The following is a 288358-nucleotide window of genomic DNA, read 5'->3' on the forward strand; positions in this document are numbered from 1 at the left end:
AAAGGGTCTACTGAACCCCTGCATGACCTGAATGACCACTCTGACTTCGGCCTGTCACCAGCAAGGGAGCATTTTGACAATTTTGCCAATTGGATGACCCAACAGTGACTGCCTTATCAGGACTATGCAAGAAGGATGTACAGAGACACTAAAACATTGCGACTCTGAGACATTGAGATGTAAGACAGCCAGCGCAGCAGGCCAGGGCTGGTGCGGTGTGCGTGGCTGAGCCGTTAGAGCCAGGGCCCCAGAGTTGAGCTGGAAAGGCGCAGAAGAGGCCAGACTAGGTTCTGGTTTGCTCCACTCCGTGTGCTCCTCTGCCACCTGGCGCAGAAGAGGCCAGACTAGGTTCTGGTGTGGTTTGCTCCACTCCGTGTGCTCCTCTGCCACCTGGGCCTGGACTAAGTGGTACACACTGTTGGGTCACACTGTTATAGTGTACTATCACACATAGTGCTCGACTGCAGTTGACAAATCAATTGGCCATTGGCCACTGTTGGACATCGGCGGTGGACAGAAGGTAACAAGAAAATGACACTGAAAAATAGAAGAACCACCAGTGCTAGGCACACTGTACCGAGGCGCTCAATGAGAATATTTCGTAGACTGATTATGGCACAACCCAAAGCAAAAGGATTTGGCTGGAAGGAATATAAGACCATATGGACCAATGCCTACAAGACCTGATTCTGCTCCTGCTTCACCCCTCTTAGATGGCGACTCTAGAGAGGCTGAATCCAGACTTCCCAATAGCCTGATAACTAGTTTGTATCAGAAGGTGGGTCAGAAGGTGGACAAGGTACCTTCCAGCTGATCACCGAACAGGAGCAGGAGCCGGCCCTGGCAGCCCTGGCAGTTCAGAATGGTGGTAGAGAATCACATGTCCAGAGAAAGACAGTGAGACAAGAGCTGCTGAGAGTGTTACAAATGCTTCAGCAGGATCACCAGTGACAGTGATGGCGGGTGAGCAAACTCATAGGAGGTCTCACCGTATGTTGAAGGGACAACAAAGTACCCTGAAGAGCCCAAGGATGTAGAGCAAACCTAGAGGGCCCCAGAGAAGGAGGAGTCTCCACTCCATAGATGACCTAGTGGCTAAACACCTGACAACAAATAACAAACCGGGGGCTATAGGGGTTCTAGGCAATGGTATCCTAGAGGGGAAAAGTGACTATCTTAATGAGTGCTCCCTGATGTTTCTGGTTTATAGGCTACCAGATGTAGTCTGCAGTCCAATAGTTAAAGCTGGACCTTGTGGGCCATCCAAGGTCTTCCTGGCAGCTGAAGATAGCCCTGCAGCATCGGTGGAGTCTGCGTTTGGCTTTAAACCTGCAAACAACAGCTCCTCCCCCAGTGGGGGATTTTGTTCGACTGACTCTATATACCAGCACATTTCTGCCTGTCAGTCTTCAAGGAATAATTCCCACAAGGCTTTATAATTTACGAGACTGTGACTGCATTAAATAATGTTCTAGTCTCGATCCTTGCACTATTGGAGAAATGTCTTGGGGGAAATGAGCATATTGAGTCACAATTAATTATGATACTGCAGGCCCTAGTCCCAGGTGAACGAAAAACTGGGGGGAACCAGGCTCTACCTCCACAGACCCCATGTCTGGCATGCTAACCATAGCCGGTCTAATCCCTTATTTCCTACAAGGAGTGTTGCACAGACGCAAACTGGAGACTCCACCCCTGCTCAAACTGGGAGTATACTACAGATTAACACAAGCATGACTAACCCCTGTGGTGATAACGCTTATGTCCATGGAGAGGGTGCTGGGCTTACTGCAGCAGAGAGGGGAAGCCTTCCTGCAGATGAGTACGAGGCTAGTCCCAGCAAAAAAGCTGCAATTATTGAACCAAAGGAGCTACTAGCTAGCACCGTGGAGTGTAAGAGGAGAACTGTGGGACCCCAGAGTGAAGCCCCTGCTGAAATAGGGGTAACAGTGAGTAGGGGTAATAAGAAGAAGGAAAGTGTTAAAGAAAAGGGGAAGCGAGCTACACCATTCACAGTTTACTCCCTTAAATGGTTGTTCTCCAATAATGAGAACTGCACAGACAGGGGGTTAGCCCCAGTTGCCAGCTCCAAGGATGCAGCAAGTGAGGAGAACACGAGCATCAGAAACGTAGCTGTCTCCCCTTCTGATAACACCTCCTAGATAGCTGCTAAGTGTAAGGGGGTAGAGGAACCCTCACAACCCACCCAGCCCCAATACTGCGAGGATAACCATAGTGGGGGGGTGTAGTGGAAGGAGCAGTTTGCCAAGAAAGTCCAGCAAAGGCAAGGAAGCATAGGATTAAAAAGAAAAGCTCTATAAAGAAAAAAAGAATGGCGGTGAGGAAGGGCTTCAGGAAGGTAGCTAAGATTGGCAGCCCCCTGCCTTGCCCCCACAAGACGGTGGCAGTCCAAGTTGAAGAGGAGGCTTCATGCACTCCCAGAGATTCAAGTGCGTTACCTGGATTAAACCAGGATGCTTCACCAGTTATGGTGCTATCAGGACCTAGACACAGAGACAGCCTGGATGCCTGTGACTCACATTGAGATAGAAGATATGGCGGGCAATGCCTGGAATTCATCGATCTCTTCCCTGACGTTGGTCTAATTCAACCCCTAAAGAGGTCTAGATTATTAACCCCCTTCTACGCTCTTCTACCTGAGCTGAGAGTTCTTTCCTCCAGTGACGTGAATTAGTCAAGCTGGGAACTAAGCAACAACGGCTTGATTATGGCAGGAGGTGCACCCATTCTACCACTCTTCAAGGCGTTCCTGCTATCTCCTGGCCTTCAGCTCTGGTTGAATTTGCCCTACCAGGTATAGCTAGATTAATCCTCAACCACGCAGTTTGCTTCCACATAATGGAGGTTGATGTGTTGCCCTGTCCTACCTCCAATCAGGAGAAAATCGGTGGGGTATGGAAGCAGCACAGATATGTCGAGGGAAGGCAGCCCTATTAGGCACGGACTGGCACCATGGCGAAATAAGCCGAGGGCAGTAGAGTGCGAGAATCATTGACCATCGCTACCTACAAAAACAGCAGACAAATCTGGATCCCAAGCCATGATGTGAGGAAAAAAGGGTCCAACTGCGAGAACTGGTTGTGGGTAGTGGCTGTACTTGCTGGTGATTCAGGAGCATCCCCTAGAGCAAGAACCGACTGATTAGTAAAGAAACCTTCTCCCTACTCAGCCATTCCTCCTGTATGCTCCCCCCATACCTCCTGCCTGTAATAATTCGGAGAGGGGTTGTTGGCGAATGCTGCACTGGAATATAGCAGGCTTGGCCAGCAAACTGGAAGACAATGACTGGTCACAACATGTCAGTTTCCATGATATTTGTTGTTTCCAAGAAACATGGGCTGTTGAAGAATTATGCAATAATGGGTTCTTGGGCTTTGATATGCTGGCCGCCTGGGCTGGGAAGGGTCGCCCTTTGGGGGGTATCTCAATATGGGTGCAAGTTAGAGTACAAAGTAGAGCACGTAGATGTGCTGCTCCTGATGGCTCCCATCAACATTCAGCATGTGAGACTTAGGTCAGGAAATGATAAGGGGGTGATGATTGATATCTTGAACGTATACATTCCACGGGGGTGTCTCCGGGGGTTCACGCACTCTGGAAAGAGTGCTCCATATACATCGAAAACGTCCGAAGAGGCATGGTAGATGGTAAAACTACACTGGGCTGTTGTGATGCTATTGATTGTGTTTGACCAATGACTTTTTGTTTCACCACTGCGCATATTAGTTGCTCAATGTTCACCAGTAGCACATTATTCAGTTTAGCTGCCTATTGGCTTTAACATGCAGTTAGACATTACATTTGGTATTCAGTTTAGCTGCCTATTGGCTTTAACGTGGAGTTAAACATTGCAGTTGAGACATTGCAGATGAACTGTGTTTTTCCAAGCTGTGTTTTTCCACATGATAGACCAAGCTGTGTTTTTCACACCAAACCCTAGCTGATAAGAGAGCATAGATTTTGTGTTTACCTCTCAATCCAGTCTGGGAATGAGTGAAGTTAGGAGAATTGGCCACTCTCCAGGTTTATTTGGTTCTCACACTGCTTCTCACAGTTTGCTTTTAACAATGGCCCTGGGCAACAGCGAGGGGGAGAAAGATCTTGACTTCAAACAGGAACGGACTTCAGTTGCCTGTCTCCTGTTTGGGTAGAAAATCTCTTTCTCGCGGTTGAACCGGAGTCATCAACTTGCAGACCTCAGAAAGATGAAGCGGAGTGATAGGCCCTACGGTGATGCAATTTTGACTTTTATGCTTTGCTTTGAAGTTATGCTATAATATAATCACATGTATTTGCTGTGTACATTGCAACTGAGAAGTAATTTGATATATTTTGCTTTCATTGCTGCGACTACTTTTAAACGTGTGCTTCCAACCTACTAATTTCGTCCTTCAGGAACCTCGTGGTGAAGTAATAATAATAATAAATGTCTTCTTTAGACAAAGAAGTGCATTCCAGAGACGTTTTGTAAGCTCGATCATAAGATAAGAGAAGGAAAACAAAACAGCTGTGAAGGAGGTAGGAGTGTGATGCTGATTTGTGGTGACTTCAACTCGCGTTTTGTTTGCCTTAACACGGCACCACAATAGCTCAATTAGTGAAAAGAAATTTAAAGAATATAGAAGAGATTATAAGTGCCTACTAGCAACCAAGAAACGGCTGTACCAAAACGCAATGTGGGCTGAGTGGGGAAGGGGACAGCAAACGTTGTAGAAACCCATATAGACCCAACTGCTTGGGTTCCCCATTTTAGTACATTGTCTAGTACTCCCGCAGTTGATCCCTTGGTCCCTAGACAGATGAAAGACGCCCTTTGTACCACCACTAGTGAAACAGGAATTTCAATCCCAGAAGTGATTAGAGCACTGGGAGCAATGAAGAGGAATAAGGCCCCGGGCCCAGATCCGGGTCCGGTGGATCTTTATTCTGAGGCACCTTACTACTGGGCTAAAATACTTACCAAGGTGTTCAATGCTGTCCTTGAGGGTAATGCAGTTCTACAGTCCTGGCGCTCTGCTATTATTGTCCCGATCTATAAGAAGAGCGATCAAGGTTGTCCTGCTAACTACCGGCCAATCTCCCCACTAGATGGAGCCGGGAAGGTTCCAGGGAAACTCCAACTCAACCGCCTACAGGGGTGGGCTGATGACCAGGGCGTGATAACAGAAGCATATGCTGGCTTCTGGCCTCGGGTGGGAACTATTGACCAGATCATCCACCTCTACTTGATTTAATACAAATTTACTGTAGTAAGGAGGTCTTCTTTGTATTTGGTCTTTATAGATCTGAAAGTCGCCTTCAATTCAGTGGATAGGGGCAAATTATGGATGTCATTGATGGACCTATGGGTCGATGCCCCCCTATTGAAAGCCATACTGGCACTGCACACAGACAATACAGCCAGGGTGAGATATTGGATGGGGCGGGGGAGTGCACAGACCCTTTCCAGGTACAAAAAGGTGTTCGGCAAGGCGACGTCCTGGCCCACCTACTCTTCAGTCTTTTTCTGAACGATGTGGTTGACTATCTTTTAGTGGATCAGCTAGATGTCCCTGTTGTTGCTGGTAGGAAGGTTCCAATATTACTATTTGTGGATGACGCAGTACTTATGGCACGCACTGAGAACGCAGCCCATAGGCTACTCGCCCGTTTTGTTCAATACTGTGAAGAAAAATCATTAACTATCAATTGTATGAAGACCATGGGGATGACCCTGCAACCCTCCCCCAGTCTCCAGCAGAAACTATCCATTAACCACATACCAATTGAGGTTACCAAGCACTTTGATTAGCTAGGTGTGCAGTTTTCAGAGAACTTGAGCTGGGACTGCCAAGTTCGGAGGGCAGCTATAGTCCTTAAGCAAGCAGCGGGGATAATATTGAAGTTTAAGTATAAGGTTGGGGCGAGAAATACTAGTATAATTCTGGAAAGCAGTGACTGCAGCGCTCTATGGAGCAGAACTCTGGGGATATGCTAAAATCAGTGCGCTGCAGATAGCTGAAAACAACTTTGTGAGATCTCTATTGGGGCTAGAGCTGGGTACTCCCCTGAAGGCCCTGTTTGCAGAGCAAAGTCTGGTGCCGATATCAGAGTTAGCAGCTCTGAGGCCAACATTATATTGGATGAGGTTAGTTTGCAATCCCAGGGCGGCAGTGTATTTAGAAACCCTTGAAGAGGTCACTGCGAGTGGTGGACCAGGGGGGTGCTTATGGGGAATTCATGTCAAAGGCACCCTAGGTAACCTCCAGTTAGAGGCTCTCTGGGAGGATCTGAGTGGAGTTAATCAGGTCACTGTAGGCAAGATAAAAGAACGCTATCGGGAATTTAACAAGAGGAGGATGCGTCAGGAACTCAGGCCCGATTCGATTACAAGCTATTACTTTACTAATGTCCATGTGCCAGCTTCTCCAGATTACTTGGATCTTCTGTATCTTGAATTGAAACATTCTCTTTACATTAAATATAGGTTGGGTGTGCTGCCCTTAAGAGGTTACTTGGTCCGCACGCATAGGCTGGCGGCAGGACTTGAGTACTGTGACTGCACTCCTGGGCAGGTAGACAATGTGGTCCACTTCACCCTGTTGTGTAAGAAATTTGACGTGGCAAGGTGTAGGGGACTCTGCCCTCTTTTTAAGTCTAATGGAGCAAATTGCACTAAAACTGCACTTTGTACAAGACCGGGCAATATCAGTGAACACAACTTGATAGCCTCATATATATGGGACGCTTGGCCCCGGTTGAGGGAACTACCAACTAAACTAGGGCTGACCGAACCAACAGATCCATAAGATACATGGTCCTCCTCTACATAAATGAGGCACACCCATCACCTCTTTTAATACCATAATGTAACAAAATCACTGCTGCTAATACTAACCACTACAAGCACTTGGACTTTTCTCCTGAAGCCCCTTTGTATAGGTTGGTGTTGATGGGAAATGTTTCATCTCCCAGATATATAAGTGGGGTTGCACCTGTAAATTATTTAACTGTATATGTCTATGTGGTTCCTTTATGAGACTTGGACATGTCTGGATGAAGCTGATCTTTGTTTTTAAGTTCTTAAGTGTTTAAGGAATGAATAATAATTTTATGTAATTAAGTTTTATTGCTGTGTGCATTGTTTTTTATATATTGTAAGGCTTTTAGCTGAAACAATTAAATTAAATTTAAAAAAAAACATTTTACAATGTAGTCACACGTGCAGTTTGGATTTTGGTAAGATCCTTGGCAGAATACAAATATAAATGTCTTATAAAATTCAAAATGCAATGTGAAATTATCTTTAAAACAACTCATTGAGAATAAGCTACACGCACCGTACCTTAGCCTTTAGATTTGCTCACATTTTGGTTTCAGCTGCTAGCGTATATTGTGCTCTGAAATGCAGTTTGTTTCTACTCTAAAAGTTCCCCCAAATACTGTTAATTGCTCCTAAATGAAATGTGTACATTTGGTAAATTATGATAATCAGTGCACTGGTCCGTGTTTCAATTGTTTTACCAACACATCTATACTCATATGTCCCTCAATGGTTCATATGTTGCTTATTATTTCGATTGACACACACTTGCTCATTGCTTACAAACGGTTCAGAACCTCTGAAGTAGGATATTCTAGAGCAGTGGTTCCCAACCTTTTGACTTCTGTGGACCCCCATTTTATCAATACTGGAGCCCGGGGACCCCCACTGAATCATTATTGGAACACGGGGACCCCCAAGGAGTCATTACTGATAGCTGGGACCTAATTTTATTAAATGTTTTAAGCAGCCGCGGACCCCCTGAGGAGGCTTCGCGGACCCCCAGGGGTCGCCGGCCCACAGGTTGGGAACCACTGTTCTAGAGGTAAGCCAAATTCTCGCTCTCATTTCAGTTAAAAACTTTGCTGTGACCCTCAGTTATAAGTTCCAATAGCGAAATGAGAGCAGCATGTGTAATTTCATATTACCAGTTCACAAAAGCCGGAATGGCCAATAGAAGAGCTTATTTTAGTGGCATCTCTAGACTTACATTGCTCCTGTCTTCCCTGCATTTTCAGCATATGTAAGCTGTTTGTCTGCTGCTGCTCCTGATTGGTCCTTTATTGTGCAAAAATAGCTGCAGCTGCTTGCCCAGTACTTATCCTTTGAGAGGGGGTCGCCTGCGCTGTCTATGCTGTATACTTTACCTGATGGAATGTGGCAGGCAGGTAGTGGAAGATACACCGTGCAGCCTACAATACCTGATAGCATCAGCAGGTGCACCAGTTGTCCTACCTATACCTGGATCAATGTTGTCTTTTTAGACGCTAATGAGATAGCCTGCTAGCAACAAATAGAAACTAGATAATGTAAAAATAGTTGTTAGGCTTGTTTATGTCTAGTGTGACGTTGCAAGATGTATTGTGACCAGGTCTTTAAAATATGCATAGAGTAGGCTTTTGCTCCACCCAGAGGAGTAGGATCTCTCCACTCATGCTTTTGGCTTTTTGGTGTATCATTCTGCCTTCAATGGAAAGAATGAGGGGCTATTTTACAACTTAACGTAAACTCAGTTATGATATGGTTTGTCACATTTAAGGCCTGATTTATGGAAAGTTTGCGCCGCTTTTTTGCGTCAAAAAATGACGCAAAGGTGGCGCTAACTTTTCATAAACCAGGCCCTTAGGCCCATATTTATACTTTTTTAGCGCCGCATTTGCGCCATTTTTTTACGCAAAAGCGGCGTAAATGCGGCGCTACAAAAGTATAAATATTGGCCTTAATTCTTTATCTCCTGTATGCTTTCTATACAGAAACAATCCTTTTAACTACTTTTTCCATAGCATTGGGAATGCCCATAAGACAGTTTTGATGGGATAAACACCATTTGAGCATGCAAAACTTGTAATTGGCATTTGCAAAATCCTATGTTTACAAATACTGGCACATTCAAGACAGACATACTGGCTTAGCAATGCGTTTTTTACTTTACCTTCCAGCCTCTGCCTTCATGACCTATAAGCCAGGACAGCCGGGAGCAATGTTATAATGATAGCTCCTCACCAAATGAATGAACTAGATTTTAAGCTGGTAACAATGTAATTTTGGTACCTCCGCTCTGTTATGCCATTCTATAGCTCTCCTCTTTGGCAGTCTTAGTTCATGTTTTCCATCTACTTCACTCCATGAGTGTCCCTCGTTCCTATTTGTCTATATTCGTTGACCGCCTTTCCCGGTCTCGCTTATTATCTCTTTGTGAACACATACATTTTACGTTCAGTTGCTCTCTTAACAATGCCTTTTTTTATATTTTCAGGGAACTGAGAGCATTTATAATATTTGCATAAAACATTTCTGAAGCATATATTTGCAACGTAATAAAAATAAAAATTGTTATTTCAAAAGTGCTAAGTGTGAGTGGCCATTGTTTTGTGGAGAAATTTCAAGACAATTTTAATGGCAATACAATAACATAAAATTTTCCAGACTCCAAAGTCCATAAGACAACATTGCTTCACTGACTTCTAAATCTCTGCTACACACAGTGGTGCACCCCACCATGTTCTAATCAGAAGAAGAACAATGCACCTAACCTTATTTAAAGCCCTTATTTTTATGTCTTGCTAGATCAAGGATTCTTGCAATTTTTTTTCCCAGAGGTCAAAAAGTATGGTCTGTGTTGTGACACGGCCTGCATTAATGGAAACCGGGTAGTGCCGGGCGAGGGAGTGGCTGTAAGGTGAGTGTAAGGGCATAGGAGAAGCAACATTCAGACATTTGGTAAACTAGCAAGCATTTCTTTACACTTCCTACAACGCTTATCTTTAGGAACATCTTCATTTTTAAATAGTACAATATCTTTAAAAAAAACAAAAAGGGTATTTAAAAAATGGAGAAGTGTTTTATCTTTATTCATCAGTTTTTGTCACAGTATTGAGACCATTTATTAAAATTGAAAGTTTTCAAACATGAATGTAGAAACATTCATGCCTCTCCTCACCCTGACAATAGTTATTGAACCAACCTGTGTCCAGTCTGGGTGACACAGGTTGTTATTACAGATGGGACAACACTAAAGTTAATTAAATCAAACACAGAAGGTTTTATACAGCTCACATCCCAAACTCATAGATTTCAAGATGTTCTCATGTATGATAATGAAAAAACAGGAGGCAAACTGAAATAAACCAAGGCCCATATTTATCAAGGTTATATGTAGCCCTTGCGCCATGCAGGGGGACACAAGGGCAATGCAAAATCTCGATGAGATTTACCAAGCCACTCAAGGCCACCTTGTGCGACCCTGCGTTGCTTGATAAATCTAGAGTAATGCAAGACAGCACAAACTGCAAATGTTATGTGCAGAAAAGTGTCCCTTTCTTCACAAAAACAATCCTGGCTACAATGCAGGCACCCTTTCACCATATTGTAAGGGTGGCTGCATTGGTGCTAGGCAGCAGTTTATGCACCAATGCAGGCAGAGAGTAGGAATGTTCTGTATAATGTTAAATACGTTGCATTCCTCGTTTCTCCCTTTCATGCAGTTCAGCACAGCAAGGTGGCTTGCTGCATTGCATTAATTGTTGATAAATATGGCCCCCCATTGCCTAGGATCACACAGTTCGGCCAAGGGGCGAAGCCGGGAAGTAGGAGAGACTTTTTGTTTCACATTGTACAATGCAGCCACTAGATAGGTGTTAGAAATGGGGTCTTTGGTTGGCAGTCAGGTCACCCTCTGTCCTACCAAGGACCCTCACTTTAGTCAGGGTAAGTCACACACAATCCAAATTATCCTGTGCCCACCCTCTGGTAGCTTGGCACTGAGCAGTCAGGCTTAACTTAGAAGGCAATGTGTAAAGTATTTGTGTAATAAATCATGCAATAACACAGTTTAACACCACAAAAATACACCACACAGTGTTTAGAAAAATAATTGTTTGCGTTCAAATTCTCTGCAAGGGACTGCAGAGGAGGAGATGCATGGAAAACAGGGAGGTGTGCGTTGATTTTTCCGGTGCACACAGACGATGTGTCATTGAGTTTTCACGTAGGGAAGGCTTTGTGTCAATTTCCGGGGTGCTGACCTGGATCCTCTTTGGGTTGTGGGGTTTTCGGACGCCCCGGGGATGATGCGTTGAAATCCTGGGGGTGCATGATGAAGTCACAGGGCCTGTGTCAATCCTGTGGGTGATGCGTGGAAATGTCTGCTGCACGGCAGGCCCTGCGCCGATTCCTCTCAGGAAGTCGGGCTGCGTCGTTCTGGCTCGGCTTTGCGTCGATTCCGTGTTTCCAAATTTCCAGTCGCAACACTGGCGCTGCATTGTTCTCCTCTTCAGGAAGTCTGGCTGCGTCAATCCGGTTTGGTGTGCAGTGATTTTCTCAGTGCGATGCAGGCTGTGCGTCGGTTTTCGCCGCACAAGGAGTTCTTTGGCAGAAATGAAGTCTTTTTTGTCCTGAGACTTCAGGGAACAGGAGGCAAGCTCTATCCAAGCCCTTAGAGAGCACTTCTCAGCAGAGCCAGAGGGTAGCAAGGCAGCAGGGCAACAGCAGGACAGCAGTCCTTTGCAGAAAAGCAGTCAAGTGAGTCCTTTGGGCAGCCAGGCAGTTCCTCTTGGCAGGTTGCAGATTCTGGTTCAGGGATTCTTTTCCAGTGGTATCTTATCCAGATATGTCTGAGTTGGTGGGGTCAGAGATCCTGCTTAAATACCCAAATGTGCCTTTGAAGTGGGGGAGACTTCAAAGAGTGGCTTAGAAGTGCACAAGGTCCCCTTTCAGATCCATCCTGTCTGCCAGGTTCCCAGTAGTGGTTGTGGCAGTCCTTTGTGTGAGGGCAGGCTACTGTCCTTTGACATGTAAGTGTCAGGCTCTCCACCCTCCCGGCCCAGGAAGACTCATTCAATATGCAGATGTGTGCAGGTCTGACTGAGTATCCTGTGTTTGGGGTTTGTCTGAGTGGAATGCACAAGGGAGCTGTCAACTAACCCAGCCAGACGTGGATTATAAGGCACAGAAGGATTTAACTGTAGAGAAATGCTCACTTTTTAAAAGTGGCATTTCTAGAATAGCAATATTAAATCCAACTTCACCAATAAGCAGTATCTTCTCTTACCATTCTGGTCATACTAAATATGACCTGGTTACTCCTTTCAGATCAGAATCTACCACTCAAACAGTATGTGAGGGTAGCCCTAATTCTAGCCTATGAAAGGAGCAGGCCTCACAGCAGTGTAAAATGAATTTAGGAGTTTTACACTACTAGGACATATAGAACACACATGTCCGTGTCCTGCCTTTTACCTACATAGCACCCTGCCCTATGGGCTACCTAGGGCCTACCTTAGGGGTGACTTATATGTAGAAAAAGGGGAGTTTAAGGCTTGAAAATTACTTTTAAATGCCAAGTCGAAGTGGCAGTGAAACTGCACACACAGGCCCTGTAGTGGCAGGCCTGAGACATGGTTAGGGGGCTACTTATGTGGATGGCACAACCAGTGCTACAGCCCACTAGTAGCATTTAATTTACAGGCCCTGGGCACATGTGGTGCCCTTGACTAGGGACTTACAAGTAAATTAAATAAGTCAATTGGGTATGAGACAATGTCACCATGTTTTAAAGGAGAGAGCACATGCACTTTAGAACTGATTAGCAGTGGAAAAGTGTGCAGAGTCCTAAAGCCAGCAAAAATTAGGTCAGAAAAAGAGAAGGAGGAAGTCAAAAAGTTTGGGGGTGACCCTGCAGAAAGGCCATTTCCAACAGAGTGAATATAAATAAAGCATGCTAATGTATATGGATCAAGGTGTTGTTATATGGGTACATTAAAGGAAGGGAATCCCCTACATATATTACCTCAAAATTGGTTTATTATACAATCATATTAGTTCAGACCAGGGAGCATCACCACTGAAGCCCCTAATGTGGGTTCTTAATCTATGCACCCAACGTTGTTCCTTCTCAAAACGTCTGTTGGTGCATTCTCTGTTATCAGTAACACTCTCTAGAATGACCCATTTCATGTCATCCGGTGTGTGCTTATATTCAATATAATGTATTGTCAGTTTGGTAGAAGCTCGTTGACATCTTATTGTACTCCTGTGTTCATTTATTTGTGGCTTAACCACCCTGGTAGTCATTCCTATATACCGGAGGTTCCAAGGACATACAATCATATAAATACAGTTCTTACTGCGACAGTTTGTGTGTTTCATAAATTGCCAATTGTGGGTCTCCCCTAGATCTAATTCCACAACATTCATAGATAGGGGACAAATATTACAATGTCCACATGGGTGGTGTCCTTTCACCTTAAGCCATGATTGTGGCATAGTGGTGTCAATGGTTCTTTTTAGTCTAGGCCCAGTATGGACTATTAGGTCCCTAATGTTTTGTGTCCTCTTAAAAGCAAATAGTGGGTTATCTAAAGATTCCCCAGTGCCAGTCAATATCGGCCATTTGTTATTGTTTTTTTTTACATGGTTGCATAAAGGTGTAAAAGTAGACACACAAGTAAGCCTAGTCTGTTGTTTTTTTTAGAGTCAGTCAATAAAATCTCTCTCTGGATATTATGGGCTCTTTTTTTAGCCTGTGCAACAACCCGAGGGGGGTAATGCTGATCTTTTAATTTCTGCCTGAGAATAACAGAATGTGTGTGGAAATCAGTTTTATCACTACAATTACGCCTCCGTCTCAGAAAGTAACCAAATGGTAAGTTGGTCCTCAAGGATTTGGGGTAATGGCTGTTAAATAATAGTAAGGGTTTTGGTTAGTCTGTTTATGAAAGATAGACAAATGAAGAATTCAATTTTTCAATATAATTCATAAGTCCAAAAATGCTACTTCCTTATCGGAAGTGGTGGCGCTGAAACATAGATGTTGTACTAGTGTAGTTATCCAGTTCACAGATCTACTCGCCTCATCCATTTCGCCCTTCCATGTGATCAGAATATCATCCATATATCTTCGCCATAGTCGGATGTTGGAAAAGAAGGGTTGTGTAGGTTCTAGAATATGGCATTTTTTGAAAGTGTACATGTAGAGACAGGCTAGACTGGGAGCAAAGGTGCTGCCCATGGAAGTCCCTTGTATCTGGTGATATAGGTCATCTTCAAACCTCTCTTTCAGAGCAAGGCTGGCACATTCTAAGATAAAGCTTATGGGGGTCTTGTGAGGCCATGTATTGGAAGATAGGATTTCCTCAACTGCTTCTAAAGTGCCATCCTGTGGTATGTTGGTGTATAATGCCTCAACATCCAGGGAAATCAACACATCAGTGGTCCCCCTAGCATTGATGTGGTCTAGTAGTACCAGAGTGTCTTTAGTGTCCTTAAGAAAAGTGGATTTCTGTTGGACAATGGGTTGGAGGAAAAAAGTCACAAAATGTGGGCAAAGGTTCCAGTACAGATCCTATCCCTGAGACAATCGGGTGGCCCGGAGGTGGGTTCCCTTTGTGTATTTTAGGGAGACAGTAGAAGTAGGGCCCTCAAGGTTCTTTGGTATCTAAAAATTCAGCTTCATGATGTGTAATCCATCCTGCCCTCACTGCTTCCTCTACCATACTATGAATAGTTTGTTATAACCTCTTTGTAGGGTTGGACACTATGGCCCTCATTATTAACTTGGCGATCGAGTCCGCCATGCCGGTGGCGGCGGAAATTACCGTCACCGGCATGAAGGTCTTGACCGCCACATAATGAAGGCAGTGGGGACCGCCACAGGCGGCCTTCCACCGCCAACAGGCAGCCTGATGATCGCGGAATTCTTCATCTGACAGGGCAGTGCTGTTAGCGGAACACTACATTGTGATTAGGGTAAGTCAGACATTATTCTTACTTCCCCTTTCCTGATTTGTTTTTAATCTTGACAGAGGCCCACATTTTCAATAAAAGTGTATTTCATTATGGGGTCGTACTAGTCAATTTTAACAGTTCTACTTACCAATCACACATTATTGCATTCACCTATGTGAATTTTCGTCAAAAGATCTCCGTTAATGAGCCCCCACGAGGGGCCCGTCAGATGTTTGAGTGCCGGTCTGACAGAGAGCATAGCCCAATGATGAAGCATGTCACCAATAGGTGAGTGAGGGCACTTGTTCCTGAATTAGGTTACTGACAGGGACCGTTCTTGATCTCTCCTGTATTAGGGGATGATCTGTATTGTAACATTCCGCTTGGAACTGTGCATCCTTTTGTCTATATATGACTTGCTTACATCAGAGACACGCTGGACACATATTAAAAGTTATTTATATATTAATTTGCGTAAACACACAGTTAATGCACACAAGAGTGAAGAAACATGCTGACACCCCTGAGGTAGGTTGGAGACTCTGGGATCTCTTAAAACAAAATCATTTGCCCAGTCTAGATTGTGAATTCCTGGTGTTGGAGTGGGGAGTATACTCATCGAGTATAATCATTAACTAACCCCGCCATTGGTCATATGGGTCTTTGTTAATGGTCAAGGAGAGATGATGAGGAGCAATTATTTACATCAATTAACATCAACATTGAAGTCCAATTTGGGCTGCACAGGAATGAACAGAGAGATTCCGTGTTTTATTAAATAAATTCACATTTATATGATTTATTTAGTAATCATTAAATGTTATCAAAATTATAACAAATACAAATAATCCATAGGTCAATATTTCAAAATAAGATAAAATACCACATTAGGAAGAATTACAAATTTAGGGGCATATTTATACTCTGTTTGGGCTGGATTTGCGTCATTTCTTTTCGCCGCTTATCTGGCGCAAACTTAACTCCATATTTATATTTTGACGCTAGACATATCTAGCGCCAAAATATTGGAGTTAAAGTAATTTGTTGCCTGCAGAATACTACTTTGCGTCAATGAGATGGAAGGTAAGCATTCCCGGGGAAAAAATAACTCAAAGGCCCTAGCGCCTTTTTTATCCTCCCATGCAAAAATCACGCATGGGAGGAGGAGGGCCTTAAATAATGGCGCTAAGCCTTCTTAGCACCATTATTTAATGCCTGGGTCAGGGCAGGCGTTAGGAGACCTGTGAGCCTTTTTCCATGGTCAGAGACCATTGAAACAGCCCACAGGTGCCGTTCCCTGCCCCCAGGGACACCCCCACCCACCCGCACCCATACCTGGAGGACACCTAAGGATGAGGGCGACCCATCCCAGGTAAGTCCAGGTAAGTATTTTTTTTTTTTTGCAGAGTGCCATAGGGGGCCTACCTTGGGCCCCCTACATGTCACTGTGCCCAATGGCCATGCCTAGGGGACTTAGGGCTGGGGGTTGTGCATAGAAATAATTACGCTAATCAGGTTAGAGTCATTTTTTTTACTCTAACCTGACTAGCACCATTCTTTTATGCACAACCTCCAGTTTCCCCTCCCCCACCCTGTTAGAGTCAATCATTTTGGCGCTCACTGGGCCTTACCGCCGGCTAGCGTCATAGCTTAAATTTGACATCCAGGAATGGCGCTAGCCAGCAGTATACTTTTTGACGCAAACCTGCGCCACTTTTCTTGTGCTCTTTACTGCCCCCTACTGCCATCATGGCGCAGGGTAGGGGCAATAGCTTAATTTTTCATGATGCTATTGATTTACTCTTCAGGTGTAGCACCAAACTATTGGCGCTACTCCTGCAGAGTACATAGGGGGTCATTACAAATAATGGAAGCTCCCTTTTAACACCTGCTCTGAGCAGGCGTTAAAAGTACCATACAAAATGAGGCAAGGAAATCTGTTAGATTTCCTTGTGTCATTTTTCGGCCCCCCTTAACGGGGGAACGCCCCTTTGCATACATTATGCCTGGTGCAGGCATAATGTAGCGCAAAGGGTTACAAAGTGGTGCAATGCATGCATTGCACGACTTTGTCAATGTGGCGCAAGGATTTTGGCCTCATTCGGCCACATTAGCGTAAAAAAATGACACAAATATGCCCCTATGTACAGAAAATGCAGAAAGCGTGTTCCATAAAGAAAAATCCCCTAACTAAATTAATTAATTTTTTGCATGTTTTGTTGCATAAAAGCACAATTATATTCAGTGGAAAGAGAAAAACATCATGTACAAAACATAAGTTTAAATGTAAACAGGCCTTTTAACCATAACGTGTAAAGTCAACATTTAATATGACATCAGTAGTTAGGCTAAATTATGTCAATACATTATGTTACTTCATTTCTGTGCTTTTAATACCTAAGAGTGATTTCCTACTACAACGTTTGCATTTATTATGCATGAGTTATTCCGCACTGAAATTAACACTTTTCAGTTATGTTAGAAATTGGGTATCTAGTTGGCAGAGGTATACACCCTTGTCCAAGTAGGGACCACAGTCCTAGTCAGGGTAAGTCACACCACATCCCAAAGTATCCTGTGCTCACCCTCTGGTAGCTAGGCAGGCTTAACTTAGAAGGTAATGTGTAAAGTATTTGTGCAATAACTCATACAGTAGAACAGTGAAAATACCACAAAACTACACCAGACAGGTTCCGGAAAATAGATAATATTTATCTGAAGAAAATAAGGTAAACATGATGAACATCCAATGTACCCAAGCAAAATTATGAATTTTTAAAGATTAAATCCCACTATAGCTCTTAGAAACACATTAGCTCCAACTGGGGCTATCACGGCGTTGTTGACGGAGTTGTTCCCAATGATCCTACGCCACAGGCACCGGTCAAGGAGTCGCATGGACCCCCAGGTACCTTTTGAAAACGAAGAAGCAAAGACGTTGCACAGAGTCAGGGAGATGAGGCGTTGCTGGGGCCGCTGCGGCGTCAGTCCCTTGCAGCGTCCGGGGAGATGAGGCATTGGTTCTGACCTGTGAGGCAGGGGGAGGTGAGGCGTTGGTTCCCTACGGTTGCAGGGGGAGCTGGCCCGGCATCTGATGTGATGCCTTGGTTCCTGGTGACCCGGCATGGTCGATGGATCCAGTCGATCAAGACGTGATGTGTCAACTTCGCAGTGTCGCGATGACCCCTGCGTGATATCAGCGGTGTCGTGAGAACGTCGGACTTGCATTGCAGGCCACGGTTGTTGCATGCAGCAATATGCACAGAGCAGGAGCAGGCTGTGGCGTCAGTGATGGTGTCGCTGAGGTTGTTCCTGGCATCACTAAAGTCAGAAAACTAGCTAAAAGCTGGTGGGTGAAGTCTTTGCTGTCCCTGAGACTCCAAAACAGGAGGCACGCTCAATACAAGCTTTTGGAGAGCACTTTAGGGGAAGGCAGAGTCCTTCCAGCACAGTTAGAGGCCAGCAGAAAAACAGCAAGGCAGCATTCGTTCTCAGCAAAGCAGTCCAGATGAGTACCCTGGGCAGCCAGGCAGTTTCTCTGGCAGAGTGCAGGTGTAGATCCTGATGTGTCTGATTTGATGGGGTCAGAGATCCAGTTTTTAAACCCAAAAATGCCTTTGAAGTGGGGGAAACTTCAAAGAGTGGTTTTGAAGTGCACAACTTCCCCTTTCAGACCAGTCCTGTCTGCCAGGATCCCTGTGGGGTGGTTATCAGTCCTTTGTGTAAGGGTAGGCCACTGGCCTTTAAAATGTAAGAGAGAGCCCCTCCACTCTTCCTGCCCAAGGAGACCCATTCAGTTTGCAGAAGAATACAGATCTGACTGAGTGTCCTGTGTTTATGATTGTCTGGGTGAAATGCACAAGGGGAGCTGTCAACCAGCACAGACCAGACGTGGATTGGAGACAGGGCTGTAAGGCGCAGATGGCAGTAAGTGCAGAGAAATGCCCACTTTCGAAAAGTGCCATTTCTAAAATAGTAATATTAAATCCAACTCCACCAGTAAGCAGGATTTTCTATTTTCTACTCTGGCAATACTAAATATGACAGAGCTACTCCTTACAGATCAGAATCTACCACTCAAAAATATATGAGGGCAGCTCTAATGCTAGTATATGAGAGGAGCAGGCCTCACAGTAGTGGAAAACTAGTTTATGAGTTTTTCACTACCAGGACATGTAAAACACATAAGTACACGTCCAGCCTTTTACCTACACAGCACCCTGTCCTATAGGTTACCAAGGGCCTACCCTAGGGGTGACTTATATGTAGAAAAAGGGGAGTTTAAGGCTTGGCAAGTAGTTTTAAATGCCAGGTCGAAGTGGCAGTGAAAGTGCACACACAGGCCTTTTGATGGCAGACCTCAGACATGGTTAAGGGGCTACTTATGTGGGTGGCAGAATCAGTGCTGCAGGTCCACTAGTAGCATTTAATTTACAGGCCCTGGGTACCTCTGGTACACTTTACTAAGGACTTACAAGTAAATCATATTTGCCAATTGGGTACGGACCAATGTTTCCATGTTTAGGGAAGAGAGCATATGCACTTTAGCACTGGTCAGCAGTGGTAAAGTAACCAGCAAAAAGAGGGTCAGCAAAATGGAGGGAGACATGCAAAAAGTTGAGGGATTAACCACCCTAAGGCTGTCAGGTCTAACATGTGTTTCCCCATCAGCTGAAAGTGGAGAGAGTTGCCCAACCCCTTGGGAGCTCTCATCAATAAAGCGGAAGAATCTGGAGAGACCATCAGCATTGGTGTGGCCAGCCACAGGCAATGCTCCACCATAAATTCCATTAGCTGTAGAGAGATGGACCACTTCAAGAGTTTAGGATTTTTACCCCTCATCTGCATGTGCCAGCTGAGGGGCGTGTGGTCTGTCTGAACCCAGAAGTGAGTCCCAAACAGGTATGGTCTCAGATTCTTCAGTGTCCAGACCACAGCAAATGCCTCTCTTTTAATGGCACTCCACCTCTGTTCCTTAGGTCATACCCTCCTGCTAATTAAGGCTACTGGTTGGTCTAGGCCCTCCTCATTCAGCTGTGCTAAGACTGCTTCTATGCCTTGCTCTGAAGCGTCTGTCTACACTATGAATTCCTTGGAGTAATCAGGGGCCCTAAGCACAGGTGCTGTGCAGATGGCTTCCTTCAGGAAATCAAAGGCTTTTTGGCAAGCCCCTGTCCAGTTCACCAATCTGGGCTGCTTCTTAGAAGTCTGCTCAGTTAATGGGGCAACCATGGGGCCATATCCCTTAACAAACCTCCTGTAGTAGCCAGTAAGGCCTAAGAAGGCTCTCACTTCAGTTTGGGTTCCAGGTAGTTGTTGTGAGAAAAGGCCTATTTTTGTTATGGTTAGCCCCCACTTTTTGCCTGATGTTTGATGTAGCTTGGAAGGTGTAGTGCCCAGGGCCCCTGCTAATCAGGTTCCCTGAACCAGAGTTCTTTCCCTAAAACTGTTGTGATGCATTGGCACAATTAGATACACCATTAACCACCACTATAAGTCCCTAGTAAATAGATTCCTAGGTACCCAGGGCATGGAGTACTATGGGTAGGCCCCTGAGGGCAGCAACACTGATTGTGCCACCCTCTAGGGCCATGCATCCAGATGCACCCACTGCCATTGCAGACTTAGGGGGTCATTTTGACCTTGGCGGACGGCGGAGGCCGTCCGCCAAGGTACCGCCGCTGAATGACCGCACCGCGGTCAAAAGACCGCGGCGGCCATTCAGACATTTCCTCTGGGCCGGCGGGCGCTCTCCAAAAGAGCGCCCGTCGGCCCAGAGGAAATGCCCCTGCAACGAGGACGCCGGCTCAGAATTGAGCCGGCGTAGTTGCAGGGGTGCGACGGGTGCAGTTGCACCCGTCGCGTATTTCAGTGTCTGCTTAGCAGACACTGAAATACTTTGCGGGGCCCTCTTACGGGGGCCCCTGCAGTGCCCATGCCATGGGCATGGGCACTGCAGGGGCCCCCAGGGGCCCCGCGGCACCCCCTACCGCCATCCTGTTCCTGGCGGGAGACCCGCCAGGAACAGGATGGCGGTAGGGGATGGCAGAATCCCCATGGCTGCGGAGCGCGCTCCGCAGCCATAGAGGATTCACAAGGGCAGTGGTAAACCGGCGGGAGACCGCCGGTTTACCCTTTCTGGCCGCGGCTGAACCGCCGTGGTCAGAATGCCCTCGGGAGCACCGCCAGCCTGTTGGCGGTGCTCCCGTGGTCGGTGACCCTGGCGGTCACCGGCCGCCAGGGTCAGAATGACCCCCTTAGTGTCCTGGTGCAAACCTAAAACACAAACTCGACATGGCACGCTACCTGTGTGCCCTGTCCACCATACACTGCTTTTACTATGGGTAACACACCCTCTGGCAGGCCCTACAGCCCTAAGGCAGGGTGCTCCATATTAAATGTGAGGGCATAGCTGCATGAGCTATATGCCCCCTCTGTGTCCTTGCCAAACCTGGGACATAGTGAGTGAGCAAAGCAGGCATTTTAATGCATGTGCTAGACACTGGTCAACGCAAGTTTCCCAGCTACATGATGGCCACTCTGAATCCTAGGTTGTTTGGTATCAAACAACTCAGATTGATAAATCCAAACTGGTACCTGTATTACATTTGTCCCTAAATGTACCTAGGTGTCACCTTAGAGGTGCCCCCTGCAAAAGCTAACTACCCTGGCATGGTTGCTGACTGGTTCTATCCAGCCTGCCACCTCCAGACACTCAATATACAAACCTTGGGGGAGAGCCTTGTCTCTCTGGTTTGTAAAAAAATGCCCCCTCCCTCAGGATTGTGCACGGCCCTGAAGGTGAGCTTCAAAGGGCTTACCATCTTTGAAACTCGACCCCCAGGCCTGCTGCTAGCAGCAGATGGTCAGCCCCTCTGTAAAACCCCACTTTTGGCGGAAGCAAAGGCAGGAAACCACACAAAGGATAGGAGGAGTGTCCCCACCTGGCATGCACCACCCCTAAGGTGTTGCCTGTGAGATGGACACTCCATTTCATTTTCCTCCAACTTAGATAGAAGGGAAATAGCCAGTCAGGTTTAGGGAAGTGACCCTTCTCACAGGAAGTGGTCAGTATAGTTGGTGCAGCCACCCAAAGGTAAGTGTCCCATGGGACATTACCAAATACCCAGTAAAACTCCCACTAAATTCAGTATTTAGTGGGTATCCCTAGAACAAGAAATCGGAATTGAAGGACACAAAGAAGACCAGAACAAAGAAGATCCAAGGCATGAGAACTGTGGACCTGCTGCACAAAGAAAAGGCGCCAAACTCTGCCTGCTGCACTGAGGACCCAAAAATCACCGCTGAGGAGCTGCTGAACAACTGGACTAACCTCAAGAAACCCAGAGGACCTTCAGGCGTCACCAATTGCCCAAGAACTCCCGCCAGAGTGGAGGTACCACTCTGCTACAACAAAGGAACCAGAAACACAGTGAAGGTCACTTCACTGACTGGCCGGTAACTCCCGAACTGGAAGTCACAGCCAGACTTTACCACACACCAGTGACCACAAGGACAAACCCTGCAGGTGTGTCAGGTTTCGTGGCACTGCACACTCCAGGAGCGAACCATAACAATATCCTGAGTACTGGTCAGCTGACGTCAGACACCATGTAAACCAGACCATCTGGGGCTGAAAAAGGGCAAGGAGGAATCCCCAGTCAACGGGACTTCAGGAACACCCCAGACCTCCCGTCAGAGTGCCCCCTTGTCCTGCAAGCAACCCTTAAAGAGATTTACCTCCGGATCCCAAGGGCTTCTTTGCACACGGCTCCTGGATCACCAATTCACTTTATACCCGGCCAGCCTGTGCCCTGCAGCAAGGAATCTGCTGTGCCCGAGGGGGCCCTCACCACGTGCGACCTCGACACTCCAAGGGGACCCCAAGGAACCACCTCTGAACTTACCTGTGCAGTGCTTTTCCAAGTGTTCCCTCGCAGTGGCCCTACACAAGCTCCAGAGACTTCACAGCTGCTCCAGCCGGAACCGGGAGCTGCCCCAACTTCTCCAGTTGGCACAGTGTGCCCATCCACGACCTTGATAAGCCTGCAATAGGAGAACTTGGTAATTCAACAGTACGTTTTAATATTTACTTTTAAAGGTGACTTTCCATTGATTCCTGCGGTGCGTAATTATGCACAGGACGACTATTTTCTTTAAGCTTCAAAAATCCATATCTCCAAAAGTACTTAACCAATTTTGATAATCTTGGTCTTAAAATATATATGAAAATCTGAAGTATGTTTATAAACTGGTCTTGAGTTTTTCCTTCGAATGTGTGAGTTGCATGATTGATACTGGGGGTACAACAAATGCTTTGCACTTCTCCAAGATCGGCCTAACTGCTCGACCAAGCTACCATAAAAAGTAGAGCATTAGGTGATCTAGTTTTTACCTCTTTAAACCAACGTGTGGTTGCCTGGAACTTCTACACAGTGTGCCTAGCTTTGCACACTACATAGAAGGCCAGCCTCCTACAGTTGCCAAGCCATGATTGTTTCATTCTTGGCCTAGAGGAGCTGCATTATGCCACCACCTACCATGTGTCCCAAATGCATTGTGGAACTCTGCCCAATCTGGTACTTACTGGCCTTGATTGTTAGTCCTGCCTGTTGCAGGGTCTGGTGCACCTCTTGGAGGTGAGGCAGGTGCTCCTCCCAACTGGCACTGTAGACAACAATGTTGTCTAGTTAGGTAGCACAGGACCCTATTAACCAACAGTTGGAAGGTAGGAGGGGCATTCTTCAAGCCAAGGGGCATCACCTAGAATTGGTAACATCCCTCTAGGGTTGAAAATGCTGACTTCTCTTTTGACCCCTCAGTCAACGCGATCTGAGAGTACCCTGATGTCAAATCAAACATAATGATTAATTTGGCAGTGCCTATCCTGTCAATGAACTCATCAACTCGGGGGGGTGCATCAGTCTTGGTGACTGAATTGAGACCTCAGTAACCTCACAGAATCGAAGGTCTAGTTTGGTGCCCAGTGGGGTGGCCATTGGTACCAGCGCCACTGGGCTGGACCGGGTACTGTTATAGGTTTCAATCACCCCTAGAGCTAGTATTTTAGAGACTTCATCCTTTATGCTGGCCTTCACACTGTCTGACAACCTGTAAATTTTGTTCTTTACAGGGGGCTGTCTCCTGTGTCAGCTTCATGGACATACAGATGTGTAAGTCCAGGTGTGAGGGAAAACAGGGAGGAAAACTGTTCCAGTAAATGGTAACAGTCACCTCGCTAGTCTAGGGAATCAGAGAGGTTGACACCCTCCACTGTCCCATCACCTTCTTGTGCAGAGAGAAGGTCAGGGAGAGGTTCACTCTCCTCCTCCACACCCTCATCTGTCACAAGGAGCTTGCTGACTAAAGGGAGGCTTTAGTCTGTTTACATGGAGCACCATTAGGGTGTTTCTGGGGTCTGGAGGTCCACTAAATAAGTGGCCTTCCCCTTACACTCCTTTACTTCATATAGGCCAGTCCAGCGGTCCTGGAGAGCCGTGGGCTCTATTGGTTCCAAGACCCTTAATTTGTCGCCAGGTTGGAACGCCACCAGAGTTGCCTTCTGGTCATACCAGCGTTTCATTACCTCTTGACTGGCCTTTAGGTTGCCTTTGGCCTTTTTCTAGAAGCGGTGCATCTAGTTGTGGAGGGCAAACATGTAGCTGACCACATTGTAGGAGCTTTCTCCCACCCCTCCTGGACAATGCTTAAGGGCCCCCTGACAGGGTAGTCATAGAGAAGCTCAATGGGACTGAACCCTACCCCTTTCTGGGGCACTTCTCTGTAAGCAAAGAGAAGGCATGGTAAGAGGAAGTCCCACTTATGTCTCATGGCCTCAGGTAGGCCTGTAATCATGCCCTTCAGGGTCTTGTTGAATCACTCAACTAGACTGTTGGATTGAGGGTGATAGGGTGTAGTGAACCTGTAGGTTACACCACATGCATCCCACATGGACTTCATGTATGCAGACATGAAGTTAGTGCCTCTGTCAGACACTGTCTCTTTGGGGAACCCACATGGGTAAAGATCCTCATCAAGGTTCTGGTCACCACAGGCGCAGTCACCGTCCTCAGAGGGATTGCCTCTGGGTAGCAGGTGGCATGGTCCACCAAGAACAGGATGAGCCTGTTGCCAAGGGCTGTCTTGGGGTCCAATGGACCAATGACGTTGATGCCCACCCTATCAAAGAGGGTGCCAACGATGGGGAGTAGGATCAGGGGAGCCTTCAGCTTTTTCCCTGTAGGTCCTGTCCACGGCATGTGGGACAGGACCTACAGAATGTATCTGAGGCTGTCTTCATTTGAGGCCAATAGAAGTGGGTGACAAGTGGGTGACAAGTCTGCCAAAGGTCATGTCTTGCCCTAAATGTCCTGCCAGGGGTATGTCATGAGTCAAACCCAGTAGGAAAGCCTGGTAACACTTGGGGACCACCAGCACATGTGCTGTCCCAGTACCAGGAGCCTTAGGCTCACTATATAGGAGACCATTCTCCCAGTAAATTAGGTGATCCCCAGAGGCTTCACCTGCTGCACGAGCTGAGGCCTGTTGCCTCAAGCCCTCAAGGGTGGGACACTCTTTCTGAGCTTTTCAGAATTGCTCCCTGGTGGGCCCATCCTCAACTTGACAGCTAGCAAGCTCAGGTCGGTCACCTATGGCAGCAATGTCCTCCCCAGTTGGCTCAGGGGCCTCTTCCTCAGGGACCTCGTCGACTTCCACTGTGGAAGCTTCTGGGACCAGTTTTCCACACCCCTTGCCCCCACTTGGCAGCTGTCTGGGCCATTCTTTCAGGCTCCAGACACCCTTGACGTCCCTCCCGGGCAGCCCTGGACTGTGTGGTCGTACAGACCCACTCAGGCAATCCCATCATCTCCAAGTGAGACCTGAGCTCTACCTCCCTCCAGTTAGAGTGCTCTAGATCATTGCCTAACTGACAATCTACAGGCATGGCAGGACTCACAGCTACTTTCAGAGTACAAGAGACCCCCCACCCTGCCACCGTTTGAAGGCTCTTGCGATTGTCAGCGACTATGACTTGATGGAATGTGTTCGGTAGGATCTGTTATGCTGACATGAGCTGACACTTGACAGTAGTCATGCTGACTCCTGTTTCACGCAGAGCCTCCACCTGTTGCCCATTAATGGTGACCCACTGCCTATACTATACAGTAGTATTGGCAGGCATGTGGGCTTTTGGCACCACATCTGCATCCACCAGGGACACTAGGGTTACCTCTGTCTGTTCCCCAAAGCTAACTGGGACTACCTCCTCCCTGAGCACTACACTAGCCAGCCCAGGTGTCCACCCACCAGTGGGGGGCGCTGTGCCTTCTTTGGGCATTTGGAGTCCCCCTTAGTGAGAGCATACTTGGAGCACTCTGCACATTGGGGTGCATACCTCCCTGTCTTATGATCAAAGAACCCTCTCTTCTTAGGATCAGACTGGGACTGGTTACCACTATTCCCTTGGGATTTATTCTGGGGCCTTTAGAGAACTCGTTATTTTTAAGTTTTTCTCCCTCCTCTTTCTTCTGTTGGGGACCCTGACCACCTTTGTGGGTGTGTCCCCCCGATACCTTTTTGGACACTCTGGTGCTAGCCCAGAGGTCCGCCTCCTCAGCAAGCTCCCTGGGATCAGTCAGCTTACTATCAACTAGGTGCTGGTGCAACTCTACAAAACAAACACTGAGCATGTGCTCTCTCAGGATTAAATTGTACAACCCAACATAACTGACTTTGCTGCCCCGCATCCAGCCATTCAGTGCTTTACTGGAAAAATTCATGAAGTCTACCCAGCTTGTTACTGTCCCTAAATCTTTGGCGATACTTCTCAGGGGTCAGCCCAAATTTGACAATTAAAACGGTTTTAATAGGAGTGTACTTGTTTTGGTCCCCAACCTCTAATGCCAGAAGTGTGTCCCTACCAAGTGTAGGCATGTGTTTCCACAGACCCGCCCCGGAGTGCTCTTTAGGAACTCCATTGGCCTTTAGTGCAACTTCATGACCAGAAAACCACTTGTCAATATAATTTCCCACCACATAACTGGGCACCACATCCTTGGGTATACAAACCTTCTAGTTTCCAGCAGGTCCCACATGTATGCTGCCACAATCACTGCTGGATTTAGACTGCCTAGCCTTGTACTCAATCTCTTTCAGATTCAGTTCATGAGCCACAATAAGTTTCTTCTCAGCTAAAGCTCTTTCAGCCTGAGCCTGCCTTTCAGCTCTCCTCTCCTCTCCTCTACCTCTATTTTTATTCCTGCCAGCTGCAGCTGGAATTCTCTCTCCTCCCTCCTTTCCTCTGCAGTCAGGCCATGCATGGAGAAACTGCTTCCTCGCAGAAGGAACAAATCCAGGGGTGTCACCTCCTACTGCTTCTGGCAGCTCTTCAGAAGAGCCCTTCTCAGGCTCCTGTGACTCATCATTCCCTTGGATGTAAGACTCTACCCAGGCCCTCAGTGCCTTTTGAAACTCTCCCTTCTTTGAAGCTCCACAGGCAGATACCCCCGTATCCTTGCAAAAGCCCTTCAGCTGGGGTACTGTGTAGTCTTCCAGCTTAGCCAGGTCAAACTCCCCAGCTCCACTTGTGGACCCCGCCAGAGAGACATGATGTGTAGGATTGATTAAAAAATGTCAAGCAGAGAAATTGTAGCAAATAGAAAATAAATCAAATTGACCTTTAACTGTGGTTAAGTAGTGTACACGTAGCTATTGTATGGCACTGCACAAACACTAGTTCTATCCTCACCGCTGATCACCAATCTTAGAAATTGGGTCTCTAGATGGCACAGGTATACATGCTTGTCCAAGTAGGGACCACAATCCTAGACAGGGTAAGTCACAACACAACCCAAATTATCCTGTGCTCACCCTCTGGTAGCTTAGCACAGAGCAGGCAGGCTTAACTTAGAAGGCAATGTGCAACGTATGTGTGCAATAACTCATACACTAACACAGTGAAAACACCACAAACCTACACCACACAGGTTTAGAACAATAGATAATGTTTATGTGGATAACATAAGGTCAACACAATGTAAATTTAATGTACACAAGCAAAGTTATGAATTTTAAATATTAAATCCCACTAAAGCGCTCAGAAATACACAGGTGTCGGTCACGGAGTCACACCGACCCCCAGGTACAATACTTTTTTAAAATGAAGAAGCAAAGGCATTGCATGGAGTCAGAGTGATGAGGCGTCGCTGGGGCCGAGGGGCGTCAATCCCTTGCGGCGTCTGGGGAGATGAGGCGTCAGTTCCGCACTGCAAGGCAGGAGGAGCCAAGGTGTCTGTTCCGTCTGGTTGCAGGGGGAGCTGATGCAGCATTGGTGGCGATGTGTTGGTTCCCTGTGACCTGGCGGAGTCGATGGACCCAGTCGGTCAAGACGTGATGTGTCGACTTTGCAGTGCCGCAATTACCCTGCGTGAATTCAGCGGTGCTGCGGCAACGTCAGACTTGCGCTCTAGGCTGCGGTCGTTGTCCATGCAGCAGGAGCAGGCTGTGGCGTTGGTGCTGGCATTGCTGAAGTGGTTCCTGGCGTAGCTGAAGTCAGAAAACTAGCTAAAAGCTAGTCGGTGAAGTCTTTGCTGTCCCTGAGACTTCAAAACAGGAGGCAAGCTCAATACAAGCCCTTGGAGAGCACGTTTCGGGAAGGCAGAGCTCAATACAAGCCCTTGGAGAGCACGTTTCGGGAAGGCAAAGTCCTTCCAGCACAGTTAGAGGCCAGCAGGCAGCAGGGCAACACTAGGGCAGCAGTCATTCTCAGCAAAGCATTCCAGATGAGTCCTTTGGGCAGCCAGGCAGTTCCTCTGACAGAGTTCAGGTGTAGATCGAGATGTGTCTGACTTGGTGGGGTCAGAGACCCAGTTTATATACTTAAAATGCTTTTGAAGTGGGGGAAACATTAAAGAGTGGTTTTGAAGAGCACAAGTTCCCCTTTCAGCCCAGTCCCTTCTGTCAGGATCCCTGTGGGGGCGTTATCAGTCCTTTGCGTGAAGGCAGGGCACTGGCCTTTGAAATGTAAGAGAGCCCCTCCCCCCTTCATGCCCAGGGAGACCTGTGTTTATGGCTGTCTGGGAGGAATGCACATGGGGAGCTGTCAACCAGAACAGACCAGCAGTAGATTGGAGACAGGGCTATAATGCACAAATGGCAGTAAGTGCAGAGAAATGCCCACTTTCTAAAAGTGGCATTTCTAAAATATTAATAGCAAGATTTTCTATTACCGTTCTGGCAATACTAAATATGACAGGGCTACACCTTCCAGATCAGAATCTACCACTCAAAAATATTTGAGGGCAGTTCTAATGCTAGTCTATGAGAGGAGCAGGCCTCACAGTAGTGGAAAACAAATGTATGAGTTTTTCACTACCAGGACATGTAAAACACATAAGTCCATGTCTTGCCTTTTACCTACATAGCAACCTGCCCTATGGTTTAACTAGGGCCTACCTTAGTGGAAACTTATATGTAGGAAAAGGGGAGTTTAAGGCTTGGCAGGTGGTTTTAAATGCCAGGTCGAAATGGCAGTGAAACTGCACACACAGGCCTTGCAATGGCAGGCCTGTGACATGGTTAAGGGGCTACTTACATGGGTGGCGAAATCACAGGCCCACTAGTAGCATTTAATTTACAGGCCATGGGCACCTCTAGTGCACTTTACTAGGGACTTACAAGTAAATCAAATATGCCAATTGGGTAGGAATCAATGGTACCATGATTAGGAAAGAGAGCATCTGCACTTTAGCACTGGTCAGCAGTGGTAAAGTGCGCAGAGTCCTAAAACCAGCAAAAGCAGGGTCGGTAAAATGGAGGGAGGCAGCCAGAAGTTGGGGGAGGACCATCCTAAGGCTGTCAGGTCTAACAAGTTAAATGTGTTTAATTTGCAAAATAATATAATGTGCTCTATCACTGGTATGAATTTCTGACAATGTACCCATAATGCATTCTTCTGTATTTCTTTCTCTAAGCAGGCTACAACTTCTGGTCACTATGCCATGCCCCAGTGGGCAACTCCAGTTCCTTCATTTAAACCTCTTTCAAGTGCAGTTGTGAAGCCACGATCATGACTGTAAAATTAATTTTTCATACCTTCTCAATTCTGTACACACATCATATGCACTTAGGAAAAGGATCAAAGTGGGAATAACCAGTAAACTGCATCCCTGTTTTGAATGGGTTATTTTTTATTATCCATTGCTTCCAGTCAAAAAGCAGACAATTATAGGAAGGTATCAGTTAGCTGACTGGGACGTGCCTCGGTGGTTTAGGGTGAAGGTATAGGAGTGCATGCTGTGACTGCTTGCTTACACAGCTCTAGCTGCCTGTGATAAGGACGGCAAAAAGTATGGTTTGTTCGTGCACCCCACAGACTGGGGGCACTGACAGTGGGAAGCGAGGCCGAGCACGGGTCGGTCAACAGCGATGATGGAAGCACTGCACAAATTAGGTTACTATAGTGTGCATATAGGAGGTCCACACATTTTTTTCTGGATTGTGCACAGTAAGGATGTGTCTAATGTAAAACCGGCCCTCTGTTAAGGTGGGGTCACACAAGGCATGACGAGGAAGGACTTCTTTGTCTCTCAGCTTGAAGCTTTCCTGTGTACACTGAGAAATAGGCAGAATGCCGTCACTCACACTGCCTGAAGATAGAAACCCCCCCATTGCTGTCATGTGGGCAGACACAAAATGAGAATGACATGGCCAAAAATCCAATGGCTAAAGTGGGGGGCTTAAACCATTGCCCTCTTGGTGTATGGAAACTGTGGCCTGAATCATAAGGTGACTTTATTCCAGGAGAACATTGGCTGAAGGGGCTGACCTGAAGCCCCATTCTATTTATGTATTATTTGTATTGATTATTGACTACACAAATCTGGAGACCTAAAAAATGCCATGATCCCACAAAAGAAATAATCCAAAACATCTCAGCTATTATGGACGAAGGAATGAGTATGATTTCCTGTATGCCAACAAAATACATATATATGTATATATATATACATATACTTTGCCTGAAGAACACTGCCCTGAGTGTCCAATCGTGTGCTGATGTGATTCTATTTTGGAGCCTCTTTGCGAGTACATTGATTTCTTTATAAGGTGTTTTGTACAAAAGTTAAAAGCTTACACCAGGGTTCCAGTGGGCATTATTAGGGTCTTTGAAGATCATTCATTCTGGCCTGACAGACAACTACTAGTGACACTCAACATATAGGACCATACTTCTGACCATGTTTGCACCACTCAACGTGGTACATGCATGACGCATACCTTAAGTGAGATTTATGAAGCCATGCAAGGTCACCTTGCGTGGCCCAAAGTGGCTCCATAAATCTCAAGTCTTGTGCCAAGGGGTCGTCTCAATGGGTGTATTCCCAGATTTACTAGAACTCGCAGACCTGGGAATGCACCATAGACATACTCTTCCCCAGGTGAGGTGTAATGAGGATAAATATCTTTGTGTATCCTTATTTTCCCTCTTTCTATGTGTGTGAAATAGCTCAATTTCTCCTCGTTTTTTCCTCTTTCTTTGTTTGCTGCATTCTGATAATATTCCCTCTTTTGTACCAAGCCACACCTTATTTCTGCATAATGTGTTGCTAGACGTGGCATCCTTGGTCTGGTCTCCCCCAACGTTTTGCCTCTCTTTTCCAGCTTGTTGATGTGTGCTGGACTCTGATTTTGCTGTTTTTGTTACTCTGGGCACTTTACCACTTCTAGCCAGTGCTAAAGTGCAAGTGCTCCTATGTAAAATATGTGTGTAATTGGCTTTCCCTGATTGACATATCTGATTTACTAGTAAGTCCCTAGTACAGTGCACCCGAGGTCCCCAGGGCCTGTAAATCAAAGGCTGCTAGTGGGCCTGCACCACTGGTTGTGCCACCCACATTAGTAGCCCTGTAAGCATGGCTCAGACCTGCCACTGCAGTTTCTGTGAGTACAGTTTTAAACTGCTGATTCGACTTGGCAAGTGTACCCACTTGCCAGGCCTAAACCTTCTCGTCTCATACATGTAAGGCACCCCTAAAGTAGGCCGTAGGTAGCCCCATGGGCAGGGTGCAGTGTATGTTAAAGGTGGTACATGTACTTATGTACTTATGTACTTATTACATGTCCTAAAAGTGAAATACTGCCAAATTTGTTTTTCACTGTTGCAAGGCCTATCGCTCTCATAAGTTAGCATGGGGGCTGCCTTTAAATATTATTAAAGTCCAAATTCCCCTTGGGAGCAGATAGAAATGTAGAGTTTAGGGTCTCTGAGTTCACAATTTAAAAATACATCTTTTAGTGAAGTTGGTTTTTAGATTGTGTGTTTGAAAATGCCACTTTTAGAAAGTAGCCATTTTGTTCCTTAAACCATTCTGTGACTTGTGGATTCCCTGTCCGGGTCAGTTTGACAGTTGGGCTGTTTGCAACTCTCTCTAGACCAGAGGTCTTCAAACTGGGGGGCGGGCCCCCCTAGGGGGGCCTGAAGTGATCCCAGGGGGGGCCCCAGACTCTGGCCAAAATAAATATTATACAGATAACAGGCCTTTGTTTGAAGCAGAAGCATGTTATTGCAGTTTTAAAAAGGTAACAGTACTTAACTGCAATGTTTAAATAGGTTTAGACATATTTAAACATTGCCATGTTTATAAAATAATTGTGAAAAATTCTGAGGGGGGCCCAAAGATTTTTATTTTTCAACTGGGGGGGCGCGGCATGAAAAAGTTTGGAGACCTCTGCTCTAGACGGTGACACAAAGGGAGCTGGGGTGTAGCCTGCATATCCTGTTGAGCCATCTGTGCTGGGGGGAGGGGAGAAGTGGTCACTCACACCTGAAAGGGCTGTGCCTGCCCTCACACAATGCAGGGCAGGCACAGCCCCCTGGTGTGTGTCTGGGGCCTGGCCTGAGTGAGGCAGGATCTCATAAACAAGAGAGAGACTTTCCTTTGAAGTAGGCCTACTCCAAAGGCAGAAAGGGTTATAAGAAAAGCACCCAAAACCCCTGAAGATTAGAACACTTCTGGAATCAAGAAGAACCTCTGCCAAGGAGAAGAGCTGAAGAGCTGAGGAGAAGTGCTGCCCTGCCTGTGACTGTGCTGTGTGGAGCTATCCTGCAGTTGCTGCTTCTGCCTGTGAAAGGGGACAAATACTGGACTTTGTGGTATATTCCTGCTTGAGAAGAATCTCCAAGGGATTGGACTGAGCTTGCCCCCTGTTCTGAAGTCTCAGGGCCATCAAAGACTTTCCCTACCAGCACCTGGACTCTCTGCTGAGACTCCTGCCCTGACAATTGCTGCCCTATCCAGTCCCTAGGCCCTTCAAAGGAGAAGATGGTGAAAATCTAAGAAAACTGACTTCGGACGACTTCGGACGACTCTGGACCGACGCCGCTGCCGAATCCTGTGACACCGCCTGCAACCGACTCCGTGGTCCTCGCTGGAGGACGACGACCCTCGCAGGCCCACACCGCTGCAGCCCTGCCAAGGTCCGCAGCTCTGTGGAAGTCGCTGCACGACGTTGTGACCGATGACGCCCGAAGTGTGCGGATTCAACACTTCACACCGACGCCGGTGCACCTCCACCGCTCAGCAACACGGACCCGAAGGCTCTTTGTGACGCCTCTTCTCTTTCGCCCTGCAGCACCGGAACTGACGCCGCCTCGGATCCAGCGACGCTGCGATCCCTGACTTCGTGCACTGACTTGTTCTCACAGACTACTAAGGTACTGTACCTGGGGGTCTGCGTGACTCCGTCCCCGCGCCATTGGCGTTGGATTGTTGGGAAAGACTCCGTCACGACTCCGTGTTATCACCTCATTGAAGCATTTTGTGTTACTAAGCGCAATTTTTTAGTTTAATCTTTAAAAATTCATAACTTGACTTGACGGATTTTTGTCGTTTTGGTCTTGTTTTGTTAAGATAAATATTGGCTATTTTACTAAACCTGTGTTGAGTCATTTTGTGGTGTTTTTACTATATTACTGTGTGTGTTGGTACAAATACTTTACACCTGGTCTCTGAAGTTAAGCCTGCCTGCTCGTACCAAGCTACCAAGGGGGTGAACGGAGATTAACTGAGTATGATTCTCCTTTAACCTGACTAGAGTGAGGGGCTTGCTTGCACAGGGGGTAACCTGACTGCCAACCAAAGACCCCATTCTAACGTGTACTGTGTAATTATTGCACTTTATTCGCCCACCACGAGCACTGCACTATATCACAATCTGTTTTTATAGGAGCACCCTTAGTATTTCATAATAACCTATGTTTTGAGTTGTGTAAAAACAATATATATTTCAACATTCCTGAGAAAAAACTTAAGTGTCTTATTTGTTGACACTAAGAGGACCTGTCCAGCCTCTTGAATGATTTTTAGATATCATTTCAAATGTATTCGACAAAATCATTGCTGTGTATACGGTGTTAAAAGCGCAGATTCATAGGAATACAGTCACCCCAAATACTTATTGTTGTGAACCTCTAAACGTGGGCCACAATAAGAGCCGTTCCTTAAAATTCCTAAACAGCTTGTGTGCCAAGAACTTCTTTTAAACATGCACTGCTGTTCTTCGAGTTCCACCTAAGGGCTCAAGAAGTATACATTAAGCTTTACTACACTACAGACAAAATATGCAATTGAAAGTATGGGATCGACCATAGATAGAATTATCACCAACTCAAGTCATAGAGGAGGGTAAGCTGCTAAAATCTGACCCCTATTGCTCTTCTAAATATTATTTCTTTCTTTATTGAATCCGGCTTATCCCTGGTCACACATCCAAATCCTTATTTGGCAGCATTTTGGGGAATTGTGCTGAAGGCATTTTACCTAGGCTCCCATATCCCCGTAGGCTTTCTTTCAGTAACCCTGCTATATCTGGTGCCTCACTGTGCCCCAATTGTTGCCTGGAGTGCGCGAAGCTGCTGAGAGTAATTTGGAGAGCATCTGGCCGGAGTGTAGCAGAGTCATGTGGGCAGCAACTGTGTGTCCCCCTTCACCAACAGTTTGTGATAGTGGGATCGCCCTAGGCCGGTGCACCATACTGAAAGAGCGGACGCCTGGATGTGGTGTACCGCAGAAGCGGAGACACGTCAGCGTTATCCGCAGGCAGGCAGCGGCCTGTACAGAGGTGTAGATCTGGGCAGGAGCACGTGGATTACGTGGCCATAAACCTGAAGTGGGTGACGAGCAGAATACACAGTTTGTGAACTCACTGTTCGTCTCCTATATGTTACCACTTCTTTACATTTGAGAGGTGGGGGACCCCAAAAGGAGAAAGACAGCCGTTACATCCCGCACACCCACGGAGGGCGAACAGTTGTCAGCCCACCGCTGGGGTGTGATTGATGGAAGGACTCAACCTTACGGAAAGTCCATAGGCTGTCAGACTTCTATGACGCCACTTGCTTGATCCTCACTGAATTACATAGTTGCTTTCTGTTAGAAATGGGGTCTTTGGTTGTCAGTCAGGTTACCCCCTGTCCAAGCAAGGACCCTCACTCTAGTCAGGGTAAGTCACACACAATCCAAATTATCCTGTGCCCACCCTCTGGTAGCTTGGCACTGAGCAGTCAGGCTTAACTAAGAAGGCAATGTGTAAAGTATTTGTGCAATAAATCATACAATAACACAATATAGCACCACAAAAATACACCACACAGTGTTTAGAAAAATATATAATATTTATCTGGGTATTTTCAGGTCAAAAACGATAAAGAATGCAATAAGAAATTGTAGAGATATCACTGAGAAGTAATATGAAGTGTCTTAAGTCTTTAAAAAGCAAACAAAGTCTCTTTCAAGCACAAAGTACCTGGTTTGGAGTGGAAAATCTCAGCAGAGGGCCGCAGAGAAGGAGATGCGTGGTGTGTGCGTCGGTTTCGCCCCTTCACACACTGACTTGCATTGTTATTTTTCACGCGGGAAAGACGTGCGTCGTTTTTCGACGCGCTGACAGTCTCCTTCTGTGGTTCGCAGGATTACCAGATGTCCCAGGGTCTGTGCGTGGAATCCTGGGCTTGTTATCCGGCTGCGTGTTGTTCCGGTGGGATGTGCGTGGAATTTTGTCCCTCACGGCCGGCGTCGCGTTGATTTCCTCTCTGGAAGTCGGGCGGCGTTGTCCAGGCGGGCCGTGCATCGAAGTTCCGGTCGCACCACAGGCGTCGCGTTGATCTTTTCCTTGCGGGGTCGAACAGCGTCTTTCCGGAGCGGTGTGCGGTGCATTTTTCACCGCGGATCAAGCTGTGCGTCGCATTTTTCGCCACACAAGGCGTCCAGTTGAAAGAAAGAAGTCTTTTTGGTCCTGAGACTTCAGGAAACAGGAGGCAAGCTCTATCCAAGCCCTTGGAGAGCACTTCTGCAGCAAGACAAGAGTTCAGCAAGGCAGCAGGCCAACAGCAAGGCAGCAGTCCTTTGTAGAAAGCAGTCAGGTGAGTCCTTTGAGCAGCCAGGCAGTTCTTCTTGGCAGGATGCAGGTTCTGGTTCAGGTTTCTTCTCCAGCAAGTGTCTGAGGTGGTAGGGCAGAGGCCCTGTTTTATACCCAAATGTGCCTTTGAAGTGGGGGAGACTTCAAAGAGTGGCTTAGAAGTGCACCCGGTCCCCTTTCAGTTCAATCCTGTCTGCCAGGGTCCCAGTAGGGGGTGTGGCAGTCCTTTGTGTCAGAGCAGGCCCTCCACCCTCCCAGCCCAGGAAGACCCATTCAAAATGCAGATGTATGCAAGTGAGGCTGAGTACCCTGTGTTTGGGGTGTGTCTGAGTGAATGCACAAGGAGCTGTCAACTAAACCTAGCCAGACGTGGATTGTAAGGCACAGAATGATTTAAGTGCAGAGAAATGCTCACTTTCTAAAAGTGGCATTTCTAAAATAGTAATATTAAATCCAACTTCACCAGTCAGCAGGAGTTTGTATTACCATTCTGGCCATACTAAATATGACCTTCCTACTCCCTTCAGATCAGCAGCTACCACTTCAACAATGTATGAGGACAGCCCCAATGTTAGCCTATGAAGGGAGCAGGCCTCACAGTAGTGAAAAAACGAATTTAGGAGTTTTACACTACTAGGACATGTAAACTACATAGGTACATGTCCTGCCTTTTACCCACACCACACCCTGCTCTAGGGGTTACCTAGGGCACACATTAGAGGTGACTTATGTGTAGAAAAAGGGAAGTTTTAGGCTTGGCAAGTACTTTTAAATGCCAAGTCAAATTGGCAGTGAGACTGCACACACAGGCCTTGCAATGGCAGGCCTGAGACAAGGTAAAGGGGCTACTGGAGTGGGTGGAACAATCAGTGCTGCAGGCCCACTAGTAGCATTTAATCTACAGGCCATAGGCACATACAGTGCACATTACTAGGGACTTATAAGTAAATTAAATAGTCCAATTGGGTATGATCCAAAGTTACCATGTTTAAAGGGAGAGAGCATATGCACTTCAGCACTGGTTAGCAGTGGTAAAGTGCGCAGAGTCTAAAAGCCAGCAAAAACAGTCCAAAAAGTGGAGGGAGGCAGGCAAAAAGTTAGGGGTGACCACCCTAAGGCATGTCAGGTCTAACATGTGCCCCCCCCCCAGCTGAAAGTGGGGAGAGCTATCCAACCTCCTGGGAGCTCTCATCGCTAAGGTGGAAGTATCTGGAGAGACCATCAGCATTGGCGTGGTCAACCCCTGGGCGATGCTCCACCGTAAAGTCCATCCCCTGTAGGGAAATGGATCACCTCAAGAGTTTTGGATTCTCACCCCTCATCTGCATGAGCCATCTGAGGGGCCTGTGGTCTGACTGAACCCGGAAGTGAGTCCCAAACAGATAAGGTCTTAGCTTCTTCAGTGCCCAGACCACAGCAAATGCTTCTCTCTCAATAGCACTCCACTTCTGATCCCGTGGTAATAGCCTTCTGCTAATAAAGACTACTGGTTGGTCTGAGCCCTCCTCATTTAGCTGTGCTAGAACAACCCCTATGCCATGCTCTGAAGCGTCTGTCTGCACAATAAATTCCTGGGAGTAATCAGGGGCCTTGAGCACGGGGGCCGTGCACATGGCTTCCTTCAGAGAATCAAAGGCTTTATGACAAGCCTCTGTCCAATTCACTAAGCTAAGTTGTTTCTTGGAAGTGAGTTCTGTCAAGGGTAACACAATGGTGCCATAGCCCTTGACGAATCTGCAGTAGTAACCAGTGAAGCCTAAGAAGGCTCTCACCTCAGTCTGTGTTCTAGGTGGTTGCCAGGCCTTGATAGTTTCAATCTTGGCCTGGAGTGGCTGCACCTTGCCACCACCTACTAGGTGTCCCAAGTACACCACGGAACCCTGCCCAATCTGGCACTTACTGGCCTTGATGGTCAGGCCTGCCTGTTGCAGAGCCTGAAGCACCTCCTTGAGGTGGAGCAGGTGTTCCTCCCAGCTGGAACTGTAGACAGCTATGTCATCCAGGTAAGCTGCACAGTAGGCATCTTTACCAGCTAGGACCCCGTTAACCAACCGTTGGAAGGTAGCGGGGGCATTTTTCAACCCAAATGGCATCACCCGGAATTGGTAATGGCCATCAGGGGTGGAAAATGCGGATCTCTCTTTAGCCCCCTCAGGACGATCTGCCAGTACCCTGAAGTAAGATCAAACGTACTCAGGAACTTGGCAGCACCTAGTCTGTCAACAAACTCATAAGCTCGGGGATGGGGTGAGCATTAGTCTGGGTGACTGAGTTGAGGCCCCAGTAGTCCACACAGAACCTGAGTTCTGGCTTCACACCTGGGGCAGTAGCCTTAGGAACCAATACCACAGGGCTGGCCCAGGGACTACTGTGTTTCTCAATAACCCTTAAAGTCAACATCTTGGAGACCTCCTCCTTGATGCTGGCCTTCACCTTATCCGATAACCTGTAAATTTTGTTTTTCACAGGGGGACTGTCACTTGTGTCAATGTCATGAACATAGAGGTGGGTCAGTCCAGGAGTAAGGGAGAACAGGGGGGAGAACTGCTCTAACAGCTCATAGCAGTCTCCTCTCTGGGTTACAGTCAAGGAGTCAGAGATAATGATGCCCTCCACTGACCCATCTCCTTCTTTGACAGAGAGGAGGTCGGGGAGAGGTTCACTCTCCTCTTCCATGCCCTCATCTGTGACCAGGAGCATACTGACCTCAGACCTCTCAAAGTGAGGTTTGAGCCGGTTGTGATGGAGTTCCCTTAAGGGGTGCCTAGGGGTCTTGAGGTCCACTAGGTAAGTGGCCTCCCCTTTACGCTCCTGGGTCTCAAAGGGGCCAGTCCAGCGGTCCTGGCGAGCCCTGGGCTCTACTGGCTCCATCACCCAAACTTTGTCTCCAGGTGAGAACTCAACCAGAGTGGTCTTCCGGTCATACCACTCCTTCATCACCTCTTGACTGGCCTCGAGGTTACTCTTGGCCTGCTTCCAGAAGCGTTGGGGTCGGTTGCGGAGGGCCAGCATGTAGCTGACCACATCCTGGGGAGGTGACTTGGGAGCTTTCTCCCAGCCCTCCTTAACAATGCTTAGGGGTCCCCTGACAGGGTGACCATAGAGAAGCTCAAAGGGGCTGAACCCCACCCCTTTCTGGGGCACCTCTCTGTAAGCAAACAACAGGCATGGTAAGAGGACGTCCCACTTACGCCTCATGGCATCAGTCAGGCGACTAATCATGCCCTTCAGGGTTTTGTTGGATCGCTCAACAAGCCCATTGGATTGAAGGTGATAAGGGGTGGTAAACCGATAGGTCACCCCACACTCATCCCACATGGACTTCATGTATGCAGACATGAAGTTTGTGCCCCTGTCAGACACAACCTCCTTAGGGAATCCCACACGGGTAAATATTCCCAACAGGGCTCTGGTCACCTCCGGTGCAGTCACTGTTCTCAGAGGGATTGCCTCTGTATAGCGGGTGGCATGGTCCACCAAAACCAGGATAAACCTGTTGCCCAAGGCAGTTTTAGGGTCCAAGGGACCAACAATGTTGATGCCCACCCTTTCAAAGGGGGTGCCAACGACTGGGAGTGGGAGCAGGGGGGCCTTAAGCTGTTTCCCTGTTTTCCCACTAGCCTGGCAGGTGGGGCAAGCTCTACAGAAGTTATCTGAGGCTGTTCTCATTTTGGGCCAATGAAAGTGGGTGACAAGCCTGTTAAAGGTCTTGTCTTGGCCCAGGTGTCCTGCCAGGGGGATGTCGTGAGCCAGACCCAATAGGAAGGTCCGGTAACACTGGGGGACCACCAGCACAAGGGCTGCCCCAGGACCTGGAACCTTAGGCTCACTGTAAAGGAGATCATTCTCCCAGTAAATATGGTGAGTGCCAGAGGCGTCACCTGCTGCTTGGGCTGTGGCCTGTTGCCTCAGACCCTCAAGGGCAGGGCATTCCTTCTGCGCCTTGCAGAAGTCTGCCCTGGTTGGCCCCCACCTCTACTTGCCAGCCAGCAAGTTCAGGTAGGTTACCCAGGTCAGCTATGTCCTCCCCAGTTGGCTCAGGGGCCTCCTCCTCCTCAGGGGCCCCGTCCACCACTGTGAGAACATTTGAGGCGGGTTTCCCACGCCTCTTGCCCTTCCTCTTTGCTGCTGTCTGGGCCATTTTTCCAGGCTCCAGACGCCCTTGACTCCCTTCCCGGGAAGCCATGGACCGTGTGGTCATGCAGACCCACTCAAGCAACCCTAACATCTCCAGGTGGGATCTGAGCTCTACCTCTTTCCAAGCAGTATGCTCAAGATCATTGCCTAACAGACAATCTACAGGCATGGCAGGACTCACAGCTACTTTCAGAGTACCAGAGACCCCCCCCCCACTCAAAGGGAACCAGAGCCACCGGTAGGTGACTCTCACGATTGTCAGCGACTATGACCTGGTGGAATGTATTAGGGACTATCTGCTCTGTTGACACCAGCTGACTCTTGACAGTAGTCATACTGGCTCCTGTGTCACGCAGAGCCTCCACCTTTTGCCCATCAACGTGACCCACTGCCTATACTTGGAAGTATTCTGGGGCATGTGGGCTTTGGGCACCATTTCTCTTTCTCCCAGGTACACTAGGGAAACCTCTGCCTGCTCCCCAAAGCTATCTGGGTCCATCTCCCCCCGAGCGCTACACTAGTCAACCCAGGTGTTTGTCTGGTAGTGGACGGTGCTCTCTTGGAACACTGGGAGTCGCCCTTAGAGTGACCATACTGGTAGCACTCTAAGCATTGAGGGTGAATTTCCCTGATAATTTTTCATAAGTCCCTGGCTTTTTCCCAAATCTGGAAGAGGAATAGTTGCCACCCCCTCCCTGGGAATTCTTTTGGGGGCCTTTTGAGAGTTCCTTATCTGTAAGTTTATCTCCCCCCCCTTTCTTCTGTTGGGAACCCTGACCACCTTTGTGAGTGTCCCCCCAGATACCTTTTTGGACACTCTGGTGCTAACCCAGAGGTCCGCCTCCTCAGCAAGCTTCCTGGGATCGGTCAGCTTGCTATCTACCAAGTGCTGGCGCAACTCTGTAAAAGTAGTATTGAGCATATGCTCTCTCAGAATCAAGTCATATAACCCTTTGTAATCATCTACTTTGTTGCCCCGCACCCATCCATTCAGTGCCTTACTGGAAAAGTCAAAGAAATCTACCCATGTTTGTGTGGATTGTTTGGTGCTGTCCCTGAACCTCTGACGGTATCCCTCAGGGGTCAGCCCAAACTTGGCAAGTAAAGTGGCTTTCTGAAGTAGGTATGTGTTTTGATCTAGTTTATCCAATGTGAAAAGTGTGTCCCTCCCCAATGGTGGCACATAACCCCACAAAGCTGTACCCCATTAACCTTCAGGAACTTCATGAGCCCTTAGTGCAACTTCATAAGCAGATAACCACAAAACTGGGCACCACATTTTTGGGTATACGAACCTTCTTTTCTCCAGCAGGTTCTGCCTGTATGCTGCCACCATTACTGCTGGATTCAGACAGTCTTGCCTTGATCTCCAGCTCCTTGAGACTCAGTTCATGAGCCAACAATAGATTCTTTTCAGCCAAAGCTCTCTCAGCTGCAGCTCTTTCAGCTTCCATCTGTTTGGCTGCTCTTTCAGCGTCCATCTGTTTGGCTGCTCTTTCAGCTTCAGCTTGCTTGGCTTCTCTCTCTGCCCTTCTTTCCTCCTGTTGAGCCTCAATTTTCAGTTTTGCCATTTGCAGTTGGAACCCCCTTTCTTCTCTCCTTTCCTGTGGTCAGGCTTTGCTCAGAAACACTGCTCCCTGGTCTGGAAGGGGGCACAATTGCAGTGGTAAGATCGCCCACTGATGGCAACAAATCCTCTGAGGGGCCATTTTCTGGCTCCTCTTCCTCATCATCCTCCTCTAAATGGGCTTGTGCCCAGGCCCTCAGCGCCACTTGAAAGTCCTCCTTTCTGGAGGCCCCTTGGGTGGGTACTCTCATCAACCTGCAGAACCCTTTACGCTGTTTGACAGTATATGTCTCCAACAGGGCTAGGTCCAAATCTCCTTCTTGAGACTCAGCCAGTGACATGTTGAGTGAGGATTTCGTTTTTGAAAATTGTCAAGAAGAACGAATTTGCAAAAAGAGATAAAAATCAAGTTGACCTTCAACTGTGGGTAGGTAGTGAAATACTTAGCTACTGTATGTCACTGCACAAATACAAGTCCTATCCACACCGCTGATCACCAATGTTAGAAATGGGGTCTTTGGTTGGCAGTCAGGTTACCCCCTGTCCAAGCAAGGACCCTCACTCTAGTCAGGGTAAGTCACACACAATCCAAATTATCCTGTGCCCACCCTCTGGTAGCTTGGCACTGAGCAGTCAGGCTTAACTTAGAAGGCAATGTGTTAAGTATTTGTGCAATAAATCATACAATAACACAATACAGCACAACAAAAATACACCACACAGTGTTTAGAAAAATATATAATATTTATCTGGGTATTTGCAGGTCAAAAACGATAAAAGATGCAATAAGAAATTGTAGAGATATCACTGAGAAGTGACATGAAGTGTCTTAAGTCTTTAAAAAGCAAACAAAGTCTCTTTCAAGCACAAAGTACCTGGTTTGGATTGGAAAATCTCTGCAGAGGGCCGCAGAGGAGGAGATGTGTGGAAAAATGGTGTGTACGTCGGTTTCGCCCCTTCACACACGGACTTGCGTCGTTATTTTTCACACGGGGAAGACATGCGTCGTTTTTCGGCGCGCAGACAGTCTCCTTCTGTGGTTTGTGGGATTACCAGATGTCCTGGGGTCTGTGCGTGGAATCCTGGGCTTGTTATCCGGCTGCATGTCGTTCCGGTGGGCTGTGCATGGAATTTTCTCCCTCACGGCAGGAGTCGCGTCGATTTCCTCTCTGGAAGTCGGGCGGCGTTGTCCAGGCAGGCCGTGCGTCGAAGTTCCGGTCGCACCGCAGGCGCTGCGTCGATCTTTTCCTTGCGGGGCCGAGCGGCGTCTTTCCGGAGCAGCGTGCGGTGAATTTTTCACCGCGGAGCAAGCTGTGTGTCTAATTTTTCGCCGCACAAGGCGTCCAGTTGAAAGAAAGAAGTCTTTTTGGTCCTGAGACTTCAGGAAACAGGAGGCAAGCTCTATCCAAGCCCTTGGAGAGCACTTCTGCAGCAAGACAAGAGTTCAGCAAGGCAGCAGGCCAACTGCAAGGCAGCAGTCCTTTGTAGAAAGCAGTCAGGTGAGTCCTTTGAGCAGCCAGGCAGTTCTTCTTGGCAGGATGCAGGTTCTGGTTCAGGTTTCTTCTCCAGCAAGTGTCTGAGATGGTAGGGCAGAGGCCCTGTTTTATACCCAAATGTGCCTTTGAAGTGGGGGAGACTTCAAAGAGTGGCTTAGAAGTGCACCTGGTCCCCTTTCAGTTCAATCCTGTCTGCCAGGGTCCCAGTAGGGGGTGTGGCAGTCCTTTGTGTCAGAGCAGGCCCTCCACCCTCCCAGCCCAGGAAGACCCATTCAAAATGCAGATGTATGCAAGTGAGGGTGAGTACCCTGTGTTTGGGGGTGTCTGAGTGAATGCACAAGGAGCTGTCAACTAAACCTAGCCAGACGTGGATTGTAAGGCACAGAAAGATTTAAGTGCAGAGAAATGCTCACTTTCTAAAATGGCATTTCTAAAATAGTAATATTAAATCCAACTTCACCAGTCTGCAGGATTTTGTATTACCATTCTGGCCATACTAAATATGACCTTCCTACTCCCTTCAGATCAGCAGCTACCACTTCAACAATGTATGAGGGCAGCCCCAATGTTAGCCTATGAAGGGAGCAGGCCTCACAGTAGTGTAAAAACAAATTTAGGAGTTTTACACTACCAGGACATGTAAACTACATAGGTACATGTCCTGCCTTTTGCCCACACCGCACCCTGCTCTAGGGGTTACGTAGGGCACACATTAGAGGTGACTTATGTGTAGAAAAAGGGGAGTTTAAGGCTTGGCAAGTACTTTTAAATGCCAAGTTGAATTGGCAGTGAGACTGCACACACAGGCCTTGCAATGGCAGGCCTGAGACAAGGTAAAGGGGCTACTGGAGTGGGTGGAACAATCAGTGCTGCAGGTCCACTAGTAGCATTTAATCTACAGGCCCTAGGCACATACAGTGCACATTTCTAGTGACTTATAAGTAAATTAAATAGTCCAATTGGGTATGATCCAAAGTTACCATGTTTAAAGGGACAGAGCATATGCACTTTAGCACTGGTTAGCAGTGGTAAAGTGCGCAGAGTCTAAAAGCCAGCAAAAACAGTCCAAAAAGTGGAGGGAGGCAGGCAAAAAGTTAGGGGTGACCACCCTAAGGCATGTCAGGTCAAACACTTTCCCAACCACAAAATGGGCAGAAATAAACAGCTGAGGCTGGACACTTCGGGCATGGGAGGATCCTCAGGAAGGTGCCCAAGCTGCAAATGATGAGGGGAATACAGGGTGAGCCATGTTGGAAAGCATTCTATTGACAATTAAAGAGTTCAGAGAAATTTGAGAATCCAAAATCGATGCAGTGGCAGTGGATCTCAAGCTTTTGAGAACTCTTCCTGTGCCGGAGGTACACTTATCTGGTGGGCATCAGAAGCTGCATTTGAACTGACTGAACATATTAGTGACGAGGAGGGCAGATATACCGCTCTGAAAGGCATGTTAGATGGGCGTCTGGTAAGGCTTCTAAATGTTTTTATGTTGAACACTCTTTAGCAAGATTTTCTGGATGCAGTGGCTCAAGTGGTGGCCCACAGCCCAGAGTGCACCACGCTATGGGAGTGATTTTAATTGTGTTCTTGATATTGAGTTAGATAGGTTATTGCCTTCGTTGCAGGGGACACAAGCAGCAAAGATGGCGACTTGATTCACCCGAGGGTGTATTCATCAAAAGTTAACTGACGCTTGATGAATGCTTTACCCGCATGTATGGACATACACTCACTGCTCACACGTTCACATGCTGCGTACACAGTTTGATTTGTTTCTCTGTGATGTGCGGGATCGGAAGCAGATTGTAGTGTTGGCCTCGGGATCTCTGGGTATGAAACTCTCTGACCACTTCCCCTTAAAACTATTACTGAAGTGGGATGCACATGTAGCCAGAATACCAACATGGCGGTTGCAGCCTGTAGTGCTCCTCGATGCACCTTGGAGGGACTCTGCACAGGAAACTGGCAAACTGGCACTAGACGGTCTGGCATAGGGGAAAGAAACCTAGTAGCAGTGGGTCACAGCAAGAATGTTATACTTAGGGGGACATATTGATCCCTAAACTATTGGAGATACCCGGGAGTGCTACCAATCCGTCCACTAATAAGGCAACAATAGCTCTACTGGAGCCAGTGAGGGATACCCTTGTGATGGGATCACAAGATGGGATGGGACCTTATCCGTCTTTATCTATGTTAAAGTTGGATTACCCAGTTTTAGCCAAGTTATTACCAAACAGACTTTCTCCACTTCTGCTGGGACTCTTTCATCTTGATCAAAATTTGTCATGGGGAGACACATAACCCGTAATGTCAGAATGCTGTATCATTTGGTGGATAGCCCACTGTTGGGTAGAGCTGGTGCAGTAGTGGCAGCAGTGGACATGGAGAAGGCATTTGATACCATGAATTGGATCTTCTTGCAAGTGGTGCTTGAGGAGATGGAGATTGTGGTAAGATTTAAGGAAATTATGAGGCTGTTTTACTCCAGACCAACATCAAGGCTATGCAATGGGGGGTTGTATGCAAGATAATGTCATTAGAGAAGGGGACACGACAGGGATGACTCCTGTCATTCCTTCTCTTTATGCTGGCCATGGGACTGCAAGTGTGTAAAATTTTCTAATATTTTTAAATGATTTCTTTTTTTTTTTTTTATATATTTTTATTAACATTTTGCTGTTTACATCACATAGTCACAATGTTGGGAACATCTTATTCTTGTTACGCCTATTATTTAAACAGATATAACATTGTACTTGCGTTTATAAATATCTTGTGTTACGGTTGAACGCTCACCCAGGTCTTTGTAGGTCTCTGTTATCTGCTAGATTTATTGTCCCAGCGTGGATTTCTATGGGTGTCTGGTTCTTGCAGTGCTGTGTTACCCATTCGTTTTTCATGTACATATAACAGCTTCAACTCAACATTAAACTATATACATACTTAGTGGCTTTTGTGGGTGGAACTAGTGTTGGGTGGCTGGGGTGATTCCCTGATAGGGTCTTATTTGGGGGGGGGGACTGCCAATCTTACTCGTGTATTTTGCTACTGCTCTCTGTGTTCAACTTATGATCCTCTCCGGGTTGTTCCCTGCAGCCTGCTATGATCTGATTGTGCTTTTTACTAGTTTTTCCCTTAATGTTTTCCACCTCTACTTTAGTGGTATTGTTGGGGGGATCCCTGGCCCACTTTCCGTACTCACTCAGGTTTCTGCTTCTGTTGGTGCTGTATTGGGGGTTAGTGGTCTTTCTCTTATGGTAACCCAGTTCATCATTAGTTCTTCCCACCCTGGGGCCATGGGAGTCTGCCGGATCCCCTTTGCATCCTCCGTCTTTAATACCTGTAGTTCCGCCCCGGCCCACCTTGTGACATCGCTTTTCCATTCAGCCAGTGAGGGTTGGCTAGAAGTCTTCCACCCCTTTGTAATTAATCTCTTGTAGAGAGCCAGGGCAAGATCCAGGAAACAACCCTCAATCTTCCCCTGTGGCGTGTTTGTCTTCAAACCCAGCAGACAGACATCGGGGGTTAACTGTAGTATTATGCCATATAGTTCTGACATGTGCTCTGTAACTGCTTTCCAGCCCAGTTGTAACACTTCGCATTGCCACATCATGTGGTCAAAGTCTGCCTCGCATTTGTCACACCTGGGGCAAGTCCTGGGGGCTCCCCCATATATGCGGAACAGTCGGTGAGGGGTAAGGTATGTTCTATGCAAATAGTTATATTGGATATATTGTAACCGGGTATTGCGCGATATCCTAGGGGATAGGCCAGAACTCTGTTCCAGTCTGACTCAGTTAGTTCATTGCCGATTGTTTTCTCCCATCTCTCCCTTAGCCCGCGCATGGGGTCCAGAGCAGCCTCTATTTGGGCTCGGTATATTTTCGTAATTAACTGGGGTTCTTCCCCCGATGTTAGCAGGAGGTGTAATACTCCGTGGACCCCGGGTTCCGCATTAATCGTATCCCAATGGTTCTTCAGAGTGTGTACTAGTCTCCTGTGCAAAAGAAATTGACCCTGAGGGATTCCCTTTCCCACCAATTTGGTGAAGCTCTGTAGCTTAACTTCCCTAAAGAGTTCTCCCACCGTCGTTACTCCTGCTTCCGCCCATGCGCCCAACTCCCGTCCCCCAAGTCCAGCTCCTTTCGGCTCCACTCCTAAAACCGGTAACGGCAGCACCGGAGAGTAGGGTGGACTAACTCCAGTTCTTCTCATGCACCTTTTCCAGCACGCTAACGCAGTGCTAGTCATTAAGTTGTCCCCGATAGGGGAGAGCTTTTTCCCTATCATACGTGCTATTATTCGATCTATGTCCAGCACGCCATGGGAGTTAAATAGGTCCAGCTGCCCCCTGCCCACCGTCCAGCCCACCACCCACTGCAGCTGGGATGCCAGGTAGTATGCCTCAAAGTCAGGAGCCCCCAGGCCCCCCGCCTGCGTCGGTCTACACATAGTCGATAGTGCTGTGCGCCTATGACCCACATCCCATATCAATCCCCGAAGCAAAGCGTTCAGTTCCCGAAACCATGCAGGAGGGACCCACAACGGGATGTTAGCAAAGTAGTATAGGAGACGGGGAAGCATCACCATTTTAGACAGTGCCACTCTGGCCATTGTTGTTAGTTTCAGTGATCGCCAAAACCCAACTGAGGCGCGCAGTGACCGGAGTGCTCTACCCAGGTTACCATCACGGAGGTCGGTCAACTCATGAAATATCTGGATCCCCCGATATTTAAAGGTCCGTGGGGCCCAACACACATCTCTCGGGCACGTTTCGGGGAATTCGTTGTTTGGCAATATAGGGAATACAAATGTTTTGCTTCGATTAAGGCGAAGTCCCGATAATTCCCCGAAGTCCTCTAGGTTCTTTAAAACCCACGGGAGGCCACTGGGTCCATCTCTTAAGTACACCAAAATGTCGTCCCCGTATAGGGAGATGACATGCTCGTCTGGGCCCCAGTTAATTCCTTTACCGACTCCGTCCTGTCGCAGTTTGGCCACTAGGGGCTCGATTGCCAGAGCAAATAGCAGTGGGGATAGAGGGCATCCCTGCCTGGTTCCTCGATATACCGGGTATGTAGTAGATATTGTTCTGCCTGTCTTCACCCTAGCCAGCGGGGAGGCGTACAGTAGGTCCACCCACCTCACCCAATTTTCTCCTAGTCCCATCTCTAGCATCACAGCCCTGAGGTAATCCCACCTGATCGAGTCGAAGGCCTTTTCGAAGTCTACTGCTAAAAGGGCCCACGTGGGTGGTTTCTCTGCTGCTGGCATATGTAAAATAGCAAAGATCCGCCTCAAGTTTAACGATGTGCTGCGGCCAGGAACGAAACCATTTTGGTCTGTATGCACTAGTGCGGTCATTCGGGGGAGTAATCTGTTAGCCATGATCTTACTGAGGATCTTAAAATCGCTGTTCAGCGGGGGGCGTGGCTTCGGGCGTCAAGATGGCGGTCGCACTCTGAGAGTGCTCTGGACCCCTCCGTCATCCGCCCTAAGAAGCTGCCACCAGAGAAATTTACTATGCTGCCCTACTTGTTCCCGCTAGATCCCAGACACTGATGAGACCTCCGGCACCGGTGTCAGCGCGGCCCGAGCCGCGAGCGCTGGTCGCGACCGGATCGGTAGGTCTCCCAAGATGGCGGCCGGGCTGACGGCGTCCCGACGAGCCCGGGGACCGGGGCCCGCCCGCTGACGGGGCCGCCACCGGAGTGAGAGCCGTGCGCAGCGCTCAAGTGCCTGGAGCGGACTGTGACCTGGGGCCCCCGGCGGATGGTGGAGCGACGCGGCCGGCGTCCCTTGTTGGCCCTCGGAGACTCGGACTCCGTGGCGCCGGGTTCGGAGAGCAGAGGGGACCTGCAGAGGGTGAGCCCTGGGACGGGGGCTCCCCTGTCTGACTCAGACCTGCATGGCCGGGCCCCAGGACGGGGGCCTGACCGCAAATAAAGCTGCTGCGGGCGAGCAAGCCGTTTAAATCTGGAGCCCCCCGCAAGAGAAGAGGCGACGCGGCCGAATTGATGTACCCCGCCCTGGCGATATGATTGCATCGATACTGGCGCTAAAGAGGTGAGCCGCACAGTGGGGGCTGCCTCGCTTGAGCCGTGTGAGACGCGGCTGTGCGGTGCGGCCGCTCTCCTGTCCGTTGCCCCGTGGCGGCCGGGGTGGGGTGGGTGACCCTCGGCCCCCGGGTCCGGCCGCCCAGGAGCGGGGCTGCCCCCTCCTAAGAAGAAGGAAAGAATAAACATTGCATTGGAAACTCAAAAAGGGCGCAGCAGATTTGGGCAACAGTGTTGTGCCCCCGCGATTTCCATTCTTCAAAGTAAAGAGACTCCCCGGGGACCGGTTCCCAACCCACGGCCATAACATTGATAAAACACGCCAACAGACCCTGGTGTGGGGGACCCACTGAAGACGTGTTGAAGTCTCCTGGAACGGAGAGAAACTAGACACTTGGCAGACCAGCAACACGTGGCTGACCGGAGGCCACCAAGCCCCGGGGAGGAGACTGCGACATCTATCATTGATGCGCCCTGATGAGACCCTGCCGATGGTCCTCCTTCGGGACCTTCCCTGTGGATGCGTCTAGGGTGTAGAATTTGGGCAGAAGAGCTGCATAATTCAGACTAGACACTCCATCCCCTCCCTCCGAGACAAAATGGGGAAGGATAGAGCGAATAAACATCCCCCGCCCTCTCAGCAAAAGATTGATCAATTTACAACTCCAACAGGCCCTAGAGGAGACGGAGAGACGGCAGCGGGGGGCCTGGCACCGGACGGAGTAAATGCCATTCTTCTGGCAATTCAATCATTGCAAACAGCTGTGGAGACTAAAATCGGGGAGGTGCGCGAGGACATGGGCCTCATCAGGCAGGACCTCAGAAACGCAGTAAATCGTATCACTGACGTGGAGGGCCGAGTCTCCCACAATGAGGACGAAATAGCTGACCTTAGGACCAAGGTGGCCCAGTTACAGACGCGAACATCCGAACTACACCGCCGGGCGGAAGATGCAGAAAACCGATCGAGACGAAACAACCTACGTTTTGTAGGATTCCCGGAAGGCTCGGAGGAAGACAAAGCCACAGAATTCTTAGAGCGGTGGATCAAAAATTGGATGCCAGACCAAACTCTTTCACCCTGGCTTGCAGTGGAACGTGCTCACAGGGCCCTTGCCCCGCGCCCCCCTCCGGACGGTCCAAAACGCCCGATGATTGCCCGAATCCTCAACTTCAGAGACCGTGACAATATCCTTAAAGAGGATAGGCGCTCCGAAAATCTCCAGTGGGAAAACCATAAAATCCTAGTATTCCCGGACTACACCAGGGAGGTCCAGACCCGTCGCCGCTCATATGAGCAAGTTAAACAAAAACTTAGGGCGATGCAACTTTCGTATATGCTCCTCTTTCCAGCGAGACTTAAAGTCATTATGGCGGGCAAGGCGTACTTCTTCGACTCCCCGGAGGAGGCATGGGATTGGCTAACTGAGGATGGCGTTGGGGCTCGAAGGAGGTCCGCGGCGGGGAGAGGGGAGCCCTCCAGGGCGGATCCCCCCCCCGCTGGGGGGCCACGGAGGGGCCGTAAGCGCACTAGGTCTCGGAGAGGAAGACGAGGAAATCCGGACGCTCCCATGGGTGAGGAGACGGTGGGAGAGACGGGCTCACGGAGAGAGGGGTTGCCTGTTGGGTCTCCAGAGGGGCGGATTCAGACGCAGACTGGAGACGATGACCGCCTGAGTCAATCACCGGCGCTTGGCTGACATGCTGCACGAAACCCCGAACGGAGCGTATATGGGGGGGGCCGAAGGGCCCGGTCCATCTCGAGGAAATCCGTGAAGTGCTGCATCGGGAATATGGGCTTTCCTTAAGACTTGTAAAGTATGGCATGACTTTTCGTGATTAGTTGTAAATGATCCGACCTAATGGAGGGGTCCACCACTCCACACCTATGGCAGCCTATATGGCTGTTTTGTTCTGGTTGATTGTTAGGGCGACAGATGCTTCCTGGGTGGGAGTATGGGGAGGGGGGTGGTTTTGGGGGAAGAAGGGTAAGTTAGGGTTAGATAGGTATATTTTGAGTATTGCACTGTTAAGTTTTAACTGGTCATTCCTTTGTCCACTGACTGACACCCAACACCGTAAGACTCCTACGCGACTCACGCCTGGTCCCCATTGACACAAATCATCTCATGGAATGTGAACGGGCTGCTAGATAAGATCAAAAGATCCGCAGTAATTAACACTCTCCGTAGATATTCCCCCTTGGCAGCCCTACTGCAGGAAACCCACCTTATGGGAACTAAATGCCCTATGCTGGCTCGAGGAGGATTCGATAGGGTCTACCACGCAGGATTCTCTAGGGGATCCAGGGGGGTAGCTATCCTGCTCCACCGCTCACTACCAATGGTGGTTACACTTACGAGATCCGATCCGCAAGGCAGATTTGTTATAGTCTCAGGGTTACTTCGTGGGGTGACACTAAGGGGGTCATTCTGACCTTGGCGGTCTTTTCGCAAGACCGCCGAGTTACCGCCGCGGTGAAGACCGCCGACCGCGGCGGTATGCCGCTGTGCGCATTCTGACTGCTGGGAGCGTTCCGCCGGAAAACCGCCAGCAGCCACACTGGCGGTCGGCGGGAAAGTGGAGACTGGTCAACCTCCACCGCCACGCCAGCAGAACACCGCCCACAGAATTACGACCCACATTTCTGTGTGGCGGTCTTCTGTTGGCGGTCTTCTGTTGGCGGTCACCTCCCCATGGCTCCTGTCACCTCCCGGAGGACCAACGCACAAGGTAAGTTGATCGTCCGTGAGGGGAGGGGATGGGGGGGTGTTGTGTGATGTGTGCGTGCATGGGGGTGTGCGTGTGAGTGTGTAGAGGGGGTGTGTGAGTGCGTGCATGCGGGCGGGGAGTGCTGCTGTGCCTATGGGCAATGTGTGTAGTTCGGCGGGTGCGCATGTCGGCATGTATGTGTGCGGGTATGTGTCCCCGTTGTGTATGTGTGTGTGTAGGGGGTGTGTATATGTGCATGTTGGGGGTGTGTGCATGTCGGGGGGCGTGTATGTGCATGTCGGGGTGGGGGTGGGGAGGGGGTTCGTACCACCTCTGGGGGGTGGCAGGGGGGTGGAGGGTGTGGGGGGAGGACTCGGGGGGGCAGTGGGGGGTGGGGGAGACCCCTATCAGTGCCAGGGAAGGAATTCCCTGGCCCCGATAGTGCCTACCGCCATGGTTCGCATGGCGGTTCCCAAACACCAGAAACCGCGGCGGTGAGCAGGGTCATGATACCGTTGGCGGTCTTGGGTCGACCGCCGGACCGGAGTGCGCAGACTCCAGCCCGTCGGTCATGACCGCCGTGGCTGTCGGAGTGGGGAAGTGGCGGTCGGTCGCGGCGGTGACCGCCGCGGTCAGAATGCCATTTTTAATACCGCCGGTCTGTTCGCGGTCCGACCGCCGCCTCTCCGCCGACCGCCAAGGTCAGAATGAGGGCCTAAATCTTGTGTGCGTGTATGCCCCCCCAGCGGGATTTGACGCCTTTCTACTTTCCCTTCGACAGGTGGTAGCGGGACTCCCCCAAGGAACCACAATAGTAGGAGGGGACTTTAATGCGGTTCTAGACCCTAGATTAGATGTGTCAGGAGATGTCACTGCGGGCAGGTCTACCCGAGCCGCAGGCCTCAAGGGATGGGCTGACAGCCTTGGCCTATGTGAAGTATGGAGAACCTGGCACCCTATGGTGCGTCAATATACGCACACGTCTGCTGCCCACCGGACACACTCTAGAATTGACCTAGTATTTATGCCGGCCATGGACTTCACCGGTGTCACGGGGGCAGAGATTCTGCCTCGAGGGGTGTCGGACCACGCACCGGTGCGAATTCGGCTGGGTGGAGTAGATCTCACTAAACGTCCGGTATGGCGCCTAAACGCATGGCTCTTACAGGACGATGACTATACCCTCGAGATTAGGGATCGTCTCACGCAGTACTTTGAACAGAACGCGGGAACGGTCCAGTCGTCAGGCACAATATGGGCTGGCTACAAGGCTACCTTAAGAGGACATGCGAAGTGCCTCCTGCGTGCACGGGAGCGCACCCGTGACTCACGAATGTCCGAGCTAGAAGCTGAAGCGTTAAAACTGGAACGCCAGCAAACAACCTTATCCGAAGTCTCCGTATTGAGGCAGCTCACCAGGGTCCGTGAAGAAATCAAACACTTAGCACTTGAGTCAGCGAAGCATATGTGGAGGGCATCGTCTGCCCGAATATATGGATGGGGAGACAAAAATGGGAAGCTCTTGCACTGGTTGGCCACGCGGCCCTTAGCTAACAGAATCATTCCCGAAATTAGAGATGATACAGGTATCCTTCTTAAGACACCCATCGAGATTGCTCAGAGCTTTGCTTCCTACTATGCACGCCTGTATGCAGAGCACCCCCGGCCTGCGGTTGAAAAAGCTTCTCCCCTCTTGAATGACATAACACTCGCCAGAGTTTCTCAGGCGACCAAAGACAGGCTAGACGAGGCACTTGATCTCACAGAAATAACGAATGCGATAGCCAGTCTGGCCTCAGGCAAGACGCCAGGACCAGATGGGTTTCCTGCGGAACTGTATAGGAAATGTAGTGACATTTTGGCCCCGCACTTACTTGAGATGTATAAAGAAGCTGAGGAAAAAGGTCACTTCCCTTCAGGAGTGGACCTAGCTACAATAGTAGTAATCCCAAAGACTCAACCCCCATCGCCAAACTGCTCGGCTTACCGGCCGATCTCCCTCCTCAACACTGAGATCAAGGTGTTAGCGTCAATCCTCGCCACTAGATTAAAAGAGGCAATGCCCGCCTTGGTGCACCCTGACCAATGCGGCTTCATGCCTGCGCGGAGCACCAGGCACTGCATCAGGCGATTACATCTCGCCTTGGCACACCACAAAATCCTGTCACACACCCCTCTGGCGCTGCTCTTACTTGATTTTGAGAAGGCCTTTGATACAGTGGATTGGTCCTATCTTGAACAAGTATTAAAAAAAAATGGACTTGGACCTAGGTTCCGAGGCCTTGTGGGGCTGCTGTACTCTAATCCAACGGCTCAGGTCCAGGTAAACGGAGTGGTCTCGGGTGTGTTCCCGATTGGCCGTGGCACTCGACAAGGATGCCCGCTATCCCCCTTACTCTTTGCATTAACAATAGAACCCCTGGCGAAGTTATTTCGAGAGGACCCTCTGATGGAGGGCTGGTCTTGGCCCGCGTGTCCAGAAGACCGAGTGGCATTATATGCGGACGATATCCTACTATACATAGCTAACCCGGCCAGGAGCGGCCCCCGTATCATGCAAATTCTAGACATCTTCTCGGAGGCCTCGGGTCTCGCCCTAAACCCCAAAAAATCCCTGTTGGTTCCGCTCCATCAGTCTAGAGACTGTATAGACTGGCAACAAAGTATACCAGTGCGGAGGAATAGCTTTAAATACCTGGGGGTGCATGTCGCAACGCTCCCGGAATTAACATGGGAGCTCAATGTCACGCCTTTAACCAGAAGAATCAAAGACGATCCTCAACGGTGGAAGGACCTCCCCCTTAACCTGCTTGGCAGAATCGCACTCTATAAGATGATGGTCCTTCCCAGGCTTCTCTACCTTCTCCAAAATTATCCAAACCCCATCCCCTTGAAATGGTTTAGAGAAATGGACTCGCTAGCACGCCAATTTCTGTGGAGTGGTACCCGTCCCCGGCTAGCGCTTAAAACTTGCCAGAGAGATGTCTACGAAGGGGGCCTAGGAATGTCTAATGTCCTTTACTACCACATGGCGATGCAACTACTTGTGATCAACGATTGGTTGGGAGGGGGATGGACAGACCCGGCGTACCGACTGGAACTTCAGACACTGAGCTACCCCAAGATCTTTGACGCCCTGTATGGCGGTCCGATCACACGGGGGACCCCTGGGGTGACAGGGGTGGTGTTGCAGGGATGGCGGACGGCTCAAAAGATTTCAGGATGGTGGGGGCGCCCTACTCAGCAGACCCCACTGTGGCATGGGACATGCTTGGGAGAGGTGGCGGGTCTTGAGGGTTTCCAGAAATGGGATAATATAGGCATCTCCACACTGGGTGATGTATGGGAGGGCACGCATATGCGCTCCTTCGAGGATCTCCAAGATACCTTTGCATTAAATAAGACACAATTCCACAAATATCTCCAAGTACGGCATGCACTTCTGACGCAGGTCCAAACAGGGGACAACATACCCGTAAGCAGTCCCATGGAGAGGAGGGCCCTGATGGGGAATCTGGGTAGGGGAGGCGTTTCCCAGGTATATCGCACATTAATCACTTCCACTGCCTGCTCCCTGGAGGAACTTCGTCGGAAATGGGAGGGATGGGTGGGCCCAATGGAAGAGGAGGACTGGACTGAGGCATTGGCAGCTCCCCACACCCTGACCATGGCGACACGCCTCCGACTAATACAGACTTACTACCTCCATACTGCCTACCTTACACCCTCCAAAATGCACAAGGCGGGGCTCCGGCCTACAGCTGACTGCCCCCGATGTATGAGCCCAGACGCCGACTTTTTTCACATGGTGTGGTCATGCTCGACTATCAATACTTATTGGAAGATGATCTTGCGAGAGATCTCCTTGACCCTGCAAGTGGACATGGAGCTGACACCATTGACATCCCTACTAGGAGTTATGGGGGATTCGGGATTACGCAGAGCAGAGCGAACCTTGCTGGGGGTGGCATGCCTAGTGGCTAAAAGAGATATCGTGGCAGACTGGAAAGCCAATAAGGCACCGGCCCTGACCAAATGGAAGAGAGGGATGGATTGGTGTGCCCAATGTGAGAAGCTCGTATATGAGGCTAGAGGGTGCCCGAATAAATACCACAAGATCTGGGGGAGGTGGGAAGGCATGACAATTTAACCCCTGATGCCGCTGACCGATACAATGGGAGGTATAATCCACACACATTCCTCCTCTATTTCTTCTGGTGGAAATGGGGCACACACACACGCGATACGTCGATATCAACTTGTGCAATCTATTCATTTAGGGTGTTGTCCGAGGCATTGGATTTGACCACTGTTTGGTGCCCGTTGGCGCCTTGTTATTTTTGTATTAAATTGTTTGGCTTGTTTTGTACTATTTTATTCAATTGCAAAACCAATAAAAACTCTTTATTAAAAAAAAAATCGCTGTTCAGCATTGATAAAGGGCGGAAGTCAGTCACTGGCGCCTCCCTGTTTTTGGGTAGCAGCACTACCAAGGCCTCATGCAGTGTGCCTGGTAGTTTTCCTCGTCGCAAAGCCTCCGCGTATACCTCAGCTAGTTGGGGCACTATCAGTGTCTTGTATTTTTTGTAAAAGTCCATTGGAAGGCCGTCGGTACCAGGGGTCTTCCCGGGAGCTAATTGCAATATGGCCTCGCTTATCTCCTCCGCTGTTACCGGACCCCCCAGACTGTCTCTCCCCTCTGGGTCTAAGGTCGGGAGAGCGATTCGCTGGAGGAAATCCTGAAAGGCTTCAGCCCCTAAGTCCTGGGGTTTCCTATATAGGTGCATATAATATCCCCTGAAAGCTTCATTGATTGGGCCTGGGCTTCGCCTGCAAATTCCCTCTTTGTCTTGTACACTCGTGATGGGTTCTCCTCCTCCGCCCGGGCGTACCAGCCAAGCTAGCAGCCTCCCTGATCTACCTTCCTCTGATTGTACTGTTGTTAGGTATTTTTGTGTGCTATGGCATCTAAGCTGTGCTTCGATCCGGGAGTGTTCTCTACGGGCTCGCTTATATTCCTCATTCTCTTGGGCTCCAGTATCCCGTCTTACTTCCCATTCGTGTATTTTCTTCTCTAAGGAGGTCAGTTCCCTTTCAAGTGTGCGTTTCACCCCCACCGACTGGCCCAGGCAGAAACCCCTCGTCACCACTTTAAGTGTTTCCCACTCGGTGGCCCTAGACTCGGTAGATCCGCTATTAATCTTGATGTGTTCTGTCAAATGGAAACAAAGGGCCTCTCTATACGCCTGATCCTCCAGCGCAGCGGGGGGCAGCCTCCACGATGGTATTGGGGGGCTGTCCCCCGGAATACTCAGTGTCACCAGTAAGGGGTTATGGTCTGATAGTGTGCGGCCAAGGTACTCTGCGTGGGTCACATAACGCGCCAGGCCCGTGGTGCATGTTATTCTGTCAATTCTTGTGTGCAGTCGGTGGAGGCCTGAGTAATAAGAATAGTCGCTGTCTCTTGGGTGTTGTTCCCGCCAGACATCTACAAGCCCCCAGGAGTCCAACCATTCACAGAGCTTCCTGGCTGTTCTAGTGGACACCGCACCCCGCAGCGGAGGGGTCGATCTGTCCATGTTAATGTCCAGTATTGCATTGAAGTCCCCCCCCACTAGTAATTCTCCTGCACATTGACGGGTGAGGTGGCTCGATAACATGGTCAGAAAGGGGACCTGGTCCTGATTGGGAGCATAAATGCAACTCATGACAACTGGAGTACCATGCAGTCTCCCTTCTAACACCACAAATCTGCCCTCTCGGTCTATGTTGGATGAGTCTATTATCAGTGGGACCCCAGCCCTGACCCATATCAATGCTCCCCTCGCATAAGCCGAGTACTCTGTGGCAAACACCTGTCCTCTCCATCTTCGTCTCAGTTTCTCAACCTCCCCCGCTATCAAGTGGGTCTCTTGTAACATTGCCACCTGTGCCCCTCTTCTCTTCAAGTAGGTGAGGACTCTGTGTCTTTTGGCAGGTGTGCTCATCCCCCTAACATTCCATGTTATGAGATTATATTCTGCCATCTTATTAGAGTAATTTGATAATACTGTTCTTGCCCCCCCCCCCCGGTTACCACTCTTTTCCTACCCATGTTCGGAACCTTTACTACTATTATGTTATATGTCGCCATCCATATAGCCAAAATAACTGATAACTGTAAAACCCGACTCCCCCACCCCATGGCGCCTACTAACCTGCAGGTAGCCCAGAAAATCACGCAACAGTGCAACTTGTTCAACATTATAGCTACAGTTCTAGCCAAGCTAGCTAGACCAGCGAGGTACTGGTTCGTGGGGCGGTCAAGTCCGGAGGGGCCGCACGTTCCTCTGCTGTGCCGTGTCGCCGGGTCCGTTCGTGTAATGCTTAACCAAGATCATCAGCGGTCTGCGGGGTCACCCTAGGTGCTCGCGTCGAGCAGACCGAGTCCCCAGCCGAAGACACCATGGTATCATTTGAGTCCTCTCCTGAGCCCCCCGGGGGGAGGTTCCACCGCCGACTCAGGACGCAGCCTCCAGAGCTGCTCTCTTATCTTTTTCCTTTTGTGTTTGTGTTGCCGCTAGCCTCGGTCGACTCCCAGGTCGTCGTGTCTCACGAGCACGGCGATTTCGGCCCGCAGTCGCACTCTCGCCGATGGGCCCGCCCCCCTGGAGCCCCTGCTTCTCGAGCCATTCCCATGCCTCCACTGGAGTTTGGAAGAAAGTGGTTTTCTCATCCAGTATCACTTTCAGTCTGGCCTGATACAACAATGAATATTGAATCCCTTCGTCTCTGAGGGCCCTTTTGACTGCTAGGAATGAGGCTCGCTTGTTTTGTACTTCCAGAGTATAGTCCGGGAATAGCGTCACCTCCCCATTTGCTACCTTGAATGGGCCCATCTCTCTGGCCTTCTGTATGAGAATGTCTCTGTCTTTGTAGTGCAGCAATTTGGCAATCACCACTCTGGGTGGCCTACCGGGGGCGAAAGGTCTCGACGGCATTCGGTGTGCTCGTTCCAGCGTATAAAAGGGCGTTAGGCATCCGGGCGCAACCGTTGTGCTAAACCATTTTTCCAGGAAGTCCACCATGTTGGACCCTTCGATTCCCTCAGGAAGGTCCACCACACGCACATTGTTTCTTCTGTTTCTGCCCTCTGCGTCCTCGGCCCTTTGTTCTAGGCGCGTTACTCTGGCCGCCAGGGAGGTCACCTCAGCCGCGAGGTCCTTCTGTTTCGGTTCAACAATTGCCAATGTGGATTCCGTTTCCTTGACCCTGTCCGCCAGTTTGTGGTGTTCTGTCCTTAGGAGGCCCACTTCGACCGCTACTCGATTGATGTCATGTTGTATTGTAGTCTTTGTATCCTCAATCGCCCCTAGTATTCTGTCTAGGGTTTCCTGGACGCTGGATTGCAGGTGGGGCCGTTCTTCCATTTTTGGGCGCTCTGGTGGAGATGCAGCGTCCACGGTTTTCTTCTTATGACGGGCCCTGGGGGGCATAGGCCGGGCGGGCGGGGAGGACTGCACCCTCAGGCGCAGGCTCGAGCCTCTTCTCAGGCCCACTTCCTTTCGCAGTCTTGTGACTCAGGCTTGCTCCTCGGGCCCAGATCAGCGCTAGGCTGGGCCCGCTAGTGCAGTGCCGGAGAAATCCTCACCCTCCGCACGCTCATTGGGTCTCGTCTTCAGCCGCTCCGATAATAGCCTCCCGGGGGTCGCAGCCCTTGGGTCCGCCACTCTTTTAGGCTGGGCAGCTTCTGTTTCTTCCTTTATTTTTTTTGTTCTTTTTATTTCTGGTTTTTTGGGGGGGGTTCTGCCCCTCCCTTTCTGTGGCGGTTTTTTCCTTATTTTTCTATTTTTCTTTTTCTATTTTTTTTTTTTTTTTTTTTATTTCTTTTTTTTTTAGTTGCTCCCCCGCGGGGCGTCCTCTTGCTGGGGCCCCCGCCGCTGCCCAACGTTGCCTCCTGCTCTCCTCTTTTCCCTGGGGTCTGATCCCAGGTCTCAGTACACACAGGCTCCTCCGATCGCGTCTGCCGACCCAAGGGCCGGGCACCGCACAGTCCCGCCTCCCGGGGAGGCCCGACAGCCCCAGTCCCCCTCACCGGGATTTTTAAATTGGCGGGGTCGCCACATCCGCTCGCGTCGATCAAGCCGCGAGCCCGGGCTCACTCGAGGCCCCGGCTCAGCGCGGCAAGGAAGGCCGCGAGTCCACCTCGGCGCCGGCGGGCTGATCTCAGCTCCACGCTCGTTCCGGATCACGGACGGTGACCGGACAGCATCCAGGGTCCGCTCACAGCCCAGCGGACGTCTGCGGTTGATGTGTCGTCCGGAGGTGGCACGCTTTTCTGTGTGAATTTTAGCGGCCCCTCCGGAGCTGGGAGATTAGACGACCGCCATCTCCCAGCAGTAGGCTACGCCCCCCCCCAAAGGATCATATTTTTAAATGATTTCTAATGTATGTATCTATGTAGTGGTATTTATAAAGCGCATTCCGGCTCAAAAAAGCATCGACGCAGTAGATGAGTGGAGCAAAGCTGAGGAAGGGAAAGGAGAAAAAAGAACAGATGCCAGTGACTAGCGTGGGAAGAGCCAGGTTTTAACCAATTTCCTGAAGCCCAAATAGCTAGGTTCCTTCCTGATGTTCAGGGGGAGCGAGTTCCAGCACTTAGCCGCAGCCACGGTGAAGGCTTTATCACCCCATTTAACTTTGTATTAATCATTTGGTGAATTAACATGTGAAAACAGGTGACTTTTGTAAATGGTCGCCATATTTCATTTTTTTTCACTGATTAAGCAAAACTAAAGCTGATGTCGTAGTTATCTTCTGTTGCTTAATGCTTACATAAAAAAGTGTGCTTAATAGCTTATAAATGTGTAACTTGCTACCCCTAGCGGGTTGCTGCATTATGTCTTACAATGTCAGATTTATTAAGTCATTGCACTAGTTGGATGTTCTGTAATTGTCACTAATACGTGGTTTCTTCCTCGAGGATGGAAGTGAATGTTGCAGGCTGAAAAGTTTCTTCCTGAGAAGAAAAGTTTAGACAAGGTGGAACAATGGAGTCACAGACGAGATGGAAGAGGAAACGTTACTGTTATGAATGTGTCCTGGTTATTCTCAACGTCATTGTATTTTAGGTCATCAAATAAAACAACTATTGGTTGAATTGTAAACCACCCCATGTACTGACCAATCCTAATTTTTTTGAAGATTAGTATAACAATCTAGGTAGGAATCTCTTGAGTTCATTCCATTTCAATATTCTTCCATGGTGGTTCGAGTCGTATTAGTGATGTGGGTTTAGTTGTCGACAGACACAACTCTCTGAAGACTTACCTGATGGTGTCCCCTTGCTGAAGTAGACCGCATGTTGTTGTTCTATGGGTAATGTATGAAATTGCATTGATATATGTGTCTCTTTTGCTTTGCAGGTATCAGCTGCAACTTATAGTTTAATTGCTGCATAATAATAATAATGATGATAATAATGATTTTTGTTTTATAATAACCCGAGCTAGTATGATTTTTCGAAATTTGTGTTTCTAATTTTTTTTACATGAAGTCCAACATGTTGATGCTAATTTGTGGATAGTGAGGGAATCTACCTTCACATGCTCATAATTCATATTGACATCTTTGATTGTTTGTACTAATGTATACTTTACCTTTGTTGCCAATACTGGTGTTATTAATCAGTGCTATGATACTTGAAATTATCTGCTTGATTGTTTTGATTAAACTCAGATATATAAGACATTCTAATCAGCCACTATTGACTTTATATGCTTATCATTTATGTTTGAGAGTCATTTTCGTGACATTAGCATTGTTACTCTAGGGAAATACATTTACAATTCTTGTTAATAAACCGGTGTGGTTATTGTTTGAGGTCCAGATCTTTGAATATATTGATTATTGTTGATGATTACATTACTCATTATTGACATCCCCTCAATTCTTTGTCATGTCGATCCATTGGCCTCTACCGCAAAATCCACTATTTGGTTTGAAGTAAAAGCTGGGATTTATTGGTGCTGCAGCAGAACCTACAGCAGCCATGTTCAGGTGGGAGAAGAGAGACAGAGGAGTGTCTTTGCAAGGCCAAACACATTTGATTTCGCTACATGCGGATGTAATTGTTTTTCATTGTCATGGAAACTGCGGCATCACAACAATACAATGTCTCAGCTGTAAAGCTATTTCATCTGTTTTAAATCTAATGTAAACAAAGTTCAATGGTTAATATAAGAATTGGATAATCTACCCACAACCTCAGGAGTCAGTGTTGGTTGGTTATTTACACTACTTGAGCCGGTCATGTCTTGAATTGGTAGTCTAAGGGTACCCCATAAATTAAGGTGTAAATCACATACCCATCGGATTTGGTCTTCTTAAGTCAAATGTGCTATCTAACTCAATCAAAGAGAGCAAGATCACTCTTACGGTCTGTCTTATACATTAATCCCTTTAAAAGGAGAATTTGAGGGGTTTTTGGTACCACATGTATAGGTTCACAGGGAAGCAAATACGAAGAAAAAAAATTAATGCAATAGTACAGCAATTTTTCGAGAGCATACCTACACATCTTGTATCTGTACTGGTTGTTTATCAAAATATGGACTATAGAAGGAAATATTACTTACAATCGTTAACAACCCTTTTGGAGTATAAATTAACTACCAACCAATTCCTCACCTTTTGAATATCCAAGGCACTAAACTGAATCTTGAAACTCGTGAGGCGAATAGGATGACAGTGGCATTATTTGAGAAGGCAGGATGTGACATTCTGACTTGGATCCTTTTAAATAGTTATGATCTGTTACCATCCCTCACAATAGTGAGGTGGGCGGGTAGGACTCAGTGAGGAATCTAAAGGTAGATAGTGTATCCACCAAAAAGATAGTTACCAAAGGTAAGTAACTTTTCTTTCTGATGGATACTTCTAACTGTAGATTCGTCGACTTTCGAATAGATTCTCAATTAACACCCAAGCAGGCTAAGGATCTGAAGGAGTGGTGAGACCAGGAAATCCTGGGGGACAGAGATAGCGAAATAGCCATCCTCCTCACCTCCAAGCAATAATGCTTAGCAAAGGCTCAGACGGATGACCATGTCACCCCCCCCTTACAGCTCTCAGCCACAGGAACAACTTTTGCTTAGGCTGAGGTTGTAGACTTTGCACTGGAGGAGTGGGCTCATATACTGTCCGGTGGGTCTTTATGCCATACCACGGGTCCAAAAGTGAACACAAAATTTAATATATGGATGTTATATTTGTGACTCTGCAACACTTTCAAAATGTTATAATTTGTCTGAAACACAATTGAATTTCCACTAGGCATTTTGCTTTTACTCAATGTTTACTTCTGTAGCACTCCTCACAAGCACTATGACACTGCACATACTTTTTGTATTGTGGAATATCCACTTTGTTATTATTGTTTACGACTAATGTAATACATAGTCCACTCTGTAAACCATTCCAAATGCAGGTGGATTTAATATTCAGGTGTTATAGATGAAGAGGACTTTCTCCTAATCTCTTCCTCAATCCTAAATAGTTCTTACTATAACTGTACCTACTGCTCAGATTCTGAGAAATACCAGCACACCCCAGCGTTCTAATACAATTTAATGTTCTGACACCAACTCCACCGCTCCTTTCTGTAGCAGGGCTGCTACCTCCTGCTGCAGTGTGTGCAGATGGTCTTGTGTCTGAAAGACATCTAGAGAGTGGTAGATATCTACAGAGGGGCCTAATGGAAAGGTAGGACATACCCCTTTTTTACAATTTGAAGGACCAACTCGTTCCCAGGCCTGTAGACAGACAGGTGCAAACTAGAGCTGCTTTGCTGGCAATACTGAGGAAAAGTAGGAGGAGGCTGCCTGTTGGGTGGCGTGATCCTTGCCTTTACCCGCACATATGTACAATTTGAGCAAAAGGCATTGAAATTGCTGCTGAGGCTGAGTGGTTTAATTTAGGCAGCAGCTAATTCTGTATTTAAAGCATCAAGACCTACTATAATGATGATAGTTCTTCTGGGGTGACTGCAAGCCAATGAAATGAGCTTTTGCTCTGCTTGCTTTAAAACATACTATAACAGAGTCTGCTTTGCCCCAAAATGTTTTATGCCACAAAAGGGGGAGTTGCCTGAACATCAGTAAAAAATCCATAAGATCTCAGCCATACATGGCAACGGAGGGACACTGAAGAACCAGTCACCCTATTGACAAAATCTGCAGTGTCCAGCCTGGCTTTGATTATGTCTCAATACATCTTGTCCATCCTTTACTACCTCTGTAAAATGATCTTTGAGATGGTCTGGTAGGTGAGAAAGCACAATTGAGCCATATCCCCAGGAGACTATTGGCATTAAGGCCCTCATTACAACCCTGGCGGTCAAAGACCGCCAGGGCTGTTTTGGCGATTGCACCGCCAACAGGCTGGCGGTGCAATCTTGCCTATTTCGATTGCGGCGGAAGCGCCGCGGTCGCACCGCCGAGACCGGCGGTTTTCCGCCATGGTGGTCCAGGCGGTTGTAATCTGCCAGGGCAGCGCTGCTTGCAGCGCTGCCCAGGGGATTACGAGTCCCCTTCCCGCCAGCCTGTCGCCATGGAAATGCTGGCGGGGAGGGGGAGTCGCAGGGCCCCTGCACTGCCCATGCACTTGGCATGGGCAGTGCAGGGGCCCCCAGGCACAGCCCCACACTGCTTTTCACTGTCTGCACAGCAGACAGTCAAAAGCGCGACAGGTGCAGCTGCACCTGTCGCACAGCCGCAACACCGCCAGCTCCATTTGGAGCCGGCACCCATGTTGAGGCCCACATCCCCGCTGGCCCGGCGGGGATGTCAGAATGGGCACGGCGGGAGTGCGGCAGCATTGGCGGTCGCACGGCAGTTACAACTTGGTGGGTGGCGGTTGCCGCCCGCCAATGTTGTAATGAGGGTCTAAGTGATTTGAGAGTTAGACACCCACCCAAAAAAATCTTCTTCCCGACTACCTCAAGTTTCTTGGACTTCCTGTCTGCTGGCATTGTTAGTAAGGCTCTTGAAATTTGAGTAGGGCTGCATTAAAGCCCACACCACTAGGTTCTCCAGAGACAGGTGGACCGAAAGAAATAGGAATGATCCAGAGCAGGCCTGCATCTTTTCGCCCCTAATCTTTTGACCACTGAAGTAGACTCCATTTTCTCCCGGGCCACAAGGACCAGTATTAAATGGGCCTCATTGAAAGGCTGCAAGTGATCAAAAGATTTTGCCACTGACAGCAACACCTCAGTCAAGAGTGTGGACTTGGTCTCCACTGTTGGCAATGATAATTTCAGGACTTTAGCTATCTTACAGATCATAGAGTGAAAAAAGGCCACTTAAGGGCGAACTCAATTTCTGTCTTTATAGATGTATCAAGGCCACTGGCATTTCTGAGAGCAAAGAAATCTGCTGTTTCCGAGGGTAGTGAAGGAAATAAGCATGCTGCTTCACTACAGTTGTCCACGTCATGGAGGATGAGTTCAGGCATGTCGGAGGAATGTGAATCAGACCCAAAGAAATGCAGTGCAAATTAACACTACATCTTTATTAATACACATTCATAAACATTTTCCATAAGCGCTCTTCAAGGTGGGGTAGGAGAGAAGTATCAGTGATGAATCTGCAGGTAGAAAGAGTATCTACCGGAAACATTGCTATCAAAGGTCATTTTTTCTTCTTCTGATGGATACTTCTACCTACAGATTTCTCACTGTTTTAAATAGATTGCCAATCAATGCAGCACATGGAGGAGGGACTTGAAGCAGAGTCAAAAAGGAAGTCCTAGAAGACAGAACAAGCAAAATGGATGTTTTGGCAAACTTCAGATTCTAAGCATTAGTGCTGTGCAAAAGAATTCAGATACCCATGTAGCAGCCCTACAGCTGTCAGCCACAGGAACTCTCTATGCTGAAGTAGAAGATGTAACCTTGTTGGAATGTGCTTGTACGCCCTCTAGTGGTTGTTCCTACGCTACACAACAGCAGATGTTTATGTATAGGATGTTTCATCTTGATAGGCCCTCTTTTGAACAGATCTCCCTATTTTGTGTCCTGTCTGACCCACAAAGATTTGGTCATCAATTTGGAAATCATTGATTCAATCATTGTAAAAATTAACTGCCCTTTTTGGACTCTGCCAGCGGGGCCTCTCCTCCTCTTTGGAAGAACGCAGAGATGGGAAAAAGAGGGAAGGGTAATCAATTGATCCAGATAGAATGGGGTGACAATCTTGGGTGGGAAAGCATCTCTGGTTTGGATGACCAACTTGTAGGGAAAACAGTAGTAAAGGACTGACAGAATCTCAGTGCTTGTAACTCACTGACACTTCTCGACAAAGTAGCAGGTACTAGAAAAAGGGTTTTGAATGTTAAAAGCCTTATAAAGCCGTATCTGGCACATATGTAGATGCATGAACAGGATCTCTTTAAGAATGTCAAAACAAAGTTGAGGTCCCTCTGCAGCAAGGCAACTACCAAACAGGGAAGCGAGAACCATGTTTGTAAGGCTATTTTAGAAAAGCATACCAGTGAGTGACTTAAACAGGGAAAGTTGGTACAGGGGGAAGAGAAAAGCTGACAAGGCTGTTAATCCTTGACCCCCTCATCCCGCCCCCCAAACAGCATTGCCCTAATGTGTTAGCAATAGACTAAACTGTAGAACATCTAAAAGAATATATCTAGGCTGTTTTCGGCACACCAAGCAACACACCTTTTCCACATTCAGAGTACACAGCTTTGGTGGAGTCTTGACGAGCAGACAGAATACCATCATCGACTTTTACTGGTAACTGAAAAGCAGCTAACTGCTAAATATATCCACTCAATCTCCAGGCATGGAGGTGTAGGTTCTGGAAGTTGGGATGAGATGTTGGGGTACAACATTAAGGCCAGGAGAGTAAGGTCTATATAGAGAGGTGCAGAATTGCAATACACACCCACAAGACTATATGTAATTAGGCAATGACTTTGGCTCAGTCTTGGGGAATCTTTCCCAGAGCTCGAAGAATCATAGGTAATAGAGAAAACACATAAGTAAGTGGAAAATTTATTGTCAACCAAAATGCATCCACAAAGGCTCCCTTCTATGGATAATGGAGAGCACAGAACTGTGGGAAATGGGTGTTGCGAGTTGTAAATAAATCAACCCAGAGGGCAAAGGTGTGATGGATCACTTCCAGATGGAGATGCCACTCGTGGTCAGGAAGGTGAAACTGCCTCAGGCTGTCGGCTCTGCCGTTTAGCTATCCTGCCATATAGCTGGCTACTAGACAAATTATGAAATGACCAGGATAAGAGTCTCAATGCTTCATCACTAAGAAGGTGAGAGTGCAATCCTCACCAGTTCTTGATATGCCGCATTGAGGTTGATTTGACTGTCAGACTGAGTTTGAAAGTTGGTAGGAATGCCTTGACTGCCATTTGAATTGCCCGGACTTCTAGAAAGTTCATATGAAGAAACTCTTTTAAGATGCCAGGGTACTCTCATTTCCAGTTCCTCTAGATGTACACCACACCAAATGGTTAAGGCATCTGGCAATATTGTAGCCACCACAGGAGAAGGATGAAATGGCAACCCTGAAGATAAGTTGCTTTCTGATCCCCGCCAACTTACATCCACTGCAGTGGTCTTTGAAATCATAATGTTTTTCAACAGATCTCCTCTGTTTTGGAACCACTACCTGGGGAGGCACCACTGGAAAGCCCTTGTATACCAGCATGTATATGACTAGGTGGTTGCAGAAAGCCACCAGACCTAGTAGGCATAGGACAATCAAGAGTGAAATTTGAGCTCCATCACAAAACATCTGAAGCATAGCCTGAAAATCTCAAATTATCTGAGCAAGTGGAATGTCTGGAGAGATACTGTATCATGAGCCTAAGCCTGATGAGCACAATGTTAAGGTTCCATGTAGGAGTTTGTGGAGTTCTTGGAGGGATAAGTCATTGAAGGCCACCCATGAAAGCTCTAATCACTATAATGTGTGACAGAGAATAGCGCTCCCTGATTTGCATATATGCCACGATTACTGTCAAATGAACATGTATGGTAGCATAGTCTAATCCTGATTTCTGCAATTGAAGCAAATATGTGATGATGTCTTGGGCAGCCAGTCAGAGTGGCTCTATGTTGTTTGCAATACAGTAGTGGAGTACGTTTCCATTTTCCAGCACAGCATACATGGCTAATGGGTCTACAGGATATCCATGAATTCTTTAGGTACCACTAAGTACCCAAATTCTAAGACTCGGGTGCCATATCGTGAAATTTAGTTCTTTGGGGTTTGGGTGTCTGATAGGGACTTGGTCCTCTGTGAAAAGGTCCAGCCTGTTGGGGAGCTTCTAATGGGGACTGAGTGGTATCCCAAGGGCGGAATACCAAAGCTGCCTTGTCCGGTTTGGAGCCACAGTCTTCAAGGTTTGCCACATCTTCTGCACCACTAGTGGAAGAAGCCGTAGAGGCAGAAGAGCGTAGGCATTAACCCCTGACCAGTTCATCCATAGTGCACTGCCCAAGGACTAAGGGTGTGAGTACCTGGAGGTGAAGTTTGGGCATTTTGCATTCTCTGGAATGGTTGACAGATCTTCATCGGGTGCCACAGCAGTGGAAATACTGATGTAAGATCTGCAGGTTGAGTTCCCACTCATCGACCTGTTGATGCATCCTGCCCAGACGTTCCGCCAGATTTTTGTCAACTCATGGAAAGTGTTCTTTTCTTTGTCGGATGTGGTAGTGAATTGCCCAATATCATTTTGGTTGGGCTAGGTGACAACAAGGCAACAAGTGCATGCCTCCCAGCTTCTGAAGGTAGTGCACGGTGACCAATTTGTCTTTTCAAATGACAAATACCTTTCCCTGAATAAGAGGTAGGACTCCCATTAGAGCAAGGTGAATCACTAGGAGTTCTAGCCACCCGATGTGTTGAGCAGAAGTCTGCAGACCATGAAGTGTGCTGTGATTAAAGTGAGCTCCCTACCCAGCTTGTGAGGTGTCCGCAGTGATGGTAGTGTGCAGAATGGGATCATGGAAAGGCCTGCCCTGTAACAGGTTGCTGCTGTTCAACCATTGCAGAGTGATGGGCATTAGCCATTACCAACACTAAATCTTCCATATGATCCTCCAAATGACTCCGTTGTTTTAATAGGCATTGTTGCAGCAGGTGCATGTGTAACCTGGCATGGAGAACTATTACAATACAAGAAGCCATTATACCTAAATGGTGCATTACTGTATTGACAGTGAGATATCAATGTGAGTAAAGAGGGATAACAAGCCAACCAAAGGCTACCACCCTTTGGGGCCTTGGTTAGGCTTTGTTTGTTTTGTGTTGAAAACTGCTCCTAGAAAATGCAGGATCTGGAGCAATTACAGATGGTACTAGACTGTGTTTATGGTAAAGCCCAGATTGTGGTGAAGTGAGACGGTCTCTGTGGTGTGCTGGTGGCATTGTTGGTGGCTTGCACCCTTTATCAGTCAATCATTGCAGTAGGGGAACATATGGATGCTCCTCCGCCTTTGATGCGTTGCGACTGCCTAAAGGCACTTGGTAAAGACCCTTTGGGTGGTGGTGACACCCAAGAGTATCACCTGTATTGATAATGGTGACCACAAACCTGACGTACTGCTTATGGGCTGCATGGATTGAGATGTGGAATTAGACATGTTAGAGATCTAATGCCACCATGTAGGTGCCTTGCTGAGGAGAGGTATAACATCTTGCAATGTTACCACATGAATGTGGTCCTAGAGACTGTATCTGTTGAGAGGTCTCAGATCTAGAATGAGTACATTCATTCCTGGGGATCAGGGAGTTTAATCCTTTGCTCCACTGAAGGCAAGGCATTGGTTCTATGGCACCACTTTTGCTTGCAGTGCTTGAACCTCTTGTCACAGAAGGTGAAGATGTTCTCCACTGAGTATGTTCTTTTTAGGGGGGATGTTTGGTGGTGTTGTATGAATTCTAGGCAGGACCCCGCTGCCGAACTATCAATCTATGTCCAGTACCCAATTGTCTGATGCAATCTGTCACCATGAATGGTGGAAGTATTGAAGCCTTCCCTTCACAGGTGCTAAGTGGTCAGAGTGGGGGAGGGTCACTGTTTGGTGGTGGAGGCACCTTTTCTGTTGCCTCCTTTGCCTTTATCTGTTATTATTATTGTGGAAACCTCCTTGTGAGTACTGGCTGATGATGATAGTGCTATTGTTGCCTCTGGTAGGAGAGTTATTTTTGCTGTCTACCCTGTAGTGCTGCTTCCCAAAGGACACTTCGTGTGGTGCAACTTGAAGGGCACCCATTATCTTTGCTGTGTCTCTGTCCTTTTTCAGCTTTTCCAGCATTTGATCTACTGGCGACCCAAAGAGGTATTTCCTTTTGAACAAGGTCAACTAATGCTGCTAGACCTCTGGATTAAATCATGACACCAGCAGTGAGGCTTGCCACCTAATGATGACTCTGGAATTATTATCCCCTGCTGCGGTGTCCTCCGCATCTAGGGTACATTAAAGGCTGCATTAGACATAGTTTTCTTCTGGTTCTCCACCACCCCCTACCCCCACCACGGCTGTACTCTCCTGGAAGATGTTTCAGGAGATCTTGTACTTCATCCCAATATGTCCTGTCATAATGCGAGAGTAATCCCAGCGAGTTGGCAATTCTCAAATGTGTCACTGCCTGCACGTGACCTTACCTGCTGCAACAATTTTTTTGCTCTCTGTATGTGGGCAGTACGTTCCACGTGACCTGGGAATTTGCATGCTTGTCAGGCAGTAGTTGTCCACTGACGTAAATGGGATTACTAGGGGATGCTTTTTTTTCTTTTTCCACTCGGGGGCTGGGGGAGGGATTTGGGATGACAATTTTAGCCTTCTCTAGGTCTTTAAATGTGTCAGCTGATGTTTTAAGTATTGGTAAGAATTGCTACATGTGTTGTGTATTTGATAATGGCTCTAAAAGGATGTATTAGTCTTCCTCTTAGACAAGCATGCTTCATTTAATAGCAATTCACCCTTTATATCACCTTGTGGTAGGAGGTGATATCATTCAGCAGGGAGTGTCTATCTGGGTAGATATTGAGTGTGTGTGTTGCACTGTAGTTTGATATTGTAGTCCCCCCTGTGGTTTCTTGCAGACTTTGGGTCATAAGGGGTGTCTTAACGGTCTGAAGGATAAGTGTGGCTTCCCTCCCCTTGTGAAGAGTCTTGTGACATCTTTGGAGAGTATGGCTAGAGGGGTGTATTATGAGGTGGTAGTGGAGGTAATTGGGATGGAGGTGGCTACAGAGATCACAGCAAATTTCACTCTGGACGGAACCCTGGTCTACCCAACCAGCCCTCCCCACCCCCCAAACTCCCGCCAGCACCCAAGCCAACTTCACTAGCACTATTATGGACTTCGCTGCTCAGATAGTCCTCAACTTCAGCACATTCGTCCTCCTGGGAGACATCCATTTCTATCTCCAAGACCAGACCGTTCCCAAGTGACAATGCAAACACTGGAATGGAAATGGGGAACAAGCCAAACATAAGTGGAACAAGAGGCTTTCAAAGCCATCCTGAGAAGGTAAAACTAGGAAATCTGAGAAACCAAGAGGAAGGTCCTAGCCAAACAAATAAAGGCAGGTTACAATGGCAGTAAATAAATCTTTGTAATCAACAGATTTCACCACATCCACAGCAGCCACGGGCAACACAAGCCCAACCTATGGTCTGTGCAATGACATCTCAAACTTCTTTCTCAGCAAGAGCACTATCATAAGCAGAAACTTTGACCATCAATCGGACCCCTTGACTCTCACCAGCAGTCTCCCAGTGACGAGTGAAGACAACATAGTAACCAGATAGAAAAGCATCAGCACATAGGAAGCCAAAGCAATCATGTAGACCATACGCTCCAGGGGCCCCCACTGACCCCTACTAAACATGCAGTCGTCCACGCCCTAGTAAAGAAGCCCTCAGCTGCCTGAATAAACGTGGCAAGTATAAAAAAAATAATCTCTCCTTCCTTACCCAGCCACAGACTGGGAAAAAGCCGCCAACAAATGCCTCTCTTACTACCTCATCAGTCACCGGCCACACAATTAGCATTTAGACCCAACCAAAGTAAGGAAACCACCCCCATAGCAGCAATGGATAACATCCGGATGGTTTGGGGGGGGGGTACCACAGACCTCATCCTCCTAAACCAATCTGCTGCCTTTGGCACAGTCTCCCATCCCAGTTTGATCCAACAACTCCATGAAGCGGACATCCAGGGACATACCCTTGAATAGATCTGCACTTTGCTCACTGGAAGAACCCAACCCACCAATATGCCTCGTTACTCCTCTGAAGCATGGGAACCCATTTGTGGGGTCCGACAAGGCTTCTCACTCAGTCAGACGCTCTTCAAAATCTATGTGACTCTCCTAGCAAACATCATACGAACTCACAACATAAACTTCCTCACATACACCGACAATATGAAACTGTTAATATCCCTCTTGGACAAAAGACCCAGCACCACACACAAGTTCACCACATGCATGACGAATTGGCAACCTGGATGTGAACTCAAGCTGAATTCAAAGGCCAAAGTAGTAGTCCTTGGGAGAGACACCACCTGGGAGCCATAAAATCTCGGACCCACCCCCATTACCAGCTCCCAAGCTAGAAACCTCAGAATCATTATAGACAACAAACTGGACATGGCCGCCGAAGCCAACGCAGATGCCTCATCCTGCTTCAACATCTTAGAATGCTGAAGAAAATATTCAAGTGGCTACCAGACAAAAATGATCAACCAAGCCCTCATGACTAGCATATTGGGCTATGGACCACCCAGTACACAAGGATCACCAACAAGCTCACAAGAAGACTTCAGACAACCCACATTGCAGCAACCAGAACTCAAACTCTCATGACGAGCCCTCATCACACCACATCTTAGGGAACTCCACTAGCTTCAGATACATAAGCGTGCACACAAACTCCTAGAAAGCACTCCACAACACAGGCCCTGCTTATCTGAAGAGCTGCATTCATTTCCACCATCGTTCCAGACACCTCCGCTCTGCCGAATTCACTAGCACACACCTCACCCATAAACAAAGCAGAGCAGGGGATGACAATTTCCCATTCCTGGCTCCTAAAGTCTGGAAACAACCTGCCACTTAACATCAGAACCTCTTTCACTCTTTTGTACTTCCGTAAGAAGATGAAGACATAGCTCTTCGACTAAGCCTGTCGAGGCTGGCCTCACACTTCTGCTACAAGCACCAGGATACCCTTTCTGGTGATTAGCGTGCTATAAAAATACTGATAACATAAAATAGCAAGAGAAGCAGGCTCGGCAGGCCGAGGTAGAGGGCTAGTGCCCCCGTCTCTGCTTTGGTGGCATCAGCTTCAGAGCAATCTTACCTCAAAGTGAGTCTCCTCCATTTATTTGGGATGGTCTCAATTGATTTTGCCAGAGCCTTAGCATTGATTTTTCCAGTCTGTGGGTGGATAGAAAGGCGTTTTTGCCAAGTGTCATGCTCATTCTGCAGGAGGTGGAGAATAGCTCTGACATCAAAGAGGCAGTTCTTTTCAGCTCAGAATGCACCCTTGCTGCCTGCTGAGCTTGGCTTCAGTTTCAGTGCCTAGAGGGCGTTAGTGGCTGGCACCACATGATATTTTGGCTATGAAGGCTTGTGTGGTCCTTTTGGGCTCGAAGTTTTTCATTGCTTGATGTAGCGACTGGTGTCTGCTACGAAGTTTATGCTTGGTGCCGACCATTGGCCCAGGGCAATGATGGTCTGGCAGAAAGTTTATTAGGGGCTGGATGTCCTGCATCTGTACTGCTCGCTTTCCATTCGGGGCCTCTACGTTGGGTTGAAATGACCCTCGGGGGACACAATACTTAGTTATTGTCTTCCGTGCCTTTTAAGTAGCCTCACAACAGTTATTCCTCTTTGGATTCCGATGAGAACAGTGCCTCTGCACTTATAGACATTCTGGCAGCTTCCGCTGTGAATGTCTTGAGAGGATAAAGTTCCCCACCCTCAACATCCTGTTTGCCAAGGATGTGGAGGGGTTCTATGTCCTGCGACTACATCCAAGGATGAGGCCAACTGCATTCCCACTGATAGTAAAGAGTTTGACCAGAACCTAAGGCAGGGCTTGCATGTGGTCCTGGTGTGCTCGGGGGAGAGGCACAGGTTGCAGACCTGGTGGTGGTGGTGGTCAGTCCAGGATTATTTTGGGTGGCACTGTTGGCAGTTTTGGAAAGGAGTTGATTGCATCACTCCTATTGTATTTTCGCCATGTAATTTGTCAAAGATGCCAAAGGCAAAAGTCCTGACTTGAGCCTAAGGCCCTAGCAGTCAAGCACCGTCTGGCGTGTTATTTGTGAAGGGAACAAGATGGTTGTTTGAAGTCTTTTCCTAAGTTTTTGGGATCCTTGAAAGGCCTTGAGAGTCTGAAGAATGTGTTTAACAGCGTTAAACATGGAGCCCTGCCAGTACACATCTGAGCCTGATGGCAGAAAAAAAACAATCTTACATGGAGCTGATGACCATGCGCCACGCTACCTAAGGGAGGACTCACTCTACCTCATGACTCGAAAGACTTCTTCAAAGAAAAACAACTTGCAAATGTCCGAGACCAACACTAGATGGCAGGAGTATGCACACACACACACACACACACACACAAGTATTAGCACTATAGTAATACATACAAAAAAAAAGGAGGGTAAGGGTTTACCCCATAATAAAAAGGGAGCTAAAGGGGGGTGGGAGGGATGCATGAAGGTAGGCCATGCATAGGCAGACTCAGACTCTTGCATTTATATCAGACCTGGTAAAATTAACAGAGTGGCAAAGGAACAGAGAGAAATGCAGTTAGTGGAATCAGTCAGCGTGTGATGTGTGCATACTAGACGAACATTGTGTTGAGTTCTAAAGTCCTTTTTCCCATTTTCCTAATATATCAATGAAAGTTCCTCAACAGGGTTGACTAAAAAGAAAAGTAAGTGAGGCTGTTTATAATGTAAATACTGAAAAGGTTATTGTTAGAGGAGAAATTATTCAAAGGTTCAAAGAAAAAACTCTAAAAATAAGGGACTGGGTTATTCCTCAATAAAGCTTATATAGAATACACGGTCAAGGTATGGAGGACATTTCAGTCACCAAAATTTCAAAGTCTTAAAATGTAACTAAAAGGAAATATTATAGTAAAAAAATTGAAACTTGAATGTGCTTGGTGGTATGTGCAAGTACAATGGACATTGGTGAGATTTGTTTTTAATAAGAGTGGGCTCTGCCTGTTCTTACTTTCTCTGTAGGGTGTTAATACAAGAGCAGGATTAAAGTATTAGCAATGGCGACCCTCTTCTGAGCAAAACAAGCAATAGAATATTTAAAATCAAATTGAACTTATTTTATTCGACTTCAGAGATGGGAAAAAATGTTCAATATCAACTTGAATTAAGAGTATATTTACAATTTATGCATGTAAAGGTTATTATTTATTTTATTTTTTTTGTATAAAATTGGTATTTAATTTTTGCCACAATTTACAGTAGGGAAAACAAATCAACACACCGCAATGGTTTAAAATCCAAAATTGCCATAGAAAACAGAAACATTCTTTTGGGAGTTCTTAACATCTACATAACATTTCCAGCCATGTAGCTAGCTCTCTTTCTCCACGCTCCATCCACAAAAAATAACTCAAAATCAACTTGTAGTATTAAGGATTCTAGGTGCTAACAGGCACGCTTCTTGACAAATTTGGCCTTATGAAAAATGTTACAACAACATTTTTGTGGTTGTACATGCATTTTACGTACAAGAGTGTAAAAAAACTGGTTTAGGCAATGTATACTGCACATAACTAGAATTTTAAACAATATATTACACTGCTAAAATGTTCATATAAATACTATACAAGAAAGCACAATCTCCTCCAAGGGAACAGTCACATTTTAAATATGCATTATCTGAACACTCCATAGCTCAAAGACTCTCTTCTATACAGTGTGCAATATTTTGCAAATGCTTGGATGTTTTGTACTCATTACAGAAAAAAAAAAAAACAATAAAGTAATAAACGTTCATAATCATAATTCAAACACTGGCTCCCTTTTAACACAAGATTTCCCTGTTGTTTCTTTACCCACAAACTTATTTTTAATCATGTTACAAAAGACTCTGAAAATAATTTAGAATAAATTTCATCTGCTGCAAATAGAACACTGCCTCACAACATTTCCGTGTCAGACTTACAGGAAGTTATTTACATTAAAATACAACTAATGCCCATAAGTTTATAACTGTGATTCTTCAAGATGAATATTTAAACAAATCAGAACACAGCATAAAATGAAGAAAATGTGCCTTTGGCCAATAACAATCAGATCCAGTGTACACTGGCCACAATATAAATATTTTCTAGTTCATGTTAGGCAAATCTTCAATCCGGCATATCTATATTAAGTTTGGGAGCTGGTACAACATATTTTCCAGGACTCTGAGTAATGACTGTTCCAGCTTTCTTCCGCAACATTGGTGGAATTTTTGCAGGTTCCGGAATGGGAGTTTCTTCCGCTTCATCATTATCTTCATGATGCAGATCATAAGAAATGTTTCCATATTCCCTCAAGAAGGGGAAAAGTTCCAATAAGAACTGACAAAAGTCTTTTCGAATACCAAACCACCCTAGATGAATGAAAATGTAGGCATGAAAACATTTCTTTCCAGATGTTTACCAGCCGTAATACAATACATTTTCTTATGTGCTTTGAGCCCAACAATTCAGTAATATGAATGAGAAAAGTTTTGAAGGAAGCCCTGACAGGAAACTTACCTGCCTTCAATTCTATGCACAACTTCTCCTTTTGAAGGGCAGACCACATCATATAATTTTACCCAGTAGGCATCTGTTTGTAGCGTGTGTGGTTGTAGAATCACATGCTCTGCAGACTCCTGTCATCTAGTGTTGGGCCTGAATGTTTGCAACTTGTTGTTCTTAGATGAAGTTAGAGTCACAAGGACTGTAGTGACTTCACCCTCTGTCAACAATGCAACTTCGCATCGGTTTCACCTCAAATTGTTTTACTACTGGACGAGTGAGTTGTGTACAAGGAGTGAAAGTCTAAAACAATGTGCTGTGTATAATATGCTGAAATTTAAATATAACCATTTTTAAAAAGGTAAAACTTGCAGTCACCTGTCGCTTCACTGGGGGGGGGAGTTGGGGGGGAGGGGGGAGGCTGTCTTGTGAATTTACAGCACTACATGCTACAAACAGATGGCTACATAGCAAGGGACATTTTCCGTTCATACTACGTGTGGCTCTAGATACACATGCTCTTCATCAACTAGGAAGCAGCCCCTCTTAAAAGCAGTGGCTTGAGAGGAGATGATGCAGATGGTTGAAACAGAGTCCTTAATACTGCTTGGACAACTAAAACTTGCAGACGTTGGAGGTCATCCTGCAAAAGTGTCTTCAACCCCTAACTGGAACCTTAATATTGTTCTCCAAGGCTCATAGGTCCTCCTTTTGGGACCCTACACTCCTGTCAGCTAGTTTGTGTTGAAAAATTGACTATTTTTACCATCTCCTCGCCACATTCTCTGTGGCCTACCTTAACATCCCCCTAAGCATTGTAGAGTAATGAACTGCCCTGCCAATTTTTGACAAGGTTTCAACTAAAAGTCACCCATATCCTCCACTGTATGATGGTTAAACTAGTGATGCTACACTGCCCTCTGAATTACCGCATGGTATGAAGAGGTGTCATCAGGTGCAGATGGTTTGATAGCGCATGGCTCCAGCTCTCGGTTATCCTAAGAGTCTACAGCCAGAGTTCTCTCCCATGGATCATTCTCCCATGGCCTAAAGGGTTCCTCAGAGTTTTGGGAACAATTACAACTATCTGCCACTGAGTCTATATTTTGAGGTTCATGTGGAGGTGAGTGAGGTGGCAGTGGGAGTGTGGCTGGTAATGGTGGAAAAAGGTGGAACTAACGGCAGAATCTAGAAACCTTTTCAGTGCAAGTGACTTTCTTGAAGTCTAGGCATCTCTTTTTTGGTATGCGCGCAAAGCCCTGGTGCTGGTGGTTTGGCAAAACTTCTGCCAGTAATGGGGTGGATGAAAATCTTTTCTTCTTCTCATCCAGCACACCCACCAGGTTCTCAAAGACTGAACCCTCAGAAACCTATGATCTCAGCATTGAGTGTAGCTTCAGCCTCAATCCTGGTGGTGGGGTAGTCTTGGATATCAGTTTTGGCTCCGTAAAGGCTCTTTTGTCAGACTGCTGCCTGCTCAGATGAGTTTTCAATGCTGAGCTAACCTTCTTGGCTTCTCAGTGCAGTGGAGGTTTGGTAGCAGGCAGATCTTTGATGCCCTTGGGCAGGGCTTTTCTCGGCACCAATGCAATTTCTTTTTTTAAAACAATATATTTTATTACCTTTTGCAGTAGCACACCACATATAAACAGTATTACAGATGATCATTACACTTGGTAGCCGTAATGCATGGACCAATCATCATTATTTCTTATTTCCTTGTAACTTCAAGTAAGCAAGGGCACGCAATTTACCCAACTGTACACCCCCCCCCCCCACAAAAAACTGCTTTTGGTAAGTTCTCAGGTCCTAACATATCAATACATTTAGTGTCTACTTTCCATATCATTATACATTCTTAGCCCCATCAGCTACGCCTGCTGCAGTGGCTGTACAGTTATCAGATACATAAACATTTATCATTCCCGCTCCCACCTTCCCATACCACAAGCTCATTCTAGTAATCCCCAGTGCTTGCCGATGTTCTAAGCCTCCCCAACTTCTCTTGGTGGGTTATTTGGCGCTTTTAGATCCTGCACCATCTGTGCCCAAGCTATTATATCGGCTGTTATCTTTAGATCTGTGCGAACATGTTTCATCCGGACTGCTATTGCCCATTTGCTGAGGTCTCAGTACCATTCTCCATATCTCAGTGGGATGAGGTTGAGCCATTTAATCTCTGTGCGACATTTTGCCAATAAAATTCCCAGCAGTATACATTTACGGGTTAAATGTTTCCCCTTACGCGTGGGAAGTTGCCCCAGCAGTATCACTCTGGGGGGTACGTGCCGGCCTCAACTCAGTGGCCCCCTCCAATGCCACCACTATATCCTCCCAGTATGAAGCCAGCGCACTACACTGCCATACTATATGGAAGAAGTCTGCTGAAGCCATAGCGCAGCGCGGGCAACAAGGGGATCTCGCTGGGTATATACGCTGAAGGATACTGGGAGCCAGGTACGCCTGGTGATTATAATTGCATTGTATAACTTTGAACCTGGCACTGGAGCTGCTGATGCTAGTCTCCTTGTTAGACTTTTCATCCTTGGCGTGGTCTCCTTTAACTTTTTGCCTCTGTTCCCCAGGTTGTTGATGTGTGCTGGACTCTGATTTTGCTGTTTTTGTTACTCTGGGCACTTTACCACTGCTAACCAGTGCTTAAGTGCAAGTGCTCCTTTACAAAATGTGTATGTGATTGATTTATCCATGATTGGCATAACTGATTTACTAGTAAGTCCCTAGTAAAGTGCACTAGAGGTGCCAGGGCCTGTAAATCAAATGCTACTAGTGGGCCTGCAGCACTGGTTGTGCCACCCACTTAAGTAGTTCTGTAATCATGACTCAGACCTGCCATTGCAGTGTCTGTGTGTGCAGTTTTACCTGTAAATTCGACTTGGCAAGTGTACCCACTTGCTAGGCCTAAACCTTCCCCTTCCTTACATGTCAGACACCACTAAGGTAGGCCCTAGGTAGCCCCAGGGGCAGGGTGCAGTGTATGGTTAAGGTAGGACATATAGTAATGTGTTTTATATGTCCTGACAGTGAAATATTGCTAAATTCGTTTTTCACTGTTGCAAGGCCTGTCCCTCTCATAGGTTAACATGGGGGCTACCTTTAAATCTGCTTAAAGTGTAGATTCCCTTTGGGAGCGGATGGACATATGGAGTTAGGGGTCTCTGAGCTCACAATTTAAAAATACATCTTTTAGTAAAGTTGATTTTAAGATTGTGCTTTTGAAAATGCCACTTTTAGAAAGTGAGCATTTTCTTGCTTATACCATTTCTGTGACTCTGCCTGTTTGTGGATTCCCTGTCTGGGTCAGTTTGACAGTTGGGCAGGTTGCAACTCACACTAGACAGTGACACAAAGGGAGCTGGGGTGTAGTCTGCATATCCTGATGAGCCATCTGTGCTAGGAGGGAGGGGAGGAGTGGTCACTCGCACATGAAAGGGCTGTGCCTGCCCTCACACAATGCAGTCTCCAACCCCCTGGTGAGTGTCTGGGGCCTGGCCTGGGCAAGGCAGGATTTCACATTCCAAAGAGACTTTACTTTGAAGAAGGCCTACTTCAAAGGAGAAACTGGGTATAAGAAGGGCACCCAAAACCACAGACTTTAGAACACTTCTGGAAACAAGAGGAACCTCTGCTTGGAGAAGAGCTGAAGAGAAGTACTGCCCTGCCTGTGACTGTGCTTTGTGGAGCTATCTTGCAGTTGCTGCTTCTGCCAGACTAAGAGGGCAAAGACTGGACTTTGTGTGCCTTCCATCTTGTGAAGAAATCTCCAAGGGCTTGATTTAGAGCTTGCCTCCTGTTGTTTGAAGTCTCAGGGACAGCAAAGACTTCTCTCTGCCAGCACCTGGAGTCTCTGGAGAGACTCCTGCTTTGACAAGTGGTGGTGCCCTATCCAGTCCCTGGGCCCTTGAAAGGAAAGCTGGTGGAAATCCAAGGAAATCGACTTCGGACGACTTCAGACCTACGCCGTTGCAGAATCCGGTGACGCCGCCTGCACCCGACGCCGTGACCTTCGCTGGAACGCGACGATCTTTGCAGGCCCGACGCCGCTGCAGCCCCGCTGAAGTCCGCAACTCCGTGAAAGTCGCCGCTCGAAGTGTGCGGATTCAACGTTTCGCACTGACGCCGTGATCCCCGACTTCGCGCATCAACTTGTTTTCACTCTTCACCAAAGGTACTGTACGCGACTCCGTGTCTGGAACTGCTGGTGTCGACTTGTTGGGAACGACTCCGTCACGACACCGTGTTAACACCTCATCGAAGCATTTTGTGTTTCTAAGCGCTATTTTTGAATCTTTAAAAATTCATAACTTGACTTGTGTATGTTGGATTTTTGTCGTTTTGGTCTTGTTTTGTTTAGATAAATATTTCCTATTTTTCTAAACTGGTGTTGTGTCATTTTGTAGTGTTTTCATTAAGTTACTGTGTGTGTTGGTACAAATACTTTACACCTAGCACTCTGAAGTTAAGCCTACTGCTCTGCCAAGCTACCAAGGGGGTAAGCAGGAGTTATCTGAGGGTGATTCTCTTTTACCCTGACTAGAGTGAGGGTCCTTGCTTGAACAGGGGGTAACCTGACTGCGAACCAAAGACCCCATTTCTAACATTGGTGATCAGCGGTTGGGATTTGGACTTGTATTTGTACTTGACATACAGTGATTAAGTGTACACTACTGTGAGTTCAGACCACTACGTGACCACATACTACTTGTCTGGTGATCTTTTGATTTTTTCTCTTTGGCAATGTTTTTTGTTCTACTTCAATGTTTTCGCTGATTCCTTGATTGACTTTATTTGGAAACTGATTTGGGAACTTGTTTTTCTGCCTTTGGAACTTTGCACTTGTTTTTGAACCTTCATCATGTCCCAAGCTGGAGATGCATCAGTTGAAGCTGACTTGGACCTTGAGAAATTGGAGAGTTATACCAAAGCTCATTTGAAGCAGTTCTGTAAAAAAGGAGTTGAGGGTCTGGTGACAGCCAAGAGCACCTAAGGGCACACAGAGGATGAGGGAGATGAGGAGGAGGAGGAAGAGTGTTCAGTACACAATGGTATTGTGGGTGGACCTGTTATGTCCAGGGAGAACGTCTCCAGGGCAGGTAGCAGTGTCTCATCTAAGGGTCTGACACCTGAAGAGTTACTGGACAGACAGGCAGAAAGGGAGTGGCAGAGAAGGCTAGCCCTTGAGGAAAGGAAGTAAGCGATGGCTCATGAGCTAAGCTTGAGAGAGATGGATCATAGAAGCCAGTCCAGTAGAGATGATGGCAGCAACCCTACAGTGCAGCCTGAGAGGAAGGTGCACATTCCTAAAGACCTTGTGAAAGATTACAAGAGGGAGGATGACATATACTTGTGGTTCAAGGGGTATGAGTCTGCTCTCCACATGAATCTGGTCCCTGAAGCTCATTGGGGGGCGGGTCTGTGGAAGCACTTTGAGGTAGAGGGGAGGAATACACTGACAGCCTTAGGGGATGCTCATAATCTCACCTATTCAAGCATGAAGGATGCCTTGCTTACAAGGTATGGTCTTACCCCTGAGCAGTACAAGGATAAGTGTAGGTCCTACAAGAAGAAGGAATCCCAAACATGGTTGGAATGTGTTGATTCTTATTGCAGGTCACTGGATGGTTGAGTGAAGGGCAGTAAGGTAACTACGCATGAGGGGCTTTACAATCTGATTGCTTGGGAGCACTTGTACAGTTTATGTTTTCCAGAGCTGCGGCAACACCTGATTGACAGCAAGCTGTCAACACCAGGACAGTGCGCGCTCTACGGGCATCTAGAATGCAAAAACCCAACACTCGCAAGATAATGTAATTTATGCATTGTGATGATATGTTATTGTTTAACCTTTTGCATTGCAGAATTCCATCCAAAAGATTCATTTTTAAGGTGCTTATAAATACTGTACATTTGCAATGTATTGCTGCAGACATTCAGAGTGTGTTAGGGTGTGGTCCCTTTCCAGGGCCTTCTAGAGACTTTCCCTGCAACATGCCTGGGCGTGGTTCTAGGCTGGGCCAAGACTCTATAAAAGAGAGTCAGCCCAACTTCCAGTGCTCACTATTCAGAGGTCCCGGTGCAGAGCAGCAGCTTCTTCCTGAGCTCCTGTCCCGGCGGCCTATTTGGATTTTCCAGTCTTCTGCGCTCATCTCTCATTGGTGATCACTGTTTCCAAGCGGTAAGACGGTGTTTGGACATTTCCCAACACCGTAATTGAGAATTTTCATATTCTTGATTTTAATTCTTAAATGAATAACAGATTACTTGTGTGCTGCCATTTTTTGACATTTGTATGGTGGTTTGCAAATAGGGAGGACGCGCAATTTATTCCATAAAGATTTGACTTCGTTATTACATTGTTGTTCATTGCGCGCTGATATTTCTTGACATTTACATGATGTTTTACGAGTTGGCAAGACGTGCAACTCGTTTCATGAGCATTTAACTTTGTTGTTCATTGCGCGCTACCATTTTCTGGCATTTACATGGTGGCATTCGGATCGGCAACACGCACGATTCTTTCCCTGAGTGTTTTTTCATGTTATTCATTGTGCGCTACCATTTCTTGGCATTTGCATGGTGGCATTTGAATCGGCAAGATGCGCAATTCTTTTCCCGAGTGCTTTTCATGTTGTTCATTGTGCGCTACCATTTCTTGGCATTTGTATGGTGGCATTTGAATCGGCAAGACGCGCAATTCTTTCCTCGTGTATAAATAATGTAAATTACTGTGCGCTACTATTCTAAGACATTTTCTTGGTAGCATTTCAAGTTGACACGTTGAGTGATTTATTCCTTGAATCTACGTTGTGTGATTTAATGGTGCACAATCCTTTAGGGTGTTTAATACTCATATAAAAATCTGCAATGTGCGCAATTCACTTCCCAATGTTTTTTCTGAGATGAATACAACAATACCAGAGTTCCAGATGTAATGCTGTGTGTTCCTGATATATATTTTTAAAAGGAAATTCATATGGTTGTTTAGAAATTGCTCAGAGTGTTTCCTGATTCTCATGCTAAAGAAAGTACTCGAATCTGAAAGTCCTATTGAACTTTTCCTGTTTCCTCCTCAGGCATTCGGTCATCTAAAGCCTAGGCAGTTTTAGGACTATTCTAGGGTTGTTCATGTTTTTTCGGAAAAGACAAAGCTTAGAGTTGTAGCATGGTACTGATTTCATGAGATGTAATTTTGATGTTGTGTTTTAACCTTTTTCTTCTTACAGGTCTCCTTAGCTGTTCCCGTCCTAATCCCCTTTTCCCCCACTTGGACTCTCTTAGACTCTGTGATAAATCTAATCAGAGTATTGGAGCTGTCTTGTGGTGGAAGTGTTGGGAACGTGCACAGACCCCGAGGATCTGGTGACTCTGACAGAATAGTGAGCCCACGAATTATTATCCTCCTGGTTTGTGTATGTTCTCAGCATGGCCACACTGAACGAGCTAGTCAAGGCTATCACCCAGCTCCAGTCAGAAGTGGTATCATCAAAGGATTTGACAAATAGTCTAGCTGAGAGGGTGAGTCAGTTACAGAATAAGGTTGAGAAGAAAGAACAAAGTCCCACAGGTGTGTCTTGGCCAGGTACTTCTTCTCAGACTTCTGTAGGTAATCCAACTAACATTTCCCTCAATGTTCCTTCAGCCATTCCTTTAGCTCCCCCAGAACGCTTCTCAGGTGATCCCTTGAAAGCGCAATCTTTTCTGGTTCAAGTGGAACTTCACTTCACCTGCAGACCACATACTTTCCCTGATGCCCAGTCTAAAGTAGCTTTCTTGTTGTCATATCTGTCTGGAGATGCAGCTACCTGGGCTATTCCTCTTGTGCGTAAAAATAGTCCCCTGTTGTACAACTGGAAATTTTTTTTTCGTGAATTTGAGAGAGTTTTCGATCGTAGAACTGTAACACAGTCAGCAGATCGTGAATTATTAGACTTACGCCAAGGGAATCAGGACTTAGAGTCATATTTAACCAATTTTTATCGGCTGGTCGCTGAGACATCCTGGCCTGAAGAAAAACAAGCGGCCTTGTTTTACAGGGGACTCAAAGAGGAGCTAAAAGACATCTTAGCGCAAATCGACCCACAACCTGCAAACTGTCAAGATTTAATAAACCTTGTCTTGAGGCTTGATCATCGTTTAAACGAACGAAAAGGAACGCGTAAAAAGACTGAAAAACATTCTAGGCATGCTCATGATAACAAAGACTCAAGAACTCCGAGAGAAAGAATGCCGAACCGATGGAAATTGGAACCATCAGGAGACCTTTGACCAAAGATGAAAAGGACCTACGCAGAAAAAATGGGCAATGTCTCTATTGTGGACGGAAAGGTAATTTCGCCAAAGATTGTCCAATCAAAACAAAGAGCAAGCGAGGCCCAGTTCAGAAAGTTGCAACCAATGCATCAGTCGAGTCGGAAAATCTAAAGCACCCAGGTTGCAGAGAAGGGTTGCTCTTGGGTGTCACCGTGGATCCTTCACAATCCAAACATCTAAAATTGGGAATAAGAGTTCAGGTCAAGAAAAAGACCTATTTCAAGAAGGCTCTAGTCGACTCTGGGGCTATCGGAAACTTTGTTGACGCCCAATTGGTTCGTGCATGGGGGATCCCATGTATTGAAAAGAAGACCCCAGAAACCATCCAGGCAGTTGATGGAAAACTCTTGACTGGAGGTCCGATAACTCTTCAGACTGTCCCCTTGACAATAATTTGTGAAAGTAAAAATCAAAGAAAGAAACATAAAGAGGAACTCATCCTTGACGTGATCCATGCTCCCCAGTATGGGATCATCCTTGGCTTGCCATGGTTAACTCATCACAATCCAGAGATTAATTGGGCAGAACGAAAGATCGTGTTCTCATCAGTGCTATGTAAAGAACATTGTCTCCAAAGGACTCAAGAATCGGAAGTTCGCCATTCTTACATAGCTACCGCCGCAGAGAAAGAAGTTCAGTTGCCCAAACAGTATGCGTCTTATGAAGATGTATTTGATGAGAAGGAAGCAGAGAACTTACCTCCTCATAGATCTTATGACTATCAAATTGATCTAGTCCCAGGGGGGATACTTCCCAACTGTCGTGTGTATGCCCTGTCAGAACATGAAAATCAACATTTACGAAAATACTTGGATCAATTCTTAGAGAATGGTTTCATCCGCCCCTCTAAGTCTCCCACAGCTTCTCCTTTGTTTTTTGTTCCAAAAGTGAACGGAGAGCTTCGAACTTGTATCGACTATAGGGGCTTGAATAAAATCACCATCAAGAACAAATATCCTTTGCCTCTAATTCCGGTCTTACTGGAACAAGTAAAGAAAGCAAAAATCTACACAAAGTTTGATCTTCGAGGTGCTTACCATTTGGTCAGAATGAGAGAGGGTGACGAATGGAAAACGGCATTCAAAACAAGATATGGCCTTTTTGAATACACCGTCATGCCTTTTGGTCTGTGCAATGCTCCAGCAGCATTTCAATTTTTCTTAAATTACGTTCTTAGAGAGTACCTCGATATCTTTGCCATAGTTTACATTGATGACATTTTGATCTACTCAGACAATGAAAATGAACATATTCAACATGTCAAGAAAATTTTGGCAGCCCTTCGTAAACACCATTTATATTGCAAGATAACCAAGTGTGAGTTTCATGTTACCACAGTTGAGTTTTTAGGGGTTATCCTTACCCCTCAAGGTATGGTGATGGCAGAAAGGAAAGTAAAAGCCGTATCTGAATGGCCCATCCCAAAGACTGTTCGTGATGTACAATGTTTCCTGGGCTTTGCAAATTTTTACCGGAGGTTCATCAATCATTTCTCCCAGACAGTGGCTCCAATTACTAAGTTATTAAGAAAGAAAGAAAAATTTGTAGGGTCCCCAGAAGCAGACCAAGCCTTTTCAACTTTGAAAGAAGCTTTCTCCACTGCCCCAGTCTTGACTCATCTAGATGCGGATCGACCTTTCATAGTGGAAGCTGATGCTTCAGATGTGGCGATAGGAGCAGTCTTGTCACAACGAAACAAAGACACTGGCCAGCTTCATCCTGTAGCTTACATGTCTCGGAAGTTGAACGAAGCTGAACAGAACTATGTCATTGCTGAAAAAGAGCTTCTGGCGATTCGTGACGCCTTTAAAGAATGGAGACATCATTTGTTGGGAGCTAAATACACTGTCACAGTATATACTGGTCATCGCAATCTTCATTTCATGAGTTCTGCCACACTTTTGACTCCTCGGCAATTACGCTGGATGCTGTTTTTTGCCGAGTTTGATTTTGTGGTAACCTTCCGGCCTGGTAAAGATAATCGCAAAGCTGACGCCTTGTCCCGCCAAGAGTCTACCACATTGCCTGCAGTTCAAACCTCCAGAGCTATCATTGCTCCTGACAAGGTCCTATGTATCATAAAAACAGAAGATTTCTTTGAAGACATCCGCAATTCATTCACTGTTGAAAAATGGCAGGCGTGGGCCCAAGCAGATCCGAAAAGATCAATCAAGCAAGGATTACCCTTTCACGATGCTCGTTTGTTCGTGCCCACTACCAAACTTCACAAGATAGTGTTTCATTGGTTGCATGTTATACCTACAGCAGGACACCCTGGTACTCCTAAAACTCTTGAATTAATCCAACGCTATTTTTGGTGGCCTACCTTAACAAAGGATGTAAAAACAATGGTAAACAACTGCGAAGTCTGTGCTCGCACTAAAACAAGTCATTCAAAACCGAAAGGGTTGTTACACCCACTCCCAACCCCAAGTCGTCCGTGGGAACACATCTCTTTAGACTTTATTACAGGTCTGCCAGTGGTTCAACAGCATTCAGTAATTCTGGTGGTAGTAGATAGTCTCACGAAATATGGACATTTCATTGCCTGTAAGAAATTACCCACCTCTAGTGAACTGGCAACTATCTTACTGAATAGAGTGGTTCGTTATCATGGACTGCCAAAAGTGATCCTCTCCGATCGGGGTTCGCAATTTGCCTCCAACTTCTGGAAGACATGGTGTAAAACACTCCAAGTGACATCTACCCTATCTACTAGCCACCATCCTCAAACAGATGGTCAAACGGAGAGATTAAATCAGACTTTGAAGCAATACCAACGTGTTTACGCTGAAAAAGCACTTAATTCATGGACATCAATGCTCTGGTTAGCTGAGTTAGCCTACAACAACTCCTTCCACACGTCTACTGGCGTTACACCCTTCTTTGGTTTGTTTGGCTATCATCCTGACACCTTGCCCATCACAATTCCTCAAGAAAGTTCTCTCACTCCAGCTGCATCAGAAATCATTCAACATTTGCATCAAACTCAGAAATCGATTCAACAACATTTAGAAAAAGCCAAAAAAAATACAAAAAGCATTATGACAAGAAACATTGTGAGGGACCGTAGTATCAACCTGGTGACAAAGTGTGGCTTTCCACAAAACATATAGACTTCAAGAAGAAGCACATGTTCAACCCCAAATTTATAGGTCCTTACACTGTTCTTCAGCAAATCAATCCTGTGACCTATAAACTACAATTGCCAAAATCATTACGGATTCATCCAGTGTTCCATACTTCACTCTTAAAAAAGGCAGTCCAAAAGGTCCACCCTCATCCAGCTCCTGTTCTAGTACAGGGGGAAGCAGAATATGAAGTCAAGAAAGTGTTGGACTCTAAACTGAGGGGGCGTAACCTATGGTACTTAATCTCATGGAAAGGTTATGGCCCTGAAAGTAATTCATGGGTTTCCGCATCTCATGTTCATGCTCCAGTACTTGTGAGAGGCTTTCATCGTCTCAATCCAGATAAACCAGGCCCTAGAGCGCGCCTGGGAGAGGGGAGTACTGTCAACACCAGGACAGTGCGCGCTCTACGGGCATCTAGAATGCAAAAACCCAACACTCGCAAGATAATGTAATTTATGCAGTGTGATGATATGTTATTGTTTAACCTTTTGCACTGCAGAATTCCATCCAAAAGATTCATTTTTAAGGTGCTTATAAATACTGTACATTTGCAATGTATTGCTGCAGACATTCAGAGTGTGTTAGGGTGTGGTCCCTTTCCAGTGCCTTCTAGAGACTTTCCCTGCAACATGCCTGGGCGTGGTTCTAGGCTGAGCCAAGACTCTATAAAAGAGAGTCAGCCCAACTTCCAGTGCTCACTATTCAGAGGTCCCGGTGCAGAGCAGCAGCTTCTTCCTGAGCTCCTGTCCCGGGGGCCTATTTGGATTTTCCAGTCTTCTGCACTCATCTCTCATTGGTGATCACTGTCTCCAGGCGGTAAGACGGTGTTTGGACATTTCCCCACACCGTAATTGAGAATTTTCATATTCTTGATTTTAATTCTTAAATGAATAACAAATTACTTGTGTGCTGCCATTTTTTGACATTTGTATGGTGGTTTGCAAATAGGGAGGACGCGCAATTTATTCCATAAAGATTTGACTTCGTTATTACATTGTTGTTCATTGCGCGCTGATATTTCTTGACATTTACATGATGTTTTACGAGTTGGCAAGACGTGCAACTCGTTTCATGAGCATTTAACTTTGTTGTTCATTGCGCGCTACCATTTTCTGGCATTTACATGGTGGCATTCGAATCGGCAACATGCGCGATTCTTTCCCTGAGTGCTTTTCATGTTATTCATTGTGCGCTACCATTTCTTGGCATTTGCATGGTGGCATTTGAATCGGCAAGACGTGCAATTCTTTCCCTGAGTGCTTTTCATGTTGTTCATTGTGCGCTACCATTTCTTGGCATTTGTATGGTGGCATTTGAATCGGCAAGATGCGAAATTCTTTCCTCGTGTATAAATAATGTAAATTACTGTGCGCTACTATTCTAAGACATTTTCTTGGTAGCATTTCAAGTTGATACTTTGCGTGATTTATTCCTTGAATCTACGTTGTGTGATTTCATGGTGCACAATCCTTTATGGTGTTTAATACTCATATAAAAATCTGCAATGTGCGCAATTCACTTCCCAATGTTTTTTCTGAGATGAACACAACAATACCAGAGTTCTAGATGTGATGCTGTGTGTTCCTGATATATATTTTTAAAAGGAAATTCATATGGTTGTTTAGAAATTGCTCAGAGTGTTTCCTGATTCTTATGCTAAAGAAAGTACTTGAATCTGAAAGTCCTATTGAACTTTTCCTGTTTCCTCCTCAGGCATTCGGTCATCTAAAGCCTAGTCAGTTTTAGGACTATTCTAGGGTTGTTCATGTTTTTCGGAAAAGACAAAGCTTAGAGTTGTAGCATGGTACTGATTTCATGAGATGTAATTTTGATGTTGTATTTTAACCTTTTGCTTCTTACAGGTCTCCTTCCCAGCTGTTCCCGTCCTAATCCCCTTTTCCCCACTTGGACTCTGTGATAAATCTAGTCAGAGTATTGGAGCTGTCTTGTGGTGGAAGTGTTGGGAACGTGCACAGACCCCGAGGATCTGGTGACTCTGACACAAGCTGACTGACCCCAGGAAGCGGAACGCTGGGAGAGCACCAGGGTCCAAAAGAGGTATGGGGAGACCACGCCAAGGGTGGGCAGGGTCCCTCTCAGAAGAAAGTGGGGTGTAAGGGCAAACAGGGGGATTTCTCTAAAGGGCCCCAAACTGATTCCCAGGGTAAGGATTCCCAACCCCCCAGTGAAAAGAAGCAATGGTTCTCCAAAGGGAAGCCAGTGGCAGGTGGTCCCCCAAGTAAGTGCTATGCATGTGACCAGGTGGGTCATGTGAGGGGGGACCCCAAATGCCCCAAAAGTACACCGGCACCCACTGGTGCGCCATCCCAGAGTTTGGCCAGTGTAGCGCTTGGGGAGGAGTTGGTTTTAGGTGGGTGGGAACCAGCTGAGATTACCCTTGTCTCACTAGGGGACAGTGAGATGGTCCAGAGAACTCTAGTGCCTGAAAACAGTAAGAAGTACAGGCAGTAGGTGACCAATAATGGACAGAGGGTGGAGGCTCTGAGAGACACAGGAGCTAGTGTGACTACAGTGAGATTTCAGCTGGTGTCTGAAGAGCAGATTGTTCCCCGGGGACTTTACCAAGTAGTTGCAGTGGACAACTCAGAGCGCCTGTGCAGAGTGGCGCAGGTTCCCTTTGAATGGGGGGGGGGGGGGTGTTAGGTTCCTTGAAGGTAGCTGTGAGTCCAACCATGCCTGTTGATTGTTTGCTAGGCAATGACCTGGAGGATTCCCCTTGGAAGGAGGTGGAACACAGGTCTCACTTGGAGATGTTGGGTCTGCCTGGGTGGGTATGCGTATCCACCCCGTCAATGGCAGCCCGTCAGGGTAATCAAGAGCCCCTGGAGCCTGAAACAGTGGCCCAGGGACCGCCAAGAAAAGGAAGGGCAGGGGGCGCGGGAAACCGGCCCCAGAAGTTCCCATGGTCCGGGAGGCGGCAGAGCCTGAGGGTGACGCCCCGGAGCCTACAGGGGAACAGGTGGCTGAACTGGGGGAGGTCCCTCAGCTGTCGCAGTGGCAGCAGGAAGGGGGTCCCACCAGGGAAGCATTCTGTGCAGCACAGAAGATATGCCCTACTTTGGAATGTTTGCGGCAGTAGGCTGCAGACTAGGCGGCTGGCAAGGAGCCAGGATCACACCTGATTTATTGGGAGGATGACCTGTATAGCGAGCCTAAGGTTCCTGAGGCTGGGCCAGCGCGTGTGCTGGTGGTATCCCAGTGCTTCAGGGCCTTCCTACTGGGGTTGGCTCATGATGTGCCTTTAGCTGGACATTTGGGGCAAGACAAGACCTTTGAGAAGCTTGTCACCCACTTTTACTGGCCCCTAATGCGCATGCACTCAGATGCACATTGCAGGTCTTGTCAGACAAGAGTGGGAGGAAATGTAAAGCTCCCCTCCAGCCTTTACCTGTTGTCAGTACTCCCTTTGAGAGGGTAGGCATTGACATTGTGGGGCCTCTGGATCCCAAGACAGCCATGGGCAACAGGTTTATCCTAGTGGACCACGCCACCCGGTACCCAGAAGCCATTCCTTTGAGATCAATCACTTCCCCTGTGGTGGGTCGTGCATTGATGGGGGTTTTTACCCGCATGGGGTTCCCCAAGGAAGTGGTATCTGATAGGGGTACCAACTTCATATCCACGTATATGAAGTCTCTGTGGAAGGAGTGTGGGGTAATCTACAAGTTCTCCACCCCTTACCACCCCCAAAGTAATGGTCTGGTTGAGAGATTCAACCGCACCTTAAAAGGCATGATCATGGGCCTGTCAGAGCCCTTGAGGCGGAAGTGGGACGTCCTCTTGCCATGCCTTCTTTTCGCCTACAGGGAGGTGCCTCAAAAGGGACTTGGGTTTAGCCCCTTTGAGCTCATTTATGGCCACCCTGTGAGGGGACCTTTGAGTCTGGTTAAGGAAGCTTTGGAGAAAGCTCCTAGTAACCCCCCCAGGATGTATTCAGTTACATGCTGGCTTTGAGAAACCAGACTGCCCGCTTCAGGAGTCTCGCTCAGGAGAACCTGGAAGCAAGCCAGGAGGACATGAAACGCTAGTATGACCAGAATGCCACTCTGGTCGAGTTTCAACCTGGACAAAAAGTGTGGGTGATGGCACCAGTGGAGCCTAGGGCGCTCCAGGATAAGTGGACTGGGCCATTTGAGGTGGTGGAGCGCAAGAGTGAAGTCACCTACCTGGTGGACTTGCGGTCTCCAAGGAACCCTTTAAGGATCCTGCATGTCAACCGCCTCAAACCTCACTTTGAGCGAAATGAACTGTCCATGATCCTTGCGACAGATGATGGGGTAGAGGAGGAGAGTGAGCCTCTTCCTACCCTCCTGTGTGCAGGAGAAAAAGATGGGTCAGTGGAGGGAGTGATCCTCTCTCCCCCCCCCGACTGAGGAGCAGCAAGGTGACTGTCGCCACGTGTTGGGACAGTTTTCCTCACTGTTTTCCCTTATCCCAGGAGTTACACACTTGTGCACACATGATGTGGACACTGGGGACAGTACACCTATTAAACAGAAGGTTTACAGGGTGACTGACAGGGTTAGGGGATGCATTAAGGATGAGGTATCCAAAATGCTTACCTTAGGGGTTATTGAGCACTCCAGCAGTCCTTGGGCCAGCCCAGTGGTATTGGTCCCAAAGGCTGCTGCACCTGGTGCCACTCCAGAACTCAGGTTCTGTGTGGACTACCAGGGACTCAATGCGGTCAGCAAGACTGACGCACAACCCCATCCCCCGAGCTGATGAGCTCATTGACAGGTTGGGAGCTGCCAAGTACCTCAGTACGTTTGATTTAACATCTGGGTACTGGCAGACTGCCTTAACTGAGGGGGGCCAAGGAGAGGTCAGCATTCTCTACACCAGATGGACACTTTCAATTTAATGTGATGCCATTTGGGATGAAGAATGCCCCTGCCACCTTTCAGAGGTTGGTCAACCAGGTGTTGGCAGGACTGGATGAGTTCAGTGCCGCCTACCTGGATGACATTGCTGTGTTTAGTTCCACATGGGAGGAACGCCTGCAACACCTCTGGAGAGTTTTAGAGGCCCTGCAGAAGGCAGGCCTCACAATTAAGGCGAGCAAGTGCCAAATAGGGCAGGGTTCTGTGGTGTACTTAGGACACCAGGTGGGGAGTGGCCAGGTGGCACCCCTACAGCCTAAGATTGACACGATTCTGGCTTGGGAGCCTCCCAAGACCCAGACTGAAGTGAGAGCCTTTTTAGGTCTCACTGGATATTACAGGAGGTTTGTTAAGGGATATGGTACCATTGTTACCCACTTAACTGAGTTGACTTCTAAGAAGCAACCAAGGAAAGTGATCTAGACAGAGGCTTGCCAGAACGCTTTTGATGCCCTGAAGGCTGCCATGTGCACAGCACCTGTGCTGAAGGCACCTGACTACTCCAAGGAGTTTGTTGTGCAAACAGACGCCTCAGAGCATGGTATTGGAGCAGTACTTTCACAGATTAATGAAGAGGGCCTAGATCAACCCGTAGCCTTCATTAGCAGGAGGTTACTACCCAGGGAACGTAGGTGGAGTGCCATAGAACGTGAAGCGTTTGCTCGGGTCTAGCCACTGAAGAAGCTAAGACCCTACTTGTTTGGGACTCACTTCCGAGTTCAGACCGACCACAGGCCCCTTTCCCTACAGGGGATGGACTTTATGGTGGAACACCGTCCTGGTACAGAACACGCCAATGCTGATGGTCTGTCCAGGTTTTTCCGCCTTAGTGATGAGAACTCCCACGAGGTTGGGTAGTTGCTCCCCACTTGCAGCTTGGGGGGGGGGGGGAGGGGAGAGGTGTTAGACTTTTCATCCTTGGCGTGGTCTCCTTTAACTTTTTGCCTCTGTTCCCCAGGTTGTTGATGTGTGCTGGACTCTGATTTTGCTGTTTTTGTTACTCTGGGCACTTTACCACTGCTAACCAGTGCTTAAGTGCAAGTGCTCCTTTACAAAATGTGTATGTAATTGGTTTATCCATGATTGGCATATTTGATTTACTAGTAAGTCCCTAGTAAAGTGCACTAGAGGTGCCAGGGCCTGTAAATCAAATGCTACTAGTGGGCCTGCAGCACTGGTTGTGCCACCCACATAAGTAGTTCTGTAATCATGACTCAGACCTGCCATTGCAGTGCCTGTGTGTGCAGTTTTACCTGTAAATTCGACTTGGCAAGTGTACCCACTTGCCAGGCCTAAACCTTCCCCTTCCTTACATGTCAGACACCCCTAAGGTAGGCCCTAGGTAGCCCCAAGGTCAGGGTGCAGTGTATGGTTAAGGTAGGACATATAGTAATGTGTTTTATATGTCCTGACAGTGAAATATTGCTAAATTCGTTTTTCACTGTTGCAAGGCCTGTCCCTCTCATAGGTTAACATGGGGGCTACTTTTAAATCTGATTAAACTGTAGATTCCCTTTGGGAGCAGATGGACGGTTGTACGACGGAACACCGATTTCCTAAACAACTAGTGCCTTAACAACGAGGTCAGAACATCGACCTCGTTGCTACTACTAATGATTTTACCACGAATGCCTTAACAACGATTTTCGTTGTAAAGGCATTCCTGATAAAAGCATTACTAATAGGCACCATTGACCCTACATCCCTCACCCCAACCCCCCACCCCCTCCCCAAAACCAAAAACGCCCCACCCCCCCAACCCTGCCCCAAAACCTAAAACCCCCTGACCCCCCACCCCCTCCCCAAAACCAAAAACGCCCCACCCCCCAAAACCTAAAACCCCCTAACCCCCCACCCCCTCCCCAAAACCTAAAACCCCCTGACCCCCCACCCCAAAACCAAAAACGCCCCTCCCCCCGCACCCCACCCCAAAACCTAAAACACCCTTACCCCCCACCACCTCCCCAAAACCAAAAACGCCCCACCGCCCCCCAACCCCGCCCCAAAACCTAAAACCCCCTGACCCCTACCCCAAAACCAAAAACACCCTACCCGTCCAACCCCACCCCAAAACCTAAAACCCCCTGATCCCCCACCCCAAAACCTAAAAAAAACCCACTTACCTTAGTCGACCCCACTTACCTTAGTCGACCCCTTGTCACCTGCGTCCTCCTCCTTCGCCAACTCCCTTCTTTGTACCTTAACCACGCATGTTCGTAGTTCAGAACATACGTAGTTAAGGCACAAAATAACGGAGTCGTGGTTAAAAAAAGCGTTGTTGCGTTAAAAAGACTTCGTAATAAAGGATGTTTCCCGGATGGACATATGGAGTTTGGGGTCTCTGAGCTCACAATTTAAAAATACATCTTTTAGTAAAGTTGATTTTAAGATTGTGCGTTTGAAAGTGCCACTTTTAGAAAGTGAGCCTTTTCTTGCTTATACCATTTCTGTGACTGCCTGTTTGTGGATTCCCTGTCTGGGTCAGTTTGACAGTTGGGCTGGTTGCACCGCACATTAGACAGTGACACAAAGGGAGCTGGGGTGTAGCCTGCATATCCTGATGAGCCATCTGTGATAGGAGGGAGGGGAGGAGTGGTCACTCGCACCTGAAAGGGCTGTGCCTGCCCTCACACAATGCAGTCTCCAACCACCTGGTGATTGTCTGGGGCCTGGCCTGGGCAAGGCAGGAATTCACATTCCAAAGAGACTTTACTTTGAAGTAGGCCTACTTCAAAGGAGAAACTGGGTATAAGAAGGGCACCCAAAACCCCAGACTTTAGAACACTTCTGGAAACAAGAGGAACCTCTGCCTGGAGAAGAACTGAAGAGCTGAGGAGAAGTGCTGCCCTGCCTGTGACTGTGCTTTGTGGAGCTATCTTGCAGTTGCTGCTTCTGCCAGAGTAAGAGGGCAAAGACTGGACTTTGTGTGCCTTCCATCTTGTGAAGAAATCTCCGAGGGCTTGATTTAGAGCTTGCCTCCAGTTGTTTGAAGTCTCAGGGACAGCAAAGACTTCTCTCTGCCAGCACCTGGAGTCTCTGGAGTGATTCCTTCTTTGACAAGTGATGCCCTATCCAGTCCCTGGGTCCTTGAAAGGAAAGCTGGTGGAAATCCAAGGAAATCTACTTCGGACCGACGCCGTTGCTGAATCCGGTGATGCCGCCTGCACCAGATGCCGTGACCTTCGCTGGAACACGACGATCTTCGCAGGCCCGCCCCCGCAGAAGTCCACGACTCCGAAGAAGCCGCCACACGACATCATGACCGAAGCCGCTCGAAGTGCGCGGATTCAACGTTTCGCACTGACGCCGCGATCCCCGACTTCGCGCATCAACTTGTTTTCACTCTTCACCAAAGGTACTGTACTTGGGGGTCTACGCGACTCCGTGTCTGGCACTGCTGGTGTTGACTTGTTGGGAACTACTCCGTCACGACACCGTGTTAACACCTCATCGAAGCATTTTGTGTTTCTAAGTGCTATTTTTGAGTTTAATCTTTAAAAATTCATAACTTGACTTGTGTATGTTGGATTTTTGTCGTTTTGGTCTTGTTTTGTTTAGATAAATATTTCCTATTTTTCTAAACTGGTGTTGTGTCATTTTGTAGTGTTTTCATTAAGTTACTGTGTGTGTTGGTACAAATACTTTACACCTAGCACTCTGAAGTTAAGCCTACTGCTCTGCCAAGCTACCAAGAGGGTAAGCAGGAGTTAGCTGAGGGTGATTCTCTTTTACCCTGACTAGAGTGAGGGTCCTTGCTTGAACAGGGGGTAACCCGACTGTGAACCAAAGACCCCATTTCTAACATTGGTGATCAGCGGTTGGGATTTGGACTTGTATTTGTACTTGGCATACAGTGATTAAGTGTACACTACTGTTTGAGTTCAGACCACTAAGTGACCACATACTACTTGTCTGGTGATCTTTTGATTTTTTTCTCTTTGGGAATGTTTATTGTTCTACTTCCATGTTTTCGCTGATTCCTTGATTGACTTTCTTTGGAAATTGATTTGGGAACTTGTTTTTCTGCCTTTGGAACTTTGCACTTGTTTTTGAATCTTCATCATGTCCCAAGCTGGAGATGCATCAGTTGGAGCGGACTTTGACCTTGAGAAATTGGAGAGTTATACCAAAGCTCAGTTGAAGACGTTCTGTAAAAGTGTTGACTGTCCCATTAAGAGCTCGTCCAGGAAGGAGGAGCTGGAAAAGGCGCTAAGGGCCTGGTGACAGCCAAGAGCACTGAAGGGCACACAGAGGATGAGGGAGATGAGGAGGAGGAGGAAGAAGAGTGTTCAGTACACAGTGGTATTGTGGGTGGACCTGTTATGTCCAGGGAGAAGGTCTCCAGGGCAGGCAGCAGTGTCTCATCTAAGGGTCTGACACCTGAAGAGTTACAGGACAGCCAGGCAGAAAGGGAGTACCAATTGGAGAAGAGAAGGCTAGCCCTTGAGGAGAGGAAGTTAGCGATGGCTCATGAGCTTAGCTTGAGAGAGATGGATCATAGAAGCCAGTCCAGTAGAGATGATGGCAGCAACCCTACAGTGCAGCCTGAGAGGAGGGTGCACATTCCTAAAGACCTTGTGAAAGATTACAAGAGGGAGGATGACATATACTTGTGGTTCAAGGGGTATGAGTCTGCTCTCCACATGAATCTGGTCCCTGAAGCTCATTGGGGGGCGGGTCTGTGGAAGCACTTTGAGGTAGAGGGGAGGGATACACTGACAGCCTTAGGGGATGCTCAGAATCTCACCTATTCTAGCATGAAGGACGCCTTGCTTACAAGGTATGGTCTTACCCCTGAGCAGTACAAGGATAAGTGTAGGTCCTACAAGAAGAAGGAATCCCAAACATGGTTGGAATGTGTTGATTCTTATTGCAGGTCACTGGATGGTTGGGTGAAGGGCAGTAAGGTAACTACGTATGAGGGGCTTTACAATCTGATTGCTTGGGAGCACTTGTACAGTTTATGTTTTCCAGAGCTGTGCCAACACCTGATTGACAGCAAGCTGACTGACCCCAGGAAGCGGACCGCTGAGAGAGCACCAGGGAAAATCGACTTCGGACCGACGCCGTTGCTGAATCCGGTGATGCCGCCTGCACCAGATGCCGTGACCTTCGCTGGAACACGACGATCTTCGCAGGCCCGACCCCGCTGAAGTCCGCGACTCCGTGGAAGTCGCCACACCACGTCATGACCGACACCGCTCGAAGTGCGCGGATTCAACGTTTCGCACTGACGCCGCGATCCCCGACGTCGTGCATCGACTTGTTTTCACTCTTCACCAAAGGTACTGTACTTGTGGGTCTACGCGACTCCGTGTCCGGTGCCGCTGGTGTCGACTTGTTGGGAATGACTCCGTCACGACGCCGTGTTAACACCTCATCGAAGCATTTTGTGTTTCTAAGTGCTATTTTTGAGTTTAATCTTGTGTGTTGGTAAAAATACTTTACACCTAGCACTCTGAAGTTAAGCCTACTGCTCTGCCAAGCTACCAAGGGGGTAAGCAGGGGTTAGCTGAGGGTGATTCTCTTTAACCCTGACTAGAGTGAGGGTCCTTGCTTGAACAGGGGGTAACTTGACTGTCAACCAAAGACCCCATTTCTAACACCTCTCATATATGTGTTTCCAGGCTTTGGCTAAAATCTCCTCCTCCAGCACTGCCCCCCACCTACGCTGCGTCACCGGGGTAAATACACGGCACATCCTCTCTCAGGGCTTTATAAAAGCAAGAAATCAGCCTCCGCCCTCCTCCCAGGGGCAACCATGCATCCAGAGTAGCTGAGGCAGGAGGTTTATCAGGAATCCCAGACCACAGATCTCAAACTGTCGCTGCCAGCTTTACATACTGTAGGAACTGCCCTCTCCGTAACTGGAAAGCTTCCATAGCATCCTGATGGGTTATAAATTTCCTCCCAAGGAAAAGATCTCCCACTACTGCACATCCCCCGTCCTTCCATTTCTACATAGGAATGTCCAAGGCAACTTTCACAAACTCCTGCAAATCCCATATGAGTACGTCCCTGGAGTATGGATGGCAGCGCAACAGAGGATACCACTCTGGTCCACACATTGCAAACCTGTTTCATTATATAGGGGGGCTCCATCTCGCACCATCCGTTTCCCCAATAACCGGGCCGTCAAGGTGTGTCCCTCACACACACCATGCAGGAGGTTCTTCTCCCAGCTAATGTCAGGGTCAAATCAGTGTACTGCATGCTGCAGCTGGGCGGCAAAGTAATAAAGTTCCATTTGTGGGATATCAATTCCCCTGCGTTCCTATGTTTGTCGCAGCATGGCCAGTCCCACCCTCTTACTCTTCTTTGCCCATAGCAACTCCAGGATTAGACTATTTGGGCAAAGTGAGACCTAGGCACTTCGTATAGGGTATTCTGTAGCCCGTATAAGCAGCGTGGTAGGACAACCATCTTAACGGCTGCCCTGCCCATCAGGGAAAGCGGCAAGTCCTTCCAAAACCTGACAAAATTCTCCAACCCCTCCAGCACTCTGCCATGATTGGGGTCATAATATTTTTCAGCAGTATGTGCCAATCATATCCCAAGATAGTGAAGAGACTCAGATACCCACAGCAATCCCACTGACAGGAGTGTACCGATCTGGTCCCCAGCTATAGCAGCCATCGGGAACAGGTGGGAATTACAGAGGCTTACCCGGAACCCAGAACACTCCCCAAATTTCACCAAGGCATGTAAAGGAATGGGAATCAATGCTTCTGGGTGCCGCACACAGACTGCATGTCATCTGCATATAGGGATACCAAGCAAGTAGCCCCCCAATGCACAAGCCCCAGGGATACAGCAGCTCACACAGGTTTAGTTTAGTTTAGTTTTCAGAATTTGTAAAGCGCATGGCGACCCGAAGGCATCCCAGCGCTAAAAGTAACGGAACACAAGAAGGAGAAAGAGTAGGTATTAGTTACAGAATAAAAAAGTTTTAAGCTTTTTCCTAAAGAGGCGCTCGGAGAATTCAAAACTGAGTTCCGTAGGAAGGGTGTTCCAAAGGTGGGAGGCCCTAGTAGAGAAGGAGTTATTACCCCAGGCTCTCTTAAAGCGAGAAACGTGTGCATACCTAAGAGAGGAGGAGCGAAGGCTCCTGGAAGGAGTGTGCAGGAAAATGTGTTTCCTCAGGGAGATGGGGCCTTTGTCCTGTAGGGCTCTATGAACAATACAGAGAGATTTAAACTGGATCCTTTCTCTAACGGGGAGCCAGTGGAGGGTGGAGATGGCCAGTTTAGCGGAGGCGTATTTTGAGGAGTGGGTAAGAAGTATGGCCGCTGCATTTTGTACTCTTTGCAGCTTCTTTAGAACATAAAGAGGGGAGCTAAGGAACAAAGAGTTTCCGTAGTCCAAACGGGACAGAATTAGGGCTTGAATGAGGATTCTTCTGGCTGTAGGAGGGAGAAGGGTAAGAATCTTTCTTAACATCAGCAAGAGGCCAAAACAGGTAGAGGAGATTTTACTGGCTTGGGAATCCATGGTAAGCCGGGGGTCAAGTATCACACCTAGAGTCTTAACCTGGGATTTAGGAGGAGGAAGAGACCTAAAGGCGTCTGAGAGAGAGGGAAGAGGGTGAGCAAGGGGGCCGTTACCAAGGACCAGGACTTCCGATTTCCCATCGTTAAACTTGAGTTTGGACTTGGTCATCCAATTGGCAATGTCACTCATGCAGCAAGAGAGATTAGTCACTGGAGAGTCCCCGGAACTGGAGAGGGACACCACTAGCTGGGTGTCGTCTGCATAGGTTACCAGAGACAGATTGTAAGGGGCAATTACTCTAGCTAAAGGTGACAGATAGACATTAAAAAGAGTGGGGCTGAGGGAGGAGCCCTGGGGAACTCCACATGCCAGCGGGTAAAGGCCGGAAAAACAGGTACGGTCCAAAACTTGAAAAGATCTGTCTTTGAGGAAGGAGGAGAGCCAGGAAAGAGCAGAACCTCCTACTCCTATATCTGATAATCTCGAACAGAGAAGATCGTGGTCAACAGTATCAAATGCTGCGCTTAGGTCAAGCAGAATGATAGCTACGTGCGACCCTCGGTCTAAGAGCTGGCGAGCCGACTCAGTTACTGTAAGAAGGGCTAACTCGGTGCTGTGCAAGGCTCTAAAGCCCATTTGGGTGGGATGAAGAAGTTCATTGCTTTCAAGATAACAGGTGAGTTCAGTGTTGACATGTTTGTCAAGGATTTTTGCGGAAATAGGAAGAAGAGCAATAGGTCTAAAGTTTTCTAGTAAGGTAGGGTCAAGTTTGGGTTTTTTCAAAAGGGGTTTAACGATCGCGTGTTTAAATGACAGGGGAACCGATCCCAAAGAAAGTGAAATGTTAAGAATATTGGTGAGAGGAGGGACAATGACATCTGCTACCTGCACAAGAGCAGAGGGAGGAGCGGGTCTAAGGGAGAGCCAGATTTAATTTTGGACAAAAGATTAGTAGTCATCTCCTCAGTGAGGGGAGGGAAGGAGGTTCGGGAAGCTCCTATAGGTAGGGAGTCTGTAGGGTTGTTGTAGGAAGTTGGCTCTGTATGTGCTATTTCAAAGTAAGGAATAGCATGCACAGAGTCCAAGGGTTCCCCTTAGAGGTAAAATAGTGGTAAAAAGAGATAATACTAATGCTCTATTTTGTGGTAGTGTGGTCGAGCAGTAGGCTTATCCAAGGAGTAGTGTTAAGCATTTGTTGTACATACACATAGACAATAAATGAGGTACACACACTCAGAGACAAATCCAGCCAATAGGTTTTGTTATAGAAAAATATATTTTCTTAGTTTATTTTAAGAACCACAGGTTCAAATTTAACATGTAATATCTTGTTTGAAAGGTATTGCAGGTAAGTACATTAGGAACTTTGAATCATTTCAATTGCATGTATACTTTTCAAGTTATTCACAAATAGCTATTTTAAAAGTGGACACAGTGCAATTTTCACAGTTCCTGGGGGAGGTAAGTTTTTGTTAGTTTTACCAGGTAAGTACGACACTTACAGGGTTCAGTTCTTGGTCCAAGGTAGCCCACCGTTGGGGGTTCAGAGCAACCCCAAAGTTACCACACCAGCAGCTCAGGGCCGGTCAGGTGCAGAGTTCAAAGTGGTGCCCAAAACGCATAGGCTTCAATGGAGAGAAGGGGGTGCCCCGGTTCCAGTCTGCCAGCAGGTAAGTACCCGCGTCTTCGGAGGGCAGACCAGGGGGGTTTGTAGGGCACCGGGGGGGACACAAGCCCACACAGAAATTTCACCCTCAGCGGCGCGGGGGCAGCCGGGTGCAGTGTTAGAACAAGCGTCTGGTTCGCAATGGAAGTCAATGAGAGATCAAGGGATCTCTTCAGCGCTGCAGGCAGGCAAGGGGGGGCTTCCTCGGGGAAACCTCCACTTGGGCAAGGGAGAGGGACTCCTGGGGGTCACTTCTGCAGTGAAAGTCCGGTCCTTCAGGTCCTGGGGGCTGCGGGTGCAGGGTCTTTTCCAGGCGTCGGGACTTAGGTTTCAGAGAGTCGCGGTCAGGGGAAGCCTCGGGATTCCATCTGCAGGCGGCGCTGTGGGGGCTCAGGGGGGACAGGTTTTAGTACTCACAGTCGTAGAGTAGTCCGGGGGTCCTCCCTGAGGTGTTGGTTCTCCACCAGCCGAGTCGGGGTCGCCGGGTGCAGTGTTGCAAGTCTCACGCTTCTTGCGGGGAGATTGCAGGGTTCTTTAAAGCTGCTCCTTTGGATAAAGTTGCAGTCTTTTTGGAGCAGGTCCGCTGTCCTCGGGAGTTTCTTGTCGTCGTCGAAGCAGGGCAGTCCTCAGAGGATTCAGAGGTCGCTGGTCCCTTTGGAAGGCGTCGCTGGAGCAGAGTTCTTTGGAAGGCAGGAGACAGGCCGGTGAGTTTCTGGAGCCAAGGCAGTTGTTGTCTTCTGGTCTTCCTCTGCAGGGGTTTTCAGCTAGGCAGTCCTTCTTCTTGTTGTTGCAGGAATCTAAATCTTTAGGTTCAGGGAAGCCCTTAAATACTAAATTTAAGGGCGTGTTTAGGTCTGGGGGGTTAGTAGCCAATGGCTACTAGCCCTGAGGGTGGGTACACCCTCTTTGTGCCTCCTCCCAAGGGGAGGGGGTCACATTCCTATCCCTATTGGGGGAATCCTCCTTCTACAAGATGGAGGATTTCTAAAAGTCAGAGTCACATAAGCTCAGGACACCTTAGGGGCTGTCCTGACTGGCCAGTGACTCCTCCTTGTTTTTCTCATTATCTCTCCTGGACTTGCCGCCAAAAGTGGGGGCTGGGTCCAGGAGGCGGGCATCTCCACTAGCTGGAGTGCCCTGGGGCATTGTAACACGAAGCTTGAGCCTTTGAAGCTCACTGCTAGGTGTTACAGTTCCTGCAGGGGGAGGTGTGAAGCACCTCCACCCAGAGCAGGCTTTGTTTCTGTCCTCAGAGAGCACAAAGGCTCTCACCGCATGAAGTCAGACACTCGTCTCTCAGCAGCAGGCTGGCACAGACCAGTCAGTCCTGCACTGAACAATTGGGTAAAATACAGGGGGTATCTCTAAGATGCCCTCTGTGTGCATTTTTTTAATAAATCCAACACTGGCATCAGTGTGGGTTTATTATTCTGAGAAGTTTGATACTAAACTTCCCAGTATTCAGTGTAGCCATTATGGAGCTGTGGAGTTCGTTTTTGACAGACTCCCAGCCCATATACTCTTATGGCTACCCTGCACTTACAATGTCTAAGGTTTTGCTTAGACACTGTAGGGGCATAGTGCTCATGCACATATGCCCTCACCTGTGGTATAGTGCACCCTGCCTTAGGGCTGTAAGGCCTACTAGAGGGGTGACTTACCTATGCCACAGGCAGTGGGAGGTTGGCATGGCACCCTGAGGGGAGTGCCATGTCGACTTAGTCATTTTCTCCCCATCAGCACACACAAGCTGGCAAGCAGTGTGTCTGTGCCGAGTGAGGGGTCCCTAGGGTGGCATAAGACATGCTGCAGCCCTTAGAGACCTTCCCTGGCATCAGGGCCCTTGGTACCAGGGGTACCAGTTACAAGGGACTTACCTAGGTGCCAGGGTTGTGCCAATTGTGGAAACAATGGTACATTTTAGGTGAAAGAACACTGGTGCTGGGGCCTGGTTAGCAGGGTCCCAGCACACTTCTCAGTCAAGTCAGCTTCAGTATCAGGCAAAAAGTGGGGGGTAACTGCAACAGGGAGCCATTTCTTTACAGTTGTCAATAGGGAAGTGATTCATATAGAGAGGGAAACCCGAGTAAATGCCGATGACTTTGTCCTGAAAAAAGGATGCCAGTCGGTCACTGTGGGACACAGAGGCCTCCGTCATCGGGGTAGATCTAGAAGGGGAAGTGAGATCTTTAAAAATTTGAAAGATTTCTTTCTGAGGACATAACGAGCGTTCTATTTTTTCACCATAGAAGGTGGACTGGGCCATTTTAATGTTATGGTGATAAGTTCTAACGGATTGCTTGTATGTCTCTCTGCTGGAGAGACTGTAGCTTTTACGCCACAGTATCTCAAGTCTCTTACAGTCCTTTTTGAGTTCAAGCAGATGGGGGGAGAACCAGGGTTTGGGTTTATGAGTTAAGAGGGATACTCTGGTTCTAATGGGTAGCACAGCATCCAGGGAGGATGAAATCCATTTATGAAAGGAGTCTGCAGTTCCTGAAGCAGAGGGGTGATAAATTAAATCAGAGGCTAGGAGAGCTTTGCGCCACTCTACAGGGTCAAATTTTGACCAAGAGCGACCAGATGTAATGGTGTTAGGGAGGTGGCCATGAGTGGCATCATACGCAAAAGTGAACGAGAGAAGGAAGTGATCGGTCCAAAGAAGTGGCAAAGGAGGGACCGTCAGCAGGTGCTCCTCCAATGGCTCATTTGCCGTAGCAAATAGGAGAGGGGACATCGGGCAGCCCTGTCTCGTCCCTCTCTTCAAATGGACAGCTTCCGACACCACCTCCCCAGTTCGCACCTGTGTGTCTGGGAGTTGCCAGAACTGGCACAGTAGGATTTCACAAGCCTTTCTAGTAGTCTGCCGGGCAATCGCTAGAAGTCTTCTCAGTCCCAAAACACAGCTCCAGCAGCTCTCTCAGCTGCCCATCAGTCAATTAGCCACTGAGATGTCGCGCCCTGCCCTCTCCTGTCGGACATGTGGGCTTCTACTGTCCAAGTTTTATTCCCCAGCTCAGGTGACTTGAGCGCTGGTGATTCCTTCATTCCCCCCATGTCTCCAGGTATCAATGCCACAATTACGGGACCTTTTGGCTGTTCATCCACTCCAGGCCCATTTAGTTGATGCCACACAGTTTAAAAGCTGTGGGGCTCTACCCCAGCACTTTCCGTGCCCAGAATAGGTATCCCCCGCAGCACAGGCCCCACTCTCCGCTGCTCCCGCTAACTCTGCCTCCCATCTCCTTGCTTCGCCCTGGCTTCTGGAAGGTACCAAGGATTCCCCGGTCTGCAGCCTCTGCTTAGGGTTCTCCAGTTGCCAGCTTACCCACCGGCCGCTGTCACATCGCCTCCTTCCCCCGTCTCCGCGCTGTCTCGGAGGGCCACCACACTTGCCTGGTGGTCACTGTTGTCGACCGCAGGTGGAACAGCAGTTAGGTCAGGTCGTATGCGCAGTATGGCTCGGCCCAGAGGAGCACCGCCCCACCGTGGTACGCCACAGCCGGGGTAGGCCACAACTTCAGCCACTGCCCAGAGTGTCGTGGCCAGGCCGCAGCTCAGGGCTCACCCGCACCGATTTTAGGCCTCACAAGCTGCCTCAAGCAGATCGTCTCGGCAGCTCATATACCGGGAGTCGTCCCCCGGTTATGTTCTGTGGCCAAACACAGGATTACTTAGGATTCTTAATGGGGCTGGCCAGAACTTGACAAAACACATCGAGTCAGCCATCTTGTTGGCTCCGCCCCCCACCAACACAACTCTTCAGCCTGGAATGTACCAGCTGCATGTGCCTGACCCAAAGGTTTATGTCTTTTCTGGCTCAGCCCCAGGCTTAATGGGGAGTTCTGTTAGACATTTCTTGGCCTGAGACTGACCTCGAAGCGTGCCTTGTCCAGACAGCGTAGATTTTATCCTTTGCCCAAGACTAGTACATGCTGAATCTCCTGCCTGATGAATTCAATCTCCTCCTCAAAGTCAGAGCCTTTGGGGAAGAGTGAGTCTATCTTTTGTGTTTCATAGTGTGCCTGGACGTCAGAAGGGACAGTCTCTTCATCTTGTGTACCTGACAGATCTTCTTCGTTGAATATGTTGGGTGTCTGGGACCAAATTTGTATTTCCATTTTGTAGTGTGCTCACCTTTTCTTCTTCCGATACTTGAGAGCACTTTTGCAGTGAAGGCAAGGCAGGCATTACTGGATGCTTCTACATACTCTGAAGGGAGGCAAAGATTACAGATGTTGGGCCAATCAGACCAAGGGTATTTTGTGCTTCACCTAGGGCACATATTGAATAGAGGGTGCTCCATAATGAAATGGGTACTTAACAGTAGGAGTAGTTTTTTAGCCTGAAGAGTTTTCTGGATTCACATGCTGTGCATCATTCCGCCGTCTAGTGGTTGGTCCAGAATTGTCTCTTTTTGCATGTTTTTTTTAACTTGTCTTTTTTGGGCATCATCGACCACCATCTGGTGCTTGGTCTATCCCCGGTATGACATCAGATGGCGCCCCGGAAGTTCCTGTGCGTGGTAGCCATCTTCTATTTTTTTTTTCTACGTACTCTTGTTTGCTTGCTTGCTCTTATGTACATCAGACCTCTTCCCCACCTGTCTGTCCTGTTCTCATTTATTAGGTCAGTGGGTCGCATATAAATCCAGAAATCTCTTCGAGCTGCAAAACAACTCCTCTTGGTAAGTAAACATTTAGGTTTGCAGCATGAATCCTTTTCTGGATTTACATGCTGTGGGTCTGAATGTGTAGCTGTTTTCCCCTTTATTTGGGTTGGCTGGGTTGAAATGATGAGTTTGCAAACAGGTGCTGCAGTACCCACTGTCCCACTTGGGCTTCTTTATGTATTTATGTCCACACAATAATGTTTTGTGAATGTGTGTGGGGATGCCCATGTGCTGCTGCGCATATAGTGTCTATGGGTACGCTTGCCATGAAAGCTGGGGTGGTTGCTGCTGTTGCTGCTGTCCTGCTGCAAAGGCTACCCTTCCTGTGGGCCTTCTGATGGGGGTTCCCTGTTCTGAAGTTGCCTCTGTATTGGAGTGCTGAAATTGCCTTTGCTGTTTTGTTGTCCTTTTTGATTTGCTGCAAGAACTCATCCACCTCTTGACCAAAAAAGGCCTCCCAGTGAAAGGCTTGTTTATTATGGAGGCCTACACCTTTGGTGTGAAGCCGGATATCCTGAGCCACGCATGCCTCCTTAGTGTTGTTCCTGTGCAGATTTGTGTGCTGGCTGTGTCAACGGCATCCACTGCAGAATTTAGTCGTTGGTGATGGTTTTCCCTCATGTCTAATCGCTTTTGCTCTTTTCTTATCTCATTCTAGGAGTTTTCGATTTCGCCCCACTGTTGGTGGCCATATCTATTGAGAAGAGTGTTTGAGTTTCCTTTACTCTCGTGAGGAGAGCCTGTTGAGTGTTCCCCTTAATATATTTGGGGTCCTTTGAAGAGGGCTTGCATTTCTTCTCCACCCTTAGTGTCATCCCTTTTGCTGCCACAGGTTCTCCGAAGGCCTCCTTACCCTGATCCAGGACGCTAGGTAGCATGGGGAGATAGAGGTTTCCCTTGTTTGAGGGTATAAGGGTTACCAGTAAGAAACAGGAGTCTCCCTTCTCTTCTTCCAGGGGTACTCCATATGTGTCTGCTGCCCTCTTCACTAAGCTGTTATAGCATGTGATGTCATTGGGGTGAAAGCTTTGAAGGGTAGCGGTCAAGGTCATTCCAATCATCCTCGAAACTCCTTGTTGCTTCTTCCTCTTTGGGGTCGTAGCATTCCGCCTCTGCCTCTTCTTCGTGAGGCTCGGGGCTTGCTGATGCCTTAAGCACGGTATCGTCCTCTTTGACGTCCGTGGCCATTGAGGGTTTTGGTGGGATTCAGAATTGCTTTAATGCGTCGTCCAACTCTTTCTTTGCAGGAGCGCTACCATTTCAGCCTGTAGACGACGCCTCTTTCTCCATCTCTGACGACTTCGATGTATTGTGCTGTCAACTGTCATTTTTTCGGCATTTGTTCCTCCAATGGTTTCCGGGTTTCTTTGACCGTGGAGGGTTTTGCCCATTTTGGCACCCGGCCTTCTTCGGTATCCCGGGTCTGAGATCCGTGGGGCTATCTTGTTCATGGCAGGCCCTTGATCGTGATTTTCTTGGACGTCAAGGCTGCCTTGTGGTGCTTTTTCTCAGGGGTTTTCTCCTCCGAGATTTTCTGTGGTTTCTGTACCTTCTCTGGCCCTTTTTCGACATCCTTTGTCCTCGTCTTTGGCGGCTGTTTCTTCTCTGCATCCCCCTCGAGGAATTTCATATCTGACCCTCCATGGGTCGACTCTGCACCTCCCGCCTGTTCTTCTTCGTCACTGGACAGGCCCAGTTCACTCAGTGACTCCTTGTGTCTTTGGCTCTGCATTGTGCGTGGCGGTCCCCCCTCTGCGTTCGCCATACCCTGAATGTTTTGGGTACAAAGACAGCGCAGGCCTCTCAGCCCTCATCTCGGCAGACTTTTGGAAGGCAGAGGTTGCAGACATTCTGCGGGTCGCATTGGCGCAAATTTATGGTGGCAGCTAGTGCAGAATTTCAATTGGGTATTTTCCATGACCCCTACCTTTCATTCTCCTGGCCCGCGCAAATTCCTTCTGTGTCCCCAGTCGGGGGATGTGTTTGGTTCTCTCCTTGGCCTGGTCATTGTTCATTACGATATCTTCCCGAAACAAACTTTAGAATTTCTTCTGATCTTTTCTGGCATTGTCTTTAAAAACTTTGGAGCTTCTTCTTTGCTTCCACACCCAACGGCGAAAAAAAGAATCTGAAGATGGCTACCATGCACAGGAACTTCCGGGGTTCCATCTGACATCATACAGGGAATGGACCAGACACAAAATGGTGGCTGATGACCCCCAAAAGGAAAAAGAAAAAGAAAAACAACAAGAAAAGAGAAACAATTCCAGGCCCAACCACTAGATGGTGGAATAATGCACAGCATGTGAATCCAGAATAGGATTCATGCTACAAAATTTTGAGTTAGGCATGTTTTCGTGAACATCTTGATGACTTCTTGTTGAACAAGCAACTCGTTGCTGTAATACTTCAAAGTTCTCTGAGCATTAACGGTCTGTTAAAATGTCCCATTATGCAGTACTGCAAAAACAAAGGGGTGAGCTACTCGACCTGAAGCGTCGCCGCATAAAACTGAGATCCAACATGAATATACATGTTGACTTTAGAAAAAGCGCTCAGAAGTGTCTAAACCAAAATAAGGTATTTTTGTATTTGTATTTTATTTATCACATGTTCAGTCAATAAAAACCATTACACTAGGAAAGGAGAGAAAAAGAAAAGAAAAAAAAAAAAAAGCCAAGGAATCAAAGTACAGTAGTAAAATCAATCTGAGTTTAAATGTTCAGTTGAATTACAGAGTACTACAACGTTGATTGTAGGCTGATTGTTCGCACTTGTCTCGCTTGTTCAGTCTCTTGAAGAAGGAGCCATAATTTATTCAAGAATTTGGCCAGTCTGCAGCAGAGCTGTAAGTCGTCCCCTTTAAAGCCCGCTAATATCTCCATCTGCACCTACGCAGCCCCCTTTGAAGCCAAACTGGTCGTAGGAACCTATTACAATCTGTTGTAATGCTTTTGCATAGGCATATCTGATGGATCAGCATTTCTGGAGCCAGCCCACATAGTCGACAGGTGTCCGTCGTGTTGACTCTCGTCCACCTAGGAAGGTGGGCATATGTTGGAAGGCAGCCAATTCGGTATTTCATAAAGGCTGCTTTAATCCATGGATTAACTGCTGCTCCCAGATATGGTTGTGGGATTAGAGAGCCGTATGATGATGGAACCAGCCAGGCATGGCTTCGTTTTGATAAAGCCTCTTTATACTGAAGATGTGAGAGAGACTTGACACTTACTTTCGTTGCACGTTTGACAAGCTGATGTGAGCTGGGTTGGAGTAGTTAATCTACCAGGCCCAATGTTGTCAAGGAGGACTCGAGGTAGAGACGGAAGGCGGAGGTTGGATCCAAAGTCATGTCCACCCAAATAAGAGAGCTTGGGGAGCCGTCTTTTGCTACCTTGAGCTTATGGCTTAGGTTGATAAAGGCCCCTTTCCTTGCTAGATGCTGCCTAACCAGGCCAAATTATAGGCGAACTTGGGCCGGTGAAACAATTTGGTAAGCTCAACAACCTCTTGAAAAGCTTAGTGATCATTTTGTCCAAGTGGTCGTCGCCACGGCCTCTTAGAACTTTGCAGCCATATGTGATTGTTGTTATTAATTTTGCTTCTATGACCTTTAATAGCGGCAGATAGGCTGAAGAACCAGTTGCTTTTTTAACGCTGTTGAACGCGAATGCAAGTGAGATGGATTTCCGACTAAGGGACTCCAGATGGGGTTTGAAGGAGCCACTGCTGTCAAGAAGAATCCCTAGGTATTTATATTCACGCACTGTTTCAACCTTATTGTTACCCAAGTACCACTGATATCGCAGCCGCCCAGTCGTCTTAAAGGGCATGATTTTGTATTTATTCAAATTAATGAGGAGAGCATTTTTTTCCCAGAGAATTCAGCTGTTGCGTTAAGTAGCCTCTGCAGGCCTATTCTAGGGTAACTGAATAGGATGAGATCATCGGCGTACAGCAAGCTTTTCATGGCAGTTTGCCCCAACCTTGGTGAATGTGAGTTCACCTTGTCCAGTTTGTCCGGTAAGTCAGCCAAAAATAAATTAAAGAGAAGGGGTGCAAGTACACATACCTGGCACAGACCCTGAAGAGTGGGAAGCTAGAAAAAAAAAAATTCTCTGGTGCAGCCAGAGTACTGTTGGATTGTGGACAAAGGGTAGAGTTACAATATAGGCGTGGAGACTCGAACCTCAAAAAAAAAAAAAAAAAAGCTGCAAACATTAGGACCAAACACTAGATGGCATGAGTAGGCAGAGTGTGTGACATCACCAGCCACACATGCTATAAATATATATATATTTTAAACATATTTTGGGTTACATATAACCCCGGAGGGCCACAAACTGTTCCACAAAGCAAAGTAGAAAACATATATAGACAACATAAGGAATGAACAAAACTCAACTTTTTGGAGAAATCGATGTGTGAATTACCATGACAAAAAAAAAAAAAAACATGGCATGGCATGGACTGAAGAGGAGGTGGCCCTCTGGGCAGGTTTGACTGTGGCAGAATCACTGCATGACCAGCCACAGTTGGTTGCTGGTGGAGGGGAGGGAGAAGAGAGGTCCTGTCAGTCTTCGGAGCCAAGCTTGGAACTTCTAGGACCAGGGGACCAGCAGGGGAGTAGCAATTGGAGGTGTGGTGGGGCTCAACACTTTAAGCACCCTCTCCAGTAAGCGCTCATAAACCCCTGATGTAACAGCGAGGCAGGAGAAACTGTCTGCTATGCAGTCATAGAAATGGAGACCCACAATGAAGCCTGCACTGCAGGAAATCCCTGCTGGCCTGGACCTCAGCATCAATTTTCTTCTACTTTTTTATACGCCCCAATATGAGACATAGCAAGCAGGTGCACAAAGAACAATTGGTATTGGGGGGCACCTTTGGCAATACTGACCACTGCCTGGTTCTTTGCACAGCTACCTCAAGCCCTGAAAGTTTGGCCCTCTTTTGATGTTATTTCTGGAGAATATGCTAGCGGTGAGCTGCAGGTTTTCTAGTGCATATTCTGGAAATTGAGCCTTAAGTCATAACGCACACTGCCATGTTCTACATCCAACTCAGCCTCCTGTCCCTCAGAAATCTGGAAACACCTATTGTCTGCCATATAGATGTGCTGTTACCAGTTTAGCATGTAATGATGTCCTCCTGCAGACCCTCAAAGCAAATGTTCGCCAACGCTCAATGGAGGGGGTGAAATCACATAGCGGAGCACCAGCAGATGCCCATAATATATTATTGGAGGCCATACTGAAGTAACTCACTGTGACTGGTGTGAAAGAGGAGATGGCAATGTTTTAGAACTGAGCTCTGAGATCAAGTTGGTAAGAGCAGAATATGTTGCCTTTCAATAAAGACTTTGTCTCAGAGAAGTTTCAAAAGCACTGTGACAATAATGAAAGATGTCTGAAGCCTGCTCATTACTAGGTCTCATTACTTAATCTAAGGTCTTTAAACAGACCAGTGTACCCTCTCCTATTCTGGTGTACTTTACGGTATTTGCGTGGATCTTGCAGTTCACACACATACCTATCCGCTGTTCATTTTAATTCCCTGGCCTACTGCTCTGGCTCCCCAGCTCCTCCCAGACTGAACATCCTTGGACACACTTGCCTATTTGTAAACCCATCCATCATTTCAACACTCCCAACCACATGAACAGGTGAACAAAGAGTTCCCCCCCACCCCCGTTTATCACTGTCTGATGTGTCATGACCATGCTGCAGACACATAGTTACTGAGCCACAATATCTGACACGGATTGTAATGTGTGTCTCACTGCAAAAAAATCTTGTAAGATTTTATTTTTGATTGAGAACAGGCTATCCCAGTACATCCAAAGGAAGAAAATTCTTTCCTACTTGGCATTGAAAAGAAACAACATAGCGCACCTATAAGAGAAATATTTTTTCCCACAAGAAACAGAGTAACCAAATCGTGACCGGGATGTTAAGGTTGTATACAGTAGCCAGACTACGGCTGACTCAATCAGGCAGTGGGAAGATGCACATGGGCGAAAATGAGCAATATGGATCTGGCAGGGAGAAGCAGAGGGGTGAGAAAGTAACAAGGGGGAAACACTTTGGGGAGCAGGGAGGAGAACATGGTTGTAAAAAGAGCAACACTCGGCATCAGATGGGGCACAAGACTTAGAAGTACACGAGGGAGACAGCTGGAAAAGAAAAGCACTCTCATGGAGTGCTTTAACAAAAAGACAAATGTAGTGCCTGCAAAGTGAGCAGTGAAAGCACAGAAGTAATACTCCAGGGGAGGGACAAGTGCAAGAAGAGAAAGGAAAGCCCATCCAACTGAACGAATAAGAAAGCAAACACATGAATGCAATGGTAAGCAATGGGTGGGCTATAAGCCCAATGTAATCTGACAATAGGTCTTCTTGCCAAAAGACAGCTTGCACTTTCTGGCAGGCAAGAGCTAAAAGGAAAATGTTACTTACCCTTTAAGCATATGTTTGGGGCATGTAGTGCTGCAGATTCACATGCTGTGCATAGTCCTTCCATCACGTATTGGGCTCTGATGTCTGCAAGTTATTTTTCTTCAAAGACGTCTTCTTGAGTCATGAGTTGTAGTGACTCCACCTACTACAAGTAATGTCCATGGGCATCAGCTCCATTGTTAGATTGTTTCCAGAGTGGTAGGTGAGGATGCAGGAGCATAGAGATACATAAGAGAAATGTCCATGCAAAAAGTGAAAGATAGAAAAAGTAAAGAACATCTGCAACAGCCAAGACTTCTGAAGAGGAGGGTGGGTGCATGTGAATCTATTGCACTACATGCCACAAACAGAAGCTTCCAGGGTAACAAGATGGTTTCTTACTTTGCACTCTCAACGTGTAGTCTCTATGAATTCTTAGGTAGTAACTGGTTTCGGATGTCTTCTCAAGTACTTTGTCAACAAACTTTTAATTAAATGTAGTCTTCTGATAGATTGAAGATCCTTCAGCAATTCTTCCAGACCCAACAGTGGAAGGAAAGAATCTGAAGATGGCAACCAAGCGTGGGAGCTTGAGGAGAGGGCACATGACATCAGGAGAGGCTAGATTAGACACCAAATGGTGGGACAGTCGACACCCGATAAAAAATAAGAGAGAGAAACAGAAGGAGTACTACTAATACAGTGGAGAATTCCAGACTCAACCATTGGATGGTGGAATAATGCACAGCATGTGAATCCAGGAAAGATTCACATTGCAAAAGTCATATTTTCCGTTCAAGGCATGTGTGACTGTAGATACACATGCTGTGCATGGACGGTAAAGCAGTCCTCCCATAAGTGGTGGCTCGCAGAAGGATGCTGCAAAAGATTGAAAAGGTGTATGGAGTACAGCCTGGCCGCCGTTATCTTGTTGAAGTGCAAGTACATCCACACAATACTGTTTAGTAAAGGTGTGGAAAGTAAGCTGACTGAATTAGCAATTCAAGTGGATGTCAGGTGAGCAGCAATAAATTTGCCAGTCGCATTGATCTTTTTACTTCCCTTGTCTGGTGGTGCGGCGTCACGGGTGCCCTGAGTATTGGTACGTTTGCAGGCAACATGGGCTACCAAGGAGAAGGGTGGGAGTTGTCCTCTGATGTAGACTTCGCCGAAAGGTGACCCCTTGTATTTTTTGTTCACCCTAGGGGTGCCAATCGACTGCAGCAGACCAACCACGGAAGAAATAATGCAAACCATCAAACATTTAAGAAATGGGAAGGCAGTAGACCCTGACAACACCCCTGCAGAGGCACTGAAGGCAGACATTGAACCACAAGTAGACATGCTCTACTTCATGTTTGAAAGTATCTGGGAAGAGGAAAAGGTGCAATCAGTCTGTAAGGTGGGATATGTCATCAAGATCCACAAGAAAGGTGACCTGAGTAAATGTGCAAACTACAGAGGGAAAACTGTGCTATCAACTCCAGGCAAAGTGTTCAACAGAGTCATCCTGATCAGAATGAAGGAATAAGTTGACGCTCAGTTGTGCGACCATCAAGCTGGCTTCCGCAAAGATAGATCCTGCACAGACCAGACTGCAACACTGTGCATCATCATTGAGCAGTCGATGGCATGAAAATCCCCCCTCTATGTCAACTTCATTGACTATGAGATGGCGTTCAACATCATGGACAGAGAGACCCTTTGTAAACTCCTCTGCCACTATGATGTGATAGATAAACTCTTAAGAATCATCAGGAACTCTCACGAGTATATGACCTGCAAGATAGTCCATGGAGTTATGTTTTTCCTATTTCAAGAAGCGAAAAATCCTATGACAGTTAAAAAGATATATGTCACTTTTGGAATGCCCCCTACTGTTAGGCCCTGGCTTGCCCTATCTACATAGAACTGGTCTTAAAGAACCTAATGTGAATGTACTTTATGTTGAAAACCTTTGTACAGATTTGTTGAATGGCACCAAAGTTATTAAGAAAAAAAGGCCTTTTTTTGTTTGGGAAACTGACTGAACGATAACTGCAAGGCAGCATCTTAGCCTCTATAACACCCACATTTTTATTTCTGAGTTCCTAATATTTTTCTTTCTTAAACCTTTTTTTTTTTTTTTTTACTTTACATAAACTTTACTTTTACTCACATTTTAATGAAAATATTATTATTACTATACATTAATATTTATAGTTATTATATCGTACATTTTCATATTAGCATTTTTTTGTGTTGAAATTCTTTATTAACTGCAAGATGATACAGAACCAAAGAAGGACAGAGGTCCCTTCATGAACAAGAAATGACACATATTGGATCACACAGAAAATAAATCGAGTAAGACATAGTCAACCATACATCTGATCGCAATAAAAGGACAATTGCAATAAAATAGAAGAAGAGAGAAAAATCTAAATCTCTAAAATGAGAGAAAAAAGAGAGAGGGAACTCGAAGAGAGAGAAAAGGGGGGGGGGCGATAGGGCGAGGGTAGTACATAGTAGCCTGATGACGCAGTGTTGGAAAGGTCAAGTCTCACTGGAGTGAGGAGCAGGTCTGCATCATACTGTACCGTTTGTTTACCCTAAGACGCCAAAATGAATCTTATTCCTTCATGTCATAGATCTTAATGCCAGAATATCAGAATATTGAAATATCATAATTTCACAATATCAAAATAACAAAATAAATGGGGCCGTTTGCACCTAGGCGTTCACCCGTTGTAGGTAGTAGTGGGCACCTGGTACAACAGCTGTGGCTCAGTAAGATGCAACTATGAGGGGATCTTACAAGGAGGGGAATAGAGGGCAGAGGTCAGATCTCTTAAACTAAGAGTGTTTGCAAGGCCCACAAAGGCCTGCACAGGCTTCACTGCACGGCCGCCTAGCATTGATGGAAAAGGATGATACAGGAGGAGAAGAAAAGGCAATAAGAAAGAAAGAAAGAGAAAGAGGAAAGAGAAAAGAGAAAAGAAGGAAAAGGAAAAAAAAGGGGGGAAGAAAGGGATAAACAGAAAAAGGAAAAGGAAAAGGAAAGAAGAGAAAGAGAGAAAGGGGGACAGGATTAGTATTGGCAGGAGGACAGCGGAGAATGCTGTGTGGAAGGGGTGGAGGGGTAAGGGGGGAGAGGCGTACATACAAGGGGGGAGAGGGGAAGGATAGGCATGTCAAGGTGAAGCTATTGGATAGGAGGGAGAGGAGGGGGCTAGAGGCTCGGGTGAATAGAGATGTATTATCTAAGGCTTTGACTTTGGTCGTGGGTCTGGCGCTGCGTATAGTTGTGATCTCAGTGAGGAGATGGTAGGGACAGAAGTGCGAGTGAGAGATAAGGGGCGGCCTGCAGCTGGTATGGGTGGACTCGGACAACCTACGACGGTCCGGCAGTAAGGAAGGGGGTCCACACTTGACTAAATATCTGAGCCTGGTCCTGCAGGTTGTAAATGACTCTCTTGTGCGTGGCTATGCGGGTCATTGCCACAATCCATTCCTCCGGGGTTGGGGAGGTCGTCGATCGCCAATGGCGGAGAATGCAGATTTTTGCGGTCGCTAATGCCGTGTGTAACAGTCGTCTATGCGGTCTGGGTAGTGCCGGGAGAAAGGTCATATCATGCAATATGATAAGGGAGAGGGGGAGCAGCGTTGGAAGCAGTATAGACTCAGCCAGAGTGGAGCCCACAGCTACCCACAGAGGTTGGACCGTTGGGCAGTCAATTAAGATATGTGTCAGATCACAGTGCACCTCTGCACAATGCCAACACTTTGCATGCGGGAGGAGTCCCATCCTGTGCAGCTTTGCTGTGGACCAATACCAGTCATGCAGCACCTTGAATAGACAGAACTTAAGTCAGGCCTCCCGGGTGCCCTTATCCAAGGCCTCCAGGATGTCCACCCAGTCCTCTGTATCAAACATCCGCTGCAGGCAGTCTTGCCAGTGTAAGCGTAGTTTATCCAGAAGAGGTTGTGAGAATAACTGTCGGGTGATGGTCTCATAGTGGCCTGCCATGATGCCCTTGTGCTGTCCCCACGTTTTCAGGTATGTTAACACAGGCGATGTCTGGAGACTCCATCGGACGGTGTCAGTGCCCTGTTGCAAGCAATGTTTGAGTTGCAAGTATTTCCATTCTTGCCGCGAATGAAGGTTAAATTCCTCCTGCAGTCTGGCGAAGGATTTGAGCGCTCCACCCTCTAGAAACTGATCAAGATCAATGATACCAACCCTGCTCCATTGCGGACAGTGGAGCACCTCACCGCCTATCCGTAGATCATTGTTGTTCCATACAGGGGCCTGGGCGTGTAAGAGAGGGTGTACCCCAAACAGGCGGTGGGCTCTGCACCAGGCCGCTCGGGTCGCCCTCAGGATCGGGTTTGCCCCACTGGAAGACGAGAGGTCGTCACAATAGAGCCCTCCAAGTCCCCCGTCAGTGGAAAGCAGCACCCTCTCCAAAGCTATCCACTGTGGCAGGTCCGGCCCTCCGGGAAGTTTGTGGACCAATTGACATGTAGTGCCAACGCATAATGTTCCACCGAGGAGAGACCTATTCCCCCATGGGAGCGGCGTGCTAGCAACTTAGCTGGTGCCAAGCGTGGTCGCGTGGAACCCCACACAAAAGCTCTGATGAGAGTGTTGATGTTCCGCAGAGTAGAGAGAGGCACCTGCAAGGGTAAGAGCCCCAGGACATAGGTAAAGCCGGGCACTGTGACCATCCTAACTGCCTGTACCTTACCCCACATAGAGAGACCCAGATGATTCCACTTTTCAAAATCAAGTTTAATTTGCGCGACAAGGGGATCCAAATTGTCTGCCACGATGTGCACCAGGCCCTGATTGACCAACACCCCCCAAATATTTGAGAAAGGGGTGCAAACCCATTGATAATCTCCAGCAAGGCTGGCAGAGAGCGCTCTAGGTCCGTAATGGTTAAAAGAACATCGTCGGCGTACAGGTATATTTTGGAGATGTCGTTCAACAAAGTGATACCCTGTATTGAGGGGAAGGAGCGGATGGCGGCAGCAAGTGGTTCCATTGCCAATAGGAACAAGAGGGGCGAGAGGGGGCATCCCTGCCGCTCCCCTCTGCGGATGGGAAAAGGGTCCGAGGGGAAACCTCCACAGTTAACTCGTGCCGTGGGTTGATCATACAGCAATCGTATCATAGAGATAAATGGGTCTCCCATACCGAACCTTGCCAGCGTCGCAAACAGATAGTGCCACTCTATGCGATCGAACGCCTTCTCGGCATCCAGAGACAAGGCCAGCGCAGCCTCCAGCAGTTCCCTGGAGGCCCATAGGGTATGGCATAGAGTACGCAGGTGGTTTTGAGAGGTTTGGCCCAGTACAAACCCCACCCGAGTATGGTGGATGTAGGAAAATGGCTCCCTGTTGCAGTTACCCCCCACTTTTTGCTTGATATTGATGCTGACTTGAAGTGTGCTGGGACCCTGCTAACCAGGCCCCAGCACCAGTATTCTTTCACTTAAAAATGTCCCATTGTTTCACAATTGACACATTCCTGGCACACAGATAAGTCCCCTGTAAAGGGTACCAGTGGTACCAAGGGCCCTGTGACCTAGGAAGGTCCCTAAGGGCTGCAGCACATGTTGTGCCACCCTAAGGGACCCCTCACCTAACACATGCACACTGCCATTGTAGATTGCCTTTTTCTCCCCACCAACACACACAAAGTCGACATGGCATCCCCCTCAGGATGCCATGCCCACAAAATACTGCCAGTGGCATAGCTAAGTCACCCCTCTAGCAGGCCTTACAACCCTAAGGCAGGGTGCACTGTATCACAGGTGAGGACATAGCTGCATGAGCAATATGCCCCTACAGTGTCTAAGTCTATTCTTAGACATTGTAAGTACAGTGTGGCCATATTAAGCATATGGTCTGGGGGTTTGTCAAAACCGAACTCCACAGCTCCATAATGGCTACACTGAATACTGGGAAGTTTGGTATCAAACTTCTCAGAATAATAAACCCACACAGATGCCAGTGTTGGATTTATTAGAAAATTCACACAGAGAACATCTTAGAGATGCCCCCTGTATTTTACCCAATCCTTCAGTGCAGGACTGACTGGTCTGTGCCAGCCTGCTGCTGAGAGATGAGTTTCTCACCCCATGGGGTGAGGGCCTTTGTGCCCTCTGAGGCCAGAAACAAAGCCTGCTCTGGGTGGAGGTGCTTCACACCTCCCGACCTACAGGACCTGTAACACCAAGCAGTGAGCCTCAAAGGCTCAAGCTTTGTGTTACAATGCCCCAGGGCACTCCAGCTAGTGGAGATGCCCCCCCCCCCTGGACACAGCCCCCACTTTTGGCGGCAAGTCCAGGGGAGATAATGAGAAAAACAAGGAGGAGTCACCCACAAGTCAGGACAGCCCCTAAGGTGTCCTGAGCTGAAGTGACCACTGCCTTTAGAAATTCTCCATCTTGATTTTGGGGGATTTCCCCAATAGGAATAGGGATGTGCCCTCCTCCCCTCAGGGAGGAAGCACAAAGAGGGTGTAGCCACCCTCCAGGACAGTAGCCATTGGCTACTGCCCCCCTGACCTAAACACACCCCTAACTTTAGTATTTAAGGGTGACCCTGAACCCAGGAAATCAGATTCCTGCAACCTGAAGAAACAAGAAGGACTGCTGACCTACAAGCCCGCAGAGAACACGGAAGACGACAACTGCTTTGGCCCCAGCCCTACCGGCCTGCCTCCAACTTCGAAAACCTGCAACCAGCGACGCATCCGACAGGGACCAGCGACCTCTGAAGCCTCAGAGTACTGCCCTGGACTAAAGGGCCAAGAAACTCTCGTTCGCAGCAGCCCTGCTCAAAACCAGCTACTTCTTTGCAACAAAGAAGCAACTTCCAAAGACTTCACGTTTCCCGCCGGAAGCGTGAGACTTCACACTCTGCACCCGACGCCCACGGCTCCAGATCCAGAGAACAAACACCACAGGGAGGACTCCCCGAGACTGCGAGCCCGTGAGTAGCCAGAGACGACCCCCCTGAGCCCCCACAGCGATGCCTGCAGAGAGAATCCAGAGGCTCCCTCTGACCGCGACTGCTGTTAACAAGGAACCCGACGCCTGGAACCAGCACTGCATCCGCAGCCCCCAGGACCTGAAGGAACCGAACATCAGCGCAGGAGTGACCCCCCAGGTGACCCTCTGCCTAGCCCAGGTGGTGGCTGTTCCGAGAAGCCCCCCCGTGCCTGCCTGCCTGCACTGCTAGAGTGACCCCGGGTCCCTCCACTGAAACCAATACAAAACCCGACGCCTGCTTTGCACACTGCACCCAGCCGCCCCTGTGCGGTGAGGGTGTGTTTTGTGTGCCTACTTGTGTCCCCCCAGTGCTCTACAAAACCCCCCTGGTCTGCCCCCCAAGGACGCAGGTACTTACCTGCTGGCAGACTGGAACCAGAGCACCCCTGTTCTCCATAGGCGCCTATGTGTTTTGGGCACCTCTTTGAACTCTGCACCCCACCGGCCCAGAGCTACTGGTGTGGTACCTTTGGGGTTGCCTTGAACCCCCAACGGTGGGCTGTCTATGCCCCAGGACTGAGACTTGTAAGTGTTTTACTTACCTCACAATCTAACCTTTACTTACCTCCCCCAGGAACTGTTTTTTTTTGCACTAATTGTCCACTTTGAAAATAGCTTATTGCCATTTTAACAAAGACTGTATATGATATTGCTTTTATTCAAAGTTCCTAAGTTACCCATGTGAAGTGCCTTGCATTTTATGTGTTTATTTTAAAAACCACAGGTTCAAGATTTGAAGTAAACTATAGATATATAAAGATATTTTTCTATAGAAAAACCTATTGGCCTATTGGTATAGAGGTGGCTTATCACTACCCTCTGATAAGCCTACTTCTCGACCACACTACCACAAAATAGAGCATTATAATTATCTAATTTTGCCACTATCTTACCTCTAAGGGGAACCCTTGGACTCTGTGCACACTATTTCTTACTTTGAAATAGTATATACAGAGCCAACTTCCTACAGTGGATCAGAGACGGTATGACTTTACTCAGCCGATTTGCTAAGATACTGGCTAAGATTTTGATATTGCTGTTCAGGAGAGAGATGGGCCGATAGCTACTGCAAAGCAGGGGGTCCCTCCCAGGTTTTGGTATAATCGCTATCGTGGCATTGTTGGAGATGGCTCCCAAAGCCTTTGCCCTGCAGGCTTCGCTCAAGGCCTCATGCAAAATGTCAATCGCCTCTTCCCCCGCCCATTTATAGAATTCAGCAGGGAATCCATCTTCCACGGGTGATTTGTGGTAGGGGAGGTCGGAGATGACACTTTATTTCCAATTTGCTAATTTCTCCATCCAGGAGGCTACGCCCGTCGTTGGGTAAAGTAGGTAAGTCGAGATCAGCAAGAAAAGCCTCAATCTGAACCAGGCTAGATGTTGTCTCTGGTGTGTAGAGATGCCGGTATAAGGACGCAAACTTGTTAGCTATCGCCTGTGGGTGCGCGAGCACATCTCCTGTATGGGCACGAATGGCCAGTATAGCAAGAGCAGCCATCCTCTGACGAAGCTGAACTGCCAACAACCGACAGGCTTTCTCGCCTTGCTCATAGTGCCTCCCCTGCAGACGCTGTAGGGCGTATTCGGCCTGGGAGGTGTATAATTCATTAAGGGCCATACAGGCGCATTCCAGGCAACAACGCACTGGGAGAGAGGGGTGGTCATTGTATTGGTGTGTAATACAACGGATGTCAAGTTCCAGTGCCGCTTATCGCTCCTTTCTCTCTTTATTTGCTAACGCTGCTTCTTGCGTTGCCTTGGCTGCCGCCCACAGGGTTCGCCTGGATTCGACGGTGCCCAGGTTTTCTAGAGCAAAGGTTGGCGCATGGGCTTTCAACTGCATCTTGCCCTGGGGGGGTAACGGTGATTGGCGAAACTCCATAGTTTGCGGCCCGGGGATACCAGGGCCACTCGAATAGCGACGAGGATTGGAGAGTGGTCCAAGAGACCACATTAGAGTATGCAGGCATCTTGGGCATGGGCCACCAGGTTATGCGACATAAGGAAGTAATCCAGACGAGATTGGGTGCCGTGCACCGGTGATAAAAAGGTATACTCTCTGTCAGCCGGATGTAACAGCCTCCAGTGGTCCACCAGGCCGTTGTCCAACAATATATTGGACTGTATGGCTCTGTTGGCGTCTTTGTTAACGTCCAGGGGTCCCGTCCCGTTCTATCCAGTACTGCGTCCCTGGCCAGATTCCAATCGCCCCCTATTACATAGCAGGTCGCCCCTATCTCTGTCAGGAGGCGGTTGATTTTCAGGAAGAACAGGCACTTTGAGCCGATTGGTGCGTATACGGAGCCCACACACAATGAGGAGTCACCCATCTTTAACTTAGTGAACATATAGCGTCCCTTAGGGTCAGTCCATGACTTAACTGCGAGGGGGAGGGTTTTGCACAGCAATAGTGCAACACCACATTTACGGGGGCACTGCCTCCCGTATCGGGTGAGGTAGGGCTGCAACTGAACAGTGCAGTCCCTAGGCCCTGTGCAGCTTGCTAGACTCCTCTCTGTCTAAGTGTGTCTCTTGAAGTAAAGCTATATCAGCCTGCTTGGAGTTAAGGTAGGACAAAACTTTTTTTTCGTTTTATAAAGTGGGTGAGACCGTTTACATTCTATGATATAATCCGCAATGGCTCCGGAGGGGATAGGCGAGGCCCTACCATCTTAGAGCCCAATGGAAAGGATAGAAAAAAGGGGGGGAGGGGGGGGGGGGGGTGGCGGGGAGATAGACTAGGAAGGAGGAAAGGAGGGGGTAGAGACACAAGGGATGGACCAAGAGGGTAGAGAGAGCCTGGTGCTGTCCTCAGGAGCGGAGAAGAGGGAAGAGAGAGGGGAAAAAAGAAAAGAAAGGGAAAAAAAGAGAGAAGAGGAGGAAGGGAAGAGAGGAGAGGAGAGAGAAAAAAGGGAAGAGGAAGAAAGAGCGAAAGAAGAAAAAGAGAGAAAAGAAGAAAAAAAATAAGAAAAGAAAGAAGAGAAAAGATATCGGAACAAAAAGTCACAACGATCCCGATCTGTAACCTGCGGGTCTAAACCTAAGCCTCTAGAGCCCAATCGTCTGACCAGTGGGCCCCCGGCCGGGGGAGATGTCCCGCGCAGGGCACCTCAGCTCCACAATCCCAGTCCTCCCACCAGGACGCGGACACTGGGGGGGACGGGGCAGCGTGAGAGCACGCAGCAAAAGCCAGAGCGGCGCAGCTCCACAGTTTGGGGGAGGGGAGAGGGGGGTGTGTGTACGTGGGGGAAGGACTGGTACATGGCACAGCAGGAAGGATATCAAGCCATGAACACAGCAAGGGAGACGAAACCACGGAGGCGACGAGAGTATAGGGCGTCCATAAGTAGTAAAGGGAAGGGGGGGGGGGGTAGAGGGGGATGGGAGAGTGAAGGAAAAGGAAAAAAAAGGAGAAAAAGAAAAAAGTAGCCCCCAGATTATAAACATATGGCATAGCACCAGACATCAAAGCATGAAACGTGGTGGCGCATCTATGCATGGGCTAGCCCGGCTGCATGGGGGGGTGGGGGAGGGGGCAGTCTGATCTGGGAGGGGATAGCGCCTGAGCACAAATAAGGGAGAGGGGGGAGGGTAGGACGCAGGGAAAGGGGAGGATGGGTTGGGGAAAGATAAAGAATGAGCCTCTGTCATGTTAAACCAAATGGCTGAAAGAGCATAAGACAACGCACATCTGTCATATAAAAGAAGTCAAACTTGAGACATAATGTGAACAAATGGGATCAGAAAAGTCTTTTAAGCAATACTAATCATACTCAAACAAACCAAATAAGAGCTAGGCAACTAAGTAAGGTTGTCATAGGGCCTGTGATAATACTGGCCATCTATAAACAGAGCATCTGTGATGTTATAAAGGCAGGTACTCATCTCTCCGTGGTCTCAGAGGGAGGGCCACTGCAATTTCTCACGGGACTCCACGTCCGCCGATGACAGGTCACCCTTGGAATATTACGTTTCCTTGTCCTCATGTGGAGGTCAAAGTGGGTTTCAGAGGTGAACGAGATGTGTCCCTGTCAGCGATCTGCGTATGCATCGCCACCGCCTGCAGCACTTGACCCCAATCGTCATGGCTCTTTGTGAGTCTCTCCCCCTAGGGTGAGAGCCTGCGGTGGTCCGTCTTATGTTCTCAGGAGCAGGAGTTGAAAAGGTGACACTCCGGAGTGGCCCCGGCGGGTCCTGAGACTGGATCGAGGATGCTGTGTCCACAGACTGGGTCTGGTTCTGAAGTCCCTCCAGAAACACTCACAGGTCATCGGGGTCATAAAAGTCTCTTGCCACTCCATTTTTAGTGATCCACATCCTGGCTGGCTCGAGATAAGCCGTATTTCACATCCAGCTGACGGAGATGGGGTTGAAGGGTCAAGAATGCCCTCCTACGTTTGCAGGTTTCTTTGGAAAAGTCGGCCGCTAGTCTAACCTCCAGATCATCCAACCTAAATGGACTGTGCGCTCTGGCCGCCTGCAATAGTTGGCGGGTCTGCACACGGCACAACAGGCATGCTATGATTGGGTGGGGGCGGTTGGCATCATCTCACCGTTTGGGACCCAGCCTGTGCACCCTTTGAAGTTCCAGGGGTGGTCAAAGGTTATGCCAGTCAGCTTGGGTAGGGTCTCCCGTAAATAAGAGTGTATGTCCGCGCCCTCAATGTTTTCCGGGAACCCAAGAAAACTATCATTGTCTCTGCGGCTCCTGTCCTCTAAGTCAATCAGTTTGCTCCGGAGGTATAAAGTTCTTGGTCTCTGTCCACCCAGGAGGCGATGCGTGTTTCCACTGTTGTTACTCGCTGATCTAGACCCGTAACTTGTGAGTGACAGCCTGCTATGTCCAAGCGCATGGATTTTGTCTGCGCCGTCAAAGAGGCCATGGCACTGTCCATAACTTCCAGCTTGCGGTCCACCGCCGAGATCTCCTGGCGGATGCGGTCCATGGTCGCACCCTGGTGGGTTCCGCAATACTACTGGGTGAGATGAGGGGGCGCTCCTCTGTGGACGGGACTCTCTGGTGACGCAAGGCTTCCAAAAAGAGCAGTTGCCTGGATGGCTTACCCGCTTGTTTGCTTACCATCCTACCGCCGGGCATCGCAAGCTCCCCAGTATAGGAAGGGATCAGAAGGGTACCGACCCACGGTGCAGCAGACGTAGGAGGGCAGGCGGGCAGTGCAAGAGTAGAAGAAGGGGTGGGAGATGTGTCGTCTCTCAAGCTGTGACCAGATCCCGGCAAAGACCAGAGAGCATTCACTGGGACGTCAGTAACTAAGGGCCCGAAGTCACAAGTGGGGTGGGGGATGCTGAGCCCCGTCATTTATGGCCCACCAGGAAGAGAAGTAGCAGATCAGATCAAAGAGCCCTCCTTGGACCAGCACCAGGAAGACTAGTCAAGTACTGTTGGCGCTCCAGCTTGATGGTCCAGAGCGATACAATGGCAGGACGGGGGCCCCCCACCACAGCAATCAGCGATGCGAGTGGTGTCCTCCGGGCAGTCTAATCAGGGTGCAGGATAAAGTATCTTGTTGTTCCCAAGAGGTGCATAGGGCCACTATATGGACCCGCCAGGTACTGACCCGCTATTTGCCTCTCCTCGCCCCACGAAACTTGATTCCTCCAGTCCTGTCGTGTGGACCCCCTCCGCTGCCACCAGTTACGTGGGGGCAGGCCGGATCGCTGTTGCTGTCCCTCTCTCCCCTGTTGAGGTCCAGGTGGCGGGCGCGTCGAAGTCGGGGCTCCAAACACTGCCCTAGGCGCCTCCTGCACGACAGCAAAGAAGAAAAAAGGCAGTATAGGCGGGTAGGGCGGGCTAAGACACACAAATGGGTGAGGGCGCTGCCTCTGTCCAAGCCCCCGCTCGCCCGACGAGCCTGTCACCGCCACACACGCTCTCCGTCAGGGTGCCCCAGGCAGACGCACACTCCGAGCAGGGCCTCCAGGTCACGCGAGGCTGCGGCTCATCTTCAAAGTATAGGCCGCCAGGCCGCCGTATCCCTTGCGCTCCTTGCTGAAGGGATTGAGTGCCTCCCGCGACCACCCAAGGGGCTCTCCAGTGTCAGTGGCCCCCAGCGTCCATCCAGCAATCTATGTGGGGCACTCAACGCATACCCAGCGCCGCCGCCCCCGGTCCGAGGCCCACCGCTTCACGGAGCTCAATACTCAGGCGGCCATACCACGCCCCATATTAGCATTTTTAAAGTAAATTATTTTAAACATACCCCATCTTTGTTGCATAATGTTTTCTCATATGTTTACATATGCATATATGCGTGTTTGCGTTCATCTATGTATTTATACACAGACATGTATATTTAATTATGTACCTTTATACTACAGTATATATATATATATCTATCTATCTATGTATCTATCTATCTATCTATCTATCTATCTATCTATCTATCTATCTATCTATATATATATATATATATACAGGGAGTGCAGAATTATTAGGCAAGTTGTATTTTTGAGGATTAGTTTTATTATTGAACAACAACCATGTTCTCAATGAACCCAAAAAACTCATTAATATCAAAACTGAATATTTTTGGAAGTAGTTTTTAGTTTGTTTTTAGTTTTAGCTATGTTAGGGGGATATCTGTGTGTGCAGGTGACTATCACTGTGCATAATTATTAGGCAACTTAACAAAAAAAAATATATACCCATTTCAATTATTTATCATTACCAGTGAAACCAATTTAACATCTCAACATTCACAAATATACATTTCTGACATTCAAAAACAAAACAAAAACAAATCAGTGACCAATATAGCCACCTTTCTTTGCAAGGACACTCAAAAGCCTGCCATCCATGGATTCTGTCAGTGTTTTGATCTGTTCACCATCAACATTGCGTGCAGCAGCAACCACAGCCTCCCAGACACTGTTCAGAGAGGTGTACTGTTTTCCCTCCTTGTAAATCTCACATTTGATGATGGACCACAGGTTCTCAATGGGGTTCAGATCAGGTGAACAAGGAGGCCATGTCATTAGATTTCCTTCTTTTTACCATTTCTTGCCAGCCACGCTGTGGAGTACTTGGACGCGTGTGATGGAGCATTGACCTGCATGAAAATCATGTTTTTCTTGAAGGATGCAGACTTCTTCCTGTACCACTGCTTGAAGAAGGTGTCTTCCAGGAACTGGCAGTAGGACTGGGAGTTGAGCTTGACTCCATCCTCAACCCGAAAAGGCCCCACAAGCTCATCTTTGATGATACCAGCCCAAACCAGTACTCCACCTCCACCTTGCTGGCGTCTGAGTCGGACTGGAGCTCTCTGCCCTTTACCAATCCAGCCACGGGCCCATCCATCTGGCCCATCAAGACTCACTCATTTCATCAGTCCATAAAACCTGAGAAAAATCAGTCTTGAGATATTTCTTGGCCCAGTCTTGACGTTTCAGCTTGTGTGTCTTGTTCAGTGGTGGTCGTCTTTCAGCCTTTCTTACCTTGGCCATGTCTCTGAGTATTGCACACCTTGTGCTTTTGGGCACTCCAGTGATGTTGCAGCTCTGAAATATGGCCAAACTGGTGGCAAGTGGCATCGTGGCAGCTGCACGCTTGACTTTTCTCAGTTCATGGGCAGTTATTTTGCGCCTTGGTTTTTCCACACGCTTCTTGCGACCCTGTTGACTATTTTGAATGAAACGCTTGATTGTTCGATGATCACGCTTCAGAAGCTTTGCAATTTTAAGAGTGCTGCATCCCTCTGCAAGATATCTCACTATTTTTGACTTTTCTGAGCCTGTCAAGTCCTTCTTTTGACCCATTTTGCCAAAGGAAAGGAAGTTGCCTAATAATTATGCACACCTGATATAGGGTGTTGATGTCATTAGACCACACCCCTTCTCATTACAGAGATGCACATCACCTAATATGCTTAATTGGTAGTAGGCTTTCGAGCCTATACAGCTTGGAGTAAGACAACATGCATAAAGAGGATGATGTGGTCAAAATACTCATTTGCCTAATAATTCTGCACTCCCTGTATATATAACCTTCTGGCAGTAGCCAGTAGGTAGTTATAGTTAGGACCAAGTGTCCATTGAAAAAGTATTTTTTGACTTGCCTATATCTTTGGCACCGTTTCACGACTATTCATTAAACTTTCCAAAACGAATGTGCCCGAGAATCTTGTTGTGTATGGGGAGTTTAGGGGTGATCCGTCAAGCGGGGGGAAGACAAAAAGGGGGTTGGGTAAAAAAAAAAAAAAAGTGCGTTTCCCATTTTAATTCCCATAGACATTTTGAACAGTACTACAGCCCGAACTGCTGTACAGAATTATACCAAATTTGGCAGAAAGGTAGCTCTTGGTCCAGAAAGAAGCTTTGTTGTTATTTGGTATGAATCCATCCAGTAGTTCTTTTAATTTGTATATCTCGAGGCACAAAGGCTTTGCAAATACTCCCGACCAACCCCCACCGTGAACGGCCAAAGGCCGTGTGTGGTGGTGATTGAGTTAACGTATAGTGATTAAAATTACTTCACGTAAAAAAAAAACCATAGAAATTCAATTAAAGAACCAAGGGTTACAGGGGCGTTATAGCTAGGCTCACATTTTAAATGTACAAAACCATAGAAATTCACCTGCCATATTTGCAGTAACATTTTTGAGGCAACAACAGCACATGGTGGGGGCGCGAGTTACAGTTATCTTAGGGCACGAGTTGTAGTTACTTGAAATAACTATAAATGCAGAATTTTTATGGTTTTGTACATTTAAAATTTGAGCCTTACTATAACATCCCTGTAACCCTTGGTTTTTCAAGTGAATTTCTCTGTTTTTTAATTATATTTCGTAACTATAATGTCCCTGTAACCTTTGTTTTTTTTTCCCCAGGGGAAAAATATATATATATATATATATATATATATATATATATATATATATACATATATATATATATATATATATATATATATATATATATACACACACACACATACACACACATTTATATATTTTTTTTTTTGTGTATATATATATGTTACCTACCCAGTAGACATCTGTTCGTGGCATGTAGTGCTGCAGATTCACATGCTTTGCATAAGTCCACAATCTAGTGTTGCAAGTTGTTTTTCTTCAAAGAAGCTGTTTCGAGTCACATGATCGAGTGACTCCTCTTCTTGGTGATAGTGCGCATGGGCATCGAGTCCTTTTGTTTGATTGTTTCCCCGCAGGAGGGTGAAGTATGTATATATATATATATATATATATATATATATATCAAGAAAAGAAGATGTCCACGCAGTGTATATACATATTTACATAAAGAAAGTACTGCAACGGCTGCAGGCTTCCGGGAAGGAGGGAGGGTGCATGTGAATCTGCAGCACTACATGCCACAAACAGATGTCTACTGGGTAAGTAACATTTTCCGTTCGATGGCATGTGTAGCTGCAGCTGCACACGCTTTGCACAGACTAAAAAGCGGTCCCCTCCCAGAATAAGCAGTGGCTAGCCTGTAGGTGTTGGAGTAGTTTGAAATAGTGTTTTAAGCACTGCTTGACCAACATTTGCTTGTTGACGAGATACCACACACACTGTAGTGTTTAGTAAATGTGTGTAGTGTGGACCATGTGGCTGCTTTGCATATATCTGCCACTGGTATATTTCCTAAAAAATGTCATTGAAGCTCCTTTCTTTCTAGTAGAATGTGCTTTAGGAGTTACTAATAACTGTCTTTTAGCTTTAAGATAGCAAGTTTGAATATACTTTACTATTCATCTAGTTAATCCCTGTTTTGGAATAGGATTACCCTTATGAAGTTGTTGGAAAGCCACATGAGAGCTCTTTTGACATCAAGAGTGTGAAGAGCCCTCTCAGCAACTGAATCTGGCCATGGAAAGAAGACTGGTAATTCTACTGACTGATTGATGTGAAATGATGAAATTACTTTAGGTAGGAATTTTGGGTTTGTCCTAAGTACTATTTTATTTTTGTGAATTTAGAAGAAACATTCTTCTAAAGTGAAAGCCTCAATTTCACTAACTCTCCTAAAGGAAGTAATTGCTACTAGGAAAGCAACTTTCCATGAGAGAAACTGGAGAGTGCAAGAATGCATGGGTTCAAATGGTGGACCCATAAGCCTTGTGAGCACGATGTTAGGATTCCAGGCACCTAGAGCCGGTGGAGCTCTAGGTGGGATAATTCTTTTAAGGCCTTCCATAAAAGCTTTTATGACAGGAATCCTAAAGAGAGAAGTATGCGGTATGTTTTGGAGGTAGGCAGTCATTGCCGTTAAATGGATCTTAATAGATGAGTATGCAAGATTGCTTTCTGTAAATGAAGCAAATAGACGATATCCTGTACTGATGCTTTGAGTGGATCAATGTTTTTGGGTTGACAGTAATATACAAAACGTTTCCATTTAGCTGCATAACACTTTCTGGTTGCAGGTGTATGTGCTTCTTTTAGAATGTCCATACATTCTGTTGGAAGCTGTAGATATACAAACTATGACCTTGGGAGCCAAATCACCAGGTTGAGCATACTGGGATTGGGATGCCTGATTTGACATTTGTTTTGAGTTAATAGGTCTGGTCTGTTTGGTAGTTTGTGATGTAGTACTACAGAGAGACACAAGAGTATTGTGTATCAGTGTTGATGTGCCCACGTGGGCGCTATTAGTATCATAGTGAGAGAGGTGTGACGAATCTTGTTGACCAGAAATGGAATTAGTGGGAGAGGGGGAAAAAGTGTAAGCAAATATCCCTGACCAATTGACCTATAGAGTATTGCCCTTGGAATGAGGGTGCGGGGTACCTGGATGCGAAGTCGGGGCATTTTGTGTTTTCGCTTGTTGCGAAGAGGTCTATGTCTGGGGTTCACCACATCTGGAAGTACTGTTGAATCACTTGTGGGTGAATCTCCCATTCGTGTATTTGTTGCTGCGTCCTGCTTAAGAGGTCCACTAGTTGGTTGTGTATCCCTGGGATATACTCTGCTAGTAGTTCAATGTGATTGTGAATTGCCCACTTCCAAATTGTCTGTGCTAGAAGGAACAACTGAGATTAGAGTTTCCCCCACCCCCCTTCTGTTTTTGCAGATAATACATTATGGTTAAGTTGTCTGTCCTTATCAACACTGTTTTGTTCGTACTTTGTGGCTGAAAAGCTTTGAGTGCTAGGAACACTGCTAACAATTCCAAATGATTTATGTGATAAGTTTGTTGAATTGAGTTCCATTCCCCTTGTATGGTAAGGTTGTTGAGATGGGCTCCCCAACCTATGATTGATGCATTGGTTGCGATTATGGTCTGTGGTACAGGGTCCTGAAATGGCCGCCATTTTGATAAGTTGGTGTGATTCCACCATTACAGAGAGTTTTAAGTTTGGCGGTCCAACAACACTATATTGTGAAGTTGACCCTGTGCCTGAGACCATTGTTGCTAAAGACACTGTGTAGGGGTCTCATGTTTAGACGTGCTTTGGGTACTATTGCAATGCACGATGCCATCATTCCCAAAAGTTTCATGATAAACTTTACTGTGTAAGTGTGATTGTATTGTAGTTGAGATATGAGAGACTGTGGAAAGCTTGAAGTCTCTGTGGGTTTGGGTACGCGAATGCTGACTGAGTGTTCAGAATTGCTCCCAGATATGGTTGCATTTGCACTGGTTGAAGATGAGATTTCTGGTAATTGATTGTGAACCCTAGAATATGTAGGGTATCCACGGTATACTATGTGTGCTTTTGACAGGTTTGAATGATACTGGATTTTATGAGTCAGTCGTCCAGGTAGGGAAAGACATGTATATGTTGCCTTCTCGGGTATGCTGCAACCACTGCAAGGCATTTGGTAAATACCCTTGATGTTGTTGTTACTCCAAAGGGTAGTACTTTGAACTGGTAGTGCTTGCCTGCTATCACAAATCTTAGACATTTGTGATGTGCTGAATGTATGGGAATGTGGAAATAAGCATCTTTTAGATCTAATGCTGTCATGTAGTCTTGTTTTTGTAGCAGGGGAATGACGTCCTGAAGAGTGACCATGTGGAAATGCTCTAACAGGATGTACTGATTGCTGGGTCTGAGATCCAGGATTGGTCTGAGAGTACCATCCTTTTTTGGTATAAGGAAGTATAGAGAATATACTCCTGCCTCCTGTTGAGATATAGGTACCATCTCTATTGCATCCTTGATTAGAAGGGAGTGTACCTCTTGTTTTAATAAATGTAGGTGTTCCTGAGAAAGACTGTGCGAGCAAGGGAGAAATGTTTGGTGGAGTAGAGACGAGTTCTAGACAATAACCACTCTGGATAATTGACAGCAACCATTGATCTGTAGTAATGTTGTGCCATTGTTGGTAGAAACTTTCCAGTCTTCCTCCCACAGGAGATGTATACTTTGTGGGATGTGCAGAAAGTCACTGTTTAGTTGAGGTGGAGGAACCTCTTGTGGTGGATGTACCTCTACCTCTTAAGTTGTTTCCCTTGTAAGATCCTCTGAAAGACTCTCTGGTGTAAAATTGTTGTCCTTGCTTTTGTTGGGATGTGGATGACTCGGAGGTTGATGATTTAAAACTACCTCTACACTGGAGCCCATGAAAACGTCCCCGAGCAGGGGTAGTGTAAACGGCATCCATAGACTTAGCTGTATCAGTCTTTCTTTAGTTTCTCTATGGTGGTATCTACTTTTGGACCAAACAAGTGTTGCTTATCAAAAGGCATGAGTATGGCCTGTTGTAGTTCAGGTTTGAACCCTGACGTTCGCTGCTGCATCTAAGGTAGACCTAATTTAGTTGTTCGAGATAGCCTTGCCCACTGTAACTATCTGCTGTGCCCTTTTTTGGTATTCTGGTGGAAGGTACTGTAAGAACTCCTCCATCTTATCCCAATGAGCTCTATTGTATCTTGCTAATAGAGCTTGAAAAATTGCAATTTTCCGGTGATTAGCAGCTTGAGATTCTACTCTCTTCCCCGCTGCATCAAACATCTGACTTTTCCTTCTCTGGGGGAGGAGCATTCCCTGTGGATTGGCTATTTGCCCTTTTCCTGGCTGCACTAACAACTATAGAGTCAGGTGGCAATTGTTGGGTAATAAAAATTGGATCTGAAGGTGCAGGTTTGTAATTTTGGTCTACCCTTGGTGTAATAACCCTAGACTTTACTGGCTCCTTGAAAATGTCATCTGCATGTTTAAGCATGCCTGGTAGGCATTGATACTCCCTGTGAGTGGATGATAAGGTGTTGAATAAAAAAAAAAACATCCTCTATGGTATCTGTATGCAACTGCATGTTATGAAATGCAGCTGCCCTCGCTATAACCTGGTTGTAGGTAGTACTATCTTCAGGTGGAGATGGCCTAGCCGGGTATGAATCAGGATCATTGGATGGTATAGGGTCTGGATCAAATAAATCCCATGGGTCTACGTTGTAATGAGGGTCACCTAAATCATCGCCATGTGTATAGATAGGGGCCTGTAGAGAAAATTGTGTAGGTGGTGGTGATGGTGGAGTATCCGGTGGTGGAGAAGCAGGAAGTAAAGGAGAATGTGGTGGTGAAGGCTGTTGTACTGCCTTTGGTTTCTCCTTATGCTTGAATATCTTAGCAGGCGGAGGCCCAGCTTCTAAAGTCTCTTGGAAAGCTAACTTTCTCTTCGTTGTCGGAGGAGGAGAAGCAATAATCCTTCCAGTGTCTTTGTGGATCTGGATTTTGCGCTGTTTACTTCTAGTATGGGCCTTATGTCTGAAGACTCCTCTGTAGTCTGAGCATATTTTCCACCCACAGGTTTCAGCTCCTAAATTTTGGAGACTGAATGTTTTAGTCGGGCCGAGAATGTTGGCTCCGAAGTTGATGGCAGTTTTTTCCGGCTCCAAGGTGGAAGTCTCTGCTTTTAGACTAGATCCAGAAACAAGAGTGGAATGCTGTTCGGTTGGGGCACAATGCACTTTATTCTTTTTCGGTGCCGAACCCGACGGTTGGTCATCCATATGTGTCTTTCAGGTCCTACTATGGCTGGCAAGCAGTGGTGGACTCAAGACCATGCTGATGTCTCTTTGGTTGCCTTTAGGCAATGGGAAGGGGCTGATGTACTCACGTACTGCGTCGATTGGCTGTCCCCATCCGAGTCTCGGTCTGAATCAGAGTCTGCAATAGAAACTGCAGTCTGAGCTTGTTCTTTTCTGAAAATGTCAGGCGTTTGTTCCGACGACTTGGACGCCGTCTCCAACCGATGCGCTCTTCGATCCCTCAGAGCAAGGATCAACATGCTTCATGGTTTCTTTCCTGTGACCCGGAGAGAGACAGAGGTTGCACACATAATGTTGGTTGGTGTATGGGAACCTGGCGTGATACCAAGGGCAAAAGCGAAACAGAGTCTGTTCCATCAGCCTGACATTGCTCGAGAACCACGAGTCGAAGTGGGACAGAGAAGGGCGCGGTTGCCCAAAAAGGGCATTTAATTGACCCTGACGATAGCAATCGGATCGATGTAAGGAAACGCGATCGAAAACGATACAGACGTTTATAGAAAGAAGAGAGAAGTTCAGATAGTACTGAATCGAGATCTATCTGAGCGAGAGGAAACACGTCCGAAACCGACAGCGAAAAGAAAACAATCTAAGAAAGGACTCGATGCCCATGCGCACCATCACCGAGAGGAGGAGAAACTCGATGTTGTGACTCGAAACAGATTCTTCAAAGAAAAACAACTCGTAACACTCCGAGCCCAACACTAGATGGCGGACTTATGCAAAGCATGTGTACCTGCAGCTACACATGCCATGAAACACACACACTCATATATAATATGTATTTAAATTACTCATACTTAGCTGTGAAATAATGACTCGATGTAAATGTAGTAAAACTTATATATAAAGTTATGAATACCAATGTACTGCCTACAATGTAATGATTCCTGACGTACTGTCTGTGATGTAAAACACACCTATCTTGTAAATGAGAAATGGGAGATTCCTCGTTGTTGCATAAAGCATTTTCACTTCCATTACTTTTTTTTTTTTTATCATCCTTACGTGTTTCACTAAAATTACAACTAAATGGCTGTCTTTTTAACGTATATATATATGCTACACAGCCACAGATGAGCCCGTTTCCTTAGTGTCTGTCCTCACCTGTGATCTAATGCCACATCACGGACATCAAACTAGAAAACAAAAATGCTGATTTTTTTTTCCAAGTGCAAGATCACTGTTTTACAATACGTGGCACCAAATCCCACTTTAAAGCAGCAAGGAGTGAATGGCATTATTAAATACATTAAAAATGTTAAAGCACATGTGAGACAAACATCAATTAACGTCTCCCTGGACTCTTTAATGTTAAAACACCTTGAATACTTACAGTGATTTCCTCCTTTCTGTCCAAACGTTGTTGCCATTAGGGTTATTAATGAAAGCCAAAGAGGTACAAAAATCGGAATATATGAGAATAGATTATGGCCATCCAATCGGTGAACAAGCAGAATCTAAATAAAAAAGTAAATTGAACCTAATTACTTTCAGAATATCTTATGGTGAAAATAATCATTAAAGCAAGAGTAATATTACAACTTCCTGCATGCTGGGGGTGAGGTTGTGTACCATAAAAGACTTAAAGGGAACATCTAATGAACAAAAATTATAAAAATTATTTAGGAATCAATTTTTGGTCTAAGGGGTCTTGAAGATACGTTTACACCTTCTGAAGTAGATGTGTGTATTTTGCCTTTAGCTGAAAAATATGGTGTAACGGGTTTATGAGTCTTATCTCTGACTTTATTTTCACAAAACAGAAGCAAAAAAATGCACAAAGAACACTCAGAACTATATCTTATAGATCTCATCACATAAAATCAGTTGTTATAGAGCACAACTGTAACGGTCTCAAGGCACTAGGGGGGTTTGTCCTCTGAGCTTCAGTTGAAGAGCCAGGTTTTAAGGTCCTTCCTGAATTGAGGTAGCAATGGTGATTGCCTGAGGTGCAGGGTGTTCCAGCTCTTTGCTGTGAGGTAGGCAAAGGATCTTTCACCAGCCAAGGTCTTCCATATGCAGGGTATGGGGGCTAGTGCTTGTTGAGCAAAGTGGACTGGTGGGGGAGTAGAAGGTGATGCAGTGGTGGAGGTAGGTGTGTCCTAAGTTGTGGAGGGCCTTGTAGAAGTGGAAGAGGAGCTTGAAGTTAATTATTTTCTCAACTGGAAGCCAATGTAGATCTCTTAGGTGATTGGAGATATTTTTGCGGTGGGGAATGTCCAGGATGAGTATGGTGGATGCATTTTGGATGTGCTGTAATTTCTTCAGGTTCTTCTGGGTGGTATCAGCGTAGAAGGCATTGCAACAGTCGAGTCTGCTGGTAACCAGGGCATGGGTTACGGTTTTGCTGCAGTCCTTTGGGATCCATTTGTAGATCTTCGGGAGAAGTCTGTGTGTGAAAGCAGAAGGATGTGACTGACTTGGCGGGTCACGGTGAGCGATGAGTCAAGGACGAAGCAGAGGTTGTGCGAGTGGTTGGTGTGGGTGTGTGACGGGGTCGATGGCCACCAGGAGTCGTCCCAGCCTGATGTGGGTGTTCCCAGGATGAGGATCTCTGTCTTGTCAGAGTTGAGCTTGAGGCAGCTGTCCTTCATCCAAGCGGCGACAGCTTCCATCAGGTTGTGGAAATTCTTCTTGGTTTTTTCAGTCAATGAGATGACCAGCTGGTTATCGTCGGCGTAGGAGAGGATGTTCCACCCATGGCTCCTGACGATGGACGTGAGCGGGCCATGTAGATGCTGAAGAGTGTGGGGCTCAGGGCGGAGCCCGTGGAACTCCGCAGGTGATCTCCATAGGTTCTGACAGGTAAGGCCGGAGTCTGACTCTGAGTTATGCCAGACAGGAAGGAGCGTATCCACTATAGGGCCTTTCTGCAGATGCCGGCTGCGTGGAGCCTGGAACAGAAGGTGAGGTGTGAGACCATGCTGAAGGCGGTCAATAGGACCAGCAGGATGAGGGCTGTTGTATGGCTGTGGTCAAGGAGCAAGCAGCAAGTGGATGTAATCTGTGGCAGCGAGGAGGGCGGTCTCCGTGTTGTGATTGCTTCTGGAGCCTGTTTGGGAGGTGTCCAGGATGTTATTGTCCTCAATGTGCTTACAGAGCTGAGTGTTGATGGCCTTTTCAGTTACCTTGGCTGGGAAAGGCATCAGAGAGAGATGGGTAATTCTTGAGGTTTTCGGGATCGGCCGTTGGTTTCTTTAAGAGTGGGTGGATCTCATCATGCTTCCAGTCCTCTGGGAAGGTGGCAGTCTCTATGGAACGGTTGAGGGTGTGTTGGAGCTCGGATGCCATGGATGTGTTGGCCTTGTTGAAAATGTGACGAAGACAGGGGTCTGTAGGGGCTCCGGAGTGGATGCTGCTCATGATGGTGTGGGTTTCGCCTGTGGTGAGGGTGGTCCAGAGGTACAGGGTCTGTGGTGGTTTGATGGATCGGACCTGGGGGGTTGTTGGAGGGCTTGGAGGGTCTTGCAAAACAAAGCTGTCATATATGTCATTGATTTTCCGGTGGAAGAAGTTGGCTAGCCTGTCGCTAAGATCTTGAGATGAGGGATGCTTGCAGTTTCTGACTGGGCTTTGACAAACTCTGACCACAGTGAAGAGCTCTTTGGTGTTGTGACTGGTGGTGCTGATATGGTCCTGCAGAGCGGCTTTCCTGGTGACTCTGATGAGGTGGTCTGCAGGCGTGCCTGGAGTCCGCGAGCACAGGAGAGAAAAAGCTGGCCTTCTTGAGGCGATGTTTCACTGAAGTCTTACGGAAAGGTGCTAGGGTGTTGGCGCAGTCAGAGATCCACTGGTGAAAGTTCCGTGCTGAGCTGTTAGCGCCTGCGGTAGGGGGCAACTTGCTGAGGGTGTTGGAGAACTGTTCCTCAGTGATCCAGTTCCATTTTCTGCCTGGGGCTCGGAGTTTGTGGAGGGGGATTGTCGGTGAGGTGGTGGTGAAATGGATGCAGTGGTGGTCAGTCCAGTGAAGTGTGGAGGTGATGTTGTTGCTGGTGGAGAACATGGCTTTGAGCATGTGACCAGTGATGTGTGTTGGTGAGGTGACCAGTTGCTATAGTCCTATTGTGGAGAGGTTGTCAAGCAGGGAAGCAGTGTTGGTGTTGTCGCCGTTGTCAATGTGGTATTTGAGGTCGCAGAGGAGAAAGTAGTTCGAGGAGGCGTGAGCGCGAGGAGAAATAATGTCGATGATGGAATCACTGAAGGCTGGCCGGGGGCCGGGTGGCCTGTGGATGAGTGTACTGCAGAAGGCTTTGGTGTGGCGTGTAACTGGAAGTGGAGGTGCTCCATGACGGGAGAGTGTTCTTCTGCGTTGTTTGTCAAGCAGAGGGAGGATTTGTATACGATGGCCAGGCTGCCACCTGGTCGAGAAGGTCAGTCTTAGAGAGCAGTTAGTAGTCGTTGGGGATGGCAATGGCAATGTTCGGTGCAGATGCTGGGTTTGTCTAAGTTTCAGTGAGGAAAGCCATGTCCAGGCGGGTGGAGTCCAGTAGGTCCCAGAGTTCTGTAGCGTGTTTGTGGAGGGAGCGAATGTTAGGTGGATCCACTGAGACGCTCCGGGTAGGTGTTCGATGGCTCAGCAGCAGGAGGGTCCAGTGCTTGCTGCAGAGTTAGGGTTTGGTGGCAGTGGAGGCAGGAGAATGGTCTCTGGGTGTCTCTGGGTGATGCGTGATGGCAGGCAGTGGCGTGTCCTGTGTGCAGTGCGTGGAGGGTCTCTGCGCTGTCGCAATGGAAGGTCGGATGACATGGGGGTCATGGCGCTGGGTGCGGTCCAGTTGCGGCCAGGCCCAGACAGGCTTGCCTTTAGCACGCCTTCGGCAAACCAGCAGCCACCACTAAGAAGGGGAGGGATGCGGGGGTTCGGGTCAGCTGGGAGGCGGGAAAACCTTTTGCAGGGAGGGACGGGGTGGGGCTGTAGCATTGTGGGAAACACAGGGAGAGTGAAAGGATGATGAAGAGAGAAAGAGACAAGAAAGAGAGAAAAAAAATATATAAATTACAGAAAAAAAAAAAAAGCAGAAGTAAAAAGAGACAGTAAGATACTTACATGCAGGTGGACACTAGGCTAACAGGGATGAGACACAGGCGGGAGCCCGCGGGCAGAGGTGGACCTCGAACTGAGAGCCAGGCAGGCTCTCAGTTAGAACGCAGCGGAGGCAGCAGCAAAAGGTGATGCTGCACAGAGTGAGCAGACGCTGACCAGGAGGTCAGATGAGTCACAGAATTAGTGAAGTAATGAAGATGTGGCAGCTCAAGAGTGGGGTTCAGCTTACAGAAATAAATGCTTGTGTTGCAGGGCTCAAAAAGAATCTACTCCACCACTCACTATGGTGAGTCATTTTTTATCAGGTCAAGCTACTTTTAGGACTTAATTGCCCCTTCCTTCTGGTGAGTTGACAAATAACAGGTGTTCTGTTCAGTCAGAAAGTGAAGGAGCAATAAAAGATGCCTTTCAATCTTGTTCTTGTAGGTCACATTTGCTCTGTGTTCACAGGTCACAGAGGTCAAAAGTCAAATTGTCTTACAATTCATTTTCCTTCTGACTGCAGAGTTTCAGGATTGTGTAAGGTGAACTTTCTGACCTGCTATTTAAAGTGTGAAATAAAAGGCAATAGAGTGTCAGGTTCTTCCTAACACACAAGATTTAAATGGCTAAATCAACTGTACAAATATTTCAAAATGTATTTCAGTAGTTGTGAAAGCCAATTTTTGTGTACTTGTGTGGTGAAAAACATATTTTAATAGGATGAAAACAAATTAGAATACTTCACGTGTTTATGTGCAAAGGATGTTTTCTGAAACCCAATTTTTACAGATTGTTAATACACTATATAGTTTTATGAGTAAAGCAGCATGTTAGTGGAAAGGATTTTGGACATTGCTAGGAAATTTACTGTGTCTACAACAGCATGGTCTAGTAATATATTTATTAAACATGAGTGTTTAAACAAACTGAGAAACGCTCCTGCCCTGATGGCAGTGCTATTAGTAAACTAAAAGCAAGTCATAGGTCTCCTAGATGTGGGCTAGATTCTTGAGATACATGGAGCAAACTTTAGTCTATTTAATCAAACAAAATATTTTTTTTGTACTGCAGAAATGCTGAGCTCACATATTTGACGGCGCAATCATATGTGAGAATGAAGAAAAAGGCGACTCTGTAAACTATTTGCCCAGGATCACACAATGAGACCAGTTTACGGGTCAACTACATTACAGGTAGGTCGAGTAGATTATTCAAGTTACTTTACTTGCAGGTCTTGCAACATTTTTATTATTTTTCAAAGCCTGTGTTGTGTCCCACGTGTAAAAATAAACTAAAACAAAAAAAAGTAACACTAGCAATACTAAACAGTACCATTTAGAAAAAAAAACACTGAAAATCAATGATGTTCGAAAGACAACGACGCTGCATTGCCTATTCCTCCGTAGAATAAAAGAGTTAGGCAAAACGTTCAACCAATTGTGCTTTTTTTCAAAGGAAAAAAATACCACATTGCCTTGCAAAATTCTACTTACTTCGAATGTGAGTAAAGGAACGACAACTGCCATCCAGCTGATAGCCATTGTTATATGTGTTCTCCTTTGCTCAGCAATCACATCCATAGAACGCAGGAAAAGCACTGACCAGACAATGTAATAAAGCACCACCAGGCACAAGAAGGACATCAAGATCCACAAAGGAACACAAACAACCTAAAAATAAAATTACAAAATGGTAAGGGATAGATAGATATTCTAAGGTGGCAAAAAGCCCACTCAGTGACAATTTTTCTGCTATAAAGTCAGCTACGCTGTAAAATCAGTTGCGGGTTACAATGTAGGTATTAGCGAACGTGTGTTATACACATGGTTGATACGGATCAATGGCACAGACAAGTTTACACCATCCAAATCCACTCACAGAATGTTACAAATGGTTCACCCGGTTCAAGCATTCCCTTGCATTACTTTTTATGCCATCTGAGTATACAGGAAGCAGTGACATACATCTCTGGGGAGTCTAAGTAAAAGTAAAAAATAAATACATACAAGCCAGGGCCAGGTGATGATCTTGTCCAGTCTGAGTGCAATGAATATGAATTGTAGAATATTGACTGAGCACAGGATTTCGAGCTGAAAAAAAAGTAAATTGACATTATTACAGAAAACAAAACGTTAATCTGCACAATTCTAAGCATCCTATGTAAAACTATTCATAGAGGTGAAGTGAAGTAACAGGTCCCGAAAAGTAAAGAATATTTCAATTTTGCTCGGAGGATTGTCCTTCTAAGAAACCCCCTCTCGTCAATTCACCTCTTGTAGGTTGGCTGCTGCAGGACACGCCCTCCCCATGTTCTATTAACCGTTTACATACAAGAGAGCATTTCAGGCCATGAAAAGCAACCATACCATTGTGCATAGCCAAGGGGTAACAACCGTCTGTGCTTGTCAGCTGCCACAGACCATGGGGGAAAGGTAAATACAAAGTTGTAGGTTTTTTACTTTTCATTAAGCATCCCTTTTTGCAAAATGGCTCTTTGGCAATAGAGGTATGCCTTAAAAATAACAGGGAAGGTTCACAGGTAACATGGCTAGAAAATACTTTCCCTACGTTTCTGACACATAAGTTACTCTTGGGTAAGACCATTATTTCGACATGATGAGCTAAACCGCGACAGGCTTCTTTTTCTTATTATTGTTTGACTTGTGCCATCACATTTTTAATAAGTAATGGTAAGGTTTGCATAAAAATACTTATTTATTAAAAATCTTTAATAAATTCTGCTAATGGAACATTTTACGGAGCAGAGAGGCCCTAAACACTAAATAGGGCTGACTGGACAACCATCAATTTTGGGTGGTGGTCCAATATACATTAAACGCTCGGGCCCTCAGTCATCCCAAAAGCCTTGATTCACCAATGCTACATATTTATTTTACTTGATACCAATGATGTTAAAAGTAACCTATGAAGATACCTGAAGAAGTGAGTGGAAAATGAAATTAAAACGTATTTAAAACAACTTGAGGAGAGGGTGTCACATGCAAACATCTATGGGGACAAACAAGCAGTCACAAGGGCAATAATGCTATATTCATTACCTTAGGCCCTGCTTTTAAAAGAGAAAGTGACAGCATGAAAGACATTTTTTCCACTACTTGTATTCAACCAGGGACCCGGATGCACTAGCGAGATACTATTGCAGCTCTGCTGGCAGGAACATAAATCCAATGATTATCCTATTAAATAAGGGGGATCTGAGAGGAAATAAATATTGAACTGCGGTAATGGCACCCTGGGGCGCAGATGGACATGTTTTTGCCCAGAATCAGAGCAGTGCATGGGAATTTGGCGCGCGGCAGGAGAGAGCCCGGAGGACCCAAAGCTAGCAAACTGATGGGGTGCCACAAACTGACTGGTGCACTCTGTAGATTACAGTGGGGATTACCGGTTTGCTCGTGCCCCGCCCCACCCCTCCTTGGAAGCGAGATGAGGCGGGGCTCAATATTAAAGCAGAGCCTGACTGCACCCTGAAACGGGAGCAGGAGAACGACTGTTGGTGATGTTTTGATTCTGAACGAGGTATTGGCGCTGGAGAGCTGCTTGTGACCCTCTTGGCCCAGTAGCTGGAGTGAGGAGGCCCTCTGGTGACGAAAGAGGAGTGCATGAAGTCATCTCCTATATTGCACTGGAAGTTATGGTGACGCCTTGAGGGCCCTGCTGCAGAAAATGGGTAAAGTTGATGCTAAGCAAACAAAACTTCCATTTGAAAACGTAAGACAAACATGCACTATGGAACCTCCATCCGAGGATTCTCCGTGGGGTCTGGATGGTGGAGCTGACCAAGGTCCGGAACCTGATATTAGGGCTATGTTCTTAGATCTCAAGCAAAGCCTTAGGGCAACTGATACAGAAACGGACCGCCTGCCTTGTAGATAGGTTTGACCATCTCAAGGAAAAAGTTGAGAAACATCAAGGCCGCAAAGAACAACTTGCGCACCGAAGCTCTGAAGTAGAAGACAGGCAAACCGGCGACAGAGAAAAACTCTTTCGTATGGAAAAAGTACTCTGCCCAGATTTATAATAGTATGCCTACTGAATTATAGGGATCATGATGTGGTGTTACGCCAGGCGAGCAAGAGGCGTCCAGTGCGATTACAAGGAAATGAAGTACCGATATACCCAGACTTCATGTTAATGGTATAGGCCGCTAGAAGGAATTTATGAATTCTTACCAGTGAAACGTATACTTCAGCGCACGGATGCGAAATACTCCCCACTATACCCAGCCGAATTGAAAATATTGCTTTAAGGAAAGACACACTATTTGAAGGATCCAAATGCCGCAGCAAAATTTGTCAAGAGCATCCCAGTGAAGACGGGAGGGGCGTTGCTGAGAACTGACCTCGACGACTAGGGATGCCTAAGTGACAATGATTAGCTCTATGCCCCCCGCTGCACGAGAAGACTGTTCGACCAGGTACAGAACATTATTGTACATGCACTGTTGGCAGGGATCGCTGTCTTCGGGGCGTCGCCCCCGAAGCACGACGGTAAGAAGTTGGAAGACACCCCGAGTTGCTGCACCGGGAACCATTAAGGCTACTGTGAAGCGCTGCTTCTCCTTTTCCCTGGTCTGGTCCTTCGGGGATGTAAGACATTGTCGCTGCCCTCGATGGAGCTCGCACCAGACTGCGGAGGCGGCCTTCCCTCTGACATAAGGGATAAGGTGGACGAGAAGCGGCGAGATACATTTTCCACATATGGGACCAATAGTTGTAAAGGTTGGGAGCACACTGATGGCTAATGCTGAGCCTTCATCAGAAGAGGAGATGTGAGAATGCGAGATGGTGACTGCCTCCCCTAAATGTTTTAATTGCGATTACATTTACAGGGGTGCCCCTTTATGACTTGTTAATTCCGGCTACCCGGCTTATAGTAGCTGGGAGACCGTCAGGGGATGAGTCCTGGGAGATGTTTACTTTTATACTGGGTTCCCGCACGGGAGGGAAGTCTGAATATGGCCCGTTTGGGGGGCTAAAGTGGGAGGTGGGAGGAATGTACTTAGGTGCATACTGTTTGAAGTAGGTTATTTACCCTTTGGAACTCAAATCCCCTTTTCCTTAAATACTCAGCATTTAGGTATTACATGTATGGCTTGGCGAGAGGCTCTAGGCGGCAGGAACGAAAGGCGAATGAACCATGGGCTGCGCGATCTCCCTGATAAATAGCTCTTAAACTATGCATTCAATTAAGCTTCTAACTTGGAATATAAGGGGTCCGAATAACCGGCGTGAGGCAGGACATGTTCTGGGGTACCTGAAGCACTACTCAATAGATCTTTTTTTTTTTTTTTTACAGGAACTCCACCTTACGGAGAGCACGCAGGCATGTTTGAGGACTGGGTGGGGGTGCGAAAAACACACAGCATACTACTCTAATTATGTGCACCGGGTGGCCATACTCACCCGCAAAGGAATACTGTGGCACACTAGACAGGCTATATATTTCAAGCAGGGTCGCTATGTGCTGCTCTCTGGCATACTGCATGGGTGCCTGGTTAATTTTATCACAATATATGGACCTAATGTTGATGACCCCCAGTTCTTTGCAGGAGTGTGACGATTGGCGAACTCCTTGGGCCCTGGAGCACAAGTGTGGGGTGGAGATTTCAATGTAGTCTAGGACTCAAATGTAGACAGCTTGGGACACTAAGCGCCCACATCCATGAGCAGCGGCCCAGTTGCGAACGATTATAGATGACTTTAAGCTGGTGGACATATGGCGCTCCCGCTACCCGGATGCTTCTGAGGGCACGTGTATGGCGACGACGTACAACATGTGGTCCTGCACAGACTACTGGTTAACACTGCACGATGTTGGTGCATGGACTGTACGGGTTGGCCACCTACCTCGGATATTATCTGACCATGCCCCTGTCTTATTTGAACTAGTGATATCAGGTGGCCCCACACATGTATTCGCCTGGAGATTCCCATCTGGGGCCTTGAGAGACCAGGTGGTCAGGGAAGAAATTGGGACTGCAATAGCAGAATACGTTCAGCATAATGAAACACCAGAGATGACTCACTCTGCCCTTTCCTTTGGGAGGCGTTTAAGGTGGTGATGCGTGGCAGCTGTATCACAAAGCAGGCTGGATTTCTTTGTGCACTAAGGGGGGAGTTAGGTAGGCTGGAGGAAGAGATAAGGGAATTGGAGATCCGTTACTTTTCAGAGGGCAATGTCACCACATTAGCAGATATATGCAAGAAGGTGGCAGAGTTTGAAGAAGCAGCACAGAGGAAAACACATTATCTGAGCAAGGAGGCCTGAGCACGTCGATATGGGGAGGGTGACAAAGCAGGGAGGACCCTGGCCCAGTTGCCCAAGAAACCTTGAGCTAGCAATTACATAGGACAGTTGCATGATGCCAATCAACACATACATGCCAACACTGAGGAGGTGCAGGAGGAGATGGCTGCCTTTTTTTCCACCTTATATCAGTCATGGCAGCCTACTCAACCACCCAATCTGGTGCAGTATTTTCCCTCCATACAGTTGTTCTGGCTGGAAGACTGCCACAGGAGACACCCTGACTAACCTTTTACAGTGGTCTGCATTATTAATGCTATGCCAGCCGATAAGGTACCAATGTTAGATGGGCTTACGACTGCATTCTACAAGGAATATGCTCACCTTCTGGCACCACACCTCCTCGCAATGTATGAGGATTCGCTATCCATGGGGATATTGTCACCTTCACTAACAGAGGCGTTGTTCATGACAATTCTTAAAACTAGCCGTGGCCCCAAGCATTGCGACTCCTATCGCCCGCTATCCCTGATAAACTTGAACAACCAAATATTGGCCATGTTAATAGCTGCAATACTACTCCCACTACTGCCAACTATAGTCTGTCCCAATCAATCGGGGTTTGTGCCGGGCAGATCCAGGTCCCACAATCTGCGAACCTTCTTTACCCTTCTCCATACCATCGAGCCGTCCCTGAATGCAGCAGCTATATTTTTAGATGCCACCAAGGCGTTTGACTCCTTGGAGTGGCCATATCTGTTCACTCACCTACCGAGATTGGGAGTGAGCGCCAGTTTCATACAGATGATCAGGCTGCTTTATACTCAGCCAATGGCTCGCATGCCGGTGAATGGAACACTCATGACCCTCCTTGCGCGATCACAATGCCCTCTTTGTGCCCCCCCCCCCCCCCCCCTATCCTGTTTTTGGTAGCCATGGAGCCTCATGATGCTCCGCTGCACCAGCATCATGCACAGTGTGGCCTTGCATTCATCCCCCGGAAGATTATTATTTCCATGTACGCTGACAATGTTACGCTGTACGTTCGAGACCCCGAGGCAAATCTGGACCCATTAATTAGGGAACTCACTACTTTTGAAGAATTGTCTGGAATTTCTATAAACTGAGAGAAATCTGTCTTGTTCACCTTGACAGATGCAAGAACTTAATTCTCTCCTGAATGCCTGATGGATTGGGTAGAGGATCCTGGAAATACCTGGGAATATGGCTGAGTAGAGATATAGACGAACTGTGGAGAAGTAACAATGGATGCCTATTGACTTGGCTAGATGACTGTTTGGAGGGCTCGCAACGTCTTCCACTATCTCTAGCGTTAAGACTGGCCATTGCCAAAAGGGCGATTCTTCCAAAATTCTTCTACTTATTTTTAAATTTGCTGCTACCTCTATTGCAGCATTTTAGGAAGCAGATCAGATTGCGCTTGGTATCACTGGCGTGGGCCGGACAGAAACCTCGAATCGCCTGGGAGATCTTGACGCTTCCTTTCAAACAGGGGGTTGGGTGCACCGGATATGGACATATTACTACAGCGCATAAATGCAGTTTGCTCACCACGGGTTACACCTCATTCAATTTCAGGCACAATACTGTCGCTCAGCAGGACCTGCTGGCCCCGTGCCCCCTACCAATGATACTCTTCCAAAACCCCAAGTGCCCTAGAGCGCAGATCAACACAGCAACATGTACAGTGTAGGCTTGGGGTGAGCTTAGAAGATGAGCCACATCAAAACATCTGTTCGCTCCATCAGTGCAACTTATTGGAAACCCCTTGCTAACTATTAGAGCAGATTCTGGGGCTTGTTCCCACTTACGCAACATCAAATGGACAACAATGGTGACTTGCTAACTCCACCAGAGGTACTAGAGGCTGCTGATAGATCCCCCCTGAACGTTTTCACATACTACCAGCTTAGAGCGGCTATTAGGGCACTCCACGACTCGTTTCCAGAGGTCCCACCAGTATTTAAGATACTTAGGAATGTGATCACATCTCCCTCACCCCGCAGGTTGATTACAAGATTATATGGAGGAGACTACGCAGGTGCAGACCCCTGCCAGATGAGTGGCATGGGGTGCTGACTTGACCACCCCCCTCACTGATGCTCAATGACGTCACTGTTGTACCCAGGCATGCGCACTTTCTCCTAGTTAAAAGATTATGCCTGGTACATTTTAATATTTTGCATAGATTATGTCACACACCGGAGAGGATGCACAGGGCAGGTCAGATAGCTGATGTGCGACCCCCTGTGCAGGCTTTTTGCACCGTGCCTGGGATTGTCCAGGAGTGGGGTGATTCTGGTTGGGGGTGTTTGAAACTCCGACACCAATCACAGGAATTGTGCTAAAGTCCACCCCGCTTGTGATACTTCTGGGATACGTGAGAGAGGCACCCCCAGGGGACGTTAAATTTACTGCACTGCGGTTGCTACCTGCCAAGCGCCGGGTGGTGATGTATTGGGGCCGACATGCTACACCGAGGGTGGTGGAATGGCTCAGGGACACTACTTACTGCCAGGAACAACTGAACAACTATTGGAACATAATGCTGGCATGCACACGTCTGGAAGATGTGTGGTCCCCCTTGGAGGCATACCTTGCAGATCAAGAGGCGACAAATGTGAATGAGGTCGAGGATGAGGGTGTAGTGGCAGCGGCAGTGGGAGGTCCCATGTAGGAGGCTGGCCTGGCTTATAGTGGGTACCTGATGGTACTTACACCTTGTGCTAGGTCCAGTTATCCCTTATTAGTAGATTAGTAGTGTTCTAGCAGCTTAGGCTGATAGAGGTAGCTATAGCAGAGCAGCTTAGGCTGAACTAGGAGACATGCAAAGCTCTTACTATACCACTTATATCATATAGCACTATGTCATAAGGATCACAATACTCATAGTAACTAAAAATAAAGGTACTTTATTTTAGTGACAATGTGTTAAAAATATCTCAGAGGATATACTCCCTTAGGAGGTAAGTAAAATACACAAAATATACACACAAACCAAAATCAGGTAAGTAAACAGTTAGAAAAGTAGTGCAAACACTGTAAAATACAACAGGATGCAATAGGCCTAGGGGCCACACAAACCATATACTAAGAAAGTGGAATGCGAACCACTTAGGGACCCCAGGCCTAGTGTAGTGTGTAGAGGTCACTGGGAGTGTTTGAAAACACTAAGGGTGTCCAAGATAGCCCACCCCAAGACTCTGAAAAGTAGGAGTAAAGTGACCATACTTCCCCAGAAACACACTAAAGTCGTGATAGGAGATTCTGCAAAGACCACAACTGACCGCAAAGCAATGAAGATGGATTCCTGGACCTGAGGACCTGCAAAGGAAGGGGACCAAGTCCAAGAGTCACGAAAGTGTCCGGGGGGGGCAGGAGCCCACTAAATCCCAGATGAAGGTGCAAAATGGCTGCCTCCGGGTGGAAGAAGCTGAAGATTCTTCAACAACGGAAGACGCCAGGAACTTCTCCTTTGCACAGAAGATGTCCCACGCTGTGCTGGAGGATGCAGAGTTGTTTCCACGCAGAAAGACCGCAAACAAGCCTTGCTAGCTGCAAAGGTCGTGGGTGAGGAAAATGGGTGCTGCCTGGGCCCAGGAAGCACCAGGAGGTTGCCCCTTGGAGGAGGCGACGGAGGGGGCGCTCAGCAACACAGAGCGCCCACGCAGAAGCAGGCAGCACCCGCAGAAGTACTTGAACAAGGGTTCAAGAAAACTGAGCACAGCGGTCGTCTCAACACTACAAAGGAGGGTCCCACGAAGCTGGTGGTCAACTCAGCGAGATGAGCAATGCAGGACAGAGTGCTGGGGACCTGGGCTGTGCTGTGCACTAAGGATTCGTTTCAGAAGTGCACAGAAGCCCTAGCAGCTGCAGTTCACGCAGTACACAAGATTACTGTCTGGCGTAGGGAGGCAGGGACTTACCTCCACCAAATTTGGACAGATGGGCCACTGGACTGTCGGGGTCACTTAGATCCAGCTCCTGTGTTCCAGGGACCATGCTCGTCACGATGAGAGGGGACCCAGAGGACCGGTGAAGCAATAGTTTGGTGCCTGGGTTAGCAGGGGGAAGATTCCGTCGACCCACAGGGGATTTCTTCTTGGCTTCCAGTGCAGGGTGAAGGCAGACAGCCCCCAGAGCATGCACCACCAGGAAACAGTCGAGAAAGCCGCCAGGATTAGGCGCTACAATGTCGCTGGTAGTCTTTCTTGCTACTTTGTTGCAGTTTTGCAGGCATCCTGGAGCAGTCAGCGGTCGATCCTTGGCAGAAGTCGAAGAGGGAGATGCAGAGGAACTCTGGTGAGCTCTTGAATTAGTTATCTGAAGAGAAGCCCACAGGAGAGCCCCTAAATAGCCCTCTGAGGAGGATTGGCCACCTAGTCAGGTAAGCACCTATCAGGAGTGGTCTCTGATGTCACCTGCTGGCACTGGCCACTCAGAAGCCTCCATTGTGCCCTCACACCTCTGCATTCAAGATGGCATAAGTCTGAGACACACTGGAGGAGCTCTGGGCACCACCACTGGGGTGGTGATGGACAGGGGAGTGGTTACTTCCCTTTCCTTTGTCCAGTTTTGCGCCAGAGCAGGGGATGGGGGATCCCTGAACCGGTGTAGACTGGCTTATGCAAGGAGGGCACCATCTGTGCCCTTCAAAGCATTTCCAGAGGCTACTCCTCCCCAAGGGAGAGGGTGTAACACCCTCACTCAGAGGAAATCCTTTGTTCTGCCTTCCTGGGACTGGGCAGGAGGGCAGAAGCCTTTCTGTGGGTTGGCAGCAGCGGTAGCTGCAGTGAAAACCCCAGAGAGCTGGTTTGGCAGTACCCGGGGTCCATGCTGGAGCCCCGGGGATGCATGGGATTGGCACCCAAATACCAGATTTGGCATGGGGGGACAATTCCATGTTACATGGCCATATTCGGAGTTACCATTGTGAAGCTATACATAGGTATTGACCTTTATGTAGTGCACGTGTGTAATGGTGTCCCCGCACTCACAAAGTCTGGGGAAATTGCCCTGAACTATGTGGGGGCACCTTGGCTAGTGCCAAGGTGCCCTCACACTAAGTAACTTTGCACCTAACCTTCACTGAGTGAGGGTTAGACATATAGGTGACTTATAAGTTACCTAAGTGCAGAGTAAAATGGCTGTGAAATAAGGTGGACGTTATTTCACTCAGGCTGCAGTGGCAGTCCTGTGTAAGAAGTGTCTGAGCTCCCTATGGGTGGCAAAAGAAATGCTGCAGCCCATAGGGATCTCCAGGAACCCCAATACCCTGGGTACCTAGGGACCATATACTAGGGAATTATAAGGGTGTTCCAGTGTGCCAATAAGAATTGGTAAAAAAGGTCACTAGCCTGCAGTGACAATTTTAAAGGCAGAGAGAACATAAGCACTAAGGTTCTGATTAGCAGAGCCTTAGTGACAGTTAGGCACCACACAGGGAACACATTCAGGCCACAACTATGAGCACTGTGGTCCTGGCTAGCATGATCCCAGTGAGACAGGCAAAAACAAATTGACACACAAGTAAAAAATGGGGGTAACATGCCAGGCAAGATGGTACTTTCCTACATCTCACTTGAAGAGGTTTGACGGATTGGACAACGCAGACAGCTGAATGACCGATTGATTACCGAGCCACGATCATTGTTGGATGAGTGAACTGCTGAGAACTGGCCCTTCCCATTTCCTCCTTGTTCTGTGTTATATCAAACAAACTATGCATGATGGAACATTTCATCTTATATGTGAAGGTGTAGTGTGAAAAAGCAATTCATCTGAACTGCTCCTCTAATATGTACACTGATGTACGCATTTTGTTGAAAAATTATTAAAAATAAATTTTAAAAAACCTATGGATTCAATAATGAAAATGTAATGACAGTGGCATTAAAATCTTTCACGCAGATTAATTTGAATGTCCATTTCTAAAACTCTAAATCTTGCATTAAAACTGAAAGAATAACAACATATCAATTTACATGTGACTCCATAAACTCAGGTTTCCAGCGGAGGTAGGGCCACATCGCAAACAGTCAACAAAACAGGTCACAACGTCTATCACTGTTTAGCTTAACATTTTGAACCCTCAGCGATCCAGATACCATAATATCCAATCTACAACATGATACTAATCTAAATTTAAAAACTGGCTACCCCACTCTTATAGTTGTTTTATGAGAAGCCAAATAAATCTCCTGACCGTGGTGCTACTGTGATTCCTGCTTAACAACCCAGGCTCCCCATCAGCAGCAGAGTTCTGCATAATTTGGAGACGTTCCAGCACTATCTGGGGGTACCCCCCCCCCCCCCCCCACACACACACACACACACACACACACAAAAAAAAAAAAAAAGGGGCAAGAAGCCAAAACACACTAACGCTTTCTACAGATGCCTGTTAATATTTGATACAAGAAGCGCATATCATGAACAATCACAGGGTATCATTAAAAAAATGAACTTAGTCCTCCATAGGTGAGCAACCACAAGAGATTCTGTTTTGAATTGGCTGACTTATTTCGACTTGAGCCAATTTCCACACACTGCGAATCTGTGTAGGTTTTTTCCACCAGAGCTAGTTCAGTTTTGTTGTCATCAACAAACTTGCCTGCATCCATCTGCTGATCTCTTCAACTAGATGTGAAAGAGAAGCAGAATCCGGATTGATTCAAATCAACACTGAGTGGGAGTACCTGCTGGGAACTGTACAAGCAGACTTGAAAACGTACTCCGTGACATCATGCAAATGTTGCAAACATACATAAAATAACATGCAGCATCCTTAGCATCCCTGTGGGATGCCTCAGCTAGTCCTCGGGTATCATCCTTCATGACCTGGCAAGTCCAGAAGAAAAAAGGATTGTAACCTGCAGACAAGAGAGTTACAGACTGCAGTGAGCATGTGTGAGGTTGATGGCTGTACTGTCCGACCTTGCACATTCATAATACTTTAGATGACATGCAGTGCAGCATCCCAGCTAACGTATCAGTGGGCACATCAAAGAAGTGCCTTTATGCTCCATCAGAAGTCAGGGCACAAACAGAGGGTCCAGACTTATCCAGGCATACTTTTAACTCAAACATATCTAATCCAGTAAGATTCCTTATCTCCTTCATAAAAGAAAATAATCACTTGAGAAGATAGATAAAAAAATAAAAAAAGGAAGATGACTAATGAAAACGTAATTATCTGCGGGTATTGTGCTTTATATACAGATGTACAGATAGATCTTCACTCATGTTCAGACCCCACGGTTCAATGGTCTCTAGATTAACAATATACTTCGATTCCAGTCTAAGTTGAACACTGATTCCCCCTCCTGCTCATGTATTTTTACCCTGTTGAGGCCAGAAATGTTATTAATGTCCAGTCTCACCATGTTTATCTTGGAAGCAACAGGCAACTGGCTATTTAGGGTCAATGTTTTTAATGGCTCCCACATTTTCTAAAAATCCTTTCTTGACATGAAAAATGCCCTATCCAGCTTATGAATGGGCAAAAGCTCAAATACCTGGCACATACCCACGGTTTTCCAGAACTGGAAGTCTTGTGGGCCTTACAGATGTACAGCAAAGCATGTTTCAAGGTGGACTCCCCAGCTAAGCCTTGATTTTACCAGCTTCCATATTGGGAATATGAGCTGTGTGTCTATACATTTGATGTAAGCAAGAGCATGAATGTGTGAGTTGACTTTAAATGTCTCCGTAAGAAATTGGGTTAATTGTTGAAGGAGGTAAGGACCCACTTCAAGGAACATTTGCAATCCTTTTCAGGGTAAGCTACAAATGTCTATAAATAAACCTGTGCTTAACCCTCTCGTAGCTAGGACCAAGGCAATCAGGCTTTACTTACAGGCAATGTGAAAATTTGTTTTGCAACACTTGAACAGTATTAAAATGAAAAGACAATATAAGAACAGTCACAAAGCAATTTAGAAATATAGAGCATAGTTTAATTTAAAAAAATGACAAAAAAAAATCCATTCAGTAGAACCGGAGTTATGAGTTTTTAAAGTGCAAGGTAAACATATAGTTAAAAAATAGTGCAAAAGTGCATGAAGCGCCAACTGCAGGTATCTGGTTGTGCCAGACCAAGATAAAGTTTCAAGTTCAGACTGACCCCATGGAATGCGAGCTGGATACAGGAGCAAGTCTGTCCTGCTGAAAGTTTTATTTCTGACTTCAGTGACAGGGTCATTAACAGCTTCGGGGCAGCTAGCTACTCACAGAAAGGCCCCAGGAACTTTAGGTAGGGAAATGCTAACTTTCTTAAAGTGGCATTTTCAAAATAATAATTTAAAATATTTACAATTAAAGAAGATAATATAATTAAAATGAGTGGAAAGAATACTTTTTTAGCTGCTCCCGTAGTAAATTTAGCACTTATTAAATGTAATAAGGTAAACCAGTGTTAGTTTATGGGAGGCCTGCCTTACCACAGTGCAAGGTGGTGTTGCATTAAATATGCATGTCCTATTTTAAATACCATTGTTAGAAATTGGCTCTCTAGCTGGCAGAGGTATGCACCCTGTTCGGACCACAATCCTAGTCACGGTATTTCACAAAACAACCTAAATTATCCTGCGCTCATCATCCGGTAGCTTTGCACAGAGCAGGCAGGCTTAACTTAGAAGGAAATGTGTAAAGTATTGGTGCAAAAACTCATACAGTAACAGTGAAAACATCAGAAAAGGTATTCCACACCAGTTTAGAAAGATTTATATTTATGTAAATAAAATAATACCAAAACAACAGAAATCCAACATGTACAAGCCCAGATATCACTTTTTCAAGGTTTAGATGGGTCTCAATCCTTAAGAATCAGTGGTTGTACCCTTTTAACACAGTACCTGGGGCGCAGCAAAAATAACGATACAGAGGAGGAGAAGTACCACAAAGTAAAGCAATGTGTCAGGTTATCCAGTGCGGCGAAGGTGATGCGCAGTTTCTTTGCAAACCGCAAGGTGATGCATCTGATTCCGGGAGCACAGCCTTGGTTCCCAACTCCGATGCGGGGATACTTGGACGTCCCAGGACAATGCATGAAAAATTCAGAATGTGCTGAGATGAGGCAACAGGTGCTGACTCGATCTGCCATATAAAGCAGTGATTCTACAGCTGCGATACAGGGGATGTGTTGATCCGGGCAGGAGATGCGTTGAATTCTGCAAGTGTTGCATTGATTTTCTGACGTGCTGGATTTTCTTTTCTTAGGTGAAGTCTTTGATGGCCTTGAGACTTCAGAGCAAGGGGGCAAGCTCAGTTCAAGCCCTTGGAGAGCACTTATGGAAGGAAGGCAAAGTCCTTCCAGTAGAGTGAGGGGCCAGCAGGCAGTAGGGCAACAGGCAGGACAGCAGTCCTTCCAGTAAAGCAGTCCAGATGAGTCCTTTGGGAAGCAAGGCAGTCCCTCTGCTAGAGTCCAGTTGTAGGTCTAGAAGTGTCTGATTTGGTGGGGTCATAGACCCAGTATATATACACACCTAAAAGTGTCTTTGAAGTGGGGGAAAACTTGGAAGAGTGGTTTTAAAGTGCACAGGATCCCCTTTCAACTCCTCCCTGTCTGTCAAGAGCCCTGTGGGTTGGTTATCAGTCCTTTGTGTGAAGGTGGGCCACTGGCCTTTGAAGTGTATGTTAGAGTCTCTTCACCCTTTCTGCCCAGGAAGACCAATCAGTATGCAGATGCAGCTGAATGTCCTGTGTTTACGGCTGTCTGGGTGGATGCACAAGGGGAGCTGTCAACCAACACAGATCAGACGTGGATTGGAAAGAAACTGTAAAGCACAGAGTAGCATTTAAAATAGTAATGTAAAATCCAACTTCACCAGTAACCATTTCTCACTACCATTCCAACCATACTAAACATGACAAGGCTACTCCTCTCAAATCAGAAATTACCACTTAAAAGGATATAAGGGAATTTCTGATGTTGGCCTGTGATAGGAGCAGGTTTCACAGTAGTGAAAAACGACAGAGTTTTTCACAACCAGGACATGTAAATCTATAAGTATATGTCCTGTCTTTTACTTACATAGCACCATGCCCTATGGCGTACCTAGGGCCTACCTTAGGGGTGAAATATGTTATAAAAGGGGAATTTAAGGCTTGGCAAGTAGTTTAAATACCAAGACGAACTGGAAGTGAAACTGCACACACAGGCCTTGCAATGGCAGCCCGAGACATGACCAAGGGCCTACTTATGTGGGTGGTACAATCAGTACAATCAGTGCTGCAGGCCCACTAGTGGCATTTAATTTACAGGTTGGCCCTGGGCACATCTAGTGGACTTTACTAGGGACTTATAGGCAAATTAAATATGACAAATGGGTATGCGTCAATGATACTATGTTTATAGAAGGGAACACAATACTTTAGCCCTGGTCAGCAGTGGTAAAAAGTGTCCAGTCCTAAAACGAGCTAAATTTAGATCAGAAAAATGGAGGGAGGCAAGCAAAAAGTTGGGGGGAAGACCACCCTAAGGCAGTCTGGTCTAGCAACCATGCATCCTGCCCTTTAGAGACTATCTTACCTACCATGGCCACTGCTGGAGGGGAAGGGAGGGCCATGTCACTGCTCATGTGTGACTTGATTACCAAACAAACTCACTGCAGTGCTAGGGGAGATCACGATAGAGTCAAACAGGTCTTTCCTGTACTATAGCCACTGCCTGCAGAGGCACGAATGCAGGGCCCTCATGCATGATGTTGGAATTTTAGGACTGGAACTCTTGCACTAAGCTGGAAAGATGGAACTTTTTACTGGATGTCGCTGGTCCTTTCCAGTGGAGGAAAGGGGGCGGATTAGGATGGAGTCCAGTACCGACCCTATGAACTGAAGTCATTAGGAAGGCTCCAAGTGGGATTTGGGCTCCTTGACTGAAAAGATGAGGTCGAACAGGAGAGATGCTCTTGAATGCAGATGGCATGACACCACCTCTAGCAAACTAGCTTTGATCAGCCAGTTGTCTAAATACGGGAATATTGGGATGCCAAATCTTCTGCGATTGCCTGCCACCAATGTCATCACCTTCATAAAGACTAGAGGAGCAGATGTCAATCCAAAAGGATATTACTGCCAATTGGTAGTGTTTAGAACCACCACAAACCACACGTACTCCGATGTAACCACAGATTAGGGATGTGGGTCAAGTGACACTATACAGCCTCCAAATTCCAATGCTAGTATTACTTGAGCTAGGGTCAGCAAACTGAACTTCCTTTTAGAGCAAGAAGTTCTGTTCCCTGAGGTGCAAGAATGGATTCAAACTGCCATCCTTCTTGAGTATTAGGAAGTCACAAGAGTAATATTTTTGGCCTTATTCTTGTGCACTGCTTCTTTCTGTAGGCCTGTTTCAGTATGTCAGGGTGGTGTGGGGGGGGGGGGGGGGGAGGTGGGTTGAAGATAGCAAATGGGAGACAGAAGGTGGAGCCTGAAGGAAGGGTGTAACCCTGTTCCACAATTTGGATACCCACTGGTCTGAAGTACTGGTCTCACAGGTCAGAAGAAAAAGGACACCCGCCTTCCCAATGGCTGCATGCGGGTTTGGGGAAGCAAACTAGGTCTGCTTTTCTGGTGGTGCAGAGGAGAGGTCTGCTGGCTGGATCCACTCCCTCTTCTCCCTTGTAGATGGTATGCCGAACGCTGGCAAAAGGAAATCCCTATTGAAATCCTCCAAAACGTTGAAACAGGTGGTAGTATTGGTGCAGGAGGAATTTGCAGACTCAGGAAACGAACAGTGGTCTTAAAACACTCCAACACTGAATAAGCATTGTCACCAATCAGGCATTCCCCGTCAAATGGCAGGTCCATTAGGCTCGTCTGGAGACAAGTTAGAGGTCCTGAATCGGGCATGTCTGAGGAAGGTGATCGAGGTGCCCATCACTCTGGCTTCGAGTCGGCTATAACTAATTAAGATTTTATGATATGCTGGGAGGAATTCTGGCGTCCCCTATCACCTCTTGGAAATGCTGCCTCTGGAACATGAGGGACCACCATCTGGACCATAGCCCACAAGGCATGGTTGAAAAGTGCCAGAAGACAGTTTGGATTGACCATTTTCAGGGACATGCTTCTCGCTGCAAAAGGTTTCTTTCCCCAGGCCTAAGTCGCTTTGATTCCCTGTCAGCAAGGGTAGCCTGGAAGGCTCCTCCTGATTGACCACAGCAGGAAGCCTGTGCGATCAGACTCTTTGGCAAAGGATAAATGAAGAGGAATAGTGGATCACCTGGCACAGGAAAGTAACAACAGACTACTAGTCTGTTGACTGTTGTGGTCAAAGATGGCTTCTCTCATACTGCCATGACTGGTCAAAGGACTTCCGTAAGGGATTTTGTTTTAGTATCCATAGTTGGAAACTCTAGGTCTATTACCTCCATAGCCTTCAGCGTAATCTTACACAAGAGGCCACTTCAGGTGTTGGGAGGAGAGAAGGGAAATTCAGGACCAGTTCTGAGGGAGTGTCCATTCCACTAGTGCAGGAAAGACACTAGAAATCTTCCTGAAGATCCTCACCAATGTCCCCAACAAGGCAGAGAACGAGAGGGTCCGAATCAGTTCTGAAAATGTTATGTAGTCTATTTTGGTATTCCGCTTCCTCAATGAGGTGTTGAGTCTCTCTGCTGGATCTTTCCTCCATAATGTGTTGGATAGGATAGCCGATAGTGTTGTATATGGTGCCAGGGGTGACGCGGGTGGGAGTAGTGTAGTTGCTGTGTATCGGAGGGCAAGGTCAAAACAATGCGGAGTTGGCAATTAGGTCAACCATATGGCACCATTCCGCAACTAGGCCACAGGGAAGACTACTGGTTGTCCAGGTAGAGCCAATGGACCGGCAGGTACACTAGATGGTTTAGGCGCCCCTTCAAAAAGGGAGTACATGGTGTTTAAGAACACCGTCGGTCCCACACTTGCCTCAGAAACTTAGGGAAAACTGGCACAGACATTGGGAAGCGGGGAGGCACCAGTCCTGGCACCAAAGGATCTGGTGGAGTCTGAGGTTCAACCAGGAGTGGGTCCCGTGGAGTTATCGGAGCAGGGCCACTTGGAGAGCTGTCCCAGTCCAACAATATTGACAAACTGTAGCTGCAAGGAAGCATGTCCTGTGGGAGCTAGAGAGCAACAGGGTGACTTCCCCATGAAAAGCTTCTCGGTCTTATTATGCTTTTTTCCCTGCCAATTGAAGAATATGGTGACCTGCAGAGAGATATTTGGAACCTCTCCTACTCAATCTGTCCTCTTTGGCCGGAGCCATAAAGAGCTCGGCTTCACGTTACAGCCGTGGGTTGCATGGTTTGACATCAGGATATAGGGTCAGGGTCAAAGTCCGACCCCAGGCACCAGAGGCAAGAAGTGCTGGGACAACGATGGACATCTGTCCTTCGCAGTCCTACAGGGTTAAAAACTCAACCTTTTTTGGGGGGGAAGGGGAGAAGGGAGACATGCACGTTGTAGAATGTGTGAGGAAAAAAAATCTCCTCAGTAAAATCGAGCTGCAGGTCTGCATCAAAGGCTTGGAAAACAGACAACTAATGTTACATCACAGAGCACACTATATCAAGTGGTCACCAGACGCCACTTTTGGTGTAGACATAAGCCTAGCGCTCCCTACAGCAACATGAGAGCCTTGAAGTTTCCAGATCCAGTCTGACACTAGAGATTGTTCTACAGGTGAGGAATCTGCAGCTAGAAGTATCCATGAGAACACTAAAAGTTATCAAGGAACTATAGGGTCCCGCTTAGCAGAATGCCAGAAGGCCACAATTCTCAGTAGCCCATAAGGGGAAATATACCTGCTACATGGTAGGAAGGAAAAACGGATAGCGCACCCAATGTAAACAGAAGAGGAAATGTCACTGGTCCACGAGTGGCTCTACGGGCCAACGACCCCAACAGAAAACATATGAGTGAACAACATATGGTGGCCGCTGAAGATAGGGAAAGTTGCCAAAACTCTCATGGGCAACACAAAAATATTTTAAGAAACAGTAGGGACCACCAAGAATATTTTTACAATGCTATGTAAATGTGAAGGAAACAAACTGGAGGTTAAAAATTAGGTGGCATCTTTAGCTTGATTTGAGGAAGCAGCAAAGGTACAGCAAACAGAATCTATTATGGACAATTACAATCAATTCCACACTTTTCCAGAAAAATATACATATGGGTTAAAATATCCTAAAGAAATAATTTAAACATTTAAAAAGGTTAAAACCAACATATTCATGTTGTAGAGACATTATAAAACAAGTACTTTGATGTAAATCTTTATTCATATTAAAAATTCAATATAATTGATTTAAATAAGCAATTGTGTGGCTCTACCTGTCCAGGACAGAAGGAAAGTATGAGTACCATATCTTGCTTTCCTTCCCAGCATAAATGCGACACAAGGTGGAATACTACTATTGGCATAGCCATCCGCCTGTATACGCCTTCAAAGAGAGGATACTTTGTCTGAACTACAGTATAAATCTTTGTACACTGTTCCAAGGCAGTTTAAGGCATACCATATCTGGAACGGACTTACACATATTTAAGTGTGTACAATGAATGTTGTCCAAGATATAACATAATCTTGGGATAGCATTTTGAAAGACTAATCTTATTTGTCTGGGTGACCATGCCTGTAGTTATTTAATCTTACATTTTAGTCTCTCTAACACCAGTTGATGGTTCGCCGTAAAGGCATGGTACTTTTTTGGCACTAGGAAAGTCTCAACATTTAGAAGTTATCTCAGGGAACCAATGGAAGTATGTGTTATACTGTATGCCCACCACATTGTTTTTGCAAGAGATAGGGTATATATACTGGCCAATTTCAACTCCAACCTCAAAGCCTGAACTGGTACTGCTGGGCCTCCTGTGCAGAACGTATGTAAAACCTTGCCCTTACAGCAATTTATAAAAGACCATTTATCTATGTGTGTATTTTCTACTGCTTCGGAGAAGGAAGAATTTCTGTTTTATGGATACCAAATAAATGCAAAAAATGTCTCTTCACCGTAGATTTATGAAGTTTCTATAAAGCAACAGTGTGGACTAGTACTTTAATACCGGATTGTGAGAAACACAATTTTCAAGGTCGTGGGAAAATATTCTACCAAGCTAGGTATATATACACTAACCTATTAACTTGTTCCAATTCATCTGTCCCTAGATGCCATCCAAATTGTTTACAGTGTTTCCTACCCTTAAAAGCAATTACTTTGGTTTCGGATATGGTGATTTTTAGGAAATTCTTCCTTCCATATGTATTTAGGATATCATGGTTGCACTGCAACTCAATCAGGGTTGAATCAAAGATAACCACATCATCAGCATACACCAGTATGTGGAGAGCTTTGGACGAACGAGATTCTTCTGCATGGTTCTCGTTCTGGTTTTAGACCAGGTCATAGCATTGAATCTGCTCTATTGGAAGATACTGAGTTCACAAAAGTTGAATCTGGATCAAGATCAAGCAGCCATAGTGGTATTATTAGACCTCCAAGCTACTACTGACACCGCTTCACATTTGATCTTGTTATAGCGTTTCTCCCAAAACTGGCTCAAATATTTTGTATCTGATCGCAATCAATCTTTCTATTTGCCGCCTTTCACATCCTCAGCCAAGTCTCTGAAACAAGGCGTTCTGCAGGTTTCAGCTTTGAGCCCTAAGGTGTTTAATGTCTATATTGCCCCCTTAGGAGAAATTATTCAACCACATGGTCTAAAGGTGGTTCTTATTTTTTTGGAGGCTTACGGCGATTTACAGAATTTCGTTTCAAATTTGCCCTGTGACAGTGGCTGATTTGGTGAAGAGCAGTTGTTTAAAATTAAATTACTCTAAAACTGAAGTAGTGATCTTCTAATTTTCCCCTTCCATCTGGTCAAGTGTGTAATGGCTTCTTGAGTTTGGCACCTCTCCCATCGCAGTGGAGGAAGTAAGGGACTTCTTAGTCAAATTCGGTAAAGATCTCTCCTTTGTTCCACAGGAGAAGGCAGTTACAAGATCACACTTCGCTCTTCTTAAAAGCCTAAAAACGTTTCGCAGGTTTGGTGCTCATTCTTTGATTACATCTCTGTTGTATTATGGCAATGCTTAATATCTGGGTCTTCCAAACTACCTTCTCAACGGTTTTGCAACTGTTAGCGAGCACTGCCACTAGGCTACTTCTGAATCTCCCTAGACAGAAACCTATTTCATCACACTTGAGCAACCTTCACTGGCTTCTGGTGCAGCAACGCATTCATTTTAAATGTTTAGCGTTAACATTTAGGCATAGCAGAGGTCCTACATACTTGAGGGTCAGAATTCAAGCATATCCTGTGAGATCATGAAGATCCTCAAGTAGTGCTACTAGTTCCTACAGTTCGTCAAGCCTGATTGGGAGGCTGGTCTTTTTGATTTTTGGCCCCTAAACTATGGCATGCCCTTCCATTTAATATGAGAGTCTCTACCAATGAACAGTTATTTAAAAGCAACTGAAAACCTGTTTATTTCAGTCATGGTAACTGGTACTCATTCTTCCTTTAAGCCACAATGTTGCATTGGAACGTGCGCTTTATATTTCATTCATTCAAGTCGTAAAGAAACAGAGGCGCAAAGAAGGCGTACCAAGTAGATATATGAAGTGTAATTATTAATCCTAATAAGTTTGATGGAATATCCGAATTTGCAAGTTTACTTCACAGGCTGGCCTACCCACTCAGTCTGAAGCAGTTGAAAAATCTATGAAAGTAGTACAAAGAATTTGTGGATTAAAAGTTAAAGTTAGCAAAATTGCAATATTGTTCATAACTGAATGTTCTGATCTAAAACCACACTGTTCTCTAGGAATCAATCCTTTCCGAAATGCCCAATCTTGTAGATGTTCTAATATACTTCTTGCAAAGATTTCCCCTATCGCATCTAAGAGTAATTTGCCCATAATCGCCTGGACTTGTACAAAGCCCTTTCTTGGAACTACAATGCTTCCTACCCAAGACTTTGTTACTTGACCTGTTGGTTAACAGTGTGTGAATAATGGAAGCAGAAAATTGCCCCATGCATGTTGGCCACATTTTGGAATCCATACTTGCACTGGATCCAGGCCAATTGTGGCAAAAGATATGGCTTGTTTTATATAACCTGTTATTTGCTTGCTTGATGGCAGCGAGATAGCATCTGAACCAAGATTATCACTCCCTAGAAGGGCAAAAATAGAAACGTTTTTGTTATGTATTTCTCTTGTTATCAGGTGGAACGGTGGGCGCGGGGTGGTAGAATGGTGGGATGTAGAATGTTGGGACGGACGCGCTGGTCGGCGGAGTGTGTGGAGGACGCGCTGAGAGTGGCTCCTGTTTGTTCCTGATTAAACTTATCTATTTACCGTGATTCGCTTCGTCTGCGTTACTGGAACACAACATAATTTTGGCGACGAGGGTCAGAGGGTCAAACCGCTGGGTTAACGCCATTCTAAGGCTGTAGCGGTTGTCTTCACGGGTGTGTAACCTGCTTCGGTGGATCGTATAGTCAAGGTGACAAGTTTCCGGCTTTAAGTTCAAAGTGGAGGTTTGAGTACGCATACGAACCAGAGAGTTTTGGAGAGGTATTCAGTTGTGAAGCGCGAGAGAAAGATGACGCGCGCACGTCGGTATCCTCGTATACATGTCTCCTAGCAACCGTTTAGCATCAACACGGTGAAGCGCAGAACGTGATTACAGAGGGAATTCGAGCGTCTGTATCCAGGCAACCATCAGGTGATTACGAAGGTGTTTGTGCACGTCCGTAGACGCTGAAACTTGACAAGTGGATTACTCACTTTCAATTACGTTTGTTTTTCGAGAAAATCTGTTTTTTATTTTTTAACGCGTGACTGCCTGGATTTTGGTTATTGCTCTGGGACATATCTCGTCAATTCTGTCCTGTAGCTGCCTTTTATTTAGTGAACAAGTTGAACTCTTGATTCCTGGGTGATTTTGAGTGTGCAGTGCATAATGCAATCTGTATCTGCTCCACCACCTTTTTTGGAAACACCAGGTGAACCAGCTGTGTTATGGTCTCAATGGTTCGACGCTTTCGAGACTTATTTAGGTACGATTGGAGCGTCTCGCTTTAGACCGGAAAGGAAAAGATTTTTGTTATTACACTCTTTGGGTTTTGAAGGCCGTGAAATTCTGAAACATCTTCCAGATATTGTTTTACAGGATAATGAAGAGTTGGATGAATACCAAGAAGCTGTTAAGAAGTTGACTCTGAGATTTGATAGACAGCTTAGTCTAGTTGTCTTACGCCACAAGTTTTTTAAGAGGAGTCAATTACAAAATGAATCTATTGACGACTTTGTCAGTGCACTTCGCAAGCTTTGTGCGCAATGCCAGTTTAGTATTTTCCGTGATCAACTGATTAGAGATCAGTTGATAGGTCATTGTTTTGACAAGCATATTCAGCAAAGACTTCTCACTATGGGGGACCCTTCACTTGAAGATGTTATCAAGCAAGCTAAGAGCATAGAAACGGCACAGGCATCGCTTAAGGAACTTGCAACTCAGCGCAAGGAAGAAGAAAAAACTTTTATTAACGTTGTCTCTTCACGCAAGGAACAGAAATCGATGAACGGGTTTTTTAAACGAACTAATATTTGCTTTAGATGTGGTAATTTATCACATGTGAAAGACTCTAAGGGGTGCCCTGCTAAGAATGTGGTGTGCCATAAGTGTGGCCGGTTGGGGCATTTTGCTAAAGTTTGTCAGAGTGCGGAGAAAGGTCTCAAAGTGTGTACGCCTCCGCTACAGCCTATACAAGTTCCGGATAGAGCTTGGTCGAAACTTGGGATTGACATGATCGGGCCTTTTAATTTTCTTCCTCATAACTTGTTTTATGCTTTTGTTCTCATGGACTATCATAGCAGATGGCCCGAGGTCAATTTTTGTGCCACCCCGTCTGCATCTAAGGCAGTTAATTTTCTTAAAGACGTTTTTAGGCGTGAGGGATTCCCTGACACCATCATATCTGACAATGGAGTACAATTTACAAATTCCGAGATGGAGTGTTTCTTACAGCAAGCAAATATTAAACATCTAAAAAGCTCGTTATATCATCCCCAAACTAATGGGTTGGTCGAAAGAATGAATAGAGTAGTGGGGGACTGTATAAAATGGGCCAGGCATAATAATTATGATATACAAGAGGCGGTCAACACCATGCTATGGGTCTATCGTTCCACACCTCATTCTCTCACAAAGGTATCTCCATTTGAAGCATTGAGAGGTCGCAAACCTACTTCCTGTTTATTTCCTTCATGGTTAGCGAGTTCTTTGAAGGGTAAAGGAATGAGAGTATTGGATGGTGGGATAAACTGGAAAATGGTGGAGTCTGGTCAGCAGCACATGAAGAATAGATACGATAAGGTCAAAGCTACTAAGTTGTGTATGTTCTGTCCGGGTGATTTAGTACGTATAAAAAAAAAGTTTTTTTGTCAAGAAAGGGGATACGGGGTTCAGCAATCCAGTTAGGGTGAGAAAGGTATGTGGAACGGCGGTCATGGTCGATGGTGGACAGTGGTGGAATGTGGCAAAGATTGTTAAGGTGTCGGAGGACCCATCTCTTGGTCCCTGCCATCTTAGTGGTGGTGGAGGGGTATGTAATAGCGGGAGGTCGAGAGTGCAGGTCCAGAGCTCGTGTGAGTCTGATGGTCAGAGTTCAGCTATGAATCCTTTGGAAAGGTCTCTGCGTAGATCTTCCAGGGAAAAGTTTTTACCATGGAAGTTGAGATCTGATGGGTTTTAATTTTTATATGTTATGTTCTCTGTTTTTTTTTTGTTTTTTTTTTGTGTTTTGTTTTGTTGTGTTTCATAGGGGAGAGATGCTATGTTATGTATTTCTCTTGTTATCAGGTGGAACGGTGGGCGCGGGGTGGTAGAATGGTGGGATGTAGAATGTTGGGACGGACGCGCTGGTCGGCGGTTGGCGGAGTGTGTGGAGGACGCGCTGAGAGTGGCTCCTGTTTGTTCCTGATTAAACTTATCTATTTACCGTGATTCGCTTCGTCTGCGTTACTGGAACACAACAAAATAGAAACGTTTTTTTTTTAGAAAAAGAGGTTGTATTATTTTGTGTATCAGCGAAATTCAATTACAATAATACAGCTTAATACCAGCCCCAACACCCCACATCTGGGTATATTGGTTCTACAGGGACAGTTGCAGATCCCCCCACAATAGTTTGTTTACTAGTTTCACCCCATATCTCCGAGCTCTTTCAACTAGCCCCATACCTTGTGAAACTTCTTTGGGCACCCTGTGCTTTGTATAATGTGGCTTCAGCCCACATGCACCAGTTCAGGCCAGTCCTCCACAGCACTGGTGTCAGAGGCTCTCTCCTGCCCCACAAACGGGCCATGTTTCTCTTAGCCACTATGAGTGCTACATTACAAAACAATTTAGCATACTTAGACCCCACTCACTCCCCTCAGATGCCCAAAATAGCCACCATTGCTCCAAGCTCAATTTTCTCGTCCAGAACTTTAGAAATGCATTAGCCCACACGGTGCCAGTAGTATTGTACTCTAGGGCACTCCTAAATAGTAAGCAATAGTGCCACCTGCTGCCTACATTTCCTTTGGCATTTATCAGTGTCAATATTCCCCATGCTGTACAATCTAGTCCTTGCGCAGTACACTTGATGTTTTATTTTGAGTTGCTCTTGTCTTTAGCTGGCTTTGATGGCTAACTCTCTCAGATAGACAGGCTTCTCCACAGTCGTCGTCCTCCATCCTTCGCAAGTCACAGTCCCATTTGGTGCGTAGTTTATCGCGGAGTGGCTAGCTGGGGCTATGTAATGTTTTGCAAATCAGGGAGACGTTTATGAACGAGGGTCAAGAGCACCAGATATTGGAGTGGGGTTTCCTCTGCCACTTCCTGCAGAGCCTCCCTAAAGCAGATCAAGGTGTGCTTCATCTGTGCACATCAAAAGTGTTGACTGTCTGCCAAGTCATATTCTACCTGCAGCTCCTCAAAGGGGAGGAGGCCTTCTATGCCCCACATGTCCTCAGCTTTAGTGAGCCCTAGTAGATCCCACTGCCTCCTACCCTCCATGTTCTTTAGTTCTACCAGAACATCGGATTCCCACAAAGGGTTCGAGTGTCAGCCACACACACACCCCCCCCACATCAGTCGTCTTGTAGCCTGCTTTTAGTGGTGCATCACTGACTCAGTTGGCAATGGGGAGCACAGGGCTCGAGCCGGGCCATATAGACCACGGAGATGTAATCCCAACTCAATCGCCTGTCTGTCTGCCATCAACGAGGGCTCCCATAGAAGTGAAAAGACCCAGTTATTCACCACCTGGATGGAGTCAGAGGTCAAGGAGAGTCAGCCCTCCCTTTTATGGATTTCTCGTCAATATTTGCAGGGCAATGTGCAGTGTCCTCCATCCCAAAGCAAGGTCTGTGTGACCGCATCAACTGCCTCAAAGAACCCCTCTGAGGCTCTGTAAAGCGAGTTCTGAAGCATATATAAGAATTTAGGCAGTATTATCTTTTTCTATAAGGCTGCTCTAGCAATCAGGAAGAGCAGGAGTTTCCTCTAGTGCCTCACAAATTATTTACAGTCTTTGAGGGTTCGACCGAGATTGTGTATTTAGAAGTAATTTGGGTCTACAGTAACCCCTACGTATTTAAAGCCGCCCATGGGCCATCGGACAGGGTAAGGCCACTAATTTTGTTGGGACTACCAGCCTACTCAAAACGCCATTGATTTGTGCCAGTTAACGCCTACCCCAGTGTTACCTCCAGCATCCTTGCTATGAAGGTGTATGGGTGTGCCAGGTACAACAGAATGACATCTGCATAAAGAGAGATGATGTCCTCCTATTCATGTTTTCATCATAGCCCCTTGATCTGCACGTCCATCCTCACAACACACCAGCGGCTCACACACCACCGTAAACAACAATGGGGAAGTGGGCACCCCTGTCTCGTCTTGGAATACCTTTGATGTCACTCCATTGACCTTAACTGCTGCCACCGGGTCGTACATAGAAGATGCATCAAGAAGGAGAATCACAACTGGAACCAGCCATAGGTAGTACCAGTTCACGGAGTCAAAGGCCTTTTCTGCATCTAGTGTCATTATGACCACCAGTTCGCACAGTCTGTCGTGCCAGACACCCAAATACCCTTTGGAGATTGTGTCTAGTGGAACACTGTGGCATAAAGGCAGACTGGTCTGGCGCAATGAGTTTGTCTATCACCCGTATCAATCGATTAGCCATCACTTTGGCCAACACTTTCCCCCCTGTATTAGGCAAGGTAATCAGCCTATAGGAGGCACACCGCTCCGCTAGTTTACCTTCCTTGTAGATGAGTACAACAGTGGCAGTCCTCAAATCTCTTGTCGCTTGGCCTAGCAAACAACGTATCTCAGATGCTCCCCCCACGTCAGCCAGCACTCTTAAAAGTTCTAGGGGAAGCCGTTTGAGCCAGCTTGCTTCCCCCCTCCAGTTGCTGCAACTCCTCTTGTATTTCACCCACTGTGACCTTGTTGTCTAACATTTTAGAGTCATCCTAGCAGAGTAGGAACCAAAGCGTCTGTAAGCCCTCTGTTTGCATACCTGTCGCAGTAGTATAGGGACTGCAGGTACAGTGTGAAGGTCTCCGCAATGTCATCTGCCGTCACCTTTTCCCTCTTATCATCACTGACCCCCTTATGGACCAACCGGGCCCCCTCCATTGTTTTGCGTCAGTGGTGAACATACCAGGACATGGTCTGCTTCTAAGCAAATGCTTAGTGTTCTGAAAGCCTCCCTCTTGTGCCCAGCCTGCCCCTTGAGCCCTTGGAACCAGAAATAGTCAATCCGTGACATGGATCCTTTAGTCCTGGAAGAATATGTATATAGTAGCTCTATGGGATTAGCATCTCTTCAAACATCTAGTAGACCTAGAGATTCCGAGAATGATTGAAGTCTAGGGTCATGCCATCTCTACAGAGTCTATCTTGTCTGCCATCCATGATGAGGTTGAAAGGTTGAAATCTCCCCCTTCCCACCCTTCAGCCCCCCCCCCCACCTCGACCACCACGATTGAGATATCTGCAGCAACCAATTCCACATTTTGGGCAACAGTGTGGATTGTAGTCCTAAGGGAAGATACAAGGAGACCAGCGCACTATGTTTCCTTTCCCATTCTCCTTGCACTGAGCATACATCTCCCCGGATCCAACCAGGTGGTAATCATTTTCAGTGGGAGGAATTTCCTAGCCAATATTCCTATTGCTCTTGACACAGTGGTAAACCTCGCATGCACCAGGATCTTGTATCGGCCCCTCCCCCAGACGGCACAATTGTTGCCAGTCAAGTGGATCTTTTGAAGCAGGATGTCAGGGTGGTGCGAGACCACCTCCCTTTTGACCTGGTTCCCGAGCCTGTCACCATTCCATGAGAGTAGATCATCTTATACTGCAAGTCTCACTTATGTATGTCTTGGGTGTAGTACGGGAACACCATCATTGTTTGATTTTTTTTTATCACAGTGGGTTGTCTTTGCGTGCCGCCCTGAGAATAATATCCCATGTAGTTTATAACTTTGGCAATGAGGGACTATGGTCTCGCCCTGCGTTTGCACTGACAAGTCTTCTGGTTGCACCTTGTTGCGAACAAAGTCCTCTAGGAAATGCTCTGAGTTTCTCCCTCCGCTACGTTCTGGTAGCCCCATCAGGGGGATGAGACCTCATTCCTGCGTCTTCTACCCTTGCATGCAATAGTCACGTGACCTAGCCTTGCAGATTTTTGACTGAGTCTCTGTGATCTCTCTGGAGCTATTTATTAGCAGATAGTCTTAAAGACATCTTTTGCAAATCTGCCTTGATCAGGGTGACGTCGAGGGCCATTGTATTGATTTTCCCATCCAGGGCTGTCCGCAAGGCTCCGATTGCCTTCATTAAGACTTTCAATGAGGCCTCCCAGTTGCTGTCCTTTGCTGTCTTTATCCTGTGCCCCACCCGTACGCACCTCTTCTCAGTGCAGAAAGCTTATTTTTCCAATCTGGCCTCCAGTGGAGACTGGGCTTTTACCCCCTCATCCGTTTCCCAATGGGCAGGGAAGGTTAATTTGGATATTGTTGTTGGGCTGCTCTAATCTTTTCATGGGAATACCCTCCTCGCAGCGCCTCTGCACGCTCCCCCAGTGGGACTCTGCCCAGTTTCTTGCCAGACACTCCTCGCATGTGGGCTTCCATGCCTCGGTCGCATTGGGCCTATGCTCCACTGTGGCTTTCATATGACTGTGCGTTCCCACTTGCTATCCCAGGCTATTTACCCCCTTTCGTCACACCCCCTGCTGCCAAGTACGGGAGGAGCAGGCGCCACCCACCTCTTGAGCAATCTTCAGGAGACTGTCTTCCTAGGTGCCCCCCGCTCCTGCCAAAGCTGCAGTCCCCACCCCCTCGAGACTCTGTTGTATGTCTCTGCCTCCAAGACCAGGAGGGGAGTGTCCTCCCTAGCATATGGGCTCAGTGTTGGGGCCTGAGCGGGCTGCTGTTCGTGTCCTCTCCACAGCCGTTGGTGCCTGGGTGCCTGTGCCATCTCCTGTTTACGAGGGGGGTAGTTGGATGGTTCCCTTGCTCAGGATTGTTCCTGGGAAAACTGGTCCTCTCAGGAGCTCACAACTTGGGTACTGTGTTGGTACAGTGCCAAAACTATGCCCTATTACGAGCCTGGCGGACGGGAAAACCTGTCCGCCAAACTCTCGACAGAGTGGCCACCGCCTACGCAGCAACCTCCGCGCTGGAGTAATTAAGAGTTTCCTGCTAGGTCGGCGGGTTGAAACCTGAGTTTCCACCCGTTGGCCTAGTGGGAAACAGGCTACAGCATTGTCTCTGGCTCATACAAGGGGGCACCTGGACTGCCCATGCCAAGTGCATGGCATGGGCAGTGCAGTCCCCACCTCTGGGGCCCGCTGCACCCATTCTCCCACACCCTTTTCATGGTGGTGCTACCACATGAAACTGCTGGTGGAGAAGAGGGTCATAATTCCCAGGGCAGCACTGCTTACAGCGCTGCCTTGGCAGATTAGGACCGCCACCATTCCCCAGATCGTCAGAATCTGAAATTCTGGCGGAGCTGGCATCCGATCACCAGGGTTGTAATGTGGCGGCCGGACTGCCACCGCAAGCGTGGCAGTTTATAGACTGCCACACTCTTAATCAGGCCCTAAGTCTTTCCAAACATTAAAAATGTGATTTTTGTACATTATGCTAGTGAATTAAATTGTGTATTTGTTGGTTGTACACATGTTTCTGTATTTGTGTGTATTATTTTGAAGTTCGAATCAGACAAACTGATTAAGGTGGGATCCCCCGCTTCCAGTAGCGATTCAATGGGTGCCTGTTAGAAATGGGGTTTTTGGTTGGCAGTTAGGTTGCCCTCTGTCCAAGCAAGAACCCTCACTCTAGTCAGGGTAAGTCACACACAATCCAAAATCAGCCTGTGCTCACCCTCCGGTAGCTTGGCACGAGCAGTCAGGCTTAACTTAGAAGGCAATGTGTAAAGCATTTGTGCAATAAATCATACAACACCATAGCATAACACTACAAAAATACCCCACACAGTATTTAGAAAAAATATATAATATTTATCTGGGTAATTGTAGGTCAAAACGATCAAAGTTGCAATACGAATTTGTAAAGATATCACGGAAAAGTGATATTAAGTGTCTTTGAGTCTTTAAAAAGCAATAAAGTGTCTTTCAAGCACAGAGTACCTGGTTTCTGGTGGGAAATCTCCTCAGAGGGCCACAGGAGAAGAGATGCGTGGAAAAAGGGGTGTGTGCGTCGATTTCTTCTCAGCACACACAGACTTGCGTCGTTCTTTTCCACGCGGGGAAGTCGGGCGTCGTTTTCCGGCGCGCAGACAGTCTCTTTTTGTGGATCGCGGGGATTACCAGATGTCCCGGGTCTGTGCGTGGATTCTCCTGCTTATTTTCCGGCTGCGCGTCGTTCTGCGGGGCTGCGCGTCGAAGTTTCGATCTCACGGTAGGCGTCGCGTCGATTTCTCCTTGGAAGTCGGGCGGCGTTGTCCTTGCGAGGCCGTGCGTCGAAATTTTGGTCTCACGGCAGGCGTCGCGTCGATTTCACCTTGGAAGTCGGGCGGCGTTGTCCTTGCGAGGCCGTGCGTCAAAGTTTCGCACTCACGGTAGGCGTCGCGTCGATTTCTCCTGGAAAGTCGGGCGGCTTTGTCCTTGCGAGGTTGTGCGTAGTCTTGATCGTCCCGAGGGCGTCGCGTCGATCAGCGTCGGTGTGCGGCGTTTTTCTCGCCGCAAAACAAGCTGTGCGTCGAAATTTTCGGCACACGGAGCGTCCAAGTGAAAGGAAGAAGTCTTTTTGGTCCTGAGACTTCAAGGAACAGGAGGCAAGCTCTATCCAAGCCCTTGGAGAGCACTTTCACAGCCAGACAAGAGTTCAGCAAGGCAGCAGGGCAACAGCAAGACAGCAGTCCTTTGTAGAAAGCAGACAGGTGAGTCCTTTGGGCAGCCAGGCAGTTCTTCTTGGCAGGATGTAGTTTCTGGTTCAGGTTTCTTCTCCAGCAAGTGTCTGATGAGGTAGGGCAGAGGCCCTGTTTTATACTAAGTTGCGCCTTTGAAGTGGGGGTGACTTCAAAGAGTCTCTAAGAAATGCACCAAGTTCCCTTTCAGCTCAATCCTGTCTGCCAGAGTCCCAGTAGGGGGTGTGGCAGTCCTTTGTGTGAGGGCAGGCCCTCCACCCTCCCAGCCCAGGAAGACCCATTCAAAATGCAGATGTATGCAAGTGAGGCTGAGTACCCTGTGTTTGGGGTGTGTCTGAGTGAATGCACAAGGAGCTGTCAACTAAACCTAGCCAGACGTGGATTGACGGGCACAACAAGTTTTTAGTGCAAAGAAATGCTCACTTTCTAAAAGTGGCATTTCTAGAATAGTAATATTAAATCCGACTTCACCAGTCAGCAGGATTTTATATTACCATTCTGGCCATACTAAATATGACCTTCCTGCTCCTTTCAGATCAGTAGCTGTCACTTCAACAGTGTATGAGGGCAGCCCCAATGTTAGCCTATGAAGGGAGCAGGCCTCACAGTAGTGTAAAAACGAATTTAGGAGTTTTACACTACCAGGACATATAACTACACAGGTACATGTCCTGCCTTTTACCTACACAGCACCCTGCTCTAGGGGTTACCTAGGGCACACATTAGGGATGACATATGTAGAAAAAGGGGAGTTCTAGGCTTGGCAAGTACTTTTAAATGCCAAGTCGAAGTGGCAGTGAAACTGCACACACAGGCCTTGCAATGGCAGGCCTGAGACAAGGTTAAGGGGCTACTGAGGTGGGTGGCACAACCAGTGCTGCAGGCCCACTAGTAGCATTTAATCTACATGCCCTAGGCACATGTAGTGCACTCTACTAGGGACTTACAGGTAAATTAAATAGTCAATCATGGATAAACCAATCAATAGTACAATTTACACAGAGAGCATATGCACTTTAGCACTGGTTAGCAGTGGTAAAGTGCTCAGAGGTCAAAAGCCAACAACAACAGGTCGGAAAAAATAGGAGGAAGGAGGCAAAAAGTTTGGGGATGTCCCTGTCAAAAAGCCAGGTCCAACATGACCCCCTACAAGCCTAAAGCCAGGGGAGAACAATCACTATCCTGATGTACTTCCCTGTTTGAGGCGACAGAACAAGGACCCAGGCCCACAACAGCAGGGGCATGCTCCAGTTCTTCGCCTTCCTGACTCCAATTGGATCCCTCTGTCCATACTCTCAGGGCCCACTAAGCCCATCCATGGGGAACCTTTCTCCTTTCCTGCGGATCCCATCTGTGCAGCACCTAACCTTACATTGCTCACAGATGTATCCCAGGAGCAGGATAGTACCACCAGGACCAACACAGTGGTGTTGCCCATTCTATCCCCGGGGTGTGACACTTGTCTCCTCCCCAGGGATAACTCTGTCCACCCGGACAGCAAGCCACTGTGGTTACTGACAGTTGTCAGGGATGAGAGCCAGGCCCCAGGCCTCTCAAAGCTCTCCCACCACTGTGGCTGTGGAGAGTGGGGGGCGGTAGCCCCAGGTGCTGGGCACCCTTTAACCACTCTCCCTTCCACCAGGTCAGGGATGACAGCCTGAACCGGGTCCTCCCCTCTGGGGCTCTGTACCCTCCCTCCTGGAGCGGTACCCCCAGAGTCCACCATGGTCAGGGTGCTTATAGAAGTCGCCCTGTACCATTCCTCCACCAGTGCAGGGCTGTTAACCTGCAACTGGCCCTCCAACCTGGGGTCTGTACCTTCAGGTTGGACTAGGGCCCGGGGTGAGGCTTCCCTCCCCCTGCCCTCCCTTCTGGGGTCCAGCACCCTCCAACTAGGAGTGGCCTCCTCAGAAGACAATAGGGTAGGGGCACTGTTATCAGTAGCCCCTCTCTCCAGGTCCGGGGGGACACCCTGAACCTGGTCTTCCAGCCCCGGGTCTGTACCCTCAGACTGGATCACTGCCTGGCAAACCAGGACTTTCTGGGAGGCACACCTACCCCCCACCAGGTCAGAGTTTAACCTCTGCACCTGACCATTCAACTCAGAGTCGCCACCCTGAAGTTGAACAATTGCCTGGCACGCCAGGACTTCCTGGAGGGCACACTGACCCTCCACCAGGTCAGAGTTTAACCTCTGCACCTGACCATTCAACTCAGAGTCACCACCCTGAAGTTGAACAATTGCCTGGCACGCCAGGACTTCCTGGAGGGCACACTAACCCTCCACCAGGTCAGAGTTTAACCTCTGAACTGGGCCATTCAACTCAGAGTCACCACCCTGAAGTTGAACAATTGCCTGGCGCACCAGGACTTTCTGGGAGGCACACCTACCTCCCACCAGGTCAGATTTTTAACCTCTGAGCCTGGTTCCCCAACCCAGGGTCACCACCCTGAGGTTGGGCAATAACCTGGTCATCCAACCCAGAGTCAACACCCTGAGGTTGGACAATTGCCTGGCACAGCAGGGCTTCTTGGGAGGCACACCTACCTCCCACCAGGTCAGAGTTTAACCTCTGAACCTGGGTATCCAACCCAGAGTCACCACTCTGAGGTTGAACAATTGCCTGGCACGCCAGGACTTTCTGGGGGGCACACCTACCCCCCACCAGGTCAGAGTTTAACCCCTGAACCTGGTTAGCCAACCCAGAGTCACCACCCTGAGGTTGAACCATTGCCTGGCAGGCCAGGACTTTCAGGGAGGCACACCTACCTCCCACCAGGTCAGAGTTTAACCTCTGAGCCTGGTTCTCCAACCCAGGGTCACCACCCTGAGGTTGAACCATTGCCTGGTATACCAGGACTTTCTGGGGGGCACACCTACCCCCCACCAGGTCAGAGTTTGACCTCTGAACCTGACCATCCAACCCAGAGTCAACACCCTGAGGTTGGACAATCGCCTGGCACAGCAGGACTTCTTGGGAGGCACACCTACCTCCCACCCGGTCAGAGTTTGACCTCTTCACCGGGTAAGCCAACCCAGAGTCACCACCCTGAAGTTGAGCCATTGCCTGGCATTCCAGGACTTTCGGGGGGGCACATCTACCCCCCACCAGGTCAAAGTTTAACCTCTGAACCCGGTTATCCAACCCAGAGTCACCACCCTGAGGTTGAATCTTTGCCTGGCATGCCAGGACTTCCTGGGGGGCACTATCACCCCCCACAAGGGACACGCCGTCCCCAAGGGCCACACAAGAGTCTGGTTGGCGCAGGTCTCCCGACCTCTGCCCATCCGGCAGAGTCTGGGTTTCCCCCAAACCAGAAACGGTCTCACCTGGGTCATTCCTGGGGGGCTCTGCTCTCAGAGCTGACCCCTGACTTTCAAGATCCTCCACTGGGGTCTGCCACCCCCTCTCAACCCTATGTCTGGACTTCTGCACCCCCTCACTAGGAGTGGTACTGCCAGACACCAGAACTGTTGGGATGCTGTCTACAGTCATCCCCCCAAGTTCTTCTGACACTGCGGGGCTTCCCTCAAAAGGTGGCCCTACGGTACAGGTTAGGCTCTGAGACCTACCTGGGACACTACAATCCTCTCCCACCTCACTTGGTCGGGAACCACCTAGACCACTCCCTTCAGGAGCACCCCCAAATGCCTCTTCAGACTCTCTGGTACTCACCCAAAAGTCTGCCTCCACTGTAAGTTCCCTGGGGTCAGAGAACTCACACTCCACCTGGTGTTGGCGTAGCTCTGGAAAATAAGGACCAGACATATGCTCTCCAGCAATTACATCACTCTGCCCTTCACATGTATTAACCACAGTACCCTTCACCCAACCACCCAGTAACTCAACCTTGGAAAAGCACTCTACTTCACCCTCCTGAGACTGGTGAGACAGTATCTGTCTGTCCCTGACACTCAACCCAAACTCTTCTGGGATGTCTCTACACTCTATATCCAGGACGTCCACCAGGGGGGAACCCTTTTCTCTGTCACTCTCTGCTAGAGTCAGTAAAGTGTCCCTCCCCCCAGTAGGAATATGACTCCCTGTGCCAGTTCCCCAATCCTTCTCAGGGACCCTGTGCATAACGGGAACTACCTCATACCCTTGAACTGCCTGGGGTGTGTCAACTCCCTTCTTCAAGTTGGGCACCACATCTCTGGGCTTGTGCCCTTCCTCAGCAGTACTAGATGTAAGATTTTTGCTGCCACCATCTGAACTGGACTCAGCCCTTCCGGCCTCCAGTTTCAGCTCTTTACAGCTCAGCTCTTGAGCTGCAATCTTTTCTTCTTCCAGGGCTAAGAGTCTTTTTGCCTCAACCTCTGCAAGATACTCCTCTAATTGTTGCTCCTGTTGCCTTTGACTTCGGAGCCATTCATCTATTTCTGGGTCACTGTCCAACTCTGAGTAGTCTTCCTCCTCATCTGAGTAGTCTTCCTCCTCATCTGAGGGGTACTTAGTCATTTGGTTTCTTGCTGCCTCTCTCTCTGCCCATCTTTCCTCCCCCCAGACTATGTAGTGATGGAGCATCTCCGCTTTAGTAGATCTCCTTGCTACAGGAAGGCCCCATTGTCTGCAAAGCTTCCTTAGGTCAGCCTTAGTGAGGTGGTCAGTACGAACAAAGAATGAGTCGGTACACAATCCCATTTTGATAAGATCTTATCAGCAAAAACCAAAATCCAAAGTCCAAAATATCAATAGTATATCCAGGAGGACATCAGAGAACCAAGAGCCAGAAAAGATGAAAAATCAAGTTGACCTTCAACTGTGGGTAGGTAGTGAAATACTTAGCTACTGTATGTCACTGCACAAACACAAGTCCTATCCTCACCGCTGATCACCAATGTTAGAAATGGGGTTTTTGGTTGGCAGTTAGGTTGCCCTCTGTCCAAGCAAGAACCCTCAATCTAGTCAGGGTAAGTCACACACAATCCAAAATCAGCCTGTGCTCACCCTCCGGTAGCTTGGCACGAGCAGTCAGGCTTAACTTAGAAGGCAATGTGTAAAGCATTTGTGCAATAAATCATACAACACCATAGCATAACACTACAAAAATACACCACACAGTATTTAGAAAAAATATATAATATTTATCTGGGTAATTGTAGGTCAAAACGATCAAAGTTGCAATACGAATTTGTAAAGATATCACGGAAAAGTGATATTAAGTGTCTTTGAGTCTTTAAAAAGCAATAAAGTGTCTTTCAAGCACAGAGTACCTGGTTTCTGGTGGGAAATCTCCTCAGAGGGCCACAGGAGAAGAGATGCGTGGAAAAAGGGGTGTGTGCGTCGATTTCTTCTCAGCACACACAGACTTGCGTCGTTCTTTTCCACGCGGGGAAGTCGGGCGTCGTTTTCCGGCGCGCAGACAGTCTCTTTTTGTGGATCGCGGGGATTACCAGATGTCCCGGGTCTGTGCGTGGATTCTCCTGCTTATTTTCCGGCTGCGCGTCGTTCTGCGGGGCTGCGCGTCGAAGTTTCGATCTCACGGTAGGCGTTGCGTCGATTTCTCCTTGGAAGTCGGGCGGCGTTGTCCTTGCGAGGCCGTGCGTCGAAATTTTGGTCTCACGGCAGGCGTCGCGTCGATTTCACCTTGGAAGTCGGGCGGCGTTGTCCTTGCGAGGCCGTGCGTCAAAGTTTCGCACTCACGGTAGGCGTCGCGTCGATTTCTCCTGGAAAGTCGGGCGGCTTTGTCCTTGCGAGGTTGTGCGTCGAAGTCTCGATCGTCCCGAGGGCGTCGCGTCGATCAGCGTCGGTGTGCGGCGTTTTTCTCGCCGCGAAACAAGCTGTGCGTCGAAATTTTCGGCGCACGGAGCGTCCAAGTGAAAGGAAGAAGTCTTTTTGGTCCTGAGACTTCAAGGAACAGGAGGCAAGCTCTATCCAAGCCCTTGGAGAGCACTTTCACAGCCAGACAAGAGTTCAGCAAGGCAGCAGGGCAACAGCAAGACAGCAGTCCTTTGTAGAAAGCAGACAGGTGAGTCCTTTGGGCAGCCAGGCAGTTCTTCTTGGCAGGATGTAGTTTCTGGTTCAGGTTTCTTCTCCAGCAAGTGTCTGATGAGGTAGGGCAGAGGCCCTGTTTTATACTAAGTTGCGCCTTTGAAGTGGGGGTGACTTCAAAGAGTCTCTAAGAAATGCACCAAGTTCCCTTTCAGCTCAATCCTGTCTGCCAGAGTCCCAGTAGGGGGTGTGGCAGTCCTTTGTGTGAGGGCAGGCCCTCCACCCTCCCAGCCCAGGAAGACCCATTCAAAATGCAGATGTATGCAAGTGAGGCTGAGTACCCTGTGTTTGGGGTGTGTCTGAGTGAATGCACAAGGAGCTGTCAACTAAACCTAGCCAGACGTGGATTGAAGGGCACAACAAGTTTTTAGTGCAAAGAAATGCTCACTTTCTAAAAGTGGCATTTCTAGAATAGTAATATTAAATCCGACTTCACCAGTCAGCAGGATTTTATATTACCATTCTGGCCATACTAAATATGACCTTCCTGCTCCTTTCAGATCAGTAGCTGTCACTTCAACAGTGTATGAGGGCAGCCCCAATGTTAGCCTATGAAGGGAGCAGGCCTCACAGTAGTGTAAAAACGAATTTAGGAGTTTTACACTACCAGGACATATAACTACACAGGTACATGTCCTGCCTTTTACCTACACAGCACCCTGCTCTAGGGGTTACCTAGGGCACACATTAGGGATGACTTATATGTAGAAAAAGGGGAGTTCTAGGCTTGGCAAGTACTTTTAAATGCCAAGTCGAAGTGGCAGTGAAACTGCACACACAGGCCTTGCAATGGCAGGCCTGAGACAAGGTTAAGGGGCTACTGAGGTGGGTGGCACAACCAGTGCTGCAGGCCCACTAGTAGCATTTAATCTACATGCCCTAGGCACATGTAGTGCACTCTACTAGGGACTTACAGGTAAATTAAATAGTCAATCATGGATAAACCAATCAATAGTACAATTTACACAGAGAGCATATGCACTTTAGCACTGGTTAGCAGTGGTAAAGTGCTCAGAGGTCAAAAGCCAACAACAACAGGTCGGAAAAAATAGGAGGAAGGAGGCAAAAAGTTTGGGGATGTCCCTGTCAAAAAGCCAGGTCCAACAGTGCCCACAGAACCCATAAGTTAAGATTTGCTGCTGTAGAAGGTTGAGAGCATTACATATCCTTAAAGATTCCAAACAGGACTAATATTATCATGATAACCACAATACATCGCATCATCGACTGAAACCATGACACAGGTCTACTATGACATTGCACTCTCTACACATGCACAAAATCAGAGGGAACTATGAAAAGACAGCCCCAAGAGGGTAAAGTTAATGGGAAGGGAGTTGTTGCTTACGTTTGTACATTGGAAATTCGAATTAAAACGTATTTAAACTTAAAATACAGTGCCAGCTGTGTTAAAAGTCAGACTGCTAACCTGTCTACAGCTAAAGCCCACTAATTGGATTTTAAAATGTGTGCATGTTTTTTTTATTTATTTTTTAGAGCCTATACTTATGTGTGTGCTATTCTTTAACTAGAATACATTGAACACTAATATGTGCATGAGAGGAGCCCAGATGCAAGCCTGCTAAGATTCACCTTGATGCACCTTCATGTAAAAAAAGAAAACAAAAGGAAAGGAAAGGAAAAAAGAACACTGCTACTACATATAGCTATAATTGCTTCATTCTCCTTCCCTTGTGGAAGCTAACCTGTGAAACATGAAACACTAATGTTGGCCAGACCTGGAAAAAATAACACTCTGAAGGGCATTTAAGTATAAAAGTATTTCTCTAGCTTACCTATTTAGTGGGTGGTAGGAACACAGCATTCATGATAACTGAAGTGTGCTGTGTGCCTCACCAGTGATGTTCAATTATAATTTTGAAGGCGACTGCCAGTGCGAAGGAGCAGCTGGGAATGATGGAAATACGGCCAAAGGGCCTGTTAAGGGTCCTGCATGCATTAGGGGGATGGTTGTGATGAGGGCCTACCAAACTTGACAGACCTCTTTTCAAGTGAGAGTAATTTGAAAAACAGTCAAGCCCTGTAATCCCTTAGCTGGTTCAATGTCATTTGTAGGGGACATTTAAAATAGCTGTGTGTGTATTACTGCAAAAATTGCTTTACACAGAAGTCAAGAGGACTGGTTATATCTTGGGGTCTCAGGGGACTATATCTTCTTTATGTCTCTGCCAAGTGAAAGATTAACTTGTGATTGTTTTATGCCACTAAAATATAATTTGAAAAATAGCTGCCTGAGGCGCCAATGAGACCCTTGTGTATTGATCATATTCAGTCTAATAAACTGACATGAAAGGTAAATCACTAAATTGTACAGACTGTAGCTCTTGTATGACTCTTTATAACCTATTATACTGACCTCTTTATTCTTCTGGGGAGACCAGACTGCAGAGGCCTGCATTCATTTTCACCAATTATGCTACGTTGTGTTTTGTAGTTCCCACTTTCTGCCCTTTTGTGGGCTGTTTTAGTACTGTTGTACAGAACAGGCTTTCATTACACTGCTTTGTTAACTTTAAGAGGGTTGCTTCAAGGAGCAGCCTCCTCACTGGACATTATCAATATGAGATTAGATCCTGTTAAGGCTTATGGGAATGCGGTGTCAGGTGCATACAGACATAATCACTCCCACTAACACAAGGACTTTATTCAATTTGTTACACAACATTTTTGCTATACTTTTTCTGTAAATTTTCATAGATTTGTTCCTATGGAAGTGAAAATGATTCCGTAAGATATGATAAAGTCCATTAATCTTTTTTTAACATATACAAAAAGTACATCCCATAAGCATTGTATGCAATAAATCCATATAATGTCACAATTTAAATGTCCTGAATTTGATTAGTATGAACAGATGTTTGATTCACAATGCAATGAAACAGAAGTTCATGTGATCTCTGTCTGATGAGGGCAGAACACTTTTTTGGAAATCCCAGTTGCCTACTAGTCTTATAACAGGTTTCTAATCCATGTCCAGCTCATGTGAGAATGCCTATGCCCGATGGGCCTTTCATTTGTTCCAACCACCTGAACAGATTTTGTTCAAGTAACAATGGAACTGATGCACCTCTTTCAAAAAACTACATTAAGGGGATTGGATAAAATTGAGACCAAGAACAAATACATTCAACCAAACATACTCAAAGAAGAACTTCAGGCCCGTCAAAAATAAAAAAAATAAAAAAACGCTGAGGATATAATTTTACACTAGCAGACAAGGGTGGTGTCTTGGTGGGCTAATATTGCAGCAAGCAGGGAAAAAAATCACCTGTCTATTCAAAAACATGGAGCATTATATAATGATATCTATGGATTCTAGGAATCCATTCACGAGAAAAATTGGTTGGACAGTTGCAAAAGCCGAGTGCATCTCTGAAAAAAACAAAAATATAAAAATAAAAAAAAATAAAAAAATAAAAGAAGCTGATTATGTACAAAAACATGGATGCAAGAATACCAGTCATTTAACTCCTCCCAAAAAAAATCCTCCGGGAAGACCCATAGTGTTAATGTCAACTCTATTCTGGACCCACTAGCAAAGTATGTCAATATATTTTTTAAACCATTTATAAGATCCATACCCAGTTATGTCTGGGACACCATAAACGTCATTAACCAAATTGAATATCAACCATGTAACTACCAAGATAAGCTTTTAGTGGCTCGACCTGTAGAGGGTCTTCATACAAACCTTCCCCAGAACCCAGGACTGGAGGTTCTCAAATGGTATCTGGATAATAGATCCAGACCACACACAGTTTCAATGGAATTCACCCTGAAACTAAGATCTGCCTTTCAAAAAAATATTTCCAATTTAATGAAAAAGTTTTTGTACAGGTTAAAGAAACTGTTATGAGATGTCCATTTGGCAACAGAGATAGCTATGTTTTCGGTAACAAAATACAAAGAAAGATGGGTTTACGCAAACAATCCATTCTTGAATCAAATACTTTTATGGAAAAAGTATACTGATGATAAAGAAATGATTTAGAAAGGCAACAAGGATGATCTGAATAAACTCTTTACCTTGATAAATACTAAACCACCAAGCATTAAACGTTCAAAAATGTTCAATGAGTTGCAGCAGTGAAATAATCAATTTTCATGACATTCTGATTAACCATAGACATATGCACACAGAACACCTTGTACAACAAACAAAGTGGAATTCCTTTCAGAATTTCTCTTGTTTTAATTAGAGCAATCTAAGAGAATCTACCCTCCAAACAATTCTTAAGGACATGAAGAAATTGTTCAAAGAAATGGCAGAATACTTCAAGAAATTGAGAATGGAACAATCTATTTAAATTGCTTCAATTAAAGAGCAGTTCATGGTTAATGTACACTCCTCACAAATGTTTACTTACACTGAAACCATGTAAGGAAAATAATCAACTAGTCTGCATAAAAACATTCAACAACACCAACATCATCAAGAAGGCAACTGGCACATCTTACGGGCTGGAGGCACTAGAAAGTAACCACTTTTTGAACTACAAATAATAATAAGAACCTGTGAGACAACAAGGTTCACGGAACACCAAGTAAAAAACTGACTCCACACTAACACGAATACTTAGTCTTCCATCAACCATGGGACACCAAACAATGATCCTCCACATTGTAGATTTAATGCACTTTCTCAAACACATGTCTTTCCACATTGGTTTGTGACTGATGCCATCATTTCTATTTTTCACATACTTCACAATATCCTATGCTAGAAAAACCAGAAGCAGCTGCTATCAAACATGTTTCCATTTAAGATGACATTAAAAGTGCGCAATTTTACAGATATATCATGTGTGATGTGAATGCAGGAATAATAAAGAAAAAAAGGGCATGCTCACTTTCAGTTAAAAATCTCAAAACCTACTAGTTTCATTAATGCTGTTCATTCTCTGCTTTCCTATTCTCACTGTACCCCCATCTCCTTATCCAACATGTTTGGAATGATACAGACACACACGGGTTGAGCATGTACACTAACTACCAAATCATGCCCAAAATGGCAAAATGAAAATATGGAATGGCTCTTTTCTTTATCATGCTATTGAGCTCTTACACAGAGGATAGTAAGCATTGCTACTTTTAAGTGACCAGTCTCAGTCTTTCAAAAGTGTATCTCGACTTCCACTACCATCCTTCTTAGAGCTTCAGGCCACGTTTAATAAAAAAAACGTTCACAAGGCGGTTATTTTATTGGTGTCAAAGAAATTCAAATTTTCTGCACCGCAGCGTTTATGCAGAAGTAATCTCCTTACATCAATGTCAATAATAATCATTTACATTAATAATTATAGTTGTGTGATCAAAAGTGTACTGCGAACATTTTGATGGGCTTCAGTATTCTAAAATGAATTAGTGCAGTGCTTGACAAAGAAAAAACAAACAAAAATCACAACTTACTTGAAAACAAAAATGTTTCCCAATTTATCAGAAGAGATGTGTGCATTGCCTGGATTGCTCATAAGGTTAGAAGAAGGCACCGGTTCAAAAAAGAAATTATCATTTACAATTTTATTCAAAATTGCATTAAATCACAGTGGTGCTAAAAGGACAATTGGTGTAAATATTTAAAACAAGGGTTCTTTTAAGTTTGCACTACTTACAACAACATGATTGAAATGTTAGGAACACACACATCTGAAGATAACTCACCTCTAAAGACCTGTCATGTCGAAAGCCCCAGACACAAGCAGCAACAGAAACAGGAGATACAAAAAACAGAGGCATGAACACAAGAAGCCAGAAATGGTTTCCTCTCTCAATCCTATCACAGACCAGAACTTCAAACATGAGAAGGAGGAGGTGAATTCCTACAGCAATTAGCATGGCCTTGAACTCCACACACGTTTCGCCTTCCGCCCTACGACAAAAACGAGAGTAGAAAACGTTAAAGAAAACCCAAGATCTAGCTGCAAACAGTCACCTTGATTTAACTGTTTTTATATTGGACTAATTCGAACACATTTCTGAGCAGCAAATAATTAAAATACATGTGTAACTAGATGTATATTGAGAAAAGTCCTCTTCCAAAAATGAATGTCTGCAGATAATTATAAGCAATTATGGCCAAATAACAATATTTTTAAACTTTCCATTCAAATTAATGACATGGATGATATACCCAGGAAGAAGCAGGAAGCAGCTATTGAGAAAAGGTTTTTTGCAGCATTACAACACAGATTTACATGCTTGTCTATATTAAATATCAATTTCTATAATCAAGAAATACTGAAAAACATATTTTATCAGTGTGATTGTGCTACAACACAACTTCCTCCCGTGCAGCCCCATGCAACGGTGTTAACTTACATCCAATGTGTTAAATTAGACCACTTAAATAGCTAAAAGACCTAGGTGGGACAACAGGACATTCCATTTCTGGGAAGGATGGGTCAATTGGGTGCATATATAGGTAAACTATTAATACTGGAAAGCTAACTTTACAGGCAGGTAACTTCTGTTTCTCCAGCATGGACTCCTCGCTAAAATCACATGCCTAACTACAGTAGCTCTAGAAAACAAGGAGGTGAACATGGTTAAAAAACTATTAAAAGAAACTGTGACGCTTTCGGTATATAGTGAATACTCAGGAGTCAGTTATCGTGGACTTATGTGGGTTTTATTCTCAAATAGGCTTGGGGTACAGTCTCTCTCTTTCTCTGTTCTCTGTTCCTGAGCTTTGGTTCTGTCCCAGTCTTCTTCCTTCTGGTTTTTACGGGTTTGTTGAAGGGTTTCTCCTTCTCAGTCTTCTCCTTGACTTCTGTCGTCTCACAGGTTCCCCGGGAAAACGCATGTGGAGAGACAGAAAAATACCATGGGAAGTACTGGGTGGTGCGTCTCTGTCGTCTAGCCCTTTTCCCTGTCTTTCCTTTTCCGTCCTGTCTTCTCCGTTTTCTGCTCTCTGTTTTCCGCCTTCTCTTCTTCTGACCTAATTCCCCTTCTCTTTTCTTCCTTTACCTGTTATTCGATTGCCTCTGCTTTATCTGTCCCTGTCCCCTGTCGTTCTTTACTGCCTAGGAAGCCTCTTCTTCCTATTCTTCTCCTTTGTCTCTATTTCCGTACCCCAGTTCTCCTGTCTTTCTCCTGTGTATCAGCTCTCACCAAGATAAGTGCTCACTGTCTTGGGCTCCTGTGTATTATCGCATTTATACCAGTTTGTGGAAAGGTGCCACGGCGGAACGGTGAGCGGTGCAAAACAAAATATAATAGGTGCAAAAACAAGTGCCCGATCCCCCTCCCCCCCACCTTTCCCCTTCTTTCCCCTCCCGCTTCTTTTACTCCACCGGCCCCACGCACCTGGTAGAGCCACGCTTCTCCAGAAGCGTGGCGGGAATGAGCGTTTCGTCTCCCCAGGGTTCGTTGCTGTGGCGTCTGAGTTCGTTGACGGGGCTCCTTCTGGATCTGCACTTCCCGAGTCCGGCCACCGGTCTCTCACCCTCTCCAGGTTAGCCTGCTCGTCTTCTTCTCGTCCTCGAGTGTCTTCAGTCCTTCTGAGCTCGTCTTCTTCTCTTCCTTGTTGTGGGTCGGCGTCCTCTAGGTCTCCTCCTCCACTTCCCACGATCGTGCCTCCAATTGCTGGCGCTGCCATATTTGTCCTCACATTGACCCGCGAAGGAACGGTATTCAGCCAATCACGGGAAAAGAGGTCAGGAGAGTCGGGAATAGCAGGGGCAGAGACAGCACAAGTCCCGTTACTGTGCGGGCGAGACTCATTCAGCCCGTCACAGAAACATATCAGGGCAACCCTTTTCGAACCTATGGTGCTGGCTGTTCATGTAGTTTTATATAGCCCAGCTGTCATCAATTGTCAGCTCTTGATGTTTTATTTGCGGAATACATTCAGCAGTTCTGGGCTTCCCAGCTGAATATATCTCAGATGGAGCGGTTATTTGACGACCCTCTGGCCTACAGAGTGTTGGTGACATGGTTTGGAATGATTTGAGAAATACAGATTCCCCAAAGATTGCTTGTTTTTTTGCCCCTGGAGAATATTCGCCAAAATAGTCAGTTCACTAAATATTTGAAATAAATGTCTGTTTGGGGGGCTTTAATTCTACTTTTATTCTATTGGAGAACTTGGAGACAAGGATTTCTATTAATTACATTGAGGCATTGTAGGAAGTTGGCTCTGTATGCACTATTTCAAAGTAAGGAATAGTATGCACAGAGTCCAAGGGTTCCCCTTAGAGGTAAGATAGTGGCAAAAAGAGATAATACTAATGCTCTATTTTGTGGTAGTGTGGTCGAGGAGTAGGCTTATCAAAGGAGTAGTGTTAAGCATTTGTTGTACATACACACAGGCAATAAATGAGGAACACACACTCAGAGACAAATCCAGCCAATTGGTTTTGTTATAGAAAAATATATTTTCTTAGTTTATTTTAAGAACCACGGGTTCAAATTCTACATGTAATATCTCATTTGAAAGGTATTGCAGGTAAGTACTTTAGGAACTTTGAATAATAACAGTGGCATATATACTTTTCACATAAAACACAAATAGCCGTTTTAAAAGTGGACACAGTGCAATTTTCACAGTTCCTGGGGGAGGTAAAGTATTGTTAGTTTTTGCAGGTAAGTAACCCACCTACAGGGTTCAGATTTGGGTCCAAAGTAGCCCACCGTTGGGGGTTCAGAGCAACCCCAAAGTCACCACACCAGCAGCTCAGGGCCGGTCAGGTGCAGAGTTCAAAGTGGTGCCCAAAACACATAGGCTTCAATGGAGAGAAGGGGGTGCCCCGGTTCCAGTCTGCCAGCAGGTAAGTACCCGCGTCTTCGGAGGGCAGACCAGGGGGGTTTTGTAGGGCACCGGGGGGGGGACACAAGTTCACACAAAAAGTACACCCTCAGCGGCACTGGGGCGGCCGGGTGCAGTGTAGAAACAAGCGTCGGGTTTTCAATGTAAATCAATGGGAGACCAAGGGGTCTCTTCAGCGATGCAGGCAGGCAAGGGGGGGCTCCTCAGGGTAGCCACCACCTGGGCAAGGGAGAAGGCCTCCTGGGGGTCACTCCTGCACTGAAGTTCTGATCCTTCAGGAGCTGGGGGCTGCGGGTGCAGGGTCTTTTCCAGCCGTCGGGATTTTAGAGTCAGGCAGTCGCGGTCAGGGGGAGCCTGGGGATTCCCTCTGCAGGTGTCGCTGTGGGGGCTCAGGGGGGGACAACTTTGGTTACTCACAGTCTCGGAGTCGCCGGAGGGTCCTCCCTGAGGTGTTGGTTCTCCACCAGTCGAGTCGGGGTCGCCGGGTGCAGTGTTGCAAGTCTCACGCTTCTTGCGGGGATTGCAGGGGTCTTTAAATCTGCTCCTCTGAAACAAAGTTGCAGTCTTTTTGGAGCAGGTCCGCTGTCCTCAGGAGTTTCTTGTTCCTCTTGAAGCAGGGCAGTCCTCTGAGGATTCAGAGGTCGCTGGTTCTTGAGTAAGCATCGCTGGAGCAGGTTTCTTTAGAAGGCAGGAGACAGGCCGGTAGGACTGGGGCCAAAGCAGTTGGTGTCTTCTTTCTTCTTCTGCAGGGGTTTTTAGCTCAGCAGTCTTCTTCTTCGGTAAGTTGCAGGAATCTCAATTCTTAGGTTCAGGGGAGCCCTTAAATACTAAATTTGAGGGCGTGTTTAGGTCTGGGGGGTTAGTAGCCAATGGCTACTAGCCCTGAGGGTGGGTACAACCTCTTTGTGCCTCCTCCCAAGAGGAGGGGGTCACATTCCTATCCCTATTGGGGGAATCCTTCATCTGCAAGATGGAGGATTTCTAAAAGTTAGAGTTACTTCAGCTCAGGACACCTTAGGGGCTGTCCTGACTGGTCATTCTCATTATTTCCTCCGGCCTTGCCGCCAAAAGTGGGGCCGTGGCCGGAGGGGGCGGGCAACTTCACTAGCTGGAGTGCCCTGCGGTGCTGGAACAAAGGGGGTGAGCCTTTGAGGCTCACCGCCAGGTGTTACAGCTCCTGCCTGGGGGAGGTGTTAAGGCCTGCACTGGGTGGAGATGCTGTTACTGGCCTCAGAGTGACAAAGGCACTCTCCCCATGGGGCCAGCAACATGTCTCGAGTGTGGCAGGCTGCTAGAACCAGTCAGCCTACACAGGTAGTTGGTTTAAGTTTCAGGGGGCACCTCTAAGGTGCCCTCTGGGGTGTATTTTACAACAAAATGTACACTGGCATCAGTGTGCATTTATTGTGCTGAGACGTTTGATACCAAACTTCCCAGTTTTCAGTGTAGCCATTATGGTGCTGTGGAGTTCGTGTTTGACAGACTCCCAGACCATATACTCTTATGGCTACCCTGCACTTACAATGTCTAAGGTTTGGCTTAGACACTGTAGGGGCACAGTGCTCATGCACTGGTGCCCTCACCTATGGTATAGTGCACCCTGCCTTAGGGCTGTAAGGCCTGCTAGTCGGGTGACTTACCTATACTGCATAGGCAGTGTGAGGTTGGCATGGCACCCTGAGGGGAGTGCCATGTCGACTTACTCGTTTTGTTCTCACCAGCACACACAAGCTGGCAAGCAGTGTGTCTGTGCTGAGTGAGGGGTCCCCAGGGTGGCATAAGCTATGCTGCAGCCCTTAGAGACCTTCCCTGGCATCAGGGCCCTTGGTACCAGGGGTACCAGTTACAAGGGACTTACCTGGATGCCAGGGTGTGCCAATTGTGGAATCAAAAGTACAGGTTAGGGAAAGAACACTGGTGCTGGGGCCTGGTTAGCAGGCCTCAGCACACTTTCAATTCAAAACATAGCATCAGCAAAGGCAAAAAGTCAGGGGGTAACCATGCCAAGGAGGCATTTCCTTACAGGCATATATTAAAAGTAACTTTCAAGTCACAATATTTTGACTCTACAGTCCTTTCATTACATTTAATTCTAGATCATAATTACAATTATCAGATATCTAGGGTAAAAAAAAAATGTCCTCAGCCATGCCAGTAAACTTTTGCCAATTGCTTCCACAGTCCTTCTGAAAGAAGTACAAATAACATAAAGCAAACTGAGAAACACCTATGGCAAGCCTCTTCCATCCAGCAGTATTCTGTGGAATTTAGTGTTTGCTGAGGAGGTCATGTTGATGGCACAATATCCACCTCCGATCAGGAAAAGCACGTTCTTATCTGTTAAAGAACCATCGTTTTGAACTGGCTTAACCACAAAGTAGCATACATCCTTCCTTAATTGCCTAGTGAGTTAAAGAAATTCCTTACCTTATCCAGTAGGATTGACTCTGTCAACAAAGTTTTTGTCATAGGCTTGCCTTGATGGTTTGCATATGTACAGGATTTTGCAAAATAGCACTAACTGTTTTTGAACGCTTGACAGGAGTGGACTCCTTCCACATAACATTTGCCAATCCCAAAATGTCAACTCGAGAGCAGCAACCATCATAACAATTATTTCTCTTTCCTCCAAACCCAGGGTCACCAATGCACTGTCCATAACGTAATTTAAAATTTTGGACTGAAGGTCTTCACCTTCTGGCCTTACTGTGTTCAGACTTTATTTTAAAGCATAAAACGAAAATTGACCTGCTTGCTATTCTCTGATCGCTCAACGAAACACTTAATGACAACGATAAACTCCACTCAACCTCCATCAAATCCTTCTCCCCTACTGTTCCACCAGATTACACCTTTGCAAACTAGCTCCAACACATTTTATTGTTGAAGGAGCATTTCAAACTGGAAACGCTGTAAATAAAATTATATGGCGTGAGAAGTCTGCCTGGGCCGAGATTACAGAAACAGGGAATGTATGATTGTGTTGGAGGAGAAGTACACAGGTCAGAGAGGCAAGGCTTGTTGGTTAGGCACAGCAGAGTTTGCTGGTTAAAAGAGAATTGAAGAAGGAGTATAGTTATCATTGTTACTTTTGAATGCATGGTGATTTTAGAGGATCCTATACCTTATTTATGTTACATAAACGCATAATGCCCTTTATTTGTCAGTTCCTGATCCAAAATATAAGATATTACCACAGAAGGGTAGAGGTATGACTGCATATGTATTTTCTTTTCATGTGATAGGCAGTTCTGTGGCTGAAGCATGTAAAGGTTTTAAAATAGACAACGTCCTTTATGTCCATTTTGAGTCTTTAGTCAACATGATTTTTAACCATGTAACATTTTGCTTAACATAAATGTTTGCTAAACTTGAGCAATGTGTAGCGAAGTTCATAGTTTACAGTAATTACGTTTTTTTTAATCAGCACTTACCTGTACTGTGGGTTTCGTGCCCAGACCCCAGTTCCCACAGAGGCACCAATGATGACCATTAATTTCCATAGCCATACTGGCGCAAACACAGCCCAATAGTTCCACTGAATAATTTCATCCAGACGAAGAGACAAGAGAACAGAGAAGAGTAATAAACAGGCATAGATAAGAAACTTGCTGCAAGAGAGAGAACAAACACACATTAGAAACAAAGCATCTCTAACAAAAATGCTAACAGATCAAATTACATTTCATTAGCTAAACCAATTAGGATGCTTAAAGAATGGACGATAGCTTCTGTTTGATTTGTAAACTGAGCTAGAAGAGGTAGCAGAGATATGGTGAAAACCTAGACAGCAGGTGTGTTTATTTGCATATACTGGCTGAGAGTAACCAATATTTTTGTTGACCACTTATTGCTGGACAGGTATTAATTGCCTTGCCTCTCATTATACAATTTCAGTCTGGGTAATTAACTGTGAATACCGTGAACAGGGGCAATTAAACAGAAATAAAAATGAGTTTTGGGAAATAATTTCTGAATCAAATTCTCATTTCAGTGATCAACAAGCATTAGAGTAGGTCATCTTGATTTGTAATAATGAAACCATTACAAAACCAAAGCAAACAAATACTTATAATACAAACCTGTTAAAGGAGGCCCAGCTACAGCTGTTTACTTTATCAATTACGTACTATCCCTGGATTAAAAACTTACATTTTGAGAGAAGATGCAGTGAGCTTATTGTCTAGCAGATAGCATTATTTACATTATAACAAGTGAAGAATACAAAGAGAAAAGAGAATAATCCTGCAGGGAACCATATTTGGGAGAACTGAGGGTGTCACAACTGTTAAGGGATACACCCTGAAAATCTCGCTTCAGGTAAAAGGGATAGGGGAGAGAATTGCAGAACAATGTTCTCCAGGTCCCATGGTGTGAGAAATATTCCAAATGAAAAGCATGCCTAGGTAATCTCTCTTTATAGTCCCTGATATTTTTCGTAAGATGATCAATGGAGGGGCATCAACTGTGAGTCAATAGGTTCCACTAAAATGCTGCAAACATTTAGGACTTTAATATGCTGATGTAAATTCAAGACAAATTAGCTTTTGAATGTTTTCTATTGTATTACACACTTAGGATCAAAGAAAAATCTAAAAAAGTATTAAGTACTTTTAATAGCTGTACAACCATCAAGACGTTATTCTTTTGCAATATGTGCTCTCTCTATATATATATATATATATATATATATATATATATATATATATATATGTGTTCACTTGAAAAATCAAAGGCTATAGGGACGTTATAGTTAGGCTCACATTTTAAATGTACCAAACCACAGAAATTCAGCAGTTAAAGTTATCTAAAGTAACTATAACTCGCGCACCTGCCATGTGCAGCTATCTGATCAATAATTTTACTGCAGATGTTAGAGTGACATTATTAATGATGTTATCAAAGATGTCATGAGTGCTGTAATTTGAGGGGTAAATAGAAGTGCATGGCGAGGGCTTGGTACTTTTAAAATGTGAGCCTAACTATAACATCCATGTAACATTTGTTTTTTTTAAAGTGCATTTCTATGTTTTCTTTAGTTCTATTTCCTTACTGTAACGTCCCTGTAACATTTGTTTTTTCAGTGAATTTCTATGTTTTTATATATAAAGTAATTTCCATTAGTTAAAGTTAATGCAACCACCTCCACAGCAGCAGTTGGCCACAGGGCCTGGCCTGCAGCCAGACCCTGCGGCCAACCTCAATAACCACCCGACCCACGCTGCGCACAGCCCTTTGGCCATGCGCGGCGGGAGGTGGTCGCAGCACGTCTCTCTGGGTGAGAGTGGCTGTCTGGGTATGAGAGTCGGTGCATCAGTGTTTTAGTGGATGCGTCCGTTTCTGTGTGGGTCTGTGAGTGGGTGTCAGTGTCTGAGTCTGTGAGTAAGTGCGTGAGGATCTCACTAAGTCTGTGAGTGGGTGCTTCAGTGTCTGAGTGGGGCTGTGAGTGGGCTAAAGAGTGAGAAAGAGAAATTCAGAGAGCGAGGAAGAGAGAGAAACAGTGAGAGGGATAGAGTGTTTAGGCTTTGGTGAATGATATACTTAGAATGAAATAGTTCTTGACAAATTGAAAAGAAAAGTGCATTTGTCAATTAAAAAGAATGAGATCACCTTTCATTATGAACCTTAAACTTTTGAGGATTGTAAACAAACAAACTAGGGAAATGACCACAGACACACCTGGACAAAAACCCTAAACTTTCAATGTGAGGGTTTGTGACCTTAATGATTATGCCACAGGTGACTCCTTGTGCTGTGAAGTCTTTATATGGAGAGACCATTGCAATGACTATCACTCTCTCTTCCATCCCGCTATGGGATGGAAGAGCGAGAGTGACAGAACCATAGAGGGGTCCTCAAGGCCCCTGCATCGTGCAGGAGCCAGCATTGCTCCCCCAAGCAGGGAGCTGCTTTTAATAGCAGCTCCCCGTTTGTGGGAGCAATGTTTTCATCTGTCTTCCCCACACGCATATTTGCGTGCAGGGAAGACCGGTGTAAACTCTGCTTTCTGCGAGTGAGAACTGTTTGACAGCTCTCACTTGTAGAAAGCAAATATTGCTTGCTTTTGCTGTTGGAATCGTCAGCTCCCACCAATCAAACGCAAACAGCTATGCCCCGGGGGTGGGCACCCTGGGACACAGCAGGAGACAGCCCTGGGGGGAAGAAGGAGGGAGGTGGCAGTACCCAGGGCCTTCTGTGGCTCCTCTAGGAGGGCCAACCAGCCCCCCACCAACTCTGCATTTAACTCCGGGGAGGTGGCCGTCCCTGTGGCTGTGGGGGGTCCTGGGACCCGACTCTCTTTGGGGCTGCAGTTAAAGCAAGCATGAGAGTCCATGTTTCTTTTTCGATTTTTTTTCTCTTAATTTTCGGCAGATCTGCCTTGACTCCTGCCAAAATGTTTTTTTTTTTAATGCTTTTTTGCTCGAGGGGGTGGGGGGGTGCCCATCTGGTATAGCAGCATCAGAGCTAAGAGGTCAGGGTGACTTTTTTTGTGTTACATTTGTTTTGGGGGGGGGGGGGGGGGGGGCTGGAGAGGGGGGGCTCTCTTGACCAAGAGCTACCTTTTTGCCAAATTTGGTGTAATTCCGTCCAGCAGTCTGGGCGCTATCGCTGTTCAAAATCCCTAAGGAATTTTTTTTTAGGGAAAATGCATTTGGGACCCCCCCCCCCCTCCCTTTTTTCTCAGCACCCGCTTGATGGATCACACCAAAGCGTTTCAGACAGCAGCTGAAGTGAGCCTCATATTTTCGTGAAAAATGTTGGGAATATTCATCAAACGGTGCCAACGTTATTAGCAAAAGAAAAAAACTCTTTCTACAGAAACTAGGTCCTAACTATAACTACCTAGTGGTGACCGCCACTAGGTAATCTATATATTTATGCTACAAAAACCAAAGGTTACAGTCAGGCCTCGAAAAATCATAAACATGTTACTAGACCTGCAGGTAGAGGGACTTGAATAATTTACTCAACTGTAACGTACTTGGCCATTAAACAGATCTCAAATTGTGTCATCCTAGGCAAATATTTCAGTTTTACAGAGATGCCTTTTTCTTCGTTCTCACTTGTGAGGGCATCTTCAAATATGTGAGCTCAGCATTTCTGCTGTACAAAAAAAAAACTCTTGTGTGATTAAATAGACTAAACTTTTGCTACATGTATAATAAGGATCCAGCCCACATGTAGACATAACCAATGATCGGCGACTTGCCTCATAGTTGACTAATAGCATTGCCATCAGGGCAGGAGTGTTTCTTATTTTATATTTAAACACTTACTTTTAATAAATATATTACTAAAGTATGATGTGGTAGTGCACTGTCATTTACAAAGAGTACATTTCCATTAAATGTCCAAAAAGCTTCCTACTAACTTGCAACTTTACTGATAAAACTATATAGTGTATTAACAAGTGTATTAACAATAATCTGTGAAAATTGTGATCTCAAAAAACATTTATCCTATGCACGTCACCAAGTAAAGTGTGCTGATTGTGTTCATCCTATTAAAACATGTTTTATCATCACACAGAAGAACAAAAACATGGGCTTTTACAACTACTGAAATATATTTTTGAAATGTTTGTACAGTTGACTTATTTAAATGTTTTGTGTAATGAAATTTTCAACACCCTACAGCATTTCATTTCACACTCTTTGTACAGCAGGTCAGATAGTACACCTTACAAAATCCTGAAACTCTGCAGTCAGAAGAAAAATTAATTGTAAGAAGACAAACTGACCTTTGACTTTCTGAATGCAGAGCAAATGTGACAAGATAGGAACAAGATTTAAAGGTGTTTTTATGGCTCCTTCATTTTCTGATTGAACACCTGCTCTTTGTCAACTTGCCAGAAAGGGTGAGTAGATCCTAAAAATAGCACAACCGGTTAAAATATGACTCGCCATAGCGAGTACATTTTTCAAGGCCTGGCTACAGGGATGTTATAGTTAGGTCCATGTTTTAACTACAGAAAACAGTATAAATTAAGCAGTTATGATTATACTTATAGTTATACCTATGTTAAGAAACTATAACTCGTTGCCTAAAGTTGCTTAAGGGCACAAGTTACAGTTTCTTCAGATAAATACAACTATAACTGCTGAATTTCTATGGTTTTGTGTGGCTAAACTGTGAACCTAACTATAATGTCCCAGTAATCTTTGTTTTTTCCAGTTATTACTATGTTTTTTTTTTAACGTAAAGTGATATAGAATTACCCTAAGTATATACAACCACCGTCACGCACAGTTTTTTGTTGTGTGTGGCAGTGGTTTGCTATGTGAGGAGTGCATGTTTTTTTCCATTGGCCTACAGATCGGCAGATCCTTTGTGATTTTACACTGGAGGTAGGGCTGAGCGCCACTGTAGAACCACGGATCGGCCAAAGAAATATTACTTGGGCACTCTTTAGGGGTCCATCAGAGACCCCTCCACGTATCCTATGGGGTCAGGATACCTCTATCCTTACCCCTTATGTGATATTTATATAATATAATTTCTCCCCGGGCCACGCCGAGAAACAAAATGGCAGCTGCAACTTTTCTTTCAAGTTGCACCCTGCCAATCAGGGCCTTGCTCTTGGGTTCGGATCCGAGGGTACCCACTGGTCCGTGAAGAATCAGAGTCCCTAAATAACCATATTTTTTTCCGCTAATAACTCTGAAACTACGGAATAGATTTACACCAAATTAAACAAGCATTTGCAATGCAACGGGTCTCGCGTTTGCTCATGTTAGAGCTGATCGCGTTGTAAACTCCTAACCCGACTTTTCATATATCGGCAAAAGTGCTTTTATGTACGTAAAAAAGTGAAATGTGTAAGCGCTCGACTTCTGCCAAGCGAAATCGCGCTAGGAAAAAAGAGAAAAGTAGTTCACGATCTGACAGAAAACAGCGAGCCTCGCATGTTTTCTGTACTTGATCGATGCGCTCGAGGAGGGCTAACCACCGGAAAAGGCATGACGTGCGCAAGCCTTCCACTAATGAAAGCAAGCAGATTTCACTAGGCAAGCCCACGAACCAATCAACCACACTGACTTGAAGTTGACAGGGCTCCGAGCCCTTTTCTAATAACTAAAGCGTCTCGCTGCGATACGCATGCGCGAGCGCATGCAACGCAGGCTCGACCCTAAAAAGGGCTCTTTTCGGACAAGATCTAGGCTTCTGCCACATTTGGTGTAATTCTGTTCAGCTGTTCAGGCTGTAGCCGTGTCTAAAAGTTGCAAAATCCCCATAGACAATGCATTGGGAAAAGGTATTTTGGGACTCCCTCTTTTTCTCAGCCCCTGCTTGACAAATCACTCCAAAACTTTCCACAGAATCGCCCCGTCTATAGGAAAAGTTGGTCCTGACTATAACTACCTACTGGCTATCGCTTGAGTGTTTATACATGTATATACATATTGCACAGTGGTGGTCACCGCTGTACAGCTACATGTAAGTCAGAGTTTCCGTTTGAACGTTTTGTTAATAACTTTGGTGCCTTTTGATGCCTATTTACAAAACTTTCCAAGATAAAGTTCAACCACCTCAGCTCCTTTATTTAAGGTTTCAGGGTGATCCCTCAAACAGAGTTGAGAAAATAAAGACCGGGGTAGAGTAGGGGGCAGGAAGGATGTACACTTTTACCACTGGGAATTTTCATAGGGAAAATTAAACAACTACAGGAAAGACTGTTAAGCAGAATTACACCAAATTTGGTAGAAAACTAGATGTTTATCCAGAAAGCGTCCCTTTTGTGATTTGGTGTAAATTACTTCAACCATTCTAGAGGAATTATGGTTCAAAAATAGCGATATCTGTTCCCGTGGGACTCATGCAGGAAAAAATTAAACAAAAGATAATTCTAATAGGTTGGACCCTCACCTCCTAAAGGGCAATTTTTTAAAACATTTTTTAAAGGTTTAACTCGTTGTGGTTCCGCAGGAGCCAGCACGGACGCCTGTGCTCCAGAGGGACCAAAGAAAAAAATAATTATAACATTTTTTAAAAAAGGGGGAAAAAAATAAGGAAGAATGTATGGTAGAGGTCCATAGAAGGTTGCTTTTTGCTGCAGATGCATCATGATAAAATATGACTTTACGTTAAAAAAAAAAAAAAAAAAAAAAAAAAAACACATACGTTCACTTAAGAAATTAAAGGTTAAACAAGAACTGTGCATGCACAGCGTGCAAGATCAGCTCATGATCTAATTTTGAGCTGCATTTTCCATTATACAAGGGAATTAGGGAAAACTATTTTCCTAGCCATTGCGAAGAACGAATTGCAGCCATATCTGAACCAACTACAAGACTTATGGCCTATTACCTTGCGAAACGTTGCCAGAAGGGAAAAAAATAAAACGAACATACCCATAGTAGCTATGTGTGTGTGACCACTTTGAATCTTACCTGGAGAAAATCATATCTGAAGCCTGGACTTGACTAGAGCACAGGATTGAGTTAAAGATGACCTCAAACAAGACAAAAAAAATACTCCATGGTGGTGGCTGGCCAATGGTAAGATATAACCAGCTTCTGTGTCTCATTTTTTCGTCAAAGCCTGCTACATAGAGCATGCACTGCTTGTTGCGAGACATATTCAGGATAATAAATAACATACAGGGGCTTGGAGCTCACCCATTGCTTAGCATTGGTTGCTTTTCCTCGTCACTATCATTTACCTGCTTTTTATTTGTGTCACAGTTTGTCAATCCTGTGTTTGTCCCTGCCATGAAGCGTTGCCTCTTTACATCTATTTTGATTTGCTGCTTTTGCTGCTGCCACTGTTTGATTTTCAATAACTTTTTTCTTTTGTGTTCAGAACTCCAATAAAGTGGGTGTGCTTGTGACTTGCCTCTGTTGTGTACTTCTCTCCCGCTGCACTTAAGAACTATTCGCTTGGCCAATTCTTATTTCTTACTTTGTGTTGCTATGTGGGAGCCAACTTTGAGTCAACATGCAACATTTAGAATTCTAACAATACATACACCAAAGAAACGTTTATTATTTATTTTACGCTGCAATTGCTTATTTCCGTCTTCTCTTTTAAATTGCATTTTACCAGATGTTGTAACTTGCAGTTTAAATGTTATTTTAACTGACCTCTGAGTGTGCTTTTAAGGCATTTGCTCATGACCGAGAAATACAGATACTGCTATGTAACAAAGGAAGCCATCGGAGTCACAAAACAGTATTTGGTTAAACACTATTCTGTACATTAGAAGGCTTATTTATTTTGTATTGCTTTACAGTTTGCAAAAATACTGCTATGTAACAAACAATGCTGTTTTTCAAATAAGTTGCATAAAACGTTGCACAGTGCTACTCATGTCATTCCAGCCGCCCACAAAGGTTGCCACTCAATCGTTTGCTGTACGATTGCTAAAACCTTTATTTCACAATGCCATCATTGGCTGTAAACTATGATTCAATGAAGCTCAAATGCTCTCAAATCGCACCAGTGCTTGTGTCACTGACAGGCATCCTTGTGTTGAGCCTTCCGTACTGTGAAATGTAAATGTCTTAAGGGTTATGAGTGGCAGCCCATTAGAGTGAACTCCAGACAATTCGGACAGTAAAAGACCATCACTTTCTGAGAAACTGTGCTATAGCAGTGGATGTCTGTTTTACAAGCCATCAGTGCTTTCTAAGGAATCTGACATGTTGCTTCTGAAACTTCATCAGATAGCAATGCGGACGTTACTTTAAAGCAGCCCTCGTGAATACGTGTTACACTTGTTATTATCTGGCTGATAACATTTAACTAACATTCACTTGAACGCTGTCAAACACATATTTTGCAGTTTTTAACAGTGCACACCTGGGTATGTTCTGTCACAGAAAATTGTAATTTGCTCATAATCAAAAGGTGTTGAGCTGAAGGATTCAAACCTGGCTACCTATGACTCAAAGTCAGCAGCTCTAGCCTTTATGCCACATTTCCTCCTTAAGTTCATAACTTTATCAAATGTTAATGTCAAATCAAAGTACATGTTGCTTACAATACGTTTCAGAAAAAGAAAGATCTCTAACACTATAAAATCAAGGCATTATATTAAACAACATTGTTTCTACTATTAACGCCATGCTAACGCAAAATTGCAGTATTTAATTTTGTATAGGACCATAATAGAGGGCTTCCTTTCCCAATGTCCAACAACAACAACTTAATACCTTTACACACTAATGCCTGTACCACATTGTTTAGCATTCTCCAAAATCTTCTTCACAAAGTATTACAAGCAAACAAATATTGGCAAAGCCAGTAGCTAGCACAGTGACTGCAAACTAAAGTTGCAAAAAACTGGCTTGGCCAATGCTTGTTAACTGTATTTATAGTCCCACCGGTTGAGGCATCTTACCTTGGAGCTCAATCAAGAGAACAGGGGCATCTGGGGTCTACATCATTTACATTTATTTTAGGTCAATGCATGTATTAGTCAATGTCTGTTGTGAAAGACTGTTCACTGTAACCATTCAAATAAAACATGTAACGTTAGTTGAATGGATTGCTACAGAGTAGCACCAAGCCTGATGCTTTTTTGTATTTATTTATTTAAAAAAATATATATATATGTGATCCCATACATGCCAACATCTCAGATGAGGAAAGCAGGAGATTTAAATATATATATATATATATATATATATATATATATATATATATATATATTTGGAGAATGTATTTTCTCCATTGACATCTATTGAAACAGAGGAAACTTTCAGGCAGTAGAAATCTAAAACAAAGCCATTTTTGCCTTTGAAAACCGGGAGTCTCCCACCTCAATCGGATATGTTGGCGTGTATGTGATTAGCTTGAGCTACAATTTATTTGTAGAAACCTGCAAATTAAGGATCAGAACATGGACTATGTGGCAAGTCCTGTAACTTCGTAAATATGCACAAACATAGCAGCCATCACTTAAACCAGTCATCCTGGTTATACTGAAAGTTGGTCATTAATTACAGGCAAGAAACAATTTTGGTAGTCCTTGTGCTGGTTTAGAATATATTGTTCAGAACTCTGTATATCTCCATTTGGCTCTATCCACTGCACTACTCTGTCTCACCCTATACCACTCTCAATACATCATCTAGCTCCACTCTCTGACTCATCCCAAACTTCATTCTACTACTACGATCTCCAAAATAACCCTTTCTAGACTTTTCCCTCCTCTATCACTCTTTAGATCACCCCAACATCATGTTACTACTATGATCTCCAAAACAACAATTTCTAAAAATGTCTCCCTCACGTATCCCTTCTTTGACTCATCCCAAACCTAATTTTACTAGTGTAATCTCTCTAGTCAATTGCTGCTGGAGACTCTTCACTCCTCCATCTCTCCTTTTACTCTTCCCAAACTTGTCTTACTACTATGATCTCTCAAAACTTTCTAGACTCTTCCCTCTTCTATACCTCCATTATCCCATTTAATCCAAATAACAGACACCACTCAAATGTACTCACATTTCCCTATTCTATCCACCACCAATCCTTTTTGGGTTCCAGAGTAGTGTGCTACTTGTCGATAGCGCTTCGACACCGCTTCAGGAGTAGTAAACGCTCTATAAATACAACTACAATTTAGGTATGCGCAGGAGGTGAGAGTTCAGAGAAACAACAGAACGTCTACCACAAATAGAAACTGCGTTACTTAATATGTATATTTACTGTGAAAGTGACTTACAGAAGGTTTCGGAAGATATTGAACAAGTTTTGAAACTGTAAAATGGAACTTGAGAACCGCCGTGGGTGCAGGACAGATCGAGAACCTTTATGTCAAAGAACATTGCTAGCTCTGTAATAAGCAGTTTGTTATATGCAGATCGTGTTCACATGAAATGGAAATGGGTGTCTGTTCTTGTGGGGGCCACAATACCCTAGATCTACGGAAGGACCAGGAATTTAGATCAGCGTTATCAACAGGTTAAGTTCAACTGCTGGACTTACACCACCGTCATCCAAAAGCGTCTTAAGGAGGGTGGTTAAACTCTAAAAAAGTACGCATATTTAAATTTAATTAAAAACAAGAAAAAGTTAAAGCACAGAGGAGATTTCCACAAAATACGAGCGGGCGATGCTCTTTCCTTCGAAGTTAACCACCGAGTCCTTGGGAACAGAGAAGTTCGCTCTCTTCGCTGCGATGTACTTACCATTACCCACTGTAGAAGGGCGACAGGGGGGAACATTAAGACCTCAGCCCCCGAGGTCCTGCTTGCTAGCTCGGGGCAAACAATCTATTAAGCTCACAAGCATTCAACGATAAGACCCAGACCTCCGATCTCACTCCGGGTCTGTCTACCCTCTCTCTGTCTTGCATTCCTCTCCCCCCCTATAGATATATGCTTTCGATCACCTCCTGAAGTCAGCACCTAGGTTCCTCCGACCCGTATTACCTGGGATTAAAATCCTGGAAGAGTCCCCTGAGATTCATGGCTCTCAGCTGCCTTCGTTCACCAAAACACCGGGCATCCTTTGTCAACTTCCGGTTCAGTGCAGCCAGCGGTGTTACACTCAATGCGCTCCCCGGCGGCGCGCGTCTCCACACTGCAGGTTCCGGCTTCCGGGCAGTCTCCAAGTATGATCTAATATAACCCTATAACGTTGGTTGTTGTTTCTTCCAGTGGCCACTTTAACTGCATTCATCTTGTTATTTTCAAAATAGGTAACATAATAACGAAGCTGTTTTCAGTTATTTTGAACTTGATCTGCGTGATGATCTTTTTTTATTTTACAATTATTAAAAGGTGGTGAACAGAAGACATTTCATTTTCACGGAAGTATCTTGCATCTCTTGATGTAAGTACATTAATTTATCACTTAAGGTCCCTGAAGCGTATTTGTTGATGGGAGGTCCGCTCCGCAGTGGGCGTGTACTCTGCCTGGTTGCAAGAAAGTTCAAGTATGCAGAATTTGGCTCCTGCCCCGCCTAGGAACCTGCAGTGATTACAAGCCTTAGCGATACAAATAGGTCTGGCTTTAAAGGAACGCTGTATAGTAATGTAAAGCGTTTAAAATAGCAAGGGAAAGGACAGATATTTGTGTTGAAGCAAAGAACCGTAGAATAATATTGGTGTAGGTCAAATGCTTGCTGTCAGTGTGCAAACTCCAGTGGTCGAAGTAGGCGGGATTGGAGGCCTACTGGTCTGATTTATGAAAAACCTTTCACCTACTTTTTGTGAGAAGACAATGGTCCATGGAGGTTAATTCCGATATTTTGAATGCGCTTCAGCTGAAATGTCATGCATCAAGTCTCCTATGCTGAGAAACCAAAGCCAAGCAGACAGCTAAACAAGTCTGCCAGGGTCCCAGGTCAAACAGGATTACTTTAGAAGCCATCCCAGAGTCATTGGATGATCATCCAACTACATTAGAAGTCATTTTCACATCATCAAGCTCTTGAAGTCATCAGCAAAGCTTAGAAACTTGTGCCTGATGATTTGAGAATGACATAAAAATTAGTACCTGATGACTCATCTAGAGGTGGTTGTTCCTGATAATTTGAGGATGACTTGAAAATTAGTGTCTCATGACTTCAGAAGATGAGTTTGCTCTTGATGATTTGAGGATGATTTCAAAACTAGTATATGATTGCTTCACAAGGGTAGGCAACATGGTGTCGGCGTAACGGAGAGGCCTGCAAACCACGCCCACCGGAACTAAGCGCCGCACTCGGCCGCTGCCGCTTCCTTTGCCGCGGCGGCCATCATAATGAGAAACCGCTTTCAGGACAACGTCGTATAGCCGTAGCCGCTGCCGCTGTGGCCGCACCGCACATAGTGGCTGCCGCCTCTTCATCGCAGTGGCCACTACAACAAGAACTGTCCCCCAGGCACCGGCGCATACCTGCAACCGCGGCCACTGTCGCGGCAACCACCGCCGCTCCTCGCATCACGGCAGCCACCGCAACCGAGGACTGCCCCCCCAGGAATCCGGCGCATAGCCACAGTCGTTGCTGTGCGACCACAACGAAGACTTTCCTTTCGCGGTAGAGAACGCGGGGGGCGTCCTGGTCATCAACGGCTGTAGCCGGAGTGACGCAGCCAGATCTGAGTCAGCAGTGGGGGCACGCCAAAGCACTACACGCCGGTAAGGGGGAGGGGGAAATACAAAACGACAAAACAAGAAGAATTGTGTAAGCACAAGGACGCTATCCCGGATGAATTTTCAGACTTTGTGGTTGTTTAAGAAAGCAGGGAAAAAGATTTTACTCTGGCTTTCACTTAAGGGGAGGAAGGAGTCGAGGAAGGAATTGAGGAACTTGGGATACCCCTTTTGATTACTAGTGGAAGGGCAGCTATTAAGCACTTGGGAACTAATTAAAACACCTCAAATACAGGAGAAACAATATTAACTAGCAGTATTTGATTTTGCTATCTTTATCCTGCTCTTTTCTTTTACCACCGGAAAATAGAGGAGAGGGGCTTAAAAAAATCTCGAAGGAAAAAAAAAAAAAGAGGAATTTTTTTTTTCAGGGGGGGGGAAGAGGAGGAGTCATAGGAGGCTTAAATGCTCCCGGCTGTACATAATAATACATCTTGGCATCTGTTCAATCCCTCATGGCCACCGAGGAGTGTGATTGAACAAACAATATCGGATGTGCTAGCGGCAGCGGCGGGCATAACAAGATTTATCAGACTGTTATCTCATACTATAACAATAAGTATGGCACCCAAAACTATCAGGAACCTTGGAGACAAAAGCGAGTGAGCTAAAACGACACGTATTGGCAGGGATAAAGGAGAGACAGTAGGGTTAAATAAACGTTAGTCGTCAATAACTGGTAAAGCGGCTGGGAAGAATATGTCAGGATTGATGAAAGATGCCAAGATGAGTGACAGCACTACCCCCCAGTTGGAAATTAAGCTGAAAAATAAAAATCAATCTACCATTACGGCTTTTCTTGCAGGAGGGATACAAGATAGCTCTTCTGTACATACAACCCCCTCCTCTGAAAACAATGTGTCAGGAAAAGAACCTACTCCTCTATGTATTGGCGATAAAGAGTTATGTATGGGAAACAAAGATCTCTGTGCTAAAAATACACAATACGTACAGAACCCGTCAGAGATCCAAGACATTAACAGGGAAACAAGGGAGAAGGTGCATGGCCCCCCCGGAAATGAGCAGCCTCAAATACAACAAGTGGATCAAAGTGAGCAGTGGGGTTATCAAAGTAAGGAAGAAACTGTAAGTGTATCAGGACCTGCAGCAGAAAAGGATGACCCCACCAATCCTTCAGGGAGCCCTAAAAAATGGGATAAAAGTATGGGGGGAAAAAACTCCCAACTCACGGACTGGGGTAAAGACAGCAGTGATAAGTTTTACTCCTTGACAGAAGAGTCTGATCTCAGCAGTGTCGATGGCAGTTTTAGTGAATCCGACGAGAGTGAGACATCCGAGGCTGGCAATAAATCTCAAAATTGTGAATTTACAGTACGGCAGATCCGACAACGGAAACCCGCTAAACCACGCTCTGGCTCTCAAGAGGGTTTGGCAAACGCAGCATCGATGAGCGGTAGGGCTCTAAGGTGGGATTATTCTGGTATCGGCTTAGCAGATACCCCTACCGCGGGCAACCAAAGCCCCGCTAATGATAAAAATGAAAGTGATATGGGAGCGTCTGCTGGGGATACTGGTAATTTGGGTAACACTCATGCGATTGGCACCGAGGCACGGATCCTGCAGTCAATATATAATTCAATTAAAGAGTTATAAACTGAGACTAGGATCGAAAGTCGGCGGGCAAGGATTGCTACAAAGAGACTGCAGGGGTCAGTTCGTAAGGTAGCTAAATCATGTACGGAAATCGAAACCAAGCTATGTTCTATTGAAGATCGGATAGTGGCAGTCGAGGAGGATATGGATACTCTTAAAGAGCAGAGCGCTGCGAGAGACGGACAAATGACGGATATGATGTGGAAAATGGAAGATTTGGAATATAGACAGAGAAGGAACAATCTTCGATTTCTGGGTATACCAGAAGGACTAGAAGGAAACAATATACAGGCATATATGGCTAACCTTTTGCGTGGGGCCTTTCCAGAACTGGGGGACCGGGATTGGGGTAATGAGCTGCAGAGGGTCCATAGGTTCCCGACAATGCGACGGGAGGGGGTTCAACGGGCAGACTCTAAATACCCAAGAGCGATTTTGGTATATTTTGGGAACTATTTAGTACGACAGGAGATATCTGATAAAACTCCTCCTAATACCCCACGCTCTTTTGACGGGGTTACCTTCTTTACCCGCCCCGATTTCTGTCATGCCACGGTGGAGCGGAGGTGGCGGCTCCGACAGCTTATTAAGCCATTCTTTGAGAAAGGAGGGGAAGCTTACTTGTTGGCCCCTGCTAGGCTTAAAACAATAATGAATGGAAAAGTAAAAGTTTTTACTTCAGAAATCAAGGCAAAAGAACACTTGATGGGGGTCAAACAATAGAGTATAGAATTGCAGGGAAGGTAAATGTGCTTAGGGTACTGGTGGGTGGGTGGGCCGACACATACACAACACCAACATTCAGGCCATTGGGGGTCTGATTGCTCAACAGGGTGGGAGGCCAGTCTCGGGGGGGAGGGAAGGGGTCGGGGAGGGGGAGAGAGGAGACTGGTCTGGGGGAAAGGAGGGGGGATGGGGAGGGGAAAAAGGTGAGGTGCAGGGGGGGAGGGATGGGGGTGAACCGAGGGAAGAAAATGGAAAGGAAAGGACTAATGGAGGTGAGAGAAGTGAGGTGGAAGAGTGGAACAGGGAGAAAAGAGAACTCAAGAGAAGGTGCAGATAAATATGCAGACCCGAAGGGTCCCAAAGAGAAAAGATACGAAACTAAAGGAAAAGAGAAAAGTAATGACCAGACTTAGAATTGTGTCAATCAATATATGTGGTCTTAATGACCCTCGTAAAAGAAGGAGAGTGGCCGAAGAATTAAAAACCTTTAAGGCAGATATTTTCTGCCTACAAGAGACACATGTGGAATATAAAAACTCTGGGATCCTTGGCTCGCTTGGTATGAAGGAAATCGCTCGGTCAGAACAAGAGACTAGAACTAAGGGAGTGGCGATTTTAGATCGAACCAATAAACTAAAAGTTACTCGACTGAAGACAGATACGGTGGAGGATGGGTAATAGTAGAATTTAGTTATGGACATAGTGGCTTTACATTGTGTTCCTTATATGGGGTAGTCACGGACGATCCAGTAGTAATCGATACCCTTGCTATCGAGCTAACAGGCTGGGCCCCTCCCTATATTATATGTGGTGACTTTAACTTTAATGGATCTTGGGAGGGACTACAAGATTTGTTAACACCCAGAACTAGGAAATATCAGGGGCGTAAACCTCGGGTATATAAGGCAATGGTTGCTATTCAGCAAGAATTAGGGTTAGTGGACGCCTGGGTGAAGCTGCGTAAGCCCGACCCCGGATATACTTATTATTCAGCCCCTCATGTGAAATTAGCACGGCTCGATTATTTTTTAATCTCTCCTGTATTTCTAAATCAGGGCAGGATTGAGCTATATCCACGGATAGAATCAGATCATAATCCTTTAGTTTTTGATATAGAACTGGAGGGGCTAGAACCAAAAGTTAGTAGATGGACATTTGAAAGGGGACTTCTAAAGGATCCGGAATACTGTGAGCATATGAGAAAGTGGATAGTTGAATTTCTGGGGTTTAATAAGGGGTCAGCTTCAGTGGAGATAGTTTGGGATACTCTGAAAGCAGGTATTTGTGGTGAAACACTAAGTTTTAGTATTAAAAGGCAGAAGGATACTCAAGGTAGAACAATAGAGTCCCAAGCGAAACTGCGGTTTGCAGAAAGACAACTGGTTATAGCTATAGAAACTGGAGTAGATATAAGGAGGGCGCAGGAAGAAGTCGCCATAGTAAAAGCAGCAATGAATGAGGTCATGGCCCAAAGAATAGCGGAGAAATATCTAGCACAGCGTGCACAAGGGTATGAGTATGGAGAAAAAGCTGGGTGTTTGCTAGCAATACGGACAACTCAGTAAATAGCGTCCGGGGTTATTAGGGAGATTAAAGACTGGCAAGGACAGATAATATCGGAAGTGGGTGGAATTAGAAAGGTGTTCCATGGATATTATCAGGAACTTTATAACGATATATCAGTATATTCGGAGGAAGAAATTTTGGAGTTTCTATATCCCATTAAGATTGAGAAATTAGGTAAGAGTGACAATATACGCCTGGGAGAGCAGATAGATACTTCAGAAATAGATATGGCAATGAGTGACTTACCCACGGGGAAAGCTATCGGTCCTGACTCGATCCCCTTAGAATTTTATAAAGTTTTAAAATTATTATTGCTCCCGGTAATGGTAGAGTTATTTAGTCAGGTACAGAATGGAGGGAAAATCCCCCCATCTTGGGATCTGGCTAATATAGTCATATTTCTAAAGAAGGGAAAACCCCCGTTAAATCCGACCTCATAACGCCCGATTACATTAATAAATAGTGATGTTAAAATATATTCAAAGATCCTGGCCGCTCGATTATCATTGGTGATTAAGAAACTGGTCTCCCCTAGGCAGCATGGGTTTGTCCCAGGAAGGGATACAACTAATCATATTCAGAGAGTTTTAGCACTTTTTGACGCTACAGAAGTAGCAAAGGAACCTATGGTGGCTGCATTTTTGGACGCAGAGAAGGCGTTCGATCAGGTGAATTGGAAGTATCTATGGTATGTTATGGAGTATTATGGGTTAGGGAAGAAATTTATCATCCAGGAAGAGCCCTCTATGAATCCGACTTCACTGCGAGGCCTAGACTCAGCTACAAATTGAGAGCGGCAGATGGGGCACACCGACGAGACATCGGAAAAGACATTAGGCTCTCTGCAAAGATAGTAGGGGCCCAATGGATGATGAGCTCATCGAGGGCGAAGTGGAGTGGGGCCTAGCGCTACTCCTGGCGCCAATTCTTGGAAGAGGGCATGCCCGGGCCCAGAGGGCCTCAACATAGGGACAGTGCAAACTTGAGAACACGTTTTGCATGAACCCCTCGGGAGGAGAGCTGTGGAGCGCCGCGACCGGGGCCAGGGAAGAAACTGGAGCCGGGGCTCGAGTGCCGGTCTCCCCAGTGACGGTGAGGAGGCTCTACGAGACACCGCGGAGCTGAGGAGGGGCGGCGCCTGCTGCGCAGCCCCCTTGACAGGGGAAGAGGTCGCATCGCTCCGAGCGGAGGAGCGGTGGGCTCGGTTGGCCCCTGTGGGCCGGGGGAGCGGCGTGCTGCGCTCCGCCCGAGCGGAGGAGGCGGAGTCCTGGCTGGGCGGGCCGCGCGATCGGCGCTAGGCCTGCGGGACCCGGACTTTTCACCAGTGAAGAAGAGCGGAAGCCCCCAAATACCTCGGGCCCTACTAGCTCCCGTCGAGCACCAGGGAGAGAAGAGCTGGACACCCGGGAAGGGCCCTCTATGAATCCGACTTTCCCATGAGGCCTAGACCCAGCTACAAATTGAGAACAGCAGATGGGGCACACCGACGAGACATTGGAGAAGATATTAGACTCTCTGCAAAGATATAAAAAGGGGCCCTGTGGACGACGAGTTCATAGAGTGCGTAGCGGAGTGGGGCCTAGCGCTACAACTGGCGCCAATTCTTGGAAGAGGGCCTGTCCGGACCCGGGAGGCCTCCACGTGGGGACAGTGCAAACTCGGTAACACGTTTTGCATGAACAACCGGAGTAACCAACAGGGTATTGACTGGGCACTGCCGCGCTAATAAAAGAACCTGAACTGTAGGCACTGGATCTAGAGGTAAAAGGGTCCGGCGGAGGTGTGGCTTTGGCCTCAAGGACTGTTAACCTCTAAGGGCCGGCACGGGAGTAAAGCGATGGAGCACACCACTAACGCTGATCACGGTGGAGGGGACCTGCAAGACCTCACGCAAACCAAAGTACAAGATACCCTAGATGAAATACTGGGTGCAACTGAGGACACAAAAGCAACCTTGAAGCATGACATCAATCAGGTGGCGGTGGAAATGGGCCTCCTGCGCGCGGCTCACCAGAAGCTTGTTGATAGAGTCAAGGAAACGGAGACCACGCTTGCAGACCTTACACCAAGACAAAAAGACTTAGCAGCCTCGGTACTGAGCCTCACGGACAGAGTGATGCGCCTGGAGCGTAGGGCAGAAGATGCGGAGGGAAGGAATCGAAGGAACAATGTAAGAGTGGTAGGGCTCCCGAAAGGAGCAGAAGGCACAAATATGATAGAATTTCTTGAGGAATGGCTGCGCACTGTGGTAGCACCGGGACAATTGACACCATTCTTTACGTTGGAGAGGGCACACCGAATCCCCTCCAGACCCCTGGCACCAGGAAGACCGCCCCGCACAGTGGTCGCCAGGCTGCTCCACTATAAAGACAGAGACATTCTGCTCCAGAGAGGCGGGACCATTTAAGGTGGCGAATGGAGAAGTAACTCTTTTTCCGGACTTTACCATGGACGTCCAAATTCGGAGAGCGTCATTCATGGTGGTGAAGAGAGCCCTCAGAAAAGAAGGGATCCAATACTCTCTCCTTTTTCCAGCAAGATTGAGAGTGATTGCAGAGGACAAGACCACATTCTTCCAGAATCCGGAGGAGGCATGGGAGTGGATAGAGACCCGTGGAGGACGAACATGGCAGCCTACGAAATCGAGAGAAGGACACAGAGAGCTTCCCGGGGCGGCGGTGCCGGGCCTGCCTCCAGTCTGGACCGACAAAATCACAGAGGGAGTCGGAGAGGACAGAAGCCTTGAGAGTGGTGGCTGCTATGGGCAGAGAAGCATCCCCTTCAGGGAGCAATGAAAGAGACTCAGATGGCACAACAGCTTCATCAGTGGAGGGCTCCGGCTGTTCTGGGCGACCTCCGAGGGTGACCCCGCAAACAGCAGATGACTTGGGGTAACTGCATTCGACCTGGTCTGGTGATGGGGCACACGGATTACACAGAAGGCCCCGACGGGCATGGATTAACCCACCCACCCCCCTACCGGCTTCTCGTCCACTCAGTTAGACTGGCGAGAACTATATTCACTTTGATGACAACGTTGCACTGTTGCACTGGTTATTTGGGCTACCTGCATTTTCGGAGGCGTCCTGGAGAGGGGGAGTTGGGATTTTCAATTTTAAGTTTTGATGGCACCTGGGGGCAACAGATTAGAACTGAGCAACCAAGAATAACGGATGGAGGGATGTGGATTACCGGGGGTGGTAGGTTAGGCCGACCCCCTTTGATGCTTTTAAATGACAGACTATAGTTTCCTAACGTGGAACATCAGAGGGATGGGGTCACCAGCTAAAAGACATAGAATACTATCTTATCTAAAGAGGAGAGGCATACATGTAGCGATGTTACAGGAAACCCACCTGACACCCGCGGAAGTGGAAAAGCTAAGGCGTAGATGGAGAGGGCAGGTGTTCGCTACTAAATACTCCCCATATGCGAGAGGGGCACTGGTTTGGGTGCGGGCAGGTGTCCCCTTTGAGGTGGTCTCTACTGACATTGATCAGGAGGGTAGGTTCGTATTAGTGGAAGGAAAACTCCATGGGATCCCATTGGTGCTGGGAAGTATTTACGCCCCCAATCAGGACCAGATTCCCTTTATGCAGCACTTGTCGAGCCGTCTCACACGCCAGCAGCACGGGGAGTCATTACTGGGGGGGGACTTCAATAGCATAACGAACATAGATTTGGAACGCTCCATCCCGCTATTACCCGGAGCAGCGGTCCATAAAGTAGCCCAAAATCTTAGGGAATGGATGCATGACTGGGAACTGATTGATATCTGGCGCGAACAGCACCCAGAGGACAAGGATTACTCCTGTTATTCAGGGCTACACAACATTTACACCAGGATAGACAGAGTGGTGTGCTCAGCTGCCCTAGCACGGGGGATGACCCACTCTGAATACTTGGGACGCACAATATCTGACCACAATACCCTATTACTCAATTGGAGAGTGGTAGAGGATAGGCCCCCATACCGTTATGGAGGTGAACACCTGCCGCACTTAAAGCCCTTGGCGGCACAATTGCAGCTGGAAGGAGCGTGCAAGCGGGTAGAATGGGGACAAACAGAGCACATAATCTCACTTTATGCCGACGATGTCGTGATTTATCTCAAAGACGGGGAGACAGGACTGCCCTGGGCACTGCAAATATTGGACTGCTTCAGGAATATGTCGGGGCTTCGACTTAACAGGAGCAAAACGTTTGTCTTCCCTATTACAGAAGGGTTGGCCCGCCCATCCTCATGCCCTCGGGATGTGGGGTGGGCTCCACAAACCATCAAATACTTGGGGGTACAGGTGTACCATGATGTGAAAGATCTCCGAGATGGGAACCTGGGAAGGGCACTCTCTTCCCTCCGGACCTCGGTTAGGTTCTGGCTGACACTGAAACTACTGATAATGGCCAGAATATCGCTATCTAAGATGGTCATGTTACCCCGCCTCCTTTACTATTTTGTTAACCTCCCGGTGACGATCCCGGCATCGTGGTTCAGGGAGTTGAATGCCTTGCTCAGAGAACTGGTATGGGACGGAGGTCGAAGGCGCACAGCGCTAGCAATACTCTGCAGGCCAACACTAGAGGGTGGACTCGGTGTCCCAGACTTTGAATCCTACTATTTGGCGTGCCAGTTACAGTGGGTCTCCAGGTGGATGGCAGGAGGAGGCCGGCTGGACAGATGTGTCACGAGCGGCGAAATGAGTCGCGATGACAGCATAGCACAGATGATACACCGGAAGGTAGACCACAAGAAAAAAGTAGAATGACGAAAGTGGCACTGGTCTGGTGGAGAAGATGTACACAACGTGGGCGTAGGTCCGGCTTACTCGCCTGGAATACCATTATCGGTACTCCTATCGGAAACGACGGGCGGGAATCGAAAGGGAGTCGGACTAAGCGCATGGGCGAAAGCAGGAGTAGAGACAATTGGGAACCTCTTTTGTAACAGGGTTTTGAGGACATTCACCGATTTGATGGATACTGGGGGAGTACTGAGAGGACAGTTTCTCCTGTACCAGAGACTGATACATAATTTAATGAAGCACTGGGACACGGTAAATGCGGAACCGGCCACACACCAAGTTCTGCACCTACTGCTGACAGCAGGAGATGACGCTCATTTAATAACGAAGTTATACAAGACACAGGTCGAAAGCGTACTGGACCCACTACAACCTCAAAGGGAGGGATGGGAGAGGGCCTTGGGTAGGGACCTCACGGAATCGGAATGGCGGAAAGGACTAGCATACCCGCGGGGCATTTCAAGGAACACACAACTAAGATATACCCAATTCAACTACTTACATAGGACGTACCTTACTCCACATAGACTGACTTTAATATACGGAGGAACTCCCAAGACATGCCCTAAATGTAATGAGGTGGACGCTGACTTTGACCACATGGTGTGGCAGTGCCCCGACATTCGGAGGGGCTGGGGAGAGGTGGTGTCCGAACTGAAAGAGTTGCTTGAGACCAAGGTAACCCAAACTCTAGCTATGTGCCTCCTGGGCCTGAAAACAGGATTAGTAGTGGGGAAGATAAAGGAACGCTTCCTGGATCTGGCACTGGTACTATTTAGGAAATTAATAGCACTTGGCTGGGGGTCACCCAGGAGCCCCTCCCTGAGTGAATGGAGACGCGAAGGGCTGAAATGGGCCAGAGGCGAACTACAAGCCCTTAAGTGTGAAGAAGCGCGGGGCATACGACTAACACCCATAGCTCCGACATGGGAAGAAATACTGATGAAGTGGGAACAAATAGTCAAGGGAGAGAGGGGAGCGGAGATGGCGACAGTTGACAAGTGAGTCCTGACATTGAGAAACAGAGGACACGAATTACAGGATGGGACATTCGAGCAATAAGGGAAGGACAGGCCTACGATAGAAGGGAGAGATATAATAATAAATCAGACCGAGATATAGGCCCCCTCAGACCCCTTACCTATTGGGCCCGGAGAGTAACAGGACACACCGGGGAGACCCCAGACATGCACAGAGAGGCAATACAGGGACGTAGACGGTAATGAGAGCTGGGCCACCTCCCTGGTACGGACCTGCCCCATAGCAACTTTCCTTAGCATGCTCCCACGCGCGCCATCATGTTAATAGGTTGTTAAGAGTTTGGTTAAGACAGATGGAAGGAGAGGGGGGATAGCATATTACACGACAGAGGTTTCTGGAGAAGCTACACCCAAGCACACGACAGAGAACGTGTAACATCGAAACACACCCATAGAGAAAAGGTAACATAGATAAGATAAATTATGAATTCAAATGTGCACAGTGGAAGCAAGTAACGTTGGCAAAGGATACAACAAGAAACTGTTGAGCCATATTATTGTTTGTATTTAACCCACGATAAAATGTGAATACAAATATAAAAAAAAAAAAAATAACAGAGTTTGGGGCTGTTATACTACTACCTAAAGAAACCCTTGTTAGTAACTTTGGAATAACAAAAGAATAAGGAAAAAACTAGGTGGCAGATTTAAGAAAAGTGGCTCTGCTTCTAGTGCAGTGCCGCTTTCCTTGCGCCCCTACCGCCACCATATGTGAGCTGCATTTAAAATACAACGCACCATGGCACAGGGTAGGGGGCAATAGCGTCATTTTTTTTTTACGCTATTGATGTACTTGCAGGAGTAGCGCCAACATTTTGGTGCAACTCATGCAGAGTACATAGGGACCCATTATAAATAATGTAAGCCCCCTTTTAACACCTACCCTGAGCAGGTGTTAAAAGTGCCCCCAAAAAAATGGCAAAAGGAAATCTCTTAGATTTCCTTCTGCCATTCCCCCCCCTAACGGGGAATGCCCCCCTTGCATACATTATGCCTGGTGCAGGCATAATGTGGCGCAACGGTTTACAAAGTGGCGCAATGCATGCAGTGCACCACTTTGTAAATATAGCGCGGGGAAAATGCCACTTTAGCGCCGCCTTATCGTAAAACAAATTACACCATGGTGGCGCTAGAGGCTCTTAAATATGCCCCTAGGCTTCTATGTTTGCATGCTGCATCTTGGTGTCGGTTTATGGCTCACTATGCAATATTAGAAGTATTGCAGTTTTTACTCTGCAAGTAACAAAAGTATTTCTGTGACAAAAGCAGTAACCCACTGAACAGAACTACCCACATAAAATACAAATTTGTCTTCTGCATGTTTCATGTTTGCAGTTCCATTCTACTTTATGAAGAATCAAAACGGGAACTAGACAAAACCCAGATCTCCCCAGCAAGCGCATTTACCCTAGGAGTTGTGTTGCTAGTGTTAAGATGCCTTGATTAATACTGGACACAAACATTTCTGCAGCAGGTGCCTAAACCCTGTCAAGTGGTTTAAAGTGCAACCTGCTTGTGACCAATTAAGTAAGCCAAAACAGACTTAATGTCATGTTTGTCCTTGGTGGCAGTTATAGATGAGAATTTCACAAACTCTGCCCTTTCAGAAATAGTTTATAGCCACAGAAAGAACTAATGGTGACGTCACACATTATTAGCTCACTGTCTGATGTGGTTGTACTGTAGGACATGGGACATGTAGCCTTGGTTTTCAAGTGGCATGTATTAAATCATTGGTACCAGCCTGCAAATTATAAAAGAAGGACTGGCTAATGTTTCATCTGTTTTTCGGTAAAGCAGAGTAGGCAAGAAATGCACACCGATTCGTAATCGGAATTATTTGCATTGAGCAAGCACAAAATGAAAAAAGATAATGGTCACACCATTTTTTCATACTTAATATAGAATTAAAATTGTGGCACTGTCTATTGCTGGAGGAAAGCCCTGTAAACTAACGCTTCATTTAGATGTATTATATTATTTTTAACCCAAGCTCTTCCCCGCCCCCAATGCTGTTATAAAGTCCAGTAGAAAGTAGGCGATGCTGGCCCCTGGTTTAAGGGCTCCTCAGCCGCTCAGAGCTCTTTAATACCCACTGTGCTCCATGAATAGATCGAAGCGGAGCATCTGGAAACGCCCTAAAACAATTAACTTCTATTCAAGCTTTGTTGTAAAAAGAGAGGGTATTGTAACCGGGCAGAGGCTCGGAGACAGTTCAACATCCTGTGGTTGTGGGCACATCACTGTCTCCTGCTCTTTAACTACAAAAATAAAATCCAACCTTGTGTAAAGTAATAAAAAAAATTCTAGCTAACGCGTCAAGAATTTTCAATTCTATTAAGGACACGGAGGCGAGGATTATGCTTCTCTTTCTATGCTTTATTTCTACAGCAGCCATTCAAAAGAGAGTATCATAAAACAAAAACATATCCCAACATTCAAGGTAATACGTCATAACCATAGAGACTGTCCATATATATAACCAAACAAGGATAATGAACTTCCTCTTTCTTTGCGAATGCTGAACCAAAAGTCAATAGGAAAAGTCAATAAAGGAAGGATCCCTAAGGTAATCCAAAGACCATGCTGTTAACAAAAACCAAGAATCCAGGAGAAAACGACTCGTGAATCCAGCGAGTGTCCAACATCTCATTGTTTCTGGTCAAAACCTAGAAAAAAGAAACATAACCAGTCATAGACTACGGAAATATCATAGCCATCAATATCATAGTCAACATATGCAATGGGAGGGAATGCAAGAAACAGGAGTATAAATATAAATATTAAAATACTCAACTCTTAAATTATAGTTATTCCTGTAATCTGAGTTGGATAATCCTCGCCTCCGTGTCCTTAATAGAATTGAAAATTCTTGATGTGTTAGCTAGAATTTTTTTTATTCTATTTCAGGACCGGAGGCTTCGTATTATGCTAGTTCAAAGCTGACTTACCACCACTGATGCTATATCTACAATGGGCTTGTAATAGAAGGTCTTAAAAGCCGACTCAGCAGACCAGTCCGCTGCTCTCATAATGTCTTCTAACCTAACTCCCAAGGAGAAAGATTTCGAAGCCATAGCTCCGTGAACAGAATGAGCTCCAAAGATGGAAACGTCAATACCAGCTTCCGCCAGAATCCATCTAATCCATCTCGCTAAAGTAGCTGACGAGACAGGGTTGAAAGGCTTTTGAAGAGCAATCAAAGGTTTGCCTCCAGGGTCTCTCCAGAGCTCTTCTGTAGACGCCTCATAAGCTTTCAAGCACTGAACTACACAAAGTTTGGGGTTATGAGGAAACGCAGGATAGGAAACTGAGGAGGTACCGGTCTTAGTACATCTGAAAATAGCAAAGGAGACTCCAGACGGAGTGAACATCCTTCCAGCTAGATCCAGAGCTCTAACATCAGAAACTCTTTTACACAAAATTAGACACAGAAGTAATGCAAGCTTGGCCGAAAGTTGTTTACGTGACAAAAATCTATTGTCAGGCCAAGAGGAAACAAACAACAGAACTATGTTAACATCCCAAAGAGACGAGTAACGAGGGAGAGGAGGTTTAGCAAGACGAATACCTCTCATCAATTTGCAAACTACAAAGTGTTCACTAATCGGTTTACCTGATACTGGAATGTGGCCAGCCGAAATAGAAGATCTATAATTATTAACTACGAGATTGCCATCCGCCTTAAAGGGATCGGAATCCCATTCCGCACACCAATTAACCCATCGCTTCCAGGCGGAGGCATAACGTTTATGTGTGTTAGATGACCATGCCTGATGGATGAAGATTGAAGCTTTTTCAGAAATGCCTGGCATAAGCCATTGTCTCCGGAAATTTTCCACGCTACCAGCTGTAACTGGCCCGACATAATCAGAGGGTGAGGATTCCCAAGAGGGTCCAGCAACAGATTGTACTGAAGAGGAATCAGAAGGGGAAAATCGCACAACAACTCCAAAACTAGAGGAAACCAGGCCTGAGCTCTCCAAAGGGGAGTCACAAGGGAGATTACCACTCTCTGTCGGCGAACCTGGGACAAGACTCGAGGGATCATGCTGAAGGGGGGAAACGCATATCCCCAATGGAGAGACCAGTCCTGAAGGAAGGCATCTATGGCCGCTGCTTCCGGATCTGGTCTCCAACTGAAAAATAACGGAAGATGACGGTTCAGTCTCGAGGCAAAAAGGTCGATGGAAAACGGACCCCACAACTGGTGGAGATAAAGAAACACCTCTGGGACGAGTCTCCAGTCGCTGCCGTCCCGCAGGAATCTGGAGTTCCAGTCTGCCACTGTGTTGTTCACTCCTGGAAGGTGTTCCGCAATCACTGAGATGCGGTGCTTAAGACAGAATTGCCAAAACTCTTTGGCAATCTAAGCAAGAATCTGAGATCTCGTACCACACAGTTTGTTCACATTCCTGACCGCAGATATGTTGTCCATTCTCAAATGAATGCAACAATCTGACTTCAGGGGCGACAGACTTCGTATCGCAAAGGAACCGGCAAGTAGTTCCAGGCAGTTGATGTGGAGGTGAAGTTCCTCCTGCGACCAACGACCTCCCATGGTCAGAGAACCGCAACGAGCTCCCCAGCCACATCTGCTGGCGTCCGACTCCAGAATCACATCCGGCGAGGAGCCGAATATTGCCCGGCCATTCCAGGCCTCCATGTGGTTCAGCCACCACAATATCTCTGATTGAGCTTCCGCCGACAGCGGAACCTTGTCTGAATAAGAAAAGCCCTTCTGAAGGTGAGAAATTGTGAGACGCTGCAGGGCCCTGTGGTGAAGGGGACCCGGGAAAATGGCCTGAAACGAGGAGGATAAAAGACCTACCATCCGGGCTAAGCTCCTCAAGGACACACTCTGTTTGGATAGAAGAAGCCTCAACTCTTTCTTTATATTGCGAATCTTCTGGGGTGGAAGAATCAAAAGGGTTTTCACTGAGTCTATTTGGAATCCCAAGAACTCCATCTGTTGGAAGGAAATGAGGCAAGATTTGTGTTGGTGGATCAGGAAACCCAGATTCTGAAGAAGGTTGATTGTCCAAAACAAGTGGTCATGTAGGACAATTGGATCCTGGGCCATATTTATCAGATCGTCGAGATAGACAGTTAGGCGAATTCCCCTGCCGCGCAGGGATTCCACTACTGGTCTCATCACCTTGGTAAAGCACCAAGGAGCGGATGAAAGGCCAAAGGGGAGAACCTGAAACTCGAAGCATTGGTTCATCCAAAAAACTGAAGAAAACGTCGATGGGGAGGAAAAATAGGAATGCTTAGGTATGCGTCTTTTAAATCTAGATGAACCATCCAATCTCCTTCTTGTAGAATATCTCTTAGGAGGTGGATTTCCTCCATTTTGAAATGCCTGTAAACTATCCAGGCATTGAAGTCCTTGAGATTTAGAACCAGTCTTGAACCGCCGCCCTTCTTGTCTACCAGGAAGATGGGGCTGATGAACCCTCTTGGGTGGGGATCTTAAAGGCAAATAGCTCCTTTTTTGAGAAGGGAAAGAATCTCTGAATTTATTACCTCTTGGTCGAGACAGGAAAAATGGGGAGGGGTGGAAAAAACGTTGGACAGGGGAATGATAAAACTCCAGCTTGAAACCCTGGCTGGTCTCTAACTCCAAGGGTCCTTGGTTATTTTCTTCCATTCCAACAGACATGTTTGGACCCTGCCACCCAGAATTACTTCTGAGAAAGGAATGAGTCTCACCTGAAGTGGAGGCATCTTGGGAGGATCCTTGCTGTCCCTTATAGAAGTTCTTGCGGAAGCGGGTTCTCCCTCCACGGGGGCGTGAGGGGTAGAAGGTGGTATCTGCTTGTTGGTCTCTGTAGTATCCCTGGCCACGGGTGAAGGAATGGCGTCTGGGGCCTTGATAGTAGGAGCGGCCTGACGAGTGGCCCGCATACGTCCGGCCCTCCAAAAAAGAGTCTCTCTGAAAACCTTTTTTAGAGATAACTGAGCCTTGTCCATGGAATTAAAGGTAGCTGCAAATTTAGATCAATCCTTAATGAAAGGAGCACCGAAGAGGAGACCTTGGGCTACCTGACCTGCTTCAGAGGATGCCAGTTCACTGAGCTGGGGATCAATGCGCATCAAGATAGAGCGTCTTCTTTCTGTCGAGATCGCAACGTTAGCATTACCCAGGAGGCAAATGGATCGTTGGGCCCAACCCACGAGAATATCAGGGTCAATGGGGGTGTTCGATTCTTAAGAAATGTATGCTAGTTCCAAAATCTTTGCCAGCGGTCCCGCGAGGTCAAGAAGTTTGTCTTGACACGATCTCCATGCTCGGTCTAGACCCTTCTTGGAGTCCTTTGCCCACTTTTTCATGAACGTAACCATAGTGGGGTCAATGTCCGGCGTGTCAGTGACCTTACCCTCCAGATCCGATCTAGGGCATTCCGCTCGTAGTCTTGCCCTTACTTCCTTGTCGAAGCTAGCTCTAATGTGCTCTTGCATGTAAAGCGCTACCTCAGGGGGAGGGGACCAGCTGGAGGATCGAGGGTGGACAATGTCTTCAGGATTGAAGTTAAGAACTCGAGGAGTCTTGGGAGCAGGGTTCTTAGCCTTGTCAGACCTCTTGCGCTTACTAGGGCCCGGGAGCCTGCTCCGAGCAGAGTCAGGTTCTGAGTCTGAAGAGGAATCTGAAGAGGATTGATCAGAAGACTGGTCTGAATCCTGGGCCTCCTGTAGCTTGGCAGAGCTATAACCATGTTCGTTCTGGATGGAGGCAGTTAGATTATCAAAAAGTTCTGTATGAGCCCATTTCTTTGGTTTAGATTTGCCCTTGGAGGAAGCGGGAAGATCTTTATGGGCATCTTCGGCAGGGGGGGATGGGAGAAAACCATCCCTTCTGGCAAGCAAATCTCTCAAAATGCTGCGTAAGGGGTTCCAAGGCTTTAGCCAGAGCCTTATTCACAGATAGCTGAACGCTATTGTCTAGGGCACCCACCAAATTTTCTTCCAAAGAAGGGGTGTCGTCGCCAAAATATTCCTCCTCCTCATATGAAAATTAGTGAGCCATATTAATAGACAGTATGGGTAACTATATTCAGGGGTAGTCCAAGACTACAATCAGGGGGATTGCGAAACCCCAGCAGGCTATAAGGCACCAATATAAATGTAAAACGTGGAGGGAGAAGCCTGCAGCACTCTAGGCAGAGCCTATGCAAATTATTTAAACCCTGGGCCGACCAGATGGTCCCAGGGCGCCAGGGAGCACCAATGTCCTGAAAGAATATCAGGATATCGAGTATCCGGCTCAGGGGATGAAGCGCTGCACAGAGGAACCAAGGAGAGGCAGAATGCCTCTAGCACGCGATCGTTCCGCTTGGAAAACCGTCAAAACCGTGAAATTAAAGGTAATGGGCAGAAATGAGTCAGAACGATCGTGCGCGCGCGTGTGTGTGTGTGTGTGCGTGCGGGTGAAATGCGGCCGGTACTCTGGTTCCAAAGGACCGATTTAATCTACGGGCAATGCCTTGTAGAAAGGCTCCCGCTCCCACTCCACAGTGCAGGTGCCAATGAACTCCGAACGCGCGTTAGATACGCTAAGTAAATATCGCTACGCTAAGTAAATATATAAACGGGAAAAGCACTTAACTGGCTGCGGCAGCATCAAAGAAAGAGGAAGTTCATTATCCTCGTTTGGTTATATATATGGACAGTCTCTATGGTTATGACGTATTACCTTGAATGTTGGGATATGTTTTTGTTTTATGATACTCTCTTTTGATTGGCTGCTGTAGAAATAAAGCATAGAAAGAGAAGCATAATCCTCGCCTCCGGTCCTGAAATAGAATTCTGGGGCTCATGTAAACCACTCCAATCATGCTCTCGGACAAAGTTTGCACGCATAACACTAGAAGAAACAAAATGCTTTGTAGGTCATCACACGCACTTCCGGTGTTGCCAGAAGCTACGTCACTTCACTGTGCAGTTTGGAAAAAAACGATGGTGAGAAAGTTGTCGAGGTCTATGCAAAAGGGACTACGGCGTTTTCCAGGTCTGGAGGGTTGCATTTACCATCTTCAAGTCTTTTTTGTCCACGGAGACAGATTTATTCAGAAGCTAGTGATTGGAATGCAGGTAGCAGGTATAGAGCAGGGTATTTCTATCTCGCTGTTTGGAGGTTCGTATCACACCAGTCAAATGTGCCCATTAAGAAAAAAATGTTTGTTTGTGTGTTTCTCAGCTATCTCGGCTTTCTGAAATGTCCTGTTAAAGATTTATGTTTGTCACGATTGCGTGATTCTTGTTGCTCAGTTTATTTGCAGTACCTTTGTGGGCTTGGATATTAAATAGCTGACTTAGCGAAATGCACTGGGGAAATAAAAAAATGCATAAATTATTGTTTTTCTCGTTTTAGTTTGCTTTGTCAAACAACTTTTCTCTACTTAATTTTTTGGTGTGCTTCAGAGAAGGTATTTTAATGGTGATTGGGGAGAGAATTATGTGGAGTGCTGGTCAGAGCTGTCCGCTTTGAAATTGGCGAACCAGGTTCCAGTCCTGTTGTCTGCTCAACATCCTGTGATTATGGGCAAATCACATATTCTGCCCATGCCTAAAACAGAAATGAATGTGACCTTCTGTATTTTAACTAATGCTCGTGTAAACCACTCCAGTTCTTTCGGGTCGAGTTTGCTCTATGTGAAACTGCTTAAAAATATTTGTAACTATAGGGAAAGTCATCATGTTTCTTCTGCTACTATAATTCTTGGCAGCTTTTCTTTTTCCAAAATATACTGTAATCCCTTTGAATCCTCATTATGGAAGGATTTTTAAATATAAAGGTTCCAAATTCCATCTAGAATGGGTAGGTGAAAGTCCAAATTGGCAGAGTACAAACCCTAATTTGAATGTTTCACAAGGCTATTTACAGTAGGCACATTAACATACTGTGTTCTTATTGACAGATTTTCTAATACTATTTGACATTAAACCTGTACAGTGTAGGATAGTTCAGTGACTTAAGGCCCATAGCTCTGGGTACACTTTGAAACCTGGTGAGGTGAACTCTGCCTTTTATCTTTCCAGTGTACTGAACTGCATAACAGTTTTACTGGATGAAAATGTACATGTATGTCAGATAAATAGACATGTATTAGGATAAGTGCAATGAGCACCCATCCAGTCTCTGCACCACACGACCCTCCCCAACCTATATTCCCTGCTCTAGTGAGCCTCTATTCAAGGTCCCACCCACAGTACAGAAAAGCTCAATTTAACAATTGCTTGTAACCATCAGCAGAAAAGCCCCCATAGCAATGCTCTGTGGTGCTTGAAAAGGACAGTGAAGCATGTGTCAGTGATGGATACATTGTACCCTCGCCGCTATACTGGAATGGAGAGCATTTTGGTCTAGATGCTATGGCAAGTAACATTTAAAAAAATCCACTGTTTCCCCATTAAGGTAATCCAAGGAAAACCCTGGAAGTGGTAGAGGATTAAAAGGGAAGGTGCCCCAACTGAGAATGGCTATACTGTATATTTAGATTGGGTTCTCTGCAGCAAGACCAACTCACAATCCTTACATCCCCATTCCAATAGGTGCTACAAAGCCAGAGTCCCCCTCACCATCTTCACCCTCAAACCAGATGATACTGACCTAGCTTCCCTATTAGAACTTCTCCCAGCACCACAGCAAATGTATGCCTAGGCCTTACCACAATTGTCATAACACTTGGGGAATTTCAATTTATGCAAAATAATGTGAATTTCACAGTGCTAAAGTGTAGACACTTCTGTTCTGTATGAGACTGGTACAAGCAGAAAATAACTTTCAGGAGAAATTTTCTCCACAAACTGGACCCCTTGTCTGCCTGTATCTCACAAGATTTTGGTTCGTGGGGTATGTCCTGTTGTTCAACTTTTGCATAGGTGGCGGTAAAGTTTTGCTTCACATACTTTTGCTCTCTACACCCAGTACATGTTTGTACAAGGTGGATGCAACAATCAAAAAACACTCACCAGGGGATCCAGCTGCTCAGCCCCTACCCGAAAAGGCTTCCTCAAATTTCTCTCAAAAACAGGTCCAAATACATATTGGAAGATGGGCGTGGCTGGCAAGCCGTGGGCCCATCCACAAAACCCTGGCTAGGCTCACCTCCCTTTTACTCTGTATCCCAAAAGAAATATCCATCTCACCCATTATTTTCACTGTTCTTCTCTATCCCATTTCCTATCCCTCCTCCAACTATATTGTCTGCCGCCAGCGCTGTCTTTGGTCTTACCCTAGGCTTTGATAGTATATAGAGGTACAATTAAATAAATATTCAAGGCCAAAGAAACCTGACAGAACCATCTAGATTCCCTGGCAGCCTCTATCTCTCAAACACTACTTAGTATTTAGCCCTGTTCTGGTAACTTTTGAAGGTGGTGGGGTTGGAAGGGTGTGCAGGCTTCTACATAGAAAGTTCTGATACCAAATATTGAGTTTAAATGGATGACTCAATAAAATATTTGTGGATGCTGATTCATACTGTCCTTCAGCTGCTAGCATTCTTATTTACCTAATTCTTTCTGATGCTCCTATCAGAAAATGTTGGCAAACTTTTACATAGGAGTGTAACCTACACCTACATGTAAAATGTTGGCAAACCTTTACATAGGAGTGTAACCTACAACTACATTTTTCACCTAACAAAGTCTCTCACCTCTGCAACATCCAGCTGCCCATGCTCACTGATGGCTACCTGCTAATGCTCTCTCATGCTTGCTGCTTCCCACACTCTTCTGTTTGAAACCCTCCCCTAAGCTGTGTATTTCACACCCAGTTGCCGCCTCCTGCAGTCTGCCCAAAGGACTCCCGTCCACTTCTCCCAGGAGTACTGACCGGGGAACTGCAGCTGCCTATGTGAGGGAGAAGCAAAACCACCTGTAGCACCATTTGGCGTCAGGACAGCAGTAGAGGGTAAGTTAGATAAACATTTGATGTTCTGTGAGTGCATGAGTGGGAAGTGTTGCGCCTATTGCCCACACTGGTGACATGCTGACCCTCACATAACAGCTGTATTCCTTGGCAACTAGGCATCCCTTGCATGATACCCAATCTTTGCATATACAGGCAGCACTGTGCTTTGACAAACATACTAGATTCCCTGCAAAAAGAAATACGTATTGGAGTACATTTTTGACATGGCTACTGTGTATTTCTGACACTAATTCACCAGTTTTTATCACTATTACACAGGATGCTTATGAATGTCAAATAGCCATTCAGAAATGAACCTTTTTTTTTCTTTTTCAAAGCATGTATATATGACTGCATGTATAATAATGCTTTCTATTGTTATCTTCAGGTTGAGTTGCAGCAGCTGGTGAAGGTTTTATTAGGCCCTATTCATTTTCAAATGATTGTGTGCTGAGACTAGCATTTGGCAATGATCAACTGAAAATTGATTCTTCATTTAGTAAGATATTTCAGTTAACTTAATTACCCTTCTGATAATGAACATTCAGGTCAAAGCTGCAAATTGTTTGTGTAAAAACAGTAATGAACATTAAAATTTGTTTTCAGTGATAAAACCTTTAGGCTTAAGTGGTCCCCTAGCAGCTCACATTATTACAGGAGTGTTCTTTGAATGATTTTTTGTATTGTCTTTCCACTCCTTCAGTCACTTCTACCCAGATAAGCAAGCCATACAGGACTTAAACCAGAACTCTTGGTGACAGCACTGAGAGCACACAGTGCTTCCAGCTCTACTTTGGACTTTCTTTGGTGGTCTAAACACTTGCTTGTAGGCCATAATTGTAGGAAGCTGGCCTGGTGTTTGTTGAATACCTATGGTATTATCACCTTATACCAGGTATCCCCTATTAGTGCATTGTAGCCAGTGTCTAGGAAGCCAGGCTCTCTAGAGGTAGCTTTGGATGAGCAGCCATGGCTTATCTAGGAGACATGCAAAGCTTATGCAATACCACTTATAGTCACACATCACTTACACACATGAAATAACCACACAGTGTTACAAAAATAAAGGTACTTTGTTTTAGTGACACAAATACTAAAATGCTAGATAGGCAATACTTCAATAGCAGTTAAGTAAACACACTATTATATATACAGTAGCAATTAGAAATTGGCATAAAGAGCTACAGAAATCAGTGAAAAGCAATAGGTAATACTGAAGTCCGGGGTGGAATTGGTAGAGGTGAGCTGGAGGAACTAGGAAACCCCAAAGGTAAGTGCCCGCCAGCAACCAGGAGAAAAGAGGGAAGTGACCGTTTTTTCCCCCAACCCACCAAAAGGACTTCAGAGAAGGATATTGCAAGACCCAGACAAGACTGCAAGAAACCAGAGGTGGATCCTGAAAGAGGAAGACCTGGAAAAGAAGGGGACCAAGTCCAGTTCACGTTGGAGTGTCCGGTCATGGCAGGAGCCACTACCCACCTTAGTGTGGATGCAAGATCTGGTCGATGGTGAGACAAAAACGGTCAGCAATGCAGCACTGGAGCAGCTGAAGAGTTCCTGACTAATGCAGTCGACGTCCCACGCTGGATGAAGAATTAGTCGGTCTGTAGTGTGGAGAAACCACCAACAAGCCTTGGCAAAGGCAAATGTCGCGAATGAAGAAAAGTGGAGCTGCCGGGACCCAGCATGGTCCAAGGGGACTCAACCCATGAAAGGAAGTCCCGGGTGACCCTTAGCTACCAGGAGAGCCAGAAGAAGAGGAGGCAGCCCCCACAGATGACCCACAGGCAGTAAGCACAGGAGCTGCGGTGAGGCCCACGCAGCAAACTTGGAAATGAGTCCCCGTCGCTGGAGAAGCACGCAGAGGGCTGTGTGTCGCAGGGAGGAGTGCTGGGGGCTGGGGCTACACGGAGCCAGAAGATCCCTTGGAGGAGATGCCAACATGGTTTGGTAGCAGCAAGAGACGTGGTGCACGGGGGTACTGTCCTGCGTGGAGAGGGAAGAGCCTACCGCCTCCAAAGTTGGACAGCTGGCAGAGAGGATTAAGGGGACCACTCCAGATCACCACCCGAGATGCAGGATCCACGCACCTCAGGATGAGAGGAGACCCATGCAGCCGGTGGTTGTTGCAGTTGGTGCCTGCGGATGCAGGGGAGTGACAACTTCCCTCCAAGGGAGATTTCTTTTTGCGCAGACTGAAGACTTGTCACCCTCAGAGGATTCACAGCCGGGGAAATGTTGCAGGTGCTGGAAGGAGCCAGAGAAACAATGTTGCAGAACAGAGTTGTCACTGTAGCTGTAGATTGTAGGTTCCTGTTGAGCCCAGTTGTGGTTCCAGTGGCCAGAAGTCGAAGTAAACATTGCAGAGGAGTCCTATTGGTGTCTTGCACGTCGAATCTGGGGACCCACCCAAGAGGGAGACCCTAAATAGCCCTGGAAGGTGTATTGGTCACCTAGCAGGGTGACCACCTTTCAGGAGGGGGCTGTGAAATCACCTGCCTGACCTCACCACTCAGATGCTCCCAGAGGCCTCTACCCACCTTGGATTCAACATGGCACAATCAAGTGGCCACCTGGAGGAGGTCCGGGCACCATCCCTGGGTTGGTGATGGACAGAGGAGTGGTTACTCCATTACCATTGTCCAGTTTTGTGCCAGAGGAGGGGCTGGAGGTCCCTGAACTGGTGCAGACTGGTTTATGCAAGAAGGTCACCAAATGTGCCTTTCAAAGCATACCAGTGACTTGGGGAGGCTACCCCTCCCAAGCCATGCAACACCTATTTCCAAAGGGAGAGGGAGTTGCTGTCGTCTCCCAAAGGAAAATTCTTTGTTCTGCCTTCCTGCGCTTGAGATGATCAAGCAGTAGGAGGGCAGAAACCTGTCTGTAGGATGGCAGCAGCGCGGGCTGCCTGGAAAAAGCCTGAATACTGTTAGGAGCAATGCTGGCGGTCCTCTAAGGAGCCCTAGAGTGCATGGAATCATACAATCAATACTGGCAACAGTATTTGGGTATGATTCCGACATGTTTGATACTGAAGTGAAAGGGTGCATGCACCTTTTCACGCAGCCTGCAAAAGCAGACCTGTTGACACATTTGACATGGGTTCCAATGGGCGGCATAATAGATGCTGCAGCCCATGGTCAACACCTGATGCCCCAATGCCTTGGGTACCATATACTAGGGACTTATAAGGGGGCGCCAGTATGCCAAATGTGGGAGGTTTGTGGTCCAAACAACCAAATTTAAAGGGAGAGAGTCACTGGCATCCTGGTTAGCAGGATCCCAGTGCACAAAGTCAAAACATGCTGACAACAGGCAAAAAGTGGGGGTGACCGTGCAAAAAAGAGGGTAATTTCCTACAGACATGTACTGGTCACTAAGGAAATCTCTTAACTCATTTTTTAGATCAAGCATAGCAGCGCACAATTGCTGCTTTTCCGACGTGTTTGTATGTATCTGGGCTGTTAACCATGCCCATCACTATCGCTCGTTCATGGGCTTGCCTTTCAAAAATCCTTTGTTTTTCATTGGTAAATGGTTTACGTTTGTCTCTCCTTAGGGCTTTTTTGTTACCGCCTTGGCCATCAACCCTGTTACATGGATAATTGCTCTTTCGGTGATCACTTTGACTGCAAGCGAACTTCTTTTTCCTTTTGTGTTTCTCCTTCGCGCTCAAGCTCAGGACGGCTGTGGCGGTTTGAATTGGCTTGCTTATGTCAACTCTTTTAATTTTTATTTTCAGTTTGTGTGGCAAGAAAAGCCCAGTTAGAAATTTACAATGCTAATAGCTCTAAGATGAACATACATGAGACCCATTGCATTGCAAATGCTTGTTTTTTTTCAGATTGACATACTGCAAGCATAGTTCAATGGTGCTCCCTCCAATATCCATGGAGGGGGCAGCATATGTTGGCCCCAAGATGGTTACTCCCTGTTTGCACAGGCGACATCTAGTGACTCACAGCTTCTGATAATTGGGAGGACACACTTGCTGCTTTCAACCTTTGTACATCTGTGATTTATCCTGTATGTTAGAGGGGCAATGTGTAAAGACACTATGCTGTCAAACTACAGTGTTAATGTATGGCAGAGATTGAAACTGCAGATTCCCTTGTCTGTTGAGGGGAAAAAAAGGATTTTCTATCATTATGTTATGTTGCAACTCTGGGACTGATATTCTGAATCTTACTTGCCCCATTGCTCGTACAGTCCAGAAAGGGACACTTTCTTTCTTCATCTTCGATCTAAACAATGTCCTAGTTTCACATGTGCACTTTTGAAACAAGCACCATAGGCAAAGCAGGGTTAAAAACATCTCTTAAGGCACCCTTTATGCTGGAGGGGGATCCAATGATTTATGAAAGCAGCCAGTCTAAAAGAAAACCTAAAGTAACTTGATTGAAGAAAGGATACTAATATATGCTTTTGTTATCTTTTTAGAATGTTATGACATCTCCGTGCAAGCTGGCTACCTCTCAACAACTGACCTATGAGAAGGAACCTTGCCATAACGATCTGCAATTGCAAAAGAGGACAAAATACTCTGAATCTGAAAACACACAACACAGTTGCTTGTTTTGTTGCCTTTTTTAAATTCTTGTTGCTTGCTTGTAATGTTGTCTTGTACAGTGTCCTATTTCTCTTTGAAGCCAAGTATGTGCTTTGGCTAAATAAAAGCTAACAATGGCAAGTCATTTCAATTAATTTTATATCAGCCAATACATTGTTCGGTATATTGCCACAGGCCACCATATCAAAACTTAGAGTAATGTTGTTTAGCTCAAATGAAGACACTGCACAGTGAGTATCGGGTAATGTCATCAAGGCTGCTACTAAATGCATTTTGGCGTACTTGCTGACATCTGCTTTCCTCACAAATTCATTTTATATCACTCACCACTTTGTTTAAAGAAGAAACATGTTTTAAACACAAACAGATTTCTTTTTTACAGGGACGTCGTGTTTCTCCCAAGTATTAAATTTCAGATTTGTGTTTTTAAATTAGACTTCATGAATTCTGGATTGGATAAATGTCATTCGGAGAATGTACTTGCGTCACAGACCCTAAAAGAAATTATCCAACCCTAAGTCGCTATTTTAACATTAAGGAGTGATCCACAAGCATTCAAAACATTTTATGGAATCATTCGGAAGTAATCCCCATTCATAACAACCTAGAGTACCCACCCAGTGGATACTCTTGGTTATTACGAATAGGGAATACTTCTAATTAATTCCACCGGGTGATCTTGGATGTTATGCGATATGGGGATGGACCTGTCACAGTGTCCTTTCCTCGGGATATGCATGTCGCTGAACAAAAGGCCCACCTTCCGGCGTCACCAACTCAGAAAGCTATTATAGCACAGAGTTATGATGAAGCCAGTCTGGGGAAAGGAATTGGGGTAGGGAACAGCAGGGAGAGAGATCTGAAAAGTAAAGGTTAGAACAAATATGCATTTACTCATTCATAGAAATTTAACTCATGAATAGACTCTTGACTAAATGCATCTCCGAGATATCAGATGGAGACCCCTTTTGAAATGAGGGCAAAGTCCCTTCTTTGAAACATGGAACAAGAGTAATCTACGACCTCTGAATCAAGAGATGGCAAGAACTTTGGACTATGATTATACTCAGAATATCAATCCTGTAACATCTATGCATTCACAACATAAACCTTTGATCATGACTTAGAAATTCTCAAATAATTAAATATGCTTTTCACATCTTAAGCTTTTCAAACAACAATGAAAACTATGATTTGCTTATCTCCAGAAATACTTTCACATTCACAACAATAAAGGCCAAAAAGTTTCTACTCCTTGAACTTGAAGCGCTTTACGTAATAATACCAGGAAACGCTTTTACTCAAGTGGCCTGAATCACTTTGATTGTTGTGCCAAGAATCTTTTACTGCTGTGAATCGAAGCGCTTTGATTGTCATACCAAGAGCGCTTTAAAACCTGTGGACTGAAGTGCTTAAATTGCCTTGCCAAGAATGCTTTACATCTGTGAACTGAAGCGCTTGAATTATGGTGCCAAGAGCGCTTTACATCTGTGAACTGAAGCGCTTGAATTGTCGTGCCAAGAGCGCTTTACCTCTGTGAACTGAAGCGCTTGAATTATGGTTCCAAGAGCGCTTTACATCTGTGAACTGAAGCGCTTGAATTGTCGTGCCAAGATTGCTTTACCTCTGTGAACTGAAGCGCTTGAATTGTTGTGCCAAGAGCGCTTTACCTCTGTGAACGAAAGCGCTTGAATTGCTGTGCCTAGAGAGCTTTACATCTGTGAACGAAACGCCTTTGCTCGTTGTGCTAAGGGGCGCTTTACCTTTGGAAATAACAACTTCCTCCACAATTGGATTCATCAAGGCCTTACTGCTACAAGTACGACCCACTCGTTTTTATAAGCACCATGGAAACAAGGATACTTCGGTTGGATGCCACTCTGCCATTCAGTAACTCAGCTCTTCTTCAGAGAAACCCCCACGAGGTCTGGCTGCATCGAAGTCTTCCAAATAGTGAGCAACGTGCTTGGGTGTGGCTAGGCTTTATAGGCCTGCCACACCCCAAGATGGCTGCTGCCTCTAAAAACATGGGAATTGTAGTCCCTTCATGGAATGACACTGATAAGTGCATCTTATCAAATGTCCTGAACCTGCAGCTCTAGGAGCTTTGCCACAGGGCAGACAACGCTGATGGCCACCTTTGAAGCAAGAGGGGATGACAAGTGGTGCGCAGAAGGCGCCGTAAAGCCGAGCAGCGGAGTTTCGGGCGAGACCTGGACCGCGCATGGCCTTATTCCTGACAGTACCATAGTGTGTTTTTACCCAATCTCCTGGTGTATATTAACTGTGATCTTTGGTCATCCTGCAGTAGTCATGAACTCCTCTAAAAGTAATTCACACTCATTATGAAGCTGTTATAAAAAAATTCTGGTGTAATCCACTCTCATTCTGAAGACGGTGAGAAATCATCCTGGAGTAATCCACACTCATCCTGAAGTTGTCCTAAAATCATCCTGGAGTAATCCACACTCGTTCTGAAGTTGTCTTAACATCATCCTGGAGTAATCCACACTCATTCTGAAGATGTAAGGAAATCATCCATGGGTTATCCACAGTAATCATGACATCGTCCTGAAATCATCATGGAGTAATTCACACCCCTCATGAAGTTTTAAATTAGTATTCCTGGAGTAGTACGAGATCATCATGCATTTATAATTAGAGTAATCATGACACCATCCTGAAGTAGTTTTTGTGCTGACTCTGGAGTCATCTCATTTAAATATTTTGCCCTATACACATACTTCAGGATGGCTTGGGATGACTTTCTCAGATAATTACAGGAATAGCCCAACTGAAGTCATCCGATGACTCTAGAATGACTCTAGGATGGTCTTCCTTTTTGACAAGGGGTACCGGCTTCCCTGAAAGAAATGCAACTTTGTGCAGTGAGTTACTCTGCAAATGTAAAGGTTGCCTGGGCACCAGTACTGGCCTTAATTGATCAAATCACTCAAAGGTTTGGATGGCAAAGATTTATTTTTGAGAGGTAGTACAACGAGTTTCCAACAGCTGTGAAGTGTGTGCTTTTAAATGAAACTGTATTTATTTAGCACTTACTATCCCTGAAGAGGTGTTGAAGGGACAGTTATGTAAAAGATGCATTATGTACAGTGTGGGTATTACTAAAATCTATATTTTAAAGCACTATTTTATCTTACACCTTTTTGTGAATTTTGCAGCAGTCCACATATAGCCATTCTTGGCTTCAGAAATCGTGGGTCTCCCACCTGAATTGGGTCTGTTGACATGCACGCATTTGCTTGCCCAATGCCTGCCAACAACTTGAACTGGGAGCGGAGTAGTCCCAAAGAGACTTTGGTGCTTTCTGATGGACCTGCCTCTACTTCATTAAATCTCATATATTAGAGGAAACCTGTAAACATTCTCAGTAAGAATGACAGACCAGGACTACAATTTTAAAGTTTACTGGATGACAGTAAGTTCAGCAATACATAAGCTGGACCATTAATCAATCGCTACTCATCTTCTGAGAGATTAACTAATTTTAGGTGTATTTACCGCATTCGTGCAAGTACGGAAATAGTTACACAAATCACATTATGAAAATGATAGTGAGATATAAGTGCCCTGCTCCTTCTGGCACTGACTGGCCAGTACCGTTACTCAGGCATGTACGTGCTGCTATGCATCCCTTCCTCCACCACAGTATCCAAAATGGTACATATGGTGGAGAGTGGATGATGATAAGAAGTTTGGGGATCATGTGCGTGTCTGAGCATGGCCTGATGGATTTCGATATAAACCACTAATGACGTAGCCAGTAACAGGACCTTGTTGTGGTACATCTGTCCTGGGCTCTCAGTGGTCTGATGATGAGTGGAGCCATGACTGCTGCAGAGGGCCTCTACGCCTGGTGTGCTGATGACACAGTGGCAGACACAGATCAGAACCTGACAGAAGCTGCTCTGCCACCCCACCGGACTAGCAATCTGAGATGGCTGCTAAGAAAAGTTAGGGTATTATGAATTGTAAAGCGTAGCTCAATTGTTCCTTTATTTCTTCAACTGCAGCACCTGGGGCCGTCCCTGACGTGAATATTCTAATGCCAGACACAAATTGATAAAGTGAGAGTGTCACCTGCTATGCTAACTGACACTGGAATTATGTTTGCCTTTAAATAATCAATTTTAAGTAATTTACATTGACTATTGGTGATCCATGGGCCCCATTCTTAGTCACAGCATGTGCAGAGTACTGTTCTCTACCCAGGCTCCACAATACAAAGAGAGAGATAAGATTGTATCTGTAAGGAAATGCTTTTTTTCATGTTTGACTGATGCTGCTGGTTTTTCGACTCTAAGAGTGCACTGAGGCCTGCTAACCAGAACTCAGTGCCAGTGTTTTAACTCCATACAAAATATATGTTGAAATGGATACACCCAATTGGCAAGGCCTGAATTACTTCTAAGTCCCTAGTATATGGCACTCAGGGCATGTAAAACAGAGTGTCCACTCAGGCCTGCAGCATTTTTTGTGACAAGGTACAAAATGGTTCCCAGCCTGCCACTGTAGACTGGAAGGACAGTGTTTTCACTGCCAGTTTGATTTGCCATTCAAACCAAAGGCAATTCCACCTTATACCTTAATGTTATATATACGCCTCTCCTAAGGAAGGCCTATGGAGACCTGGGGCAGGGAGCTGTATTAGTTATAATTGGTTAGTGGAGTTGGAACCTGTTCTGTATGCCTGGCTTGGGGAAAGGTTGATTCCCAGCCCCAGTCCGAAGCAGAGACTCCAAGTTACATGGAATCTCATATATTATTGTAGGCGGTAAGGGCTAATAAACTTTATTCGTATGAATATTATATTGTTTTGAGGACTTTATTTTGAACATATTTGTAGTCTTATTCCATTATACCTGATGGTTACCTTGTGGGAAGGCTTATGAACTAACACATTAGGCCTAAGTTGCTTGTGGTGACAAGACAGTGATAAAGGTTGTAGACTTGTTTGTTTATAATAAAACAATAAAGGCAGTAGGTATGACATATTGATTGTGAAAAACATATGTTAAAGTCAATAGGCCTTTAAGAGTAGATTGTTGTTACTCTGTATTAAAGCCTACAGGTATTTTGTTTCATGGAATCTCACAGATTACCATAGTGTGCAATCAGTTTGGTGCTGGTTATCCCCTCTGATAGAATCCTTCTTAGGCTCTCTGAGGAGAGACAGTGTTTTGGTTTTCCTACTGTAATTTTGTATACTATATAATTTTATGACTGTCAGCCTAAAGGTTGCCGTCTATGAAAATGTATGCTCAGTACAGGACTCCCCAGGTGGTTATGCTGCTAAAACATTGATACCTGCTACAGGCCTGATTGGTTCCCTAGGAACATATTTCAATTGACATAGGTCTGGTATGTTCACTATGAAACGTTATGCAAAACATATAGGGGGCCATTACAACATTGGCGGTAAAAGCCGCTTACCGCCGTGCAGAAGACCGCCAATACACCGCCGCGGCCGCGGAATTCCACCACAGCTATTATGACCCAGAGCACGGAATCCGCCAAAATTCAGACACCCACACAACTCCGCCACACCAAAGGCCAGTGATAAACTGGCGAAAACAATTCCTCCACCGTCACACCAACAGAAACACGCCCATGCTATCACGACCCACGAATCCACACGGCGGTCTTTCAACCGCGGTATTCCATTGGCGGTACACCCCCCGCGCTCAAAATACACACACATCTCCAAAACACCGCCACATTGGACAATTTGAAATACACACACCTGATACACATACAAACAACACTCCAACACACCCAACACAATATAAAACACCCACCCACATCACCCACAAACCCCTACGACCCAAAAATCTAACAGAAGGCCAGAGAGAGACTACAGCAATAGAGAACCCCACCACACAGAGGCACACAACACCATCACCCATACAACATCCACGCTTAAAACACCCCACACCACCACACATCACCACAGTCATCAACACATACACCACCCCACACATCACCTACACCACCCCATGTCATGCCAAAGACACCCCAGGTTTTCCGAGGAGGAGCTCAGGGTCATGGTGGAGGAAATCCTACGGGTAGAGCCACAGCTATTTGGAGCACAGGTGCAGCACACCTCCATAGCCAGGAAGATGGAGCTATGGCGAAGAATCGTCGACAGGGTCAACGCTGTGGGACAGCATCCAAGAAATCGGGTGGACATCCGGAAGAGGTGGAACGACCTACGGGGGAAGGTGCGTTCAGTGGTCTCCAGACACAACATAGCGATTCAGCGGACTGGCGGCGGACCCCCACCTCCTCCCCCACAACTAACAACATGGGAGGAGCAGGTCTTGACCATCATGCATCCCGAGGGCCTCGGAGGAGTCAGTGGATGAATGGACACTGGTAAGTCAAATCTTAACTATCATATTCCCCACCCTACCTGCATGCTATCACACACCTCCACCCTCACCCCCTCCCCTATCACTCCAACTCCTCACTAATGTACTCATAACACAAACCACCCATCCCAACACCAAGCCCTGCATGACACAACTAAGCATGGACACCCAGCACTAAAGCATGCTCACTGCACATACCCATAACAACCCCCCAACCATCATCATACAAGCCCCCACACAGGAATGCTTGCACTGGGGTACACGCACACCCACCCATTGCACACCATGACACACACACATGCAATAATCATGCTCTTATACCCCTGCAGGACCACTACGTAACGTCACCACACAGGAGGGTCCAGACATCTCCACTCCACCCACAGAAGAGGCCCACAGTGACGACAGCAGCTCTGGCCAACTGGATCCAGATGACCAGCCCGGACCATCGTGGGCCTCGGGACAGTCGGTTCCCCTTGCACAGGCACAGCCCAACACTGACCTTCCACCCTCTGGTAACACCAGCACAGCACCCACCCAGCGGGCCCATACCTCCGTCCCCAGGACACGTCAATCAGCGGTGTGTCCACCACTACAGGGAACCCAGGGTAACCTAACACCCCAACAACAACAGGGACCTGGGGGCAGTGGTAGTGGGCACACAGTCCAGGGGACGGAGGCACAGGAACACAGGGGAACTGGGAGGGCTGCTGTGCGACAGGGGGCGGACAGGCCACGGGAACCCACCCTCCACGAGGCCCTCTCCTCCATCATGGGAGCATTCCACCACTCCCAGGAGATGATGGCTACGGTCCTGGCCAAGTTTCAGGAGACCCAGCGCCTGCAGGACGAACAGTATTTGGGGTTCAGGGAGGAGCTCAGAACCATCAGCTCCGCCCTGGGCACCATCGTATGGGTGCTGAAGGACATGCAAAAGACCATGAGGGACACCGTGGCACTCCAAAGGGCCCCTGACACTAGCATGGACGATGAACTGCCCACCACCTCCACCGGCGCTAGTGGACAGGACGCCCCGCCACAGGACCACCACACCAGCACACCACCCCCTGCAGACGGAGAACCACCCCGCAAGCGGTCCCTGAGATCCAGGAAGAGGACAGAGCAAGATGGCAAGACCCCCGCCAGGAAATGAGACCACCCTAATTGTCCTCCCACTGTCTCACTTTGTTACCCAGTCCAGATTGGAACTGCCCCAGCTCCACTTCCTATGCCTATATGGGCCGTGCACCTGTGAGACTAATAGACTGGACTCTGCCATGGACATTCCTCCACCATCCCCCATCACCATTTTGCCACCCCCTCCAATAATTAGCACTTCAATAAACACCCTTGAACCACAAAACAATCTGGAGTCAGTCTGTGATTTTGAAAATGTGTATTAGCAATGACAGTGACAAAATGCGTTTTCAAATGTAATGCCAACATACCTATGTCACATTACAAGCCCATGAAGGATGCAAGCAGATGACAAACGTTAGTAACCACACCTGTGAAACGGTAATGGAAATGTACAACTCAGTTACCAAATACTGCTACTAATTGACAGACAGGATAGAGGTAGAAGTGTGAAAGTGAATGTGATAGTAAAAAAATTGTTCTCACCTGTGTGTCACTGGAAATATTGCTGTATGACTGACTCCCTGTTGTCTATGTCTTCTTCCTCAGCTTCCTCCTCATCACTGTCCACAGGCTCCACAGCTGCCACAACACCGTCATCTGGACCATCCTCCTGCAGAAAAGGCACCTGGCGTCGCAAAGCAAGACTGTGAAGTATCGAGCAGGCGATGATGATCTGGCACACCTTCCTTGGTGAGTAGAATAGGGAACCACCTGTCAAATGGAGGCACCTGAACCTGGCCTTCAGGAGGCCGAAGGTGTGTTTGATAACCCTCCTAGTCCGCCCATGGGCCTCATTGTAGCATTCCTCTGCCCTGGTCCTGGGATTCCTCACTGGGGTCAATAGCCAGGACAGGTTGGGGTAACCAGAGTCCCCTAATAGCCACACCCGGCGCCTCTGGAGTTGACCCATCACATACGGGATGCTGCTATTCCGCAGGATGTAGGCGTCATGCACTGAGCCAGGGAACATAGCATTCACATGGGAGATGTAAGGGTCTGCCAAACATACCATCTGTACATTCATCGAATGATAACTCTTCCGGTTCCTGTACACCTGTTCACTCCTGCGTGGGGGGACCAGACCTACATGGGTGCCATCAATAGCACCTATGATGTTGGGGATATGTCCCAGGGCATAGAAGTCACCTTTCACTGTAGCCAAATCTTCCACCTGAGGGAAAACGATGTAGCTCCTTACGTGTTTCAGCAGGGCAGACAACACTCTGGACAACACGTTGGAAAACATAGGCTGGGACATCCCTGATGCCATGGCCACTGTTGTTTGAAATGATCCACTTGCAAGGAAATGGAGCACTGATAGCACCTGCACTTCAGGGGGTATTCCTGTGGGATGGCGGATTGGTGAGATCAGGTCTGGCTCCAACTGGGTACACAGTTCCTGGATTGTGGCACAGTCAAACCTGTAGGTGATGATCAAATGTCACTCCTCCATTGTTAACAGGTCCACCAGCGGTCGGTACACCGGAGGATTCCGCCATCTCCTCAAATGTCCCAGCTGACGGTGCCTAAGAAGGACAAGAGCGACCACAGAGTCAACAAATTCCCAGGTATGTACCCACAGCTACACAGAACACGACACCAAATACAAAACTCTTCCTGTATGTGTGATGAGTGTAGGCCTAGGTATGTGTGACGCAGTAGTAAATGAAGCCATGTGGGCCCCTGAAATGGCGGCTGCCTGACCTCTAAAGTGGGACAATGGGATGTGAGGTATCTGCGCTGGCGTTGTACACCGTCGCGGTAGGCGGTCGTAGACCGCGGCGCAATGCTGCATTGGTTAACATTGGACCCTATGGGTCCCAGGAGCCAATGATGAAGTGCGCCGGCGGTGATGATACGCACCGCCGCGGACGTCACTGCCACGGACGTCACCGCCATTTTCTATCTGTTCAATCACTCGATACCTGATCTTCGACAGGAGAGGACCTACACTGCAAGTGCTGCTGTGACCTCGGTCTGGAAGAGACAATGGCTGCTGCGTCTGGGGAAAGGGCCCCTGCCTTCACTGCTCAGGAGTTGGAGAAGCTAGTCGATGGGGTCCTCCCCCAGTACACGCTACTCTACGGTCCTCCAGACCAACAGGTAAGTACACAGGGAGCACGTTTTATGGGCTATGCTGGGTGGAGAGGGCTGGATGTCAGTAGCAAGGGGGCAGAGTTCAGCGACCATGAAGGACTGTGAATGCATGTGCCACATGGCAAGGGTAGGGATGGGGGCCACTCCCTTCGACGGTGCAGTTGTTAATGACTTCTCTTCTTCCCCTGTACATGTCATGTAGGTCAGCGCCCACCAGAAGAAGGACATTTGGCGTGCCATCGCCAAGGACGTCCGGACCCTGGGGGTCCACCAGAGACGGGGCACCCACTGCCGTAAAAGATGGGAGGACATTCGCCGCTGGAGCAAGAAGACGGCGGAGGCTCAGCTGGGGATGGCCTCCCAACGTGGGAGGGGTGCCCGTCGCACCATGACCCCCCTGATGTTCCGGATCCTGGCGGTGGCCTACCCTGAGTTGGATGGGCGCTTGAGGGTATCACAGCAGACACAAGGGGGTGAGAACACTCTCATTCTGCGGACTTTGCGCGCAGTGGAGGGGTCTGGGTGGGGGTGGAGGGCTGTGGGTTTCCCTAGGCCAGGGCGAGTTACATAGGCTAGGCCCCTCCGGAAGGCAGGCCATGTGGCACTCCATCCCACCTCTGTAGAGTGCCAAGTACAGGTATAAATGCCCCTGTGTCATCTATGTGTGCAGATGTCCACCATAGCCATGTAGGCCAGATCCCAGGAATTGCATCTGTAGAGGCCAAGAGCACGGCGTAGTGCAGGGGGCTGCTGTGTCTGTATTGTCCGCCAACGGTAGCGGTAAGCCATGCACTCAACCTGTCTTTCTTCTGTCGTCCCCCCCTTTTTTGTGCTCTCCCTTTTCTTTTGTGCATCAGCATCATCAGGTGGAGGTACAGTGGCACCGGAGCACGAGGGAGCTGCATCCCACATGGCCAAGGAGGGCCACTCCACAGACTCTGAATACACCAGTGGGACGGAGGGCGAGGGGAGCTTCACGTCAGTCACTGGATCACCAAACAGCGACACGGACTCGTCCGCCGATGGGAGCTCCCTTGTGGTGGCGGCACCATCTGTGCCCCCCTCTTCTACAGGTACAGCCGCCACCCCCGTACCAGCACCGCCCTCCCACCAGCCCCTCACCCTTCGCTCCGTGCCCGCTCACCCAGGAGGGTGGGCATCACCTTCGCCCCAGGCACCTCAGGCCCTGCCCCAGTCACCCCTGCTGCCCTCAGTGAGGAGGCCATTGACCTCCTCAGGCCACTCACTGTTGGGCAGTCTACCATTGTGAATGCCATCCAGGGTGTAGAAAGGGAGTTGCAACACTGTAATGCATTCCTGGAGGGCATTCATTCTGGTCAGGCTGCCCTTCATCGAACCCTGCAATCTCTGGCCTCAGCACTGATGGCAGCCATTGTCCCTGTGTCTAGCCTCCCCCCTCCCGCTTCCTCCACCCAGACCCAATCCCCTGTACCCCAGCCTATCCCAAGCACACCATCAGACAAGCATGCACACACCCCAACACACAAAAGAAGCTCAGGCAAACATAACCACCACACAACCCACAGGCACTCACACAAGCATCACCCACATACAGACACAGCAACATCCACTGCCTCCACTGTGTCCCCCTACTCGTCGTCTCCCTCCTCCCTCCCAGTCTCGTCTACACTCTCACCTGCATGCACTACATCTACAGGCACTAGGACTCGCACCATAACACCCAGCACCACACCCCGCTCACCTGCACTCACCACACCCACTACCATTTACACGTCCCCTGTGTCCACTCCCAGTGTGTCTGTGACGCCCCCTCCCAAAGTACAGAAACGCGGGCACCCACACACCTAACATCCATCCACCTCACGACAGCCTCCAGTACCTGCACCTGCACCCAAATCACCTAAAGTTACACCTCCTACAACCACCTCCTCTTCCTCCACTCCCAGACCCCCTCCAGCTACCCATCCCAGTGTTCGTCAGAAACTCTTCCTCAGCGACGTTGACCTCTTTCCCACCACCCCCACCCCTCCAATTCATAGGTCCCGTAGTAGCACCTCAGCCAAAAAAAGTCCGGTAACAGTGGTGCGTGTTAAAGGTGTGTGGAGTGCACCGGCTACCAGGGAAGCCAGTGTGACACGGAGCCAAAGCACTGCCAGTCCACCCCCTGTAAAGCACCTTAAGTTGGAAAGTGGCCGACGGGAGAGGGTGAAGACTCCTGCCGGCAAAACAGCTCACAAGGGCCCCGGGGGAGTGCCAAGTCAGCTGTGACTCCTCCCAAGGTGGTGAAGGGGCAGAAGAAGTCTCCAAAGTCTGGGAAGAGCAGCACGGCGGAGAAGGCCGCCATCGTCCCCGCCGGCCGGGACGCCACCGCCAGCAGTATCGTCACTGGTCCAGAGACCACCGCCAGAGTCAGTGCCCTGGAGGGCACCAGTATCGTCACTGGTCCAGAGACCACCGCCAGAGCCAGTGCCCTGGAGGGCACCAGTATCGTCACTGGTCAGGAGACCACCGCCAGACCACCGCCAGACCACCGCCAGAGTCAGTGCCCTGGAGGGCACCAGTATCGTCCCTGGTCAGGAGACCACCGCCAGAGTCAGTGCCCTGGAGGGCACCAGTATCGTCACTGGTCCAGAGACCATCGCCAGAGTCAGTGCCCTGGAGGGCACCAGTATCGTCACTGGTCAGGAGACCACCGCCAGAGTCAGTGCCCTGGAGGGCACCAGTATCGTCACTGGTCCGTAGACCAACACCAGAGTCAGTGCCCTGGAGGGCACCAGTATCGTCCCTGGTCAGGACACCACCGCCAGAGTGAGTGCCCTGGAGGGCACCAGTATCTTCACTGGTCCAGAGACCACCGCCAGAGTCAGTGCCCTTGAGGGCACCAGTATCGTCACTGGTCCGGAGACCACCGCCAGCATCAGTGCCCTGGAGGGCACCAGTATCGTCACTGGTCCGGAGACCACTGCCAGCGTCAGTGACCTGGAGGGCCCCGGCAGCCACAGCCCGCTGGGCACTGAGGGACCGTAATGCCACACACCGCTGCACAGGTCAGAGACAGCAAAGGCAAGCACCGCTGAACAGGGCAAAGACCGCCATGGTGAAGACCGCCGAACAGGGCAAAGCACTGCTGAACAGGGCAAAGACCACCATGGCAAAGCACCGCTGAACAGGGCAAAGACCGACATGGCAAAGCACCGCTGAACAGAGCAAAGACCGACATGGCAAAGCACCGCTGAACAGGCCAAAGACCGACATGGCAAAGCACCGCTGAACAGGGCAGAGACCGCCAGGGCAAAGCAGCGCTGAACAGGGCAGAGACCGCCATGGTGAAGACCGCTGAACAGGGCATAGCCCAGCTGAACAGGGCAAAGACCGCCATGGCAAAGCACCGCTGAACAGGGCAAAGACCGCCATGGCAAAGCACCGCTGAACAGGGCAAAGACCGACATGGCAAAGCACTGCTGAACAGGCCAAAGACCGACATGGCAAAACACTGCTGAACAGGCCAAAGACCGACATGGCAAAGCACCGCTGAACAGGGCAAAGACCGCCATGGTGAAGACCGCTGAACAGGGCAAAGCACCGCCAAATCAAGCATCGTTAGCCCATGTGCAGCTGGGACAGTGACGAAACTGGGACTGTCACGGGGAGCGTGATGCACTCTGGGCACCAGTCCCCCTCCTGAACCAGTGGAGACCTGCATCCACTCTGTCTGTCCTTCACAGGATGAAGCACTCTGGGCACCAGTCCCCCTCCAGAACCATTGGAGACCTGCATCCACTTGAGAGACTGTGGCTTTGCACTCCCCAGGATGTAACAGTGGGCAAACCACCCACTGTAGAGACTTGAGAGACTGTGGCTTTGCACTCCCCAGGATTGAACAGTGGGCAACCCACCCACTGTAGAGACTTGAGAGACTGTGGCTTTGCACTCCCCAGGATGTAACAGTGGGCAAACCACCCACTGTAGAGACTTGAGAGACTGTGGCTTTGCACTCCCCAGGATGTAACAGTGGGCAAACCACCCACTGTAGAGACTTGAGAGACTGTGGCTTTGCACTCCCCAGGATTGATCAGTGGGCAAACCACCCACTGTAGAGACTTGAGAGACTGTGGCTTTGCACTCCCCAGGATACATCAATGGGCACAGAGCCCCATCGTAGATCTGGTGTGGTGCTGTAATCCGGCAGAGGTGCCCCCCCTTTCCTTTCCCCCTGAGGTGCCTGTTGTATTTCTATCTGATGCCCCTGCAGTGTTCTCTCCATTTGTGGACAGGTATCTAGTGTGGGCCTCACCCATGCATTTTGGGCCCAGTGGTCCACGGACATTGAAATGTGCATACCTGCAGTACTAATCGTGATGTATATATTTGGAAAGTGTATATATATCTGTATATATTTGGTTACTGTATTTTGATACATTACAATGTTTGAACTGATTTCCTTTTGTCTTTGCTTTCTTCCGGGGGGGGTTGTGGTTGTTACTGTGCTGTTTGGCAATGCATTGGTGTGTGTGTTGTAGTGGGTGAGGGTCGGGTTGGGGATAGGGGAGTTGCGTGTGTCCCCCCCTGACTTTTGCTTCTCCCCTCCCCTATGTCGTAGGTGCAGTACTCACCGTTGTCTTCGGGGCCTACGTTGCTGGTGATCGTAGAGGAGCAGGAAGACAAGCGCAGGGAGTATTACTAGTTCGGGCTCCATGGTGGCCTCCTTCCTCGTGGAGTGTGTTAAGGTGAGCGTTTTCCCATTGCAAAAGCTGTTTCCGCCGTGTTTTTATCCACGGTGAATCCGCCCTGGAAAAGGTGGCGGATTGGCGGGTTGTGATACTTTGGGCGGTACATTGTCTCCCGCCTGTCTGTTGGTGGTGACCGCCGCGCTGCTTGTCTGTACTGCCGTGGCGGTCGGAGTGTTAAAGTGGCTGTCTATGTTGGCGGTTTCCGCCGCAGTCATAATTCCCTTTTTTTGTCCGCCGGCCTGTTTGCGGTATTACCGCAGCTTTAACACCGTCCGCCAGGGTTGTAATGACCACCATAGGCTTGTCATAATGACTGTGTAAAGCATATGTTAAAATCAAAAGACATTTCAAGTTGTATTTTTATTTCTTTGTATTAGAGCCTACAGATAGATAGTTTGTTACACAAAATGTAAAATTACTTTTGTAGGGAATGATTTTGATGTTGCTTACTGCCTCTGACAAACCCTAGGGGTGGGAAGATTTGCAATGTAATAATTCTTGTTAAGAGTCTTTTATTACATGCCTGCCTGAATCTTGTAATAAAAGCAATAATTAAATGATAAATGCATCCATACATATAAATATATATCTATATAGATACCCACAGGGACATTGGATCCACTCTATTCTGCCACTTCCCTGTCTGATTGTCATTTACACTCTGCTTCCATCCATGACAGCAAACTGCATAGGGTAATGGTTCAGTCTGCATCAATCATTGTATCTTTTGCCCTGTGAATGATGGCATTTGCCAATCACTTGTGTAAATCCACCTGAAAATGAGTGTGGTTTAGTATGAGGGCTGGTTGGCCTGTCCTTTAGTTCCGAAGGTTCTACTTTTATAGTTCCCCTTTCATTGCCTCTCCTCTTTTCTCTTTATTGTTTTTTGAGAGGATACTACAGCTCTTCAGGGAGTTCTAACAGGTTCCTTGCTAGCTGCTCACTTCATCTATAGTGCACACCATTCAATGTGGCCACTTACTCTAAAGCAAGAGATAATTATGGAATTGTGTTGTCCATAGTGGATCATTGTTTTACTTTTCCAAGATAGACAACACATTGGTTCTAAATGTGGCAACCATATTTGAACTTTAAAATAATGATACACTATTAACAATACTTTTGCGATATGAACACAAGCTGCTATTTTTAGTTTTGTTATTGCAAACATATGCCCACAGTGCTTAGAATACAGTATGTGTTATTTGTTTCTGCTTGCATTCTATTGCTATATTTTGCGTATGTTCTTGAGCTTGTGTGTTTTTTATGGTTGTGTCAGATGATGAATGGAAGGATGAGTCATTGGATTGATGAATGAGTGCAAAGATTAGTGACAAAATGCATGTATGATGACTTGAGTGTCTACACCCATCCATTACACAAAAGACACTTTCGTTCACCAGCCAGACCTGTTGGCATCACCAATTTTTGTTCTTTAGGTTGAGCCTAGGCAGCGCGCATGTGCTGTTTTCGACATGTTGTAATCTACTTCTGTGGGCTTTCAACACGTCCATTTCACGCCCATTACTTTCATTCTTTCCTTGGTCTGCCTTTCAAAATTCCCTTGATTTTGTAGGTAAATGCTTTACATTTGTCCCGCCTTGAGGCTGCTTTGTTACCGCATTGGAGACTGACCCTGTTACATGGATTATTGCACAAATGGACATGTACCTTTGTGTGGCGCACTATTTTTTTTAGTTTGCTTCTCCTTTTCATGCTCTGTGTCTGTATGGTCTTTTTTATTTATTTATATTTTTGGAAGTTTCATATAATGCAAACTTGATCGGAGGAGCGCTTTACATACTCACCATATAATGTTTTGCGGAGCATTTCTTTTACAAAACATTTTGGCCCATAACTCAGCCTGTGGTGGTCCTAGGACAAAGGGACCACCACCAAACCATTCAGCATGACCCACTCTTTCTGCCTAGAACATCTCTGGGTCCTCACACTACGTTGAGGGGACCCCAAACTAGTAGCCTCTTCCACCATACAGTGTCTTATTAGGCTCTCATGGCTGGAACTTTTGTTTTACGGCTAGGAATACTTTGTGTTTTTAAGGGCCTTGTTTGTAATATTATTGTAATAGGCCTGCTTGCTCAGAAAATGTGTAAGGCACTACACACTCTAGGGGCTAAATATATGGTTACACTGCATTACTTTCTGCCATTCTCAGTGGTTATGCCCTCTAGTGGCTGACCATATGGTTACATGACCATGTTTCTTACAAATGCTATTTTTTATTGTGGTATCCTCTAGGGGCTGTTCTGAGCATTACAGTCAAGATAATACAATAGTTTGTGCACTCGGAAACTCGCCTCATAATGCTTTGCGGAGCATTCCTTTTACAAAACATTTTTGCCCATAACTCACCTTTTGGTGGTCTTAGTACAATGGGACCACCATCGAAATGGTAGCATGACATGCTCTTTCTGTCTAGGTCATCTTCAGGTCCCCACACTAGGTTGGGATGACCCCAAAATAATAACATAAATACATTTAATAAATAATAGCAATATTTTAATTTTTTGCTGCAGATAGAGGAAGACGGTAAATGGAAGTGCTTTAATTATATGCAGGGCCACTGGAATTATGTGCAGAGAGGACCAAATTATGCGGCAGGATTGACCAATTTATGTGGCAAGAAAAGTCCAGTTATGCATTTACAATGCCTATAGCTCTAGCTCAACGAATTGCGGGACCTATTGCATTTCAAATGCTTGTTTGGTTTGGCTGCTGAGTTGCCAAATGGTGTACCTTGTTACAAAACCTATGTGATAAAATTGCACTGCAATGGAAAGAACACACAACCACTGCAGCAGTTTGACAGTCACAGTTGGCACAATGATTTCCTTGTAGATAAAACTCTCACAAACTGTGAACTCACACCTGACTGTTGACATGAGCAGTTGTGTGGTTCTCAGCAGGCCATTCTCCAAGCAGCCTTTTGATTCATCTTCACTTCATCTGTAACACCACAAAAAAGGCCTCATCTATCCCCCATCCCGTCCTAAGGCTGAAGCCCAGCAGACTATCACCCATTCATTGGCAAGGAAAAGAGACCTGTGAGGGAAGTATTTTGGTGTTGATAACGATTGACCAGACTGGCGATCTTACCTTTCTTATGTTTCAGGGCAATACTTACTAAAAGACAATGCTATGTCCTCCTTAAATGGTAGTATTTGGCACCAGAGGAGATAAGTTCATACTTTTCAGATACTCCTATGACCGACTAAGGGACAGAATTAAAGGGATTTGGACGTGCATGTTCCCCGATCTTGAGCAGATATTTGGTGTAAGCAACCTCCAACAAAGTGTGTGCAGTGCATGGACCACAAGCAGACCTTCACAGCACACACGTCTAGCCTTGGATTCACCTCTGGCAACGAGTCACGGGTTCTGAAACCAATCTTGGCCCCGCATATACAGCTGAAACAACATATGTGCATACAGGTGTGGTGTGAGCTAAAGCACCAGTGAGCGTTCCTGATCAACATCTGAAGAGGTGAGCACTGGATTGTGCCCCTTATCACACGCAGTATGCACCCAGCAGTGTCACTCTTGAAAATGTGAATCGGCTGATTAAATCATTTCATTAAAGCCACGTGAGAGCCGAATAGGAGAGTCAAAGGTTGTTTCTGTTACACGGCATAGGTGATCAAATGTATACAGAGTTTCAAAGCATATGCGATACAGGTGAAAAGACAAAGAAAATGTGGTAGCTTTGTTAGATAACCAGGACAAAAAGCAGATTCGGAATGCTTCATACCATACCAGACATACAGGGGGTGGGGGATACTAGATAATTTCCAAGTACGCTTAATGGAGTTTGCTTATACGTGAACAGACAGTGGCAGATACAAAGCATCGAGCTGTACACTACCCATGCAGTGGCAGCTCATACCTTAAAAGCCCAGGGTGACCCAGGAACTAATCCTCACATCAGAAAGATCACATTAACTATCCCATGCGAGTGCGGCCATATTAGAAGTCATGCTCCACAGGAAATATCATGGAAATCCGTTCATAAGATCAACCAAGTCCAAAGAACATATCCAAGCCACAGCACGAGGCAGGATTTTTTTTCCCCATGAAAAAGCTGCACATATGATTTCTTCACCTGAGATACACATGCAGCCCGCGTAAAAGGCTGTTCAACAAATTTGGTAAGCTAAATCACTTTGTGCGGGTGTGTTGAAGCTCAGCATTTAAACAACAGAGGGCCCAGGACCCCAACCCTCTCAGGTAAGTCTGCAGTGTTGAGAAAGTGCAAGTAGAATCATCATTGCTCTGGAAGAGACTAACTTCCCACTGAGTGAAGATGAAGAGGAGAATATCTTCTCTTTCAAGGAATATAGCTCAAAGCCAAAGAGAGTGGAAATGAGGAATCTTGGACTTCAGATATCTGGCCTCATTCACGCAGGAGCCTCCATCAATGTGATGGACAAGAGGCACTACTCGCAACTAAGCCCTCTTCCCAAGAATAAGCTAATGAATAAAATGATGTGCATATGGGGGACTGGGAAGGTGCATAGGCAGTGATAGCATGTCACGTTATCCACATTGCCATGTTAATAGGAGACAAATTTCAACATTTTGTTGAAATATCTCTCCTCGTTTCTTCCAAGCTTAGGGAAACAATTGTTTATCATAAATCTCCTCGAGTTCTATATCTTCCATAAGTCAAGGAGGTTTGTTTTCGGACTTAAGTCTATTTGCCAAAACTGCACATCTGGAGAATGTTTCACCTCTCTCCAGAAACTTGAGCACTCCTCAGTAGTAAGTAGAAAATAGCCAGCCCATGTCCTACATGTCTCATCCCATCTGCACACTCAACTTTGGGTTTAATAACCTCTAATAATATACCTTTCCTTCTGCTTGCTGTCTTGTAGATATCAATGCTTAACTCCGCTTCATCTCCTCTCGGGTCGCAGATCGTATATGTCACTTCATTATCAGCATTAACCCGTAAGGCTGTTATGTATTATGGTCACTAGCTTGAAATCTTATTTGCTCCTGGAGAGGATGGGCTCACGTTGTCATTTGGATAGGTATTATTTACTCTTCCACTGGGTACTGAGGTACGATATGATAGAATTCCAGGTGACAGTGCCTGAACACCCTACTCACTCCCTCAAGATCTTGTGCTTGAAACCACTAATGTGCCTTACCTTGCACCCAGGACTACCATAATACTTGTGGCCTTGTCTCTAAAGGGTCGAGCTGGCCTATAGGGCAATCAGGCAGTGTCTAATGGGCAGGTTTCACAAGTAAGTTTGTGTGGCCCGGGTTTTGGCTGTTTATGGGCCTGTTTGAGTTTGCTGGGCTGGTTCTTATTTTATTACAAGAAACATTGCCCGCAGCAACTTCAAATCCATGCAGCCCTCTACACCTTACAAAACTTTTATAGAGCGTGTCCTTTTAAGTTAAAAACGGCCCCAATTTGCAAACATGAACCACTTTTTTAGCTATCTAATTCAGTAAGGGGGTCACTTTTATTTTGGTGCCTTGGCCTAATTTTCGACCCAGTCTGACCCTGCCAACATGATGGTACCCAGTACCCAGGGGTACCACACCGCTGTCCATTAACTGTCATGTGTAATATGGTAGATCAATAAACAGGGGGATAGGGAGGGATAATGGTCCAGTGTATATCCTCCCGGAATTAATACTATAACAAAAACAAATACACTGTTCCAAAGGCAGAATAAAGAGTAAAGAGACACAAATGATTCCTAAACTTTAGGAGCAAGAAGCCTCACACACCCAACTGGGTGTAATGCTTCATCATCTGCGTTCCTCCTCGTCAGACCGGCGCTGCAATGTCTGACGGGCACCCCACCAAAGGTGGGCTCTTTGCCGGAGATCTTCTCTCGATGATGCCAACACCCCTAGAGTGAGTTTGGAAAAAAGGAAATAAGGAGAGTCACACTGAAGGATAAAATTGGCTCACAATCCCAACCAAGAGTAAATTTATTAATCCATACGGGGGGTTGAGGCCAAGATTAAAAACAATCAGGAGAGTGGCACAGAGACAATGGTCTGACACTCTATCCAAAAAGTATTGAGAACAAAGGGAGGAGGAACTGCCATCCGTCCCTAACTAAGGGTCAACATGTTTCGCGTCTTTCTGGTCCAACCGGATCCAACAACGCTTCTTCAGGACCTAATAACTACATACTTCTCCTATAAGTAGGCTATAAAGACTGGTAACCACTGAAATTATCAGTTATAATGTATCCAGTCACTTACACTCGTCTGACTGTACTATTTCTACAAGTCGCCCTGTAATAGAAATAAACATGGGTCAATCAGACGTAGCAAAAATACCAAGTTACTATGTTGTAATGATGTCATGGATTCATAACATCAGCAAGACGGTGTCAAACAGTGGGGAACACGGTGACAGTGGCAGCCGTGACACACGTGTGCATGCAAAAAAAAGGGGAGGGTATTTGGTTGGCAGCTTACCATCCCTGTCAAGGAACGTGCTTCATGGGACCACAACGGCCGATGACTGGGCGCGAAGTACTAAAAAAAAATGAGGTAGGGTAATTAACAGACAACAATACAAGACCATTATCGTGTGCAATGTGGTAATGGACAAATACCCAATATGACAATACAACAGATTCTACCCGGCCTCACCCGGACTAGGTAGTTCACAAAATCTACTATCCAAATATCTTATTGAATGTAGTTATAGAGAAAGCTAAATTGCTGATAAAGGAAAAACTCATAATGAAAAAGGAATAGTTGTACACAGAAGATTAAAGTAATCTAGATTGTCACTAGTCACACAACGAGAGTTGTGCATTTAAAAGGGAGTCCGTCACACTCATGGGCGTGATTAAAGTTCCCTGTAATCAACTTCATGTCCACCATATGTCTCATAATTACTGATTAAATATATGAGACTCCGAGTAACCCAAAGACACAAATGCCCATTAAGCCATCTAGTGTGTTCCGTTTAGAGAAACTCATACTTGCACTCACACTTTTCAGAAATAAAGTCCACCCGAATACCGGCGCATAATAGACGCGCGTGGTGGGGAATGGAGTCAGCAGACGCGTAGTCAATGACACTTACTTGTAAGCGCTCCTAGCTGAGACGGGGAACCTACCCGCAGCCGTGCTCCCGGATTACTGGGGACGCCATGGCACGGATGGTTCTAAAAACCCGGGCAGCCGGAAGTAGACACGTACTTCTGAAGTTCGTGTTGCTTAGCAACAGAGCTCTACAGCGAACGAGACTACGATTGTCAAAGTCAAGTAATCACAATAGAAAATGGCCCCGTGGTTGGGGAGTAAAAATAAAGGAAGGACTCACACTAAAAGGAGAGAGTCCAAGGCCTCCAAGTTATTGTGTGTAAAAAACAAAAACATCTCGATAATAGAATCAATAAGGATATATTGTTATACAGGACATGATTAAGTACAACCCAAGAAAAGTGAAATCATTGGTACTTTGTTAAAAAAGGGGGTGGGGAATACCCCATGGTTCAACAAGGAGAAGTCAGAGAAATATCATCAGGCAAGTAAGGTATATAGAAATTGAACTAGTGTGCCAGACTGATCCAAGGAATGTCATAATTGAGTCCATTAACATGAGTGTTCAATTTAAACACCCAACGCTGTTCTAATTCAAATAAAGATCTGGGGCCAGATGTATCATCACGGCCCTTTGCGATTCGGTAATAGCGATTTTTAAGAAATCGCTATTACCGACTCGCAAAGTGCCATGTATCACATTTGCGATTTGGTAATAGCGGTTTCTTAAAAATCACTAATGCTATTACCGAATCGCAAATTGCGATACCGGCCCTATTCGCAGTGATGGGCCTGTTGGCCCATAGCTGCAAATTTTTTGCATTTCCAAAATTGCAATTTCTGAACCAGAAATCGCAATTTTGGAAATGCAAATCCCCAGGGTGATGCACAACCTATGGCCCCCTCTGCTGCACCCCAAAAATGTTTTGGGGGACATGTAAAGTACACACATGCCATAAGGGCATGTGTGCTTTACATGTTCAATTTAAAAAATGCATTTTAAATGCATTTTTAAATTTTGCACCAGGTTACCACCTGGTTGCAGTCCATGTTATTTTACATGTGCAAAATGCCATTCTGCGAAAAATCGCAATTTGCGATTTTTTGCAGCATTGCCTTGCGACCTGGACCTCTTATTTGTGGTCTGCGAATGCCTTTCATGCATTGCAGACCATTGTTTTGCACTCGCAAACGGCTGAATTTACTGATTCGCACCATTTGCGAGTGCAAAACTTTTTCATACATCTGGCCCCTAGTGTCTTTGTGTGGGCTATTCTGGAGGATAACCCACCACATATCATCAGGTCTGTGCTTGACCTCCATATAATGTATACTCAATTTAGTAGTGACGCGGCAGCATCTGACATTGCTGCGGTGTTCGTTAACTCGCAATTTGACTGCTCGGGAAGTCATGCCCACATAGCGTAACCCACAGGGGCATTTAATCAGATAAACACAATTGCGAGTGTTACAATTAGTGTGTGTTAATAGGTGCCAAGTGTCTATTGGTTCCAGATCAAGACTCATCAGACGTTTGGTTAAGGTACAAACATTGCAGTTCCCACATGGGAAATGGCCTACAACGAGTGGAGTATCCCATAACAATCTCTGTCTAGGGAGGGAAGAGACAGGACGAGGTCGGGTATGGACTAATAAGTCCTTGATGTTGGTTGTTCTTTTAAAAGCAAAGAGAGGTTTGGACAACTGTTCTCCTCCACTGCATAAGATCACCCATCTCTTATTCACCACTTTCTTAATAGTATTGGACAAGGGGGTGAATGTGGACACACAGGTCAGACGGGTTTCTGAGGGATGGGAAGCTGTAGATAGCAGTACCTCCCTATTACAGGATTTGGCCCGCTTGTAGGCCGTGTTCACCACCTGATTAGGATAGTGGCGATTACTGAGTTTGTTAAAATAATCTTTAGATTGAGAAACAAAGGTGTGAGTACTACTGCAGTTGCGTCGTCACCCATCTCTTATTCACCACTTTCTTAATAGTATTGGACAAGGGGGTGAATGTGGACACACAGGTCAGAAGGGTTTCTGAGGGATGGCAAGCTGTAGATAGCAGTACCTCCCTATTACAGGATTTGGCCCGCTTGTAGGCTGTGTTCACCACCTGATTAGGATAGTGGCGATTACTGAGTTTTTTAAACAAATCTTTAGATTGAGAAACAAAGGTGTGAGTACTACTGCAGTTGCGTCGTAATTGGAGGAACTGACCATAAGGGAGGTTGTCTCGCAATGCTTTCGGATGATGACTCTCATATAACAACAAACTGTTACGGTCAGTAGTTTTCTGATAGGTGCAAGTGTACAATTTGCCACTCTCTATGTTAATCGTCAGATCCAAGAAAGGTATCTGTGTTCTAGATACCGACGAGGTGAAATGTAAAAAGGGGTCTAAATCATTGATCCATGACGTGAATTGGTGTACCTCATTGAGTGCGCCTTGCCAGACTACCGGGATATCATCGATATACCTTCGCCATAGTTTGATATTGCAATGAAATGGATTGGTATCCGGCAGTATGAATCGTTTTTCAAAATCATACATATATAGACATGCCAGACTCGGGGCAAAGGTGCTTCCCATTGATGTGCCGCGTATCTGGTGAAAGAGAAGATCCTCAAACTGGAAGAAATTCTCTTTCATAGCCAGTGTAGCGCAGTGAATGATGAAATGTACTGGAGTGGTATACTCCCGAGAGGTGGATAAGAGAGCAGTCTCGACTACCTGCAGTGTAGCTTCTTGCGGTATATTTGTATACAAAGCTTCCACATCTAAGGTAATGAGAGCGTGAACATGGACGGTAGAGTTGATAGTTTCTATTAGATTAAGGACATCTTTGGCTTCTTTATGGGAGATCCATGAATTACTGAGGGCCTCCTCTATCATCCCACGTATCTCTGTTTGAAGTCTCTTGGTTGGGTCCTGTCTAATCTGGGCATAATAAGTAGAGTCATCAAGCAAACGCAGGCATTCCTGTCTATAGTCAACAGAGTTCATCACAACTATAGCCCCACCTTTGTCTACTGATTTGATCACAATGCTTGTGTCGGATGCCAAAGTTCTCAAGGCATGCCTTTCAGTATTGGAAATATTAACAAAGCACTGTTTAGGTTGTAACTGCAAGAGATCACTCGTTACTGCTTTCTCAAATGCCAAAACTTCGCAAGGCATTGATGAAGCCGGAGGCATAAATTTAGATGGTTTCCTGAGGCCTGAATCCTCAGATTGATTGTCATTGGGTCTGTTCTTAAAAAAAAAACTGAAGTCTGATCTTTCTGAAGAATTGAGACAATTCACATTGAAGACGAAAGAAGTCTTCTCTTGGGGTGGGCACAAAGCCTAAACCCTTGTTCAAGACCTTCGTCTCATCAGGGGAGAGTGGTCTGGGTGACAGGTTCACTACTAAGTCCGATTTAGTTGAGTCTTCCCTTGACTCCGAGTCACCATTTGTGGTTTGTCCTGAGCCCAATTAACTCTCCTTCCTCTTCCTCTCCTTCTGCCTCTTCCTCTGCCCCGGCCTAAAAAAGGCATGTATGGTAGTATGGGGCGTGGTTGGTAGAAAGGAAAGGGCGTTGGGTGTTTAAATTGAACACTCATATTAATGGACTCAACAATGACATTCCTTGGATCAGTCTGGCAGACTAGTTCAATTTCTACATACCTTACTTGCCTGATGATATTTCTCTGACTATTCATTGTTGAACCATGGGGTATTTCCCCCCCCCCCCCTTTTTTAACAAATTACCAAGGATTTCACTTTTCTTGGGTTGTACTTAATCATGTCCTGTATAACATTATATCCTTATTGATTCTATTACCGAGATGTTTTTGTTTTTTACACACAATAACTTGGGGCCCTTGGACTCTCTCCTTTTAGTGTGAGTCCTTCCTTTATTTTTACTCCCCAACCATGGGAGTCCGTTTTCTATTGTGATCACTTGACTTTGACGAGCGTAGTCTCATTCGCTGTAGAGCTCTGTTGCTAAGCAACATGAACATCAGAAGTACGTGTCTACTTCCGGCTGCCTGGGTTTTTAGAACCATCCGTACCGTGGCATCCCCAGTAATCCGTGAGCACGGCTGCGGGTAGGTTCCCCGTCTCAGCTAGGAGCGCTTACAAGTAAGTATCATTGACTACGCGTCTGCTGACTTCATTCCCCACAGCGCGCGTCTATTATGCGCCGGTATTCGGGTGGACTTTGTTTCTGAAAAGCGTGAGTGCAAGTATGAGTTTCTCTAAACGGAACACACTAAGGGCCATATGTACAAACACTTTTTCCCATAGACACAGAATGGGTAAAAACTTTTGCTACATCTGGCCCTAGATGGCTTAATGGGCATTTGTGTCTTTGGGTTACTCGGAGTCTCATATATTTAATCAGTAATTATGAGACATATGGTGGACATGAAGTTGATTACAGGGAACTTTAATCACGCCCATGAGTGTGACGGACTCCCTTTTAAATGCACAACCTTCATTGTGTGACTAGTGACAATCTAGATTACTTTAATCTTTTGTGTACAACTATTCCTTTTTCATTATGAGTTTTTCCTTTATCAGCAATTTAGCTTTCTCTATAACTACATTCAATAAGATATTTGGATAGTAGATTTTGTGAACTATCTAGTCCGGGTGAGGCCGGGTAGAATCTGTTGTAGTGTCATATTGGATATTTGTCCATTACCACATTGCACACGATAATGGTCTTGTATTGTTGTCTGTTAATTACCCTACCTCATTTTTTAGAGTATTTTGCGCCCGGCCATCGGCCGTTGTGGCCCCATGAAGCACGTTCCTTGACAGGGATGTCAACCAAAAACCCTCCCCTTCTTTGGCATGCACACGTGTGTCACGGCTGCCACTGTCACCGTGTTCCCCACTGTTTGACACCGTCTTGCTGATGTTATGAATCCATGACATCATTACAACATAGTAACTTGGTATTTTTGCTACGTCTGATTGACCCATGTTTATTTCTATTACAGGGCGACTTGTAGAAATAGTACAGTCAGACGAGTGTAAGTGACTGGATACATTATAACTGATAATTTCAGTGGTTAGCAGTCTTTATAGCCTATTTATAGAAGTATGTAGGTATTAGGTCCTGAAGATGCATCGTTGGATCCGGTTGGACCAGAAAGACGCGAAACATTTTGACCCTTTGTTAGGGACGGATGGCAGTTCCTCCTCCCTTTGTTCTCGATACTTTTTGGATAGAGTGTCAGACCATTGTCTCTGTGCCACTCTCCTGATTGTTTTTAATCTTGTCCTCAACCCCCCGTATGGATTAATAAATTTACTCTTGGTTGGGATTGTGAGCCAATTTTATCCTTTAGTGTGACTCTCCTTATTTCCTTTTTTCCAAACTCACTCTTGGGGTGTTGGCATCATCGAGAAAAGATCTCTGGCAAAGAGCCCCCCTTTGGGGGGTGCCCGTCAGACATTGCAGTGCCAGTCTGACGAGGAGCAACGCCGATGATGAAGCATGACACCCAGTTGGGTGTGTGAGGTTTCTTGCTCCTAAAGTTTAGGACTCATTTGTATCTCTTTACTCTTTATTCTGCCTTTGGAACAGTGTATTTGTTTTTGTTATATGTGTAATATGGTGACATTGTCTATTTGGTAAAGCATATTGCCACTACTGTAGCATGGGCCACGTGCAATCTGCTGCCAGGTAGTCAGAGGTATCGGGCGTCACATGCTTTGGTGGCCAGGACCCTCCCGTGTTCCTCTTGTGTTCACCTGTCATGTTTTTGATCCGTTTTGGGTATATGCGATAGATTTCTCTTAGTCTCAGATAGTAGATGTACATTAAACTTCCATTTGGAGCTGAACAAATATAATGGAACAATGCACAACCTTGCAAGAGATGCCTAAGTTATAAATGAGTTTACTTTACCATTAACTTTATTCAGCACAAACACTGACAGCTGGACTACTACTATTAGAGGCAAGTATTAAAAGTGAAACATATGCAGAACAATGGTGGCAAATGTGACACTTTTTGTGGCAACAGAAAACATTAAGAACATAATGCGAAAAAAACTAACATATTTGGTATTTCTTCTTTCTACAAAGCATCTACTATTAATGACTAGCAACTAAGAATATCTTATGGTGAAAGGTGGAATATAGCAATAACATACGTGATACCAAGGGCAGGACTCCCTTAGCTAGAACAGCTGCACCGTCTTTAGCAGGCTGTGTTGGACAGCTATCCTTGGACCCATGATCCTCCACAGAACAGATGAATTCCCTCTCTGCCTGAGAAAGATCAGTGCGTCCTATATGTAGACCTTTTCTACAAGGGCGGCGAGAAGGTGTTCTTGTGTTGTTAACTTATTTTGATAAGTGAACCGAGGGAATCAGTACAGAATGGCATATATGTTTTGACAAGAAAGCTATGGCTAAAAATACAACATTGTACTTTACGAGTTGTACCCATGAAAGAAAGGGACACAGTCACAATATCAAAAATATACATGTTTTATATGTATAATACACCAAAAGAAGTCAGGGGTCAAAGGATATAGGTAATACATAATATTGCACAGACTCACAATACTCCAGTGCCCTGATGCTGTGTGGCAGGTTGCACACAAGACAGTGCTAATCAGGATACGTCTGCCCTGGTGGTTGAGGTCTAACCATGTTAGTATAGGTCCTCAACATTCTCTTTCGGCTGGTGGACAAACGATAGCCAAATAGAAAGAGGTGTGTGTCTTCTAGCTTTCACTGGTGGCTGGGACACTTGAAAAAGGCCCTCAAAAGTTCTCTGGAGGCAAATGCTGGCTGTAAACCCTTCTAACTCCTGTATGACCTTTGGATAACAGTTGGGAACTCAAGAAAGGCCAAAGAGGCTACAATGTGCCAGGCCTAACCCTTCCAGTCATGAGGGTGGGCTGGCCGGAGAGTTCCCTATTGATCGAGAAAGAAATGTGAGACCTTGAAGGGAAGGGTCAGGTGGCTCACATTACACCCCGGAACTCTGTAATACAAACAGCTTGGCAGTTTAAGGGGTACCCCTCTATAAGTACCTGAGGCATAGTTATGAGTGGGTTTGCAGAACAAGAGGCACTCCAACTCTACACGATGTACGGCCCCATCTGTTGAAAAGAGGGTTAACTACTGTAACCTACCTTCTCAGTCATGTCTTTCACCCTCTTAGGATCTCGCAAAAATACAAGTTCCATGCAACTTAGTACATAACATTAATTTCCTAATATTTACAATCAGGCTGTTCTAGATAGTGTACCAAGCACGCCTATCTGTAATAACATTCCTCTCTACCTCTTATCAACTGGAATGGTGTCTTCCAACACTTAGACAGCCAAGTAATTAATCTGGCCCTCATACAATAGCTCATCTATTGAGTTGCCTTGTGTGTTAATAGGGAACTTGGACTGTAGCCTCTGCAAAAATGGAGCTCTGCTGACTCAGGATATGGACATTCTTGCATCAGCACAGGGTCGAGCGGGAGAGATGGGCAGTGATGACATGTCTAGCAGTCTCCGTTTATTACATTGCTTTAGTCTCAGCGAGATAGACAATATCCTTGCATGACTAAACTGACCTGATTGATGCAGACCGAGTTGCCGGTGTTATAAATCATGCCTTCCTGAATACCTTTGCTGAAGTCTGATAAAATTGCTCTTCATTGAAAAGCAGAGTCTGACTCTAGTAACTCTTGCAGATGTGTCTGTGTTCTGCTGTGAAAGGTAGGCTGGTGGAGCTATTGCTGTAAATTTTGTTTAGGAAAAACTATTAGTTGTCCCACAAGCAAAACTGTTTTTGGGGTTGCACCATGACATACAATATAGGTTCTAGTCTTCATGTGCATCATCTACTCAGCAGTGTTTTGGCACCAAACTACAATAATGTGGGATTCAGAGCTCAAGAAGGACCCTATAGAAAGCTTACCTCAGTGCAAGAAACCTTGACCACCTAAGAACAGATGCTGGTTCCTAACTCTTTAATCATAGCAAACATTGGTTCCATCCAGCTTTCTTGCCTGTTCCATAGGAGCTGAGTTTGTAGGTGCATAGTCTTTGCTTGGAGTGTGTTATGTAATGCAGAAATGCCTCAATACCAATATCATTGTAGGTGGCACCAAAGCAAATATCTAGGCATAACCTGGTGTTTCTCCTACACATCATGAAGAACAGAGAAAACCAAGGACCAGATGTACAAAACGTTTTAGCGGCCACAAGCCGTTTGCAACCGCTAAAAAGCATTTTAAACATTTTTACATGTCCTGGCAGTGAAACATTCCTGAAGTTGTTTATCACTGTTGTAAGGCCTATCTCCCCCATTGACTAACACAAGATTACCTTACCTTATTTCAAACAATAAGTGCTAACCTTAGATTGGGAACAGATAGAGATATGCTTTTAGGCTCAAATGAATTGTAATTTAACATCCTCCTTAAGGGTAAAGTCACATTTTAAGTCACAGTTCTGAAAGTGACACATTTAGAAAGTTGTCATTTTCTTGTTCCAACCAATTAGTGCCTTCTGCCAGTGTCCTGGGTCACATAACTGTGAATGGCTCTGCTGCTGGGGTTTGTGTATTGCTTACAGAAAGTAACACTGAGAGGGATTACACGTGAACAAGTAGTGCCATCCTGGATGACTGCAGAGGGGCTGTATCCAGCCCTACTTATACTTCAAAGGGCTGTATCTCATGCGCACACAAAGTAATATGACACCAGGTCTGCCCTTCCTTTTGTCATCCCCAAACAGTCTGAAGCCTTGACAGGGGAAGTGGAAGAACGTTCCAGAAGTAGATGTGGGGGTTCCACCACATAAAGGTTGGCACCAGGTATAAATATTGAACTTCCACAGCCACTCAGCAGAACACTCCTGATCCTATGGAAGTTACAGAAGAAGGGCGGTCCTTCTGCCAGAGGACTTCGTGCTGCTTAAAGGATTGCCTTGCTATCTGCAAAGGGAGACTGGGCCTCCTTGCCTTCATAACAGGCTAACCAGAGCGACTTCAAGGGTCAGTTGGCTGACCTCAGCTTCAGAGGCCTCCCTACAACTGCCCAGCTGACATGCTGCAACTCTTCCTAAAGGAAACGTAAAAATCCTGGAGTTTGGGTTCCTTGTGACCGCCAAAGGACCCGTTCGCACCAAGACTCTGCTACCCACGATGACCGCCAATGTGAAGTACTGGTGAAACCTCCTCTTCCTGCCATCAACATCAGTCCGCTGCTACTGGCATCATGAGACCTACAATCTGAGCTTTAGCATTGACAGCCCGCGCCGAATAGTAACAAGAAGCTAAAGCAACGGCTGCCCACAACACCTGACCAGCCCTTCGTGATACAGGGAGAGACATCTGCGACATGCAACCTGCTATTCGTGCTTGCTCAGCCTGCTCCTTGCCGCCTCCTTCCTTGCAAATGTAAATCTTATTGTCGGACTTTGATGGTAACTTTTCAGTGGGACTGGGGGGAGTGGCTGACCATGGCAAGAAGACGCACGTGTATTGAGCTGGCTCTGAGCCCAGATCCAAGATCCGTTGTCATCCTCCAAGCTTACAGCTGGATATGTCTGCGGCTGGTCGGCGCATGGGGTGCTTGGGACCCAGAGGATTGATTCTCCTGCCCTGAAGACCAGTGAGATCCAATGCTTTGCCAAGTGCTCAGGGAGCCCTTGTGGCAGGCTAGAGCGGGAGCTAAGAGGTAGCACCAGACATCCCGAAGATGACTAGTGGTGCGTACTGAGCCGAGAAACCTAGATGGTCCGCCAGAGTGGAGGCCTCGTCTGCTGATCTGAGACCGTGGGTTTGAACCGTTAGGGCTATGTGAGTGCTTATGGACCTGATGAAAGAGGCATGGGCCTCTCACCCCGAGGAGCGGGCGGCCTCTCCCTGTGGGCTGTGATGTCACCCCCCTAGCTGCAGTACAACCTGAGCAGCAGAGAGGGCTCGTTGCTGTTACAAGAGGCCAAAGCACGTGCCAAATGAGCTTTGGTGCCAGCATACTGGGATACCTACTAGGCCGGAGGCCCCGGTGGCGGCAGTTTGTGGGAGGTTGTGTGTTGGGGGTCTGGACTCTGCTGTATGCCAATAGCAATCTAGCCCCCCCATTGTTGGTGAGACTCCTCGCTGCCTCCACATTACCTGCAGTATAGGGCTGGCAGGACCCTGCCCTGGTGATGGACTGCTTATGACTCTGTCTCTTTTCTGTAGCGGGGACTTCTGGTAGGGGGAGCTGCCAGACACTAGAACACAGAGACAAATCCTGCAGCCTTAAGCCATCTCCTGGGCTTCTACATTGTGGTCCTCAACTATATAGTGGATGAGGGACTGGACTGCTGGTTCCCCTCTCTTTAGCCCAGATAAGCTAATCACGAGGAAAGGCATGGTGGGTCCAAACACTGCATGCCCTCCATGGGCTGAACAGTAAGGAGGTGGGGACCATAGGCTGCAATACCTGGAGGCTTGCCATGTGGTGTTTACTCTTTAGGATAGTCAACGTAGTGGACTTTACTGTATGGCAGTTACAGACCAGAACTGCTCGTGCCCACTCCCTGACTACTCTCATCCCATTACTGGTAGAGGCATGGTGGGTCCATGCATCTGTTGGGCCAGCTGCAGTAGTGGCTCCTGTTGAGACTTTTGTAACCGCTATCTCCAGACTTACCTATGTGACCAATTGAGCACAGAGCTTGCCTGCTCTTACTTGGACTGAAATCCCTACTTAACTGCAGAGTTGAGATCCTTGGCCCGGACTACTGAGACTCCTCATGCCGCTCTAACACTGAATCCTACCTGGTGCATATTAGAGGCTTTGTGGGTCTTTAGCATTGCCTAAACAGACAGCAGAATTGTGGGTTTCCTCACTGTCCCCCCCCCCATCAGTTGGGAACCCCCCTAACCACCACTAAGCACGAATCAATTGGTGCAGCGGATACTGGACTCAATCACTGGGACGCCCGGGACACTGTCTCCAGACCCATTGAGGCTAAAGGAGCAAGGAGAATATGTGACTTTCTCCCCAGCAGACTACAAAGAGGAAACAATCCTGGCAACCATTGCGGACACCCGGCAGGATCTATGTTACTGAGTCCACGCTGTAGTGATAGAGGTGGGATTGCTCCGCTATGACCATAAAAAGATCTCAAGACGTGTCACCCAAATGAAACGCACTTTCAACGAACTCCGACCTGCTGTTGTCAAGGGGCAGGTCAGTTTGTTAACAGCTAAGGTCCAGGAATTGGAAAACAGGGCGGAGGATTCTAAGGGACGGTCTGCCACAACAACCTTTGGATTGTTGGTTTCCCTGAGGGGGCAAGGGGCCCTGTCCCAGTGACCTTCTTTGAAAAATAGCTGGAAAAGGTGAAAGCCCCTATGACGCTGTCCAACCACTATCAGGTAGGGTGGGCCCATAGAGTCGCGGCATGCAGACCACCTCTGGGGTCGCCTCCCAGGCCAGTTGTGGTTCAACTTATAAATTTCAGAGTTAAAGAAACCACCCTGAACGTGGCCCTCACTGCACCAATACATTATGATTCAAATCTAGTTTTGTCCTGATTGCAAGCTAATGGTGCAGTGCCGAAGAGCCTCCTTCTTAGGAGTCATGAAATGTTTAAGACAGGTAGGCCTCACCTACTCTTTGCTATTTCTGGCTAAGCTTAAAGTGCTTGCAAACCAGACCAGTTATTTTTTCACACAGCCTATGGATTAGGTGGAACAGTGTTGCTATGAGTCCTCTGCCCCAGCCACTCCAACGTAACGACCTTGGACCCAGAGACAGAGCTAATGGAGGCATCAAGAGTTTGAGGGAATGTTGGAGTGTGTGTGGAGGGGGCTTCCTCCCTGGCTCATGATCGAGAGCACCAACAGCAGGCGCTGTCAGGTGTAACAAATTTGGCCTCGGAACACCGCACCCCTCTGTCACAGCCTACAGATGTCTCACTGTTGGGAACTGGTTCTATCACCCCGTTAAGCAGCACCCCTCAGCAACTTTGCCTATTGTTCCCTCACAAACTGCAAACCTGCCGGACTGAGGCCACTGCGCTACAAGGGCCCGACTACCCGATCTTTATGTTGATTCCCCCACGGGCTGCTCGTATTATAACCGGCAATGACACTGATTTAGTCCTCCACTTCACAGAGTCAAAATGGGTTACGATACACTACCAGTAAGAACTTTGAGCCTTTATCCTCCTTTCCTCTCCTTCCCTCACCTGGTCAGGCACTGGCTTGACTCTGTAGGTCTACCCCCGAGGAAGTTCTTCTTGACTGGAGACCTCAATGAGGCCCTGCTATCAGTGTTCCCACACCCTGGGTCTATTAGTTTTTGCCAATTTGGGCAGCCGCCGTTCCGGTGGTTACCCTGGGAGAGGAGCTGGGAGTTCTGTTTTACTGATTCAGCAGGTCATACACCACATTTGGCCTCATGTAAGGCATATTTGTCATGCCACCACAGGGACATGGTTAGATTGGAATGTTTGAGGAATGAGGACAGCGCATAAGGGACACACCATCCAGCAATATATTAGGTGGTACAGCGTGCAAATAGCGTTTGTTCAGGAAGCACATATTATGGAGATGAAGACACCCAACTGCAAAAGCGATGGCGCAGACAGTGCTACTGCACCACCTATTCAGTGTTTGCCCATGGGGCACTAATATGGATCCGTCCCAGAGTTCCTTTTCAGTGCCTTACCATGGAGATTGACCCTGAGGGGAGATATGTCTTTGTGGATGGACAACTAGATGGCTGACCTCTCCTGCTAGGCAGCATCTATGAGCTGAATGTGGTGCAGCAAGCTTTTTTACCCTGCCTAACGGTCACCCTAACAAAGTGGGAACACATTCCATGGATTATTGGAGGTGACTTCAGTTGTGTCCTTAATCCCCTCCCCACATGACACCTACAACCAGCCATGTTAAAGGAAGTTGCATTCTGAGACATGACTCGAGAAGTGATATTTCGCTCCATGGGGGAGAATTGCAGCACAGCCACATCCAGGCCAATAGAATGGGGGGCTCTAAAGGTAGTAATGTGCAGTCATTGTGTCAACGCAGTAGTGGGGGTGATGCCGGATCTTCAGAAAGAAATAACTAAGCTGCAGATGTCCTAAGCACACTAAAGTCAGAGACCTGCAGAATCTCTCCTGCTTGGTGGGCCCTTGTGGTGGCCAGAGATCAGCATGTTCAGAAGATAGACCAACTTAGATGTCTGGATTTTAGAGCCTATAAGGCCAAGATGCATAGAGAGGGTGTAAGGAAATGCCTCCTTGGCATGGTTGCCCCCTGACTTTTTGCCTTTGCTGATGCTATGTTTACAATTGAAAGTGTGCTGAGGCCTGCTAACCAGGCCCCAGCACCAGTGTTCTTTCCCTAACCTGTACTTTTGTATCCACAATTGGCAGACCCTGGCATCCAGATAAGTCCCTTGTAACTGGTACTTCTGGTACCAAGGGCCCTGATGCCAAGGAAGGTCTCTAAGGGCTGCAGCATGTCTTATGCCACCCTGGAGACCTCTCACTCAGCACAGACACACTGCTTGCCAGCTTGTGTGTGCTAGTGAGGACAAAACGAGTAAGTCGACATGGCACTCCCCTCAGGGTGCCATGCCAGCCTCTCACTGCCTATGCAGTATAGGTAAGACACCCCTCTAGCAGGCCTTACAGCCCTAAGGCAGGGTGCACTATACCATAGGTGAGGGTACCAGTGCATGAGCATGGTACCCCTACAGTGTCTAAACAAAACCTTAGACATTGTAAGTGCAGGGTAGCCATAAGAGTATATGGTCTGGGAGTTTGTCAAACACGAACTCCACAGCACCATAATGGCTACACTGAAAACTGGGGAGTTTGGTATCAAACTTCTCAGCACAATAAATGCACACTGATGCCAGTGTACATTTTATTGTAAAATACACCACAGAGGGCACCTTAGAGGTGCCCCCTGAAACTTAACCGACTATCTGTGTAGGCTGACTAGTTTTAGCAGCCTGCCACAAACCGAGACATGTTGCTGGCCCCATGGGGAGAGTGCCTTTGTCACTCTGAGGCCAGTAACAAAGCCTGCACTGGGTGGAGATGCTAACACCTCTCCCAGGCAGGAATTGTCACACCTGGCGGTGAGCCTCAAAGGCTCACCTCCTTTGTGCCAACCCAGCAGGACACTCCAGCTAGTGGAGTTGCCCGCCCCCTCCGGCCAGGCCCCACTTTTGGCGGCAAGGCCGGAGAAAATAATGAGAAAAACAAGGAGGAGTCACTGGCCAGTCAGGACAGCCCCTAAGGTGTCCTGAGCTGAGGTGACTCTAACTTTTAGAAATCCTCCATCTTGCAGATGGAGGATTCCCCCAATAGGGTTAGGATTGTGACCCCCTCCCCTTGGGAGGAGGCACAAAGAGGGTGTACCCACCCTCAGGGCTAGTAGCCATTGGCTACTAACCCCCCAGACCTAAACACACCCTTAAATTTAGTATTTAAGGGCTACCCTGAACCCTAGAAAATTAGATTCCTGCAACTACAAGAAGAAGGACTGCCTAGCTGAAAACCCCTGCAGAGGAAGACCAGAAGACGACAACTGCCTTGGCTCCAGAAACTCACCGGCCTGTCTCCTGCCTTCCAAAGATCCTGCTCCAGCGACGCCTTCCGAAGGGACCAGCGACCTCGACATCCTCTGAGGACTGCCCCTGCTTCGAAAAGACAAGAAACTCCCGAGGACAGCGGACCTGCTCCAAGAAAAGCTGCAACTTTGTTTCCAGCAGCTTTAAAGATCCCTGCAAGCTCCCCGCAAGAAGCGTGAGACTTGCAACACTGCACCCGGCGACCCCGACTCGGCTGGTGGCGATCCAACACCTCAGGAGGGACCCCAGGACTACTCTGATACTGTGAGTACCAAAACCTGTCCCCCCTGAGCCCCCACAGCGCCGCCTGCAGAGGGAATCCCGAGGCTTCCCCTGACCGCGACTCTTTGAACCTAAAGTCCCGACACCTGGGAGAGACCCTGCACCCGCAGCCCCCAGGACCTGAAGGACCGGACTTTCACTGGAGAAGTGACCCCCAGGAGTCCCTCTCCCTTGCCCAAGTGGAGGTTTCCCCGAGGAACCCCCCCCTTGCCTGCCTGCAGCGCTGAAGAGATCCCGAGATCTCTCATAGACTAACATTGCGAACCCGACGCTTGTTTCTACACTGCACCCGGCCGCCCCCGCGCCGCTGAGGGTGAAATTTCTGTGTGGACTGGTGTCCCCCCCCGGTGCCCTACAAAACCCCCCTGGTCTGCCCTCCGAAGACGCGGGTACTTACCTGCAAGCAGACCGGAACCGGGGCACCCCCTTCTCTCCATTCTAGCCTATGTGTTTTGGGCACCACTTTGAACTCTGCACCTGACCGGCCCTGAGCTGCTGGTGTGGTGACTTTGGGGTTGCTCTGAACCCCCAACGGTGGGCTACCTTGGACCAAGAACTGAACCCTGTAAGTGCCTTACTTACCTGGTAAAACTAACAAAAACTTACCTCCCCCAGGAACTGCGAAAATTGCACTAAGTGTCCACTTTTAAAACAGCTATTTGTCAATAACTTGAAAAGTATACATGCAATTTTTATGATTTGAAGTTCCTAAAGTACTTACCTGCAATACCTTTCGAAAGAGATATTACATGTAGAATTTGAACCTGTGGTTCTTAAAATAAACTAAGAAAAGATATTTTTCTATACAAAACCTATTGGCTGGATTTGTCTCTGAGTGTGTGTACCTCATTTATTGTCTATGTGTATGTACAACAAATGCTTAACACTACTCCTTGGATAAGCCTACTGCTCGACCACACTACCACAAAATAGAGCATTAGTATTATCTATTTTTACCACTATTTTACCTCTAAGGGGAACCCTTGGACTCTGTGCATGCTATTCCTTACTTTGAAATAGCACATACAGAGCCAACTTCCTACATTGGTGGATCAGCGGTGGGGTACAAGACTTTGCATTTGCTGGACTACTCAGCCAATACATGATCACACGACAAATTCCAAAATTGTCATTAGAAATTGATTTTTGCAATTTGAAATTTTTCTAAATTCTTAAAAATCCTGCTAGGGCCTTGTGTGTTAAGTCCCTGTTTAGCATTGTCTTTTAGAGTTTAAAAGTTTGTTAAAAGTTTGAAATTAGATTCTAGAAACAGTTGTAGATTCTTAAAAAGTATTCCAACTTTTAGAAACAAAATGTCTAGCACAGATGTGACTGTGGTGGAACTCGACACCACACCTTACCTCCATCTTAAGATGAGGGAGCTAAGGTCACTCTGTAAAATAAAGAAAATAACAATGGGCCCCAAACCTACCAAAATACAGCTCCAGGAGCTTTTGGCAGAGTTTGAAAAGGCCAACCCCTCTGAGGGTGGCAACTCAGAGGAAGAGGATAGTGACTTGGAGGACCATTCCCCCCTACCAGTCCTATCTAGGGAGAACAGGGTCCCTCAAACCCTGACTCCAAAAATAATAGTCAGAGATGCTGGTTCCCTCACAGGAGAGACCAACACCTCTGAAATCACTGAGGATAGCCCCAGTGAAGAGGACATCCAGTTAGCCAGGATGGCCAAAAGATTGGCTTTGGAAAGACAGATCCTAGCCATAGAGAGGGAAAGACAAGAGATGGGCCTAGGACCCATCAATGGTGGCAGCAACATAAATAGGGTCAGAGATTCTCCTGACATGTTGAAAATCCCTAAAGGGATTGTAACTAAATATGAAGATGGTGATGACATCACCAAATGGTTCACAGCTTTTGAGAGGGCTTGTGTAACCAGAAAAGTGAACAGATCTCACTGGGGTGCTCTCCTTTGGGAAATGTTCACAGGAAAGTGTAGGGATAGACTCCTCACACTCTCTGGACAAGATGCAGAATCTTATGACCTCATGAAGGGTACCCTGATTGAGGGCTTTGGATTCTCCACTGAGGAGTACAGGATTAGGTTCAGGGGGGCTCAAAAATCCTCGAGCCAGACCTGGGTTGACTTTGTTGACTACTCAGTGAAAACACTAGATGGTTGGATTCAAGGCAGTGGTGTAAGTAATTATGATGGGCTGTACAATTTATTTGTGAAAGAACACCTGTTAAGTAATTGTTTCAATGATAAACTGCATCAGCATCTGGTAGACCTAGGACCAATTTCTCCCCAAGAATTGGGAAAGAAGGCGGACCATTGGGTCAAGACAAGGGAGTCCAAGACTTCAACAGGGGGTGACCAAAAGAAAGGGGTCACAAAGACTCCCCAGCAGAAGGGTGATGAGACAACCAAAACTAAAAATGGTAAAGAGTCTTCTACAGGCCCCCAAAAACCTGCACAGGAGGGTGGGCCCAGAGCCTCTTCACAAAACAATGGGTACAAGGGTAAAAACTTTGATCCCAAAAAGGCCTGGTGTCATAGCTGTAAACAGCATGGACACCAAACTGGAGACAAGGCCTGTCCCAAGAAAGGTTCCACTCCAAACTCCCATCCAGGTAACACTGGTATGGCTAGTCTCCAAGTGGGATCAACAGTGTGCCCAGAGCAAATCAGGGTCCACACTGAAGCTACTCTAGTTTCTGAGGGTGGGGTGGATTTAGCCACACTAGCTGTCTGGCCGCCTAACATGCAAAAATACAGACAGCAACTCTTAATTAATGGGACTAGAATAGAGGGCCTGAGGGATACAGGTGCCAGTGTCACCATGGTGACAGAGAAACTGGTTTCCCCTGGCCAATACCTGACTGGAAAAACTTACACAGTCACCAACGCTGACAATCAGAGAAAAGTACATCCCATGGCAATGGTTACTTTAGAATGGGGAGGGGTCAATGGCCTGAAACAGGTGGTGGTCTCCTCAAATATCCCAGTGGACTGTCTGCTTGGAAATGACCTGGAGTCCTCAGCATGGGCTGAGGTAGAACTAAAAACCCATGCAGCGATGCTGGGTATCCCTGAACTGGTGTGTGTGAAAACCAGAGCACAATGCAAGGCACAGGGTGAACAAGTAGAGCTGGAGTCTGGAAGAATGGCCCAGCCTACCAAGAGAAAAGGAAAGTCAGTTGGGAAACCAACTGCAACACAGCAAAAGAAAGGGAACCTCTCTTCTCAGGAAGAAGTTCTGCCCTCTGAGGGAACTGAGCCTCTGGAGCTTGAACCTTATCAGGTTGAGCTCTTGGGCCCAGGGGGACCCTCAAGGGAAGAGCTGTGTAAGGGACAAGAAACCTGTCCCTCTCTTGAAGGCCTTAGGCAGCAAGCTGCTGAAGAGTCCAAAGGCAAGAAAAATGGAACGCATAGGGTCTATTGGGAAGATGGACTCCTGTACACTGAGGCCAGAGACCCCAAACCTGGTGCCACTAGGAGAGTGGTAGTACCTCAGCTGTTCAGAGAGTTCATCCTAACATTGGCCCATGACATTCCCCTTGCTGGACATTTGGGACAAACCAAGACGTGGGAGAGGTTAGTCAACCACTTCTACTGGCCCAATATGTCCAACATGGTTAAGGAGTTTTGCCTCTCCTGCCCCACCTGTCAAGCCAGTGGTAAGACAGGTGGGCATCCAAAGGCCCCCCTCATTCCACTTCCAGTGGTAGGGGTGCCCTTTGAAAGAGTGGGTGTGGACATAGTTGGTCCACTAGAACCTCCCACAGCCTCAGGAAATATGTATATCCTGGTAGTGGTGGATCATGCTACCAGGTATCCTGAAGCTATTCCCCTTAGGTCGACTACTGCCCCTGCAGTAGCCAAGGCCCTCATTGGTATCTTTACCAGAGTGGGTTTCCCTAAGGAGGTGGTGTCTGACAGAGGTACCAACTTCATGTCAGCATACCTAAAGCACATGTGGAATGAGTGTGGAGTGACTTATAAATTCACTACACCCTACCATCCACAAACTAATGGCTTAGTTGAGAGATTCAACAAGACATTAAAAGGCATGATCATGGGGCTCCCAGAAAAACTCAAAAGGAGATGGGATGTCCTCCTGCCATGTCTGCTTTTCGCTTACAGGGAGGTACCACAGAAGGGAGTAGGATTCTCACCCTTTGAACTTCTGTTTGGTCATCCTGTAAGGGGACCACTTGCCCTTGTTAAAGAAGGCTGGGAGAGACCTCTCCATGAGCCTAAACAGGACATAGTGGACTATGTACTTGGCCTTCGCTCTAGAATGGCAGAGTACATGGAAAAGGCAACCAAAAACCTTGAGGCCAGCCAACAACTCCAGAAGTTTTGGTATGACCAAAAGGCTGCACTGGTTGAGTTCCAACCAGGGCAGAAAGTCTGGGTTCTGGAGCCTGTGGCTCCCAGGGCACTCCAGGACAAATGGAGTGGCCCTTACCCAGTGCTAGAAAGGAAGAGTCAGGTCACCTACCTGGTGGACCTGGGCACAAGCAGGAGCCCCAAGAGGGTGATCCATGTGAACCGCCTTAAGCTCTTCCATGACAGGGCTGATGTGAATCTGTTGATGGTAACAGATGAGGATCAGGAGGCAGAGAGTGAACCTCTCCCTGATCTTCTGTCATCAGACCCAAAAGATGGCACAGTAGATGGAGTGATCTACTCAGACACCCTCTCTGGCCAACAGCAAGCTGATTGTAGGAGAGTCCTACAACAGTTTCCTGAACTCTTCTCCTTGACCCCTGGTCAGACACACCTGTGTACCCATGATGTGGACACAGGAGACAGCATGCCTGTCAAGAACAAAATCTTTAGACAATCTGACCATGTCAAAGAAAGCATCAAGGTGGAAGTCCACAAGATGCTGGAATTGGGAGTAATTGAGCGCTCTGACAGCCCCTGGGCTAGCCCAGTGGTCTTAGTCCCCAAACCTCACACCAAAGATGGAAAGAAAGAGATGAGGTTTTGTGTGGACTACAGAGGGCTCAATTCTGTCACCAAGACAGATGCCCATCCAATTCCAAGAGCTGATGAGCTCCTTGATAAGTTAGGTGCTGCCAAATTTCTAAGTACCTTTGACCTGACAGCAGGGTACTGGCAAATAAAAATGGCACCTGGAGCAAAAGAAAAGACAGCATTCTCCACACCTGATGGGCATTATCAGTTTACTGTTATGCCCTTTGGTTTAAAGAATGCCCCTGCCACCTTCCAAAGGTTGGTGAATCAAGTCCTTGCTGGCTTGGAGTCCTTTAGCACAGCTTATCTTGATGATATTGCTGTCTTTAGCTCCACCTGGCAGGATCACCTGGTCCACCTGAGGAAGGTTTTGAAGGCTCTGCAATCTGCAGGCCTCTCTATCAAGGCATCCAAATGCCAGATAGGGCAGGGAACTGTGGTTTACTTGGGACACCTTGTAGGTGGAGGCCAAGTTCAGCCACTCCAACCCAAGATCCAGACTATTCTGGACTGGGTAGCTCCAAAAACCCAGACTCAAGTCAGGGCATTCCTTGGCTTGACTGGGTACTACAGGAGGTTTGTGAAGGGATATGGATCCATTGTGACAGCCCTCACTGAACTCACCTCCAAGAAAATGCCCAAGAAAGTAAACTGGACTGTGGAATGCCAACAGGCCTTTGACACCCTGAAACAGGCAATGTGCTCAGCACCAGTTCTCAAAGCTCCAGATTATTCTAAGCAGTTCATTGTGCAGACTGATGCCTCTGAACATGGGATAGGGGCAGTGTTGTCCCAAACAAATGATGATGGCCTTGACCAGCCTGTTGCTTTCATTAGCAGGAGGTTACTCCCCAGGGAGCAGCGTTGGAGTGCCATTGAGAGGGAGGCCTTTGCTGTGGTTTGGTCCCTGAAGAAGCTGAGACCATACCTCTTTGGGACTCACTTCCTAGTTCAAACTGACCACAGACCTCTCAAATGGCTGATGCAAATGAAAGGTGAAAATCCTAAACTGTTGAGGTGGTCCATCTCCCTACAGGGAATGGACTTTATAGTGGAACACAGACCTGGGACTGCCCATGCCAATGCAGATGGCCTTTCCAGGTTCTTCCACTTAGAAAATGAAGACTCTCTTGGGAAAGGTTAGTCTCATCCTCTTTCGTTTGGGGGGGGGTTGTGTAAGGAAATGCCTCCTTGGCATGGTTGCCCCCTGACTTTTTGCCTTTGCTGATGCTATGTTTACAATTGAAAGTGTGCTGAGGCCTGCTAACCAGGCCCCAGCACCAGTGTTCTTTCCCTAACCTGTACTTTTGTATCCACAATTGGCAGACCCTGGCATCCAGATAAGTCCCTTGTAACTGGTACTTCTGGTACCAAGGGCCCTGATGCCAAGGAAGGTCTCTAAGGGCTGCAGCATGTCTTATGCCACCCTGGAGACCTCTCACTCAGCACAGACACACTGCTTGCCAGCTTGTGTGTGCTAGTGAGGACAAAACGAGTAAGTCGACATGGCACTCCCCTCAGGGTGCCATGCCAGCCTCTCACTGCCTATGCAGTATAGGTAAGACACCCCTCTAGCAGGCCTTACAGCCCTAAGGCAGGGTGCACTATACCATAGGTGAGGGTACCAGTGCATGAGCATGGTACCCCTACAGTGTCTAAACAAAACCTTAGACATTGTAAGTGCAGGGTAGCCATAAGAGTATATGGTCTGGGAGTTTGTCAAACACGAACTCCACAGCACCATAATGGCTACACTGAAAACTGGGGAGTTTGGTATCAAACTTCTCAGCACAATAAATGCACACTGATGCCAGTGTACATTTTATTGTAAAATACACCACAGAGGGCACCTTAGAGGTGCCCCCTGAAACTTAACCGACTATCTGTGTAGGCTGACTAGTTTTAGCAGCCTGCCACAAACCGAGACATGTTGCTGGCCCCATGGGGAGAGTGCCTTTGTCACTCTGAGGCCAGTAACAAAGCCTGCACTGGGTGGAGATGCTAACACCTCTCCCAGGCAGGAATTGTCACACCTGGCGGTGAGCCTCAAAGGCTCACCTCCTTTGTGCCAACCCAGCAGGACACTCCAGCTAGTGGAGTTGCCCGCCCCCTCCGGCCAGGCCCCACTTTTGGCGGCAAGGCCGGAGAAAATAATGAGAAAAACAAGGAGGAGTCACTGGCCAGTCAGGACAGCCCCTAAGGTGTCCTGAGCTGAGGTGACTCTAACTTTTAGAAATCCTCCATCTTGCAGATGGAGGATTCCCCCAATAGGGTTAGGATTGTGACCCCCTCCCCTTGGGAGGAGGCACAAAGAGGGTGTACCCACCCTCAGGGCTAGTAGCCATTGGCTACTAACCCCCCAGACCTAAACACGCCCTTAAATTTAGTATTTAAGGGCTACCCTGAACCCTAGAAAATTAGATTCCTGCAACTACAAGAAGAAGGACTGCCTAGCTGAAAACCCCTGCAGAGGAAGACCAGAAGACGACAACTGCCTTGGCTCCAGAAACTCACCGGCCTGTCTCCTGCCTTCCAAAGATCCTGCTCCAGCGACGCCTTCCGAAGGGACCAGCGACCTCGACATCCTCTGAGGACTGCCCCTGCTTCGAAAAGACAAGAAACTCCCGAGGACAGCGGACCTGCTCCAAGAAAAGCTGCAACTTTGTTTCCAGCAGCTTTAAAGATCCCTGCAAGCTCCCCGCAAGAAGCGTGAGACTTGCAACACTGCACCCGGCGACCCCGACTCGGCTGGTGGCGATCCAACACCTCAGGAGGGACCCCAGGACTACTCTGATACTGTGAGTACCAAAACCTGTCCCCCCTGAGCCCCCACAGCGCCGCCTGCAGAGGGAATCCCGAGGCTTCCCCTGACCGCGACTCTTTGAACCTAAAGTCCCGACACCTGGGAGAGACCCTGCACCCGCAGCCCCCAGGACCTGAAGGACCGGACTTTCACTGGAGAAGTGACCCCCAGGAGTCCCTCTCCCTTGCCCAAGTGGAGGTTTCCCCGAGGAACCCCCCCCTTGCCTGCCTGCAGCGCTGAAGAGATCCCGAGATCTCTCATAGACTAACATTGCGAACCCGACGCTTGTTTCTACACTGCACCCGGCCGCCCCCGCGCCGCTGAGGGTGAAATTTCTGTGTGGACTGGTGTCCCCCCCCGGTGCCCTACAAAACCCCCCTGGTCTGCCCTCCGAAGACGCGGGTACTTACCTGCAAGCAGACCGGAACCGGGGCACCCCCTTCTCTCCATTCTAGCCTATGTGTTTTGGGCACCACTTTGAACTCTGCACCTGACCGGCCCTGAGCTGCTGGTGTGGTGACTTTGGGGTTGCTCTGAACCCCCAACGGTGGGCTACCTTGGACCAAGAACTGAACCCTGTAAGTGCCTTACTTACCTGGTAAAACTAACAAAAACTTACCTCCCCCAGGAACTGCGAAAATTGCACGAAGTGTCCACTTTTAAAACAGCTATTTGTCAATAACTTGAAAAGTATACATGCAATTTTTATGATTTGAAGTTCCTAAAGTACTTACCTGCAATACCTTTCGAAAGAGATATTACATGTAGAATTTGAACCTGTGGTTCTTAAAATAAACTAAGAAAAGATATTTTTCTATACAAAACCTATTGGCTGGATTTGTCTCTGAGTGTGTGTACCTCATTTATTGTCTATGTGTATGTACAACAAATGCTTAACACTACTCCTTGGATAAGCCTACTGCTCGACCACACTACCACAAAATAGAGCATTAGTATTATCTATTTTTACCACTATTTTACCTCTAAGGGGAACCCTTGGACTCTGTGCATGCTATTCCTTACTTTGAAATAGCACATACAGAGCCAACTTCCTACAGAGGGCGTTAAATATTGCCTCTTATTGGCTTAGCTACTACGAAGTGTGACCCCCGATGCTCAGATAACCATAATCCGTCAGTCCTCGACCTGCTTTGGTCACTACCCAATCAGACATCCACACTGCATTCACATTGTTCTACATATTATTGTATGATCCCCCTTTTGTCGATCCAGCAGCCCACATAAAACTTTCCTTGAGTGAATTACGCTGCCAGCCATAGATCCTGTAGCCTGTCAAGACCTCCAAATGCCTATCACAGACAAGGAACTGAGAGGTGTCTTCTAGGATCTATCACATGTAAAACATCTGGGCTGGATGGCCTTCTGGTTGAGTTCTACAAGCCCTATATGGACTACCTAGTCCCCAAACTCCTGGAGTTATATCAAACTGCATTGGAAGAGGTATTTCCTCCTCCAAAACTTCGAGAATCCCTGATAGTTTTACTACCGAAACCTGACAAAGGCCAACTTGTAGTGACGTCCTACTGCCCACTGCCCATGTTAGGAACTGACTATAAAATACTTAGCAAAGTCATTGTGGGGCGCCACCTAGAGCACATGCCCCAGAATGGGTTCACCCCTAATTGCTCAACCACCCTAGAAATAATCAGGCTCCACAGGTTGTTGGAATTTGCGCCAGCCCACTGACCATATGCAGCTTGCCTAGTATTAGATCTGGAAAAGGCGTTTGACATGGTGGACTGGGAGTATATGTTCAAAACACTCTTGAAGCTGGGCATTACGGATATCTATTATGCCTCATACAAGTCTTCTATACAAACCCTATGGCCCCTGTTAAGATAGTTCAACTAATATTGGCTCTGATAACAATCAGCAGGGGCACACGTCAGGGGTGCCCTCTTTCTCCACTCCTCTTTGCTTTAGCAATGGAGCCACTTGTCCAACGCCTGTGGCACAATGGGTGAGTGTGGGGTATCCTCATATGGGATGAAATACACATTGTCTCACTTTATACAGATGATGTGCTTCTCTATGTTCGAGATATCCAACAGGGGATTGCGAGATCGAGATGGCCCTAGAGGAATTCCTTGCTACCTCTGGGCTGGGCGTTAATTGGACTAATTCTTGCCTGTTCCCTCTAAGCCCAGACTGCCCGCCGCATCATTTGATGTTGGGTCTTTGCCCAATACACTGGGAGCCACGCACATTTCGATACCTTGGAATCCTCATATATCACAGCACACAGGATTTAATTGATGGCAAAATCACAAGGGCCATTGCCTCCCACTCCCCACAGTTCACATTCTGGAGCACACTCCCGCTCACATTGCAGGGCCAGGTATCTCTGTCCAAGATGGTGATGCTCCCTCACCTTCTTTACTGTTTCCATAACCTCCCAGTGCATATTCCTCGCTCCACATTTCACACTCTTCATGGTATGCTGGGAAACTTTATTTAGAATAAGGGCAGAAGACATATTGCGCTCCATAAACTTCAGCTGGAAGTAGATAGGGGAGGCCTGGGAGCCCCTAATTTCAAGCATTATTATTTAGTGGTGCAGCTGCAATGGCCATCCCGATGGCTAGCAGGCTGTCAATTTGAAGAGTTAGGATTATCCACACCGGACCGTACACTGCCCTCATCTTATTGGAACAGCTACGTGCAGATCACAATCTACCACTGGGCCAGTTCCTGATCTTCCGCATGCTAGTGGCCGAACTACAGCACCACTGGCAAATCACAGATACTGAGCCAGACACCTATCCCATAGGGCACATGCACCACATCATGGGAAGTGGGCGCAACTGATCACTTGGTTGACCCGTGCACTAGTTCACACCCCACAGGACCCATTGCAACCTGTTAGAAATGAGGTCTCTAGTTGGCAGTCGGTTTGCACCCTGTCCAAGTAGGGACCCTCACTCTAGTTAGGATAAGGGAAATACCTACTCAGATAACCCCTGCTCACCCCGAACGACCACTCCTACCTCCTCTCTAGCTCAAATGGTTCATCAGGATATGCAGGCTACACCCCGCCCCCTTTTGTGTCACTGTCTAGAGGAGAGGTGTGAACAGCCCAACTGTCAAACTGACCCAGACAGACAATCCACAAACAGGAAGAGTCACAGAATGGTATAAGCAAGAAAATGCCCACTTTCTAAAAGTGCTATTTTCAAACAGACAATTTAAAAACCAACTTCACTAAAAGATGTATTTTTAAATTGTGAGTTCAAAGACCCTAAACTCCACATTTGTATCTACTCTCAAAGGGAATCTGTGCTTTAAGGATATTTAAAGGCAGACCCCATGTTAACCTATGAGAGAGATAGGCCCTGCACAGTGAAAACCAAATTTGGCAGTATTTCACTGTTAGGACATTTAAAACACACTAGTATATGTCCTACCTTAAACATACACTGCACCCTGCCCATAGGGCTACCTAGGGCCTAACTTAGGGGTGCCTTACATGTGGTAAAAGGGAAGGTTGAGGCCTGTCGAATTGGCAGTTTAAAACTGCACACACAGACACTGCAAGGGCAGGTCTGAGTCACGTTTACAGGGCTACTAATATGGGAGGCACAACCAGTGCTGCAGGCCAACTAGTAGAATTTGATTTACAGGCCCTGGGCACCTCTAGTGCACTTTACTAGTAAATCAAATATGCCAATCATGGATAAACCAATCAACAGTACAATTTCTATATGGATCACTTGCACTTTAGCATTGATTAGCAGTGGTAAGTTGCGCAGAGACAATAAACCAGCAAAAACAGACCTAAAAAAATAGGAGGAAGAAGGCAAAAAGTTTGGGGATAACCCTGCAAAAAGGGCCATTTCCAACACAACCCCCTCCCAGCCTAAAGCCAGGGTAGGCCAATCAATACCTTGCTGAACTTTCCTGCTCAGGGCGATAGAACCTGGACAATGGCCCACTACTGCAGGAGCTCTCGCCAGTTCTACGCCTCTCTGAACCCAGGTTGATCCCTCGGTCAACACTCTCAGGGCCCACTAACTAACCTTGGGGGACCTCTTCTCCTCATCTGAGAACTCCATCTGTCTAACCTTACCTTGCTCACAGATGCATCCCAGTAGGCAGACAGTACCACCAGGGCCAACAGTGTGATGTAGCCCATTCCACCCCTGGGGTCTGACTTCAGTCCCCCTCCCAGGGAAAACTCTGACCACAAGGATAACAACCAACAGAGGCCACTGACAGCTCTCAGTGTCAAGAGACAGGACCCAGGCCATGCTAGGGTCTCTAGCCTCTGTGGTTTAAAAAGTGGGGGGCAGTAACCCCAGGTGACTTGCACCCTTTTTCCACTTCGCTTGCCACCAGTTCAGGAGAGGTGTAAAACTTTGCACTTGTATAGCGCACTACTCACCCCCGTTAGGGTCTCAAGGCGCTGTACGCATACCGCTGTGGAACCCCTCCTGGCAGCCCCAGGGTGAAGCCAGGCATCCAAGAGTTGTGAGGGCCGTTGTGAAGATGAAGCAAGCTATTGCCCAGAGTTACAGAGTGGGACCCATTAATTAGATTATGCACCGAGGCGAGAATTATCTGGTCCAAGACCCGCCGAAGTGGGAATTGAACCCTGGTCCAGGGGCAGATCTCTGCATCAGGGTCTGCCGCTCTAACCATTGTGACACACTTCTCCACCTGAGACTGGTCACTCACCCTTGGGTCTGCACCCTCAGGCAGAGCAGGGGACAGGAGTGGGCTCTCCCTCCTCCTGTCCCTTGTGCTGGGATCCAGTACCCTCTGCCTTGGAGTGGTACCCCCAGACAACTGAACTGTGAGGGTGCCTCTGGGGGCCACCCCTCCCAGTTCCCCTGACACCTGGGGCAACTCATTCCCCAGAAGGCAGTCTATGGGCATCTGGGGACTGACTATGACCCGCCTCTGGGTCACCTCCCCACCCCACTCTAGGGATACCAGGGCCATAGGACGGAAGAAGTCCTGCCCATGGACTGGTGTCACCCTACACACCTGGCCGATGTACTGTTCTGGGGAGACAAGCCTTTCCACTATCATTGTATGGCTAGCCCCACTGTCCTTCAGAGCAGTGACTGGGACCTCATTCACTGTTACCTGTTGGAAGTGATGACTCCCACCCTTAGGGATCACCAACTCACCCTCTGAGTCAACTTCCCAACTAAGGGATATCATGGCATGGTCTATGATCTGCCCCTGGGGGCTACCTCCCCCTAAGGCCACATTAGCCACCTAGGTAGAGGGGCCACCAATGTGGGTTGTCTTAGGACAGACAGAGTCCCCTTTCATGTGTCCTAACTGGGAACACTCAAAGCACCGGGATTTAAAATGGGGTGCCCTGGGCCACCACCTAACAGAACTTCCCTCCTTCCTGTCAGAAGGGGCCTGGGACTCTTTTTCTCCCTCCTTATCCTGGGACCTGTCTGCTTCTCCCTTGACTTCCCTCTCCTTCTTCTGGGAACCCTACCCACCTTTGGCGGAATCTCCCCCATAAACCTTCTTGTGGACCCTGGTACTCACCCAGCAGTCCGCCTCCATAGCAAGCTTCCTGGGGTCAGTCAGCTTACTATCAGTCAAGTGCTGGCATAGGTCTGCAAAACACAGACTAGACAAGTGCTCCCACGCAATTAAGTTGTAAAGCCCCTGAAAATCTGTCACTTTACTGCCCTTCACCCAACCATCCAGTGCTCTGCAAAACTAATCTACACACTCTAACCAGGTCTGGGACTCAGTTTTCTTTCTCTGCCTGAACTGATCCCTGTACTTGTCAGGAGTGAGAACATACCGAGTGAGAAGGGTCTCCTTCATGTCAGCGTAGGTGAGGTTGTACCCTTTAGCCAAAGCTAGCAAAGTATCCCTCTACTCCTCTGTGAAGTGGTTCCACAATCCTGCTCCCCAATTCTTCTCAGGGACCCCATTCATGTGGATGGACGCCTCATATCCCTGAAACCACCTCTGTATGTCATCTCCCTTCTTGTATCTCTCCCTACGTTTTTAGGAATGTGCACAATTCTGTCTGACTGCACTGAGGAATTGCTACCACCATCTTGGCTGGACCTGATCCTCGTATCCAGCTCTTTTACTTTAAGCTCATGGTCCACAAGCATTTTTCTTTCCTCCATGGCTCGCTACTCCCTCTTAGCCCCCATTTTTAATCTCTCCAACTCAATCTGGTGCCTTATGGCTTCTCTCCTGTCCTCAAGCTCCTCTGGAGTCAGTCCTTTTGATCCACCACTACTGCTTGGCACAGGGGGTACCTCTCCCCCTGGCAGCTCCTGCACCCTCAGCACATCTTCCCTAGAATTTGTGTCAGCAGACTCTCCATTTGGATCCTCAGACTGCCCACTGGCAGTTCTGGCTGCTACGCAGGCCCTCAGCGCCTTCTGTAGCTCCTCCTTTTTGGTGAGGCCTCTGATCTGAACTTTGAGGTTTTTACAAACTGCCTTCAGTTCCCTCATGGAATAGGTTTCCAACCTATCCTCCTCAAAAACCAAATCCTGGAATGCAACTGACGATGCTCTTCATTGAGACATGATGTTGTTGGGGTTCACTTGAACTCAAGATCAAAAGTAGGTCAAAGAGAAAAATTCTAAAACAAACAACTGTATGTGGCACGTAATGGTCTGCGATATGGTAGTAGTGTACACCAATCACTGTAGGTCAAGTGCAAATGCAAGTCCTATCCTCACCGCTGACAACCAATGTTAGAAATGGGGTCTCTAGTTGGCAGTCGGTTTGCACCCTGTCCAAGTAGGGACCCTTACTCTAGTTAGGATAAGGGAGATACCCGCTCAGATAACCCCTGCTCACCCCCTTGGTAGCTTGGCACGAGCAGTCAGGCTTATCTCAGAAGCAATGTGTAAAGCCTTTGCACATAACACACAGTAATAAGTGAAAACACTACAAAAGAACACCACACCAGTTTTAGAAAAATAGCCAATATTTATCTATATAAAACAAGATTTACTCAAAACTACAGTTCCTTGAAGTCGATAGCTCCACCTGGGGCTATCATGGTGTCGTGATCAACAAAACCAACAGTTCAGGCCGGCCCCGGTGTTGCGGGCCAGCTATGGTGTCGGGAAGACCCGCAAACAGTACCTTGGATTTGCAGGGCGTCGTGATCCTCGCGGTGAGCTCCGGAGGCAGCGTCACTGACGTCGCAGTATCGGGTCCGGAGTCGGTGCAGGAGTCGTGGGGCCCTTGAGGTCACACGCGTTGCAGATTGAACTCTAGGTTGATGAAGTCAGGTGCGCCGGCGTGGATGGCGTCCGGGCTGCGGTGCGAAGTGGGACGATGCGACGTGCGGTGTCCACAGGTCACGGTGCAGGCAGCGTCGTCGTCGTTGCTGAAGCGCTGTCATTGGTAGGCCCAAGCCAGCGGTGCAGGACGGGACGGTGCTTCGTGACCCTCACGAGCGGTGTCCACAGGCCACGGTGCAGGCAGGATGCTTGGTGACAACACAGGAGTCGATGGTGCTGGCATCGGTGGACCGGGGCTGCGGTGCGGGACGGGACGGTGCTTTGTGTACCTCACAAGCTGTGTCCACAGGCCATGGTGCAGGCAGCGGCGCCGGTGTCAACAGGAGCGGCATCGTCGGGGATGCCCAGGCTGTGGTGTGAGCAGGCGATGCCAGAGTGCAGGGCACACAGGTCGCGGTGTGAGCAGAGGTTCAGTGAAGTCGTCCGATGACGGCGTCAGGGAGACCAGGGTTGCGGTGCGAAGCGGGACAATGCGACTACGTGTGGCGTCGGCAGGTCACAGTGCAGGCCAGCGGCGTCGTTGGCGGCGTCGCTGTGGTTTCTCCTCTTGAACAGCACAAAACACACAGTTCCCAGTGCTGCAGGTCGAGGAAATTGAAGTCTTTGGTGTCCCTGAGACTACCAACAGGAGGCAAGCTCTATTCCGAGCCCTTGGAGAATTTTCTCAAGCAGGACACACAGCAGAGTTCACCTTTTGCGCTCTTTTCAGGCAGAAGCAGCAACTGCAGGCCAGTCCAGCAAAGCAACTCAGCAAAGGGACAGTACTCCTCCTTCAGCTCTTCTCCTGGGCAGAGGTTCCTCTTGATTCCAGAAAGATTCTAAAAGTCTGGGGTTTTGGGTCTTCTCCTTATACCCAGTTCTGCCTTTGAAGTTGGCAAACTTCAAAGCAAAGTCTCAAGTGTTTGCAAGATCCCTCCTTGTTCAGGCCAGGCCCCAGACGCACACCATGGGGTCGGAGACTGCATTGTGTGAGGGCAGACACAGTCCTTTCAGATGTGAACGACCACTCCTCCCTCCTCTCTAGCTCAGATGGCTCATCAGGATATGCAGGCTACACCCCCACCCCCTTTTGTGTCACTGTCTAGAGGAGAGGTGTGAACAGCCCAACTGTCAAACTGACCCAGACAGACAATCCACAAACAGGCAGAGTCACAGAATGGTATAAGCAAGAAAATGCCTACTTTCTAAAAGTGGTATTTTCAAACAGACAATTTAAAAACCAACTTCACTAAATGATGTATTTTTAAATTGTGAGTTCAGAGACCGTAAACTCCACATTTTTATCTACTCTCAAAGGGAATCTGTGCTTTTAGGATATTTAAAGGCAGCCACCATGTTAACCTATGAGAAAGATAGGCCTTGCACAGTGAAAACCGAATTTGGCAGTATTTCACTGTTAGGACATATAAAACACACTAGTATATGTCCTACCTTAAACATACACTGCACCCTGCCCATAGGGCTACCCAGGGCCTAACTTAGGGGTGCCTTACATGTAGTAAAAGGGAAGGTTGAGGCCTGGCAAGTGAGTACACTTGCCAAGTCGAATTGGCAGTTTAAAACTGCACACACAGACACTGCAACGGCAGGTCTGAGTCATGTTTACAGGGCTACTAATGTGGGAGGCACAACCAGTGCTGCAGGCCCACTAGTAGTATTTGATTTACAGGCCCTGGGCACCTCTAGTGCACTTTACTAGTAAATCAAATATGCCAATCATGGATAAACCAATCAACAGTACAATTTCTATATGGAACACTTGCACTTTAGCACTGATTAGCAGTGGTAAAGTGCGCAGAGACAATAAACCAGCAAAAACAGACCTCAAAAAATAGGAGGAAGAAGGCAAAAAGTTTGGGGATAACCCTGCAAAAAGGGCCATTTCCAACACAACCCATTTGACAGGACTGGGAATGTGACATTGGTCGTGCCCAGACGCAAAAGAAGTGGGACAAGGTTCTAGTATACCTTTGCAAGCTCTGCTGCAACATGAAATTTAAATATATACAACACAACATCCTACACCACATAAACCTCATGCCAGTGCGACTACACAAAACATACAACACTGCCTCGAACTGCCCTAGATGTGGCGAACATAATGCAGACATGGCCCATATGTTTTGGAAGTGCCAGGGGTAATGACGATGTGGAGAGAGGTCATGGACGCATTGACAGACATTACAGGGTGGGCCAGATTGTACACTATAGAAGCTGATGTATGGGGGCTGTTCAAACGAAAGAAGATAGGAACTGCCACCAACTGTTTTATAGACTTGGCTTTGCTGATGGTCCGAAAGTCCATTGCAATGTAGTGGAAGGTCACTAGGCTGCCAGGCCTACAATGCTCGCATCCGGCTACCTTGAAATGGGGTACAGTTGAATCGGTAGCCCTCCGCAGGGAAGAAGCCCGGTGTTCGCGCAAAGTCCCTATCGCATTGGAATGGGACACACTCCTAAATGAGTTGTGGGTGCTCTCGGAGGAGCCCTAATGTAAGGAAATGCCTCCTTGGCATGGTCACCCCCTGACCTTTCGCCATTTGTTGATGCCAGTTATGAGTGAAATGGTGCTGGGACCCAGCTAACCAGGCCCCAGCACCAGTGTTCTTTCCCTAAACTGTACCTTTGTTCCCCCAATTGGCACAGCCCTGGCACATAGATAAGTCCCTTGTAAATGGTACCCCTGGTACCAAGGGCCATGATGCCAGGGAAGGTCTCTAAGGGCTGCAACAATGTCTTATGCCACCCAGGGGACCCCTCACTCAGCACATGCACACTACCTCACAGCTTGTGTGTGCTGGTGGAGAGAAAATGACTAAGTCGACATGGCCCTCCCCTCAGAGTGCCATGCCCACCTCACACTGCCTGTGGCATAGGTAAGTCACCCCACTAGCATGCCTTACAGCCCTAAGGCAGGGTGCACTATACCACAGGTGAGGGCATATGTGCATGAGCACTATGCCCCTACAGTGTCTAAGCAAAACCTTAGACATTGTAAGTGCAGGGTAGCCATAAAGAGTATATGGTCTGGGAGTTTGTCAAACATAAACTCCACAGTCCCATAATGGCTACACTGAAATCTGGGAAGTTAGGTATCAAACTTCTCAGCAAAATAAATGCACACTGATGCCAGTGTGGAATTTATTTTAAAATGCATCCAGAGGGCATCTTAGAGATGCCCCCAGAATACCAGTCCGACTCCTAGTGCTAGGCTGACCAGTTTCTGCCAGCCTGCCACAACCAGACGAGTTTCTGGCCACATGGGGAGAGTGCCATTGTCACTCTGTGGCCAGGAACAAAGCCTGTACTGGGTGGAGGTGCTTCTCACCTCCCCCTGCAGGAACTGTAACACCTGGCGGTGAGCCTCAAAGGCGATGGCTTTTGTTACAGTACCCCAGGGCATCCCAGCAAGTGGAGATGCCCGCCCCTCCGGCCACTGCCACCACTGCCACTGCAAGGCTGGAGGAGATAATGAGAAAAACAAGGAGGAGTCATCCACCAGTCAGGACAGCCCCTGAGGTGTCCTGAGCTGAGGTGACCCCTGCCTTTAGAAATCCTCCATCTTGAGTTTGGAGGATTCCCCCAATAGGATTAGGGATCTGCTCCCCTACCCTCAGGGAGGAGGCACAAAGAGGGTGTAGCCACCCTCCAGCACAGTAGCCATTGGCTACTGTCCTCCTGACTTAAACACACCCCTAAATCTACTATTTAGGGGCAACTTAGAACCCAGGAAATCAGACTCCTGCAACCTACACCAAGAAGAAGGACTGCTGACCTGAAAGCCCTGCAGAGACGACGGAGACGACAACTGACTTCACCCCAGCCCTATTGGCCTGTCTCCAGACTCAAAGAACCTGCACAGCGACGCATCCGACAGGGACCAGCGACCTCTGAAGCCTCAGAGGACTGCCCTGAAACCGAAGGACCAAGAAACTCCTGAGAACAGCGGCACTGTTCAAAAACAGCAACAACTTTGCAACAAAGAAGCAACTTTCAAAGGACTCACTCTTCCCGCTGGAAGCATGAGACATCATACTCTGCCCCCGGCTCGAGCTCCAGAGAACCAACACCACCGAGAGGATTCCCAGGCGACTGCAACTACGTGAGTAACCTGAGACGACCCTCCTGCACCCCACAGCGACTCATGCAGAGAGGATCCAGAGGCTCCCCCTGACCGTGACTGCCTGGAACAAAGAACCCGATGCCTGGACCGAGCACTGCAACCACAGCCCCCAGGATCAAAAGGAATCAAACTCCAGTGTAGGAGTGACCATCAGGCGACCCTCTGCCTAGCCCAGTCGGTTGCTGGCCCGAGAAGCCCCCCTGGGCCCTGCCTGCACTGCTAGAGAGTGACCCCAAGGTCCCTCCATTGCTCCCTATAGCAAACCCGACGCCAACTTTGCACATTGCACCGGGCAGCCCCTGTGCCGCTGACAGTGTGTTTTGTGTGCCTGTTTGTGTCCTCCTAGTGCTCTACAAAACCCCCCTTGTCTGCTCCTCAAGGACGCAGGTACTTACCTGCCAGCAGACCGGAACCAGAGCATCCCTGTTCTCCATAGGCGCCTATGTGTTTTGGGCCCTCCTTTGACCTCTGCACCTGACCGGCCCTGTGTTGCTGGTGCGGTGACTTTGGGGTTGCCTTGAACCCCCCAACGGTGGGCTTCCTATGCCCAGGAAACTGAACTTGTAAGTGCTTTACTTACCTCAGAAACGTAACCTTACTTACATCCCCCAGGAACTGTTGATTTTTGCACTGTGTCCACTTTTAAAATAGCTTATTGCCATTTTAACCTATACTGTGTATGTTACTGCTCTAATTCAAATTTCCTTACTTACCTGTGTGGAGTACCTTGCATTTTATGTATTTACTTCAAATCTTGAATCTTGCGTTTCTAAAATAAATTAAGAAAATATATTGTTCTATATAAAAACCATTGGCCTGGAGTTCAGTCTTTGAGTGTGTGTTCCTCATTCATTGTCTGTGTGTGTACAACAAATGCTTAACACTACCCTCTGATAAGCCTACTGCTCGACCACACTACCACAAAATAGAGCATTAGAATTATCTAATTTCGCCACTATCAACCTCTAAGGGGAACCCTTGGACTCTGTGCACACTATCTCTCACTTTGAGATAGTATATACAGCGCCAACTTCCTACACCTAATATCAAACGGGCGCTTGACGGATAGGATTACTGCTATATTCCTCTATGTCTCACGAATGCATCCCCATCTTGACTGCTCAACAGAGTACATGCTTCTAGAAGTATGCTCCAAATTAGGTTGTACATACATGTCATTTTGTCTCCATTTCACAACTTGGGATAGGAAAAAGTGCAATTGGGAATCCCATGTATGTGCTGTCACACAATGTGATTCAATGTGTTTGTTATGACCTGACAGTTATAGTTGTTTTTAACGCTTTGTTTATATGAACATTGGTCTGTACCAATGCCTCCTGTTGGGAAAAAATTACTTGTTTAAAATATCCGTACCCTTTTGGAATACTGTACATTATATACGTTTGTACCCGGTATGCATCTGTCTGTTTCAACTAAAATCAATAACAATTGGTTAAAAAAAAGTTTGCACTGGGACTAACCTGGTCCCTGTATCCAACCCGTGCTCCATCACAGTCAGCTTGAACTTGTGAATTTCCCTGGTCTTGCGCATCTATATGACTGTGAGTGGTGCTATATGATTTTAGGTGCTGTTGTCACTGAAAACTTTCAAATTGCACATCTCCAATTCTTCTGGATTTTTGTCACTCTGGTATCAGTTTATTTATTAAAGTTTACTCTGCTTTTCGAAATCGGTTGGGATTTCTCTTGTGTTGCATTTTCACGATATTACTGTTTGTGTGCTGCATAATTACTTTACACTTTGCCTCTAAATTAACCCTGACTTTGTTTGTGCTAAGCTACCACAGGGTTAAGCACAGGTTAATTTAATTACTTCCACCCCTTTCAGCTAATTATCCAAATTCTTGCATTAAATATTTATTGAGATATGAAAGTAAGGTTTGCATCTTGTGCGTATGAACAGCCAGTATCCTTGCATTGCATGATTCTACAGCAACTGTATTTCCTAATAATTTATATTTATTTAGCGGCAATTCACCACATAATCAAAGTGATGAAAAAGTCATACGTAGTACAGCTGTAGGTATGGCAGATAGATAAGATGTGTTGACTTCTGCTGCCAGTTTGCCCCGGCCTGAATGCCAGGTGCTCCTTGAGGTGCCCACCCTCATTTTAGTTTCAGTTGACCTGTGAGATAATGCACCACATTGTAAACTTTATGCCGTTTGACATTTTAGTTAATATGCACTGAAAACCCGTTGCAAAATGTAACGTATTGCCCCATGTATTCAAAAGTTTGTTTGGGAGATTTCTCCTTCATTCAGACTCACTTTGTGGTGGTCAGAACTGCTTGCTGCTATCAATTGCTTTATGCAGTATGAGTATAAGCACATCACAATTGGCCAGGGTTTCTATAGATTACCAGTTTAGTCCTGGCAGGAGACTCATCACTCCATGCTCTCTTGAGGTAAATTGCATCCTGCTTGACTAGGAAACATCAGCCAGGGCTTGCCTGAGGCATGTCACCCAATGCTCCGATGAGGTGCATAACTGGTGCTGTCCGGTGCACATCGTCCTGTGTTCTCCTGGTGCAATTTACCCCACACTCTCATTCTGCATTCCACCATAAGTTCTCTGCTGCACTTTCTGTTGTGATCCACTAATGTCCACAGCAAAGTATGACTACTGGTATGTGTCCATACATGTCACAATGTTTGTTAGTCTATGAGCACACTGTATCTTTTGTATATCTGGCATTTATAAGCGTGTTGGTAGGTGGTGCCTTTAAATCCTACTGGTTTTATTAATGCTTTTTTTCACATAGTTGCATTGTGACGCCAACTGTCAGACCTTGTTAGAGGGGCTACAGGACAGGGCCTACTAGGCATAACCATGGGGGTTGAGGTTATTTTCCTGTACTGTCTGGGGGCTGACCAACTATGGCTCTGCAAATCTGGCCTAACAGAACCCCTTCAGCACTTGACTCTTACTCAGTGGTAGTGATGGCAAGCATTCACAGGCTACTCAGGACGGTACGATGGGTGTGCTCCAGTGCAAGGCTCAACAATCACACAGCAGTTGTTGCAACTGATTGTTCAACCCAGTGTCTTAATTTTGAGAAGAAAATCACTGTAATGCCCACTAGATCTTACTACCACACACATTATACTGACAAGATGCAATTTAGGCCCTCATTATGACATTGGCGGTAAATCCCGCTTACAGCAGCGGTGACGGCCGCCAACATACCGCCGTAGTGGCGAATATCAGTTCGCCATAATGGCACATACATCCGACAGAATACAGCCACATACACAAATCTGCCAGCCCAAAGTTCAGTGCTAAAGTGGCGGTCCCAACACCCATACCGTTACGCCAACAGGGACAACGCCCACCACGGCAGACATTCAACGGCAATAAACCATTGGCGGTACATACTGCCGCTCTCAGAATGGACACCCACATACAAAACAACACTACATTGGCCAATACTAAAAACACACACCTGACACACATACACCCACCACACCCACCCACCCACAGCACTATAAAACACCCACCCACAGTACCCACAACTCTTTACGAACAACAATTAGTGCCAGGGAATTAACACGAACAGCACAGAGACAACTAGACACACACACCACATATACCCATACATCCCTTATGCACCCCACATCACACACACACACACATTAGTCAACACACTCTCACCAACACACACCACCCATGTCCCCACAAAGGCACCCCCATTTCACTGATCAGGAGTTAAGGGTCATGGTGGAGGAAATTGTCAGGGTAGAGCCACAGCTGTTTGGAACACAGGTACAGCAAATATCCATTGCCAGGAAGATGGAGCTATGGCAGAGAATCATGGACAGGGTGAACACCATGGGACAGCACCCAAGAACAAGGGACACCATCAGGAAGAGGTGGAACAACCTATAAGGGAAGGTTCGTTCCGTGGCAGCATGGCACCAGCTCGCCATAGGGAGGAATGGCGGTGGACGCCCACCTACTCCCCCACAGCTCACAGCATGGGAGGAGCAGGTCTTGGCACTACTGCATCCTGAGGGACACGCTGGAGTAGCCAGAGGACTGGACACTGGTAAGTCAACATTTACCACTTATCACCCCCTATACCTGCATGCCTTCCACCCCTTCACCCTCACTCCCATCACTCCACTCCATCCCACACACTGCACCTACACATGTGACTAACCCCAGTGCCAAGCCCTGCATGCCATACCAATGCATGGACAGCCCTCCCAGCCCTGCATGGACACCCCTCACCAAAGCATGCACAGCATAGGGAAACTAAGAATCACACAATACATCATCATACACAAGCAAAGGTTGGCAGGGCAACACCAATGATAGAAGCAAAGCCAGGGATGTACAATATATCACAGACATGAAGCATAATACATCACTTACATCCCCACAGGTGTCCCAGCCAATGT

At 46.9% G+C, this 288358-nt stretch overlaps 1 protein-coding gene across 1 annotated transcript; it reads right to left on the minus strand.

Annotated features, from left to right (window-relative positions):
• Positions 1 to 75538: 75538 nt before the first annotated feature.
• Positions 75539 to 201736, minus strand: TMEM185A (transmembrane protein 185A). Its single transcript, XM_069212413.1, has 7 exons — positions 201560 to 201736; positions 190613 to 190789; positions 184073 to 184280; positions 141653 to 141736; positions 141140 to 141316; positions 135957 to 136080; positions 75539 to 76833 (listed from the first exon to the last, which is right to left on the minus strand). Exons 1-7 carry the CDS (start codon positions 201595 to 201597, stop codon positions 76589 to 76591), a joined length of 1053 nt encoding a protein of 350 aa, XP_069068514.1. The 5' UTR covers positions 201598 to 201736; the 3' UTR covers positions 75539 to 76588.
• Positions 201737 to 288358: the final 86622 nt, after the last annotated feature.

Source organism: Pleurodeles waltl, chromosome 2_1 (assembly GCF_031143425.1).
Source record: "Pleurodeles waltl isolate 20211129_DDA chromosome 2_1, aPleWal1.hap1.20221129, whole genome shotgun sequence".
NCBI lineage: Eukaryota > Metazoa > Chordata > Amphibia > Caudata > Salamandridae > Pleurodeles > Pleurodeles waltl.

Excerpts from the sequence above, each read along its gene's own strand:
- TMEM185A (XM_069212413.1), bottom strand. The coding sequence starts at position 201,597 with ATGAATCTCAGGGGACTCTTCCAGGATTTTAATCCCAG. Across the intron at positions 184,281-190,612 it reads GCACGAAACCCACAGTACAG|GGCGGAAGGCGAAACGTGTG; the intron begins GTAAGTGCTGAT and ends TTTTTGTCGTAG. Across the intron at positions 141,737-184,072 it reads GACATGACAGGTCTTTAGAG|CTCGAAATCCTGTGCTCAGT; the intron begins GTGAGTTATCTT and ends CTTTTTTTTCAG.